This window comes from Pan paniscus, chromosome 5 (assembly GCF_029289425.2).
Source record: "Pan paniscus chromosome 5, NHGRI_mPanPan1-v2.0_pri, whole genome shotgun sequence".
In the NCBI taxonomy this organism is placed as follows: domain Eukaryota; kingdom Metazoa; phylum Chordata; class Mammalia; order Primates; family Hominidae; genus Pan; species Pan paniscus.
In genome coordinates, this window is record NC_073254.2 from 126,145,479 (window position 1) to 126,377,684 (window position 232,206).

Consider the following 232,206-nt stretch of genomic DNA (forward strand, 5'->3'; position numbering starts at 1 on the left):
TGAATGTTTACAACACAAAACCACCAACCATCTTGTTTCTTCATGTTTTGACGGCCCAGAAGCTGAGCTGCAGGGAGAGGACCTCCCCATTCCTGCGCAGAAGACAGGGGTCTTCTTATGTCTTAACTTTTCTTGACTACTGTTTGGCTTTCAGTGAATGCTTCAAAAGTTCTACCCTGTGTCCAGCACCCCAGGTCTTGATGGATAAAAACTGTCAGCACCTAAGCTAATCTTCATTCCTCATTTCCAGCCACAGCTCAAGGGGTTTGCAGTCTGTCTTTGGAAATGACTCAACCAACAGTTGGGAGTGAAAAAAATTAATGATGCCACATCTTTAGGCTTTGTCCTTTCATTTACCAAGTCGGTATATAATGAACAACTTAAGATTGTACTTCCTTGCAGTGAGTTTGCATTTCATGAGACGATGAAACTAAAGAAAAAGTCAGCCAACCTCACTGCTCCCTCAAGAAGTCCTCATTTCTGAACCCAATTATTTCATTTCTTACTCCTCGGTAGGAATTCTCTATGTACATTCATGACATATCCCAGAAGGGGCAGTGGGGTCTCACTGCTGCTTAAGGCACCTTTGAAGTGCTTTCTTGTTTCTATTATCTTGACTATTTTCACTACCCTTTCCCTCTTTCTTTCTTTTTTCTGCATTTTTCTTGTCAGATGTTGGCAGATTATTGAGTTGCCATCAGTATTTAAGTCAGAGTTCTGTTTTAGGCAATGGTTATTTTACAAATAGACACAAGTAGCTTCAAAGTATCCCCACGGCTTCTTTCCTCCTTCTCCATGTTTACTATACTATTATTTAGTAAAATTGTTAGTCATAAATTATCATTATTTAGTTAAAAACAAAAAAGCATTTGGCCAGGCACGGTGGCTCACACGTGTAATCTCAGCATTTGGAGAGGCCGAGGCTGGCAGATCACTTGAGGTCAGGAGTTTGAGACCAGCCTAGGCAACATGGTAAAACCCTGTCTCTACTAGAAATACAAAAATTAGCCGGGTGTGGTGGCACATGCCTGTAATCTCAGCTACTTGGGAGGCTGAGGCAGGAGAATCACTTGAACCTGGGAAGCAGAGGTTGCAGTGAGCTGAGATCACGCCACTGCATTCTAGCCTGGGGGACAGAGAGAGACTCTGTCTCAAAAGAAAAAAAGAAAGCATTTTAACATAATAAAAATATTTTAGGTGTTTAATAAGAAAGAAATTATTATATAGTAAAATTGTCCATATTTACTATGCTATTTCTTTTTTTCTCCTTTTCCTGAGGCAGAGAGAAAGGGTAGGGGGAGATTTACTCTTGTTCTGATCCGGAACCAGTCTTTAGTTCCAGTTCATTCTTCTCCCTGCCTAAAAATAAGAGCTAATGCTTCCCAAATGCTTTACAAACACACTCATATAACACCCAGCAAACATATCTTGTCCTCCTTTCAACAAGGAGATGGTCTGGCTCTTAATACTATGCTGTCCTGCCTCTCACCACCTCTACGCCACCTAATCACCTCTTGAGCAATTAAAACACAGGTGCACAACCTTAAACATCTTTGAAATATTTAAAAATAATTCATCTATATAATTTGGATCCGTGGACATTAACTTCCTCAATAATGTGACGCTGGCCGGATGCCGTGGCTCACGCCTGTAATTCCAGCACTTTGGGAGGCTGAAGCGGGTGGATCACCTGAGGTCAGGAGTTAGAGACAAGCCTGGCCAACATGGTGAAACCCTGTCTCTACTAAAAATACAAAAATTAGCCAGGTGTGGTGGTGCGTGCCTGTAGTCCCAGCTACTTGGGAGGCTGAGGCAGGATAATTGCTTGAACCCAGGAAGCGGAGGTTGCAGTGAGCTGAGATTGCGCCATTGTACTCCAGCCTGAGTGACAACAGAGAAACTCCATCTCAAAAAAAATAAAAAATAAAAAATAAAAAAGTAAAATAAAAATAATAATTTGATGTCTTTGAGTCTGGCTATTTATTGTTTGCTGTGGCGAAGTCTGGCATGGAAAACACTATAATGTTGACAAATAAGAAAAGCAACATGGAGTTCAAAATATAACACAGAAATGTCATGCCTATGAGGATCATATAAGTTATTTTGATGATAAGACCTTGTCCTTTTAGAACACTGGCCTCTGCACGGCTGGGCACGGTGGCTCACGCCTGTAATCCCAGCACTTTGGGAGGCCGAGGCAGGCGGATCACCTGAGGTCAGGAGTTCATGACCAGCCTGGCTAACATGGTGAAACCCCATCTCTACTAAAAATACTAAAATTAGCTGGGCGTGGTGGCACACACATGTAATCCCAACTACTCGGGAGGCTGAGGCAGGAGAATCGCTTGAACCTGAGAGGCAGAGGTTACAGTGAGCAAAGATTGTGCCACTACACTGCAGCCTGGACAACAAAGCGAGACTCCACCTCAAAAATAAATAAATTAATTAATTAAAAAAAGAACACTGGCCTCTGATCCACCAGAAAGAATTTCATAAGATTCAGTGATAAAGCTCAGCTCGTGGCTTGTTAGGTGAGCCCCTCATTCAGACTCTTTTAGACTCTATTTACTCCAACTTCATGCACAAATCTAAAAGGGTAGGGGATCTGCTTTCCAGTCCACAGAAGACTAGAAAGACAAATGAAAAGGCAGAGACAGGGGGACAGTGCTGGAAACCAGCACCCTGAGAGAGGGTAGCGGAGGGAACTGATATCCAAGCACCTGGAAGAGGAGCTTTGAAGACGCCCAAATGTCAGACCGATTCATGTCAGAGATGACAGCCCCATCCACAGCTCCCCTGACATCGAGAAAGACAGTAGCCGTGCTCATCAGCACGTCCTGAAGCCACCAAGACAGGGACAGACCATGATCAACTGCAGCATGATGAAGAGGTTCATAACTTTTTTAAGGAATCTCTATACGTAATGGTTCAAGTTTTATTTCCTGAAGGATATCAGTAACATCAAGAGCAAAAAGTGACTCATTCCCTAAGATTTCAGGATAGCCTAGTTTTGCTTTGTGTATTTGCATGCAAGTTATCCTAGAGATAAGGCACACTGTCATCTATTAAACTAGTCTCCGATGACCATAATTTTAGATCATCAAGTGACAGGTTTCTCAGATTATGAAACAATAATTAGCCTTAGCTTCATGAGTCTGTAAAGCATGTATGACTATCTCAGTGGACCCTGCACGTCTGCTAGTGCAGGTTTCACCACCGATTCTGGCAAGAGCTGGAGTCAGCCTGGGACTGTGGTTATTTTGCATACACGAAAAGCCTGGTAATCTCTTTGAAGGGCCTGGACTGTGTACAAAGATCCCTCCCTTTTCGCATAATGGTACTTTACTTCCTGGATTATAAAGATATTATTTTACTAGAGAGAAAGGAACTGGATTTGTGGCGCATTTTTGTCCAATGATTTAAGTTAATTCCTCATGTTCAAAATGAAACTGTCAGTTATAAGCTGACCGAATGAAGCAGTATATTTCAAACTCAACAGAATCTTTTTATTCACTCTACCAATCTATGTACATCCCAAATTCCAACATAATTACCACCCCAGGTGTTGGTTAAAGAGCACTTTTTAACTTCCTATGGTGGACATTTCTAAGCATCCACAAAAGTAGACAATAGCATAATGAACTTCCAGGTACCCAACCTTCAGCTTCAGCTGTTATCAATATTTTGTCAGTCTTAAACAGTATGCCTTAGTGTGCCTAAATGAAATTCCCTGTATTTTAATTATCCAGAAGGCTGGAAATATTTGGGCAGCCAGGCCTCCAACCATGAGGTATGATTAGAAAGATTTCAAAGGCTCTTCACCCCACAGATGATGCGTGCCACGAGGAGTGATATATTCTTGGTTCTCTCTCTCTGTCTCTCATACTCTCTCTGAAAACACAAATGCTCCTCTGAGGGGGCATTACTGAAATTCCTAAAACCTTGTTAAGAGTTGGTTTTTATCAAATGATTTTGTTCTAGAACAGGAGACTTTGGAGAGACAGCCTAGCATCCTTGTATCCTGGGGATGAACAGGGCCCTGGAGGGAGAAAGGGAACAGTGTGATGTGAGATAGGAAAGCCAAATACACAGTGTTGTTTTGGCTTAGCCCTGGTAGTAATTCCTGTAAGAGACTGTCTGAGAAAAAAATTACATTTGGAACATTTTTATTTCAGTAATCAGGATTTGGGAGTCTTAGAAAGGATGAGGTAGAAAGCCCCTTTACCATATTTTTTAAAATAGCTTAAGTCCACATTATGTTTCAGCAGTGAGAATATATTTTGGAATTCAATTATGTAACAACAGGAAGTAGGATGGCTGGTTAGAAAGAGTTTTACTTTATTTTTTACTTTTCTTTTTTTCTTTCTTTCTTTTTTTTTTTTTTTGAGACGGAGTCTCACTCTTATCACCCAGGCTGGAATCGGCTCGCTGCAATCTCAGTCTCCCAGGTTCAAGTGATTCTCCTGTCTCAGCCTCCCATGTAGCTGGCATTACAGGTGCAGGCCATCATGGCTGGCTAATTTTTGTATTTTTAGCAGACACGGGGTTTCACCATGTTGGCCAGGCTGGTGTCGAACTCCTGACCTCAGGTGATCTGCCCGCCTTGGCCTCCCAAAGTGCTGGGATTACAGGCGTGAGCCACCGTGCCCAACCTAGTTTTTACTTTTCAGTTGATAAGATGTCATTCAACAGTTGCCAGCCAACATTCTTTTAGCAGCTGTGACACTGGTCCCTCAGCTTAGAAAGAATAATTTGAGTGGCACTTCTCACATTCTGTAAGAAAAGAAGAGTATACCAGGACTTTTTTTTTTTTTTTTTTTTTTTGGCTTAACACATGTGGTTCTTCTCCATATGTTGGGAAGTCCCTGCGGCAGGGAGTGGGCACAGGCGCAGAACTGCCCGAGGAAGGAGATGGAGCTGTTGTTTGCTATTCTTGAGGTCCAATATTATAAGAGCATCCCTGATGGACCAATGTGGACCCGACTAAGGTCAGCTGATAGAAAGCATTTCAGAATTTGGCTGGGGGCGGTGGCTTGCGCCTATAATCCCAGCACTTTGGGAGGCCAAGTTGGGAGGATTGCTTGAACCCAGGAGTTTGTGACCAGCCTGGGCAACACAGTGAGACACCCATCTGTACAAAAAACTGAAAAATTAGCCAAGGCTGGTGGTGCACAGCTATAGTCCCAGCTACTTGGAAGACTGAGGTGGGAGGATCGCTTGAGCCTGGAAGCTCAAGGCTGCAGTGAGCTGTGATTGCACCCACTGTGCTCCAGCCTGAGCAACAGAGCAAGACCCTGTCTCAATCAATCAATAAGTAAAATAAAAAAGCATTTTGTGAAAATGCACCTGACCCAGCAGGTTGATGCATGGTCTACGGTATCAGGTAAAATTCATAGGCAGGGTCCTGCAGTGAAGGCCTCTCGTGAAGCCTTCAGGGATGGCCTCAGGCCCCACACCTGGGCACTGTCCTCCAGCCCTTCCTCACCAGGTGCTCCTGAGCCCTGAACTGCTGGGCACGAAGTTGAAGAACCACTGATCACACAGCTTGGAAGAGCCCATCCACTTCTGATATTTTGTCACCAATCATCTCTGCCAAGAATTCCCTGGGCATGTTCGCTGTGCTGAGCCATGTGGTGGGTCCTCCAGGGAGGTGACAACTCTGTCATCAAGGAGCATCACTCGAGGTGGAGAACAAGGGTTCGTGGAGAGCTAAGGACAGGACTTCTCCAGCCCCTGTAAGCCTTCATCCTAGTTACCATGGAAACAGTGATTGTTTAATTATTTTCTCACCAGACAGTAGACTCCTGAGGGTAGGAAAGGTGTCTGCTTGTAGCCCCAAGGCCTAGGAAAGTGCAGGACACCTCAGCCTTCATTCCATGTCTGTGGAATGAACGATGGCCCATCGGCTGGCTTGAACAATGTATGGAATGATGAGATAAAAGAAAGAGAAGGAACCGAGCCAGCCTGACGAGGGCCGAGTCCCAGGAGTTTGGGATCTATCCTTCAGACCACAAAGGCTCATTGAAAGTTTCTAACCAGGGCAGTCACATGGAGCCTTCCACGTTTCTGGAAGAGGAATGTGCAGTGAGGCTGAGGGATGGGAAACAGGGAAATCTGACACAAGGTGGCCCGTGGGAAGCTACTCCAGTAGCAAAGGTCGAGACCTGGAGCTCCTGCCCGACCCTCCCAAGGAACTGTCATGGAGCTGTGAGCCATACAGGTGGGGGTTTGGCCATTCAGCATTTGAAAGCATAACATACTGGAGCTGTTTATAATATAGTCAAAGAAATAGGGTCGCACAGACAGATTTGGAGCAATGTTTATATACATCCATGAGTGTCTATGCACGTCCACCTGGAGTTAAGGAAAACATTGTCTGGCCATATATTCCTTCCTGGTAACTCTTTCAGGACTTCAAGGCATCATTTAGCTCCTGGAAGAGCTTATTTTCCAGACACACACTCCAGCAGCGCCCTAAGTTCATGGGTGCGCATCTTACTCTCCTGGAATATTTTAGTTGCTCTGGCTCAACAGATGATTATTACAGTTATTATTAATGTTGGTTCTACTAATAGCAGTAGTCATAAACATGTTTCTTGGGGGCCACCACATTGATAGCAATTGAAGTCTAAAAGAACATAGTCCCCAGGGATCTGTAATACAAGCTAATCAAGCAGTTAGAAAGGAATTTTTTAAAACTTTCCCCCCTTAATCCCATCTTTATTGTGTGGGTGGAAATCACCACTTGAGAGATGAGCCTCAAGGCCATGATCTGGAGCGATTTCAAACAGGCTAAGGGGTGGCATTGTAGTCCCTGGAGCCCTGCCAAGTAATGGCTGGTGTTTCACCCTAGACCAGCCCTTCCAATAGAAATAATGAGAACCACAGATGTAACTTCAAATTTTCCGGTAGCCACATTAAAAAAACTAAAAAGTGGCCAGTGGCTCACGCCTGTAATCCCAGCACTTTGGGAGGCCGAGGCGGGTGGATCACCTGAGATCGGGAGTTCAAGACCAGCCTGGGCAACATGATGAGACCCCATCTCTACTAAAAATACAAAAATTAGCCAGGTGTGGTGTCCCATGCCTGTAATCCCAGCTACTCAGGAGGCTGAGGGAGGGAGAATGGCTTGAACCCGGGAGGCAGAGGTTGCAGTGAGCGGAGATTGGACCATTGCACTCCCGCCTGGGCGACAGAGCAAGACTCCATCTCAAAAAAAAGAAAAAAAGAAAAAAACCAAAAAACTAAAAAGAAACAGGTGAAGTAATCTTTTAAGTATATTTTAGTTAACCCTATGTATTCCAAATATTATTATTTTGACATATAATTCACATAAAAATTGTTAGTGGGGCTGGGCGAGGTGGCTCATGCCTGTAATCCCAGCACTTTGTGGGGCCGAGGCAGGTGGATCACCTGAGGTCAGCAGTTCGATACCAGCCTGGCCAACATGGTGAAACCCCATCTCTGCTAAAAATACAAAAATTAGCCAGGTGTGGTGGCACACACCTGTAATCCCAGCTACTCGGGAGGCTGGGGCAGGAGAATCGCTTGAACCTGGTGAGCCGAGATCGCACCACTGCACCCCAGCCTGGGCAACAAGAGTGAAACTCTGTCTCAAAAAACAATTTTTTTAAAAATAAAATTGTTTATGGGATATTTGAGATTCTCTTTGTTGTCACTGTTTCAGGTTTTAGAAATCTGGCGTGTATCTTCCATCTCAGCAAGTAGCTGCAGAACTGCACGTGGGGCTCTCGGCTGCCACAGCTGACAGCACAGGGTGAGCTGCTCTGCGAAGGTGCTGGTGTGTCACTCACCGGGCACACTCACAGACCAGCTACCCAAGGAGGCAGTGACCACAGGAATGGAGTACTGGGAAGCAAAACAAGGGAGAAAGGCCAGTCCCCACCACTCCTGGTGCCTGCTAAGTGGGGTAAATGCCCTTCTTGTAGATGAGCGTCACAGCAGCGATGGAAGTGTTGGGATGGAGAGAGGAAAGGAAAGCATTGAAAGTCCTGTAAGGGTTCTGAGAGTCATAGATCCTGTAAGACGTCACTCATCTAAGTCATGCTCTTAGGACTCCGGGCAGTCAAGGAAGAGAAGCAACAAGCCCAGGCAGAACCAGGAGAGGAAGAGGAAATGAGGCAGGTGAGGGGATTTGCTCCACCCGGTCTGGCCTGGCGGGGAGGGACTGACGACTGCAGGGCTTCCTCAGAGACGATCCCTTCGGCTCAACAGGCTTGCCAAGGAAGGAAGGAGCCGCCACCCGCACTGGGAGATTCATCTGAGAGATGAAAGGAACGGAATGCCACAGGACAACCCTAGGGGAGGAGTGCACGACACTAGGGGCTTCGGAGGCACGAGGATGCGACATGAACAAGCCCACTCGCCGTCAGAGTCCCAGCGCCCTCTCTCCAGTGACCAGGCCCCCGTGGAGGGCCCAGTCCACCCTCCAGCTTTCATAAACTTTGAAATAACACAATGTAAAACAGTCTAAATTATGTCAGATGATTCTAAGTGATTAAATGTGACAAAGAGGTATGTCACCAGGGTGGCTGCCTGATTCCCCAATTCTCTGTATCACTGAAATGAATCAACGGAGAGACTCTGAGTAATGCCGGGCACGGCCACCACACTCAGGCTGCTGTTTCTTACAGAGACCTGGGATCTTTCCCAAACGTCACCAATTCAGCCAGGGATCCTGACACAGGTAAAGTGTCGCATCACACCCAGCAACCACAAGATTTGCCTTCTGCTGCTTGGGGGTAATCTCCCTGTCAGAGGTGATAAGTGTGGAAGGATGCTTTAGAATTATGCCTTTTAAAATGAAAGTAGAGTTCCAGGGTCAGGAGGCGTTGACCGGGGGACAGAGAGACTGCGGGTCAAATGTCAGGCCATAAACTGTCAAGATGACACACGGTGCAGGCCTGGCAGGGCATGACTCATCAGGTTCTCCCAGTGCCAGTGGGACAAGTAGCACGCTCGGACAGCTGGGACGTTTGTTTTCAGGCCAATTTCTAAAGAAAGTTCTAGATAGTGGGGCTGGAAAGTGACCACGCGACCGACTTCTTCAGGACCTGATGGAGTCCCTCGAGTCATGCAGGGCTGGGGGTCTCGCACAAGGGCTCACCAGGGACATGTTAGTGACTTACCCTGCCCAGACCAGATTGCTTGGAAGCCACACATATGGTAAACAAACAGGAGAGAAATGTGTTCCTCCTGGGTCTGCCCCACTCATTTCCCTCCCACAGAGGAAACAGCCCACTCCTGGAGTTCAAAGCTTCCCAAAGGCCCGGAAGCTGAGACAATATGTAGGGGCTTAGTGGGCTCTCTCTGCTCTGATTCCAAAAGCCCAAACCCGGAAGACAGGTCGCCCCTTCCAGGGGGTGAAAAATGAAGTCTGAAGCTGGCAAGGAAAGAGCAGGCTTGGGAAGCCTTACTTCGGGAAACCTGGTTGACCCGACAATTATTTTATATGACCTGGCATACGTTATGTTGATGGTTTCATTTCTGGTTATTACCTTCTATTAAAAAGCATCTTGAGTAAGATGATTACGGGGGCATCTTATTCCCGCCTCAGGAATCTACCCTGAAATTTTCAGAGAACTGTTGTTTTTCCTGGACATATTATTACTATTGTTGTTTTTGCTATGATTGTGATTACGTAAACTGCTAGTTGTTAAATAGCTCTTTTTATTAGTCATTGCTCACAATCCCATTGCTTTGAGATAAAGAGATATGAGGTAGATACCCATATAGGGCACAGAGAGGTCAAGCACTCCCATAAGGTCCCTCCAAAGGGCCAGGGTTGTCAGAGGTGTTCCTCTCCTCCCCCTCCCCAGCCATCTTACCGGGACCAGTATGGGGCACAGTGAGTGAGCAAACACGCAGGAACGACACGCCCAGAGCGAGGCCAGCCCTGCTCCCATGCACCAGGCCGAGCTGGTGCTGAAGTTCTGCCATGGGTCCTTGGTGCTCTTAACTTTAGGGGTCTGCCGAGTGGGGATTCTAGTGACAGGCACGATGGCTTGGGTTAGCTGCATCCCGAAATGAAGAGTCAGCACTGGGAACCACGAATGTGCCTGAATCTTAACTTGCAATGAAAACCCTGTGGGTCAGGCCGGGTGCGGTGGCTCACACCTGTAATCCCAGCACTTTGGGAGGCTGAGGTGGGTGGATCACGAGGTCAGGAGATCGAGACCATCCTGACTAACACAGTGAAACCCCCATCTCTACTAAAAATACAAAAAAAAAAAAAATTAGCCAGGGGTGGTGGCGGGCACCTGTAGTCCCAGCTACTCAGGAGGCTGAGGCAGGAGAATGGCGTGAACCCAGGAGGTGGAGGTTGCAGTGAGCCGAGATCGTGCCACTGCACTCCAGCCTGGGTGACAGAGTGAGACTCTGTCTCAAAAAAAAAAAAAAAAAGAAAACCCTGTGGGTCATGGCCCCGCAGCTCTCCCACCATCACCTCATTCAACTCAGTGTCTGAGACCAAATGCATTGTCTTTACCCCCAAGCCAAAGCTTGGTATCTGTTGAATTCCATCAGTGGCATCTCTCAGTCACTCAGGAGGAAAAAAACCCTCCGAATTATTTTTAAATAAATTTAATTTAAAAATTATTTATTAAATTATTTAAAAATAATTATTGAAAAAAGGCAGAAGCTTATAGAGTAACAAGTAAAAATGTCTTCCCCTCCCCACTGCAACTCTCCATCTCACTCCTCAGGAGCAATCACTGTTAACAGTTTGATGTGTACGATTAAAGACTTTTTTCTACGCACTAACCAAGACACATTTTCTTGTTATTATCTTTGGCCTTACTCTTGCCTTCCTTCTAATATCCAGTCATCAACTCCCACTAATTTTTCCTTTATGTTTTTCATGTCTGTCCAATCTTTTTAGACCCCACCCCAAATTCTTATCACCTTAAACTTAGAATATCAGCTCTGCATAGAGAAATAGCAAACGGGTTTGGAACCGATGACTCAGGTTTAACTCTTGGTTTCTCCACTTAGGCAAATGACACCTTCTTTGTGCCTCAGTTTCTTTATCTGCTCAAAAGGGATAACAATATCTACCATTTGAGGTTGATGAAAATAAATAAAGGATCAGCATGTAGTAGGTGCTTAAATAATGTCTGCAATTACTATTTTCTTTTAAGTGGCCTCAGGAACATCCACTTCAGTTCCCTCCGAGTTATATTGCATACCATGGTCAGATTAATCTTTCTTAAAACACTGCCTTTATTGTGACAGTCCCTTGCTCAAAATCCTGAAAGGCTTCCTAACGTTTATAGTACAATGAGAAACAGTCTTTACCTCACTCATCAACTCCAGTTGATTGGTAGTGCCTGCCTGAGAGGTGCCGCTGGGCCTGGTGGCAGAGAAGGCAAGGTTAGATTAGCAATGTCTTTACAGGAGCACAGGTAAAGTAGCAGCAACTGCAGCCTATAGCACAAAGTCCAGCATTACTTCACCTCCTCTATCTCCCTAGAGGATGCCTTTCTTATTGGTGTCTTTCTCTCCCTGTGGACTGCTTTCCTCCTGATCTGCCACATACACCACAGACCCTCTGCCAGTGGAACTCTCCCTCCAGATATTGTCACAGCTGGCTCACTTTCCAGCATCCAGCGTTCAAACGCTACCCCTGCGGAGGCCAAGCATTCTCCATCATGTTGCTGTTTATTTCCTTCACAGCACTTCATCTCTGTCTGAAGGGATCCTGTTTATTTACTCAGTTTCATGTTCATCGTCTTTCTCTGCCACAGACAATGTCTGAGCCCCTGAAGATAGGAACTTCCTCTCGTTCAGCAGCCTGTCCCTAGAGCCTAGACCATGGGCTGGCACCAGTAGGAGCTCAGGGTCTTGCTTCTTACAGTTCTCTTGCATAGTGGGTGCTTCTCTGATGACTGAATCAGGACTTCCCAAGCAGAGAGTGACTTGAAGCCAGTCTAGGTATCGGCCACATGTAGTCCAGACTGGCATATAGAATGTGCTCACTAAAACCTGGATTGGCTGATTGCTGAGGCCTTCAGGGGGAATTTTACAAAAGCACTTGGGCATGTGAATTGCACAACAGGTGCTCAAAGGCTATAGGCCACGCCTCTGTCCAACCTGTCTCATTATAGACTACTTTACATGCACTCTTGCTGGCGATTTCTCTCTGGACCTTCTCCTTGGTAATTTTCCTAAAATCACATGTTCCCAAAGCCACCCTGGTGATGTACTAGTTATCTGGGCCGTTTGCTTCTTGACTGCAGTATTATGGTTGTCTATTTTCTGTCTTAGCATCATGTGTCTGCCAGAATGAAAGCCCCTAAAGGGCTTAGAATGTTGAAGTCCACCCTGGAAATGAATAACATGGCCCTCAGAGAATCATGCAAAACAGAAGCAATCAGTGAGACGGAGCTCAATCTTTTTTTTTGCCAATGTGGATGGATTTCCAAGGAAGAAATTATTAAAGATTATTAATTTTCCTGTGTTTGAATATATTTTCATTAGTCTTTTTCTACTTCCAGACATATTGTTTTCATTGAAGTTTTTTGTTGTTAATTTATGTCTGAGATCACATAACATAAACACTGAGGAGCACATTATGAAAGAAAAAAAGATTTCATATTCTACCACCCTAACACTATTCATTTTTTTCCTGTTTCTTTCCCATCTTTCTGTATCTGTGTGTATATGTGTGTGTATATATACATACATATATGTATACATTTGTATACATATTTTATATATTTATAAATATATTTATATATAGAAATATATATTTAAAAATATATATACATATACACACACACACGCTTTTTTTTTTTTCTTTTTCCGAGACAGAGTGTCACTCTGTCGCCCAGGCTGGAGTGCAGTGGCATGATCTCGGCTCACTGCAACCTCCACCTCCCAGGTTCAAGCAATTCTCCTGCTTCAGCCTCCCGAGTAGCTGGGATTACAGGTGCATGTCACCATGTTCAGCTAATTTTTGTAATTTTAGTACAGACAGGGTTTCACCATGTTAGCCAGGCTGGTCTTGAACTCCTGACCTCTTGATCCGCCCCCCTCGGCCTCCCTAAGTGCTGGGATTACAGGTGTGAGCCACCGTGCCCAGCCTATATACGCATATTTTTCACGTAGTGATAATCAGGCTTGCTTAAGAAAAACATTTTTACTGCTAAGTCCAATAATAATAAATGTAAGAAAGCACCAAATATTCTTAGTTTTTATAATAATATGTTTCTTTTTTCAGATGCCTGATTTTAATTACCAGGTCTTGAGAAAAATTCAGAGGTATAAAATATCAGGGGAAAAAAAAAGAATAGAAATGCCTGGTAAAGGATGCCTATACCTTTACAGAAAGACATCTACACGTTTCTACTTTAAATAGGTTCCCATGGGTTGCAAAAAATAAAATGCTTCCCTTTGTCCCAACTCCCATAGAATTGGCTTTCATGGGCTTCGAATACCCAAACGATATACAGTCAACTCTCATTATTTGCAGATTTTGTATTTGCAAATTTATCTACTCACTAAACTTTATAACCCCCAAATCAACACTCATGAAGCATTTGCAGTCATCTGCAGACATGCACAGATGCAGAGCAGCACATTCGAGTCACCTAATATGCACATTCCCAGCTGAGGTTGAACAAGGTGACACTTTGCCTTCTTGTCGCAGCACTCATGCTGTAAACAAGTGACTTTCCGCAGTCTATTCAAAGCCATGTTTTTTTCCTCTTTATGTATTTTGTTAGTGATTTCACCATTTACAATGACCTCCGAGTGTAGTGCGGAGGTGCATCTGATGTTCCTAAGTGCAAGAAGGCTGTGATATACCTTGTGGAGAAAATCCATGGGCTAGATAAGCTTCCTTCGGGCATGAATGGTGCTGTTGGCTGTGAGTTCTATGTTAACAAAATCAACAATATGTATAAAATTAGGGATCTTTAAACAGAAACACACATGGCACAAGGTTATATATTGATCAGTTGATGAAAATGTTGTGACCAGGGCTCTCAGGAACTTAACCATATGTTTCCCTGGAGTGATGGTTCAGAATTTGTTAATTCAGTGTTCCAAGTGAGTTTATAGAATAACCACCACGAATAATGAGAAGCAACGGCACAAACTTTGTGTACACAGGCATTTTTTGAGAGAGAGAGAGAGCTATAATATTTATCAAATTCTCAAGGGGGTAACTGAAAAATGTTCAACCATTACTTCAGAACTTCTATTATGAGACAAATAGTGCTGGTCCTCTTGAGAAACCAAGGGAGTGGGCTCAGCTCAGTGACCGTCTGGATCAGCCCAGAAACAATGCAGGCTGCCATCTTGATCTGTGCTTTTCCCCAGGGACATGAGCAAGGGCACTTCTAGGCCAAGCAAAATCAATCGTGTTTCATAGATTTGGATTTAGAGGGCGCTCTAAACCAGCTCAGAGGAATGGTATGTTTTAGAATCCTAGGGAAATTGAGTACTCCAATCATCACTTCAGTCAGCTAGAAAAGATACCCTTTTGGCAGGGTGCAGTGGCTCACGCCTGTAATCCCAGCACTTTGGGAGGTCGATCACAAGGTCCGGAGTTCGAGACCAGCCTGGCCAATATGGTGAAACCCTGTCTGTACTAAAAAATACAAAAATTAGCCAGGTGTAGTGGCATGTGCTTGTAGTCCCAGCTACTTGGGAGGCTGAGGCAGGAGAGTCGCTGGAACCAGGGAGGCGGAGTTGCAGTGAGCCAAGATTGTGCCACACTCCAGCCTGGGCAACAGAGCGAGACTCTGTCTCAAAAAAATAAATAAATAAAAAAGATATCCTTTTAATAAAGAAAAAAAAACACATAAAACTTAAGGGTGTAATAATAGCTGCTGTTCATTGAATGCTTACCAGGAACTAGTATGATCATAAGGAACTCTTACAATCACCCTGAGAGGGAGGGCATGGCAAGCCCTAATTAATGGATGAAGAAACTAAGGCTCAAAGAGGTCAAGCCACTTTTCCAGGCAACATGGCTACGGTGGGAGGTGGGGCTGAGGTCAGAGCTCGGGTCTGCATGACTTCAAAGGCTCTACTCCTAACCACTAGACTAAACTTAAGCTGCACAGGCAGGGCGATGACTGGCTCTTCACCTTGGCTCTCCACCCAAGTCCTTTAACCATTGGGAGTGTGTTCAAGGTGATTCACTTAACTAACATCTGTTCTACGTACCCTTCTCAGAAGCCCATCGGCTAAGGTGGAGAGAGCTGACTGTACACTCCAGGGTGATGAACTCTAATTCTTTGGCTCTTCTTATATCTTAGCAGGTGGCAAATTCTAGGAGTTCCTAAAAATAGGTTGCAAATTCTAGGAGCTTCTAAAAATAGTGCTGGGACTTCAGCTTTGCTAGAGAAGGGATTATTCTGACCTTTCGTCTCAGGGGCCCCCCGCCCTGCATCCTGAGGGTGACAATTTCACTGCTTTGCATGACATTTGGTTTCTCTCACATGTGGCTGGTCGGATTATACTTTACAGGAAGTCAGAGAGAACCTCTAACCTCTGCCTGGGCTATTTATTGCTTTTCATTCTCTTTCTCTTCTACTCCTCACCCTCCCTTTGACTTCTTAAGTCTTTGAGACGCTTTTGAAACCCCCTACTAGTAGCCACATTTAGGGTGTGCTGGTGTACTGAGGAGGGAAGGGTGGTCAGGTGACAAGGGCCTGACCTGCTCACTCAGCCTGGTATCACTGTCTGCTCTTCCCCCCACTTCAGAAGTAGAATCACCCCATGATCAAGTCCCAGCTCTTTGAGGGAGGTGCTGCCTTGAAGAAAGTCACTTAATAGTACCATGCCTCCCTGTCCAATCTATAAAAATGAGGCGATCACACTTACCTACCAGGCAGAGGTGTTGTGAGGATTAATTATAGCCCTCAGGGCTTTGAGAGACGGCCAGATGAAAGGCTTTCTATAGCTAAGTTCCATCCTGGGCATGACTCTTCAGCTCTCAGCTTCCCTGCCAGTCACACTCTTCCAAAGTCACTCCTCAGGGGAGAGGAATGGCCTCACGTTGATGAGGTAGGATGTAAAATAGGACCAATATGCAGAACTGAATCCAAAAGCCTTAATGTGGATTATTGAGAGCTGCACTCTCTGTGAATAGGAAGTGCAAGTTCAATGAGTAGTTGGTGGGGTCCTTGGAGGCACAGCAAGGTGAAGCCAAACAAAGGCACAATTGCCCACACCAGACCTTTCCTGTGGGTGGGAAGGGTTGCAGAAAGCCTTTTGCTCCAGCATCTATGCCTTTATGCTTATAAAGTTAGAAGGACTCAAGCAGCATGTGTAAGTGGATTTGGATGGAAGTGGAAATGGTGTTGAGGAGTTCAAATTACGGGCAGCTAAAGCAACTAAACCAGTCTCTCTGCCTGCTAAGAATCCCTGGCTTTCTCCATCCTGAGCTGGGGGTGGCAGGGTCACACACAGACACGCACATACATCCTGCCCTTCCAGCAGCAAATCTCCTCTGGGTGCTTCCTTTCTTGCACCAAGGGGACTGTCCCTGGCAACAAATGCCCGACCAGAACTCAAAATGCAGAAAAGCAGCACCAGCACTCCTGCCTTCCTAACATCTCTTAAGCAATTCTTTCAGGCTTACAAGAGATCCTGAAATATTTTCTGTTTCCATTTGGCCCTCTGACTGACTGAGAGGGTTGATGCCATTAGAGAGATTCCAATGGGATTATGGTCCCTAAATACCAGAGGTGGGAAGCATGAGCTTTGGAGCCAGGAAGACCATTCAAATCCCAGGCCTATCGTGCTCTAGCTGTGTGTCCTTGGACAAGCCACTTAACCTCTCTGTGCCTTAGTTTCCTCTTCTGTAAAATTGAGCTCCTATGTGGATATAAGAGTGAAATGAGAGACTGTATGTAATAGGGCCTGGCACACAAAGCACTCAACTCACATTAGCTATGCTGAGAGAGGCAGAGAGGGAGGTAGGTGACAGGTGAGGATTCTAGTTTGGGGAGGCTAATTTTCTTTTCTTTTTTAAATCGCCGCGCCATGTGAATTATGCTATCCCCATGCCAGAAAACCCCAAAGAGGGTTTTGGCTGTGCTGGAGCACACCCGGCTCACTTTCCCCTCGACCAGTGGGTCTGGCACATCTAGCTGGGTCCGCCTGGCTGGTGGTATTTCACCCCTGGATGCTGTCTTTCCTCTGCTTTCTCTACACCCTAGAATTCCTCAAGAATAAAGTATCTCCTCACAAGAAAGTGAAAAGAATCAAATTTCCTGGCTCTGCTACCTCACCTTGCCCCTGTGAGCCAGGCGGTGGCCCCACTGTGCCAGCGCAGCAGTGGGAGCCCCAGGGGCTGCTCTGAACTGCCTGGGAGGGGTAAGAGAGGGCGGAACGCGGGGCCATGCCTGGGGCTGCTCTGCTGCAGGGTTCCACTCCAGGCCACGGTAGCATTGTGGATGCGCGTTTGAACTTTGATGTATTTTGAAGCTGCAATTTTAAAATGTAACCACACCATAAACTTACTACTTAAAAAAAGAAATCTCACAGCACCTAGGCCACAGCACTAGGCCACAGATCTTAGTCAAAAGAATGCACAGTGTGTGGTGTTAGCAGGGACACGGCAAGATTTCATGGTCACTGAGAAGCCCTTGAAATGGGTTCTGAGGCAGTGAAGGTTGTCCTCACAGCAGCAGTGGTCCCCCACCAAGAGAGGCTGTTCCCCCACCCTCCCATCCCCCTGGCTGTAGGCTCAGGCCAACCATCCCTCCCACCCCCAGGCCCCACAGCTTCACTCTTAGGGGTTTAGACCTAGAACAAAATTGTAGATTTGTTGAAATATTCCTTTTTGGGGACTAAAGTGGGAGAAGACAACCAGCAATGTCTGAACCCTCAAGTGAGTCCCCAGTGAAAGACTATCGATCCAAGAGAGAGTTTTGGGAAGAGAAATGCAGTGCCCCATACTTATATAAATGCTCACATGTTATATGTACATGTGAGCCTCAGATAGGCAGATTGGTAGATAGCTCTGTGTGTGTGTGTGTGTGTGTGTGTGTATATATATGTATATATATATAAAATAATGATTTATTTTCTGATTACTTCTTTTTTTTTTTGAGACAGGGTCTGTTGCACAGGCTGGAGTGCAGTGGCGTGATCTCAGCTCACTGCAACCTCTGCCTCCTGGGTTCAAGTGATTCTCCTGCCTCAGCCTCCCGAGTAGCTGAGATTACAGGTGTTTGCCACCACGCCCAGAAAATTTTTGTATTTTTAGTAGAGATGAGGTTTTGCCATGGTGGCCAGGCTGGTCTCAAGCTCCTGACCTCAGGTGATCTCCCTGCCTCGGCCTCCCAAAGTGCTAGGATTACAGGCGTGAGCCACTGCACCCGGACCTGTTTTCTGATTCCTTCTATAATTTATTTCAGAAGAAAATTTGGAAAATACAGAAAAGCACAAAAGACATGAAACCCCCTGGAACCTTCCCATCTAGCAGTAGAGATCCAGAGGCTCAATGGTGGCTGTCTGTTGAGCCAGAAGCCCTGCAGGAGGGTGGGAGAAGCATGCAGCAAGCCTCACCCCTTTACTGGCTCTGGCATCAATGACCAGTAATTGGACTTCTCTGGCCCACAGTTTCATCATCTGTGGAGGGGGGATATTACACAGACGGATTCTAGGGTCTTATCGGCCCAAGCATTTGAGAGAGTGTCAGATTCCAGGATAACAAGCCTGAAACAAGACATGGAGAACTCCTCAATGCTAGCCAGTGGCTAAAGGAGCTTCAGGTCAGATGTCCATGCAGAGACCATGGGGTTTCTGAAAGTGTCTGCTTTGCTAGAACATATTAAGAAGCTGTTTAACGTATCTTTGCACATCCTGCCAGGTGTCTGGAGTCTGTTGCAGTCACCTCATGTGTCAGAGGGCACTGTTTAGCCTGGGGCTCGGGCGAGCTGGAGTGAACTCTGGCCTTGCCACTAGATTCTAGAGCCCCTGGGGCCTTATACAAGGCTCATCATGTCCCTGACCCTCAGGTTTCCCATCTGCAAAATGGGGAAAATAACATCTGCCTTCCCCAGCTGACAGAGTTGCTATATCAAAGGAACAAATATACATAGAGGCATCTATAAGAAAATATCAAGCCCCCAAAACATGTAAAAGAGATCCTTGCAGAAGTGAATCCATCCTCATGGAATTTTACTAAATGAAAAGTGGGGCTTCATTTCAGGCTGCATGCTGTCCTCAGACAGAGATGGCAGTCTTATCACCATCAGCGAGCACTCAAGTAAACATCAGTGAACTTACTAAACAGGTGAATGGGAAATAGAGAGGCAGTTTCAAACCCTGGCTTTCGGTAAATGTTAGCCTTACAGCCACAAAGTAGGCAGTGCTTTGACAGCAGGTGGGAGATGAGGAGAGAAGGTTTCCTGGCCCTTCACCTTGGTCACTGACTCAGTGTGAAACAGCGCCTGCAGGGAGGAGGGGAGTTCTCATCCTGGTTCTCAAATCAGCCTGCAGCCACAGTGGGAGCAGTGAGCCGAGTTCAGGGCTGAGGATGACTAAACAGCCTCCTCATCATTAATAACAATAATACTTGGCATTTATCTGGTTCTTTATGTTTTCAAAGTGCTTTACAATCATTAATTAGTTAACTAGTATGCACCACCACCCCGACGTCTGCCTGCTGTGCTGAGCAGACAAAAGAGCCCGGTGGGACCTGCCTGTCTGCCCGGGGATTGCAGAGCTGGGGGAAAGTGAGGGCTGGGGTGTGTGGGGAGGGGAGTCAGTATTAACATCAAGGACCAAATTCGGAAGGAGATAGTTACAAGTCCGTGCCAATAGACATGGGTGTGCATGTTCCTTGAGAAAGGATGTCAGGCACACAGGCAGGGACCTGGTCAACCTTTGGAGAGCTGGCTTCCATTCTGAGTGGGTAAGGATGCTGCCTCACGGGGGGCTTAGCATTCCCGTAAAAACTGACTGCTCTGGTCCCTGCCTAGAAAGGTAATATAGGACATTGGTTGCAACTGTGCCCTGAACAGCTGGCTTCAAACCATGGTAGAAGATAAATTCCCCTGCTCTTTGGAATGCTGGTGTATTTTTGGTGCTGTTTTTCTAAACTATAGGATTCTGCACACGGCTGAGATCCAAACCTGTTGGAACTGTTTGTCTAACTTGCACTGGATACATAGAGATTAAATTCACTGCAAAGGGTTAAACACACGATGTCTCCTGGACACTCACTAATGATGTTGACGCTGATGCTGATGCTGATGGAGATGGCGATTGGTCAGCTGAGGTGAGCTTTCCCTCCTTCGCCTGTCTCCCAAGCTTTAAAATGGCAGGATACAATACAACTAAGCAATTTGGCCTAGGTGAGGTAGCAGAACCCACAAACAAGTGTATTAAATGAAACTGGACATACCGATTGTCACTACCTAGTTACATGGAAATCTGATAGCTATTGTACTCAGAGAGTAGAGAAACCAAAGTCATAAGCCAAATAAGTGACCAGAAGAAAGCGATTAGTCATCTTTCTTCATGAGTGATCACAATGCTTCTGAAGCTTCTCCAGCTGCAACTTGCAATTTAGGGCCCTGTCTAATGACAGGGTGAGTTCCTCTTATTGATCTCCAGGCTTCTTGGGTAAATTAAATGGCAGGTACACAAAGAGGTGAGGGACAGGAGTGTGGCAGCAGCTTCAGAACTCTTGCTCTGTTAGCATGAGGTTCTAACAAAGCCATAGGTACCTGGGCTGCCCCACATCCCCAGAGCCAAGGCTTTGGGGCCAGTTGCCTTCTCCGGGTGAGGCATGCACCCTCTGCTGAGTCACCTTGATGTATGGCCCTCCTCATGGCTGTATCTGTCAGATCTCAGGAACTAAAAGCAAGAGGAGGGCTTGGTTTAAACTTGGCTGGAAGACCCAGGAATGATAATAATAATTAACACAGCTCAACTTCCACTTGCGCTATAAACAATAATTAATGTACACAGTGGCCCACTGAGACATCTAAGTTTGGATTATGAGTCTTGTTTTGCAGACAGGGAAACTGAGGCCAGGAGGTTAACTGACTTGTAAAGGCCACACAGGGACTCAGTATTATACCTGAAATTAAAATCTGGGCTTCCCTGCCTTCTGATCTGAGACTTGGATCACATCTGTCTGTCAACAAAGACTTAAGAACAACAACGACTTAAGAACAACAACAAAGTTATGCACACTCACCAAAAAAGACATTTCTGCAGGAGTTCAGGAAAAAGTGATAGGCGAGGTGTGGCATTGGCCTCCCAGTCCAGACCAAGCCAATCACCCACTGCTAGTGGGCAAACTCTAAACCAGACACGAATTGGCAGTGCTGTGTCTTATCTATGTGGCAAATAAAATATTCCTAATAACTGAAATTTAAATGTAAATGTAATCAGCCTGCTTCCTTCATTTCTTTGCCTCCTTCATTTTTGTGGTTTGATCTAAGGAGCTGGTAGGACTAGTTTACTGTCCAAACTATTTACACACTAAGAACTGAAGATGTTTTCCCCACGTCTCAAATACTACATAGCAATCAGCTTGCCTGTGTTTACTTTGTCCAATAGTTGTTTGAGTATTAAGACACTTGCATTAACTTAAATCTCCAAATATTGCTTGTACACTCATTTAAAACAGCTTCACTTGAACTATCACACTCATATTCTCATATATCTAATAATTCATAAATTCCAGCATAAAATAAAATACAATTGCCAAGTCAATTATTTTTTCCAGGAAGACAATTTTTAGTGCAGTTCTTAAAAAGGATAACCTTATTCTAGCCTCTTTTTGTTGTCAGTGACAGAAACTCCATTCAAACTGAATTAGATGGCGAATTCCAAAGTAGCTTCAGTATAGCTGTGAGCAAACGATGTCATTTGCACCCGAGTCTCTCCATCTTGATCTGGCATTGGCCTCAGTCAGGGCTCCTGTGTTGGGATGAAGGTGGATACTTAAGTTCAGGCTGACTTCCTCCAGCAGAGCAACACCCAGCAGGTATAGAGCCCTTCTTTACTGATAGCACAAGCAAGAAGTCCTGGAAGTGATGGGCTGGCCCAAGGGACCTCATGCCCCTCTCTGAGGTCACTGTGAAAGGAGGATGTATCCCTCTTGTTTTCTAGGTTTAGGATGCATGCTGGCCAGTAAAGGCAGGGTATGGGGGTGCCCCCCCAACCACTGGGATCAAGTATGCTGGAGAAATGGTTCCCCAGAAGAAAACTGGAGTATGTTTGCAAAAGACAGGAAAGGATGAAAGGCAAGTAAAAGCAGCAGATATCTACTACTGCAAGTGCAGGAATTTAAAAGTCAACATTTTACCACATGCATTAACAGAATATTCTTCTAAATGCTGTCTTCATTCCTACTCATAAAACTTTGGTTTGGCCCTCAATACTATTGAAGAGTGACAATACCATTTTTAAGAATGTAAACTAACTCAGTTCCAACAGAACATGTGAGAATCGTAGAACAGAAAAAGAAAGTTGAAGTAGATATCAGATTCCCTACAGGCTACTGCTGGTCCTTCTCATCACCACTACCTTTTCCTAGCTACCCCTCATGGAAGCACTGGTCTACTGCTGTGTGGCTAGGATAGATCTTCTCTCCTGGAAGGTTGTCTCATCCCATCTAGCCTTACACCTGGTGACTTAGAAAATAAAAGAAAAGAAACCTCTCATCAAAGGAGTTCTTTCCAGAATAAAAGGACAAATAAACTGCAATCGTTAATTTCCTTCTTCCCTAGAATGCCAAAATCAATCACAAGTCAAAAATGGAAGTTTCTCAATTTCAACCATATCAGGGCATGGACTCAACTTTCAGTAACAGGAAAACAACAACAAAATAAAATGACAGGCAACTTCGAAAATGGATGTACGGTTTCTGACACTGCAGAATGAAGGCAAAGAATGCATGCTTGTCAAGTCTGTAGATGGCCAAGCACAGAAAGGACAACCTTTATCCTGATGAACAAGGACCTTGACATGATTGTGAGGAGGGAAGTGAAGAGTCTCCATGCTGAACAAAACCAATGGTGGGTAGAGATTGAGAGAGGCTGGCTTCACTTTAGTTTGGGGGGAAAAAAGAACTATGGGGTTTAACTGATCACAGAGCTAGTGTATGCCGAGCATGTGATCTATCTACTGATAAATGAAAGCAGTAGAAGGATGATGATGTCACAGCAGAGGTAACAGTTGTGGTCACATCAGACCACATCCAGGGGTTCATTTGCTCTTGTCCAGAGGCGGGCATTTGGCAAGATGAGGGGTGTACAAATCCCCCATCACAAGGCCTTGGGTGCTTAATCTGGAGCAGAGAACTTGTGTTGAGGTGGTGGTGATGACACATAATTGTTCCTCAGATAGTTCAAAGACTTAAAACTTGCACTGTGTTTTTCCATGTTGGGCAGGATTTGGAGCAGTTGGTGAAAGTTAGGGGGATGCAGACTTTAGGCCAATAGCTTGCTACTAAGAACTTGCTCAGATCCCACCCCTGGGGGCAGAGATGATATGACTCCATGTCAAAGAGGCCTTGGTGGGATTCCTGCTCACATGAGAGGTAGCACAAGATGATTTCAAACTCCCTTACTGTCCCAGGAGAATGAGCTGTAGAGGTAGAATATAAGACAGTGTGTCCAGTTCCTCCCAGAGTCAACATACCCGTTATATATGTTGGCACAGTGCCTAGAGCCCATGATACTTATAGGGGCCTACACACTGTTTTAATTTTTGTCTCACATCAGAAAAAGGGCAGGGAGTGGTGGCTCATGCCTGTAATCCCAGAACTTTGGGAGGCTAAGGCAGGAGGATTGCTTGAGGCCAGGAGTTTGAAACCTCCCTGGGCAACATAATGAGATCCCATCTCTAAAAAAAAGAAAGAAAACGTTTAGGGCCTACAAAAATAAATTACATTTTGGCTAAAAAAAAAGTTGAAGTATTTAAAGTTATATAAAAATAATTTTTATAGTGAGATTATGGTGGTGGGAGGAACCCACGGAGGCAATAGTCATGAGTGCCATTGAAGGTCATAAGGTGGCTGTGGCCCCGCATAAGGCCCGGCTACATGCATGCCTCAGCTCCTGCAAGGGATCTCTTTCTTTCTTTTTTTTTTTTTTTAAACAGAGTCTCACTCTGTTGCCAGGGTTGGAGTACATGGAGCAATCTCGGCTCACTGCAACCTCCACATCCCAGGTTCAAGCGATTCTCCTGCCTCAGCCTCCCAAGTAGCTGGGATTAGAGGCACCTGCTACTACGCCCAGCTAATTTTTTGTATATTTAGTAGAGATAGGGTTTCACCATGTTGGCCAGGCTGGTGTCAAACTCCTGGCCTTGTGATTCTCCTGCCTTGGCCTCCCAAAGTGCTGGGATTACAGGTGTGAGCCACCGCTCCCAGCCGCAAGGGATCTCTTTCTGGCCTCAGCCAGCTCCAGCTGTGCACTGGAACCACCCAAACTCCTAAACTACCCAGTCATGATACTTTCCTCCCATCCGTTCTGTGGATCTGGGGATGTTCTTTTCCCATTTAAACAAAGACAGGACATTCTCCATGCCAGAAGCAACCCACTGGTCTAAGCAAACTAAAGAAAACAGTCCGGGCGTGGTGGCTCAGGACTGTAATCCCGGCACTTTGGGAGGCTGAGGTGAGGGGATCACTTGAGGTCACAAGTTGGGGATCAGCCTGGCCAACATGGCAAAATCCCTTCTCTACTAAAAATGTAAAAATTAGCTGGATATGGTGGCCCACGCTAGCAATCCCAGCTACTTTGGAGGCTGAGGTGGGAGAAGTGCTTGAACCTGGTAGGCAGAGGCTGCAGTGGGCTGAGATCATGCCACTGTACTCCAGCCTGGGCAACAGAGGGAGACCCCATCATATATATCACAATGCTATACAATTATTACATTATACCCAAAACATTTTCATCATCTCCAACAAAAACTCTGCACATATTCAACAATAACTCTCCCTTCCCCATTCCATCATCCCTTGGTAACCCATTCTACTTTCTGTCTCTGTTATACTTTCTGTCTGTATGAATTTGCCTATTCCATGTACCTTGTATAAGTGAAATCATACAATATCTGTCTTTTTGTGTCTGGCTTATTTCACTAAGCATAATGCTTCCAAAATGTATCCATGTTGTAGCACATATCAGAATTCGATTCTTTTTTATAGGTGGATAATATTGCACTGTATGAATATACCATATTTTGGTCTCCATTCATCTGCTAATGGTCACTTGGGTTATGATATGGTTTGGCTGTGTCCTCACCCAAATCTCATCTTGAATTGTAGCTCCCATAATTCTCATGTGTTGTGGGAGGGACCCAGTGGGAGATAGTTGAATCATGGGAGTGGTTTCCCCTATACTGTTCTCTTGGTAGTCAATAAGTATCAGGAGATCTGATGGGTTTTATAAGGGGAAACCCTCTCGCTTGACTCTTGTTCTCTCTTATCTGCCCACCATGCTAGGTGTGCCTTTCGCCTTCTGCCATGATTGTGAGGCCTCCCCAGCCACGTGGAACTGTGAATCCATTAAGCTTCTTTTTCTTCATAAATTACCCAGTCTCAGGTATGTCTTTATCAGCAGCGTAAAAACAGACTAATACAGTAAATTGATACTGGTAGAGTGCAGCACTGCTGTAAAGATACCCAAAAACGTGGAAGCAAATTTGGAACTGGGTAACAGGCGGTGGCATCAGTGTGACCTGGATGTGAGACATGGAGTCAAAGGTGATCATTTTGGAGCTTTAAGATTTGACTGCCCTGCTGGATTTCTGACTTGCATGGGGCCTTTAGCCCCTATGTTTGGCCAACTTCTCCCATTTGGAATGGGTGTATTTGCCGAATGCCTGTACTCCCATTGTACCTAGGAAGTTAACTATCTTGCTTTTGATTTTACAGGCTCATAGACAGAAGGGACTTGCCTTGTCTCAGATGAGACTTTGGACTGTGGACTTTTGAATTAATGTTGAAATGAGTTAAGACTTTGGGGGACTGTTGGGAAGGCACGACTGGTTTTGAAATGTGAGGACATGAGATTTGGGAAGGGCGAGGGGCAGAATGATATGGTTTGGCTGTGTCACCACCTAAATCTCATCTTGAATTGAATTGTATTTTCTATAATTTCCGTGTGTTGTGGGAGGGATCTGCTGGGAGATAATTGAATCATGGAGGTGGTTTCCCCCATACTGTTCTCATGGTAGTGAATAAGTCTCATGAGAGCTGATGGTTTGATAAGGGGCTTCCCCTTTCACTTGGCTGTCATTCTGTCTTACCTGCCGCCATGTAAGACATGCTTTTCACCTTCCACCATGATTGTGAGGCCTCCCCAGCCACGTGGAACTGTGAGTCCATTAAGCCTCTTTTTCTTTATAAATTATCCAGTCTCAGGTATGTCTTTATCAGCAGCATGAAAATACAGGTTGCTTCCATCTTTTGGCTGTTTTGAATAATGCTGCTATGAACAATGGTATACGAGAATCTGTTTGAGTCTCCACTTCCAATTTTCTTGGATATACATATGGGAGCAGAATTGCTGGGTCACATGGTAGTTCTCTGTTTAACCTTTTAGGAAAGCGCCAAACAGTTTGTAATCATGTTTTGAGGAACATGCTGAACTGTTAGTCAACTTTCTTGGGTGGAGATGGTTGGGATGTTTGAGCTGGGAGTAGAGATGAATAACGCTGCAGCTTGAATCAGGCCAAAGAACCAGAGAAAAAGCATGGTTAGACCTCAGGCATTCTTCTGCCCACGGTGCTGACAGGCCACCCTGGACACTTTCTTTGTCACAATGATTGTTAGGTGGACGAAAACCAGAAAATCATTTGACAAACAGAATTACTCACTATTATCCCCTGACCAAGACAGCATAACACAGCCATCACCCAGGACAGGGGAATAGTTTCATTAGACTGAATTCTTGCTTAATAGCGTTCACTTATTTTAATTTACAGAATATATCATATAAACAAAAAGAATACATAAGTATAGATTTAATAACAAAAAATTAATGCTGCCAAATCTACCACTCAGCTTAAGAAATAGACCTTTACAACATGTTTGAAGGCATTTACCCCTTTCTGATCACCTTCTCCTTCCCTACCTCACATGTAACCACTATCCAGAATGTAGTCTATTATACTCTTGTTTTTCTTTTCTTCTTCTTTTTTTTTTGAGACGGAGTCTCACTCTGTCGCCCAGGCTGGAGTGCAGTGGTACGATCTCAGCTCACTTCAACCTCCGTCTCCTGGGTTCAAGCGATTCTCCTGCCTCAGCCTCCCAAGTAGCTGGGATTACAGGCACATGCCACCATGCCCGGCTAATTTTGGTATCTTTAGTAGAGATGGGTTTTCACCATGTTGGCCAGGCTGATCTCGATGACCTCCTGACCTCAAGTAATCTGCCCACCTCGGCATTCCAAAGTGCTGGGATTACAGGCGTGGGCCACCACGCCTAGCCACTCTTGTTTTTCTTTATAGCTATATCATATATATGTATGCCTAAGTAGTATATTGTCTAATTTTGCATGTTTTAGTAAAATCATCTGATATGTGTTTTTCTGCGACCTGCTTTTTCATGCGTCATTATACTTTGGAGATTTGTCCATACTGAACTGTGTAGCTGTAATTCCTTCATGTTCACTGCTGTGCTGTGGGTTCCATTGTATGCATATTCTAAATGTATTGACCTATTCTACTAAAGATGGGCCATTTCAGTATTTCCTAGGAGTTCTTTTTTTTTTTAAAGGATCTTCATTGGCTTTATTTGTGATTCTAGAATCTGGCAACACTTCATTCCACAAAGTAGAATGTGTTCCTGTAAGAGTTCATTCTAACCAGGGTTTTTCTCTCACAGTAATTGATGCTAAATAGTTTTAATTGCCTGTCTCCCTACATGTGTAGGTTTTGTCTCCAGATTGTGAGCAAGAGGGGAACAGGTACCAAGTATCTCTTCTTTTGTTGGCTTAACAAGCCTGGAGTGATCCTACCACATCCTGGGCCGCTTGTTCTAAGCACCGCCCAGTGGACCAGGCTGCCGTGTCTCCGCCCCTGTCCGACCCTCCCGTCAGAGCTGATTGGACCAGAGGCAGATACTTGAGTCAAGGTGGGCCAATCAGACGCACTCTCTTGAGGATTTTAAACTCTAAAGAGATACAGCTCTGTTTCTTTGTGCTTGGCCCTGTAAAAGCGGATATTTGGGGCTCTGGTTCTGCTGTGTCTCCCTTATGCTGTGCATGGAGGGGAAAGGGAGGATGGGGTTGAGGGGGTTGCTGGTATGTGAATGAGGGGACTGAATAGGATGGATAGAATTTTTTTTTAAGAGCAGGTGTGGGGAAAGAGCCCTAAAAGCCTTCCAGGCCTCCGTCCACCCTTGGTCCCAGGAGACCCACCTGCTGGGTCTCTCATAATTGAACTTTCTGGCTTCAATTAATTTCAGTTGTTTTCTGTTACTTGTAATCAAAGACTCTTATCTGTCCAATTTTCTTCCTCCCACTCATTCAGAAGTAATGCAGAGCTGTCCAGGGACACCTATAAACCCAAGAATGAGTTAAATTCTTTCCCTACCTCACTAGAGAGAGGAAATTCTCCATTTCCAGAGGCAGTTGGCTTCAGAGAGTTAAACAATGGAGTGAATACTTAACTGTTTTGAGCTGCTAATGCCAGTTTTATGTCACCTGGGTATAAGGCAACTATACTTGTTTTATCTCATGGAGTTATTTTGACCAGCTCTTAGAAATGGCTGTATTTTGCTCTTAACTTCCTACAAAAATGCAAGATAAAGATAACTCCCCATTATCCTCAGGTGACTGGGAGGGTAACCATGAATAAATGAATTTTACAGATAATCCCCAAACCTTATCTAAACTCTTATCTTCGCCAATAGCTTCCTCTTCGGCCTTTTACCAGAGCCGTTGACAAGAGGCAAATGGACTGTGACAAGCGGAGTTTTTATCTCCTTTTACTTCCCTTCCACACCTCCAGTGGAGAAGGCTAATGAGCAATGACAAGGAAGAAAAGACAGGTGGCAGGAGGGCAAAGAGAAGAGACAGAAGCCTGGATGCTTTGAGCATTAGCGAAACAGCTCCAGGAGTTGGAAGAAGTTGGAGGGCTCTGAGAACATATATCACCGAAAGATGGGGAAGAGAAACGGGACACCCAAGCGTGACAATGCCTTGTGGTCTTGGTCCACATTTCACAACATGCTTTTCCAAAGTTCAGATGGCTGCATTTAGGAGACAACATACTCCTTCCAAGTACTTTTGGTTCTGAAGATGCGGCCCTCATTAAATGCAAGTGCACTTTCCTCCTAAGATTGGTTTTTCTCTCTTTTATGAGCACATGCAGCCCCTCAAGGCAGTGGATTTTTTATTCTAGCCTCTGCTAAGTGGTGAAGCCAGCCCCAAATGCCCCATCACACTTTTTTTTTTTTTTTTTTGAGACAGAGTCTCACTCTGTCACCCAGGCTGGAGTGCTTGGCGTGATCTTGGCTCACTGCAACCTCCGCCTCCCAGGTTCAAGCGATTCTCCTGCCTCAGCCTCGAGCAGCTGGGACTACAGGTGTGGGCCACCATGCCTGGCTAATTTTTTTTTGTATTTCTAGTAGAGACCGGGTTTCACCATGCTGGCAGGCTGGTCTCAAACTCCTGACCTCAGTTGAACCACTCGCCTTGGCCTCCCAAAGTGTTAGAATTACAGGTGTGAGCCACCACACCTGGCCCTCCTCTCACTTTAGAGAGTAGCCATTCAGCTTTGAAGTGTAACTTGTGGTGAGCTGTCTTCTGCCTCCCCTTTTTGCGTTGGGAACTACTGTATGGCCACAAAAATGAGTGCAGAGGTGAGGATGCTTGTCCAGCCGTGCCATCTTTGGAAAGGGTTGAACATTCAGTTGCTAAACTGCAGCCAACTGAATCAGATAATCTTTTGTTGAGCTCTTTCAAATTTAACATTTCAAACTTGCTCTCAGAAACTGTTAGGTATGCACTGCTGAGACCTTGAATTTGGAGGGTAATACCAGAACATAAGCTTGCCAGCAGAGGAAGACAATGGTGTCTCATTATTCATGGAAACATACTGTTGCTGTGCTTTGGTTCAAGTTTTGATGAACAGAAAATGTGCTCTGAACTTATTTTCCTTTTTGTGAAATCCTGACACAGCATTTCTGATTTCAAAGGAAGCTGTATAAAAAGACCAACAGAAACCCCACAAAATGAGACCACCTTAAAATCAAGTTTACTGACTAAATGGGATTAAGCTAGAGTTGTGTTCGAAAAAGAATAAACGAGAAAAAAACAAGTCTTTGCTGCATGGTGCCCACTTCTGTCTAAACCGCTCTGAAGTCCAGATGCAAGCTGTCACTGGAGCATCTCTGGAGAGAGCGTGGGAAGTTAAAAGTCAGTGTTTTTGATTAATTAATAATCATCCTCAGCTGTGTTGGCAAATGATAAAAACAAATTGTCTGCCTTTAAAGTAAGGGTGGAAGATGTGTGCTTACCCAGAACCGAAGGGGAAGGAGGAACAGCCCTGTTGGCCTAGTCTGCCCTTGACTAGTCTGGTGGTGGTTGAACAAAGACGACGTTGTATGCCTCTTGCCCTATAAAATCCTGATTAGGAAGGAACAGCCATAGCTTGGGCAGTCACTCAGGGAGGGAGGCAAAGGAAGCCAGTGTCTAAGGAATAGCCCAAAGGACTATTTTATGGCTACCAAGTTGTCTTCAAGAACAACTCAATGAAGCATTCGCAGGAATAACTGTTTCTCTCTGTCATTGTGAAAGTCATTTGAGCTGGAGTCAGCAGGCTGTAGCTGAGTGTGAGTGAGTGTGAGTGTGTGTGTGTGAGAAAGAGTCTGTGTGTGTGTGTGTGTGTACTGGGATAAGGTGAAGTTTTACTGGTGGTTTAGAGGAGAAATGAGAGCTCTTTTCTTTTTAAAATTTGCCACCTGTAAGCTAAACAATGTCAGTATCATTCTTTCCTGAAGACCCTGCAGCTGCCGTTCAGTGCCATGTCTCTCCCTCCAGATCCTGTAGTTTTTAGCCATGCATCACAGTCATTCCACCTCTGCCAATGCAGTGACTTTTGCCTTTTTGACAGTACCTGGCACAGATTATTGGAGATAGCAGACACAATACACATCTTCAATAATGGGATGCCTGGGGGGAGGCTGGACCAATGAATGGGCCTGTGCCAGATGCTGTGTTTATCCTGTTGCTCAAAATTCTATATTCCCCAGTGACTGCAACATTTGCCTCCTTTTCTTGTCCCCACTGCCAGAGCCATGGTGCAGGTGCTGATTAATTTTTGCCTATTCTACTTTCAGGGTCTGTGAATAATCCTCTTCTTCTACCTGCCTTTAATCCATCCTACACATTCAGTTCACCCTGATTCTATCCTGCCCCAGCCTCCAAACTCTCTGGGACCCCTCATTCCTTGCCAAATAACACTATGATTTAAGAGCCTTCACACTGTGGACCCAAAAGATGTTTTCACCCTAACTCATACTATCCCTTATGTATCGATTGTCCCACAGCCTGTGCAATCGAGCAGCACACTGCCTAACTTGCTCTTATTTTCCTACTTTCATCCCTCAGTAAAACCCTACTGAGACTTTATATGTCAAATACCAATTCTTCCGTGAAGTTTTTGATTTCACCGGTTGGATATGATTTCCTTTCTTCTGATTTTTTTTTTTTTTTTTTTGAGACAGGTTCTCACTTTGTCACCAGGCTGGAGTGCAGTGGTACTATCATGGCTCAAGTGATCCTCCCACCTTAGGCTCCCAAGTAGCTGGGACTACAGGTGTGTGCCACCATGCCGAGGTAAGTTTTAATTTTTGTAGAGAAGGAGTCTTGCTATGTTGCCCAGGCTGGTCTCAAACTCCTGGGCTCAAGCAATCTGCCTGCCTTGGCCTCATAAAGTGCTAGGATTACAGGCGTAAGCCACCATGCCAAGCCACCTTCTTTTGATTTTTACTCAGCGTTCTGCTCTGCCTTTTGTATTAGACTCTTTACGTGCTGGTCTAACTACCTGATTAGAAGCCCCTGAGGGCAGGAAGGTCACATTCATCTTTGCTTGCTGCTAAATTATATTCAGGGTGAACCAGGCAACAAGTGCTCCTCCTGCTAGGAGTCTGCAGTTTAGCAGTCCACACTGGCGTAGCTGCAGCCCCTTATCTGAGACCTGGTACCAGAATCGACATGTAAAAACCCAAAACTTCAACACATTAAATACTTGCCTATGTTTATTTTCTGCTATATTGCAAATTACCAGCGATTTAGTGGCTTCATACAATACCCACTTATTAGTACACAGTTCTCTAAGTCAGAAGTCCGGAACGGTGTGGCTGGGTCCTCTGCTTAGGGCATCACAAGGTTGAAATCTAGGTGTTGGCCTGAGTTTTTCTCTGGAGGTGATGAGGAAATAATCCACTTGTAGCTTTTTCCTGTTGATAGAATTCAGCTCTCTGTGGTCATAAGACTGAAGTCCTCCTTATCATGGAATCAGGCCCATTGGGATCATTTTTTCTTTCTTAAGGTCACCTATGTCATAAAATAGCAGCTAATCATGGGAATAAAATCCATGGTATTCTCAGGGTGTATACACAAAGGAGGATGCAGGAAATCCTGGGTCCATCTTAGAATCCTGCCCACCACATCGCCTTAAATATAAATGTGAGGCACTGGTGAGCTGAGGACAAATCCACTTTTGGACAGTGGTAGCTGGGGAGGCCACTGTGTTTCTTTAATGAGTCTAGAAAGATGTCCAAGAGAAGGGAAAGCTTAGGAGTTCTTGGAAAGTTGGGAGGGTCCTGGAATTTCTGAAAGTAACTTGATGGTATGGAGGGGTGGGTTTTCCCGGTTAAAAAATGGAGATGAGGAAGGGAGCTCAGGGAGTGGATGAGATGTGCAGGGAGTGGGTGGGAGTGCTGACGCTGAAGGAACCAGAGACTGGCATGGGTAGCAAAGCAGCAGGGAAGGAAACTCATCTGGGAGCCCCGAGTCAGGGCTGTGATTCTGATCTGCAGTGTGGGGAAGGTGCTGGTATGGCCGAGGCCCACGGCAGAGGGGATCACCTCAGTGGATGTGCTGGAGCGAGTGGAGGGTCCTGCTGAGATAAGTCTATGGGAGGCCGAGGGGAGCTGCGTGGCCTGCAGGAAGTCTGCCAGCTGTCGTGGAGGGAGACTAAGGAAGGCAGGGGCTTTGGCTGCTGGGCTACCATGAGGGTGAGATTTCCCAGAAGAATGTCTAGCAAAGAACTCTTGGCTATGAATAAAGGAGGAAACATTTTCCAAGAGACCACAGAGCCCAAGGCAGTGCCAAGTGCTGGCCCATGGGCCACGAAGTTAGCTGCTGACTCACCCTGTGACTACAGGCACCTTACTTGGCCTCTCACTGCCTTTGTTTCCTCATCTATAAAATGGAGACTAACAATAACTCTGCCACTGCTCAGTCTAAATAGCATATAGAAAACACTTTGCAGTCACTAGCTGCCAGGAATATGCCTCTGCCTTTTCGTGGGCTCTGCACTGTGGCTCCACCTGTAACCTGAACTAAGCATTCGCTGCTGGGGAAGAACACAGCACAGGTGCAGTGTAGCCTGTTGCGGCCCAGCCCTGGGTCAGGCTGGTTCGGAGACCCCTTCCCTAGCTGGACCCTGGGCCTCAGGAGAGTCACATCCAAACTGTGTGTAAGTCAAACAGCAATTCTTGTTTAGGAGACCCCTTTGTGATACATAACCTCCTGCTAGATTCCTTCCTGGAAGGAATTTTCTCGGGGATTCCAAGTGAAGAAGTTTCCCCAAGTCACATGTAACTCACCCTTCACTTTCACTCCATCATTCATTTTGTTAGGCAAAGCCCAGGTGCCACTGTTGAAAACGTACCAAATGGTGAGCCTACTATAAAGCTTTGAAACAAGAGCCAAGCATTCGCTCGCATTCCGTAGATCCCACAGATGTACTTTGGGTGATGGTTGTAGGAATCTGTAGGCAGGCGTAAGTCCATTTCCTGTCTGGGCCTAGATCAAGTCTAAAAACTCTCAAGACAATATTGGGCAGTTGTTGACATATCCTAGAACTTTCCAGATCCCAACAAGGTGCTTAGAAAGAGGTGGGCTGCTTTATCAAGGACTTTAAGAAGTGAGCAGTGATTTGAACTGAGAAGAAGCTCAAAGGAAAGGGGTTTGATGCCAGCTTCTAGGTCCCAGCAGAAGCCAGGACAATCCCTGGCAGAGAACTGATGTAGCCGGGGCTGCCTTACGATGTACCAAACCTCAGAGAGCAGTCAAAACCAACCCTTAGGCTTTTGTTCCAACCTCATGAGGACACAGTATCAGGAGCTCCTTGCGTCCTGAGCAGGAAGGTCCTTCTGTGCCAGGACATGTCTTGTGGCCTGAAGGTGCTCCACTAATGGACAAGCATCGTCTAGGGACTGGATCTTCTCCATGTGGGGTCCTGGAACACAGTCAGGCCACGCAGTTGGGCAGCAGGGTAAAGTGCAATGCGGGGCTGCTCTTCGTGGGCCCACCTTGCCCCCACTGCCAGGACAGAGATAGGGCCTGCAGAGCTATCTGGAGCATGGTGATGGGCTGAGGATGGGCCTTGGAGCCCTGTGATCACTCTCAGGGTGGCCTGGAACAGGCTGAGAGTCTTCTGGAGTTTCCAGGTGGACAGGCTTGTCTTCATCCAGAGCCCCAGGACTCCTGCATTCTGCAGAAGTCTCTGGGTCCACCAGGGCACACGTTCAAAATGATCTTCCTGTGGTCTCTCTGCTCAACCTGGAAGGCTCTTTCAGCATCTTTCTAGAATTGAGCAGAGTCTGGCTGTATCTTCAACCCTGGATGGCTTTGCCCACAGTAATTCTTGGTTCCTATATTTTTGTCCCTAAACACACCATCTTAGCCTCTAGAATTCTATGATGCCCCTGCTTTGTGAGCCGCAGCAATTTACCAACTTGCTTAATTCCAGGGTTGCTTTTTAGGGAGGAATACTCCCACAAACTCCACCACTAAGGGGCCATGAGACTTTGGGCCAGTCATAGCACTGCTTGGGACCTCAATTTCCTCATCAGTGTAATGAGGAAACTGGGCTAGATGATCTCTAAGGTGCTTTTGGGCTCCAACATCCGTTCATCTATGATCCTACCATTCTGAGGCTTCCCTGTAGAGCTTCAGTTATTCATTCAACAAATGCTTATTCAGCAACTCCTGTGCTAAGTCCTGAGGATGCACCATGAACGAGATGTGGCTACTGTCCTCAAGGAGGAGGAAAGTAAAAATTCAAATTAGTAAAAATTCAAATTAAGAAAAAAAGACATATATAACTTTACTAAACAGTGTGAATTCAGTGGAGTAAGCTGGGACAGTTGAAGGGCCACCTCATTGTTTCCTGATTCTAGGGATCACTTCTCTTCATTGCCTGATGTCCAGTGTCTTGGAAACTGTTGTTTCATATATTTTGTCTGGTTTTTTTTTTTGTGTGTGTGTGTGTGTAGGGGTTGTTTCAGGCAGGAAGGTAAATTTGGTCTCCATAACTCCATATTGGCCAGCAGCAGAAGTCCTAGCAAACTTTTTTTTTTTTGAGACAGGTTCTTGCTCCATTGCCCAGGCTGGAGCACAATGGCACGAGCCCAGCTCACTGCAGCCTCAATTTCCTGGGCTCAAGAGATCCTCCCACCTCAGCCTCCTATGTAGCTGGGACTACAGGCACGTGCCACCATGCTCAGTTAATTTTTTATTTTGTAGAGATGGGGTCTTGCTATGTTGCTCAGCCTGGTCTCAAACTCCTGGGCTCAAGTGATCCTCCTGCCTCAGCCTCTGAAAGTGCTGGGATTACAGGCATGAGCCACCATGTCTGGCCTCCACCAATTTTTGATCATACAATCTAATTTTTAAAATTGGGCCTGCATCCCCATCATATTTATATTTATCTATAAATTTTATATGTGTACACTTGTGAATACATGTAGCATTAATCATATTTATTAGTATTAGTAACAGTAAAGCTTAATTTCTTTGTTGTTTAGATTGAAACACAGATAGAAATAGAAGTTAAGATATTTTCTTCTTGCACACCAATGGATCATCTGTGTATCTACACATCTAAGGCCAAAGGACTCAGGAAGACCAGTTCTGTGAACTTTCAAAATTGGTTGGAAAAGGTATCTGAGATACTTGGTATGGGTAACAGTACACATTTTGTTCTCAAATCAGAAACAGGAGATTGGTACACTTGGCTGATACCAAATAAAGCTAAGGTTCTACAAAAAGAGTCCTTTAAAAATAGTGTTTGAAAAAAAATTGCATTCCTTGGTCCTATTTGACAAAATTCCCATAATTTTCTCCCTTTACCTTGGTCATACCTTATTTAAATGTCAAAACTGTCCGTAAATCTTAAAACGCATTCTCAGTGCTATATACTAGGCAATGTGGAAAAATGCAAAAACAAAAAAAACAAAAAAAAACAACCCTCTGAATACAAATGCCTATCCTGAGTTTAGCTATCATTGCTTTCCTGCCTGTGTCATGCGTGGGATCACTCAGGGGTGATGTCTTAGTCCATTTTGTGCTGTAATAACAGAATACCACAGACTGAGTGATTTACAATTAATAGAAATGTCTTGGCTCACAGTTCTGGAGGCTGGGAAGCCCAAGACTGAGGAGCTGGCACCTGGTGGCTACATCATCCCATGGCGAGAGAGCAAGAGAGTGAGAGAGCGAGACAGCGAGACAGGGAGAGAGAGAGAGAGTGCGTGTGTGTAAAAGAGGGCCAAACTCCCTTTTTATAACCAACCTACTCCTGCGATAACGGCATTAATTCATTCACTCTGCCCTCATGGCCTGATCATCTCTCATCAGGCCCCACCCCGGAACTCTGTTACAATGGGGATTAATTTTCCAATACATGCTTTTTAGGGGACATAGTCAAACCATATCAGGGGGACTTTAACCACCTGCACTTGAAGAGAAAAGGAGAGGGCACTGAATTAGGTCTGTACTTCCTTTCTGAGACTTTAGAAGATATCAAGAGACCTAGCTTACTCCTTTCCTCCAGCAGCCTGTTCAGCCTGGCCCTTGAGCTTGACTCACAAACAGCAGCGGAAAATAAGGAAAGGGAAGAACGTGCCTGCAGAGCCCAAAGTCAGCCTGTAGAGCTCAGGCTGGCAATCACTTTCACTCTGCTGCAGCAAGCACCCCTGGGGCTGCTGCCCAAGGATCAACGCAGCAAACCAGCAGGAAGTGGAATGGTCAGCAGAAAGGGTAAAGGAAACCTATCCTTTGTCAGACAGGAGCTTTATTTCCACTCTGGTCCACAGCCTCAAAGGGCAGCTGCCTCACAGGGAGAGTGTTTGACCAAATCCGGTTTGCACGTTTGAAATAAGAACTCCATTTACTGCTCTCTGAAACCAAGTGCTAGAAGGCCCCATTCCCAGCAGCCTTGACACCCCCCTGTCCCCTCCTACTGTGACAGTCCAGGTTGTTCCAACTGCCCTGGCTGATGTCTGGCCCTCCAGGATGGATATGTGTCCAAGAAATCCCAGACCCATCCTCCACTTGGACGATTTTGCAAACCTTCACATAAGAACAGATTGCACAAGCGGTATGTGTGAGGGCTGACGGAAGAAAAAGGGAAGAGCTCTTTCTGCTTATGACTGGGACGCTGTTATTCATCAAGCTCTGGTGTTTCAAGTGAGTTTTGTGGATGAGGAGGCCAAGCATGTCAGCACTAGAAACCTCCCTGGCCTCAGTCATATGTGCTACCCCACCTCTTCCCCACAGCCCCTGCCATTCCTTTACGAGGACCCTCCCTGTTTTGTGCTTTCACAGAGTAAAGCTGCTGTGAGTGGTGCCTTGAGTCACACCCAGCTCACACTGCCCCACAGAATCTGACACGAGGTCTGGGGTGAACTCTGTGGCCCTGGCCTCCATCTTCTGCCCTGCCCTTGCTTCCTGAGGTGGGCAGGAAGCGGGACTCGCCATGAGGGCTAGGCCCCGGCTTCTGGCAGTGGGGGAGTTTCTATCCTGCCCAAGGGGTTAGGGGAAGGAATGTTGGTCACATGAAATCCAGGGGCGGCTATATAATGTGGGAGACAGCAGGCATCATGTTCCCACACTGTAAGTCATGATGACACTGTTAAAAACGACGGGTGGGTGGGGGAAAGTGAAAGAAAAAGAATAAGAGGGAACAGAAACCAAAGTGAGGCATACAGAGGCATCAAGCAAGACTAACGGCCAAGGTATGAAGAGAGGCCAGGGGAAGGGGTGGCCTGGAAGGGAGTCGGGAAAAGGCAGACGAATCAGACTGGGTAGGAGGAAAGGAATCAGGCCAAGGAAAACATAATGATGTGAAGAGAAGACACGATCATTTGGGGAGATGGCAGGGAATCTGCCACCAAGTACATCAACACAGGGTGTTGAAGGCCGGGGCCAAGAACACCTTTGGGGCATCATCCCAGTACAGCACAGAGCAGCACCTGACTGTGAAATCTGTGTCTCTGCTTGCTGGAGGCCTAACTAAATTCAGATGGAAAGGGTCTGTGAGACTCTTAGAAGAATAGAAAGGGGGATGGAAGTAGAGGGAAAAGACCAGAGAGACCCATCTGTGCTTCACAGCTCTTCACGAGTTCATTCCCAAGCAGGCTCTGCCTGTGGTCTTGTGGGTGATGCAAAAAATAAAAAATAAAATAAAAATTTTAAAATAGGATCTTTGGCTTTTGTTCTCATAACCTAGGAGAGGGAACAGATGCACATACACAAAGCACCAAGCAGCAACAATTTTATTGAGACTGTTCAGAGGAAACAGTAACAGAATACTGGTTGAATGAATAAATGAAGACCAAAGAAAGGAAATGCAGAAAGGCTCTCTTGACCATGTCATTTGTCATTTTAAAAAATGCAGGAATTGGTCAGACGCGGCGGCTGACACCTATAATCCCAGCACTTTGGGAGGCCAAGGCAGGTGTATCACCTGAGGTCAGGAGTTCCAGACCAGCCTGGCCAACATGGTGAAACCCAGTCCCTACAAAAAAATACAAAAATTAGCCAGGCATGGTGGTGGCCATCTGTAATCCCAGCTACTTGGGAGGCTGAAGCGGGAGAATCGCTTGAACCTGGGCGGTGGAGGTTGCAGTGAGTTGAGATCGTACCATTGCACTCCAGCTTGGGCCACAAGCATGAAACTCTGTCTCAAAAAAAAAAAAAAAAAAAAAAGCAGGAATTAAACAGTGTTGGTCAAAATGGATGAAAAATTCAAAAATGGACCAAGAAGGTACAATACCCAGGCTTGACAATAGCATAGCACAGGTTCTGAATCAAAGCAGAGAGCAGGAGGCATAGCTGCCAATTCTAGTCTTCTGGGTGAGCTGAATCTGCCTAGACATGGTATTTAACACCTTAAAAAAAAATTTACCCCCTAGGAATCATATTTAGTATATAAAAGGCAACAAGGAAAGACTGGTTAGATGGCCCTAGAGGAGGCCAGTTTGCTAGCATGGAAGCAAGGCTTTCCTGAGGCTGCTGGTTTGGACAGAGACAGATGTTGGAAGACCACTGAAGAGCAAAGATCAGGTGAGTAACTGAGATTGGCAGGAGGCCAGATGCGAGAGGAGAGTGGTTGTATATGTGTGTGTCAAAGAGGCAAGGGCATTCAACTTTCAATTGAGAAAAATGAATAGGGGGGCTGGGCATTGTGGCTCACGCCTGTAACCCCAGCACTTTGGGAGGCTGAGGTGGGACAATCTCTTGAGGTCAGAAGTTCAAGACTAGCCTGGTTAACATGGTGAGACTCCATCTCTAAAAATAAAAGTAAAAAATCAGCCAGGCATGGCGGCATGTGCCTGTAGTCCTAGCTATTCTGGAGGCTGAGCTGGGAGGATTGCTCATTCCCACCTATTCCCACTATCCACTCTATCTCTAAAAAGAAAATAAAGAGAAAAATTGATAGTGAAGATGATGATTACAACAACTAACATTTGAGTGCAAACTGTGTGCCAGGTGATGTTCTAAGCACTTTACATATATTAGTTTATATAATCTTCACTACCACTCCCTGAAGTATTATTATTATTATTTCGAGACACAGTCTCACTCTGCTGCCCAGACTGGAGTATAGTGGAGCGAGCATAGCTCATTGCAACCTCAACCTCCCTGACTTAAGCAAACCTCCTACCTCAGCCTCCCAACTAAAGTTGCATGCCACCATGCCCAGCTGATTTTTTAATTTTTTGTAGAGATGGTGGTCTCACTATGTTATCCAGTCTGGTCTTGAACTCCTGGACTCAAGCGATCCTCCTGCCTTGGCCTCCCAAAGTGCTGGGATTACAGTTGTAAGCCGCCATGCCTGGTCTATTATTATTATTATTCTCATTATTATTTGCCTTTTATACAGAAAGAAATCCAAGCAGAGAGAGATCAAACAATTACCCAGAAATTAGCCCAGGACTCTAACATTAAACTCTACAACTCTCTCTGAAGTCATGAAAAATTTAATGTCTCTTTCTTTAGCTGTAAACATCTGTCCTCTAACCCGCCTATATAAGAGACATTGCTGATGATTAAACCTTTGTGAAGAGACTGACTGTGTTGTCATTATGAGAGTGTTAGCATTATTATAAGGCAATGCTTTTTCCAGAAATACTAAATAGATGCTCACATTCTCATGCAATACCACAAGGCCTTTAAGAAGTTTACAGAGGCTCATCACCTAAAGAACCCTCCTCTGTGCTCACAATAGACAATAATGCCAAAGGAATCCTCTCTCAAAAGAAGAAAGGTCTCTTTCTGACACCCTCTTGCAATTCTTTCAAGGTTTGGGGGATGGCACACTTCTTTCTTATAAAATGGTTCCCCACTGAGAATAATAGCTAGGCTCTTGTCCTTACAAGAGCCTCTTCCACAAGGGCCAAACCGGAGGACCAAGCCACCTCAGAAATGGGGTTTTGAATCTGGGAGGCAGCAGATAGAGAAATAGATAGCGAATACATCTGTTTTCACAAGAGCCTGTTGTTCTCTGTACTAACTGCTATAAAAACGACATGAAACTAGCCACACATTAGTTTTGGTTCTCGTGACTAAATCAAGGAATGGCATGATGGTGCTGTGTCATTAGAAATGAAACCAGTTCTTAAGCGAGAGAATAGGGCCAATATTTTAATAACCCGAACAATTTCATAGAAAAATCAAAGCTGAAACTTCAACACCCTAGCCCTGAACACCTGCTGCTTAAGTTGGTTCTGAACCAGTGAAACTCCTATCTTGTCATGAAGACATGGGATGGGCCCTGACTTGCCTAACACTCATGGTGGCTGGGGACATCTTCTTTCCATCTGCTGCCCTGCTAAAGTGGAAACGGGGGCTCAATCTTGGCTTCGACAATGCTGACTGTATTTGGCACTTTAAGAAAAGTACCTCATATTCAATTATTATTTTTTTCAAATATGTAACCTTATATATTTTGATACATATGACGTATCCTCTAATATATGAATTTGGCCTTCCCTGAGGTATTATCATCCACGTTTTTTCAGATGAAGAAACTGAGACTTAAAGACCTAAGTAACTTAGCTAGAAGCAGGCAGAGCTGGGCTTCTGAACAAAAGTGTTCTTATCTGTATCTGCACCACCTCGAATTTGGCCTGCATCACAATAATAATGATGTTGAGGTAGCAAACATTCATAAGTTGCCTCCCGCCACATCCACTGCCCCTTCTCCTGCCACAGCACCCAGATATTACCTGGAGGCAACCCTCTCCTCCGCACTGCCTCCCCCTTCTCTGGCAGGTGGATACAGCCAGCTCCTAGGGGTGGGTCCTCCTGTGCTTCGGTCAATCAGAGCACCCATCATCTGGCCGGGTGATTGGCTCAGGGGTGGGCATATGGGCTGATTCAGGCCAATGAGGTTTGAGGAAACGTTCACTTGCGCTTCTGGGAAAAAGCTTCCTCAGTCCTCTGTTGTAACACAGGGAAGACAATCCCTCTTTTCCTGGCTGATGTATTGGAGAACACAGAAAGCCCAAAATCCCTCAGCCATTTGTCCCACCAAGAGAAGTGCCAGCCTGAGCAAGAAGCCAGCACACAGAAGAGGCAGCCCTTATGAACAAAACAGACCTGGCGCTGGGATCATGAAGAGGGTGTAAATTCCAGATCAAGCTGTGGAGTTTTCAGGCTGTGAGCCAATGCAATCCCTTAGTTGGCTTAAGCTGGCTTGCGTTTGATTTTCTGTCGCGTGGAAATTCTTAACCAGTATGAACACTGTTGGTGCCGCTCCCAGTAACATCTGATTGTTGCTTTGGTTTCTCAATCAATAGCATAAAACCCATTTGACAAAAATGACTAATCCTCCAAAATTCATCAGCATTTCTGGAGCACAGCCATCTCTGATGCCCACCTGACTTTCCAGACAGGACCCTCGTTTTTCTATTCCTGAGGTCTGGCTTCTTCGGTTTTCTGCTCTGGTATAGCTCAGTCTAGGTCATTTCTCCTCCGGGTTCCACCAGTGACAAGTGACAGCTGCACTCTGCTGAGGAAACAAGCAGGAGCACGGGCAGCCAGCTACAGATGCCAGCATCAGCCTGACGAGAAAAGCAGTGCCAAGAAAGGGTTTGGCCACAATATATTTTTGTTTGTTTTTGAGACAGGGTCTCCCTCTGCCACCCAGGCTAGAGTGCAATGGCACGATCACAGCTCACTACAGCCTCGACCTCCCGGGCTCCAGTGATCCTTCCCCCTCAGCTTCCCAAGTAGCTGGGACTACAGGCCTGCACTACTATGCCCAGCTAATTTTTGTATTTTGTAGTAGTGACAGGGTCTCACCATGTTGCCCAGGCTGGTCTCAAACTCCAGGCAAGCAATGTCTGCCTTGGCCTCCCAAAGTGTTGAGATTACAGGTGTGCGCCACTGTGCCCAGCCTCACACAATATATATTTAACAGAATGTAAAACCAGGTGGGAGAAAGTTCTTTGGAACACATTAGCTACATACACTATTACCTCACCAGCTCTCTATCAGAATGCTGAATCCCAAAAGTGTTGGGACCACTCTGAAGATCTCTATTTGCTATTGGCCGATTCTCCCAAAGGTTCAGAGATTTGGCATCAAAGATTATAAAGTCATATAGAATTGAGAATCTGTAATAAAAACTGGTTTTTGCGATTCTACTCAATCTCAGTTTCTCTAGGAAAATTCTGTTATTTCCACTTCTGGCCAATATGACTAAGCACCGAGGTGGAAACACAGCCTAAAGAGTTGAAAGAGCCCTGTTACTACCCTCTGTAGTCTGATGTGAGAAAGAAAACATAAATAAATATGGTGGGGCTACATGTGTAAAGGGGGTCCCTGTTTCCCTCTCCATTTCCCCCATACTCAATCTATCAGTGAGGCCATTTTCCAAATGTGTCTTAACTCATCTATCTATATGTTTACTAGAATCGTGTAACTTATTCACTCCATCAATGTGTATGTTGAAGGTCTACAGTGTTCCCCCACATTGTTCCAGTGGCTGGGAGAACCAGATTGACAATGGGATGTGAGCTGCACATTCTAGGGACTCTTCTTGCTTGGACCAACATAAGTGCCTTCCTACTGAATGCCCCCTGCTTCCTCTTTTCCTGTCTCCCCCTATTCTCCACTTTGTAGCCTAAAGGGTCTTTTCAAACCATCACCACTTCCTTGTTAAATGGCTTCCCATCACTCCTTAAGCGAAATACTCTGCATCCTCCTAGCCCTGCTGGGCAGCTGCGTGCCTCCTGCGTCTTTGGCCTCTTTTCACATCCCATGTTCATACCTCACAAGCGCCTCCTTTCAGATCCTTAAGCATGTGCAAGGTTATTTTCTTTTCAGAGCTTTCAATCTGCTTTTATTTCTGCCTAAAACAGTAGATTTCAAACTTTTGGGGGCCATAATTCCCATTAAGAAATATATTTTATATAATGAACCAGTAAATACATCAACACATACCTATACATAAAAGGAAAAAGTGTTTTATAATACTTCTGATATTTTCTATTCCTTTTTTTTAGAAAAGGTAGTCATGACCCACTGACTGCAATTTGGAAACACTCCTTCCTCTGTTCTTTAAAAGGCTGGTTCTTTCTCATCTTTCAGCTTTCTACCTAAATGTCAGCCACTTACAGGGGCTTTCTCCAACCACCTGATCTAAACCAGGCGCCTGACTGGGGTTATTTTTATTCTCAGCCCCTTGTCCCTTCCCTTTAGGGAATGTATTAGAGTTGTAATGAAATATTTCATTGTTGAGATTTGCTCTTTGTCTACCTTACATGGTTGGCTTTTGAAGGCAGGGACTTTATCTGCTTTGTTCCCCATTGTATATCCAGCATGGGTTCAATAATTAGCATCAGAGTAGGACACAAATATTCATTGACTGACTGAGTTAGTGAGTGGGTATGTGATGCTGAGGCCTGGATTCAAAAATAAGACTCCCCAGTAAAAAGAATCAGTCTCTTGGAGAAATGGCCAATTCTAAGGCTGGAGCAAGAAATATACAAGTAGTGCTAGAAAGTAAGGAAGTGCTCAGAAAACAAAAGGAAGGGGGCATGTGAAAGGCACAGGAGCCAAGCTGAAAGCTCCCAATGGCCAAAGCCAGAACAATCTGAGCAACAAATAACCAACCTACAATCAGATTATAACCCCAAACATTATTCATGAAAGTTCATATTGATAGAAACAAATGGTTTGCTAAATAATGGAAGAGATAAATCTTCTTTACAGAAGAATTTCAAATAATTAATGCAGATACAGGTTGTGCATCCCTAATCTGAAAACCCAAAATCCAAAATGCTGCCAAATCTGAAACTTTTTGAGTGATATCACAAATGGAAAATTCCACACCTGACCTCATGTGACAAGTCGCAGTCAAATGCACTCAAAACTTTGTTTCATTCACAAAATTATGTAAAATACTGTATAAAATTACTGTCAGGGAATGTGTATAAGATGTACACAAAACACAAATGAATTTTGGGTTTAGACTTGGGTCCCAGCCCCAATATATCTCATCATGTATGTGCAAATATTCCAAAATCCAAACAAATCTGAAATCTGAAGCACTTCTAGTCCTAAGCATTTTGGATAAGGGATACACAACCTTTACTACCCTCAAGGAGATATAGCTTATTCTCCCCATCCCACCCTACCCTCTTCAGGGGAGGAAGTACTGCACCTAGCGATTTCCTTCTAAACAATGGAGTAGGGAAACAGTGGGGGAACCTGGCAAACAGTACCTTGGCCAGGCGGTCAAGGTGGACTTCCCTAGTGATGTTCATGTGATACCATGTCCTGACAATGTGATGTGATGAGCAGGGCATTTCACCTCTGTGGTCTTCCTCTCAATAACCCATAAACCCAGTGTGACATGAAACAAGCATCAAACTCAAATAGAGGGACTTTCTACAAAATACCTGACGAGTACTCCTCACATCTGTCAAAGCTTCATTAAAAATAACTAGAACCCATCAAAGAAGACAGAGATTAAGAAGACATGACAACTACACACAATGTGGTGTCCTAGATGGAACTCTGGACAGAAAAAGGAAATTAGAGAAGAAACTAAGGAAATCAGAATAAAATATGGACTTTAGTTATTAATAATGTATCAGTACTAGTGCATTAACTGTGACAAATGTACTAACGTTAGATCCTAGCAAAAGGGAGAGCTGGGTAAGAGGTATGTGGGAACTCTCTTACTATCTTTGAAACTTTTCTGTAAATATAAAACTGTTCTAAAATTAAAAGTTTGATGAGGTGCAGTGTCTCATGCCTGTAATCCCAGCACTACAGGTGAACGAAGTGGGAGGATCGCTTTAGCCCAGGAGTTTGAGACCAGCCTGAGCAACATGGCAAGACCCCATCTCTACGAAAAATGGAAAACAATTAGCCAGGCATGTGGGTGCACACCTGCAGTCTCAGCTATTCAGGAGGCTGAGGTGCGAGGTTCGCCTGAGCCCAGGAGGTTGAGGCTGCAATGAGCTGTGTTTGCGCCACTGCACTCCAGCCTGGGTGACAAAGTGAGACCCTGTCTCAAAAAAAAAAAAAGTTCACTTAAAAAAAGTTGAGCCTTATTAACAAGAGCAGGACCTTCATTCAGTTGGTTTTATGGAGCACCCACAAAGCACTACAAATCCTGCTGGGCACAAAGATACTTAAAAACACTTGGAAGATGCATAGATGAATTTAGACAAGGAAAGACATCTTGGGTGGTGAAAATCATGAGCAAAGCACAGGGCTTTACAGGTTGTGGGGGCAGAGGGCGAGCAGAGAGACAGAGAGAGAGAGAGAAAGGAGTATGAGAGAAAGTGATGACAAGAATGAGAAAGAGACAGACTAGTTGGTTTTGTAAGGTGGAGTCTGATATTCCCCACTGAATGTAAGCTCCACGAAGGCAGGAACCTTGTCTATCTTTAATCATCATATCACTAGTACCTAGAACTGTACCTGGAACATAGTAAATGTTTAAAAATATGTGTTGACTAGATGAGTGACTGGAGAAATGGATAAGGAGTGCCTACTGGAAGCCCCACTTGAACCTCAGAGCCAATTTTTTTGTTAGGTCTCTCAGATGCCTGCTGGATTTGCATTTTTGTACACAGTAATTATGTTTGCATCATTAGAAAGCATGCAAATGTTAGCACTGCTTTTGAATGGCCCTAATGTTCAACCACAGGTATGAAAGTCCTAGGACATAAACTTAGTTCCCTGAAGCACTTCTTGATGGTGTTAATGGGTAGGTCTGCTGACAAGCAGAAGTGACTGGCATCTTCTCCCAGCTGTGTTCTAGTGTTCTGTGAAAACCAGCAGGGACTCAGCACCATGGGATGGAGTTAGCAGAGGCTTCAAAGCTTTCCAGATGGTCTCTGGAAATGTAAGGAGACAGTTTAGAGGGACGCTGAATTGCCCTGCAGGCATCCAGACATTCCTCCTTAATGGTCCTAAATGCTAAACATATTCACTTACATATAACTTTATAAAAAATATTCAAATGTTGGAAAAATTTTGAAGAACCATGCCCAGTTATGCAGCTATCAACAATAACAGGGTAAATTATGTGCACCAATATGGAATAATATCTAAAATATGCAAAGTGAAAAAAAGAATTTCTAGAACAGTGAGTATAGTATGTAACTATCCTGTCTGTGCACATGCGCACATGCATAAACACATGTCAAAATGCCTAGCAGCTCTCTGAAAAATATACAAGAAACTGGTTAACACAAGGGAGTTCTGAGAAGAAGGGAGAGGATGGAGGGAGAGGGAGAGAGAGAGAGAGAGACTTTCACTTTTGAATTTTGCACATGTACTACCTATTTGAAACTAAAACATAAATTAAAAAGAATGATTCCAAAGGAAGAAAACTTTGAATTTTGGCTGCAGGTTACAGGAAACTCTTTCTTTTGATTTATGCTTGAATTCTCTTTGAGCCTTTTGCTTTCTGTGAGATCTAGCACATGGTTTGATGGGTAGGCCAATGAGCCTGTGAAGAGCTCATTTTAATATAGTCTTCGAATGAGGTTTTAGACGAAGTGCCAGAAATGCACTACGACTGAAATCATGATTAATAAATTCTAAACTAGGAATTCATTAAAGAGATAAATCCTACAGTTACGCTGTAAATAGCACACTTGCATAACACAGTCATGGGCTACATAATAACACTTGGGTCAATGACAAACTGCATGCATGACAGTGATCCCATAAGATTATACTACTGTATTTTTACTGTACCTTTCTATGTTTAGATACAAAAATACTTACCATTGTGTTACCATTGCCTACAATATTCAGTACAGTAACATGCTGCACAGGTTTGTAGCCTAGGAGCCATGGGCTAGACCAGGTATCTCAGGTGTGTAGTAGGCTATACCATCTATGTTTGTGTATGTTCATTCTATGATGCTCACACGACGAAATCGCCTCATGATGCATTTCTCAGAACGTATCCTCATTAACTGACACGTGACTATATGGTGCTTTTCTGTTAAGCATTACTTTGTTTAATGTAAATATTTTAAAATCATCTCTAAACCATTAGTAATGAATCATACTAACACCCACAAAGTATTTTAAGAAAATATTTCTTTTTAAAATTCCTTTTGAATCAACATAGATCTCTCAAATAAATAACTGATTATCAACAAAAATAGATCTCTCAAATAAATGATTAGTAATTAACTACAGATAAGTATTTCATCAATATCATATTATGTATTTAAGCAATTTTCTATTTTCTCACACTCCAAAAACAATACAGTTTCAAATGCCAAAGAAAACTCCTTCTTGCTTAGTATTGAGGGAATGAATGCTTGAGATAAACATTAAGCATTTTTAATTTTAACTTTTTAGAGACAGGGTCTTGCTATGTTGCCCAGGCTCACCTTGAACTCCTGGGCTTAAGGGATCCTCCCACCTCGGCCCCCAGAGTATCTGGGACTGCTGGCATGCACCACTGCACCTGGCTCACATAAGTGTTTTGTTATTTAAAACTAGAATGCATTTGTGAGATGTATTTTGATCACATTTCATCTAACTTCAGGAGAAAAGATGTTCAATTTTTCTTACGGATTTCACTACAAGGTTAAGCCAAATGTAAAACATTTATATTCAGTTGCCAATTTAAAAAGGAGGGGAAAAAAAAAGTTTAATGGATGTAAGAATGAAAAAAATCTAAGACCCGCAGCTTGGGTGTTTGTAGGAAATGATTTTAGGCCCTGACCCACCTAATTAATCAAAATCTTGCAAGTGCTAATTCCAATGTCTGTTAAGGCTTGAGAATCTCAGGCTGGGTGCGGTGGCTCACACCTGTAATCCCAGCACTTTCGGAGGCGGAGGCGGGCGGATCACGAGGTCAGGAGATCGAGACCAGCCTGGCCAACATGGTGAAGCCCTGTCTCTACTAAAAATACAAAAAAAATTAGCTGGGTGTGGTGACACATGCCTGTTAATCCCAGCTACTCAGGAGGCTGAGGCAGGAGAATTGCTTGAACCTGGGAGGTGGAGATTGCAGTGAGCTGAGAGCTGAGATCACGGATGATTGCAGTGAGCTGAGATCACGCCACTGCACTCCAGCCTGGCGACAGAGCAAGACTCTCTCAAAAAAAAAAGTTCAAGAATCTCCGGGCTAAGAAACCTTTACTATGTTCAAATTCAGGTTATATTCTTCGTGAACCTTGTATATAATCTTTAGTAATAAGAACGGTGTGATTTTTTGGACGCCAACTTATCAAGAATGACTGTAATAATCATTTACATCCTCCTTCTTACTTGTGAAACATTCTTCCTCTTTTTTTTCTTTCTTTTTGTTTTTTGAGATGGAGTTTCACTCTTATCGCCCAGGCTGGAGTGGAGTGGCGTGATCTTGGCTTACTACAACCTCTGTCTCCCAGGTTCAAGTGATTCTCCTGCCTCAGCCTCCCAAGTTGCTAGGATTACAGGCGCCTGCCACCACGCCCAGCTAACTTTTGTATTTTTAGTAGAGACAGGGTTTTGCCATGTTGGCCAGGCTGGTCTCGAACTCTTGACCTCAAGTGATCCACCTGCCTCGGCCTCTTTTCTTAATCTATCTTCTCTACTTCTTCCCAGACTGTCCATGACCCTTTCCCCAGGACAATCACCCTCTCTGTCCACTGATCCCTTCCCTTTCACCAATACAATGAGGCAGGTCTCCCTTCTCTCCACCATGTTAACAGCTGGGCTACAGTCTTATCTTTTTTTTGTCCCATTACTAAATTTCTTAAGAGTCATCAGCAACCTGACAGCTATCAGACTCAGAACAGTTCTCTCGAAGGTCCCAAACTGCCAAATCCAAAGACCTGGTCTACTATTTCCCTGGATCCTCTTGTAGTTTGTGAATTCTTTCTTTAGCATGATTGTCTCAAAGATCTGCCCTTCTTCCTCTTTCTGTCCCCCAAGCATAGGTAGTCCCCTCAGGTCAGTCCAAGGGCTCCTCTTCTCTTTCTACTCTATACTTTTATTATGTGCCACCCCTCCCACTTCAAAGGTCACCTCCAGGCAGAAAACTTCCCAGACAGAATCTTCAGCCCTGTCCTTTTCACTGGAACTCCAAGCCTCTCACCGTGTTCATTCATTTAATAAAGGCTTGTGACATGCCATTGCACTGTGTTAAGCATTGGTGAACACAGCAGACCCAGTCCCTGTCCTCACAGAACTTACAGCATACCACAAAACACAGATATGGGGCAATTAATACAAATGGGAATGAGCTAGGGGAGCTAGGTCATTCTAGCTCAAATCTAGCTCAAATCTAGTTCTAACCAAATCTAGTTCAGGAAGTAGGGTTTCCAGAGAAAATACAGAATACTCAGTTGAAGTTGAATTTCAGAAAAACAACAAATTCTTTTTAGTATGAATATGTACCAAATATTGCACAGGATATACTTACACTAAAGTTACTTCTAGTTTATCTGAAATTCAACTTCACCTGGGTGTCTTGTATTTTTATCTGCTATGTTGTGGCAACCCTACCAAGAAGGGGTTGGCCAGTTGGAAAGTCCAGAGGAATTGAGGGAAAAAATGATTAGAAATTAGTAAGCAAAAGGAAGTGGAGAGGAGAGACATTCAAGGGAGGAAACAGTAGAGGCAAGGGTTTGGAACGAGGGACAGTATTGTGTTTGACACTCTGAAAGAGGCGTGGTATGCTGGATCATAAGAAGAGGAAGAGAATTGGAGAAAAAAACATCTAGTGGGGAGGATCCAGAGCTTGCAAAGCTTTTTATCATGGTAAGGATTTTGGATTTCATACTAATGGCAAAAGGAATCCATCTAAAGATTTCAAACAGCAGAGAAAAAGTGGACCTTGGCCGGGTGCGGTGGCTCACGCCTGTAATCCCAGCACTTTGGAAGGCTGAGGCGGGCGGATCACAAGGTCAAGAGATCATGACCATCCTGATCAACATGGTGAAATCCCATCTCTACTAAAAATACAAAAATTAGCTGGGCGTGGTGGTGCTTGCCTATAGTCCCAGCTACTCGTGAAGCTGAGGCAGGAGAATCGCTTGAACCCGGGAGGCGGAGCTTGCAGTGAGCCAAGATCGTGCAACTGCACGCCAGCCTGGCGAGAGCGAGACTCCATCTAAAAAAAAAAAAAAAAAAGGAAGAAAAAGTGGACCTAAGTTGAATTTGTAAATGCTCTTTCTGGCTGCCAGAAGGAGAAAGGAATTAAAGGGGCATAGGGACTGTAGTTCTGAGGCCACTGTAACAGGGAAGAGATGTTAGTGGCTTGAATGAATCTGCAGCGAGGATGGGGAGAGGGGGAAAGATGTGAAAGCCATTGGCAAGTGTGACTGATTCAATTCCATGCCAAACTCTTGGCTCCAACCCTCCCTTCCAGGTGGGTGATGATTTCCAGCCCTGATCTCAGGAGCCGCAGCTGCACATTTACAATGCTCACTGATGATTCTATGCCAACAACATTTTAGTAGTGCATATAAGAATCACTAGTGAAGTGTTACACAGATCTTGAGACCTAGTGCCTGCCCAAACTGATTCAACCAGCTGCAAGAGAGGGGGTGGGGTACAGAATGTGTAGTTTTGATAACAGCTCCACAAGTAATCGGGAAGGGCAGGCAACACTGAGAACCCCTGTCTGTCTTAACACCTCAAGTCTGAGTACTTAATCCTGGTTCAAAACTAAACACATCATCTGTTTTTCCCAACTAAATTCTTTTGTGGGTAACTAATCTCCCATTTCATAAGATTTTTTATCACCACTGACTTCTTCCTTCCAGGTCTCCCATATTGTTCAGTTGATTCTTCCTCTATTTTCTCTTCCGTGTCCCTTTCCACTCTTGACATTATTGCTTTTGGTCATCAGACTTTATTATAATCAACAGGGCCAGGCAAGAGCTGTTCAATCAGTTGTCTGAGGGGCACAGAGATCCTGAACAGGTTCCCAAAAGGCTGGCATAACAGGCAAGAGGGTGCTGGCAGGTCAGCTTCTGGGCCAGCCACCCCGCTTCAACCAGAGAAGCTCCTCTTTGACCTACTGGATATTTGAGCAAGGTTTTACTGAAGAACATTTTCCTGCTGAAAAAAGGCTGGAAAACCACTGGCTCAGCAAATAACAGTAGCTTTGTCATTGTTCTCCCAGGTTTAGAACAGACTTAACTCTAAACCTCCCTGCACACTGCCACCAGAGTCAGCATCTTAAAAGGTAGCTGTGAGCACATGATCTAACTACTAAAAATATTCAGTGGCTCTTATTGCACCTCAAATAAAATCTCATCTCCCTAGCCTGATACTCAAGGCTTTTCATAATCTTGTCAGAATATACCTTTCCTGTTTTATCTTGCCCTGTCTCCTACAAGTGACTTAGGTGCAGCCCAATTGTACAACCATCCCTCTGAGTTTTTGTTCCCGTGGTTCCACCTAGCTTGTCGTCACACACTTTTCTTCCCGCTTTCTCCAATCTTACCCTTTCTTCAAGTTCTAACTCAAAAGCCACTTCTTCAATGAAGCTTTTCCTAACCTACTCGAATGTTATCAAAACGTATTCATTCAATAAACACTTAATAACCCCCTGTGATATGCCAGAAGTGTGGGGATAAAGAGAAGTTGTCCTTGCCCTCAAACTTATTGTCTGTTGTGAGATCAAAAATAAGGCAAGCAATTCAGGAAGTGGGTAAGAGTGTGGTCTCTGGACCCATTCTGCTGGGCTTCAATCCAACTCTATCACGATGCTGAGAAAGTTCCTTGTCCTGTATCTCAGTTTCCCTGTGGGGACAATACTAGTGATGATCTCATATAGCTCTGCAATTAAATGAGTTAATATTCGAAAAGCACCTAGAACAGTGTGTGGGACACTGTAAACATTCCATAACTGTTAACTATAAAGCCACAAACAAATACATAATTTCAGAGTGAGATATACTATGAAGAGGAGATATAATGTGATGAAGAAATATAAAGTGATAAGAGTGAGGTGGGTCTGGAAGCGGGCTTGGGGTATAATTTTAGATCAGGTGGTCAGGAAAGGCCTATAAGAAAGGGTGACATATAAGCAGATACACAGATGGAGGAGGCAAGTCAGGCAAACAAAATTCCAGGTAGAGATGACATCAGGTGCAGAGTCCCTGGAGGGAGAATGTTCTTCACATATTCAAGGCATAAGATGGGCAAGGCCAGTGTAGATATACTGAAGTAGCCAAGGCAGCGTGACAGATGTCAGATGCAGAGACCAGATGAAGCAGAACTTGGTAAGGAGCTTAGATACATTTTGGGTGGAATGGAAAGATGCTGAAATGTTTTGATCAAGGAACTGCCACGATGTCATTTGTTTGAAGAAACACATTATACTTTGAAGACTGAAGGGGAGCAGAAAAGAAGCAGGGAGGCCAGATAAGAGGCTACTGTAGTAGTCCAGGTGAGAGATGATGGTTGGTTGCTTAGACTTACATGGTAGCAGTGAAGGTGGTCAGTAGATAGGTTCAGAGTATATTTTAAGGCAGGTTCATCAGGACTCACTGATGGCTATGGTATAGGTGAGAAAAGAAGGGAAATTAAATTAGGACTCCTACATTTTGGGACCGAATGACTAGGTCGCATTTATTCAGATGGAATAGAAAGGGAGAGGTATAGGTTTGGGGGAGAAGCAAGAGTTCTACTCTGACCCCCTACCCCCACTCAAAAAAGGCGAACTATTACTATCTGAGATGGATGACAAGTAGGTGGTTGGGTATTAAGTTTGGAGCTCAGGAGAGAGGTAAATACTGGAGTTAACACAGGGATGGTGTTAAAAGCCATGGGATGTGCTCATATACTCAGTGTAGCTGCAGAAACGGAACCAAAGGCTGAGCCCTGAGATATTTCAACATTAGGAGTCAAAGTAGAGAAGAATCAAAGGAAACTGAGAAAGGTGCTGAGTTAGGAGGAAAACCAGAAGGGTGTGGTGCCCAGTGAAGAAAGTGTTTCAAGAGTGAAACAAGGTGTGATCAAATGTCAAATGCTGCTGTGAGGCCAAGCAAGGTATCAAAGTTAACTCAAAGTAAACAGGTCTCTCAGCTCTATTTCCTCATAGTGCTTTATTTGCGCCTTTCTCATTGCAATTTCCAAGTATTATGTTGTACAGTTATTTTTGTCTTCTCTAGTAAGAAGGTCCCTTAAGATCAACAGACCATGTCTTGTTCTTCCTAGAACTTCCACTACTCTATTTGCTCAACAAATGTTTGAATAAACAGATGAATTGTGGAATTCTATAAAATCTAGGACAATATGCCTATCATAGAATTAGCAGTTAGAGCTGGTTTTATTGAGATGTTCTAGAATTAAAGATGTCCACCGTATATCTGAGTTGGATTACTGACAATCGCAACCCATCTGGCATTTCTATTTTTTTGCTCCAATATCGCATGCACTATCCAGTCCACAAATTACTTAGTTTTGGCCAGGTGCCGTGGCTCATGCCTGTAATCCCAGCACTTTGGGAGGCTGAGGCAGGCAGATTACAAGGTCAGGAGTTCGAGACCAGCCTGACCAACATGGTGAAACCTTGCCTCTACTAAAAATAAAATAAAATAAAAAAATTAGCTGGATGTAGGGGGTGCCTGTAATCCCAGCTACTAGGGAGGCTGAGGCAGGAGAATCGCTTGAACCAGGGAGGTAGAGATTGCAGTGAGTCAAGATTGCGCAACTGCACTCCAGCCTGGGTGACAGTGTGAGACTCAGTCTCAAAAAAAAATAAATAAGAAACAAAAATTACTTAGTTTTTACTTAATTGCTCCCTCACTTTTTAAAGTTGGCTCCAAGACCTGGTGATACCTTCAGATGTCATCAATAACTTGCTCTGTCATACTTCACTGAATATCAGCATCGATACAGTACAACAAACATCAGGGTAAGTTGACATTTCATATTACATTATACTGAATTTCAAAACAATGACAAAAGGAGCCATGGAAATACAGGTAGTGAGCATGACCAAACTCTTGAGGAAGACATGGTTGAGATGGCATATGCAGAAAAAAGACTGGTAGTCAGGAGATAACAAATTTCTCTTGGCTTTTACAAAATCGTTGGGGTCAGACAGTTTCTAGGTCAATGAGTGACTGTCTTTGTAAAAGAAAGCTAAAAACTAACAGTTTTGAGTAACAAGAGTATCAAAACCCACCTTACAGATGTGAGCTTTCTACAGCGTACCTTACTTGGAAAATATGCACTAGGCAACACAAAAAGACAAAGTCATCAAGTCCCAAACAAGTACAGCTAGAGATCAGAAATACCTGCTGTATGTGCCAGTACCACAGAAAACCACCCATTTGTGAGGCCAGTCCCTCTCTGCTTGACCTCAGCCGCATTCTGTCTGGGGATCTTGGTGACTGATAACAGAATACCATATTTCAGCTCCATGGCTCTCTTGGCTAGTTTTATGGCGACTCCCTGAGAGCAAATATTCCCCTTGAATTCCTACTTACTCTCATACCTACAAATTGAGGTTTTCTCCAATCCATTGACAATTTGCCTGAGTTTTTATATTTGGATGGATGTTTCATAAACAGAACTTATGGTTAATTCCCAGCCCTTTCACTAAATCTCACCCTGGATGTGATCTGTCAGATTATGGCACTACGGAGCAGCCAGACTATGCATCCAATATTGGCATTATGAAAACCTAAACTACTCCATCCCCTGCGGACAGCACATGACTTGGCATGTATTACTCAGTACACAGTATATACTTGGCAGATGAATTTCAAGAATGACACTGACAAAATGGGAGATATTTGGAGGAAGGAATGAACAGACTAGAGCTATTTTGTTTGGAGATGAGTCAGACGCTTGAGAGCTTCTTTCAAATAGTTAATGAGTTGTCAGAAAGGGAAAAGTAAGATTTATGCTATAAACTCTAGGTCATTATGAGCTAATGATTTAATGTAGTATTTCCCATGCTAGAGTTCAATAGGAAGCTGTGATACTAGGAAAGAAAAAAAAATTCTATGGTCAAGGAAGTTTGGGAAATGTTGAATTAAATAGCTCTTATTTTCAGAAGTAAAGTTCTAAGCAAAAGCAAGACACAAATCACTCATTTATGAAAAGGTCAGAATTAACAAATACCTCCAGATGCTTGGTGAGAATAGCTCCAGCTTTAGGGGCTGCTTAAATTAGAGTGATGTTGAAACACAAGATATGTGCTGCGGTCTACACTGCAACTAAAATGAATGTGGACTGACGCAAGGATCTGGTCCACAGTGGTTCCTACCGAAAGTAGTCGATTTGAGTAAGCAAGTCTTCATCACTAATGCCAGGCCGAACCAAGTGCACTTTGTATACTGATTTCTAAATGACAAGGTTCTATTTTTATAGCTGGTATTCTTACCAGAAAAATATAACACTCATTATAAAGTTATTAAGTAATCCTTTTTTCCACACTTGCTAAACACCAACTGTGTACTATATACTCCACTGAGAACTGGGGGAAAAAATGGAAAACGCCTGGTTGTACTTTATTTATCCTTGAGATGTGGAGGTGAGAAAGCTACAGAGGGAAAGCCAAACTAATCACTTTCATAGGAGTCAACTTATACGTCAAAGCGCACTGACATCCCTCAATCTTCAAATTTGTCTTTATCTCACTATATATCATTCTAATACAGTAACACAGTTAATAAAAATGATTTTGCACTTAAAAACCTAAGTACTTAAAGAGCTACCTAAAGGACCTAAAAATTGAGTCTTTCACTCCATGGTTACTATATTGTTCCTACTAGATTTCACAGTAGTACTATATCTGCTCGTAAGCATGAAGAATCAAATTTATAATTCATGATTGATAATGTGAAAGATGCTTTTGTCAAATAAAGCTACACAGTAAATAAATTTTTATAATGTCCAAGTTTTCGCTTAATCTCAAATGATCTGAAAAGAGGCATGCCTCTCTTCTTTCCTCTCTACCATCACTGTAATTTTTAATATTTTCAGACCAGGAGATAAATATATTTAGGAAACAAGAGGATGACAGAACTCAGGCAAGTAGGTATTTTGATGGACTCCATCCACTGATCGACAATGAATAGGTTCAAATATTCCTAAATATGGTCACACTTGATTTTCCGATCATACCCCAAGGTTTTACATTTGTATTTCAACCATGCTGGCACATGTAACAGGAAACCCAACTTACCTCAGACCTAAATATCAATAGTATGGTAAATAAAAGTGAGACTGTCATTCTCTGGCATGACCCACATAAACCAAATTTCTAAAAACTGAACAAAAGGTTACCTCAAATAGCCTATTAAAAAATACTGTAGAAAGATAACATTAAAAACTACTGTCACACAATGTCAAAGCTTATATATTGTTTTCTCAGAAAATGATCAACTCCTAGCTTGTTTCCAGTGTTAAATGTAACAAGACTAGTACACTAAATGAATTCACCTCACACTGAGATTGGAATATGGTTTATACCTCATCATCCTATAAAGACTGATAAGTCAACTTAAATTATAAACAAGTTACTTTGGGTCCCTAAATCTGTAAGAAAATCTTGGTGCTTATCAGTTCAACTCCCCAAACTGAAACGAAGAATAAACACTCTTAATGTGAACAATCATATTCAGACCAGCCTCTTGTGCAAAAATACAAGTCAGTGGATTTTTTATCCTTACATAACTCAAATATTGCTATTTTTTTCTGCCTTTATTAAAATGGCAATTAGAGTTGAATTCCATGGTCATAATTTAGGTCATCCGAATGAAAATCAACATTATAAAGGACAATGACTTACTTTAATCTGAATTTACTCGTTCCTAGTTAACAATGCCAATATTTAAAAATGTATTTGTATTTTCCTAGGAGGTCACTATTTACTATTAGTCAAATAGGCATATTGGGGGTCTTCTCCAATTTTCTTTTATATTCTCTTCTATATCCCTCCATCCTATTTCTCCAAGAAACTTTTATGACAGATTGTGACTAAGGAAATTTTAATGATTTTATCAACAGGTAACTTGTTTTAAATAAAGACGGACACAACATTTATTTAATTTTTTAATAAACCATAAAATTTAAATATTCAAATGAAAAGAAACAAAAATAGATTATTTAAGCCAGCATGAATTTCTGGTTTTACTCTTCCTCTAGGGCATTGTAGGCTTGACTTACCTGGGATTAGAGTAATAAAGTTATGATGCTGGTACAATAATGAATGAGGAAGTAAAAATGGGCAATGTCTTCATAAAATTTACTTTCAAATCTAGATCAGAAGTTCACTCAAGCCTACTGCAAAGGCCTGACACTGGTTTTGTCTGTATAAAACTACTCTGGCTTTTTACCACACTTTCTTCATCACAGCTTAGTGTTCCCTGCATTCTGATCCTTTTGCTCACTAAAGCTCACTTCAATCTGTCAAAACATCAAGGGGGAAAATCCCCAAAACGAACCGACGAATAAACACTCTTAATGTGAACAATCATATTCAGACCAGCCTCTTGTGCAAAAATACAAGTCAGTGGATTTTTTATCCTTACATAACTCAAATATTGCTATTTTTTTCCTGCCTTTACTAAAATGGCACTTTCGTTTACATCAACCAATTATTTTCTACTTGCTTCTAAGTTTCTGAGATTGTATGCTGTACTGGCTATTCTTTTTGATTAAGCTTTACAATTTCCATTCCAGAATATTTGGTCTTTGACCAACTTTATCTAATTTTGTGAAGAAATGTGCTATTAATCAGTGAAAATCACAAAAGGAAAAAGAAAAGGAAGCAATGAACAATAGTAGAATCTCACTTCAGCATTTGTATAATTTTTTATAAGAAAAACATTCATTTTTATTATGGGATCTAAAACCATGATCGTGTCTGATACTGTAAGCCTTTTAGCGTACTCAAATGGGTCAACATTCAATATGGACAGCCAGCTAGCTCATAAGAAATGAAATGTAATGCACAAATATGTTTGACTGGTAAAATCCCAGAGGCTTGGTAATAAAGTGCAGCAAACTTTCCTTATATTGAATAAGAACTCCAGTAACCTCTGGATATTTTTGGTAAAAATTAAAGAAAAGGTACTGCAGTCAGGAGACAGGTAATCTTTAAACTTCAAAAGACTGGCTGCCAGGGACCACAGTGAAAAATTAGACCTGGAGCCAATGAAAAACACAAGCTTGGAAGGAATGAGTTTTTCCAAAAATGCAAAATTAGCATTTACAGAGGCTTAGGATACTATGATTTGACAGGCTTACAGTGATAAAACAACAAAGATGAACAGTTACAATATTTATACGTGTAGTGTGTAAAGAACACAGGTTTTTTAATTGGCAGCAAGAAATTCTATGACAGCTCCTGAGACAAGTAGTCCTATGCCCTATATCCACCCCATGCCAATGACGACCAGTCAAAATGGTAACACAGAGTAAAAAGTGATCTACTGTATGTGAGTCAGAAAGTACTTGAAAAGTGACAAAACTGTATGTTATTAAATGACAAAACATATTTAGAGGCTTTATTTAAAAATCTCTCACTGTTCATTATCAAAGTTACAAGATTGCATACCAATAGACAGACTGTAAACATAGGAAATTTTCGTTAAGGAAAGATGGGTTTACTGTAATTCAATCTTTTACAAAAAATTACTTGCAAGTTATTGATAACAGAATTTCTCTTTTACTTTCTTAATTCTCTTGAAAATTAAACCAATGTTTCCACTTTCATGAGCTAAAGTTCAACCATGGTCACCTTAGGAAATACCCCTGTTTATTTGTTAATCAGAAATACAAATCGAGTGGCACATACTTCCATTTTCTTCTTAGGCCAAAGGTTTCAGCTTCATTATATTTTACAGAAGACCTGCAGTGGTCCGGTAAGTCTTTCATGTCACAGCTGAGGTTTAATGATGGCAGTGGAGGAAAGCAGAGGTGATGCAAAGTAAGACCAGCCCAGTTGCCTTATCTGACATGGAATCTTTTTCCTGTCTGGCTTGCAGCAGCGAAGTGTTTCTGGTCAGGTTGCCTCCACCAAACCTGATTGAAGCAAAAGGGTGACATGCTCTGATAAATCCCATTTAAGGATGATTCTTTTCAGGCAAATAGTTGATCCTTCAATCTGTTGGCTGTGGGATGATACTAATATGAAGAAAATTATCCGGGTAGCTCAGATGTTCACTCAGCCACTGCAGAGGTGTTTCCAACATTGGCTCAATTCCATGAATCATCACTTGATTCTTTTTTTCCCCATCTATTCCAAGAAAGAAATCCAACAACAATAAAAGTCAAAACAGTTGAAGAAAAAATAATCTGGTGCCTTTTGAGAATCCTTAGTGCATTAAATGGATTTTAAACCTGTTTTGTCCCCTGAACAGGAAATGTGGACATGGAGAAAGTTCAAATGTTGCAGTATGTATCACCCAAAACAGAAACCTGAGGGTTACAATATATTCTGATAAAAATTCTGTTGCTGTATGTGAAAGTATTACTTCTTTCTTAATTACTGTGCTTACTTAAGACTGACGTTAATGAAACTGTAGTGGCAAAAACAGCCCATTGTACCAATGACCAAAATTTATTTTAGTTATACATTAAAAACTGTACTATATGGTTATTAAAAATGACAAGTACATGAAGTCGGTCCATACATATTTTGAAAATGTAAAATAGAAATGTGACTAGAAATCAAGAATCAGATCAGTATTTGAGATGTTTAGTAAGACACAGGTGAGCTTTAGTTGTTTTCAGTAAAGCATTCAAGTATGTATCAAAATGTCTTAGAGATACTATTTGAATAACAGTTAAAATTTTAATGAGAAGGGATTACAAATCTGACTCAGGGATTCCTGTTTTAGAGTTATAAAGCCTGACTGATTTTTGTTAACATCCACTTGCTAATTAAAAGGGGGCTGAAATTTACACCTTTCTTTTAAATTCAATTGTATTCCAAATTAAACTTAAGATTTTGTGTTTTTCATGATTTTGGTGTGTTGTACTGACAACTTTTAAAGTAAATATAAAGATTTTTGTCATAGAAAAACAAAGAAAGCAAAGCCAAACTCCTCTAATGAAAAAGAAAAAAAAAATAGAACCATCAAGAAACTTCGTGCTATTCCTTTAGCACAATTCTGGGTTTGTCTCCTTTACCTTCTCTTCAAAATACAATGTCTAAACCTCTCAGCTTCCTGGTGACAGAAGACAACAAGGAAACAGGGAATCAAGCAACTCTATAAAGGAGAAATACTCTACGTTTTCCTTTCTGCTCTGTTCAAAATGACTTTTGAATCTGTAAGTGCTCTAAGGTCTGGGCAAAATGAGCTGATGATGTATGGTGATAATGACTTGGCTGGCACCTGAAACAAGAGACCCTTTTAAAGAAATATTTAGACTTCCTGTTAGAGGCAGCACAGTCCCAGGTGACAGTCAACAGAGGACACAAAATACTACACTTGATAAAAGAATGTGAAAAATAAAAACTTAACATACTAACAATTCCAAAGATAACCAAATAAAACATTCCAAACTCCCAAATCACTGTGCCATAGCTTAAAACAATTTTGAAAAAAGGTATCACTTTATAATACTACTAACCTTAAAAAATGCTTTATTTTTTCTTTGTTGCACCTATACATAATTTGACACAGTTGTGACCATAGTGTTAATACAATGATTTGTTTTCATAATGAAATATTAAGCTATATACAGAATACTATAGAAAGCATAGTACCAGTACTTTGGGAAGATTTTTTAAACATTGGTATTGAAATGGAGAAACCCTCAGCTATCTGGAATGATTCATTGCTTATAAGTTCCAGTTTGCTAAAGCTTTACTGTATTAAATCTTTCTTAGAATATTTGAAAACATTTCCGGTATAATTCTCTTCATATTCTTATATTTCTTTGAAATATTTTAATATTCTCAGAATCTTCCTCCTACTTAGCACTGAGTCAAAAAATGAAAGAATAGTGGTGTAAGAGTAAAAGTTCCTTATCTCTGAAGTTTTTCCTTAAGCCAGTCACCTTTGTATACTATGAAACAGCAGAAGAAACAAGTCACAACTCAATATCCAAAGTACTGTATCTAAAGCAATATTTAAACATGGGAGCAAATACAATATGGTAAACAATCCACTGATGATGCACAGTGTATCTGAAAGGCAAAAGACCAACCATGTTACAAAAGGATTGCTGGAGTTTATGAGTTGTACAACAGAAGCTGGAGGACAAAAGCACTATTCAAACACTGTGTAACAAGCCTAATAAATCCCCTTACCCAAACCCTGAATAAGTAGCACTGATTCTCTGGTTTAGAAGCTGGGGCCACTTTTAATTTTTAACATAAAAGCATCACTAACTAAATTTAAGTAACTAAGGAAAGAATCTAAGACTGTCATATCCCTCAACAGAACAGTTTAAGGTTTTAAATATATTATTTTGTCACTGCCTACATATGTCCAAATATCTCACCGGCATTTATGTATTTTGTTTATTTTCTGACTTGCCTCAATAACACAATTTTAAACAGAGGGATTCTTAGAATAGAGCAGCAGAAACTTCAAACCGAAGTTTCTCTCTTATTTGTTACTCTGTCCCCAGTGCCTAGCATGGTACCTGACATATACAGTAATTAGATAATAAATATTCTCATAGCTGGCATAATATTGTTGCTGGTAGAATTATACTGTCAAAATTAATGTTTTTGGAATGCTTTCTGATAGCTAGCCCTACCATGGAGAATAACTCTACCCATAAAGACTGCTTTGGTTATTAAAACAACAAAGTAAAAAATGTTTCCAGATAAGCCAAATGTATATGCTATCCTTAATTCATGGTACCATAAATAACAACAAAGTATGAAGGCCATTTTAGCAATATCAAAACCAATAAAAGAAAACAGGCCAGGTGTGGTGGCTCATGTCTGTAATCCCAGCACTTTGGGAGGTCAAGGTGGGAGGATCGCTTGAGCCCAGGAGTTTGAGACCAGCCTGGGCAACAGACCCCATCTCTACAAAAAATTAAAAAACTCAACCAAACAAACAAAGATTAGCTTAGCTGGGCGTGGTGGTGCATGCCTGTAGTTCCAGCTACTTGGGAGGCTGAGGTGGGAGGATTGCCTGAGCCCAGGAGGTCGAGGCTACAGTGAGCCGTGATGGCACCACTGCACTCCAGCATGGGTAACAAGTGAGACCCTGTGTAAAAACAAAAAATTAATAATAAAACAGTAAAAAAAAAAAAAAAATCAGTAGATGTCTTTTTCTTACAGTACAAAGGAAACACTTGATACTGTTAAAGTAAACAATATTTTTGGTAAACATGTCTTTTTGTTTCAAAATGGGAATCTAGACCTTAATACTTAGAATGAGAAATGTCACTACAAAGAAAATGACTCAGGAGAAAAATGTTACTGTATGCCTCTCCCACTCAGGTTTTTAAAAAAAGCTAGCTTGAAGCTTTAAGTTAGGCAAACATATGAGAAAAATCAAGTGAACTAGTTCTATATGAACTTCTTTATATAGGGCACTTTTTGGAGAGTAATTTTTGTTATGATTTCAAACTTACAGTGTACCATTTCTAATATAAGATATTCTTTTACATAACTACAGTATAGTTATCACAATAAAAAATACTGATATACCATGATATATAAAATAATAAAATATTCATGTAGTCCATATTCAAATTTATCAACTATCCCAATAATGTATTTTTCTTCAATCTAGGATTCAGTCCAGGACTGTCTTAGTCTGTCTGTGATGCTATAATTGGATAATTTATAAAGGACAAACATTTATTTTTCACAGTTCTGGAGGCTGGAAAATCCAAGATCAAAGTGCTGGCACCTGGTATGAGCTTCTTGCTGTGTTCTCATATGGAAGAACGTGGAAGTGTGAGAGACAGTGAACCCACTCTTGCAAATCCTTTTCATACCAGCATTAACCCATTCATGAGGGCAGAGCCCTCATGACTTAAACACCCCCCAAAAAGCCTCACCTCCCAACACTGCTGCATTGGGGATTAAGCTTCTAACATGTGAATTCTGGGGGATACATTCAGGTCATGTCAAGGATGCACATATTGCATTTAATTTTCATGTCTCTCTACTCTCTTTTAATCTGCAACCGTTTTTTAGCCTTTTCTACATTTCTTAACCTTTACAATTTTGAAGAGTACATCTCATTATTTTGTATAATGTCCACAAAGCACTTTTAGAAACCAGCATCTACTTAAAAGTGAACATAAAAAAAAGTTACGTTTTAAGAAAAATATATTCAAGTAGATTTTGGTTATATGATTAGAATGGTAAGAATTACATATAGAAAAAAATAAGAAGAAAAAATAAAAATCACATTAACCACACAAGTCATTAATGGAAATCACAAAGTTAAAATAATGGTAACTTCTTATGTATATATTAAAAAATGATGCTTACATATAGACATAGATACAATGACTGTTATCAATATACAATAATATAAATGAGACATAAAGGAGAGAGGGCCAATTATGCACCACTAGTTAGCAAGGTACTAATGAAAGATAAATTGGGGGTTAGGCAACTTGAATTCCAGTTCTGGCAACAAAGGGCTCTGAGCAGGTCTCATGTCACTTTGAAGCTGTTTCTTTATATATAAAATGAAGATGCCTATATAGATGTATGGTTTGAAAATCTAGCTGACCATTAGAATCATGTGGGAAATTAAAAGAATATATACATATATATGAGCTGAGCTCCTCTCCAGACTTTCTGAATCAATTTCTGGGGTAAAGTCTTTTTTTAAAAATGTTCCCTAGAATGAATCTTATGATCATACCAGTGTAGAATTTTTCTACAAACAAAATTTTATGTAGAAACCCAATATACAACACAGGTAAAGATATGGCAGCTTTTGCTAATGTGGGATTGAGACCATCTCCTAAGTTCTGCTTGCTGATTTATAACCCATGATAGCTTCTCATTTAACTCTGTGGGTCAGTTTGCAAACTGGTCCAGAGTAGAGGATCACTAACACGTCTCCCAGTTCCAGTATCTGGGTCTTTTACGTCTAAACAGCAAAATATTTCTTTCAGAGTGTAAACCATCATAATTTATTAGTTTTGAATTCTCAAGCAATTCACTCAAACTTCTGTTTCCTCATCTTACAGTGTGAACAAAGAATTCTAATCTCCAGTTACATGAAGGATTAAATGGGATATCCAAGCAAAGTACTCAGCAGCGACCCTAGCACAGGACTTGGACACAGGGTACTCAATAACACGAGTGACTCTTCTCCACCCCTCTCTCCTGCTCACTCTCTAATAAAAAATAATGGTGTCAAAAATGTAACTGATAAAGTATGTGAGGACAGAAGATCATTTTAAAAAGGCCATGATTTAGTAACAAAAAGTAAAGAGCGATTGTAATTCTCTTCTTACACACGTTATAAGAATAAGTTCATTTTTTTAGTACTAGATATATCAAAAGATATATAAAAACCATGGATTCAATTATGTGATTGGCATACAAAGGGCTGTAAGAATTTGGCCTCATGGTAATACCTCCTGATATTCAGTTCCATTTTTATGCAGTATGGCATATAATTTTAATAAATGTATTTTTTAAAAGACAACAAAAACCCAGACTCGATGATTATGCAAATTAAATGACATTAAGAAAAATTCTTAAGTATTAGAAACCTTCACGTTTATTTAATAGTGCTCTCAACACATATATTCAAGTGGAGCACATCACCTATAAGTCAAATGAGCCCTACTGTACTACAGATATATCATTTAATAGACTTTAGGTAAGGTTATTTTTTTTAAAAAAGATGAAAACATTCAGGTAAAAAAAAAACTTTCAAAATCTTTATGTTATACATTTTAAGTATATCATTTGAGAACTTGCACTGTGTGATAAATTTGAGTTCTAAAGATTTCTTTTACTAATGGCTACTAATTACCTTTCTCATCCCAATCTGGGTTTTAGGTCTTATTCAACTAAGCCAATTTCAAAAAGGAATATGATCTATAAATGTCTTTAAAAACAGGTGACTTGAGATTCTAGTGAGGTGCTTGAGTTTCCTTCTTACTATTAATATTTAAAGGAGGATTAAAGAAATGGATGATGTATCTTTAAGGGAAATTCATACATGTTTTTAACAAGAAAATTTCAGTTTAATTAATTTTTTAAAAGCTCATACTTTAAATATGGAGTAGAATTCTAAGATCAAATGGTATAACCATTGTGTTCAGCTTTGTGGCTTCATATTTATATTTTATAATTCAGCAGAAAATGACTTGATTTGCTATCTTGGAATGTGTAATACTGAAGGTAAAATTTCTGAAAAATACTTAATACTGCTTAGAAGTTTTAAAAAATAGAGCGACGAGCTTTCTGATTACCACTAGCCTGAACAATTTTGTTCTGTCTGACAAATTCTTTAACCTCTGATATGTTCATTAGTAAAACACCAACTAATTGAATCCATCGACATGAAAAACCACAGGCTGAAATGTGAAGTGCATACATCATGCTGAAGGATTTTGTCTCAGCCACGGAGGTAATAGTCAGCGAGGTCAGGTCAAAGAGGGTTAAACCAAGCCAGGATATAGCCAAAGAAATACATCAAACGCTGATTTTAAAAGGGCAATTAATCTTGGACAGAAATGCTTCCTGGGGAATGAGATCTCAATCTTAAGAGCACACTACATGATGTAGCAGTAAAAATGAACATATACAAGCTTACAGGGCTTTTATCCTATGATCACAAACAGAAGGAGAGTGCTGTTTATCAGAAAAATACAAACCCATTTAAAAATACTTACATTAACTTCTTCCGGATGCATACTCACTTAGCAGTACAGGTCTTAATGAACATGCAATATCCCAGTATATACCAAATACCAGATATACCAAATATCTCTTTCCATGTATACATTTTATATCTTTATTATTTCTGTCCAAAATATTTTCAGAGCTTTGACTCTTAACATTTTAAACAATTTAAAAACATGTCCATATTAATTCTTTCATTGACTTTTGCTTATAATCTCTGTATTTCTTAGTAAGGAGGATATAAACTAAAATTTAAATAATATAAAAAATCCCATATGATCAGTTGTAATTATAAAAAGCAAAGTGTATTAAATTAAGTGATTGTAAGGCCATTTTAAAACTCATTAAAAGCTTCCTGACAATAAGATAAAAATGTGGTAAAAGTTAAAAATTAAACCTTGTTCATTAATAAATACATAAATAAACTTTGAAAACAATATTATTTTATCTGCTTTCATAAAATGACCCAGTAACTCTAGTTGGGTGTAATAGGGTCCATTAATATTTGTCAAGTATGAACTATAGAATAGCTCAACTTAATTGCTTTATTTAAAATATAGACAATAATTGTGCTGTTTACATATGGTCAGAATGAAGCCCCATAGTACCTGTTTCAATGAAAAGATAACTTGTTTTTAACTGTCTGCATATACTATTATTTTGGTAAGAGAATTTTGTTTTCTAGTGCTAAAGATGAAATAGTTGTGCAAGTGTGTGTTTCTCATTTTGGGGACAGTCAGGTTAATTCATTTAACTTCTTGAGATTAAGATAACAATAATTCAGAAGGAGAAACCAGAAGCATCTTCTGTCAGGTCCAGTAATCTCATCATTTCCAGTAGTGGAGAATGAAAATAATCAGCATTGTTTCTTTCATTTTAGAAAAAACATATGTAATGGCCTTAGGAATTAAGAGATTCTCTATCACCAGAATTAGTCAATGTTGCCCATGTGCTGAGACAACATGCAGAGACGGAGGGAGACGGAAGCAATCAAAGCAAAGAATTTGATTCATTTAATCTTAGAATTTAATAGTATAATGATAAATTAAGAAAACATATTGTAATTAGTAAATTTAAACTGAGCCTAACAGATTATTTAAACATGCTTATGAGGGCTACATTTGAAGAACTTTTGGAATTCCCACTGTGAATGACACTGTATCATTTCTTCCATAAAATATGTACACAATAAGGAATACAAGCAGAGAGTGCTAGGTTAAGACTGAAAGGAGAGGCTCCCATTACAGCCAAGTGACCCCATCCCTTATGTCAGGCTTACAGTATCTCCACAAAGTTACAAATGGACTTTCCATGGTCACTTATGAAGAGATTAAACACCAAATATATGCACAATTTGCTCTTTATGGTTTTCTTCAATGTGAAAACTACCAGCAACTATCTATTACAGTCTAGTTTTGGACCTTTTGCCTTAAAGAGGTTTAAACTATTTTAACAAGTATATGATCACAGTCAATCTGGCTGCAGGAAATGCAGTGACTATGAAGATGCCTTAGTAAAATAAGCTTATTTCTTCCATACCAGAGACACTTCAGGCACTTCTAATCATGTCCAGAAGTTAACTTCTAAGAAAGCAGAAATCAATGTCTCTTGCCATAACTTGAGTTATTTTATTTATATAAGCAGTTACAATATTGATTTACATTTAGAGCATTATACATTTATAACTTCTATGTGTAGGCTGAACATCATCTACTTGTCTATGCATAGTGGAATTAACAACAAACAACAACAAAAAAAACAAACGTGCTTCTTTATCAGTTTCCTTTGTAAATTTCTTATGAGTACAGTTCTTTTACTTGTGAAAAATGCTAACAAAACTCTAAGAAACAAAAACAGATTCAAATGTAAAGTCTCGAAAAATACAAAAGACTATGAAGACTCACTTCAAAAAACTTCTGGTTCATTTAAACTCTGTATGCATCCTGTAAGATGGTAGCAGGACACCTCATTATTTTATAAAATAAGAAAACTGAATATTCATTAAAAAAAACTCTAAATGATTGCCCAAATCAAATAGTGTGAAGGTACAGAGATACTAATTCCTTCTAATTCAAATTCTAAATGAATATCTAAAGAATTACTGAAATTGTAAAACCTGCAATCTGATGAGGTTTGGGGATTGGAGTTTTTTTAATTCCTGTGGCATGAGTTTGCAAACTGAAGTGCCTATTCTTCCAGGGGCAGTGCCATCACACTGACAAATGTGATTATTGCTCAAATATTATCTCAAATCACGAGATACTAACCAGCTTCAATTTTGTCCAAATACTTAAAAGTATCTGCTTTATACGGTCAGCATAAGATTTATATGTTTCTTTTTCTAACTGCTTTATGTCTGAAAAAAATTTATCTTGTCAACTAATTCACTTTATTAACATAATCTAATCATATACAGCAAAGGAGAAAAAAATGTGAATATACCATTTTTTCTTTTCTTTTTCTTTTTTTTTTTTTTTTTGAGATGGAGTTTCACTCTTGGTGCCCAGGCTAGACTGCAATGGCGCATTCCAGGTCACTGCAACCTCTGGCTCCTGGGTTCAACCAATTCTCCTGCCTCAGCCTCCCGAGTAGCTGGGATTACAGGCATGCACCACCACGCCCAGCTAATTTTGTACTTTTAGTAGAGACGGGGTTTCACCATGTTGGTCAGGCTGGTCTCTAACTCCTGACCTCAGGTGATCCACCCGCCTAGGTTACCACGTTGTTATACATTACATTAGAAGACTGGGAAATGAAGTATAATTGGGTAAAGCTTATAAGTGTTTTGTATTCTCCAAGGTAAAAATAAATGTTCTTGATATGTTATTTTTAATGTACAAAGAAAAAAATATTTCACTTGAGGTCTGGCACAGCAGCTTAGATCTCTGAGTCATTTTAACTACAGCTGAAACGACAAAAATAATTTACCTGAGCTCACCTTTGGTCATTTCCTGTTACCTCCAACTTGACTAATTCCCTTAGCCATTTACAAAAAAAGAAAGGAACACACAAAAGAGCTCATCATTAGTTACTCCACAAGCAGCAGCTCATCATTAGTTACTCCACAAGAACAATGACCTAAAGCACGTATTCATAAATACTAGTACATTCGACTTTCATATGATGAAATCAGACAAAATTCTTTCATCACTGAATCACTTGTAGGGAGTAGAAGACAATGGTGCCACATAACTTTTATGAAGTACTTTCTCTTTTCATCATGTGATGACAGCAAGTTCTTATCCATACACACCCAATCTTAAAGTCTTTCGCTTTCAACTTAAGTTGAGTGCAGGTGTGTCAAAATGCTTCATGTTTGACACATCTGACAATACTACAGGTGAACTGAACCAGGCAGTAAACAGTTTTTTACTGAAACAGTGACTCGAGGTTTTGGATACTCTACATAGATTTTTAAATGACAATTTTTTTTAATATGTAATAAAAAGAAGAAGCAAAGATAAAAGCTTTTTTCTAAAGAAAAGATACTGAGATGTGTTAGAGATGTGGCTTCCTCCTGGTATGAAAGATACCATCAAAAATACCTGAAAAGAATAGGCATTATCTATGTCATTTCAATGAAGTGTGTGTTCTGCAGTCAAGAGAAGCATTTGACAGTTTGCATGGGGAGAAGTCTGTCACACAGATGTACTCACCTACAGCACCTGAAATCACCTAAAAGGAAGGTTTGTGGATTAGGCTGTGTGGCTGCACTGCCTCACTGCTCCCCTCTGAAAAAAAAAAAAAAAAAAAAAAAAAAAAAACCCACAAGGGAAATCACACTGTGTATCCCCTAGAAAAGGATGTACACGTAGAGCAGCCTAGAAATTTAAAAGAACAAAGAATCTCTTTTAAAAGAACAGCTTCACAAATTTGTGTGCCTTTCTTGTGTAGGGTCGCGTTAATCTTGTCTTGTAACCTGGGTATAAGAGCAGAATAAAGGTGTATTCTGAGAGTGTCAGTTCAAAGCACTTGAATGCTTTTCATTTACGTGTCTGATGTTCATAATCACCATTTAAAAAATTCAACAAGAGTGGTCAGGATTATATATAGGAACACTAAAATAACAAAACAAACAAAATAAAAACAGTAGACACTCAGGTTCCTAAGATCATATCAGAAATATTATTAAGAGAGAAGAGCATGTAGGCAGATTAGATACTAAACACAAATTGAAGACTAAGATTTGTGAAAGTAAAATAAAGAGTAAGGAAAAAGCAAGTATTTCAGAATGTTATTTTAAACTAAACCAAAAAGTTAAAAAGAAAGAAAACAAAAACAAATGGCAGCATAGTAAAGTGGAAAAACCAAAAGACCACCAGGAGATGGAGACCTGTGTTCTAAACCTATTTCTGCAATTAAGTGGTTAAGAGACCTTTGGCACAATCATGCAAAAATTAAGAGAGTGAACTTTGGGAGGCCAAGGTGGGTGAATCACTTGAGGCCAGGAGTTCAAGACCAGCCTGGCCAACATGGTGAAACCCCGTCTCTACGAAATATACAAAAATTAGCCAGGCATGGTGGCACATGCCTGTAATCCCAGCTACTTGCGTGACCGAAGCACAAGATTGCTTGAACCTGGGAGGCAGGGGTTGTAGTGAGCTGAGATGGCATCACTGCACTCCAGCCTGAGCAACAGAGTGAGAATCAGTCTCAAAAAAAAAAAAGTAGCTTGAAAGTTCTACAGTTATACAATTCTTTAAAGAAGTAAAATACAGTATTAACACCCAACTAATTTCTTCCCACTCTAGGCACTCCTTAACCACACCCACAAACTAGAAATTGGCAACCATGAAATAAAAATGAATTGAACAAATGAATCCATTAACAAAATAAACAATATAAAATTTCAAGTAAGCCCTCTTTCCTGGATTAAAAAGCAACTGTTAACTTTAGTTTTTACAGATAAAACACAAATGTATCAAGGGAGACCCCCCCCCCTTATATAAACTTGGGACTAGCAAATATGGATCATTTTGTGTCTGTGACAATTGTGCTGCTGTTAGGGGACAGATCATTACAGAACACATTCCTTCCAAAGTTTTGGGTTTCATTGCAGTGTTCTGATTCTATAGTCAAGGATGTTATAAAAAAGTAAGTTTAAAACGACATATTTTAAAAAGTAGATTGTCAAAAAAAATCTAGGAAAAGTGCAATAAGGTAGTCATTTGAGGCTGGGTGCAGTAGCTCATGCCTATAATCTCAGTACTTTGTGAAGCTAAAGTGGGAGTATCACTTGAGTGAGAAATGTAAGACCAGCCTGGGCAACACAGTGAGACCCTGCCTTTTGTTTTCAAAAAAGGTAGTTATTCAAATATTAAACTCTGGCTTAAATTTCATTTACTCCTAATTGATAAAATCATTTGTTATAGTGTGGTTGCTTGTCCCCGCCAAACCTCGTGTTGAAATTTTATCACCAAAGTTGGAAATGGGGCCTAATGGGAGGTATTTGGGTTGGGGTAGGGGGGGCGGGGGTGGATCCCTCATGAATAGATTCATGCCCTCCCTGGGTGTGGAGGAGTGAGTTCTCACTGTTTTAGTTCCCAAAAGAGCTGGTTATTATAAAAAGCCTGGCACCACCCTGCTCTCTCTGGCTTCCTCTCTCACCATGTGACCACCACACACACCAACTTCCCTTCAGCTTCCACCATGAGTAGAAGCAGCCTGAGGGTCTCATGAGATGCCCAATCTCCAGGCAGTAGAGCTGTGAGTTAAATAAACCTTTTTTCTTTATAAATTACCCAACCTCAGGTGTTTCTTTATAGCAACACAAACAGACTAAGACAGCATCTAGTTTTTAATGTTCTTTAAAGTACTACTACAAAGTACTCAAAAAGGGAAAAAAACACAATACAGAGAAATGAGTAACTGAAAGCCAGTGCTGCCACGGACAGGTAAGAGGTTTATGGGGTTTATCTCTATCAGCAATAAAAACGATTAACCTCTTCATTACACTTCAAATGAAAATAATTCATCTATATTCCAAAATCCTCAAAAACAAAAATAGATATTAAATAGATCAAAAACAAACACCCTTATAACACAGAGAAAATGAACTAAAAAAGTAAGCTTATTCTTGAATTTCTGGGAATTTCTCAGAAGTTATGAGTTACTTAGGCAAAATTTCTGTAGCCTGAGTTCAAAAATAAAAAGTTTACTTAACTATCTCTAAAGATATACAGGAAAATGGCAACACTGGTTGTCTCTAGAAAGGGGAACCAGGTTAGAGTTTGGTGAACAGGTAGTTAGGAAAGAGACTTTTTACTAAATTCCTTTACATATGCTTTGATTTTTAAAATATGTAAATGTATTGCCTATAAGAAAAAAAGTTTTAGTTATTTAACTGAACACAATCCATTAAAAAAACTTGATAGACAGGAATTCACCAAAATTAAATGCTTTTATCCTTCAAAAGAAAATGAAGACAAGGCTGGGCATGGTAGCTCACACTTGTAATGCCAGCACTTTGGGAGGCTGAGGCGGGTGAATCCCCTGTGGTCAGGAGTTTGAGACCAGTCTGGCCAACACAGTGAAACCCTGTCTCTACTAAAAACACAAATATTAGCCGGGCATGGTGGCAGGCACCTGTAATCCCAGCTACTAGGGAGGCTGAGTCACGAGAATCACTTGAACCCGGAGGTGGAGGTTGCAGTTAGCCAAGATTGCACCACTGCGCTCCAACCTGGGTGACAGAGCGAGACCCTGTCTGGGAAAAAAAAAAGAGAGAGAGTGAGAAAGAGAGAAAGAAAATGAAGGCAAGTCACAGACTAGGAGAAAATATCTGCAAATTGTATATCTGATAAAGAACTTGTATCCAGAATATATAAATAATGCTAAAAACTGAGTAATAAGGAAACAATCCATGAAAAAAAACAAGGATTTGGATAGACACTTCATCAAAGAGATCTACAAATTATAATAAGCACATGAAAACATGTTCCATACCATTAGTCATTAGAAAAATGAGAATTAAAATCATCATGAGATACCACTAGGATGGCAATACATGTGACTGAGGATGTGGAGACACTGGAATCCTTATACACTGCTGGTGAGACTGTAAAATGGTATAGCCACTTTGGGAAAGCTCAGTAGTTTCTTTTAAAATAAAAAATAAACTTACTATATGACCTTGTCATTCCACTCCTAGGAAGCTACCCAAGAAAAATGAAAACAAATGTCCACAGAAAGACCCATATTTGAATGTTCCTAGCAGCTCTGTTTATAAAGGTGAAAGGCTGGAAACAGTCCAAACACCCATCAGCTGGTACAGGGAGAACCAAAATGTGATGTATCTACCCAATGGAGTATTATTCACCAATCAAACTATGGACACTTGCTTCAATATGGATGCAACTCAAATACATAATGTTAAGTGGAAAAAAACAGTTGCAAAAGACTATATGCTGTATGGTTCAATTTATGTGAAATATAATAGGCAAATTATAGAGACAGAAAACAGACCAGTGGTTGTTTATAGCTGGCAGTGGAGCAGAGATTAGCTACAAGTAAGTACAAGGAGATGGAAATGTTCCAAAAACCAAATTGTGGTGATGGTTGCACAACTCTATAAATTTACTAAAAAATCATTAAATTATAAAAAAATTATTTAACTAAAACTCTTATTGAAAGCTAAAATTACACAGTAGTAAAGATGGATTAGGAGTCTAAGATAGTATTATAATCAACTTAATGTTAATTGCTCCATGATTTAATGATCGTAAATAATATGTTTCATGGTAATGATAGAAAGAATTCAGTAACTGGATTGCTTGGCAAACATTTACCCTAGCACTAGAGATACATGGATGTGTGTAAGACATCATCAGAAACCTTACTATAAAGGCTAGTAAAGCTCAAGGAAGACTATAAAATATATTTATAACCTCTTAAATCCTGTTCAGTTTTAATAATTTTGGGTAGTAGTCAGTGGTCTCTTCCTTCAATCCCTTCTGGCATTGGTTCTGACAGTATTATTGTAGGTGCCCTTCCCCTTCCTAATGAACCTCTGTTCATTTTTAAAGCATTACATACATGTAGGAATGCTAGTATAAGCAAGCATACTTGACTAAGGAAAATTTATTCTCAGGCTGAATGACACATATTTTGGGCTCCATATTCGTTGCTTAGTCATTTAGGCTGGAATACCACAACATTACCACCAAACCCACTGTTCCTAATTCTACTACTTAGGCAAACTATTTCCTTAGATGCAAAATGCTTCATGAACTGTGTGGTATATGTCATGCAAGTAATCCTGCATTCCTCCAATTCAGAATACATTCGTAAGAAACAAGCATTATCTGTTAAAGTATTACCTTCATATATACTAATGCATTACCTGTTTCCTTCATGGATTTAAAGTTTTTTTTTTTTTTAATTTCTATTATATAATAAATACAACTCTGCAATTTTTTTTTTTTTTTTTGAGACAGAGTCTCACTCTGTCACCAAGGCTGGAGTGCAGTGGCACGATCTTGGCTCACTGCAAGCTCCGCCTTGTGGGTTCACGTCATTCTCCTACCTCAGCCTCCCAAGTAGCTGGAACTACAGGCACCCCGCCTCCACGCCCAGCTAATTTTTTTGTGTGTGTTTTTTAGTAGAGACAGGGTTTCACCATGTTAGCCAGGATGGTCTCGATCTCCTGACCTCGTGATCCACCCGCCTTGGCCTCCCAAAGTGCTAGGATTACAGGCGTGAGCCACCACACCCAACCAACTCCATGCAATTTTTATGTCAATACAGTAATATGCCACTGAAAATTTCCCCTATAGTTTAGTAAGCATTATAGGGCTGGGATTCAAGAGCAGCAGGACATTTTACACATACACACACACAATGTGGTCACTTGGTATTCATGAAGGATTGGTTCAAGGATCCCTGAGGATACCAAAATCCACCCATGCTCAAGTCGCTTATATAGAATGGCATAATATTTGCATATAACCTATGCACATGTGTGCTTTAAATCATTCATCTCTAGATTACTTGTAATATTTAATGCAATGTAAATCTATATAAATACTTATACTGTATTGTTAGGGAATAATAACAAGAAAAAAAAGTCTGTTTATCTTCAGTACAGACATAATCATCCATTTTCTTTCCCAAATGTTTTTTATCTGCTGTGGGCATGATGGGGAGCCCATGGATATGAAGGGCCAATGTGTATGTATTATACACATATGTATATCTCAAGTATTCAAGTGTATATGTGTGTGTGTGTGTGTGTGTGTGTGTGTGTGTGTGTGTGTGTGTGTGTCTCAACAGTGGTCTCTATCAGTTAATGGATTATGGGCAGTTTTATTGTTTTCTGCATTTTCTTGGTGTTCTTTATGTTGTAATAAAGAAAAACAGAATTCAGAAATTTTAAAATTTGTCCCTTGCTTGCAGGAAAACAGCCTTAACCTAAGTTACAAAATTAGTGCCATGAAACAGGTCAAGTTTTTGAACGAACTTGTAGATTGTCGAAGCCTAAAAGAAAAAGGTTAACTGAAAAAGTAGAAAGTAGTAGAAAATTCAAATAAAATACTCATCCATTTTTCAGTATTATCAACTTTCAAATATCAAAAATGAGAAAATTATTTTTACCATTTCTGACTTCTTTAAAGTTAATAAACAAAATGCAAGATTAAAAGTAGTATTTATCAGAACTGAATCCATAAATTAAAAACCAGAGTACCAGAGATATACTAAGAGGATGATTTAAAAACTGTATTTTATTTCGCCAGGGAGTCGAGCCATCATTTTGTTAGTCAATAATTTACAAAATAATATATTAAATATTAGGTGCTTCTGTTTGAAAAGACTTTTCGCTGTAAGATATGAAAATATCTTCCTGAAATAACCTGTTGTTTATAAATGTGGAATGCTTATTTTACTTCAGTAACAGAAAATGAAAGAAATGTTTTAATGTTGCTGATTGTATTACCTTCAGGATCAATAGCAGAAGGACAAACTTCTTTGAGGAGATCTCCTAGTGTGTGCAACTGTCCATCTGCAGCCACAGGACGAAACAGCTTCTGAATGAAAGGTCTTTCAGTCGTTGTCTATTTGAAAAATGAAAAAATGATTCAAGCAATTAAGTCTTTGTTGCTGCCAATTACAAATTTATATATCATAAACTTTATGTTGGCATTAGGTGCCTTTTGATATGGCGTTAGCATAATTACACAACATCACAGATGTGGTATCACTGTGAAAAATGTTTAACATGATAAATTCAGGTAAATCTAATTCTGAGGAAACAGACAAATCCAAAGTTGGGTGGGACATTCTAAAGATAATTGGCTGGGACCCTTCAAAAACTTAAAGACATTAAAAAGCAAACAACACAAAAAGATACCAACAAAAGCATTTTTTCTCAGTATCTCTAAAAGAGACTAACAAAGCAAATACAAAACATAAACCCTGGCTGAATACTAAATTGAAGAAGGACATTTTTTAGAAATCCAACTATGAAACACAGTTTTGGGATAAATGGGGAAATACAGAATGGACAACTGATAATATTATTGAGTTAATGTCAAATTTCTTAGGTACAATAAGGACAATCCTTATTTTTAAGAAATTCATTGTTCAAGTGTTTAGGAAAGAAGTGCCAGGATATCCAAAACTTAATCTTCTTTTTCTTTTTTTGGAGACAGAGTCTCGCTCTGTCACCCCGGCTGGAGTGCAGTGGCGCGATCTCAGCTCACTGCAACCTCTACTTTCCAGGTTCAAGTGATTCTCATGGCTCAGCCTCCCAAGTAGCTGGGACTACAGGAGTGCGCCACCATGTCCAGCTAACTTTTTGTATTTTTACTAGACATGGGGTTTCACCATGTTGCCCAGGCTGGTCTCAAACTCCTGAGCTCAGGCAATCTGCCGGCTTCGGCCACCCAGAGTGTTAGGGTTACAGGTGTGAGCCAACCGCTCCTGGCCCCAAAACTTAACCATCTAATGGTTGAGAGAGAGACAGAGAGAGAGAGAAAGAGAGAGACAGAGAATGTGTGTGTGTGTGAAGACAAAGCAAAAATAAAAAAATATTAACTAATGGTGATTCTAGGTAGAGGGTGTATGATTTTAGTAGTTTCATTATTTCAACTTTTCGATAGGTTTCACAATTTCCAAAATAGCAGATCCAGCCATTTCATCTGACAAAAACTGTTAGCAGCACTACATCGTAATTTATTGCTAATAATCTCATTGTTTTACTCTTAAAATTGTTTCATTTACTAAATTTCCTTAGTGATGATGGAGGCTTTATCATGACAGAGTACAGAGGCTCTGAAATGAGCCAGTGTTTATGAAGAGCACCACTGTTTGCAAGATCTATGATCTTGTACCCAGTTTCCTTTATCTGTTAATTTGGGACATTCCATATCTCTTGAGTTTGTTGTGGAAATAAATGCGCAACTTTGCCAACCACAGAGTAAATAAATAAATGTTAAAGAGAATAAAAGCATTTTTACCTCCTCTCTCCCTCTTAACGGTTATTTCACTTTAAGATGGTAAATTTTAAGCTTTCTGAGATGAAAAATCATTAAAACTTAACAAGAACAGAGAAATGCCATATATACATATTTTTTGTTTGCTTGTTTCCTGAGACAAGGTTTCACTCTGTCACCCAGGTTGAACTGCAGTGGTGCAACCCCCAAGTTGCAATCCTCCACCTAAGCCTCCAGAGTAGCTGGGACTACAGGTGTGAGCCACCATGCTCAGCTAATTTTTTAACTTTTTTGTAGAAGGGGGTCTCACTATGTTGCCCAGGCTGCCTCATATTTTATAAGAATATGACTTCAAACACTTAGGCATTAGCGACAAGGTTTTGTTTTTGTCTTTTAATGACAGAGGTATACCTCAACATATTTGACACAACTGTTAGAGATTTGGTTTAAAAAGAAATAGACATGGATGAAGCTGGAAACTATCATTCTCAGCAAACTAACACAGGAACAGAAAACCAAACACCTCATGTTCTCACTCACAACTGGGAGCTGAACAACGAGAACACACGGACACAGGCAGGGGAACATCACACACCAAGGCCTGTCGGGGAGTAGGGGGCTAGGGGAGGGATAGCATTAGGAGAAATACCTAACGTAGATGAGGGGCTGATGGGTGCAGCAAACCACCATGGCACATGTATATCTATGTAACAAACCTGCACATTCTGCACATGTATTCCAGAACTTAAAGTATAATACAAAATGAAAAAATAAATAAAAATAAGTAGAAAAAATAAACATGTAAGCATGTGAGCTGCCTTTCCTAATTCTATGCTTATGTATTCACTGAATACATAGTATTTTAAAATAGTACTCCAATAATATATTTGAGTGTTTGTGACAAGTATGAAAATAATTTGTAATTTTTAAAAAATCTTGATAATATGCATTGAATATGATTTAATTCACTTCACTATTTGAACTCTTTAGGGATCATTTTTAAAAATATGATTGATATCCTTTGATATGTTTTGGCTCTGTGTTTCCATCCAAATCTCATCTCAAATTGTAATCCCCACCCGTCTAGGGAGGGACTGTAATCCCCATGTGTCGAGGGAGGGAGGTGATTGGGTCATAGGGGTGGTTTTCCTCATGTTGTTCTCGTGATACTGAGTGAATTCTCATGAGATCTGATGGTTTTAAAAGTGGCAGTTTTTCCTGCACTCTCATCTCTCTTTCCTGCTGGCTTGTGAAGGTGTCTGCTTCCCTTTCTGCCATGATTTTAAGTTTCCTGAGGCCCCCACAAGCCATACGGAACTGTGAGTCAATTAAACCTTTTGCCTTTATAAATTATCCAGTCTCAGATATTTCTTTAAAGCAGAGTGAAAACGGACTAATACATTCTTCAATTTAAAAAGCCATACTTTCTCATACAAGTTGAAACCAAGAACAATATCATGCATAATCAAGTGATTAACTTTGTAAAGATAATAAGGTTGAGGAGTTCAGAGAAGAAAAGAAATGAATAGGGAACTGTAGTGATAATTTAAAATAGCCATCCCTCACTCAGGGTTTTTGATCTTCAGGCCATGAAGAAGCTTTTAATGCTTTTTAGCAAAGGAAGTAATGTTGGTGAAAGGCTTTTTCTGACGACTAATGGAAAGCAGTGCTATGTATGGTGACTTGGTTATGAACCAAAATCAGAATGACTGGTGAGAGGCTGACTGAATACAGCAAGCTTATGTGAAGACAACTGGAGCTGGTGCAGTGGAAAAGGAAGAGAGCAGGACTGTACCCACAACTCAAAGAAAAAAGTCAGAAGGTACCTCCCGCAGTCCAACCTGAAAACAACAAAGTCAAAGGAATCTTTTCAAGAATTTGGAGCTCTCATTCATATCCTAATTAGTGTATGAAATGTGAGGTGGCTTTGCTATAATGAAATTACCTGGAATATTTCTAACACAAAGAAATAATAAATGCTTGAGGTGGTGAATATCCTCATTTCATCATTACACATTGCATGCTTATAGCAAAAGATTACATGTGCCCCATAAATAATTGCAACTATTATGTATCCATAATAATTAAAACTAAAAGATTAAAAATTACCTGAAAAAAATGCTAAACAGGAAAGGCCAACTAGTCTTGGTTACATATTAAAAAACAGAAATTCTTCTCTAACCTCACTATTGGAGAAATATCCTGTTATTTTTATATATCTCTCTTTTTTTCCACCCTTTCCCAAATCTGAGCAAGTATTATAAAGATATAACCTTCAACAATCTTTTATGATGAGGTATTTGCTTACTGGGGAGAAAGCCCCAGTGCTATTACATAGTGTAGCTAAACGTTGTAGAATGGTAAAAACAAGAAAATGCTCAGCAAAGCATCGTTTCTCATTTAATGAAAATCTTATTTTAAAACACAAAAACTCAATATACCCCAACCAAAAATCTGATGAACATTTTCTGTTTAATATTTATTATACAGTACCTTTAAAAACGTAATATTCTTATTCTTAAAAATTTAGTGTGCTAGCAAATAGCAATTAAGTACCTAAGTCAATCAGGACGACAAAACAAATACTCAATTTGGGGAGTTAGTTACTTCTATCATCTGAATGCATCCCTCCAAAATTCATGCTGAAACCTATTCCTCATCATGGCAGTATTAAGAGGTGAAGCCTTTGAGAGGTAATTAGGTCATGAGGGCAGAGTCCTCAAGAATGGGATCAATGCTCTTATAAAAGAGGCCCCAGGGAGCTTGTAAGGCTTTTGCCCCTTCTGCCATGTTGGGGGGGTGGGGGTGGGGGCGCAGCAACCAGTGCTAACTCTGAAGCAGAGAGCAGCCCTCACCAGAAACCGAATCTGTTGAAGCCTTGATCTCTGACTTCCCAGCCTCCAGAACTGTGAGAAATAATTTTCTGTTGTTTATAAATTACCCAGTCTAGGCTGGGCGTGGTGGATCACCTGAGGTCAGGAGTTCAAGACCAGCCTGGCCAATATGGTGAAACCCCATCTCTACTAAAAATACAGAAAATTAGCTGGGCATAGTTGTGGGCGCCTGTAATCCCAGCTACTCAGGAGGCTGAGGCAGGAGAATCACTTGAACCCAGAAGGCAGAGGTTGCAGTGAATCAAGATCATGCCATTGAACTCCAGCCTGGGCAACAAGAGGGAAACTGTCTCAAAAAAAAAAAAAAAAAAGTACACACTCTAACATATTTTGGTATAGCAGCCCAAATGGAATGGACTAAGACAATTACCCTTAAAATAAAAGCTCCCATAGAGAGATCATGCATTCAAGTCCAGAGGTTCTTAAGGGCAATGGGAATGGAGGACATATTCCTGCAAACTTTTCAACAGCTCTCATTAGCCCTATGTTAGAGCTCTGCAAAGAAGACTAAATTATACTGAGAAATATTTTTAAATCTCCACAAATAGGAATGCTGTAAACGTTGATTTAGTATATATAAAATTAGACAAGACTAACAATATCCAATGCAATCTAAATCTTAGGTTGACAGACAAGAAAGCCACTGCAAACAGGAATATACCACAATACCTGATCTTGCCACATATTTGTAAATATGCAAAGTATTTCAATAACTTCCAAGAAACAGTATTACTCTCATGAGAAATAACATGATGTAAGTCACCTTTGAAACTGTCCTTGTTACTTTTTCAAATGTATGTTAGTCATTTCTTAACACCAAATGAAATGAAAAACTGAGGTGGTAATGGCTGGCTGCTCCCATCTCTCCTCTACTCATGTGCCTTCACCAATACAGCAATCATTTTTTCTTATATGGGAAATTTACGGTGTTGATATAGCTCAGAGATATATTGAAGAAAAGCAGAAAAACAAAACTTATAAACATTTTAGGAAACCTTATGTATTTTCTTAAATAGTTCAAGTGTAAAACTTAGAATTCTTATAAATAATGTGTGTTACAGCTATATTGTAAATGGTGGCTCATGCCTGTAATCTCAGCACTTCAGGAGACCGAGGTGGGAGGAGAGCTTGAGCCCATGAGTTTGAGAGTCACCCGGGCAACACAGAGAGACCTCATCTCTTAAAAAAAAAAGAAAGAAAGAAAGAAATGAAATGCAAAGAAAAAGTCTCTATTTCAAATGTAGCCAGTAGAGCCAATAGGTTAACCAATATTAACATTAACGTTGATAAAACAAGAAATGATGATTTACTATAAGCTGAAAATCAGACAATGTATGGACTTTAAGAGTAACAGGCACGATCATCACAAACTTAAATCAGGTTTGAGTCCTATGAGTTATATACAGTTACATGCTGCAACAAAAGATGCCAGCCAGTTGTTAAAGAGTATTAGATTCGGCTGGGGGTGGTGGCTCATGCCTGTAATTCCAGCACTTTGGGAGGCCAAGGAGGGAGGATCACGAGGTCGGGAGTCCGAGACCAGCCTGGCCAATATAGTGAAACCTGATCTCTACTAAAAATACAAAAACTAGTCAGGCATGGTGGCACGTGCCTGTAATCCCAGCTACTCGGGAGGCTGAGGCAGGAGAATTGCTTGAACCCAGGGGGCGGAGGTTGCAGTGAGCCGAAATGGCGCCACTACACTCTAGCCTGGGCAACAGAGCAAGACTCTGTCTCAAAAAAAAAAAAAAAAAAGAGTATTAGATTCAAGTCCTGTTTCTGTCATTTATTATGGAACCATGGACACAACTACCTATCTTTCCTGAACCTCAGTTTTTTCAACTGCAAAACAGGAATATATACATATGTGTATATCTACATATGTGTAAACACGTATGTATATGTATAAATGGAGATAATACCTACATTATAGTTTCTGAGATAATAAAATGCACAACACAATTCTGACACATAACAATTTGTAACTTAAAACATACCATCACCAGGGCCACTAGTTTTAGAACACTGTAATGCATAGTCTAATTTAATACTATGCAAACTGTGTTCACTCAAGGTTTTATTTCCTTTTAATTTCATTCATTTACTCTTCAGTTGTTTGTAAGCTAAGAAGTCCAGAATCATGAAATTCAGAAGTTTACGTTTTAATGTTTTTCTATATGGCAAGGAAAAAAAAAGGGCAAAGTCATTTTAACACTACTTTCAAAATCAGCCTAGAACTTAACACTAAAGGCATGACCCATAAAAGGGAATACTAATAAATAGACTTAATTAAAATTAAACAACAACAACAACAGCTAAGCTTTTGTTCTGCAAAAGATCCTGTGAAGAGAATGAAAACATAAGCCGCAGGCTGGGAGAAAATATTTGCAAACCATATTTCCGAGAAAGGTCTTGTGTCTATAAGAACTCCCAAAATTCAACAGTTTTTAAAAAAAGCAAATAATCCAATTAGAAAATGGGCAAAAGACATGAACAGACATTTTACCAAAGAGAATATATAGGTGGCAAATAAGCATACGAAAACATATCTCACACATCATTAGCCATTAAAGAAATGCAAATTAAAACCACAATGTGATATCACTACACACCTACCAAAATATCCAAAATAAAAATCAGTGGTAACACCAAATGCTGGTGTGCATGTGGAAAAATAGTCCTTCACACATTGATGGTACAAATGTAAAACAGTACAGTCCCTCAGGAAAGGAGTATGGCAGTTTCTTACAAAACTAAACATGCACTTACCATATGACCAAGTAATTATACTCTTGAATATTCCCAGAAGTAAAAATGTCTTCTCCAAAAAACTTATACATGAACGTTCATAGCTGTTTTATTTGTGAGAGTCAAAAACAGAAAGCAATCCCAGAGCTACCCATTAAAACAGGTGGATGCTTATAAACTGACTGTAATAGGTCTGTCCCACGGAATACTACTCAGCAATAAAAAGGAACAAACTACTGGTATATGCAACAACTTGGATAGATCTCAAGGGAGTTATGTTACGTGAAAAAAGTCAATCTCAAAAGGTTACACACTGCATGACTCCACTGATATAACATTAGTGAAATGACAAAAATTTTAGAAATGGAAAACAAATTAGTAGTTGTCAGAGGTTAGGGAAGAAATGCAGTAAGGTAGGTGGCTGTGGCTATAAAAGGGTAGCCTAAGAGATCCTTGTGTTGAAACGGGTATATTTTGAATATAGGGTGAATTTACATATGTGATAAAGATTGCATAGAACTAAATACACACACACAGTATATGTAAAACTAAGGAAATCTGAGTAAGGTTTGTGGATTATATTAACACAATTTCCTGGTTGTGATACTGTACTATAATTATGCAAGATGTTAGAATTGGGGGAAACTAGATGAAGGGTATGTAGATCTTTCTGTATTATTTCTTACAATTGCATGTGAATCTGTAATTATCTCAAAATAAAAAATTTTTTCAAAATTTCAAAACAACTAGTCTAGAGCTTTGTTAATCAAAGTTTTCTCTGAGGACCTGTAGCATTTTGGTTATCACCTGGATCTTATTAAAATGCAGATTCTCAGGCTGCATATTGGAATTCCTGAATTGGAATCCGCATTTTAACAAGATTTCCAAGTGATTCATGTTTAAAGTTTGAGAAGCACTAGTCTACAACACTGACTTTTAACCTTTCAACCTACTCTAACACACTTGAAGGCCATAACAAAATTCACATCAATAACAGTTGCTCGGTTGGACAGTGACTCTCAACACAAATGAGTGAGGAAAGGTGGGGACTCAAGACTCAGGTAGCACGAAAAGCCCCTTAGGTGATCCTGATGAAATGTTTTCTCCATCCTGGCTGAAAAACCCAGAACACAGTCAATTAAGGCTCAAAACAAAAGTAATGTTTATAATACTGGAGATCTTTAAAAGGCAGATAGTATATACTATAACAGAGCAAAGGTAATTATTACAATGTATAAATCTTATAAGAACCAAAATCAGAATTAAAATCACTAAGCACATAATGAAAATCCTTTAAAAAGTATAAAAATGAATGTAGTCTAAGTAAATACTAATAATGGCAGTTATAGTGAGAAAAGCTCTAGAGTCTTTTACTCTTCATACTTCCTAGTCACAAACATCTATTTCCAAAACTGACCCTTCGTATTTCAAATAATTTATGGCCTGGTACACTAATAAGAGCATGATATTTAAAGCCAGTCAGAAGACACATATTCTAGCTCTGGATGGCACTTGATGACGATGGATTCAGCTTATGGTTCCAATCCCAGCTCTGTCAATTAGTACCTGTATGACCCTAGTCAAATACTTAAACCTTCTTGTGTTACTTGTGTGTCAATTGTATCATCTGTAAAATGAGGATATTAACAGTATATACCTCATAGATTTTTTTGTGAAGGTTATACAATTAATTCATATAAAGTATTTAGAACAATGTCTAGCACAGTGAATTCTCAATGAGTGTTATAATTGTTCTTTTTAAATGTGACTTGACTCTCAACAGAACTCTACTGAATTCTAATATGTATTCTGTATTGAGTTGTCAAAAAAATAAGGATTATAATAACATATACTATTCTTGTAGTCAACCCTGTTACTATGTTATTACTAGTGTCAGTTTTGTTGTTTGGGTCATACATATTGTATTTACATACATTAAGAATTATTAGAAATGTTGGTTTATTAAAAATGACCATTTATGGCTAGAAGGGTATATATCTGGCTCACTGACTGTGGAGTCAATGTCCATAAAGAGGAGGAAGAATGCCATCAGAGTAAAAGGAGATTCTATTCACTGAAACAAAGTGATAAAAAGCTATGAAAGAGAAAAACATAAAATAACCAAAGGGGTGAAACTTAACAGATGCCCAGTAGATGCACAATGCACTGGGTTGTAAAACTTAAAATGGCCTTAATTAAAAGCCAAGCAGGGATGGAGGTGCTGGGGGAGTCTCCTACGGACACAGCAGGCAGAATGTAACGATGACAAGGGGCTCAAGTTTATTTAAAAAGAGATTGGACAGGCCGGGCGTGGTGGCTCACGCCTGTAATCCCAGCACTTTGGGAGGCTGAGGCAGGTGGATCATGAGGTCGGGAGTTTGAGGCCAGCCTGGCCAACATGGCGAAACCTCATCTCTACTAAAAATAAAAAAAATTAGCCGGGAGTGGTGGCGTGCATCTGTAGTCCCAGCTACTCAGGAGGCTGAGGCAGGAGAATCACTTGAACCTGGGAGGCAAAGGTTGCAGTGAGCTGAGATCATGTCACTGCACTCCAGCCTGGGCAACAGAGTGAGACTGCTCAGGATCTCCCAAAGACCCAAATCCCTGTAAACTGAATGCATAATATCATTTGCTCCAGTGAGGCTTAGATGGACATTCTAGTCTTCTTGGTTGAGCTGAAGAAACAAATATTATATTGATAATTTATGTATGTTGTATTTTTCAAGGTATAGCAACAAGTTTTTATTCATCAGCTACTTTGTGTGTGTGCTTTGTTTTTAAGTCTTTTGAAACAGGATGGTGATTTACTACAAAGCTTGAGCACAAATTTTAACTCTGGACTTACTGGCATTTAGAGCAAAACCAAAACAATCCTAACTGGTTAATTTCATTTTCTAAGAGTTGGAAGCTATATCAGTAGGTACAAAGTAAAATATGCTAATTGTGGTAGAAAGTAAAATATTACAACAGTAGAGAATTTCAAAAGAAGATAAAAATAACGGAGGGAATATAGAAGGTCTTCAAGCTTCCAGCTTGAAATACGTATTTTTTTTTAAATAGAGAAAGAGATAAAGTCATTTGAGTATTCAGAGGGCAGACTGAATATAATGGTACTTCTGAGAAATCAGTGGATAAGGAGAGAAAAGTGGACTAAAGGCCATAGCATATAGAGCTTGGAATGTCAAATGTAGTGGAAATAACAAAGGTTTGGTTGGAATCCCAACTCCCAACAACGTATTGTGTATCTAGAGCAAATTACATCAACCTTTGGGAGTACTGTTTCTGAATCTGAAAAATGAGGAAAACTTATCTTTGAACAATTGATGTGATAATTAAACGAGATATATGAAATATCTAAAGTAACAAGTGCTTAACAATGACTAGTTCTTTTCATTCCTCTCTTGAACCATTGTGAAACATAGAACCAAGAAAGGTAACAGTATTTAGTTGTTACAGAACCCATTAAGAGAGAATAAAAAATAACTGGTATTCTAACTTCAGTTTCCTTTGAAGTCTTGTTAATTAGAATAAATATTATGTGGCACAAAGAAAAAGAAAACAGGGGTTTACACAGGATATGCTGCCAGACTTTACCAACAATGACACATGATATCTGCTTCAACTGTCCCATGCATATTTGGCTTAAGATATATTCATGCATATCAAATTTTACATCACATGGTTTTCAAAAGAAGATTCATTAAAATTAGCTTAAGAATATACACAATATACAATACCTCATTAAATAAAAAGAACAGACCATTTCCAAATGAATGCTTTTAGAGCTTTACAGTAAACAGTCTTTTGGTGGTAGAAAGAGGGGGAACAGAGAGGGGAGTGGGTGGGAGTCTGTAGCACTTATCAGACTACTTTTATCCTTTATGTAGAGAAATAGGAGAGTTGAAAATAAGCACTTTCTGTACTTATGTTGAGAGTCTGAGGCCCACTTTTAATATTCTTGACAACACTAAAAAATAATAATTAACATTTGAAAAGCTGTCATTATTATAGTCAGGGACACTTAATCTCCAAAGGAGAAGTTTCTTAATTGATACTATGATTAAATAAAAGCATCCATCAGAATTATATCCACAATCTGGTTTGAAGTTTATGTTTTGTCTTATTTAAATTGTTATACTTATTATAATTCTGTCTAGACAGTGCCAAATGTACTTTGTCATACAAATACTTGAGGCAAATTTTCTTCAAATAAGCGCAACACTTTGTTTCCTCTTCGTATCCTTTGACTGAATAACGTGTGGTACAGAGAAGTACTACTTCCCTTTCTTGGGATCGAGATCAATTTGATGCTTGTTATAAGCCCATTTACAGAACAAATAGTATTGCTTTTAAATTTTTATATGAACTTATCAGTAGAGTAGCCAAAAAAGAAGCTTCATATAAAAGTGCTAGGATTGATATTTTTAGTAATAATTAGGTAAATTCTCTAAAATTTTCTCCCAAAAGATCTGAAAAATCATACCAAGGGAAGTATAAATTTCATTATATATAATAGCTTTAAAATATCTTTGCTAATTTTACCCAAAGCCACACTAAAAAGACTAATACAAAAAGAATGTAATTAATAAACTATTTTCCTCTGAAGAATCAAAGGGCACTTCTGCATATGAACATGTTTTATCCTTTTGGTGTACTTACATAAAATAATTAAGAAACACTTTAAATTAGTATAAACAAAGAAATCAAAATAGCAAGAAGAAATGTCTGAGTAAAAGCAGCTGTGCTGACCTCAAAAGTGAAATTCTGTTCTCTTGATGCCCAGTTAAGTGTCTAACCCAGGGAAAAGTGATTCTAAACCTGGGCTAGGAGCTAGTGGAGCTCTTCAAAGAGTCTCACCTACCCTCACCCCTCAAGGCATGGTCTATGGGTTCTGTGGTGAATGCTAAAGTTTATAACATGGGAATATTTATTATTTTGTTTCTAACACAAATAATTTTTAAAAATTTATTCTACTAAAGTAACATCAAAGGGAAATTTCATAAAAATTCTTTTGAAATTTTTAGAAGTAGCAAATAAAGGCAAGTGATAAATATTTTACAGATTTCACCACTTACGTAATCTGATCAACAAATTTTAAAAACATAGCACTTGAATACTATTAAAAATATATTAAAAAGGTAACATAGTAAAACTATAAAATTCTTTAAAAAAAATATAAGAGGAAACCTTCGTGACCCTGGATTAGGAAATGGTTTCTTACATAAGGCAACCTAAAAATAAAAGCAACCAAAGAAAAAAACAGACAAACTGGACTTCATCAAAGTTAAAAACTTTTGTTCTTCAAATGACATCATCAAGAAAATAAATCCCACAGAATGGGACAAAATATTTGCAAACCATATCTGATAAGAGACCACTATTCAGAATATGTAAAGAATTTGTAAAACTTATAAATAAAAAGTTAAAGAAGTCAATTTTAAAATGAGCAAAGGATCTGAAGACAATTCTCCTAAGAAATACGAATGGCTAGTTAAATGCATGAAAAGATGTTTAGCATCACTGGTCATTAGAAAAGAGCAAAAACCAAAATGATATACTCCTTCATACCCACTAAGACTGCTGTAATTAAAACTATAGAAAATAAGCGTTGGCAAGGATGTGGACAAATTGGAACCCTCCTCATACACTGATGGTAGAAATGTAAAATGGTGCAGATGCTTTGGAAAACAGTCTGACAATACCCCAAAGGTTTAAACGTGGAATTACCATGCAACCCAGCAATTGTACTCCTAAGTATCTACCCAAGAGAAATGAAAATATATGTTCACCAAAACATTTGTACATAAATATTAACTACAGCTTTTATTCATAATAGCCAAAAAGTGGAGACAATCCACATGTCTATCAATTGGTGAACTGATAAACAAAATGTGGTATCTTCATACAACTATTACTGGGCCATAAAAAGAATGATGTATTGATACATGCTACAAAATGAATGAACCTTAAAAACAATATGCAAGCAAAAGAAACCAGACACAAAAGGCCATATATTACATGATGCTAATTTCATAAAATGTCCAGAAGGGAGAAATAAATTAGTAGTTGCCAAGGGCTGGAGGGAGGGGGAATGATATAAGTGACTGCCAATGGGCATGGGGTTTCTTTTTAGGGTGATGAAAATGTTCTGAAATTTTATCACGGGAATGGTTGCACAATCTGTGTAACTTAGAATTCAGTGACTCCTAAAACCAATGAATAGCATGCTTTAAAAGGTGACCTTTGCTGAGCATAGTGGCTATAGTCCTAGCTACTTGGGAAGCTGAGGCAAGAGGATCACTTGAGCCAGGAGTTCCAGGCTGTACTGCACTATGATCATACCTGTAAACAGCCACCATACACACCAGCCTGGGCAACACAGACCATGTCTCTAAATAAATAAACAAATAAATAAATAAAAGGGTGACCTCTGTAGTATTGAGATTATACTTCAAGTAAGCTGTTATTAAAAAAAAAAAAGTTATCATATGGGTGGCAGGGGAAATCATTCTGGGATGATGGCTAACTTCATCAGTATTTGATTTATACCTATGCATCATACCTTATGTTTGTTTTATGCATTTTGTGGGTTTTTTAAAAAAAATTATATTTCATAAAAACAAATTTAAAAAAAATTAAAGTCAAGAACCCCAAAACAACAAAGATCAGAGATACATTTCTACCTTATCAATTCAGAAAAATTACAAGTTTTTTTCTTAAAAATTGTATAGCATCATGGTGATTTTAAGTTACCTGTAGGAATTTAAATAACTTTGTCTTAACTGTTCACCAAAACTCATTTAATATTCATGTTCTGATACTGAAAATGAAGCTGAAAAGTTTTGAAATTACAATATGCTAGTTTAAAAAGGTTTACTAAAATACATAATTTCATTATAAGGAGTAATATGAAATAAAAGTATCAAATATGGGACCATTAAAAATGTCCTTACTAACAAACTGCTACCCACATTGTGGACTCACTGCGTCCACTGTTTGCGAGCTTTTCCAGAACGCTCGCCACCAGTTAGGGTAGCCAAGAACTCCTCATCTTCACTTTCTTCCTCACTAGCTTGGAACCTCTGGATTCCCACCCACACTGCTGTGACCTGAATGGGGAAGAGAAACGCCATAGTAAGGGAACTCTTCCTTTTATAGATTTCTGAATTAGAATCTGGCATTACAAAAGAACAATGTTATAAATCCAGGTCAGAGTTTATAGTTCTATTTCACTATTACTTATATGGCCTGTCCTAGGAACTTAACTATTATTTACAATGTAAGTACCTATTTCCACAAAAAAATTCAAAATTTTGGAATACAATATCTGAAGAGAGAACGGTCTATTGAATCCAAAGTAGGCTGATACATCCCAACAGTATTTCAGATTGAGATAATAATAATACCACCAATTCATCAAGTCAAATTATATGCTTATTTTCCACAATGGAAGTTTTAAAATAGTATAAACATTTTAATATATAGCAGGCTTAACTTATGATTATTAAACAGGGTTCTAAGAAAATAGTATACATCAAATATTAATGTGCTTCTTGTATAATTTAGGTGACAATTTAACCATCTGAGAAATGCAAAAGAGACTTTGGTAAGGGGTTGAGTAAGGAGCATTCTGTGTCAAAGAATTCACTAGCAAAAGAGGGTATACTGTAGTTACAAGCTATAATCACTGTACTTATTTTAAATCCCTCTTCAGAACCAGGTCTTAAAAGATGATAAACATGGCCTCATGAATAACTATCAACCAAACTATAGAAAAGAGTGCAAGAGTATGGTGTTCTAACTTAAAATATGGTGTTTTATTCAAATAATTTTATTTAAGGCTCCAAAAGCAGCAGCCTCATTCCCCAGAAATCATAGTTAAATGAAATCTTCCTTACTAAAGAAAAAATGAATCACAATATTTAACGTGAACACTTTAAAAACACTCTAAAGCAACAAAACTATTCAATTGTATGTGATACGGCTTAGAAAGGCATGTAGGTAAAAAGGACTAAAAACTCTAAAATAATGGTTGGGCGAAAAGTAAATTTGTTAGTTCTACTCCATTAAGCATTCCTCAAGCAGTGTAAAAATCAGAGTTCAAGTTACACTTTGATGTGTCGATCCTTTTGAAAGCCACTCTACCCTGTTTTATATGAAGCATCTGCAGCTAAAATGAACACCTAGTGAAGAGTATGAATGCTGCAATACATAAGCAGATGTCAGAATTGTCCCAAGCTGATTCTAAGTTACTTTAAACATGTATGCAGAGTCAGAATATGACTTACTTCTTAGAAGTAACAGATAATTACCTTCGGCATAATGAAAAAAACTTTAAATGTAAGTTAATGCAGGTATTTTCCCTTTAGCAAAGCTTTGCTTTTAAAAGAAAACTTCAAAACTTAAATTAAAATAGGAAATGCTCTACTACGTAGTAAAAATACTTTTTAGATTACTGAAGCAAAGAAAAGGAAGGATTCTATGAGGGAGGAAAAGTGGGAGAAAAATGTAAAGAAAAAAAGGAAGAAGGAAAGAAAAGAGAAAAGGAGGAAAGAACACAAGGACAGAAAGGCCTATTGAAATATATTATTTCTTTCAAATTTTAAACGAGCAGAATAAATTCTTTTGTTTTATAACTATGAAATAATCTATGTTCCTCTTATCTATGCTTGGAAAATTTAGACAAAATGTTAAGAGTAAGTACTACATTGGATTTCCGGGTCTTCAGCTCTGAAAACAAGCTGTTTCTTAACATATGTCGATTTTCTATATTTCATGTCATTTCTATTTGCAAATGTTATAAAGTTCAATATGATATAAAACATGGTTAAATGAAGTTCAAAAATAAGTATAACATACATTAGTTTGGCTATTCCAAATTTCATGCACATTAACTCAGCCACATATCTAACACAGTCAGCCCTCCCTATCCAGGGGTTCTGCATCTGCAGATTCAACTAACCATGGGTCGAAAATGTTTTTGTACCAAACATGTACAGGCTTTTTTTTTCTTGTTATCATTCCCTAACTACAGTATAACAACTATTTGCACAGTGTGTACATGTGTATGAAATATTATAAGTAATCTACAGATAATTTAAAGTATACAAGAGGGTATGCATAGGTTATATGCAAATACTACACCATTTTATATCAGACTCTCAAACATCAGTAGAATTTGGTAACCCAGGGAGGTCCTGGAACTAATCACCCAGAGGTATCGACAGATGGCTATATATAGATCACTCAGTGAATTCAGGATTCACATTATTTCACAACTAGTATAATTTTATGTTGTTCACGTAATTGTGTCACAACATATACATGCAGACAGGTGACTTTCATGAAAAGATTACACCCAAGATAGACATATGGTCTACTCAAATACGGTTTCCAAATGTGTATCCAATCTTGTTTAATTATAATCAAACTCACCATTCTATTGATAAGCGACCTCTACCAACCTGCTTATCCCCTCCAAGCAATATAACAGTGGTTCTCTGAACCAATATTGACCCTCCTTTAAATTGATAGCCTTTTTTTAAAAAGCTAACCATTGAGAAGTACATACTGTTGAAGACAGAACATATTCTGTAAAATGCTCCCAAGATATCAAAGTCAGATGATGCAACTGAATGTTTATGCTAGATTATATTTCTAAGCTGAGAATTACATTTTAATATACCATAATCAATCTGCAAAAGAAGCAACTTGCCTAAAGATTTCAGGAGTTTCAAGTATGCATATGTCAATATCTGTATCAATATGTAATATCAATATAATCAATGCACACAACAATACGTAACTGTACTTATATCATCTCCTTAGCACTAATTATTACAAACAATCTGCATGCACTGCAAAGCAAAAGTGTAATATAAAATCCCAAAAAACCTTGAAAATTTAATAAAACCAAAAAACAGGCATCACACACAAGAACTGAGGCGTATACTTCATTAACGAGTATGATATCCCGATATGAAATGTCAAACAAAATTACCCAGGCTCAGATTAGAAATAAAGATAGGACATTAGTCTTTGTATTTTTAAATTGATTTTTTCTTCTAATATTCCTTAATGATAACCCTATATATTACCTACTTAAAATTATTAGCAAATAGTTATTTTAAAAGTATGAGTAATTAGACCAAAAACAACTCTCATATTTACCCAAAAGAAGGAAACACTACCAAGAATCAAAGCCTAGTAATTCTGTTTTAACAGACAGGTGTTGTGTATTCTGGCATGTTACATGAAAATCACTTATGAGAAGAACAGAAAAAAAAATTAGAAGGTAGTTTTCACTATGGAAATAGGTAAGTGATTAAGCAGATTTTCTTACACCATGAAATTGTCAGCAGACTCAATAATCACCCTAAGGGGCATCATTCTGGATGCCGACATTCTCTATGATGGAAAGGGACTGAAAGAAAAATGCACTAGTGACATAAAGAAACCAATAGGCGTCTCAGAGATCTTTTTCCAATAGTAAAGTTGAAGAAATAAACATTCTTTGGACAGGAACTAAGCTGAAGTTTGCAACTACCAAGAATGTATTATGCCAGCAGTAAATTAGGAAACTAAAGCCCATGTCAACCAATGAAAAATGGGAGGACTGAAATCAATCATTAAAGCAGCAGCAAGGTTCTAACTATTCTAAGGTATAGGCTACCTCTGGCGTATATTACCAGAGTTGACAATTCTTCCAAGAAATTCTAACATCAACTGTAATCTGAGGTCCTTTAAAAAATAATATAAACCAGGCAGCAGACTTACATTTTGTAATATTTTCTTCTAAGAGCTGTACATTAAGATTTTATTTGTGATATAAATACTATCAAATAATTAGCTATAGAACAGCTCTATTTTCAACAGTTATAACATTTTAAGCCATCTCACATTTAACCTAAACTTTTATCAAATGTCAAAACTGAGGCCGGGTACGGTGGCTAACACCTGTAGTCCCAGCACTTTGGGAGGCCAAGATGGGCGGATCACTTGAGCCCAGGAATTCGAGACCAACCTGGGCAACATGGTGAAACCCCATCTCTATAAAAAATACAAAAATTAGCTGCGCCTGGTGGTGTGCGCCTGTAGTCCCAGCTACTAGAGAGGCTGAGAGAGGAGAATCACCAGGGCCTGGGAGATCAAAGCTGCAGTGAGCTGAGATCGTGCCACTGCACTCCACCCTGGGTGACAGAGTGAGACCCTGTCTCAAAAAAAAAAAAGAAAAAAAGAAAAAAAAAATCAAAACTGATCACTTGAGGTCCAACTTATTTTTACTATATCTACTTATATTCCCAAAGACATCTTAAGGAGAGACAAAATTATAAAAAGGTGAGGATGAGAAAGAAAATAGTAAGTCAGTAAGGTCAATTTTTACATATATTAGGCTAGCATAATAAAAATATGAGTGTCTTATTATTATTTTTTTTCTGAGACAGAGTCTTGCTCTGTTGCCCAGGCTGGAGTGCAGTGGTGCAATCATGGCTTACTGCAATGTCTGCCTTCCAGGTTCAAGCAATCCTTGTGCCTCAGCCTCCTGAGTAGCTGGGATTACAGGTGTGCGTCACCCTGCCCAGCTAATTTTTGTATTTTCAGTAGAGACAGGGTTTCACCATGTTAAACCATGAGTTTGGCCAGGATGGTCTCAAACTCCCAAAGTGCTAGGATTACATGCGTGAGCCACTGCGTTTGGCCTAAAGTGTCTTATTATAACCAAGAATTTATTTGTGGAGAGAGGTAAAGAAAACTCATTTTTAGTGAAATAATTAAAACTGCATCATTCACAATCTATCTTTCAAAATGAGGTATTAACTATTTTGGCTTCTAAAATTACCCCATATACTACATGCATGAGCATGGGAATTGAAGTTATTTTATTCCTAAGTTTGAGACTTCATGTTTTAATGTGATCACTAAAAATTTCCTAATTGATGATTAGGAAAATAACTTTCTGTAAAATTCCAGAATTTTAGCTGTTTCAATCTCTTCATATTAAGGGGAGAACATTATGTTTTTGCTTTCTGTGCATGCACTTTCTTTATTAGAAGAAAATGGACTGAGGGCAGTAAGCAACCGAAAAGGAAGAGTAATAAGAAGCCTGATGTGTGTGAAAACTGGAGAACAGTCTCAAATCATAAAAAGTTATGACAGAAGAGGCATAAAAAATAAAAGTAATGAACTTAATATATGAAAGGTAATAATGATTAAGAGCATAGGCTATAAAGCCAGACTGGACTCCCTGGATTCAAATCCTGGCTCTTCTAATTACTAGGTAGGTGACCCTGAGCAAGTTTCAATGACCAATCTTTTTCTCAATTACCTCAGGTATATAAAGGGGACAGTAACAGCATTTAACCCAGAGGACAATAAGGATTAAATAAATACATGTAAAATAATTTAAAACAGTACCTGGTATTCAATAAAGCGCAATAAATGTTAGCTGCTATTATTCATCTAAACTTTACTTTCATTACCAGCAATATTTTTTAATCTTAAAAATATTGAATAAAACAATGACCTAGCTTAGTAAATAAATTAGTAATGAGAAAATGTTGATTTCATCTAATAATAACTTTAGTAGTTTGGGATAACACTTTGCATATTTTAATTTCCCCAGCTATAAATAACTCAAATAATTTGCCATCAGATGATCTGTTATTTTGAAGTTAACAAATAAAGCAATTTCCTAAAAAAGTTCTAATACATAACTTTTGCTCTCATCTTATGTTTTAAGAACAAAATGGCAAATCATCTGCATCAAATAGTTCCTACTCTTATAACATGACAATTGTTTTAAAATATATCTGCTGGAAAAAGCAACTGAAGTCCTAGAAAATAGAAATGTAATTTTAAACTATTCCAATAAAGCTGGAGGAGGAAGGGGAAAAATATATCTGCCAAATAAGCTTATAATTAATAGTTGTTTTCAGTTTTGAAAAATCCACATAGGAAGCAATTTAAGCCTAAATTGCCGAAGTCTAGATCTCAGCGTAGTAGATAGCTTAGGGCAATCAAAACTTGCTGTGTTGGGCTGCCCCCTACAGGACTCAATTTACCTATTTCTTCTAAAAGATGTGTAAGTAGAAAATATGATTCAAGTTTTACATTAACAATATTAATGCTAAAGCAGATGATTATCATTCACGCATTCACTATAGGAGGAAACAGTCTCTGAGAACCATCTATAGAGATACAGAGAGAAATGAAACAATCCTTGTCCTTGAGGAATTAATAGTTTACTGCTTACAGAGAAACTACATACATGGTGAAATATTTAAAAATAGCTCATGATATCCTCTATGATATTATGTTTGCTATAGAAAAAGAACAAGACTGAAGATCTAAGATCCAAGTTCTACTGTTGGCTCTGCCATCAAACAATAAGCTAAACAATGTACAAGTCAGTTTTGGGGAAGCTGTCTTATTCCCAAAATGAGGAGGTTAAATTAGTTAATTCTTCCAGCCTCTATGGCTCTAATATTCCACAGTTACATTTGTCAAAACAAAAGGTAGAAGGAAATGTTTCAAAAACAGACTTCGCAGAAAGAACATCTATATGATATGAAGGGCTGGGGCATATGTGAGAAATCAAGGAAGACTTCTTGAGGAAGGTGACATCTGAAGTAACTTTAGAAGCACTCTGGGAGCCAAGGCTATTCCCAGGAGTTAACAGAGTCAGATAATAAAAGATCAAAGATGTTTAGGGGAATAGCATGCAGTGTTATTTGGTTGCAGTCTAGCTATATTTTAGGAAACATCAAATTAATATCAGTATAAAACTCAACAGAATGGAGGGAGAAAAAGCAGGTAGAAAAATCTAAGAACCACTAAAATAGTTCATCTAGAAGATAAAGGACCCATGAGCTAAATCAGTGCAAATGGCAAGAAGGGAATAAATGAAGACAGTTCTGGTCCATTAGAACTGCAACTCAACAAAAGTGATCAAAAGAGTTATTCCAAAGTATTGACCTGGTAACTTGAAGAAAAGTAAAGAAAGAGGAAACTGGACACTGAAACAGAAGAAGTAGATTATGTATTTGGTAGTGAATGGAAGTAGATTTGTGGGACCAGTTAGAACCTCACAGAGAGGAACTATGTTAAGACCAGAAATACGGCCAGGTGCGGTGGCTCATGCCTGTAATCCCAGCACTTTGGGAGGCCTGGGTGGGCGGATCACCTGAGGTCAGGAGTTCAAGACCAGCTTGACAAAGATGGAGAAACCCTGTCTCCCCTGTCTGTACTAATACAAAATTAGCCAGGTGTGGTGGTGCATGCCTGTAATCCCAGCTACTCAGGAGGCTGAGGTAGGAGAATCGCTTGAACCCAGGAGGCGGAGGTTGCAGTGAGCTGAGATCGCGCCATTGCACTACAGGCTGGGCAAAAAGAGCGAAACTCTTGTCTCAAAAAACGAACAAACAAAACAAAACAAAACACAGAAATACATCAATTTAAAAAGTGAGCTATTCACCAGATATGTTCCACTGGTCATAAAACAAAAGAATACAGGAGGCATTACAAGCCATCATCATTGCTGTTAAAATAACTCACAGCAAAATTATAATGATTTAAGTCAATAACATCTAATAATTCCAGCTATAATGTGCAATTTAATTTATTATGTGCCAGGCACAATAGTTTATTAAAGGTATTACCTCTAATTTTCACAATAACCCTATTTTACAGATTATAAAATGGAGGCCCAGAAATGTAAGGTGAACGAGCCAAATCACATAGTTCCTGGAATATAAACTCAGAACTGCCTAAATCAAAAGCTCTCAATCTTAACCACATGCTATACTGATGCATGTCAAAGATTCAATTCATTCAGATTTTTCAAGGTTATCAGAAAATCTATGTAGATAAAAATTTCCAAAATAATCAAGGATATGTAACTTTTACAGAAAGCAATCACTGATCATCTATTGCAATACTCATGTTCTTAAGCAATATACTGAGTTGAAATTTTTATATTTTAGAAATAATTAGAAAGAATACATTTTTTAAAACTTTAAAACACCTCAGTTTTTATTCTCTTCCCCAAATTTCAACAAAATCCATTTATCCAAACTTGAGGTTGAATCATTAAAGTGGTGATATCATCAGTAATAGCAGAGTGAGGAACCTGAATATACTCTCCTCCATAAAAGCAACAAGAACACAAAAATTCTCAAAATGAACTTTTTCTGAAATCTTTCAAAAGCCCCACTCTCAGAAAACTGTCATTATTTGATCTGCCAGTTCCCTAGAAAAACCTCCCTCATAAGACATTATTTGACTTGACTCAGAGCTCACTCAGTGCAAACAATTTTATCACCAGGAGAGTTTGTGGAAAATCAGTGGCAATTGTTAAACATCACATCTGCCATGAGATAGCAATAACAGATGGGACAAACAAGCTAACCAAAAAATTCAAAGAAAAACCTGGGAAATAAGAAATCCAAAGGGGGTCTGAAAAGCTCTAACATATTTCTGATAATCCAGAAAGCCATACACATGTATAGAGCTGTGTACACGCTCAAAAAACATCTACAAAGGCCCTAAACTCTCACCTATGGGAAACCCTGAGGCTCTGTACAAGAAGAAAGTAAAATCCAGTTATAAATTGCTTGCCGTATCATTGAAGGCAATGCCCCAACATTCACACATAGGCCCCTGGCAAAGATTGGAAGATACTCTAGTTCTAGGCATTCAAGAAAATCTCTTCTAATCATCAGATGATCACTAAACTCACCAAGCAGTAACTTTAGGGGCCTGTGTGATAAAAAATAAAAACCTGAAAGAATTAGTTCAGGAAAGAAACTAAACAAGCAACAGCAACAACAAAAACAGACCTTGGGAAAGGGGGGAAGCATCTGGTTTCCAGAGTTATTCTGTTATACTATATAAAATATTCAGGTCTCAACAACAACAAAATTACAAAGACATGCAAAGAAACAAGTATAAGCCACAAACTGGGGGGGAAAAGCAGCAGAAACTGGCCCTGAAAAAGACCAGATGCTGGACTTACTGGACAAAGACTTTAAGAGAGTTATTTTAAATATGCGCAAAGAACTAAAAAAAAGTTTATCTAAAGAACTACAGGAAAGTATCAGAACAATATTTCTGATACTTCAGAAGAATCACTTTTTGTCACTACAGATTAGTTCTGTCTGGTCTAGAACTTCTTAAAAACAGAATCATAGAGTATATTCTCTTTATATCAGCTCTTTTTACTCAACACAATGTTGTGTGAGATTTATCCATGTTGTTGCATGTATCATTCCCAAACAGAAATAGAAATTATAGAGATAAATAGGAGTTACAAAAAAGTACCAAACAAAAATTCTGGAGTTGAAAAGCACAAAAACTGAATTAACTTGAGGGGCTCAACAGCTGATTTGGGCAGCCAGAAGAATGAATCAGCAAATCTAAAGATAGGTCAATTGCGAGAAAGAGAGGGAAGAAGGAAGGAAGGAAGGAAAGGAGGCTCAGAGACCCAAGAGACACCATCAAGCATACCAATAGACACATAATGAGAGGCCCAGAAGATGATGCAGAAAAAGGGTCAGAGTATCTGAAAAAATAATGGCCCTAAACTTCCCGAACTTGACCCCAAAAATTAATCTACACGACCAAGAAGATAAACAAACTAAAAAGAACAAAATCAAAGCGATCCACACCTAGGTACATCATGATCAAATGACTGAAATATAAAGAGAGACTCTCAAAACAGGCAAGGGACTTATGTACAAAACATCTTCAGATTAATAACAAATTTCTCATCAGAAATGATGTTGTCAATAGGCAATCAGATGACATAATCAAAGCACTGAAAGAAGTAGAATGTCTGGGACCTGGAATGCTGGTGGACACCTGTAATCTCAGTATTTTGGGTGGCCAAGGTGGGAGGATCACTTGAGGCAAGGAGTTGAAGACCAGCCTGGGCAGCAGAAAGAGGCTCTGTCTCTACAAAGAATAAAAAGATTGGCTGAATGTGGTGGTGTGGACCTGTAGTCCCAGCTACTCAGGCGGCTAAGGTGGAAAGATCGCTTGAGCACAGGAGTTGGAGGCTGCAGTGAGCTATGACTGTGCCACTGCACTCTTGCAGTGGAGACCCTGTCTCTATAAAGAAAAAATGTCAACCAAAAACTACATGCAGAAAAACTGCACTTCAAGAAATGATCAGCACCTTGAAGCTCTGAAGGTGCTTAAGACTGTAGATCAATACCATAGAAAATAATTTAGTATTTAGGAATGTAAGAAAATTAAGACAGCCTTGTTTGATAACTACACATAATACTGTAACTGTTCTTGCACTGTTCTGGTTATTGTCAAGCTATGAGCACAAACTTATGACTGAAATACAGAATACAGAACAGGATATAAAATCTTATCAGGTAAAATTAGGCAAGCAATTACTAGTTGTAATTCAACATGAAGGAGAAGGAATAAGGAACCAACTCAAACCAGGCAGCAATGAATTGTAAAAAAGCTTAAGGTAAAACAAACAGGGAAATAAAACAACTCAGAACCTAAGCATATCGTAAGAACCTAATCTAACAAGAAGGAAGGACTTAAACTGATTATTTTACAGCTTGGGTGCAATTATCCCACAAAAAACTTTCAGGAGTTTCACCAGTCCATAAACTATTTGGTTATTAGAAAATAGCTTTATTGGGCTACCCTCTTTGGGTCCCCTCCCTTTGTATGGGAGCTCTGTTTTCACTCTATTAAATCTTGCAACTACACTCTTCTGGTCCGTGTTTGTTACGGCTCGAGCTGAGCTTTCACTCTCCATCCGCCACTGCTGTTTGCCGCCATCGCAGGCCTGCCACTGACTTCCATCCCTCTGGATCCAGCAGGGTGTCCGTTGTGCTCCTGATCCAGTGAGACGCCCATTGCCGATCCCGACTGGGCTAAAGACTTGCCATTGTTCCTGCGCGGCTAAGTGCCCGGGTTCATCCTAATTGAGCTGAACACTAGTCACTGGGTTCCACGGTTCTCTTCTGTGACCCGTGGCTTCTAATAGAGCTATAACACTCACCGCGTGGCCCAAGATTCCATTTATTGGAATCCATGAGGCCAAGAACCCCAGGTCAGAGAACACGAGGCTTGCCATCATCTTAGAAGCAGCCCGCCACCATCTTGGGAGTTCTGGGAGCAAGGACCCCCTGGTAACAATTTGGCGACCACAAAGGGACCTGAACCCGCAACCATGAAGGGATCTCCAAAGCGGTAATATTGGACCACTTTTGCTTGCTACTCTGTCCTATCCCTTAGAATTGGAGGAAAATACTGGGCACCAGTCGGCCGGTTAAAAACGATTAGCATGGCCGCCAGACTTTAGACTCAGGTATGAGGCTATCTGGGGAAGGGCTTTCTAACAACCCTCAACCCTTCTGGGTTGGGAACCTTGGTCTGCCTGGAGCCAGCTTCCACTTTCAATTTTCCTGGGGAAGCCAAGGGCTGACTAGAGGCAGAAAGCTATCATCCCGAACTCCCGGCATTAGCTGGTTGAGATCATGTCGCAGCCAGAAGTCTCTACTCAACAGTCGCCCATGCGTGCGCTCCTACCTTCCCTTCTGACCCACACCTCCTGGGTCCCAACCACGACTTTCTTGAAAGTGTAGCCCCAAAATTCTCCTTACCTCTGAATCTACTTCCTCTGATCCTTGCCTCCTAGGTACTAATGGTTGAGACTTTCATTTCCTCTAGCAAGTTGTATCTCCAAAGGGATCTAAGGAAGCTCTATGCTGCGCCCTTAGGCATCTAGGCTATAAACCCAGGGAGTCTTGTCCCTGGTGTCCCTCCTGATTTAGGTATACAGCTCTAGACATGGGCAGTTATGTGGGACCTGTTCCCCACCACCCTTGCCAGGGCCCCAAGTTTGTAAATGGCTAAGAGAGGAAACAGAGAGAGACAGAGAGAAAGAGACAGTGAGAGACAGACAGAGACAGACAGAGAGAGAGACAGAGAGGAGAGAGACAGAGAGGAGAGAGACAGAGACAGGGAGGACAGGGAGAGAGACAGAGAGGAGAGGGAGAGAGACAAAGAGGAGAAAAGAGGCAGAGAGACAAACAGGGAGTCAGAGAAAAAAAGACAAAGATAGAAATAGTAAAAAAACAGTGTGCCCTATTCCTTTAAAAGCCAGGGTAAATGTAAAACCTATAATTGATAATTGAAGGTCTTCTCCGCGACCCTATAACACTCCAATACTACCTTGTTGTCAGTGTAAACAAGGGCGTAGCCTGAAAACACTAAGACCACTGACAACCCATAGCCTTCCTATCAAAAATCCTTAACATCCAGTGACCTGCGGATGGCCCAAATGCATTCAATCTGTAGCGGCAACTGCTTTGCTAACAGAAAAAAGTAGAAAAGTAACTTTTAGAGGAAACCTCATTGTGAGCACACCTCACCGGTTCAGAATTATTCTAAGTCAAAAAAGCAAAAAGGTAGCTTATTAACTCAAAAATATTAAAGTATGGGGCTATTCTGTCAGAAAAAGGTAATTTAACACTAACCACTGATAATTCCCTTAACCCTGCAGATTTCCTTACAGGGGATTTAAATCTTAATTACCATACAAAGGTCCGACCAGACCTAGGAGGAACTCCCTTCAGGACAGGATGATAGATGGTTCCTCCCAAATGACTGAGGAAAAAACCATAATGGGTATTCAGTAATTGATAGGGAGACTCTTGTCGAAGCAGAGTTAGAAAAATTGCCTAATAATTGGTCTCCTCAAATGTCAGAGCTGTTTGCACTCAGCCAAGCCTTAACATACTTACCGAATCAAAAAGACTATCTCAATCCTGACTCAAAAGCTTACTTATACCCTCTCTGAAACGAATTTGCCTAAGAACTGTTGTTTATGGGAATGCATCTTGATGGAGCAGCTGGGTTGTTATGAAATACTCAGGAACTCAGCCTAGCTCTAGGACTCACCCCTGAGCACAAAGGCAATGTTGGGCACGCTGGTAAAGGACCACTAGAATCCAGCAGCCCGGACCCCTTTCTTTGTGATCAAGAAAGGCGGGAAAAGGTGTGAGGGCTGCTACATCGGTGAGCATAACTAATCCGATAAGCAGAGGTCCATGCGTGGTTACATACCCTGGAAAGGAATAAGCATTAGGACCATAGAGGACGCTCTAGGACTAATGCTCATCGGAAAATGACTAGGGGTGCTGGCATCCCTATGTTCTTTTTTCAGATAGGAAACGTTCCCCTCAAGGCAAAAACACCCCTAAGATGTATTCTGGAGAATTGGGACCAATTTGACTCTCAGATGCTAAGAAAAAAAAGACATATTCTTCTGCAGTACCGCCTGGCAACGATATACTCTTTAAGGGGGAGAAACCTGGCCTCCTGAGGGAAGCATAAATTATAACACCATCTTACAGCTAGACCTCTTTTGTAGAAAAGAAGGCAAATGGTGTGAAGTGTCATATGTACAAACTTTCTTTTCATTAAGAGACAACTCGCAATTATGTAAAAAGTGTGATTTATGCCCTACAGGAAGCCCTCAGAGTCTACCTCCCTACCCCAGCATCCCCCAGACTCCTTCCCCAAATAATAAGGACCCCCCTTCAACCCAAACGGTCCAAAAGGAGATAGACAAAGGGGTAAACAACTAACCAAAGAATGCCAATATTCTCCGATTATGCCCCCTCCAAGCGGTGGGAGGAGAAGAATTCGGCCCAGCCAGAGTGCACGTACCTTTTTCTCTCTCAGACTTAAAGCAAATTAAAATAGACCTAGGTAAATTCTCAGATAACCCTAATGGCTATACTGATGTTTTACAAGGTTTAGGACAATCCTTTGATCTGATATGGAGAGATATAATGTTACTGCTAAATCAGACACTAACCCCAAATGACAGAAGTGCCGCCGTAACTGCAGCCCGAGAGTTTGGTGATCTCTGGTATCTCAGTCAGGTCAATGATAGGACGACAACAGAGGAAAGAGAACGATTCCCCACAGGCCAGCAGGCAGTTCCCAGTGTAGACCCTCACTGGGACAATCAGAACATGGAGATTGGTGCCGCAGACATTTGCTAACTTGCGTGCTAGAAGGACTAAGGAAAACTAGGAAGAAGCCTATGAATTATTCAATGATGTCCACTATAACACAGGGAAAGGAAGAAAATCCTACTGCCTTTCTGGAGTGACTAACAGAGGCACTGAGGAAGCATACCTCTCCTCTGTCACCTGACTCTATTGAAGGCCAACTAATCTTAAAGGATAAGTTTATCACTCAGTCAGCTACAGACATTAGGAAAAAACTTCAAAAGTCTGCCTTAGGCCCGGAACAAAACTTAGAAACCCTATTGAACTTGGCAACCTCGGTTTTTTATAATAGAGATCAGGAGGAGCAGGCAGAATGGGACAAATGGGATTAAAAAAAGGCCACCGCTTTAGTCACGGCCCTCAGGCAAGCGGACTTTGGAGGCTCTGGAAAAGGGAAAAGCTGGGCAAATAGAATGCCTAATAGGGCTTGCTTCCAGTGCGGTCTACAAGGACACTTTAAAAAAGATTGTCCAAATAGAAATAAGCCGCCCCCTCGTCCATGCACCTCGTGTCAAGGGAATCACTGTAAGGCCCACTGCCCCAGGGGACGTAGGTCCTCTGAGTCAGAAGCCACTAACCAGATGATCCAGCAGCAGGACTGAGAGTGCCCGGGGCAAGCACCAGCCCATACCATCACCCTCACAGAGCCCTGGGTATGCTTGACCATTGACGGCCAGGAGGCTAACTGTCTCCTGGACAGTGGTGTGGCCTTCTCAGTCTTATTTTCCTGTCCCAGACAACGGTCCTCCAGATCTGTCACTATCCAAGGGGTCCTAGGACAGCGAGTCACTAGATACTTCTCCCAGCCACTAAGTTGTGACTGGGGAACTTTACTCTTTTCACATGCTTTTCTAATTATGCCTGAAAGCCCAACTCCCTTGTTAGGGAGAGACATTCTAGCAAAAGCAGGGACCATTATACACCTGAACATAGGAGAACACCCGTTTGTTGTCCCCTGCTTGAGGAAGGAATTAATCTTGAAGACTGGGCAACAGAAGGACAATATGGACGAGCAAAGAATGCCCGCCCTGTTCAAGTTGAACTAAAGGATTCTGCCTCCTTTCCCCACCAAAGGCAGTACCCCCTTAGACCCGAGGCTCAACAAGGACTCCGAAAGATTAAGGACCTAAAAGCCCAAGGCCTAGTAAAAGCATGCAATAGCCCCTACAATAATCCAACTTTAGGAGTACAGAAACCCAATGGACAGTGGAGGTTAGTGCAAGATCTCAGGATTATCAATGAGGTCATTGTCCCTCTATACCTAGCTGTACCTAACCCTTATATTCTGCTTTCCCAAATACCAGAGGAAGCAGAGTGGTTTACAGACCTGGACCTTAAGGATGCCTTTTTCTGCATCCCTGTACATCCTGACTCTCAATTCTTATTTGCCTTTGAAGATCCTTCAAACCCAATGTCTCAACTCACCTGGACTGTTTCACCCCAAGGGTTCAGGGATAGCCCCCATCTATTTGGCCAGGCATTAGCCCAAGACTTGAGCCAGTTCTCATACCTGGGCACTCTTGTCCTTTGGTATGTGGATGATTTTTACTTTTAGCCGCCAGTTCAGAAACCTTGTGCCATCAAGTCACCCAAGTGCTCTTAAATTTCCTCGCTACCTGTGGCTACAAGGTTTCCAAACCAAAGGCTCAGCTCTGCTCACAGCAGGTTAAATACTTAGGGCTAAAATTATCCAAAGGCACCAGGGCCCTCAGTGCCTATTCTGGCTTATCCTCATCCCAAAACCCTAAAGCAACTAAGAGGATTCCTTGACATAACAGGTTTCTGCCAAATATGGATTCCCAGGTACGGCGAAATAGCCAGACCATTATATACACTAATTAAGGAAACTCAGAAAGCCAATACCCATTTAGTAAGATGGACACCTGAAGCAGAAGCGGCTTTCCAGGCCCTAAAGAAGGCCCTAACCCAAGCCCCAGTGTTTAGCTTGCCAACGGGGCAAGACTTTTCTTTACATGTCACAGAAAAAAACAGAAATAGCTCTAGGAGTCCTTACACAGGTCGATGAGCTTGCAACCCATGGCATACCTGAGTAAGGAAATTGATGTAGTGGCAAAGGGTTGGCCTCATTGTTTATGGGTAGTGGTGGCAGTAGCAGTCTTAGTATCTGAAGCAGTTAAAATAATACAAGGAAGAGATCTGTGTAGACATCTCATAATGTGAACGGCATACTCACTGCTAAAGGAGACTTGTGGCTGTCAGACAACCGTGAGGAAAGTAACTAAAATCGTAAATCCCCATGGCCGTCCCTTATCATATTTTTCTCTTTACTGCTCTCTTACCCCCTTTCACTCTCACTGCACCCCCTCCATGCTGCTGTACAACCAGCAGCTCCCCTTACCAAGAGTTTCTATGAAGAATGTGGCTTCCCAGAAATATTGATGCCCCATCATATAGGAGTTTACCTAAGGGAAACTCCACCTTCACTGCCCACACCCATATGCCCCACAACTGCTATAACTCTGCCACTCTTTGCGTGCATGCAAATACTCATTATCGGACAGGGAAAATGATTAATCCTAGTTGTCCTGGAAGACTTGGAGCCACTGTCTGTCGGACTTACTTCACCCATACTGGTATGTCTGAGGTGGGTGGAGTTCAAGATCAGGCAAGAGAAAAACATGTAAAGGAAGTAATCTCCCAACTGACCCGGGTACATAGCACCCCTAGCCCCTACAAAGGACTAGATCTCTTAAAACTACATGAAACCCTCCATACCCATACTTGCCTGGTAAGCCTATTTAATACCACCCTCACTGGGCTCCATGAGGTCTCGGCCCAAAACCCTACTAACTGTTGGATGTGCCTCCCCCTGTACTTCAGGCCATGCATTTCAATCCCTGTACCTGAACAATGGAACAACTTCAGCACAGAAATAAACACCACTTCCGTTTTAGTAGGACCTCTTGTTTCCAATCTGGAAATAACCCATACCTCAAACCTCACCTGTGTAAAATTTAGCAATACTGTAGACACAACCAACTCCCAATGCATCAGGTGGGTAACTCCTCCCACACGAATAGTCTGCCTACCCTCAGGAATATTTTTTGTCTGTGGTACCTTAGCCTATCGTTGTTTGAATGGCTCTTCAGAATCTATGTGCTTCCTCTCATTCTTAGTGCTCCCATGACCATTTACACTGAACAAGATTTATACAATTATGTTGTACCTAAGCCCCACAACAAAAGAGTACTCATTCTTCCTTTTGTTATCGGAGCAGGAGTGCTAGGTGGACTAGGTTCTGGCATTGGCGGTACCACAACCTCTACTCAGTTCTACTACAAACTATCTCAAGAACTCAATGGTGACATGGAATGGGTCGCCGACTCCCTGGTCACCTTGCAAGATCAACTTAACTTCCTAGCATCAGTAGTCCTTCAAAATTGAAGAGCTTTAGACTTGCTAACCTCTGAAAGAGGGGGAAGCTGTTTATTTTTAGGGGAAGAATGTTGTTATTATGTTAATCAATCCCGAATTGTCACAGAGAAAGTTGAAGAAATTCGAGATTGAATACAACGTAGAACAGAGGAGCTTCAAAAACACCAGACCCTGGGGCCTCCTCAGCCAATGGATGCCCTGGATTCTCCCCTTCTTAGGATCTCTAGCAGCTCTAATATTGATACTCCTCTTTGGACCCTGTATCTTTAACCTCCTTGTTAAGTTTGTCTCTTCCAGAATCAAAGTTGTAAAGCTACAAATCGTTCTTCAAATGGAACCCCAGATGAAGTCCATGACTAAGATCTACCGTGGACCCCTGGACCGGCCTACTAGCCCATGCTCCAATTGTAATGATATCGAACGCACCCCTCCCGAGGAAATCTCAACTGCACAACCCCTACTATGCCCCAATTCCGCAGGAAGTAGTTAGAGTGGTCGTCAGCCAACCTCCCCAACAGCACTTGGGTTTTCCTGTTGAGTGGGGGGACTGAGAGACAGGACTAGCTGGATTTCCTAGGCCGACTAAGAATCCCAAAGCCTAGCTGGGAAGGTGACCACATCCACCTTTAAACACTGGGCTTGCAACTTAGCTCACACCCGACCAATCAGGTAGTAAAGAGAGCTCACTAAAATGCTAATTAGACAAAAACAGGAGGTAAAAAAATAGCCAATCATCTATCGCCTGAGAGCACAGCAGGAAGGACAATGATCGGGATATAAACCCAGGCATTCAAGCCGGCAACGGCTACCTCCTTTGGGTCCCCCTCCCTTTGTATGGGAGCTCTGTCTTCACTCTATTAAATATTACAAATGCCAAAAAAAAAAAATAGCTTAATTGAAGAATAAATTAATACAATAAAAGGAATACATTTTAAGTATACAGTTCAAACTGTAACAGTGTTACAGTTTCAAGAGGACCCCTTCAACAAGATATTGGGCATTTCCATCATGCCCTAAAGTTCCTTCTTGTCCCTTACTGGTTGGGTCCATCTCTACTCCACCCTCCTGACCTGGCCCAGACCTTGGCCTCAGAAGAATCATTTTTTTGTCACTACATATTAGTTTTGTCTGTTCTAGAACTTCTTAAAAACAGAATCATAGAGTATGTTCTCTTTGTATTGGCTCTTTTTACTCAATGTAATGTTCTGTGACATTTATCCATATTATTGCATGTATTATTCCTTTTAATCCTGAATAGTATGCTGTTTTAGGAATATAATGCAATTGTTTATTCATTTACCTGTTGACAGATATCTGAGCTATTATGATGGATATTATGAATAATTCTGCTATGAACACTTCTGTACAATGTTTTCTCGGACATATATTTTCATTTTTCTTGAGTGGAGCTGTTAGAACTGTTGGATCAGAAAGTAAGCATATGTTGAATTTTGAAAGAAACTGGTAAACTCTTGTCTAAAGTGATTTGTACCATTTTACACTCCTACTAATAATGTATGAGAGTTATATTTGCTCCACAGCCTTTTTACTACTTTGTTAATCTTTTTAGTACTGTCAACCTTTTTAATTTATCCAATCTAGGGAATGTGAAGTAGTATCTCACTGTTATTTTCATTTTCCTGATGAGTAACAATATTGTGTATCTTTTCATGTGCTTATTAGCCATTCCTATATCTTTTGTGAAATAGTTAACTTAAATTTGTAACTAAAGGTGCTTTCCTGAGTTTCAGGTAGTAAGCCTATTTCCCTCAAGTGAATAAACTACAGTCTTGGAATGAAAAATTAAACACAGTGGAGACATTTTTTGTATGAGTTGTTTTACTCTGTGTATGTCTGGTTTGCTTAGTCTATTATTATATGCCCCATGAAAGCAAACACAGTGCTTATTTCACTAATGAGTATCACTAGCACATAGAACTGTGCTTGCCCAAAGCATGAACTCAATAAATATGTTAATGTGTATGCATGCACATACATGTACATGCATGTACCTCTATACACACATATAAACATATATTAATTTTTAGACCCACAAATCTAAGAAAACTAATTCTTGAGCCTCTGGTTTGAAGAATTCTCAAATTATTAACATATCTTTATGTTCCACTCCACATCCACTGTACCTGAAATAGCCCTACTGTTCTACTTTGGTAAATCAGGCAAATTTAATTTTTTAAATAATTAAGATTCCAACTAATTTTAAAATATAACTTGAAAGTTAACAATGAAATACATTACATAAAAAGAAAATTTTAAATAAAAGCAAAACTAAACCCAATAAAAGGAAAGAAAGTTGGGCTGTATTTCTTTAATCCTTTAAAATTCAAATCACACAATGCTCCAATGAAATCTTCATTAACTGAACCAAACTATGCCCATGAAAGATCTCATATGCAACTGCTAAAACCTCAATAAACATATTCATCTTCTTGCAAAAAAGATATTTCTTTATAATATGCACACGCAGTATATACTATTTTGAGGCAGATTTGTACTTTAGTCCTTGTTCCATTGCTTACCGGCTGGCTGTCCTTTGTCTGGTCATTGACCTCAAACTTAAAAAATAATACTTGCCTTGTCTACCCCACAGAAGTGTTATGAAAGTCAAACAAGGTAGCATAAAGGTATTTTACTAGATATAAAGTGCTATAATACAGATTTTAAAAATTACTCTACATCCCATAATACTTTGTTGTACAACTTTAGAGCAATAGTAGAAAATAACAATTATTGCCTAATTGAAAATCCAGTCCCGAATTCCACAAAAAGTATGTATGATATGAACATTATAGTACATCATATTATGAGCCCCAAATAATCACTGCTTATATAGTTGGTTAGGATTTCCTTAGTTTGTTCATATAGTTTATATATTTATGCAGTCCCTATTTTGTGAGAGGCATTGTGAGGAGCATAAAGACATAAGCACAGTACAGAGCCTTAGCTTCTCTACATTTACTAAAGAAGACTTCTTCTTGGGTATTTAATCAATATTTAAAGTATTCTGGGAAGAAATGAAATTAACTTCATAGATTGACCTTAGATTACTATCATTACAAAAAGATGCCTGAGTGATCTGTCTTTAACATACCAGTATTTATCTTATAACTGTTATATTTACTTGAATCAGAAGTGAAGTCCTTTTAAGCACTAAGCATCCATTCTATACTTTCTTGTCTTTACATATGAGATACAAATCATATTTTTAAAACTTTTATTTACTTTTATTTTTTAGAGACGGAGTCTTGCTCTGTAGCCCAGGCTGGAGTGCAGTGGCATGATCTTGGCTCACAACAATCTCCACCTCCACTTCCCAGGGTTCAAGTGAACAAATCATACAGATTCTCAACATGTATCCTAGCATGCTACTGCCATAACTAGGGTGTGAATTAAGTATTAAAGACAGCTTACCCCAAATATTACTGTAACATATATCTCTAAATGAAAAAGAACATATTAACAACTATACTTGGATGGGATTCTGGGAGCTAACCCATCCCTCTCTCCCCTTTCCTCTAAATTCCATCTCCTATTAACACACCAGCTCTCCTGAGCTAAGCAGCTCCTGGGGTTGGGGAAGGGTGTACATGGAGAAAGCTAGAACCTCTACAGTGTTTTCCTCTCTGGGAGGAACTAGCAGGCATACGAACAGAAAAAGCTGAATAAAAGGCTGAATCCTTTCTATTCCTGAGGCAGATAGAGAGAAGACCAGGGAACAAAGAGACTTTGACCAAGAGCCCTGCCAGGTATTGATACCTTTGATACTGAGAAAATATCTGGGATATGAAATACAAATGCTAAATCAGTATCTTTGAAATAGGGGTAAAAGAATAAAGGGTCTTGATGAGTAAAATGGGTAGTATTTTTTAATAACCTGATAATGAGCTTTAGGAAAAGGGAAGGTCAACGTTATGGAATGAAAACACAGAGGTACCAAATTTAAAAGCATAAAAAAAAGTGGAGGGGGGGAACCCAACAACTTCATCAAACTAGCAAATAACTTAGTATCATTTCTAATTAGAAACGCTAGAAGGAAATCACTTAGATCTGATAAAGACTAGGCTATAATTCTAACTGATGAAACACTTAAACTGTATCAATTAATACCAGAAAACAAACACAGAAAAGTCTACTAGAACCATCATTATTCAGCACAGTCTTGGTAATGCAATACTATAATAGCAATGCAATAAAGCAAGAAAAAAAAAGTTTGTAAAAACACAATAGGATGAGATTTTTGTTTTTCCAATGCCATAAATAACTAGAAATGGAAACAAAATAAAGAAAAACAAAATCTACAAAACACCTGGAAATAAAAAGAAAAATGGTCTATTTGAAGAAAACCTTAAAATCTATGCAGAACATAAAACAAAATCTGAATAAAAAGAAATATCATGTTCTTGTCTGGGAAGACTTAATATCATAAGAAAGTGAATTATATCAAAATTTAAATCGAAATTTAATGTATTTCCATCTCTAATCAGACAGAACACTATGGGGAACTGAATAAGTGATTTTAAAAGTCATGGAAAATTAATGACTGAGAATAACCATGAAAAGTATGAAAAAAGGAGACAAATGAATTGCTCCAACAGATATCAGAACGCTAAAATTAAATAAAAATACTACTGGCATAAGAAAATACATATACTGATGGAATGAATAAAGAATCCAGAATTAGATTCCAGTAAGTCAAACTACTTTACTATAAACCAGGGGTGGCATATTCATCCAGTGGGAAAAGGACAGTAAGAAGTCAGTAAACTATGGCCCACTGGCCAAATTGTGGCCTCTGCCTATTTTTGCAAATAAAGTTTTACTGGGACAAAGCGAAGCCTATCATTTGCAAATTGTCTATAAATATTTTCATGTTACAGAATCACACAGTTTCAACAGAGACCATCTTGTCTACAAAGCTGAAAATATCTACTATCTGGCCCTTGAAGAAAGTTTGCCAAACCTTAGTTTATATAATAAAAGATCAGCTATCTCATAGACACCTATCTCACACAACACATTGTGGGAAAGGACCTTCTTTTTTTTTTTGAGACGGGGTCTTGCTCTGTTGACCAGGCTGGACTGTAGTGGCATGATCATGGCTCACTGCAGCCTCAACCTCCCAGGTTCAAGTAATGCTCCCACCACAGAATCCCAAACAGCTGGGACAGATGTGTGCCACTACGCCTGGCTAAGGGGCCTTTTTAACAGAGAAAGAAATCCACATACTACTAAGAAAAAGAAGGGCATATTTGATATATATTTATATTTTTTATATAAAGATATCATAAAAATCAAGATGAATTATACAGTTATGATATTTTGCAATGTGTTTGACAGTAAAAGTTTAATATCTATAAAAATTATTTTATAAAATATCTATAATATATTTATAGATATTATAATATAAAATATCTATAAAAATTATTTTATAAAATAAAAAGTTAAATAAGAAGAAAAGACAGGCAAAACAAAATACAGTGCAATTTACAGAAAACCAAGTCCAAATGGTCAACAAAGATAAAACAGATTTATAAACTCACTAAGTGTGAGAGAATTATTAGTTAAAGTAAAAATATCTCTCTATACCCACAATACTACTAAAAATCAGAGTTATAATGCCCTATTGCTGGTGGAGATGTAAGGGGAGAAGCATGCTCTCATATACTGTTAGTGAAAATTTAAACTAATACATTTTTGAAAAGTAAGCTGGCAATTTTTTTTTAATCTCTACCTTTTGATGCAAAAACTCATTTTTGGGTACCTATTCCATACCTTAAAAAAAATACATATGTAATGCTTACTGTAGTACTGTTTATAATGGTAAAAAATAGAAAAAAAAGAAAACTTGATAGTGAATACTGAACAAATTACAGTGCATCTACAGACTAAACATAATGCAGCCATTAAAAAAGAATAAATTAGGCTGGGTGCGGTGGCTCATGCCCGTAATCCCAGCACTTTGGGAGGCCAAAGCAGGCGGATCACTTGAGGCCAGGAGTTCGAGACCAGCCTGGCCAACATGGCAAAACCCTGGCTCTACGAAAAATACAAAAATTAGTCGGGCATGGTGGTGGGCACCTGTAGTCCCAGCTACTCAGGAGGCTGAGGCAGGAGAATCACTTGAGCCTGGGAGACAGAGATTGCAGTGAGCCAAGATCATGCCACAGCACTCCAGTCCAGGTGACAGAACGAGACTCTGTCTCAAAAAAAAGAACAAATTAAACCCTACAACTCATCAACAAAAATACCCAAACCCAATTCAAAAATGGGCAAAGGACTTGAATAGACATTTCTTCAAGGATGATAAACAAGCACATGAAAAGATGCAGAGCACTATTCATTAGTGATTACATCCCACATGCATTAGGATGGCTAGTATGAAGAACAGAAAATAATAAATATTGGTGAAGATCTGAAAAACAGAAACCCTTGTGCACTGTTGGTGGGAATGTAAAGTGGTACAGCTACTACGGAAAACAGTATGGCCATTCCTCAAGAAAATAAAAATAAAATTATCTTATGATAGGAATATGCATTTCTGGGTAAATACCCCAAAGAACTGAAAACAGGGTGTACACCCATTTCAACATTTACATGTCAATTCAACTGGGCCAGAATACCCAGATATTTGTTCAAATATTCTTCTGGATGCTTCTATATATATGTTTTTTGGCTGGGGTTAACATTTAAATTGGTGGATTCTGAGTACAGCAGATTACCCTCCACAATGTAGGTGGGCCTCATCTATTCAGTTGAAGGTCTTACAGAAAAAGACTGACCTCCCTTGAGCAAGAAAGAATTCAGCCAACAGACTGCCTTTGGACTCAACTGCAACTCTTCCTTGAGTCAACAGCCCATCCCATCACCCTGGCTTGGTGAGTCCAGGGTCTGATGAGGTAGGTTGCAGACTCAAGGAAGAGCTGCCAAAACCAGGAAAGCCAATTCATTAAAATAAATCTCTCTCTACACAAACACACACACACACTACCACCACCACCACGATGGTTCTGTTTCTCTGGAGAATGCTAATACACCCCTGTTCATGGCAGCATTATTCACAATAGCCAAAAGGTGGAAGCAACTCCAGCAGATGAATGGAGAAGCAAAATGTGGTATGTATATACAATGGAATATTATTAAGCCTTTAAAAAGTGGAAATTATATCTATCTATATCTATACACACATACTCACACACACACACACACATTTATAGAAGACAGGGTTTCACCATGTTGTCAAGGCTGGTCTCGAACTCCTGGGCTCAAGCAAACCGCCTGCCTCAGCCTCCCAAAGTGCTGAGATTACATGTGTGAGCCACCACACCCAGCCAATAAAAGGACATTCTGACACATAATACAATATAGATAAACAATGAGGACATCATGCTATGCGAAATAAGCCTGTCACAAAAAGGCAATTAGTGTATGATTCCTCTTGTATGAGGTAACTATGGATGTCAAATCCATAAAGTAGAATGGGGAAACAGAGAGTTGTTTAATGGGTATAGAGTTTGTTTTGCAAGAAGAAAAGGGTTTTGGAGAATGAATGTACAACAGTGTGAACATAATTAACACTACTGAAAATGGTTAAGATTATAAATTTTATGTTACATTTATTTTACCATGATTAAAAATTAAAACAAAATAATATTAAGGAAAAATACTATAAATAACAACAACAAAAAAAACACCTCAAGCAACTTACATTCACCTGGGAAACAGAATACATCCTATTCTGCTAGAGATATATCTGCAGTTCAAAATGTATTACAAATGATGTTGTGTATCTTTTTGAAATGACTGAAAAACTAAATTAAAAGCAATAATATTCAGTTTACTAACCAGTAAGTCCTTCTTTCATGGTTCCTGACTTTTCTGTAAGATGTTATTGCAAGATATCTACTAAAATGGAAAACAATTGAAAAGGCAAAATTATAATTTCTTATCAACATCGCTAAAACCCTGGAGGGGAAGAATCCTAACAAACATGGCCATAATTTGCCACATATTTCTACTGTCCTCACTTTTCAAAATCCAGAAATCAACATTTCTGGAAACAAAACACAGTCTAAAATTTGGCTCCTTCTTCAGTTTAGAAGGTGCCAAGTTAATCCCTGACATCCTAGTTTCCATTTTCAAAAATGTACTTTTTCTCTCCCCAAACCGGCATCTAGATTCTTAAATATTTTTAGCACATAGAAGTTAAATAGATTTGCTTAACCAAAATAGCCAGTAAACCTCCCAAAAGAATTAAAATATTAATGGCGCTTTAATGATACAAATGAACAACTTTACATTCAAATCGTCAATGGGAAAGGAAGCAGAATTGTGAGGATTATGAAAGTAAACAAAACGAAGTTCAAATTCTACTTTATTTTACTTTTTTGTAACTAATGAACAACTTCTTCCAAAGACAAGTAGGAAATACAAAAATTAGCCAGGCATGGCACATGCCTGTAGTCCTGGTTACTTGGAAGGCTGAAGTGGGTGGATCGCTTGAGCCAGGAAGGCAGAGGCTGTAGTGAGCTGAGATCACATCACTGCACTCAAGCCTGGGTGACAGAGCAAGACCCTCTCTGGGGGGGAAAAAAAAAAATAGGCTGGGCGCAGTGGCTCACGCTTGTAATTCCAGCACTTTGGGAGGGAGGCTGAGGCAGGTGGTTCACGTGAGGTCAGGAGTTCTAGACCAGCCTGACCAATATGGTGAAACCCTGTCTCTACTAAAAATACAAAAATTAGCCAGGCATGGTGGTGGGCAATTGTAATCCTAGCTACTCGGGAGGCTGAGGCAGGAAAATCGCCTGAACCCAAGAGGCGGAGGTTTCAGTGAGCCGAGATTGCACTAGTGCACTCCAGCCTGGGCGACAGAGCAAGACTTCATCTCAAAATAAATAAATAAGTAAGTAAATAAAATTAAAAAATATATAAAAATAAAACAAAGATAAGTAGGAACCATCCTTTTTTTTTTCTTTTTTCTTTTTTTTAAAGATAGGGTCCTTTCTGATGCCCAGGCTGGAGTGTAGTGGCATGATCATGGCTCACTGCAACCTTGACCTCTCAAATACAAGTGACTCTCCTACCTCAGCCTCCCAAGTAGCTGGGACTACAGGTGCTTACCACCCCATCCGGCTCATTTAAAAAAATTTTTTTGTAGAGGTGGGGTCTCACTATGTTGTATCCAGGCTGGTCTCATTTTAACTTTATTAGAAAACAAGCATTGTTTTATCAGCTTCTTGTTTTTTTAAAACTAAAAATAACATTGCTAGGTTGTTTCTATGAAGATTCTCTAAATTTATTTATAACCTTAAGAATAACATGTAGAACAAAGTAGGTGACTGAATGATCCTTGTTGAATAAATATGAATGGATATTCAAATAATTAAAAATCTCTTAGGATCTCCCATTCTTTACAGGATACAGAGAAAACTCGTTAATATGGCCTGACTTTTACCTTTGCAGCCTTATCCAAACTCTGTGGTCAAGACAAACAGGTTGTCCTTATACTTACAACGTCCCCCTTTGCCTACAAAGCTCTTCTCATGACTCTTTGCCTATCTTTAAGTTCACCTATCTGTCAAATCTCTGGGAATGCAACATTTCCTCAAGGTAGCCTTCTCTCCTCCCAAACTAGAACAAATTCTTCCTGGGGCATTAGGTTTTTATTGCACTGTATGTCTCTTCTTCACAGCAATCACAGTTCCAATGTTATATTTGTATTCTTAGTTGATTTGTTTCTTTCTTGATTTGTTTCTTTCCACCTTTAGACTATAACCTTCTAAGGGGTCATACATAATATCGATCATCAGTTGTATCCCTTGTGCATAGCACAGGGCATGGCAGGCAAATATGTGTGTAAATAAACTTGTTGAATGAATCAATGAGACACACTTTTCTTACCCAAAGTATAATGGCAGGATAACATTTATCAATCTATTGCTTCTTGAAAAACAGATATGATGTGCTTAATTTTCATTTTACATCTCAAATACCAATGCCTAAGGAATTCACAGTCATTTTACAAATCTTTTTGACAAATGCCTTCATTAATCACCACCTGTTTACAAGTGCTAAATAACATTTTGGTTACATTCTGTAACATTTCCTGCACTTAATGTCATCTCTAGAATACTGGCTAATATGAAGCACCTGGACTTCAGGAACACAAACCTGAAACTAACACACCAAACTAAACTGTTATGTAAATGACAGAAATGACACATTTTGGTCTGCAACATCTCTAGATGGCTTTTGGACCAATTCAACTTTTACCACTAAAAATCTGTCACCTGACTATAGTCATTTTGAGCTCATGATAAATGAATTACAGATGAAAAATAAATAGTTTGATGACAATCTTTACAAAAGTTTATCTTCAAAGAATACCACCAGTCACAGGTATTCTAGGCTCCTATCAACTTATTTGGTCAGGGCAGACTTCACTTTTCATGATAATTATGTTCTGAAAATTCTACAAACTTAATGATTACAAACAAAAGTCATAGTTTGCTCATAAATCAGGCCTGGGTCTGGATTCTAGTTCTTCCATTTTTTCATTTGTTCACTGAGGCAAGTGACTTAAAATTCCCGAGCCTCAGTTTCCTCACATGTAAAATCAGATAATGATTCCTATTCCTAAGATGGTTTTGAGGCTTCAACAAGATAAGATGGGCCTCACTCAAGCATGCTCAGTACTCTGTCTCTCTCTCTCCGGTTATACAGAAATTCTATTAGGATTCTGCAAAGTAAAATGAATATTTCAGTAAAAATTATGCCCTTTATTTATTAATGAATCTGGATTTTCAGATTTTCCTTAAATTTACTTAGTAACTTAAGGGCTCAAATATTATAGAGATTTGTATCTAGTATTTTAAAGAAATGAAAGGTGTTAATCAAAATGCTGCACAAATAAAAGCTACATTTAACAAACAGAATATCACAACCATACAAACTAATCAGATATAAAGAAGTTAGCAACAGAAATCTGATGTTGCCTTTAGATCACACAATTAGGCAAACAAAAATAGAGTTCCATCCTCCTTTGGTCAAGGCCATGGTTGAAGACTGAATACCAAATAGGGAAATAGGAAAAGCCAGGAAATGGCAAATTAGCAAAAACTGGACTCCTTAATTTTTATATTCATTTTCATATCTCACTTCTAAAACTTTAATTAAATTCAAATAAAAACCAAAATGGAACTGAGATAAAGCCAAAAGGAAAGTTATGTAGGTCAAATGAGAACCTATATTGTCCTTAGGCTCTTTGTCGCTTTCTGTTTAAGGAAAAACTGCCCAAGTGCCTTGACACATTAAAGATCAAGCAGGAGGTTCTGCTGAGAGTCCCCATCTGGCAGCCAGGTTTTGTCAAGCAAATTTTGAGAATTCTCTACCCTCCCACTTTCTATCTAATTATAGCACTTTATAAAAACCATTCTCTCTCTGTCTCTGTCTCTCTCACACACACACACACACACATCCTTTCTCTCTCTCTCTCTCTCTCTCTGAAACTTACCTGTATTATAATAACACAACACTAGGTATGGATTAATCTGACAATTTTCCCCTAAAACAGAATAAATTCAAAAAGGAAAACCTTTCCTCTGTACACATGCACTATATTCTGACAATAATAATTCCTAAATTAAGTATAATACATTTTCCCTACAGGAGTTTAAAGAAGTTACAGTAAAGAATCTCTTGTATAAATACATATGCCAGAACTTGACCCAAATAAGTGCTGAGAGGTATAAATCTCAAAACAGTTTCCGGACTCTTTGTGAAAAGTCTTCAGAGTCTGCGATATATTTTCTTCAACTAAAGTATACAAGTAAGATATTTTGCTGGGCTGTGGGAATGCCTTACGGCATGTTACTGTGGAGCTCATGGTAAAATAGAAAGAATATAAATAATTAAAATAAAATTGACAAATGATAAATGATTTAATAAATTAGAAATTCAAATGCCGGGCACTTTTCTAGAACCTGGACACAATGCATGAACCTAACAATAACCCCGCCTTCATGAAAAATATGGACTACTTGAAAATTATACCTACAACACTAAATAAACATTCTTCATTCTTCCAGTATATTGAGATGTTTATTTTCAATTAGACAATTTGCTTTCCTCTTTGAACACATAGTTATGTGATGGCTCTATAAAAGATTTTAAAATAACTATAGAAGGAACTATTGGTAAAGATTGTGGGATACTAAAAATGGCTACAAAGAAAGTTATGACAAAACCTCTGAGTTTGAATGGAAGTCCTACTAGATTAGAGTCTATGCCTGTGACATTATGCTTCTGGTTCTTGTTCTTAAATGCTTTTCTCATGAATAGTATGTAACTTACTTCCTGGAATGCCATTCATTAAAAAAATATTTAATATTTGCTAAATGTCAATATTTATGCCAGCACTTTTAAAGTACAGAAACATGGAGTTTCTTTACCTCATGCAAATATGCTGTGAGAAAGACTTAAGAGCCTATTGCCTACTTTGTGGTACAACACTGAAGACTCACCATCCAAAACAAACAGACTTAGTAAATTCTTGTGATTTGCAGTAGTTCTGTTCTATAAGGTTACCACAAACACTGAAATAATCGCTCCTGGGGGAATACAAGGTTATGTTTCCATGAGCCCTCGGTCACAACATGTTCATTAACTGATCAATACATAACCTTGTTCTATGTGTGTTTCTGTTTAAAAAGAGCACTTCAGTGCTACATTTGGAGTCTGTTTTAAACAGCAAAATCACTAACAAAAAGCACAAAAATGTAAAAGCATGGCACTACATACACTGTGAAAAGAAGGCTTGTTTATAGTATGACAGCTGAGACAAGAAGGTAGAGCCTCGCTTTGATCAACCTCTGCTGGGAAATGAGCATCAGGTGAATCAATTTTTCACCACTCTGAATGACCGTAAAAGTGCTCCAAGTACTGACTTTGGGGTTACACATAAATTTTAGTAAGCATGTGAATCTGCCAATATGAAATCTACAAATAATGAGTACCAACTGCATATGAGTCAAATATTTCAGTGCGGTATCTGACTTGATTGCCACTGAAAGACACAGTTTGGAAAACCCCTAATAAATACCGTTTAATTACTATGCAGACAAAGAGTTCTAGACTAGAGTGCTTCAATTAAGATGTCTGAGGCTTTCATAAATGGATGTTTTTTAAAATGTTATTTCCTACCTGATATATTCTAAAGGGGATATAACGAAATCCATTTTCTTCTGCAGGATATTCCATGAGTTTCCGATTGATGGCCCAAAACTGGTCAAATCTGTCTGTAATGATATAAATTATTTGTTATTAAAAATGAACAACATTATAATGGAACACCTCACATGAAGAGATGAAAGTTTTAAATATCCCTCTAGAAGTTTCTGAAAGGACATCACATATATTTTCTTATTTTTATTAAACTTATCTTTCCATAAACATAAAGCAAATATAAAATTAATTTTTTTCTACATTATTGCATCTTCTCCCTAGATATTCGCACAGCCATTTTTTTCTCATAAGAAAAACTGTAAACATATAAACATACGACTACTTGTGTTATCAAGGCAAAAAACACACCAGGTAGAGGATAGATGTCTTGACTCTCCTGGTACTACTTCTAATTGCTGAGCTACAAAGGTACAGCTTCAAGTAGCCTAAATGTTAACTAGAAGTTGTGTAAAGAAATAAAGTCGCAGGGTGCGGTGGCTCACGCCTGTAATCACAGCACTTTAGGAGGAGGCTGAGGCGGGCAGATCACCTGAGGTCAGGCGTTCGTGACCAGCCTGACCAACACGGAGAAACCCCGTCTCTATTAAAAATACAAAATTAGCCAGGCGTGGTGGTGCATGCCTGTATTCCCAGCTACTTGGGAGGCTGAGGCAGGAGAATTGCTTGAACCTGGGAGACAGAGGTTGTGGTGAGCCGAGATCATGCCATTGCACTCCAGCCTGGGCAACAAGAGCGAAACTCCGTCTCAAAAATAAAAATAAAAATAAAGTCAAAATACTGAACACAGTAAACATTAAATACCAAAGATTTTTTTTTAAAAAGCTTTGAAAGAAATATGGAACTGGCACTTATGAAGTGCCAACTGCAGCTTAATCTCAGACCAATTAAGCTCTTTTTAAAAACTTTTCAGTTTCAAATTTTTTAAATAAACAACTTGAGATATAATTTGCATACCATAAAATTCACCCCTTTTAAAGTATACAACTTAGTGGTTTTCAGTATATTCAGAGTTCAGAACATTTTCAGCATCCCAAAAAGAAACCTGTAACTATTAATAGTCACTTCCCACTCCCCCTTGCCCCAGCCCCTGAAAAATCACTACTTTCTATCTCTATAGGTTGCCTATTCCAGACATTTCATATAAATGAAGTAATATAATATGTGGTTCTTTTGCATCTGGGTTTTTCGCTTGGCATAATATTTTTGATGTCCATTCATGTTGTAGTATGTATCAGAACTTCATTTGCTTTTACGGCTGAATAATATTCCATTATGTGGAGTTACCAGATTTTTGTTCTCTCAGTTGACTGACATTTAAGTAGTTTCCGCTTTTTATCTATTATAAATAATGCTACTATGAACATTTGTAAACAAATTTTCGTGTGGACATATGTTTTCAGTTCTCTTGGGTATGTACCTAGGAGTAGAACTACTGGGTCATTAGGTAACTCTATTTAACTGATACATGGTAACTGTGTTTTGAGGAATTGCCATACTGTTTTCCAAAGTGAGTGTACTACCTTACATTTCCACCAGCAATGTATTTGGATTCCAATTAGTCCACATCCTTGCCAATGCTTGCTACTACTGGTCTTTTTAATTATAACCATTCTGGCAGGCATCAAGAAGTATCTCATTGTGGTTTTGATTTGCATTTCCTTAATGACTATGCTGAGCATCTTCTCATGTGCTCACTGGCCATTTGTGCAAATTTGCAGAAATGCCTATCAAATCACTTTCCCTTTTAAACCAGTTGTCTTTTTATTGTTGAGTTATAAGAGCTCTTTATAAATTCTGAATACAAACCCCTTATCTATGATTCACATATTTTCTCCCATTCTGTACATTGTTTTTTAAGCAACTCCTTTTTTTAACTCACCCAGAATCCCACCTTATAATAAAATATTTTATACTCAGAAATTTGTATCAAAATCTTATCTCTATAAAGCAAGGAAATACATCCAGAATTACAGTTCAGCTTGGTATTTTTCTATTACTAGACCTGTTTGAATCCAATCTACTGGCAATCTATTGATTCTGCTTAAACCATCCTAACTGTATATTTTTTTAAAATTAGTTATTTCTTCTTACACCCCTGTCCTAAAAGACTGTGACAGGCTTTAGGCCTTCCTTACTCTAATCTTCAACTCCAATGTGAGGGAAGACTCGCAGTATATTAGAAATGGTGTGAGAGAAAATTTTGAATCCAGTAAGTCCAGCACAATTTCACAGATGATAACTAAGGCCCAGATTGTTATATGTTTAATTAATAACCAAGACCAGAATCTTGGTCTTCCGATTCAAAGTCCCCAATTGGTTCAACAGTTGCTGCCACGAAACTTTATCTTAATGTGAAGAATACTACTTTGACATAGTCCTCTCACATATGAAGCAATTATTCTGTCAATGCTTAAAAAAGTGTCTTTCTACCATCAAGTATCAAGCAAGAATGTGACAGCTAAATATAATGATTCTTCATGCATACTTAAAATTTTACTTTGCTGCCTTGTCATGAAATCTCAAGCACCTAGCATGGTGCATGCATAGCATGTGCTCTTGAATCAAAGAATGGATAGAACACTATGAACATAATTTCTCATAAAAGTAAACTGGAAAAAGAAACATGATTGTGCCAGTTATCAATTGTATGACTCTCTTCTCCAAATTCACCCTTCAATATATGCATCGCTATATGGTCACAAATCCTTTAAGCATCTCTACTGCAAAACTATCTTAAGATTTCTCAGCAGAAAATGCTAAAAGAAGTTGTAGGAGAAACGGTTCTGCCCAATGTCCAGATACGCAAGTCTCTCAGCAAGGTGGCAGCAGGAGCCTGGCCCAGGGTTAACCAGCCCTCAAGACAGAATCTAGCACTCCAAAGGCTTCCTGCTTGCATAGGCACACTAATGGGCGCTTGCCCTTATCAACATCTCAATTTGCTTGCTCTGGAGGCCTGCATGGGCTGCCCATCTGTGGTTTCCCACCCAGCTGCCACTCCCTCTGCACAACCATGCCACATGTTGTTGATCACCTGCATTCCAGGTTGCCCTGACTGCCAATGGACTACATACCAACTCTGGCCTGGCGGGAAGAGGGAACTTTTCTACTAATTCAATGAGCTGAATATACCTCCTCCAATGAAGTCTGAGCCCTAGCCCTTGCAGGTGGGACCCCTTACAAGTTTGGTCTTCCTCTCTCAGCCCTAAGGTAAAATATATAGTTTTCTTATATTTTATAGACACTCTTTTATCAGAGTTTATTAATTCTTCACATAAAACTTAGCCTGCTTAACCCACTGATTAGGCCCAAATACAACTATGTTTAAAAGGAAGACACGATAGAAAAAAATCTGTATTAATTGATATTAACTTTAATCTTCTTATAGAAACGCTATATTCTTATATTAAAAAGGTATTTTCCCAGCAATAGCTGAAAACACCCTAATCAGAGAGGGAGGGAGGGAGGGAGGGGGGAGAGAGGAGGGGGGAGAGAGGAGGGGGGAGGGAGGGAGGGGGAGAGGGAGGGAGGATAAGGGGGGAGAGAGGGAGGGAGGGTAAGAGAGGCAGAGAGGGAGGGGGAGAGAGGGAGGGAGGGTAAGAGGGAGGGAGGGAGGGGGAGAGAGAGGGAGGGAGGGGGAAAGAGGGATGGAGGGGGAGAGAGGGAGGGAGGGGGAGAGAGGGAGGGAGGGAGAGGGAGGGGGGAGAAAGGAGGGGGAGAGAGGGAGGGAGAGGGAGAGGGAGGGGGAGGGAGGGGGAGGGAGGGAGGGGGAGAGGGAGGGAGGAAGGGAGGGGGGAGGGGGAGAGAAAGACAGAAAAAGAAAGAGAGAAAGAAAGAAAGAGAAAGAGAAAGAAAGAAAGAGAAAAGAAAAGAAAGAAAGAAAAAGAAAAGAAGAAAAGAAAAGGAGGAGAGAAAATCAGTGTTGAGATTGAAGGAATAACCAAGTGTCTTTCACAATGGATTTTTTTGTTCCTTTTAAAAAGAGACAGAGTCTCGCTCTGTCACCCCAGCTGGAGTGCAGTGGCAAGATCTCTGCTCACTGCAACCTCCACCTCCCAGGTTCAAGAGGTTCTCCCACCTCAGCCTCCCAAGTAGCTGGGGTTATAGGCATGCATCATCACGCCCGGCTAATTTTTGTATTTTTAGTAGAGACGGGATTTCACCATGTTGGCCAGGCTGGTCTTGGACTTCTGACCTCAAGTGATCCATCTGCCTTGGCCTCCCAAAGTGTTGGATTACAGGCATGAGCCACCGTGCAGAGCCAAACAAAACAAAGACTAAGTAGGAGAAAATTAAAACTAGCAGTCACTTAGCTCATTCACATTGGGAGGAAGATAATATATATACTTCTCGCCAGAGCTACAAGCAATATTACTGATGTTAGTTTCTTTTTATAAAACTTAACATTTAAGAAGGCTATCAAATCAAAAGCATAAAACTGAAGGACTGTTCTACAGAAATATTCAATCAATTTAAAAAAAAAAAAGATGAAAAATACCATTCCTCAAAAATCCTGATGGTCATCCATTTTTCCTCTCTCTCTCTGCTGAATTAAGCTTTTATATTGGTCTTGCAAATTTTAAAACACCTGGAAAAAATGTTATTTTTTTTTTTAATTTCAGAGCTCTCTAAAATGCGTAAGATACCAAGTTAATTTGTATTCTTTGTTACTCACATGGACAAACCGCAGGAAAAAGTGATAACTTTAAAGGATTTACCTATTCTTCCACTTAAGCTTTACGGGAGGTAAAAACTCAAGGCAAAATAATTCTTACGCCACAAATAACATGTCTAAAATCCCCCACAGGAGACATGGAGGACATATAAGGAGAGTGTAGGGATTGCTACTCAGGCTCAACTCAGCTGGCTAGGACCCTCATGCAGGAAACCGATGAAATGGTCTCCACATGCATACACTATTCACCTCCTGGTCTTTAACATCTAAGAAGCCAAAGGAGAGCAGAGTTACAGCATTTCAAATAAATGTCAGATTGTGACAGCACATAGAAGACAGACTGTAAGCTTGTCTTTGGAAGGAAAAGCAAATGGCTGAAAATCACTACAGAAGGGAACCCACTCTTCACAAAATTTTCCATCTGTCAACAGTATTATTCAAATCAGGACTACAAGTGATCATGTAATAATTGTATTGTTTTAATCAGAGGCTTTCAAGATAAGTAACAGAAAACACATTCAAATATAGACCTATATGAATTAATTTCTTCATACGTAATATGTTAAACATCTCTGTAAGACAAAACAGGAGAAAAATAAAAATGAACAAGTAGTAATTACTGGTAGGCTGCCAAAAGCAGGTTTTCAGTAAGTGACCTGTATCTTCAAACTCATCTGCCTTATGAGCCAGGTCAAATTAAGAGAATCAGCCCTTGAAAATTCATCATGAACACAGAAGTAGGTGGGCCCAGTGGGCTAGCCTCTGCGTCAGGGCTAAGCAGTGCCAGTCCTGGAGGAAGTTCATCCTTCATCCTGTCCATAAACACACATCTTGGCAGAAGGTTTCTACCCAGGGAAATCTGTGGTTTCAGTGAATCACAAAAGCAATAAAATCCAAATTCCTGGACAATTTTGACCTGGACAGTAACTGTCTGAAAATTAACTGAGAGAAGACATTTACTCCTTTACCCTACAAAGTAAGTGCCACAGTCTTAGAAAATTGGCATCAAGAACAGTAATCAATATATATTTAGACTGCAATTACTTCTCTCCGTGTTCACCACTACCACTTTCACCTCTCTGAGCCAACACAATAGCCTCCTACTTGGTCACTGTCCTATGTTTATCCCCTGTGCACAGCATCCAGAAAGCTCTTTTAAAGTATAAATCATCAACAAGTAAATTTTCAAATATTTTCTAATGGGCCATAAAACATAATGCTTTATGATGCACATTAATGATATGGTTATTTTAAGTTATGTACTAAAATCATTTTAAAAAATATGCAACCCACTGCATCTCCTTACTGCCTGCATCTGGGGCAGACTGTTCCCTGACCAAACTCTACATGCAGGCAACCATAAATAATGTGAGTAACAAAATACCTCTTCCCCTAGAAGCAGATTCCTACCAGGCCCACTCCACCCCCTTGGAATGTTATTGCTGCATTTCTCTGAGATCTCACTGTCTACCTTACTAACTTACTAAGTTACTACCTACCTTACTTACTAAGCTCTAAGTCATGCTATTTTTCTTTTCGGTCCCTAGTAAATACCAAACTTGTTCCCATTTCAGTTTTAGCAGCCTAGAATCCCCACTTTCCTAATCTTTACATAACTGCTTCTCATCATTCAAGTCTCAATACAGTGTTACCCCCTCAGAAAGATTTCTTTCATAATCCTAGGTAAGACAGCCCCACTTTCCAATCATTCCCTATACCATCACTCTATTTTATTCTAAATACTTATCGTTACTTCAAATTATGCAATTTACATGTTTAAGTATGTACTGTTGCTCTCCCTCAACCAAAATGTAAGTCCCATGAGGGCAAAGACTTTATCTTCAGCCCTAGAAAGTTCTACGTACTTCAGCCCTAGAAAGTTAATGTACTATGAGTATGCACATAGTACATACTCAACGAATGTTTGTTAATCACTAATAGCTAAATGAATGACTAGGCAATGGGGACAATAAAAACAAGGGAATAGCAAACAAAGTGTGGCATAGTGGAAAAAGTAGACAGTCTGGAGCCACACTGCCTGGGTTTGTTTCCCAGCTTTGTCATTTATTTAATAGTTGTGTGAGTTTTAGCAAGACACTTACTGTGCCTGACACAAATTAAGTGCTACATAAGTGTTTCCTATTATCATTATCTTTTAGGCTGCCTCAGATTCAACAAGAGAAGGCACTGAGCTTCTAGATTCTACCAGGTAAGAAGTGTCAGGACCAGTATGGAAAAGTGGCCCTGCCAAAACCCCATCATTACAGAACTGCTGGACTGTTCAGTCTGGCTCAGAGCCAGGGAGTCTGCATCACTCACATCAAATTCTATGTGAATGTTGCCTGTTGGAGTTATGCAATTGAGCAGCCTTTGCTAGCCATAATTGGGAGAATAAAAGCCCTAACACAGTACAGCTGCAATATTTACAACCAAATACCCTCTATGTCCCTTTTGCTTCCTCCAACTTTTTCAACCACCATAAAAGGTTCTATCTTCTCACCCTGTGGGCACAATTTAGTTGCCATTTACCTCCCATCAATTTCACTGCATTCATCTCCAGCCATATCATGTAACGGTGGGAATAAGAATGGTGGTCCAAGAACATCTGGGCCAACATCTGAGGAGTCCTCCAGTCTTGACAAGCAAGTCTGAGTTCCAACTCTATCGCTTAAGACCTAGATAACCATTCCTTTCCAACCCCTTCTTCTTCTAACATGTCTTAATATAGTAGGGGAGAGGACATAAGCATGATGGGGGAAGGGGTTCTTGTTAATCTGAAAAGATGAGAGGTTCACAATTGCTACACCTTATTACAGCATAGCTTTATAAATGGAGTCAGTAAAAACTAGCTACCTCATGAAAACTCTGTAAATCGTTAAAAACTACTGCTTGGAAATTTAAAGAAAATTAATCTTATTAAGTATTGAGAAAAGCAGACTGTAAATTCTAATTTCAACATCACCAGCCAATAAACCATGACTGTAAGTTACAACATCTTTAAACGTATTCCAAGAGTCAATCCCAGTAACTGCCTTCATTTTTAAGTAGACAGGATTCAATTATCGTATTCTAACCAATTAAGAATAATTTATTTCAAATGTATTTTTAAGCTGGGTAATAAAAAAGATTCAAAACTCAAAAATTTCATAAGGTAAAAAACAAATTATTCTGTTGTTCTATGTGCTTATATTAAAATTTCTAATAATAATGATCTTCAACTATACTCCCATTTTCCCTTCATCCATGACAATCTTTAAAGCAGCTTGTCAAAAAGAGATTTACAGAGCTACAGCACAGTGGTAGGCCAGGACTAATTATCTAAATGTATTCCTGTTACAATCATCTATAGATTTATAACCAATAACCTCCTGTTCTATTACTTTTTAAAACTACTGTATATTAAGAAAATGTTATTTCTCTTGGCCGAAATTAGTTTATTACTTTCCTAGATGCAGAGGGCCAGAAACAAATTTAATATGCAATTGAGTTCATTTTTACTTCACTCAGAAAGCAAGCCAAAGTCATAAGGTAAAAACAAAAATATTTTAATTTTTGAAAGACTGACAAAGAAAAAGATACCCCCATTATGTTCACTATAATCTTTCCAACATTTATTATGTAGGTAATTCTCTCTTTAATACAAATCCTTTATGCTTCTGGAGAGAAAGTGTACAGTAGAAAACACTATTAATCTGTTAATGATTATCCACTGACAAATAACAAAAGCTTTCGAAACAAAGGGGCCACCAATGGTCACTGGAGATGCAGTATGCAATGCAACATTTCTTAACTTTTGCTTCTCACCAGGATAGGATCATCTGAAGAGCTTTTAAAAAATACTAATGTGCAGGACCCACTCCAGACCAATTACCTGATTTCCCTGGCATCTGTACTTTTGAAAGCTCCCCAGATGATTCTAATATATAGCCAGCGTTAACAACCTCCAGATGTAACAAAAAATATAGTCATGCTTCATTTAACGATGAGGATAGATTCTGAGAAATGCATCAGGCAATTTCATCATGCAAACATCATAGAATGTACTTAGAAAACCTAGAGAGTACAGATTACTACACAACTAGGCTATATGGTATAACCTATTGCTCCTAGGCTATAAACCTATATGGTATGTGCAAACCAGGAAAAGGTACAGTAAAAATACCATATAAAATATTTTTAAAAGGCACCCCTGTATAGTGCACGTACCATCAATGGAGCTTGCAGGGCTGACTCTGGGTGAGTCAACAAGTGAGTGGTGAGTGAATGTGAAGGCCTAGGACATTACTATACTCTACTGTAGACTTTGTAAACACTGTACATTTAAGTTACATTGAATTTATTTAAAAATTAACTTAAGCTTACTATAGCTTTTTCACTTTATAAACATTTTCAACTTTTGAGTCTTTTGTAATAACACTTAGCTTAAAACAAACACGTACAGCTGCATAAAAACATTTTTTATATCCTTATTCTATGAAACTTATTTAAAAATTTATTTTTTTAACTTAAGACTTTTTGTTAAAAACTAAGACACAAATACACACATTAGCCTAGGCCTACAAAGTGGGAGGATCATCAATATCACTGTCTTCCACCTCCACATCTTGTCCCACTGCAAAGTCTTTAAGGGCAATAACATGAGTGAAGCTGTCATCTCCGATGAAAATGATGCCTTCCAGAATACCTCTTGAAGGACCTTCCTATTTTACAGCTAACTTTTTCTAATAAGTAGAAGGTGAACACTCTAAAATAATGAAAAAAAGTAAATAGTAACATAGTCGTTTATCATTATCAATTACTGTACATAATTATATGTGCTAGACATTTATCCAACTGGCAGCACATTTGTTTATGACAGTATCACCACAAATCTATGAGTAATGCATTGTGCTATGATGGTACAAGGGCTATCAGGTTACTAGGCCATAAGAATTTTTCAGTTCCATTATAATCTTAAGGGACCACTATCATACATGCAGTCCACTGTTGACTGAAACATCATAATGCAGAGAATGATTGTACATTCACTTCAGAATCAGGGATCTAGGTTCAAATTCTGGTTCCACCTCTTGGTAGTTCTGTGAACTCATTTCCTCATTTGCAAAGATGGTAATATTTATCTAATTCTTGTGAGGAATCACTAAGATTATGCATGTGAAAGTCTCTAGGCCTGGGATATCACAGGAATTTAGTAAGCCTAATAAGCTCCTCCATTCTATTTCAAATCTACCTAATCTGTACATGGTAGCTACATGGAAAATACCCATATAAAGAAGTTCCCAATTTGCAAACAGTTCATATTGTGAATCTGGAGTTTAATTAAAACAGGAGATAGAAAAAACAGCATGCTCAAACAAGTTTTTATTTTGTAGGACCTGTGTAGAGTGAAATCTATCAAACCCCTTGCTCCCATTATGCACTTAATTGAGTAACAGGAGCTGTAGAGAATTAAAAAGCAAAAACCAAAATAAAACAAGTACACAAGAGATTCTTCCTTTCACTTAACATGTAGCTGGGGAAGCCAAATTGACACAAGTTATCACAATTTCTAATAAGTCTGATGAATCCTTTATTTTGCACTTGTAATGCTTGATGGCTCAAGTCCTTCCCACCCACCCCCACTCCCCATCTCCTCAAATGGCAGAGATGACCAAGTAATACAACATAGGTAGATCCCGTCTCTAACAAAAAAAAAAAATTAGCCAAGCATTGGTGGTGTATGCCAGTAGTACCAGCTACTTGGGAGACTGATATGGGAAGATTGATTGCCTGAACCCAGGAGGTCACGGCTGCAGTGAGCCATGACCTTACCACTGCATCTCAGCCTGGGTGACAGAGCAAGGAGGCCCTGAATCAAAAAAAAAGGCTAGTCAAAAGTGCTATTAAAAACAAACAATACTAGAGTGAGAAATAGGGAAAAGCTGTTGGTTCTCATTACAGTGGGACCAGTGATGACTTTTATCAATAACTTATACACTTGTAAAGAATTTAGCAATTTAAAAAACCCTAGGATTTTATATTGTTTAATTTTCACACAACTTACTGATATAGCTCTTCTCATTGTAGAGAGGAGAAAATTGCAGCTCAAAGCAGCTACATGACATGCCCAGGGTCATCAGGCTAGTAGCTGCTAGTGGGTGATACCATGACACAGAAGATTTTTAGTTACATTTCTATAAATAAAACAGCTTGTTTGCTAACACTCAATGTTCAGCCAATTCAGGATAACTTATGACTGAGATCTGGGAAACTATTAATGAATGGCATGTTCATATTATCAAAAATTCCAGGGTTCTATGCTTCAAAAATTATGGTAACATCTGGTATAGTAATTCAACAAATCTCATCTCCTGTAGTATTTAGAGATGACAGAACAGCACAGCTAGCAGTAGCTGCTACTACAGAAATAAATATTACTTGTTTCAACATGTTCATTAAGCTATAATTCTTCAATGAGTACATGAAGAAAGGCATTGTGATAATCAATTGAAAATATTACTCAGTTAGTAACTATTCTTTAAAAGAAGACAAGGACAATAATGAGTGAAACTGAAAAATCTCATCTTAGTTCAACTTTTAGCTACTGTACTGTTCAAGAAGTATTTTCCTCAAAACTGTTATATAACAACTAATTCATTGCAAAACAAGTTGGCTGAAAACTATATACATTTCTCAAAACATATGGCCCACCCAGAATTTTACAAATTATACTTTATTACCTATAATTAGCTTATTGTAGACTAAATATTATTGTTTTAAATGTATCCCATAACTTTTAGGGATACGTGATATACATAGTGTATCCTGTAAGGTCCAAAACTTCAATCAGGATTTCCAGGAATCCTAACAGTAAAAATAACAATAAAGTTATTAAAATTTGAAATTATCCTCCCAGTGTTTCTCAAATTTTTTCATTTACAGCTCAGATATCTGAATTGCATTACTCTACTGAGTACTAACACCTGAAAATAAATAATGCTAAAAATACTGGTGAGAATGAGCTGTATTATAATTGTAAAGCATTTCCCCTTTCAACAAGTCCATGAAGTTGTTTTCCTTCTCTTCTCACTTCCTATATTTCCCTTCATCACCTTGTCTCTTCTGCTCCTTTCTTACATTCTAGGTGGACAAATATTAATCCTTTTTCATCTTTTAAAAAATATGTAAAAGAGTTATAGAGTTTTTTAAATCTTACATAAAAATAATGACTTTTAAATACATGAAAACTACATGCAGGTTAAAATACCTGTGGAACAAAATCTAAGCATTAACAAAAACAAGAAGATAGTTTAAGAAAAAATAGTTGCAAAAGCACTATTCACGGTAGCAAAGAATTGGAACCCAAATGTCTATCAATGATAGACTGGATTAAGACAATGTGGCACATATAAACCATGGAATACTATGCAGCCATAAAAATGATGTGTTCATGTCCTTTGCAGGGACATGGATGAAGCTGGAAACCATCATTCTCAGCAAACTATCACAAGCACAGAAAACCAGACACTGCATGTTCTCACTCACAGGGGGGAACTGAAAAATCAGACACTTGGACACAGGGCGGGGAACATCACACACTGAGGCCTGTCGGTGGGTGGGGGCCTGGGGGAAGGGATAGCATTAGGAGAAATATCCAATGTAAATGACGAGTTTATGGGTGCAGCAAACCAACATGGCACATGTATACTTATGTAACAAACCTGCACGTTGTGCACATGTACCCTAGAACTTAAAGTATAATTTTTTAAAAAAGAAAAACTAGCCACAAAATCTTGACATTCTGAGTGTGGCTTGGAATTTGAAATTTAACTACAATTAGAATTATGAAAATTAACTCCAATTTGAAATGCTGTTTGGGATACTTTTATATCCTTCTAATGGGAAAGAGAGAAATACACTAAATGTAAAAGAGCTCCAGGAACTTAAGCACAGTCTGGATACTAAAGGGATACTGTGCGAAGGAATGCTTCTTAAGTAGAAAAGCACTTTGAAGACGATAATCAGGACTAAACATGCTGTATTTTAGATGAACAAACGTGTTCATTTTACCCCTCTTTTTCATAAGTTGCTTATTTTTTCCAGTGTTTGGGTAAAAATCTTGCAATTCTCTGAATGCTAATTAAAATACCAGTGGCACAGATAGTTTTAGTCTTAAATGTGATTTTCACATAAAAGGATTCTGAACGTTACATAGTTTCTAAAGTAGTAAAAGAGAAACAGTATCCAATGAGTAACAAGAAACTAGTGCTGCAATAGAACTGCACTGACTTTCTTGGTTCAGGAGATGACATTATTAATATACAGAATTTTAACAGCCAGAATTCATCACTATAGCCACTAATCAGAACTGGTCTATACAGGCCAAGTTCAAGAACATAAAATGTCACAGGGGTCAGGTGTGGGGGCTTGACATTCTCAATACAAATGATTTCTAGGCTTTTGTTTAAAAGCATGTGACACCTGGAAATGCGTAATACATGAACCAGCATTAACTACTGATTGTTGAGTTAAAATGTGTATCTAGCCATCCATACCCTAGAAAGGTAATAAAGGAATGGAACAGAGACTAGGCAAGTTTAAATTAGAGTTAAAGAGTGGGAAAGAAGAGTTGTTAAAATATGCAGAGATAGATCAAGTGAGCTAGAGCTGAAAGGAAAATACATAGAACACACATTATTTCAAAAAATGTAAGCAGAATGTCTTACAGCAACGACAGCATACTATTGATTCATTTGTCATTTAGTAGTCACCTCAGAAAAAGTAAATAATCACCATCATCCAGAAACAGTTATGGTTAAGTTTGCAATGAGAAGTTTACATAGTTCACCAGGCAAAACAGTTCACACCTACAATCCCAGCGCTTTAGGAGGCTGAGGTGGGCAGATCCCTTGAGCCCAGGAGTTCAAGACCAGCCTGGGCAATGTGGTGAAACGTTGTCTCTACAAAAATTCAAAAATGAGCTGGACGTGGGGGCAGGCACCTGTAGTCCCAGCTACTCAGGAGACTGAAGTGGGAGCATTGCTTAAGCCTGGGAGGCGGAAGGTTGCAGAGAACCGAGATCCTGCCACTGAACTCCAGCCTGGGAGACTCAGAAAGACTCCATCTCAAAAAAAAAGAAAAAAGAAGACGTTTACACAGTTAAACTTACATATAAGAGGTAAATGGTTAAAATAACTGTTTTGTTTATTTGCTAAATCCCTTTGTTTAAAAAAGAATATAGTTACACATGCAGCCAAATAAGTCATTATGACAACAGGACATACTAGTTCTCAAGGGAAGAATTGCTGGAATAGATGAGAAACTTCATAAATGGGTTAGCCCACACTGTGAACTTTGAAACATATCTGGCACAGCTGTTGTGATGGCAGTGATAATTCACGTGAAGTACCCAGAACAGAACTTGGAATGAGTTAAAATGCACTCAACAAGTGGTCACTGCTACTTTAAATGAGAAGCAGTTTTACCTATTAACTCCACATCATTTCCCTCTAGAGTAGTGGTTCTCCTAAGAGTATGGTGGTAATTAGGGTGATAACGGTAGAGATGAAGAAAAGTCAATAAATAGGGGTTTATTTTGGAGGTAGTATTGACAGAGCCTATTGTTAGGCTGGATGTAGAAGTTGGGTTGAAAAAAATGAAACAATTATTACCGGGGGAGGGGGCAGTGTGCTACTGGCATCTAGTCTGTAGAGGCCAGAAGTGCTGCTAAAGATTACACAATGCACAGGACAGCCCCAACCTGCACAGGACAGCCCCAACCCTCATAGCCACATCAAAGAATTATCCAGTCCAAAAAAGTCAACAGTGCAGAGGTTGGGAAACCCTGCTCCACAGGAGTGGTTCCCAAACTTTAGTGAGTCAAAACCTTCTGGAAGACTTGCTGAAACAGGCTGCTGGGACTTACCCAGAGTTTCTGATTCAGCTGATCTAGGGCACATTTTTTTTTTTGAGACGGAGTCTCGCTCTGTCGCCCAGGCTGGAGTGCAGTGGCACCATCTCGACTCACTTCAACCTCCGCCTCCCAGGTTCAAGTGATTCTCCTGCCTCAGCCTCCTGAGTAGCTCGGATTAGAGGCGTGTGCCATGCCTAATTTTTATATTTTTAGTAGAGATGGGGTTTCACCACGTTGGTCAGGCTGGTCTTGAACTCCTGACCTTGTGGTCCACTCACCTCGGCCTCCCAAAGTGCTAGGATTACAGGCATGAGCCACTGCACCCGGCCGGTCTAGGGTACATTTCTAATCAGTTCCCAAGTAACACTAATGCTTTTGGCACACTTTGGGAAACACTGATCTACAGAAAGGTGGTAAGAAGCTAACAGACAAAACAAAAAAGGATTAGAAAAGTAAGTACATCTAAAGTTTTCCATTCTCTTAAAGAAAATCATAAAGTTCTTAAAAAGTTTTCCATTCTCGAGTTGATAAGATGGCTGAATAGGAAAAGTTCCGGTCTGCAGCTCCCAGCGAGACAAACACAGAAGGCGGCAGGTGATTTCTGCATTTCCAACTGAGGTACCCAGGTCATCTTGTTGGGACCAGTTAGGCAGTGGATCCAACCCATGGAGGGTGACCAGAAGCAGGGTGGGGCATTCCTTCACCCAGGATGTGCAAGAAGCCGGGGAGCCTGCCTCCCCCAGCCAAGGGAAGCCATGAGGTACTGTGCTACCCGGCTGGGTTACTACACTTTTCCCATGGTTTCTGCAATCTGCAGATCAGGAGATTCCCTCATGTAGCCTACACCACCAGGGCCCTGGGTTTCAAGCACAAAACTGGGCAGCCATTTGGGCAGACACCGAGCTAGCTGCAGGAGTCTTTTTCATACTTCAGTGGCGCCTGGAACCCCAGAGAGACAGAACCATTCATTCCCCTGGAAAGGGTGCTGAAGCCACAGAGTCAAGTGGTCTCGCTCAGTGGGCCCCACTCCTACGGAGCCCAGCAAGCTAAGAACCACTGGCTTGAAACTCTCACTGCCAGCACAGCAGTCTAAAGTCAACCTGGAATGATCAAGCTTGGCGGGGGGAGGGGCATCTGACATTACTGAGGCTTTACTAGGCAGTTTTCCTCTGACAGTGCTAAGGAGTCTGGGAGGTCTGGACTGAGCGGAATTCACCACAGTCCAACAAAGTGGCTGTGGCCAGAGTCCTTCTCTAGATTCCTCCTCTTTGGGCAGGGCATCTCTGAAGGAAAGGTAATGGCCCCACTCATGGGCTAACAGACAAAACCCCCATCTCCCTGGGACACAGCACCTGGGGGAAGGGGCGGCTGTGGGTGCAGCTCCAGCGGATTTAATCATTCCTGCCTGCCGACTCTGAAGAGAGGAGCTGATCCTGACAAGACGGATTCTCCCAGCACAGAACACCAGCTCTGCTAAGGGACCGACTGCCTCAAGTGGGTCTCTGATCCCCGTGCCTCCTGACTGGGAGAGACCTCCCAACAGGGGTCAACAGACACCTCAAATAAGAGAGCTCTGGCTGGCATCAGGCCGGTGCCCCTCTGGGACGAAGCTTCCAGAGGAAGTAGCAGGCAGCAATCTTTGCTGTTCTACAGCCTCCACTGGTGATACCCAGGCGAACAGGGTCTAGAGTGGACTTCCAGCAAACTGCAGCAGACCTGCAGAAGAGGGGCCCTAACAAAAAGAAAGTAACAACATCAACATCAACATAAAGGACCCCCACAAAAAAACTCCATCCAAAGGTCATTAGCCTCCAAGATCAAAGGTAGATAAATCCACAAAGATGAAAAAAAAAAAAAAAAAAAAAAAACAGCGCAAAAATGCTGAAGATTCAAAAAACCAGAATGCCTCTTCTCCAAATGATCGCAATTCCTCTCCAGCAAGGGCACAAAACTGGATGAAGAATGAAGTTGATGAATTGACAGAAGAAGGCTTCAGAAGGTGGGTAATAACAAACTCTTCTGAGCTAAAGGAGCATGTTCTAACCCAATGCAAGGAAGCTAAGAATCTTGATAAAAGGTTATAGGAAATGCTAACTAGAATAACCCGTTTTGAGAGGAACACAAATGACCTGATGGAGCTGAAAAACACAGCACAAGAACTTTGTGAAGCATATACAAGTATCAATAGCCAAACTGATCAAGTGGAAGAAAGGATATCAGAGATTGAAGATCAACTTACTGAAATAAAGTATGAACACAAGATTAGAGAAAAAAGAATAAAAAGGAACGAATGAAGCCTCCAAGAAATATGGGACTATGTGAAAAGACCAAACTTACAATCGGTGTACCTGAAAATGATGAGGAAAATGGAACCAAGTTGGAAAACACACTTCGGGGTATTATCCAGGAGAACTTCCCCCACCAAGCAAGACAGGCCAACATTCAAATTCAGGAAATACAGAGAACACCACTAAGATACTCCTAAAGAAGAGCAACCCCAAGACACATAATCATCAGATTCTCCAAGGTTGAAATGAAGGAAAAAATGTTAAGGGCAGCCAGAGAGAAAGGTTAGGTTTCCTACAAGGGGAAGCCCATCAGACTAACAGCGGATCTCTCTGCAGAAACCCTACAAGCCAGAAGAAAGTGGGAGCCAATATATTCAACATTCTTAAAGAAAAGAATTTTCAACCCAGAATTTCATATCCAGCCAAACTAAGCTTCATAAGGGAAGGAGAAATAGAATCCTTTAGAGACAAGCAAATGTTAAGGGATTTTGTCATCACCAGGCCTGCCCTACAAGAGCTCCTGAAGGAAGCACTACATACAGAAAGGAGAAACCAGTACCAGCCACTGCAAAAAACACACCAAAATATAAAGACCAACACTATGAAAAAACTGCATCAACTAATGGGCAAAAAAACCAGCTAGCATCATGATGGCAGGATCAAATTCACACATAACAATATTAACCTTAAATGTAAATGGGATAAATGCTCCAATTAAAAGACACAGACTGGCAAACTGGATAAAGCGTCAAGACCCATCAGTGTGCTGTATTCAGGAGACCCATCTCACGTGCAAAGACACACATAGGTTCAAAATAAAGAGATTGAGGAATATTTACCAAGCAAATGGAAAGCAAAAAAAAAAAAGCAGGGGTTGCAATCCTAGTCCCTGATAAAACAGACTTTAAACCAACAAAGATCAAAAAAGACAAAGAAGAGCATGACATAATGGTAAATGGATCAATGCAACAACAAGAGCTAACTATCCTAAATATATGTGCACCCAATACAGGAGCATCCAAATTCATAAAACAAGTTCTTCAAGATCTACGAAGAGACTTGAACTCCCACACAATAATAGTGGGGGATTTTAACCCCCCACTGTCAATATTACACAGATCAACGAGACATAAAATTAACAAGGATATTCAGGACTTGAACTCAGCTCTGGACCAAGTGGACCTAATAGACATCAACAGAACTCTCCATCCCAAATCAACAGAATACACATTCTTCTCAGCACCACATAGCATGTGTATTCTAAAATCGACCACATAATTGAAAGTAAAGCACTCCTCTGCAAATGCAAAATAATGGAAATCATAATGAACACTCTCACAGACCACAGTGCAATCAAATTAGAACTCAAGATGAAGAAACTAACTCAAAACTGTACAACTACATGAAAACCGCTCCTAAAAAACTACTGGGTAAATAACGAAATTAAGGCAGAAATAAAGAAGTGCTTTGAAATCAATGAGAAAAAAGAGACAACGTACCAGAATCTCTGAGACACAGCTAAAGCAGTGCTAAGAGGGAAATTTATAGCACTAAATGCCCACATCAGAAAGCTCGAAAGATCTAAGATCGACACCCTAACATCACAATCAAAAGAATTAGAGAAGCAAGAGCAAACAAATTCAAAAGCTAGCACAAGACAAGAATAATTAAGATCAGAGCAGAATTGAAGGAGATGGAGACATGAAAAACACTCAAAAAAAAAAAAATCAATGAATCCAGCAGCTGGTTTTTTGAAAAGATTAACAAAATAGACCACTAGCTAGACTAATAAAGAAGAAAAGAGAGAAGAATCAAATAGACACAATAAAAAATGATAAAGGGGATATCACCACTGATCTCACAAAAATACAAACCACCATCAGAGAATATTATAAACACCTCTAAGTAAATAAACTAGAAATTCTAGAAGAAATGGATAAATTATTGGACACATACACACTGCCAAGACTAAACCAGAAGAAGTTGAATCCCTGACTAGAACAATAACAAGTTCTGAAATTGAGGCAGTAATTAATAGCCTACCAACCAAAAAAGTCCAGGACCAGACGGATTCACAGCTGAATTCTACCACAGGTACAAAGAGGAACTGGTACCACCATTCCTTCTGAAACTATTCCAAACAATAGAAAAAGAGGGACTCCTCCCTAACTCATTTTATGAGGCCCTAACTCATTTTATGATACCAAAACCTGGCAGAGACACAACAAAAAGAGAAAATTTCAGGCCAATATCCCTGATGAACATCAATGTGAAAATCCTCAAGAAAATTCTGGCAAACCGAATCCAGCAGCACATCAAAAAGCTTATCCACCACGATCATGTTGGCTTCATCCCTGGGATGCAAGGCTGATTCAACACACACAAATCAATAAATGTAATCCATCACATAAACAGAACCAATGTCAAAAACCACATGATTCTCTCAATAGATGCAGAAAAGGCCTTAGGTAAAATTCAACATCCCTTCATGCTAAAAACTCTCAATAAGCTAGGTATTGATGGAACATATCTCAAAATAGTAAGAGCTATTTATGACAAACCCATAGTCAATATCATACGGAATGGGCAAAAGCTGGAAGCATTCCCTTTGAAAACTGCCACAAGACAAGGATGCCCTCTCTCACCACTCCTATTCAACACAGTACTGGAAGTTCTGGCCAGGGCAATCAGGCAAGAGAAAAAATAAAGGGTATTCAAATAGGAAGTCTAATTGTCTCTGTTTGCAGATGACATGATTGTATACTTAGAAAACCCCATCGTCTCAGCCCAAAAACTCCTTAAGCTGTTAAGTAACTTCAGCAAAGTCTCAGCATACAAAATCTATTTGCAAAAATCACAAGCATTCCTATACACCAACAGCAAAGAAGCAGAGAGTCAAATCATGAGTGAACTCCCATTCACAATTGCTACAAAGACAATGAAATACCTAGGAATCCAACTTACAAGTGACACGAAGGACCTCTTCAAGAACTACAAACCACTGCTCAAGGAAATGAGAGGACACAAACAAATGGAAAAACATTCCATGCTCATGGATAGGAAGAATCAATATCATGAAAATGGCCATACTGCCCAAAGTAATTTACAGATTCAATGCTATTCCCATCAAGCTACCATTGACTTTCTTTGCAGAATTACAAAAAAACTACTTTAAATTTCATATGGAACCAAAAAAGAGCCCCGTATAGCCAAGACAATCCTAAGCAAAAAGAACGAAGCTGGAGGCATCATGCTACCTGACTTCAAACTATATTACAAGGCCATAGTAACCAAAACAGCATGGTACTGGTACCAAAACAGATATATAGAACAATGGAACAGAACAGAGACCTCAGAAATACCACCACAAATCTACAACCATCTGATCTTCGACAAACCAGACAAAAACAAGCAATGGGGAAAGGATTCCTATTTAATAAATGGTTCTGGGAAAACTGGCTAGCCATATGCAGAAAACAGGAATTGGACCTATTCCTTACACCTTATACAAAAATGAACTCAAGGTGGATAAAAAGACTTAAATGTCAAGCCCAAAACCATAAAAACCCTACAAGAAAACATAGGTAATACCATTCAGGACACAGGCATGGGAAAAGACTTCATGACTAAAACACCAAAAGCAATGGCAACAAAAACCAAAACTGACAAATGGGATGTAATCAAACTAAAGAGCTTCTGCACAGCAAAAGAAACTATCATCAGAGTGACTAAACAGCTTCTGCACAGCAAAAGAAACTATCATCAGAGTGAAGAGGCAACCTACAGAATGGGAGAAATTTTCTGCAATCTACCCATCAGACAAAGGTCTAATATCTAGAATCTAGAAGGAACTTAAACAAATTTACAAGAAAAAAAGAAACCCATCAAAAAGTGGGTGAAGGATATGAGCAGGCACTTCTCAAAAGAAGACATGTATGTGGCAAAGAAACATGAAAAAAAGCTCATCTTCACTGATCATTAGAGAAATGCAAATCAAAACCACAATGAGATACTATCTTACACCAGTTAGAATGGGGATTACTGAGTATATTTCCAAAGGATTATAAATCATTCTACTATAAAGACACATGCAAATGTATGTTTACTGCAGCACTATTTACAATAGCAAAGACTTGGAACCAACCCAAATGCCCATCAATGTTAGACTGGATAGAGAAAATGTGTCACATATATACCATGGAATACTACGCAGCCATAAAAAAGAATGATTTTGTATCCTTTGCAGAGACATGAATGAAGCTAGTAGCCATTATCCTCGGCAAACTAACACAGGAACAGAAAACCAAACACCACATGTTCTCACTCATTAGTGGGAGCTGAACAACAAGAACACATGGGACACAGGGAGAGGAACATCACACACACGGGGGCCTGTCGGTGGGTTGGGGGCAAGCAGAGGGGGAACATTAGGACAAATACCTAATGTATGCAAGGCTTAAAACATAGATGACGGGTTGATAGGTGCAGCAAACCACCATGGCACATGCATACCTATGTAACAAACCTGCACCTTCTGCACATGTATCCTAGAACTTAAAGTAAAATAAAATAAAAGTTTTCCATTCTCTTAAAGAGAATCATAAAGTTCTTAAAAGGTTTCAAAACAGGTCTGGCGCAGTGGCTCATGCCTATAATCCCAGCACTTTGGGAGGCTGAGATGGAAGGATCACTTGACTCCAGGAGTTTGAGACCAGCCTGGGCAACATGATGAGACTTCTCTTAAAAAAAAAAAAGGGTGGGGGGGCAGCAGGCATGGTGGCTCACGCCTGTAATCCCAACACTTTGGGAAGCTGAGACAGGCGGATCACAAGGTCAGGAGATTGAGACCATCCTGGCCAACATGGTGAAACCCCATCTCTAGTAAAATACAAAAATTAGCCAGGCGTAGTGGCACGCACCTGTAGACCCAGCTACTCAGGAGGCTGAGGCAGGAGAATCCCTTGAACCTGGGAGGTGGAGGCTGCAGTGAGCTGAGATCGTGCCACTGCACTCTAGCCTGGCAACAGAGCAAGACTCTGTCTCAAAAAAAAAAAAAAAAAAAAAAAAAAAAAGGCAGCAGCTTCAGAACAAAAAAAATCACTTGAAAAATAAGTTTATCTATAAATACTAGTGTGTATGTATATATGTGGGTGTATATAATTTTTTTAAGAGGAAAGAGGAATCATGCTGTAAATTCAAACAGTAATGATAGGTCATGACTCCAAGAGTGAGAATCATTGATCAGAGAAATGTCTGTCTGAATTTCCTCTATACAGTGTATCAACATTCATAAGGAAAAGTTTTTTGGACCTTCCCAAACTTAACTTATATATTAAAAAAAGGACAGTATCTTAGAAGGCATATATTTTTAAAAATTCATTAAAGCAGACCAAATATAAAAGATATGATAGTCATTTTACTCTAGATGATTTGAAATTTTAAAAGTACATAAAATTAAGCCTTTGTATTCTTATAAAGTGTCACTAAAAATATTTTCGATGACTAATCAGAGTATAAACTGAAGTATTGACCTAGCCATAAAGATTTATACATTTATCAACTGAATCTCATATGTAAAAATGTATTGTTTATCAATGATGGATACATGACAATCCACTGTTTTTAATGGACTCTTTCCAACAATGTTAGTGTGTCCGGAATTGGTGGGTTCTTGGTCTCACTGACTTCAAGAATGAAGACGCGGACCCTCGCGGTGTTACAGCTCTTAAGGTGGCGCGTCTGGAGTTTGTTCTTCTGATGTTCGGAGTTTCTTCCTTCTGGTGGGTTCGTGGTCTTGCTGGCTCAGGAGTGAAGCTGCAGACCTTCGCGGTGAGTGTTACAGCTCTTAAGGCGGCATGTCTGGAGTTGTTCCTTCCTCCCGGTGGGCTCATGGTCTCGCTGGCTTCAGGAGTGAAGCTGCAGACCTTCGCGGTGAGTGTTACAGCTCTTAAGGCGGCACGTCTAGAGTTGTTCCTTCCTCCTGGTGGGCTCATGGTCTCGCTGGCTTCAGGAGTGAAGCTGCAGACCTTCGCGGTGAGTGTTACAGCTCACAAAAGCAGTGTGGACCCAAAGAGTGAGCAGTAGCAAGATTTATTGCAAAGAGGGAAAGAACAAAACTTCGACAGTGTGGAAAGGGACCCAAGCAGGTTGCCACTGCTGGCTCGGGCAGCCTGCTTTTATTCTCTTATCTGGCCCCACCCACATCCTGCTGATTGGTAGAGCCCAGTGGTCTGTTTTGACGGGGCGCTGATTGGTGCGTTTACAATCCCTGAGCTAGACACAAAGGTTCTCCACATCTCCACTAGATTAGCTAGATACAAAGTGTGAGCTAGACACAAAGGTTCTCCACATCCCCACTAGATTAGCTAGATACAAAGTGTCAACACAAAGGTTCTCCAAGTCCCCACCAGAGTAGCTAGTTACAGAGTGTCGATTGGTGCATTCACAAACCCTGAGCTAGACACAGGGTGCTGATTGGTGTGTTTACAAACTTTGAGCTAGATACAGAGTGCTGATTGGTGTAGTTACAACCCCTGAGCTAGACATAAAGGTTCTCCACGTCCCCACCAGACTCAGGAGCCCAGCTGGCTTCACCGGGGCTGCTGGTGGAGCTGCCTGCCAGTCCCGCGCCGTGCCCCCGCACTCCTCAGCCCTTGGGTGGTGGATGGGACTGGGCGCCGTGGAGCAGAGGGCGGCACTCGTCAGGGAGGCTCGGCCGCACAGGAGCCCATGGAAGGGGTGGGAGGCTCAGGCATGGCGGGCTGCAGGTCCCGAGCCCTGCCCCGTGGGAAGGCAGCTAAGGCCCAGTGAGAAATCGAGTGCAGCGCCGGTGGGCCGTCACTGCTGGGGGACCCAGTATACCCTCCGCAGCCGCTGGCCCGGGTGCTAAGCCCCTCATTGCCCGGGGCCGGCAGGGCCGGCCGGCTGCTCCGAGTGCGGGGTCCGCCAAGCCCACGCCCACCCGGAACTCCAGTTGGCCCGCAAGTGCCGCGCACATCCCCGGTTCCCGCTCGCGCCTCTCCCTCCACACCTCCCTGCATGCTGAGGGAGCCGGCTCCGGCCTTGGCCAGCCCAGAAAGGGGCTCCCACAGTGCAGCGGTGGGCTGAAGGGCTCAAGTGCCCCCAAAGTAGGAGCCCAGGCAGAGGAGGCGCCGAGAGCGAGCAAGGGCTGTGAGGACTGCCAGCACGCTGTCACCTCTCATTAGTATAATCTGTATTGCACTGCGAAATAACTGCCTAAATGTTTCACCAAGTTTTATTATCCATGATACTCACTGCCAAGTCTACCCAAAACACTGTAGAAGGCTATAATCCAAATTATTACAAAGTTAATTTATTCACTTAAATCATGTAATTTCAGGAGCAATCCTTCTCCAGAAGCTTAGCAAATTTTTTACTGCTTTATATTAAAATGCAAATGCATGAACTCTAAAAATCTCACCATTATTTTTAATTACAGAAAGAACACCAAGAGACTGATTTAAAATATATAATACATATAGTAAAATGCTTGTTTGTTCCATAGTAAAACTTAATTGAATGCTCAAGCAGGTTACAAATTTGCTTTAAGCAACTTTCTCACTAAGTTGTAGATTCTTAAATGCCACACACAGAGTTTCAGGTTGGAATTATTCACCTTCCTGCAAAACGTACTACAGGCAAATAATAATAATAACAAAAATGACCTAATTAGCTCAGCTATATGTACAAAAAAAGCAAACATAAATGAGGTGGCTCCATATTTCATTGCTTTGTATGACTGTGACACATTCACTGCCATATTCCTGAAGCTAAAATTCCTATACTAATTTGCAAAGTAAACACAGTATGAAACTAGAAGCTGCAGCATTAGATTCTAGTCTATTATGCATTCTCCATCTGCTGTCCCACACTCACAATATTTAATTTTAGCAAAATCTAATTCAGTGTATCTCTACATGAATGCCTCATTAGACATCTCAAACTTTTAGCCTCCAAGATGGCCTCTCAAATAGGCTTTACTTCCCATCTCATTATCTAATATTTCATATCTCAGTATAAAGCACCACTCTCCATGCAGCTGCCCAAATCATAACCCAGGAATAATTCCTTCCTTGTTTTTAACCCATCCTCTACATCCAGCCTAACAACAGGCTCTGCCAATCTACCTCTAAAATAAGCCCCAAATTTACTGACTTTTCTCCATCTCTCCCATCATCACCCTAAATATCACCATATTCTTATACCTAAGACTATTACTAGAGCCACTTTCATTCTGGACTCCTATTCCATTCTACATTGAACAGCTCTTATATCATATTCTACATCTCATCACTCCCCTGCTTAAAAGTCCTCCAATAGCTTAAAATCCAAATTGTTTTCCTTGGCCTACAAGGCCTTAGATAATTTGGTTCTTTCTCATCTCTCCAAACTCATCTCGGGCCACACTTCCTCCTCAGTCACTACACCTAAGACATGCTTATCTTCTTTTGACTTCTCAAAACATACCTATTGTGGACTGAATGTTTACATCCCCCTATAATTCATGTTGAAATCCTAACCTCCAACATGATAGATAAAGTGGTGGGGCATTTGGGAGCTGATTAGGTCATAAGGGCGGAGTCCTCATAAATGGAATTACTGTCCTTAGAAAACAGACCCCAGAGAAAGCTCTGTTTTACTCTGTGAGGACACAAAGAGAAGATAGCTATGAATCAGGAAGAGGGCCCTCATCAGACACTGAATTGCAGGCACCTTCCTCTTGGACTCTCTAGCCGCTAGACTGTGAAAATAATCAGACTCTTCCCTAATCACCTTAATGTAAACAGGTCCAATTCTAATTGGTCAATATTCTCAGCACTTTATTGCTTTCAAAATAGTATAAACGAAGCTTTGTGTACTGGCAATATCATAACCAATGAGGTTTATCCAAGACATGATAATTGCTAATGGCAAACAGCATAAAACCAACTGCCAAAAAAATGCTTTGTGTCCCACAAGAACTAGATATAGACAAGTGCCATTTTTGCTACACAGAATGCTTTAAAAAAAAAAAAAATTGGTGGGAAATAGAGAAGGGTATCCTTGAAGAAAAACCTGTGTTTATCTACACTTTTAAAAGCTATGCATAAGATTAGTTCTCTGGAAGTGCCTAGAATATATTCCCACTTTAGTGCCTTTGCTCTTGCTGTTCCCTCTGCCTAGAAAGTTTTTAATCCCAGATAAATATGCATGATCTCCTAAACTGCTTCAGGTCTTCATTTAATGTCATCCAATCAGTGAGGACTTCCCTGACCATCCTATTTAAAATAACAACGCCCTTTCCCAACAAAGTCCTTTCTCATCTTCCTTTGCTTTTTCTCTCATGGCACTCATCATCATAGGACACATAACACATATCACCACTGGTATAGACCACTGGTCTGATATGACCACTGGTATAGACTCCCACTTGGTCCTTTTCAATTCCCATTTGCTTCTTTCTAATTCATTAACCATACTGCAGCCAAAGGGATGTCTTAAAAAGGGAAATCTGATTCTGTTATAGGCCTGCTTAAAATGTTTCACTGGTCTCCTACCATCCCACTCTCTGTTCCTCCTGCCAGGGATTAAGTTCAATATTGTTAAAATGGCCTATAAAGCCCTGAACAGGCAGCGTCTCTGCCTGACTTCCAGTTTGACCCCCTTACCACTCTCAATCTTGATCACCACATTCTAGTCAGTTCTCAGAACTTAGTAGGCTCTTTGCTTCTGAACCTAGCCCAGATCATTCCCTCAGCCTGAAACAACTTTCATCACAACCACACCACTCTCTCTAGCCCTTCCTCCTTCCTCTACAACTCCAGTTATAAACGTAACAATTACGTAAAAGTGATGTGTTTAATGCCTGGCTCCTCTGCTACCCTACACATTCAAAGGGAAGGGATCGTGCCTGTCATATTTACCCCAGCATCCCCTGTGCTTAGCACAGAGGCTGGCACATAGTAGGTTCTTATATTGGCTAGCTAATCCACACTACTACGGTCCGGGCATGATTCTCCTATAATGAAGACTGAATTTGCAGCCATGAAGATCAAAGACAATGAATGTTGTTTCCAAGACTTGATTAAACATGAGAGTATAAAATCTGTGAGAAATATTTGTGGCAATGGAAGAAAGAAGAATTTCCAAAAACTCACACAGACAAGGAATGAAAAATAATAGATGAAACAAGGCTGGCCATATACTGGTAACAGATGAGACTGAGTGACCGATATAGATTCATTCTACTATTTTCTTTGCTCTTATTTATACAATGTAATCTCAGTGTTCCAAAGACTGATAAAAATCTGAATTTTGCTAAAGACTGTAAAAAGGAAGCTTATCCAATATCAATCTTTCAATGAGAAAAAAGGTTCAAGAAGAGTAGTTATACCTCCTACAGTTCTACTTAGGAATCTACTTTTATACCACCTGCAACTACAACAGAACCTGACACTGTAACAAAAAACACAGAAATTAAAGACTCAAAATAGATACACAGGTAGTAGCTGCATCAAGTCTAAAAACTCTTGTTTCTGTTTTAGTAGTTTTTCTATGTTACCACAGTTATTTCTGGAAAGTTATCTATTTCCTTCTACCTAGTAAGTCCTGCTTAAAAAGACCGAGAAGGAGGGGGATGGGAGAACAATAAATATTATTCACCCAGGAAGTCCTTTTGAAATGAACTGAAAACATCTATCATCAGAATTAAGGTGTATGTGATTATTGCTTTACAATCCTTGAATTTGAGTCTTATGAGGCATTACCACCTTCGTATTTGTAATAAAACTCCAGCTTTACAGACATCACCTAGGGGAAGGGAAGGGAATTGGGGAAGGGGTAGAAAAGAAAAGAAAGAAAAGTCCAGCTTAGAGAGAAAAGTGACCTGCCATGATCATACAACTGATAAGAGACACGGCAATAAATAAATAGATCAGGTCTGGTGCTCCATCTCAAAACAATAATTTCTCAGTCTACTTATTCTACTATAAGCAGAAGTAGTAAAAACAAGGCAATGCAATGACAACCCACCTGTCTGTATCACACAAACCTCCAAAGAGCTGGAACGGCTGCATTTAACTTTTATGTTACCTACCAAACAAAAGTATTTTCCAAATGTCGTGACTTGTTATAAAATTACCATTAGCTAATCACCATCTCCTCTTAAAAACCAGTTTTAAGTTAAAATGGCACACTATCAAATAATTATTGTCTCTAAAATATTAATTAGTTGAAAAAGCCTAACCACATTTTAGAAACACTGTACACTTTTAACATATTAGCAGTTAAACCTTGCCTTTATTTGCAAGTCTACAGAACGTATCTAATGCCAACCCTCCCCGCCTTTTTGGGATTGTATACTCCGAAAAGCAAGAAACTAAGTCATGGTAAAAACGTTTTTTATAGATTTCCTCAAATCACTAGCTTATAAGAAAAACAACTTGATATTAAATAGATAATAGCCTGCACTTGTAGTAACAACTGCTCATAAATAAAAATGCTACTTTCTTTTATTTCTTGTGGCCATTAACTTTATTTCACAGAGAGGTTAAATATTTTTATATATAAAATGAAAACTCATAAAAAAAACACTGAAAGGCACAGTATGTCCTAAATGAGTTTTCTTGGTTTCATAAGCTTTTCTTATTTCTCTTTCACAGAGTTCTGAGAAATTAAAATTAGCATTTGAAAGTATTCAAAAATTGTTTAAACTGTTGTTTAGCTGTTATAATCTACAAGTGCAGTTCTAAATGAAATAAATGTGCCATCTATTATGTCACAATATTGAGAAATTTACAATTGCACTAACAGAAAGGTTTAATATCTCTGACTTCACAAATTAATAAAAACTTCTTTTGGAAGAAAAAACTCTACATAAAATCCAATTCCATAAATAAATTCAAACAAGACACTTCCTTTAGTTTAATAGGAAACTACTTATGAAAAATTGTTAATATTATTTCCTGTTAGTATTAGAAAGGAATAAAATAAAGAAGTCATGCAGTTAATATTTAGTTTCTCTACTCTCTGCCAAAGACCACACTAGGTGCTGGGGATACAAAAATGTAAAATGTACCCCAACCAGGCTAACTGATACGCCAGCAAAATACATAAACCATATAACTATACCAGAGTGTGATAAAATACAAGAGAAAAAAATGCCTAAATGGACAAAAGGTCATGAAAGTTGAAAGCATTAACAGTTCTGCCTCCACTTTTCTATAAAGCTCTGTGAAGACAGGAGCCATGTTTGTCCCATCAGTGCTGGATGATCACTAGCCCCTAGCATAATGTCAGATATACACAAGGTGCTCAATAAATATCTGTTGACTAAAACAATAAAAGAAGGAAAGCTTCTTATAGAAAGTGACAACTGAGATGAGCATTAAAGCATCAGTAGGAGTTAAAGGGAAAAAAGTATTCCTGATAAAAGAAACAGAATAGAAAACATCCACCTTTTACCCATTTACATTAATTAACATTCAGCATTTTACTCCAAAATATATTTTCTACAAGCAACATTTACCAAGCTAAAGATTTCCGAAATGAATATTCTCATTCTGAATAAACAGAAAATAAAGTACCAAGGACTCCAGTATCCACAGCATACCTCTCATTAGACTTTGCTGTGGAGATCTCTCACAAGACTACTCAGTCTTAGAAGTATGTTAGCTCAATTATAGTAGTGTAAGCTTAACCATAATCATCACAAATAAAACCAAACATAATAGCTACAAAAATAATTTATAACCAAAAACAAAATGGAATAAAGTATATTTTAACCAAACATTATTAAGTTGGATTTAATCAAACGTCGCTTTAAAATTAATTTAATAAAATTTAATAAAAAAAACTTTACAACAGTCACATAAGAAACAATATGAGCCAAGGCAGAAATAGAAAAAAAGTAATTTTATGCCCAAAAAAATTGTAATAAATGCAGTTATTAGACTAAGTCAGCTACATTATGTTATACCCAGTTCTGAATGTGTAACATTTTGAGTCAGACTTCAGGTCAAAGATAAACATGAGCTGTAGCTTGGTTAACCAACCTTTTATGGGCTGACAAGCATTTTCTTAAAAGGCCAGACAATAAATATGTTAGGCTTGTGGGCCACATAGTCTCCTCATAATGATTTAACTCTGCTACCGAAAGTAGCCAACGACAATACATAAGTGAATGGGTGTGGCCGGGTTCCAGTAAATCTTTATTTACAAAAACAGATGGCTGGCCCATGATCGTATTTGCCAGCCCTCTCCTGGAATCTAAAAGTGACTTCTCACTAACTCTTTTCATCAAGACCGCTTTACTCCCTTTCAAATACTTTCACACAAACTGTATTAGTGTTTCATAAGGCCTCTACAGATATCAATGAAGCAAACCTAACAGATATTCTCTTGTTTTATAGATTAAGAAACTGAAGCTCAAAGCAGTTGACTTGACCTAAGGACTACTAAGACCTGAAACTAAAAACCAGGCCTTTGTTGTTCTTCTAACACTTAATCATTATCCTCCATACCCAATCTTCCAATGCCCCAAATAAAACATTTAAATCAGTTTTAGAATCCTCTGCTGAACCCCTGAGTTCTTTTTAACAGACTCAGCCATTCACAATAGACTCTAAGAACACCTACTTAACTGTCTAATTAAATTATTAACTTCAATTGTGAAGTTAACTCAAATCCTTCTCTCTTTACACGATCCTCATCTTTTTCTATTTAGGCTATCTTCTTATTTACAAGTCTCCTAAAATATCATTTAATCTTCAAATCACCAGCAAGAAACAAGGCACTACACCTTCTTAGGGAGGTATAAATTATTGTAATCATTTAATAAGAATTTGTGAACTCAGTAATAAAAATGTGGTACGGGGCCTAGTGCTTAACTTTGCAAAGCTTATAACCTAGTTGAGAAATGCCAGATGTATAAATATGAAACTAAGGAGTGACTCCATGTAACCTAGGTAAAATCTAAAAATTTTAAAACAAAGAAATGAGAAATGAAAAAATGTAATTTACAGTATACACTGTCATAAAATGCATGCCTTACTTGCTCTTGATACCACAGAAATGCCCTAATTTTGTAAAAGGAAAGTTTAACAAATACTAAATACCTACAAACACCCATTTGATGTGATAATAGCATAGTCCAAAAGTTAAAACTAGATCACAGTTTTTAAAAATTATGGCAGGTGAAGGTTTTCTTCTGTTTTATTCTAGTCATTGCCATGAAAGAACATCTACTGGACTAACTCCCTGGCCAAAAACACTGTTGAGGACACAGGAATTACAGGACATGCCCTCACTTTGCATCATAGGATGGGACTGCAGAAGTAATCATGCAAGTTGAAACTAAGCAAAGTGATCTTAATAACTAATGGGGACAATTACGATTGTTCCACAATCTTTAAAAAATTTTGTCAAAACATTAAAAACTCTTACCGTTGGTTATAAATATACACTAGAGGCTGAGCGTGGTAGCTCATGCCTATAATCCCAGCACTTTGGGAGGCCAAGGCGGGCAGATCACTTGAGGCCAGGAATTCGAGACCGGCCTGGCCAACATGGCAAAACCCTGTTTCTACTAAAAACACAAAATTAGCTGTGCATGTTGGCACATGCTTGTAATCCCAGCTACTCAGAAGGCTGAGACATGATAATCGCTTGAACCTGGAAGGCAAAGGATGCAGTGAGCTGAGATTGTGCCACTGCATTCCAGCCTGGGTGACAGAGTGAAACTTCGTCTCAACAAAACAAAACAAAACACCACAATAAATGTATACTGAACAATAACAAGTTAAAAGAAATCCTAATATTTATTTAGTACTTATAATTTAACACATTAGAAACACTGAGAACTGTTTTATTTTTAAATTTTATTAATTTTTTTTTTTAGAGACAGGGTCTCACTCTGTCACTCAGAGTGGAGTGTGGTGGCACAATCATGGCTCACTGTAACCTTGAACTCCTTGGGCTCAAGCAATCCTCCTGCCTCAGCCTGCCTAGGACTGTGGGCACATGCGACCATGCCCTTGCTAATGTTTAGATTTTTTTGCAGTGATGAGGTCTTGCTATGTTGCCCAGGCTGGTCTCCAACTCCTAGCCTCAAGTGATCCTCCCAGTTGGGCCTCCTAAAGAATGCTGGGATTACAGGAATGAGCCACCACACCCAGCCAAAAATGTTTTATTTCTTTGTAAAAACTTAAGAACTATAGTTTGAAGAGTGCTTGCTTTCTCAACATATAACTTATGGGCAAGCATCTTTCCCATGCCTTGGTGAACTGAAGTCATTTTTCTACATTTTAATCAACTTCTAATATTTTATTATTTGTATTTCAATGTCATAAAATATCTGAGAGTTCCTTTAATATGAAATTTTTTATAGCATCACTTCCTTTGGGACATCTTCATCCTTTTGTCACAACTACTTTCCTTATTTATGTCAATAAGTTCACCTTTACTGCATATAAGTTCCTCAGTAAGTTCCCCTGGCTGCATAATCTAGTCTCTTGAAGGGCAGCCATGTCAACATTTCCAAAGTCAGCTATTGCTTCCATAACTCCATTTCTTTCTATTCAAATTTCATTCCCAACATTATCAGTTTGTTTCTTTGTTGGATTTACATCTCTCTTGGCCAATTCCCTTTTTTCAATTATCCGTTTTTATAAAATGTTACATGGGCTTATTGCTGGAGACAAGGAGGCAACACGACTATGTGCTTTGCTATCTGCGGGTAAAATGAATAACAGACATAGAGAGGCCAATCACTGACAGACATGGAAAGAAGTGACATAATTTATCACCGATCATAAGCTCATCTGTTGTTATGTAATGATTCCTGGACTAAACTAGCAATAAAGTTTGCATTTTATGTAATTATCTGCGGTTAATATACCATGGTAATTGAAATTTGAACCATACAGTTGGGGACCTGGTGTTACTTAACTAAACCATGATAACTGAAATTCATGCATACTGGAACCAAGGAAAGGGAGGACTATCTGTACATAAAATAACTGTTTGAAGGCACTAGAGGGTGATCAATGCAGGCAAGATCACAGAGTTATTTACATTCTCCAAAATATGAGGGATACAGAGATGAGCACCACATTCCACTTAGCTTTTTCCTTGGGAGTATTTTCTAAACCACAGCAAGGAGAAAGGGAATTGAAGCACAAAGCAAGTCTACTGTCCTGAGAAAGCAGAGGTTGGAGTTCAATCCCCACACAAGTGGAGGTATCTTTGTACATACCCAGAATTTTCCACTGTGACCACAGAAGGGTCATGACTAAGGAATAAAGACCACATCCTTAGAGTAATGGCATTTCCTTCAGAAGCTATACCCAAGTTTATATGACATATGCCATATGTTAGGGGCTGAGGAATCAGTCTAATGCTAGAGAATCCATGAACAGAGGGACACCAAAAGAGCAGAATGTAAGGGATGACTAAAAGTAGCTTCTGTGCAAATCTGGGCACAGAGGCTACAATTTAAACTTGTACCACCAATTCTAAAATGTATCAACTACTCACAGGGTTATGGCTGTATCATATTTTATAAAGTGGTATTCTAAAATTAAACACTATTATACTTACCATTTTGCAATCCCATCCAGAGTTGCTTGTGATCTTTTTTCTGCATTTCATTGATTACTTGACTTTTATGTTTTAAAGCATCAGCTTCTTTCATACATGACATAAAATGAGCTTCAATTGCATCCTTAGATGGACAGTGCAGAAGGTCTTTTTCTGGAAAACTCTATCAAAGGAAAAAATATACATATAAAACAGGATACACACGTTACAAAATTAACCTCTTAAAAGAGAACTATATCCCCCAGTTTTTCAATATTTCTAGTAAACTATCTCTTAGCACTGAAACAACCCAAAATACTTTAAAATTTAACTTAAAAATCTTTAGCTATTTGGCCCATTTTGTACTTTTCCCAAATAATTCTTATGTGTTTTATAACAACATGAAAAAAAGGCATCAAAGGGTAATAATCTGAAAAATAGCTTTTCAACTGACCATACCAATATTGGCAAAGATGTGGAATGGAGCCCTCACACACTACTAACAGAAATGTAAAATAGTATAACCACTTTGGAAAAGTCTGGTAGTTTCTTAAGAAGAGTAAACAGACACCTACCATCTGACCCAGCCATTCCACAACTAGGCATTTACCTAAGAGAAATGAAAGTATTATGTCAAAAAAAAAAAAAGAAAAGAAAAGAAAAGAAAAAAGTATTATGTCCATTTAAGGACTTGCTACATGAATGTTCACAATAGTTTTATTTGTACCAGCCCCAAACAGAAAACAAATCTAAATATCAACAGGTAAATGAACATATAAATTGTGGCATAAACTTATTCACTTTGACTAGGTTAAGCTTACTATAAGTCAATTAGACCTCAATAAAGCTGTTAAAAAAGTAGATTTTGAAGTCAAATAGCTAAATTTACATTCTATAACTTCACTGATTCTTTTAGGCAGCTAAAGCAATGATCATTGGACATATAGGGAGTTATGTAAATGAGACGACTGATGCACTTTTCACTGAAAAAAAGATAATAACAGCTAACAGTTACTGAACACTTACTGTGACACCGTATTAAAACTTTTTATATGGATTATCTTATTTAATCCTCACAACACTTGAGGTAAACATTATTATTATTGCTATTTTACAGATAAAAAAATTAAAGCTTAGGGAATGTCTAAAGTCGCAAGTGTCTTTCAGCTTGATAGTCATGGGGCTAGGATTTAAGGCTAATTTGACTCAAGTCCTACATTTTAACCACTGTACAATATCACTTCCTCCAAAGACTTAAATATTTAAGATAATCATTATATTCAAACATTATTTTACAAAGTTATTATCCTGTATGTCCTTTAATAAATTTAAAAGGAGCTAAAAATGGCAAAAAAATAGCATTTAGTTATAGCCTACTCTGGTTACTGTATTCACAAACAACATGCAATTAACCCTGTCATGGAGCCTTCATAAAAAGAATGAAATGAAAAGATAAAGAAAGAAGCTCCTGAGTGACTATGAAACACTGATGGAAAGCAGGAATTAATTGAAAGTGATTAAAGATACCATTCCTCATCTCTCTCAATAAACTTTTTTAAAAGTCAAACTTATGATTCACATACAGTGAAATGCAGAAATCAAGAGTACAATTAAATGAGTTTTGACAATGAGTAACTGTCAGCCCAAGTATACAGCATTACCATCACCTACAAAAGTTCCTCTGTGCCCTTTGCAGTCAGTTCCCTCATTCCCTTCCCAATAAATTACTGATAATGACATAACACCAGATTAGTTTTGCCTGTAATAAAATCTCATATAAACAGAATTGCAGTATTATGTAACTTAGTATCTTTCACTTAGCATATTTTTGAGATTCATTCCTGTTACTGCACATATCAGTAATTAATTCCTTTTTGTTACTGAGTAGCAGGCCATTTAATGAATACACCACAATCTGTTTATCTAAAAACTTGTTAATAGACACTGGGATTGTTTCCAGATACTGGTTATTATTTAAAAAGCGGCTATGAACATTAATACACAAGTCTTTTATAGACACGTCTTCATCTTTCTTGGGTATACAGCTGGAAAAAGAAATGCTGGGTCACAGAGTAAGTGTATGTTCTAACTTTACTTAAAAACTGCCAAACTATTTTTCAACATGATGTACAATTTTACACTCCCACTAGCAATGTGTAAGAGTTCTGGTTACTCCGTGTCCTCAAACTTGCTACTGTCAATCTTTTTCATTTTAGTCATTCTAGTGAGTGTAATGTAATGTCTCTTTGTGGTTTTAATTTACATTTCCATGATGACTAAAGATGTTGAGTGCCTTTTCATATGTTTGTTGGTAAATTCATATATGTTCTGTGAACTAAGTTTTTTGCATTTGTTTAAAAGCAACTAATAGAGAACAAGTTGAGTATAATGTGAATTTTATGGTTGCATATGTAAATACTGTTCACAAGAGTTGCTAGGTGAACAGAAAATTTCACCTAGCTAAACCAATCAGCTAAACAATGCACACATGTGCACACCTCCAAAGTGGACCAGCTACTTCAATTCATGTTATGAGCTGTACTCATCTACATCAGGTGCTACAATTTCTTGTCCGATTCCAGAAAATCCTCCTTTCACTTCACCTGTCACGGCGCAAGTCTTCTATGTCCATTTCTGCAAGCAAAGTTCCAGTCTTTGCAACATGAAATGCCATATTTATTGTAGTATTTATGCATTTCTCATACATTTTACCTGTGTAAAACTGTGGTATGGTTTTTACTAGGTTCCTGTTTTTTTATCAGTGTAAGTTTGTGGATGTTGTGCCCCTAACCCTTTGCCCCAGAAGTAACCCTTTCCTCCATAAGTCTTGTGGTTTTTACTGTACAATTTTTAATAGCAAAGTTAAGAACACATACGATGCATTATGGAAGTGCTTACACTGAGCAGACGTTCTTGCCTTTTTCCTGATCTTAGTTTGGTAAAACATTCGATAAACCATCATGTAGCATGACTTTAACTGTAGGCTTTTCATATCTATCCTTTGTCAAATTAAGTAAATTCCCTTCTATTCCTAAGCTTGCTATAAGTTTTGATGACAAATACGTATTAAATTCTGTCCATGAATGACTTTTTCTGTATCTATTGATTTTTCTATTTTATTCTGTGATTTACATGGATTGAGAATTTTTTTATTTTGAGAGGGTCTCACTGTGCCACCCAGGCTGGAGCACAGTGGCACAATCACACCTTATTGCAGCCTCAACCTCTGGGGCCCAAGCGATCCTCCCAATTCAGCCTCCTGAGTAGCTGGAACCACAGGTGTACACCACCACACTCAGCTAATTTTTAAAATTTTTTTTTGTAGAGATGAGGTCTCCCTATGTCGCCCAGGCTGGTCTTGAACTTCTGGGTTCAAGTAATCCTCCTGGTTCAGCCTCCCAAAGTACTGGGATTATGGGCATGAGCCACTGCACCTGGCCTACACGGATTGAGATTTGAATGTTGAATCAATTTTGTACTCCTAGGATAAACTCAACTCAGTCATGGTGTGTACCATCCTTTTTAATTATTACGAGATTCAATTTGCTAGTACTTTGTTGAAGGCTCTTGCATCCATGATCATGAAATACACTGGCTTATCATTTTCCTTTAATGTCTTTATCAGGTTTCAGTATCAGGGTTATTCTGGCCTCTAACACAAGTTGGTAAGTGTCTCATTTCTGGAAAAAGTTTGTACAGAGTAACAAAGCTTGTAAAGTTTGTAATATTATTTCTTAAATATTTTATTTTATTTTTATTTTTAGAGACAGGGTCTCATTATGCTGCCCAGGCTGGAGTGCAGTGGCTACTCACAGGTGCACTCCCAGTACTGATCAGCACGGGAGTTTTGACCTGCTCCATTTCTGACCTGGGCTGGTTCACCTTTCCTTAGGTAACCTGGTGGTCTCTTGCTCCCAGGAGGTCACCATATTGATGCTGAACTTAAGAGTGGAAATTCAATTGGCATAGCACACTACGGCCCAGAACTCCTGGGCTCAAGCGTTCCTCCCACCTCAGTCTTCTGAGTAGCTGGGACAACAGGCATGTGCCACCGCGCCCGACTAGTTCTTAGGTATTTTATAGACTTCACCAATGAAACGATCTGTGCAAGGTGTTTTACTCTCTGAGGCTTTTAAAATTACAAATCAAAGTTACTTATAAACAGCTATTCATTTCTGTTATTTCTTATGTCGGTTTTGGTGACTTGTGTTTTCATTGAATTTGTCCATCTGTCAAATTTATTGGCACAAAGTTATTTATTCAATTAATATAAATGCATTATATAATGTGCAGTCTTTTGTGTCTTCTTTCACTTAACATGGTATTTTCAAGGTTGTAGCATATTATCAGTAATTCACTCCTTTTCATGACCAAATTATACTCCATTGTAAGGATACGTACAGTATTTTGTTTATTCATCAGCTGATGGACATTGGGTTATTTCCACTTTGCCTATTATGAACATTCATGTATAAGCTTTTGTGTGGACGCAGGTTATTTCCCTATTTTGCATATCAGAATTACATATTCAGTTCTCTTGGGAATATTACTAGGAATAGAACTGCTGTGTAATGTGGTAAGTATATCATTTGATGACATACCAAACTGCTTTCCAAAAAGGCTACACCATTTTACATTCTCATCAGCAACGTGTGAAGGGTCTAATTAACCTATACCCTCTCCATCATGTGTTACTGTTTTCTGTTTTTTGTTGTTTTTTTTTTGGAGACAGGGTTGCACTCTGTCACCCAGGCTGGGTTGCAGACATGCCATCAGGAATCACTGCTCCTCCCAGGCTCAAGTGATCCTCACACCTCAGCCTTCCAAATAGCTGGGACTATAGGCACATGCCACCACATCAGGCTATTTTTTAAAATATTATTTTAGTAGAGATGAGTTCTCCTTATGTTGACCACACTGGTCTCAAAATCCTGAGCTCAAGTGATACAACTGCCTCATCCCCACAAAGTGCTGGGATTATAGGCATGAGCCACCACACCCAGCCTTGTACATCATCTTTTTGATGATAACCAATCTAGAGGGCGTGAAGGGGTAACTCGTTGTGTGGTTTTTTTTGGGTTTTTTTTTTTTTTTTTTTGCTTTTCCCTAAAAACTAGTTATGCTGAACATCTTTTCATGTGTTTACTGGCCATTTATAGAACTTCTTTACAGAAATGTCTATTCGAATCCTTTGGCTAATTTTTAATTGGGTTTCTTTTTATTATCAAGTTATTTCCATATTCCGTATATTAAACTGTTATTAGATAGTATATGATTTGCAAATATTTTCTCCCTTTCTGTAGGCACCCCACACACAGTCTTGATTATTATAGCTTTGACACTGAGGAGTGTAACCATTATTTCTTAAAAATATTTCTTCTGACCCATTCTCTCTCCTCTCCTTGAATCCAATTACATGCAGACTGCCTGATATTATCCCAGAGGCTGTTTTTCCTCTATACCAATTTCCATCTCTCTATTCTCCAAACTGGGTAACTTCTATGGATCTGTCTTTGAGTTCAAAGAACCTTACTTCTGCCATCTTTAATTTGCTGTTAAGCCCATGTAGTAAATTCCTCATTTCAGATATTTTTCTAAGCAGTTCTACAATTTTGTGATTTTTTTCTTTTAAGTTACTGAATTTATAATAGTTGCTTTAATTCATTTTTCCGGTAGTACCAAGATGTGGATTCTCTTAGGTCAGTTTCTATTGAGAGTAAAAATTTTTTTTATTTGATATGGACCGTATTTTCTTGCTTATTTGCAAGTCAAGTAGTTGTTGATTGTATGGTGGACACTGTGAATATGTTGTAAGGATTCTAGATTATACTGTCTTCCTTTAAGATGCTAAGTTTTGTTCTGGCTGGCAGTTAACTTACTGGCAGCTCTCCTTAATCCTAAAAAGGCAGGTCCAGAGCAACTCTTACTCTAGGGTTAAAGACTGGCAATAGAGATTGGCAAACTTTCTGTAAAGGATTAGACAGTAAATATTTAACACTGTGCAGGTCATACAGTCTCTATCCCAAATACTCAACTAGGCTGTTGTAGCCGCAAAGCAGTCATAGACAATATGTATATGAATTTCCATGAGTGGATGCATTTCAATGCAACTTTATTTATGGTCATCACTAAATCTGTATTTCATGCAATTTTCACGTCACAAAATATTTTTTTAAATTTTTTTCTAACCACTTAAAAATGTAAAAACTACTCTTATATCACAGGCCATGCAAAAACAGTCAGTGGACCACATCTGCCAACTCCTGCTCTGATGTATGATCCTTACTCCAAAATCATGGCCTTTCTGGCATCTCAAGTAACTGCCTAGTATGTAGCCAGATGTCTCTCCACTTTCAATGAGCTGGAATCCAACATTTCCCAGCATCATAAGACGTTCATTATCTTTTGTCCACTCTTAACCCTACAACATCCACTATCTACTAGATCTTGCAGAGTATCAGCTATGCATGTGCAACCCAGGCCTCAGCCAAGCACCCAGGGAGAACATACACATACACTTTGGCTCCTTCTTCTCTGATACCCTGCCTAGCAAGTTCCAACCACTTCAGCAGCCCAGAACTCCAATTTGTGCATCCTCAGCTCAACTGAACTTCTTTGCTCTGCTTGAGCTCCACTCTCCGTACCACCGTCAGGCAACCGTTCCAAAGCACATGGGGCTCACCTTGTTTGTTCCCTTTCTAAGGTTCAGTGCTAAAAACAGCTCTATTTCATATTTTTGGTCCTGTTTTCTAATTGTTGATGACTAGAGGAAAACTCAAATACCAGTTACTCTGTCACGGCTAAAAGTATATGTTAACATCAATAAATATCTGATGAATAAATGACTAAACAAGCCTTACTTCATAAAGTTCTAAGTTTGCATGACCCTCCATGATCTCCACCACCTGGTATTCCTATCTTTCTATAATCCCTTCCCCCTTGCATGTGGGCAGAACCTGTGACTTGCTTCTAACTCAAAGAATGCGGCAAAGGTGATGGGATGTTACCCCAGTGATTAAGTCATGTTATACAGTAAGATTCTGTCTTACTACCAGACTACCTCTAGACTTTCTTTGTTGCCCTGAAGCAAGTAGGCATGTTGGGAAAGTCCACATGACAAGAACTTCACATGGTCTTTAGGTGGTCAATGCAGCTTATTACTGACAGCCAACAAGAAGATAGGCCCCTCAATCCTACAACCATAGGATATGAATTCTGCCAGCAAACTAAGTCTAGAAGTGGATTCTCCCTCAGTTGAACTTCCAGTTAAGAACGCAGCCCAGCCAACACCCTGATGGCACCCTCATAACCTAGGCAGAAGATCCAGGTATAAGCTATGCCCAGAATCCTGACCCACAGAAACTGTCAGAGAACAAATGTTGTTTTAAGCTGGTGGTAATTTGTCAGACAATAGTAGATAACTAATACAACATACTATTGATAGATACTATAAAACAGCTACCAACATTTATAGCTGGGAAGTGCAGGCAGTGATAGAAGCAAAGGAGAGACCATGAAATGCACTCAAGAACTTCAGGAAAGAAAAGCTACCATAGACCTATGTCAACAACACATAACAGAAGGAGGGACATGATAAATTCCTTCAAAGAAACACAGTGGCTCTTGGCCTAGCAAGAAAAAACTTGTCCATCAGAAAAGAAGCTTGCTCAGTCACACAAAAATACTCAAGGAACAGTCAGGACCAATGCAGGGCCTTTTCAAGCATGGTAAGCAAAACAGGATTTGCCTGCTGTGCTTGAAAGACAGTTGGTTCAAAAACCTAACTTGTGTTATCTCTGGCATTCAGCAGAGTTCAGCACATAAGCACTTATCTGAATGTTGATCTTATTTTACTTAACAAATGTGAGCTCTTACCCTTAATCATTGCTGTCAACATTCAAAATTAAAATGTCTCCTCTCCTCAAAACCAAAACGCACCAAATCAGCACCATGTTACCAAGAGGAAGAAAGAGAAACACCAAGGTTTTATAGGTTTGTTTACTCTATTAAACTTTATTTAGGATTTGCAACAGAACTGGGCATTTTAAAGACCCCACTATTTTCACCTGATGTCATTAAACTTTTGAATCACATTAACTCCTTTTTTAAAAATTCCATGCACTGTTCTCAACATGGACAAAGAGAGAAAAAATTTTTTTAATTTTAAAAAATCTACATACTGTAAGTAATCTTTTAACTGTAATGTCGCTTTGCAAGCAGCATGCCTATAGAATTAATGAAAAAAAATACAGAGAGAAAACGCAAAGGTGGCAAAATGTTAAAAAGCAGCAAATCCAAGTGAAAGGTATTATGAGTATTCACTGGACCACAATTAACTTTTTTTTTTTTTTTTAGATGGAGTCTACTCTGTTGCCCAGGCTGGAGTGCAGTGGCATGGTCTCGGCTCACTGCAACCTCCGCCCCCCAGGTTCAAGCGATTCTCCTGCCTCAGCCTCCCGAGAAGCTGAGATTACAGGCACCTACCACCATGCCCAGCTAATTTTTGTATTTTTAGTAGAGACAGGGTTTCACCATGTTGGCCAGGCAGGCCTCAAACTCCTGACCTCAAGAGATCCACCTGCCTCACCTCCCAAGGTGCTGGGATTACAGGCATGAGTCACTGCCCTGCCGCACAATTAATTTTTCTAATATATGTTTAAATTTTTTAATATAAAAAACTGGGGACACAGAAATGAGATAATTTTCTTGGTAGTCTCACCAAGTTTAGGAATCAAAATGTCCTTTAAAACCAATGAGAAAAGCTTGAAAAAGGTACCATTTTCATTGTTTTGGTAAACAAAACATACATCCAAATCTATATGTTATAAAGCAATTAACACTCTACAATTATATTTATCTCCCAGAAAACAGAAAATACAAAAATGCCTATAAAAATATTAATTTTCTGATTCACCCTTAAAAGCTTTTGGTTCTACAGACAATTACCATTAACTTTTAGATCTTCATTGTTCTCTAACTCTTGTTAATCAACATGTGGTCTGGTGGAACAATATCATAGCATTACCTATGCACTTGTAAGAAATGCAGAATCTCCCTGAATCCAACCCAATGCTGCAGAATCAGAAACTGCACTTTAGTAAGAGACACAGGTAACTTGAAAGCACATTAAAGTTGGAAAATCACTATTGTAGACATTAAAATGCATTTATTATAAACATTATAAACCTATACAAATCACAAACATCAAAGTCAGTTAAAAATTAGAGGAAATATGTCTGTTTGAAAACTGTTTAACAGTGTTTTTTTGAAGAGTTTAGTCTGAACTACTGATCCAAATGTGTGTGTGTGTGGCAGAGGCAATAGGATCTCTTAGAAGCTTTGATATTGCACAAAAAAATCTAATCAAAATCTATTACTACCTTTGAAAACAATTGTAAAAGAAATTCTAAGAAGTCTGGTTAAAACATCAACATTATCTGGCATACTCAATACAACATCACAGAAGATAAATGCAGAGACACCAAGTGACACAAAATTGTTACTCAATACATCCAATCTGTTGAATGTATAAACTATTTTCTACAAACTTTAAAAACCACTTCCTCACTAAAAGCATTGATTTTCTGCCTGAAAATTAACACCCAGTTTCATTATAATCAATCAAAAATCTATAAGGCAGTACAATAGAGGCAGGCCTACATCAATCAGTACAAGCTATCAATTAAACATCTGAAGACAACCTTTGAAGTAACCTAGGTCCTGATGCTCCCCTAAATGAATGGAACTTAGTATATACAGAAAAAAAAAAAAATCTGGGCAATAACTTTCCTCTAACAGGCCAGGATAAGAATAAGTAAGAACAGCTGAAAGAAACACACTGATAGCTTGAACAAACTCTAAATGTTCTCTGTAATTTCCTTATTAACTGTAAGATTCTTTTTTCTATTTGCTAATAAACTTTTCTACTGGGAAGAAAATGTATGACCTACTAAGGATCCCAAAGAGTTTATATTTATGTGGATTATATTACTGATATTTACACTAGAAATTAGAGCTGAAACATTTAAAAAAACATTAATTCACTTAAAAATACCAAGAATAAAACCACTATACATTAACACTAAAATTTTATTTCCACAAAAATCAACTATATTTCCCAGAACAACAACAACAAAAAAAACAGGAACACTGGCACTAATTTGTATTTTTGCAAATAACTTTAATGCCTTAATAGACAACCAATGGATTACCTTAAACTTGCTTCTATGTTCAATATTCTACAATATGTTGTTTTGGTTGAAGTATATAAAGAAAATTCAGGCTCACAAAGATATGTAGTTTAAAAGAAGTATTTTAATAGCCTTTTTGGCTTTGTGGATATTCTTCAATACTACACCAAATTTAACAAGTTCAGTTTATTATATTATTATTATTTTGAGACAGAGTTTCACTCTGTCACCCAGGATAGAGTGCAATCACTGTGAGTGGTACAGCTCAATGTAACCTCAAACTCCTGGGCTCAAGTGATCCTTCCACTTCAGCTTCCCAAGTAGCAGGGACTAGAGGTGCATGCCACCATACTTGGCTTATTTTATTTTATTTTATTTTATTTTATTTATTTTATATATTTTATTTTATTTATCTATTTTATTTTATTTTATTTTATTTATTTTATTTTATTTTATTTTTAGATACAGAGTCTGCCCTGTCATTCATTCTTTCATTTGTTCATTTATTTTTAGAGAGAGTTTTGCCCTGTCACCCAGGATGAAGTGCAGTTGTCTGATCATGGCTCACTCCAGCCTCGAATTCCTGGGCTAAAGCAATCCTCCTGCCTCAGCCTCCCAAGTAGCTAGGACTACAGGTGCACACCACTGCGCCCAGCTAATTTTTAAACTTTTTGTAGAGATGGGGTCTACGTTGCCCAGGCTGGTCTCAAACTTCTGGGCTCAAGCAATCCTCCTGCCTCAGCCTCCCAATGTGCCAGGACTGCAGGTGTGAGGTATCATGCCCATCCAGTTTATTGTAATAATAATGTGGAATCTGAAACATTACCAATGAACATTTTCTACTCTGTTACATTAAGATTTCTTATTCTAATGTTGCACTTTGAATGGATCTTTTTACACATGCATAATCTTGTAACATCAAGCACTGGTCATCTGGAAATGTTCACTGATTTACGCATTCCATATGTTGACCCTTTCACTATGAAACTTTCAAAACATCAGATGTTAAAATAACCACCAATCTCATCAGAAAATTATTTAAGAATAAAGCTTTCAAGTTTACAGTGGCATCATGTTTTCCAAAATTCAAATTTTCACTTAAAAGTTGAAATTTTACCACTGACAACAAATACTATCACTTGTTTTCCCTGCAGTGAGAGGTTCACTTTATTCTTTTTCAAGAAAATGTCTAACAAATAACAAAGTCTCAACAACCACAGTTTGTCTGTCAATCATTCTTTCAAGTAAAATAATGGTGTTTCATAAAAATAAGTGGCCAGTTCAGCTGGCAACCAAAAAATTACACAAGTGCTTTTCCTCAAGACAACTATATTTGGCATGCAACAGAAGAGCTTTATGTGTACTTCCCATTCCATCGTACAGGATACTAAAAAGACATGTACTTAAGAGTCAAAATTAATAATAATTAATACTTTGTACTACTACATCCAGAAAAGTCTTAAACTGGTGTTCTTTTTACTCTAAGTGTGTGGTTATAAAGAAAACAATGACAACTAGTACAGTGAGGTACAATGCCCTGCTTTGTGCTAAGGCACCCACAGTTTTAACCACCATTGTTTTTGCATTATCAGTGTAAATGTTAACACAATGGGAAGGGCCAATAACATCCTGATATTATTATATCATGGAAACAGATTTGACCTGATGAATCCATTGAAAGGGTTTCAGGAACCCGACACACAGAAGGATCTCCATATTTGTTGAATGAATGAATGAGTGAATAAATAAACAAGGAGACAGCTATGATATATTTTAATCTAGATTTCAAAGTATTTTAGAGCTTATTTTTCACACACAAAAAATCTAATTATTGGAATTACCTTCCAACATTAACAGAAAAGACTTGTTAGGCAATATAGCACCCCTACCCCTAATATGTTTGAAGTAGTTTTATCTCCACACCTCTCTAAACTTAAATTGTTGTATATGCAAGCATTCCTTGCTTTGCATGTAACATGGTAAATGAAATTCATGCATACCAACACTATGTGCTCTATCTGTACTGTTCTTTGGTAACTAACATGTTTAATAACATGGTATTGTGCAAAGCACATTATAATAAATGTACACAGAAATAAGCTCTAATGACCCACAAACTCAAATTCAGTAAAACAGGAAGGAAAAGCATCACATGAAGAATGAATGAGCAACCTTTGGGCAGTAACTATGAATGGACACCCCGATGGGAAAGAAACTCAGACACCTAAATGACTTTTTCAAACTCTACATGCCTGTCTCCAATAATGTATTGGAGAGAGGCCAAGGCAGGTGGATCACTTGACTTGAGGTCAGGAGTTCAAGACCAGTTCAAGTACCTGAGACCAACATGGTGAAATCATTGCTATTTGAGAATGAATCACTGTTCGTGATCAACTAATATAAGAGACCGACATGGTGGAATCATTGCTATTTGAGAATGAATTACTGTTCGTTATCAATTAATATAAGTGTTTCCAATCACAAAAACCAAATGGTGTTTGTGAATTGGGGGAGGGGAACAGAGCAGAAGCAAGGTGGCTAAGGGAATGAGGGACCAGCACTTCATAAAATATTGAGACAAAATTAGGTCACACTAAATTCAGTCTGGTCTTAAAAACTACAGGAATGAACATTTTTCAAAACAGAGGTAGATCAAATCTTTGGAATTCTATCTCCTAACCCTTCTCTTAATTCATTCAAAATAGCCTTAGAATTACTCAACAGTATTAGGTTGTCCCCTCTGTACTTCCATATCCACGTCTACCTGCAGGATTTTTGTTTTTTCTAGCCGACTTTTAAAAATTAACACCAACTTTCAAAACTTTAAATTTTATTTTTTATAGAGGCAGGGTCTCACTACATTGCCCAGGCTGGTCTTGAAATCCTGGGCTCACCTCGGCCTCCCAAAGTGCTGGGATTACAGGCGTGAGCCACCAAGCCTGGCCCAAAAACTCGTAAATTTTAAAAAGTGTATTCAGCACTAATAAAGAAAAGCAGTTCATATATTAAAAGTTTAAGTGTTTCTGCCAAGAGTTAGGAAAAAATTGAAAAGTATCTTATAGACAAATACTAATCGAAGCTTAGCAACTAAAACAGTGTCAGGGGAAAAGCAATAAATAACTTCACTTAAAAAGAAAATTCTACTCGAAGTGTATTTATTATGTATCACAAATGGGACGAAGGAGAAATGCAATTTACTATACCTTAAAATGTACTGTGATGTTCCAAGGAAGAGCTGAACTTGATGCAAGAAGATCAAATAGCAAACCAATTGGATAATGCCTAAAAATGAAACAGTATATTTTGAGAAAATAAATATTTAAAGTTATAACTACAACGCCAAAATAAATTTCCAACACATATTTTAACACCAAATGTCAGGGGCTTTAATCACAAATCACAGGAAGGCTACATTCTACAGTTACGTGCCTAGGCTAGTATGATCTACTTTCCAGGCATCAGGTGGTTTCCTTCTAACCACTCCATTCCCATAGAAACCTCAATATGCACAATGGGATTGTGGGCAAAGGCATTTTTTATCAGCCATGTGAACTGTTATGTCACAGTACTGTTGCATCTAATTGTCATCCCTGTATTCATAAAGGACAATTGATTTTTGTAAATTTATTTAAATATGTTTTTTACTTTTAGAACTTAAAATTTTAAAAAACTGTAAGAACCAAGATGAGCAACTAAAACTCATGCAAATCACCTATTCTGTGGTTATTACCATTAACATTATAGCATATACATTTCCAGTCTTTTACCTACACATACATATCTAAATACAGATTAGGACTATCCTTTACAAACTGTACTATAACTTTTTTCACATAATATAATGTCAACATTTTCCCAAGCCACTGAATATTCTTCTGAAACCTAATTCTAAATTTAAAAAAATAAGTTCCAAAATAAGAGAACATTTCCTAATATAACCATTACCCACAGTGAAGTAAATAACTTAGCAATAAATAAACATGACTAATACAAATGTTGTAGATTTCAATGGACAAACCTTAAGTCATCCTTTTAAAAAATCTAAAGTAAATTAGCTTACTTGGTTAATCAGAATTAAATAATACAGGTTGAGTATCCCATTTCCAAAATGCTTGGGATTAGAAGTGTTTCAGATTTCAGCTTTTTTTTTTTTCTTCAAATTTTGGAATATTTGCATCATATTCTTACCATTTGAGCATCACAAATCTGAAAATCTGAAATGCTGGAATGAGCACTTCCTTTGAGTGTCACGTCAGTGCTCAAAATGTTTTGGATTTTGTAGTCTTAGATTCTGGATTTCAAATTGTGGGATTTGGGATGCTCACCCTGTACTCACAACAAGGGCAAAAAGAAGACTACTTGGTGTTATACACAGTCCTGTCTTTATCTGTATAATCTATTAATGAGTTACTCCTAGATTTAAGAGCTGCAAAATTTGAAAACACATCAAATTTATCTCAAAATGAGTAACTTTGACCAAGATTCAAATGTCAGTTAATATTATTTATGCTTGTGCTACTCTGGGCACGATGCTTATGGGATAGCCCTGCACTGCAAGGAGCAGTACACATTTGCTTATATATATAAACATAGATATATGTTTATATATATAATTGTATATATAATTTATGCTTGCTTACTTGTATAGAATTATGGAAAAGTCATCAGTTTCTAGAGATCATGTATTTATTTGGTAGGAATTTAGGATGGGCTGGGTACTGTAACTCAAGCCTGTAATCCCAACACTTTGGGAGGCCAAGGTGGGTGGATCACTTGACTTGAAGTCAGGAGTTCGAGACCAGTTCCAGTACCTGAGACTGACATGGTGAAACTCTGTCTCTACCCAAAAATACAAAAAAAAAAAAATTAGCTGGGCATGATGGCACACACCTGCAGCCCTAGCTACTCAGGAGGCTGAGGTGGGAGACTCTCTTGAGCCCGAGAGGCAGAGGCTGCAGTGAGCCAAGACTGTGCCACTGCACTCCAGCCTGGATGACAGAGTGAGACCTTTTCTCAAGAAAAAAAAAAAAAAAAAAAGAATTTAGGATGAATGCCCTGTCGGTAAAAATAAAACAGTGGGGGTACTTTTAGTCTTACATGCATTATATCTCTTAATAATATCCCTTAGATTTCTCTCTAATCAATCCTTTCATATCCAGAAACTAATACTGAAGAAAATTCTGGAACCAGGAAAAACTCTCGCCTCAGTCAAAACCTAAAATTAAAAAAATATATACATACACACACACACACATACACACATATATAGTACTATAGACAAGTTATAGATTTAATCCAATTCTGATCCTTCTCTCTGAAGTATTAAAATTGAACAAGCTCTAAATAATACCTTATACTTTTACAAAACAGACCTTTTAACGTCTTCAATTTATTTTTTAGAATATCTCTCTTAGGTATCTGCAGCAGGGTTAAAGATGAATATAGGCACTTAATTAAAGTTTTATTCACTTGGATTTCATTAAAAAGACTTAACATTTCAAAAGTGACACCATATTGCTTTCCAAATTCTAAACAGCACTGAAAATACAAAGAACTCCGCTAAGCAAAATAGTCTAATCTATTAGATAAGATTCACTCGAGATCACATAAAATTACTAGCAATCCAGTGTTTTACATATTCCCTGCCATTAACAAATGTGTGAAACACTTTTGTGAATTTGTAAGCAAATTCTAAAACAAATATATCTTAAATCAATCTATAATATAAAATCAAGTAATTTTTTTTTTTTTTTTTTGAGACAGGGTCTTACTCTGTAACCTAGGCTGGAGTGCAGTGGTGCAGTCAGAGCTCACTACAATCTTGACCTCCTGGGCTCAAGCGATCCTCCCACCTCAGCCTCCTGAGTGGCTGGGACTACAGACATGTGCCACTATGCCCAGCTAATTATTTTATTTTTTATAGAGATAGTGTCCAACTATGTTGCCCAGGCTGGTCTCAAACTTCTGGACTCAAGCAATACTCCCACCTTGGCCACCCAAAGTAATGAGATTATAGGCATGAGCCACTATGTCCAGCCCAAATAACTCTTTAAGGAAATATCTGGATCAGAATACAAGTTAAACATAAGACTCAATCATCAATTATTTTTTTAACCCTCAATATTTAAAAAACGAGAAAACTATAAATATTTTAAAAATGAGAAAATTATAAATACACAGAAGCTTGAACAAAGTACATAATAAACAACTGCTGAATGCATAAATCGAAGAAGTCCACAGACTAACCCTAGGTACAACATAAAGATCTAATGGAGCCAATTTTAGGTTCTGAGTTTCTTTTTTGAGCAGTTCCAACTATTTTAATGATTGACACTTCATGACTTTTATTCATTCTTAAAGGTATTCCAAAGAACAGAAAAAACTCACTTTAAAAAAAAAAAAAAGATAAAACTTACTCCATGTAGTAATTACCATCTGGAGCTACTGGACACTTTTATAAATCTAAGATATATTTTAGGGTCTTAATGATCTTATTGTTTCCTATGTATCGAAACATTTTACTATTTCATCACTCTAGAACTTATTTCATCATTATTTGTCAATTATTCCCAATAAGACACTAAAACAGTAAGAATTTGAAAAAATAACATGATGCCTAGAAGGATGATAGAAGAATGTACCCTTCTTTCATTTTCTTATGTGTTGCCTAAAGTATTGAAACATCTTTCAATAAAGTGTAAAATAAGCATGCAGGCTGGGCGTGGTGGCTCACACCTGTAATCCCAGCACTTTGGGAGGCTGAGGCGGGTGGTTCACCTGAGGTTAGGAATTCAAGACCAGGCTGACCAATAAGGTGAAACCCCGTCTCTACTAACAATACAAAAATTAGCTGGGCGTGGTGGCATGTGTCTGTAGTCCTAGCTACTCGGGAGGCTGAGACAGGTGAATTACTTGAACCTGGGAGGTGGAGGTTGCAGTGAGCCAAGACTGCAACACTGCACTCCAGCCTGGGCAACAGAGGGAGACTCGGTCTCAGAAAAAAGAAAAAAGCAAGCAGACTCCATTCTGGAATCAGTTTTTAGCTATCATTAACACAGTTGAAAATTCCAAGTTTCTCATTTTCTACCAATAATGGCAGAGAAAAAAACTGACAGAGGAAGATGTTTCACAATTATTAGACAAATCAGGACAAAATACAAAGAGAGACAGCAGTACTCTAGACTTTAATGATAATAGTGAAATTGATCATTTAAGTGAAATCTCAAACTCTGAGTCTTTAGATGATATCTTAAATTTTCCATAGCTCAAGAACTAATAGAAGAACAATATATTTCTAAAGACAAAAAGGAACACATGGTAATCTTAACAGCTTAGTCATCAACAGAAAAAACTTCATTACATGATATTTTATGACAAAAACCTGGACCATTCCATTTTACTAAAAGAACGTGTGACAATATTATTTCATCTTTTATGCTATTTACACAAATTTATTTGATAGTGGGCAAATGCAAAAGTTCTATTTATATAAAAAGAAGACTGAAGGAATTAGATCACATAGAAATGAAAAAAAGTACTGGGCTGCTCAGTCTAATTGGTGTTGATTCACATAAAAAAGAAAATATTTCATAATGAAATCATGAGCTGGCAAAGGGTTTATAGATTTCTTCAAGTATTATTAACACTATTAGATGCAAGAAGGGCCAGAAGTAATAAACTAGAACCTCTCAGAGGTATATTTGAATGTATAAAAATTAATGAGCAATTAGTTGCATTCAGGGGATGTTGACCATTTTAGATACCTTTAAAACTAGAAAAATATGAAATGAAAATGTAAATTTGCTGTACTTAAACCTGTATTAAAATTTCTAATAAAGTTGTTATACACTATTCCTTTATTCTAAATTCTCTAAATTATTTGCAAAATGACTTACACACACACACACACACACACACACACACACACACACACATATTTTAAAGTTCATTGGGGCTGGGCATGGTGGCTTATGCCTGTAATCCTAGCAGTATGGAAGGCTGAGGCAGGTGGATTGCTTGAGCCCAGGAGTTCGACACTAGCCTGAGCAACATGGCAAAACCCTGTCTCTACAAAAAAAATTAGCCAGGCATGATCTGTACTCAACAGAGGGAGACCCTGTCAAAATCTTTTTTTTTTTTTTTTTTGAGACAGAGTCTCGCTCTGTCGCCCAGGATGGAATGCAGTTGTGCGATCTTGGCTCACTGCAACCTCTGCCTCCCAGGTTCAAGCAATTCTCCTGCCTCAGCCTCCCGAGTAGCTGGGATTACAGGCGCGTACCACCACACTTGGCTAATGTTTGTATTTTTAGTAGAGATGGGGTTTCTGTTGGCCAGGCTAGTCTTGAACTTCTGACCTCATGATCTGTCCGCCTCGGCCTCCCAAAGTGCTGGGATTACAGTCATGGGCCACTGCGCCCAGCGCTAGCCTGTCAAAATCTTAAAATTTTTTTTTTAATTTCATTGGTCCCAGATGGTAAATGATGACAACTCCTTTGTCTTGGCATATTAAGAATCAGGAGATAAATTTAAACATATGCTCCCTTAAAATTATATTTAAATTTAAATTAGCTGGGCATGGTGGCATGCACCTGTAGTCCCAGCTACTTGGGAGGCTGAAGTGGGAGAATTGCTTGAACCCGGGAGGCGGAGGTTGCAGTGAGCCAAGATAGTGCGACTGCACTCCAGCCTGGGCGACAGAGGGAGACTCCATCTCCATAAAAAAAATAAATAAAGTATTAACATAAAAACATTCTAAATATTATAAAAATGAATAATCATCCTGTTATGATTTTTTAAAAATAAAAATGAACCAGAAAAACGAAGGAGTAAGATAACCATTTACTTATTTCTGTTGTCAAATTCCATAATTAACATGCGGTTCAATACAAATTTTTATGTTAGAATTATTTTCATGCAAAGATATTAATTCCAAACAAATATGCTATCTGAATTCACTGGTTCCCAGATTGCTTATTTCTAATGAATCTACTGATATTCAACACAATCTATAAAAGAAAACAGAACTGGCAAAAATTAAAGGTACTGAGTTTCTCTTACACTTTAATCTGATTTACATCAAGGATTTCAAAAGTACTAATTTGTACAAGACTTCTAAACAGATATTATATACAGTTTTGTGAGGAGGCTTCTAACCCACAACACAGAAACCACATACACCCTAAGTAAATCATAACGTAACCATTGGCTATTATGTTGCTACTTCTACCATCTACCTTAAATTTAATAGAAAAGGAAGTAGTAAGGATTTGAACCTGGAATACGGTCCACCCTTGGTACGTGTGGGGATTGGTTCCTGGACCTAGCTGGATACCAAAATTCGCAGATGCTTAAACCCTTATATTAAATGGCATAGTGTTTGCATATAACCTACACACATTCTCCCGTATACTTTAAATTATTGCTAGATTACTTATAATACCTATTACAATGTAAGTGCTATGTAAATAGTTGTTATACTATATTGGACTTTTTGTGATTTCATTTTTATTGTTGTATTATTATTAGTTATTGCCTTTTCCCCCAAATATTTTCAATCCATGGTTGGTTGAATCCATGGATGCAGAACCCATGGATACAGAACACCAACTCTTACCCAGAACTGTATTTTCTATGTAAATAAGAGGACCCAACTAGCTAAAGACTCAGTGTATTGCCCTATAGAAAATGACTGCATGAGAACAGTATTAGGTCTATTTTTACACTTTGTTCTTTTTCTTCTTTACATTGCTCTAGTCTTCCATATTCAATTCTCGAAGTGAATATATTTTAATATTTCTTTGCTTTTTGTTTTTTATTCATTACTCCATTTATATGTGTGTGTATGTTTGTGCATGTGTGCACATTGGCACATGATGTAGCAATAATGGATATTCTCAGAAGGGACATGATTCTAGTATAAATATCTGTACTCAGATAGCAAACTAATACAAGTATTCTAAAATCAGCACTGAAAGAATTTTCCCCATACTGGAGAACTACTGCCCAAGTTCATGTCACTAAAATAAATGCCTCCTATTCGGAAAGTTGCTGCATTCTGATTCACTGGAAACGGGATTACATTTCATTGTTAACTGCAAGCATGTAACTACAAATGCAAACCAAAGTAATTTGATGATTGCTGTGAATACTGACTTACTCTATATGTAGGACAAACACAAACAACTATAGAGTAGCAATGTGTTTCACAGCTTTCTAAGCCCATTCTTATATATGAAAAAGTTCAAAAATAATGAAGGGATACCACATATATAAAATCTATGTAAGTCACATTTCAAAAATCTAGCTTACAGAATACATTGTTAACTCCTTTATGCCTAGTTTTCCATTATTGGAACGCTAAGCTTGTGGGAGTTATGTAAACTGTTCAAGGTCATTGACAAGGTCTGATTTTTCACACACAAAAAATTTTAATCTCCTGCATAAATGGGTTAAGTTCCAGAAATTCACAACCTTAAAAAGACTGGAAATAAGACAGAAGAATCTGTTAGCATTTATGATTAAAATGTTAAATGTTTTTTAAAAAATTATACACAGGTTTTCACTAAAGCATTTTGCTAAAATCTACTTTTGAAATCACAAAGAGTATTAAATTCTGAGTCATTCTATCATGTCTATGTTTAAGATCAACATCAATACAGCCATGGGACATTTAACAACATGGATATGTTCCAAGAAATGCATTGTTAAGCAATTTCATTCGCTGTTCAAACATCACAGTGTACTTACACAAACCTAGATGCCATAGCCTACTACGTACCTAGGCTACATGGTGTAGCCTAATGTTCCTAGGCTATAATCCTGTACATCATGTTACTACACTGAATACTCTAGACAACTGTAACACAATGATAAGTATGTATGCATCTAAACATAGAAAGGATACTATAAAAATACAGATTATCATCTTCTGGGACCACCATCCTAAATGCGGTCCATCATTGACCAAAATCATGTAGCCCAAGAGTATGTATTTTTTTTTACAATTCAAAAAGTAATTTCAACTTCTTCCTTTTACCACCTGTCCTGAAAGTCAATTTGCAGAGTAAAATTTCCCATTAAAGTTATTTATTTTACAGTTGACAAAATGAGAAGCTTGTTCTAAATTTTGTGCTTGAAGGCCTAAGATCTAAACCAAAATTAGGGTTTACTTACAAAGTATTCTTCGGAAGGACCAAGAACTGGTCTCTTAACATAATTCTAATATAAAACTAACAAATATAAAATGTGAACACCAGTTGTGGTAATAAGAAACTTCACCCCTTAAAATACAATGTTAGAGCACCCTCTGCTGACTAACATCTCAGTCTGAAGAAAGAGACTCTATTTTGAGTTAGGCCAGCACTTTCCATTTCCCATGTAATTTTTAAAAGCTAAAGATGAAAAGATAAAGCTCTAATCAGACATAACCTCCTTGTAAGCTCTCTACAAATCAACAACAACAAATGTATTGAGTATTCATTATAAGTATACCACTGTTCTTAAATTTTTTTAATTCTAATTTGGACAAATTGATATAAGCAATTAGAGAGAACAGGTAAGATGTGAGAAAAAATTTTAAACAAAATGTTAGCAGGTGTGGTAAAAAAAAGCCCTGAACTGATACTCTCAAAATCTGGGTCCTAACTTATTTGAACAAGTTACCTTACTTATTTGAGTCTCGGTTTTCCAAATAAAAGCAAGGGGCAAATTTAGATTCATTCATTCATTCATTCACTGAACAAACATTTACTTATCCCCTCCTATATGCTGCTGGTTTAAGTACAAAGAAAAATGATCCAAAATCTGAACCTTTTTTAACACTGACATGATGCTCAAAGGAACTGCTGCTTATTGAAGCATTTCGCATTTCAGATTTTCAGATTTGGAATACTGTAAGTATATAATACGAACATTCCAAAATCTGAAAAAATCTGAAATCTGAAACACTCTGGTCCCAACCATTTTGGATAAAGGATACTTAACCCATATTAACTCACTTAATTCTTGAAACAAACTTACGAAGTACAAGGTACCATTATTATCGCTGTTTTACAGACAAGAAAACTGAGATACAAAAAGGTCAAATAACTTGCCCAAGGTTATACCGCTAGTAAGTGATGAAGCTGGGATTTGAAATCTGGTTTCTGACTCCAGAGTCAGCATCCTTAATAACCATTATGTTACAATACACAGTTATAACATGACAAGAATATAGGAAGTACACACGTAGTGTAGAGATGGCACAAACGTAGAAATGATCACTTTGGGCTAAAAAGAACCACAAAAAAGGTCATAGTTAAGCTAGATGTTAGAAGTATGAGCTACAGGAGGGAATATATGAATGAATAATTAATTACAACCAAAACAAAGGATGCTGGAAAGAGCAAAAAAGATTTATCAAATTAGATGAGCAAAGAAACAGAAGCCCAAAACATTATCCAACATTCATCAAAACAAGTAGCTTAGTACACCTGGAAAGACCTGGAAAGAAGTGGGATCATGGACAACCTTTACACACACATCATGTTTTAGTGTGTGGCTTTATACTGTAGATGATGATAAGTCAGAATAGGGTTCTTGAGGACAATAACAATGTTAGATCTGCATTTCAGAAAGAAAAATTATGGCACTGGGGAAGATAAACTAAAAGTAATAGTATTAAAAGCAGGAAGACAAATTAAGAGGCCACTAAAACAATCCATGTGAGAAATCAGATGGGCCTGAATCCCGAAAAACAAAGCAGGGAGTTTAAGGCATACTTAGAAGCCAGAATCACAATCCAGAGGCTAGATGATGAGGGAATCAAGAGTGGAGACGAACATCAACAAATTTAAAAGATCCAAAATTACAGTGAGCTCTTTTTTTACTACAATAGAATCAAACTAGAAATCAATAATGAAAAGATAACAGAAAAACCACTAAATGTGGAAATTAAACACATTTCTAAAAAAAACTAAGATTCCAAAAGAAAGCCTCAAAAGAAAATTTTAAAAATACACAGACTTGAATGAAAACAAAAACAGAACATATCAAAATTTATGGTCTACACTAAAGCCTGGCTGAAATAGATATTTGTAATACTAAATGCTTGTACAACACTGTGAATGTAATTAACACTACCATGGTTAAGATGGTAAATTTTGTTACATGCATTTTACTACAACTTAAAAAAGAAATTAAGGTAAGAGCTCAAAAAAATAACCTAAGTTCCTTTTCAAGAAACTAGAAAAAAATAATAAAACCAAAGGAGCAGAAGGAATAAGATTATTAAAAACAAAAAACAGAAACCAACAAAATTGGAAATTTTAAAAAGGAGAGAAAAATCCATGAACCACAACACTGGCTCTTCAAAAAAATAAGTAAAATTGGTAAACCTCTAACAAAGCTGACAAAAATGAAGACAACACTACAGATCCTAAAGTCATTCACAGACAAGGAAATACTATAAACAACTCTATGTTCATAAATTAACAACTTAGAAAAAACAAACCAACTCCCCAAAACCCATAAACTACCAACACTCAATGAAGAGGAAATAGGCAAGCTGAGTAGATCTATATATATCAAAGAAATTGAATTGGTAATTAACATGCTCCCCAAAAAGAAATCTCCAGACCCAAGTGGTTTCACTAAAGATATCTATCAAACACTTAAAGAATTAACAGCATTTTTACACGACCTTTTCCAGAAAATACATCAGAACAGAACACTTTCGAACTCAGTTTATAAAGCCAGTATAACCCTAATGCTAAATCAGACAATAGAAAAAACAGAAAACTACAATCCCTCTTATGAACATAAGACACAAAAATCCCCAACGAAATATTATTTGGCAAACTGAATCCAACAATGTATAAAACTAATTACATTCCGTGACCAAATAAGATTTATTAAATGTATACAAGGTTGGTCCAACATCAAAAATCCATAAATGTCATCTATTATAGCAACCAGCTAAGGAAGAAAAGTGATACAATCATATAATTAGCACAGAAAAGGCATCTGACAAAATCCAACATCTATTCATGACAATTGTGAAAGACTAATACATTCCCCATAAAATTAAGAACACCAGAAGATGTCCACTCTCACCACTCTTATCCAACACAGTACTAGAAGTTCTAGCTACTCCAATAAGGAAAAAAAAAAAAGAAGAAAAGAAATAAAAGGCTTACAGATTGGAAAAATTATATAATTTCTATTTGCAGATGTCAAGACTGTTTACATAGAAAACCCCAAAGGATCTACCAAAAAAACACCTAGAACTAGTGTGTGAGTTCAGCAAGGTTGCAGAACACAAAAATCAATCACATTTTCCATATACTAAAAATGAACATTCACGCTCGTTTTGGCAGCACATGTACTAAAATTAGAACGATACAGAGATTAGCATGGCCCTGCACAAGGATGACACCCAAATTTGTGAAGCGCTCCATAGTAAAATTTTTTTAAATTATAAAAATAAAAAATAAAGGAACATTCAGAAAACAAAATTAATTTTTATCTTTTACAATATATGTGGCTTGACACAGAAAGACCTCTAGGTGTTTTCAGCAGCTTTTCTCAATATAGTCCCAGAATGGAAACAATCCAATGTCCATCAGTTAATGAATAAACAATTTGTGGTATAACCATACAGTGGGATACTCAGCAACTCAGCAACAAAAAGGAAAAAACCACTGATACACGCAAAAAGGATGAGTCTCAAAAACATTACTCAAGGTAAAATTCAGACACGAAAGGCTACATACTACATGAGTCCATTTATATGGCATTCTGAAAAAGGTAAAACAACTGAGATGGAAATCAGATCAGTAATTGCTGTGAGTTGGGGGAAGGAAGAGGTAACTGTAAAGGAGTACCAGGGAATTTTGTGAAATTAAATATCTTATTATCTTGATTTTGTAAGTAGCTACACAACTGTACACAATTGTTTAAAAACTCTTCAAACCATACTCCAAAAGATGAATTGGCCAGGCACGGTGGCTCACACCTGTAATCCCAGCACTTTGGGAGGCCCAGGCAGGTGGAGCACCTAAGCTCAGGAGTTCAAGACCAGCCTGGCCAATATGGTGAAACCTCGTCTCTACTACAAATACAAAAATTAGCTGGCGTGGTGGCGGAAGCCTGCAATTCGAGCTACTCAGGAGGCTGAGGCAGGAGAATCACTTGAACCCGGGAGGTGGAGGTTGCAGTGAGCCGAAATCATGCCATTGCACTCCAGCCTGGGCGACAAGAGCAAAACTCAGTCTCAAAAAAAAAAAAAAAAAAAAAGATGAATTTTATTCCACATTAATTATATGCTTGGGATTATTTTTCCCTTCTCACACAGAGTCTGCTAGCCAAGTAGATGAACAAAGAATAGTAAGAAAGAATTAACAGTAAAGGAAAAATAATTTGTTTTAAGAATACTCCATTCTGCTATTATCTATAACTAATTTTACTATATGTACTATTTCTTTAAAAAATCTTTAAAACCAAGCATTTGTTTAAAAAACAAAGCCCCCGGTACTCTTCATCTATGTCCTACCAACAGGAAGATAAAGTCATATTTTTACCAACTGAGTATGATGAAAGTCATGATTTGTCAAGGACTTTAGTTTTTTTTTCTTGTCATTGAGAACTGTCACCTTATGAAAAGACAAACTTAATTGAATTCAGGGACAGAATCAGTGACAAGGTTATAAAGAGAGAAGAAACATCAATTTCTGTTCTTTCTTCCCTCACTTATGAGTTGTCTTAACTGGCGACTAATTTCCTTTCCTACCTGAACTTATTTAAAACTCCGAAGAATAAATATAGGAAGGACGTTATTATTCAACTCAAATAAATGCTTCTCTATCCTTAAGACACTTGTATGGTCTCAAAAGTCCAAGTCTTCCAACACTTCAGCGGTAGCTGCTTTCCTCCACTGATGGAAATTCACAGAACAGTCCTATTTTGCGAAGCCCACTATTTAAATGCCAGATATTCTTATATTGATAGCCTATTTCCAGGAAGATACATTTTTTAGCGTGAGAGAAAACTGCTATTACTGGAAGCAAAGAGAGAAAAGATCAAGACTAAGCCCAGAGGCCCTGGATTACATTTATGGCTCTGGAAGTTATTCACGCCTCATATATATGGAGTACTTAAAAACACTAAAGGAAAAGATGCCTCAAAAGTCATATAGCTACAATGAGCTTACAGCATGACATAACTGTGGAAGTGATATAACACATAAAAAGTTAACACCCCCAAAACTACCATAAAGATACTTGAATATAATTACTTTCACATAAGCTCTCTAAAAGGGAAAAGAACTCCACTCTTTAATAAAAGACTTTCCAAAGGGATAAATACTGACAAAGTAAGAACATGGTATAATAATATTTAAGCCAAAATCATTGTTTTGCAGTGACAAGGAGAAATGGGTCCAAACACTATTTACCCATAAACCTATAAAATATAAGCCATATTGAATACAAGAATAACCACCATAAGGGACAGCATAAAACAGCAGCTGAAAGATGATGACTTAGCAATCACTTACTTTACAAGCTAAATTGAGGTTTCCCAAATTTTCCAGAGTTCCTCAACTGGGGGCGGTTCTGCCTCCATTCAGGGACATCTGGCAACATTTTTGATAATCAAGACTGGAGGAAGTGCTACTGGCACTTGTAGGAAGAGGCCAGAGCTGCTGTTAAACATCCTATAATGTACAGGGTAGCCCACCACGACAAAGAATTATCAAATTCAAAATGTCAGTAGTGACCCTATTGAGAAATCCTGCTTTACAATAAAACTGAAAAGCCCCGCTAGTCACACAAAATCTTGAGATAATCTGTAATACATATAATGCAATACAATGTAAATAACTATAGCTAGAAATGTCAAGTGCATACATACATCCCATTGCTACTCTCCCACACTGTTTCCCCCTCCATCCTGTCATTCTACTCTTCTATTTAATAATTGTTGCTCCGTTTACACTTCCTTTAAGTCACCTTCCCATTCCAAAATCTCCAATTCTCCTGAGAAATAAAAAGAAATGGGAAGCATTGCCTTATCTATGCTGCGTGAGGTCTAGAACTACACAAGAAGAATCAGAGGAGTCTGATACATGATCATGAAGCTCACTATTGTTTTGATTTAAAGAAAGAATGCTATAACAAGACAACTGTGTCATAAATTCCCAGAACCATCTCAAAGGATTAGAGACGGGACCCAAAATACAACCTTGTATGTTTGTAATCCATTATGAAAAATCTACTCATTCTTGGGATCTCATCAGCACAAGGTGAGTTCCAAAATTTCTCTCCTTGCTAATAAATAGTCCTTTGATTCACATCAGCTGCATTTATTAAACACCTAAGTAGCTTCCTTTCATCTGTCCTAAAGCTCTTTCAAAAACTCTTCATTTTAATATTCCCCGATTCAGAGAGCAAGTCCATTTTTAACCAATTTGTATTTTTCATGTTTCATTTAAATCTGTCTTAGCCTGTATTTTTTTCATTCAACTGTATCCAAATGGTAGCATTTCAACATTAACATCCAGCATACCTTCAACTATTTTTTTTTTACATTCTTCTCTCTGTAATTTCCAGTTTCATTAAATATTTTTGGAAGCACAATGAACAAAACTCCCAATAACAGAGGAAGCACCAAAAAACATCATTAGTACATGGATAAGCACAGGTTTAGGATTTGATTTCAATACCCTTTTTTTTTTTTTTTTTTGAGACAGAGTTTCACTCTTATTGCCCAGGCTGGAGTGTAATGTTGTGATAGCTCACCGCAACCTCCACCTCCCAGGTTCAAGCATTTCTCCTGCCTCAGCCTCCCAAATAGCCCGGATTACAGGCATGTGCCACCACGCCCAACTAATTTTGTATTTTTAGTAGAGATGGGGTTTCTCCATGTTGGTCAGGCTGGTCTCGAACTCCTGGCCCCAGGTGATCCACCAGCCTCGGCCTCCCAAAGTGCTGGGATTCGTGTAGTATCTGTTCTTATCAGTTCAATACCCTTCTTAAAAATGCAAAACATCAAATTTATTTTTCACGTAAAAAGGAAATCAATATATTTTAAATACTCTAAACCAAGCCTAGTTAAGATGTGTTTCTGGCACAGTGGTCAACTAAATATGGCAATCAGTTTGAACAATGCCACTTAAGGTAATCATGTATATAAAGATGTTATAAATATTTTGGTGTCAGAAATAAAATTGAATAATGTCAAGAGATGACTTTTCATAAGGGAGTTTTAAATATATCTGAAAATAGCCCATAACCAAATATATTCTTATTGTACCATATAAAAATCTATTGCTAAAAATATATGAATCTGTCCAGTCATCCATGCATCCAAACAGAAGGCAGAAATATTTTCAATAACGTATTCTAGTAATAGTCTAAACTTCACATATTGTATGAGCTAGACTAATGACTTCTATCCTCGCAGGACTTTTTTTACAATTGTTTCAGGGCACTATACCTTTTTAAAGCTAGTATATACTTAATGCTTAATAATGCAGAAAAATTCACTCACCATTTCAGTGGTGTGCCTTCATATTCAAACCATATCTCACTAATGTCTTCTTGTCTCATAACCTTCTGAAAGTGCTTTTTCACTTTGTCAGTTACCAACGTCAAATAACTTACTCTTGGCAAAAGCAACTGAAATGAAAATTTGTAAAACCGTATTTATTTACTAGTTATTATTTTTAAAAAATACTAAGTAGGTTTTTGAATTTTAAGGAAAAACAGCCGTGTTCTTTGCATTATTTTGAATATCCCACACAAAGTCTACTGCTTTTTATAGAAGATCAAAGGTTAAAGGTTAAGATGTTTTAATATTTCTTATGGGGCCATTACTTTAAGCACAGCTTACCACATAAATGCCCAGAATGATCAACACAAATCTATCTACAATCTTCCTATAACACTAAATAAAAATGTAATTAGATGTCATACTATTTAGGATACTTATTGGTTCTATAAAATTTAACTTAAAAATTAAACTGATTCACCTGAGTCAATTAAACTGTTCTAAGAAGATAATCAACTCAAGTTCTAAAGTATACTTTGACTTATCAATCAAATCTTCTCAACCAGTCCATCATGTTTTGAAGGCTGAGAGAGAATGCTGAGCTAGGTAAAGCCTCAAAAAAAAAAAAAACAGTATGAAGAACCTGGTCAGTGTTTTTTCCCCAGAAAAGGTACCCAAAAATAAAACAGGAGTGTTTTGGAAAATTGACTATGATTTATATAAAGAACCGACAAGTAGATAAAAGAAGGAGGTTGGCAAAAATTTATGGTTTTCCTCCTTTGCAGTAGACACTCTAGCCATTTCTTGCTTTCCTAAGTGTCTGATTTCTTTTGCTGATAAAACTGCTTTGTTATTCTTTTGGCTGCTTTTATAACCGCATCATCTTTCATGCTTTTTATTCAAGGTGATATCTTTTGACTAATAAATCAAGTAGAACTACTAAGCTGGCAAATATATACAGAAAGAGATATTCTGGTTGAAGGAATTTATATTTAATCATGGGAGTCCAAGATAATAGGTACCAACCAACTAGGTAGGAAAACGTGACATTGATCCTAGGGGCTACAGAATACAGGGGTATGGGAGGGAGATAGTTGGCATGCTCCACTATGGAATACAAGGAACTAAATACTATGAACAAGCTGTTGAATAGTATTATGCATTCAACAGAATATAAGTTCTTCTTTTATAAAGAAATAACTGTGATTAGTGAAGAAAGAAAAAGGAATTCTTACTATTTAATATAAGAAAAAGCAGTTTTTTCCCCCACAGGAAGTATTATCGCCCCTGTTTTAAATAACTTGCCAATATCATGCTATTCTTAAATAAATGGCAGAGAAAAGATTCAGTGCAGTCTTTCAGAAATGACAAATACAGATGTGACATTAAAGTCTCTTTAAAAAAGCAAAACAGCGTGGCAAACTAGCTGTTTTCAAAAATATGTAAGTATAATCTATTAGTCTAATAAGGTCTCTATTAGCAAATCTTGAACTTTAATTTAAAAATGATTAATGGGCATTACATAGTAATCTATTCTGTAGAAAACAATATTAACTTATGGAGACAGTAGGAGGGAAGAAACACCACAGCTAATGGGTATGGATATATCAGCTCCTGATTTTGGAGAGTGTTGTATTACATGCCTTGGCTTCACTCAAAGTTGCTAAAGAACTCACAAATGATTTTTATGAAATAAAATATTTTTTACAATAAGGAAAAAAGAACATTAGACTATAACCTCAATTAAGACAGGAATTTTTGTCTGTTTTGTTCAATGCTACATTTCCACTGCCCAAAATAGTGCCTGCTTTAAAGAAGGCACACAATAAATATTTGCTGAATGAGTCAGATATGCCAAAGGTTAAGTGAGGCAGAGCCAACAACTGTAATTTTAAAAGAATACTCATTTTTAAGGCAGAATCCACACTGAAATGTAGCTGCAATTTTCTGTTCCGTTTGGCCTGTGGGAGTAATCTTTAACTAATATATCCATAGAAACACTAAGAAATCACTCTAAGATTCAAGAATGACTATTCTATAGTACATATAGATACAATTTACCTAGGAAATATTTAAACAAATAAAAATGGAAACAACAATGAAAAGACATCATCTTCTTGTCTTTTACCTGCAGACTATATATACTACTCATTGTTTTTCTTAGGTGTATTTCATTGGTTTAAGTTCTTTTTTTTTCAATGTGGTAAAATATACCTAGTATAAAATTTACCATTTAAACCATTTTTAAGTGTACAGTTTAGTAATACTAAATACATTCACTATCCATCTCCAGAACTTTTTCATCATGCTAAATGGAAACTGTACGTATTAAACAGTAGCTCCCCATTCCCTGCTTCCCCAGCTCCCAGTAACCACCATTTTACTTTCTATCTCTATGAATTTGACTATTCTAGGTACCTTATTTAAGTGGAACCATATAATATTTGTCCTTTAGTGCCTGGTTTATTTCACTTAACATATGTCTTCAATGTTCTTTTAGTTCTTTTACTTTGAATAAGATTAACCACATTTGGAAATACTGTCAGCTACAATGGAAACTATCATTCTCTTATTCCTCATTTAGCCCTAGTATAAAGTATTCCATGACTCTGATACAAGTGATTCATTTTTATCTATACAGCTTAAAAGAATACATATTTTATGCAATTATATGGAATACTTATGTTTCCAAAACAGTTGCCCATAATTTTAATTCTTTATGCCAAGTCCAATTCTGTCCAACAATTTTCAATTTTAAAATTAGAGACCTTTCTAGGACAAAAATAGAAGTAAAACATACTAGAATTCTGTTCCACTCCAATGTGTAAAGCATCATACTAGGCAATGAGGATACAACATTGAGAGAGACAGAAGAGTCCTTCCCCTTATACAGCATACAGGTTAGACAGCAAAAAAGATACAAAAAAACAAAATTACAAATGTGATTAATGCAGGGAGGAAGTAAAGAATGTTATAAGAGCAAGTAGCAAAGGAATTTAACCTGATCTTGAGTTTCACGGGAGGCCTTGACACAAAGTGTATCTTAAGGCAAAGAGTCAAAAGACAAATAGGAGTGAAATGAACATGGGTGAGTGTGGAAGTCTGGGTGTGTATAGGTATGGGAGATACCTCTGCCTTTTCCAAACAGGGGACACTGCAAGACAAAAGGCATGGAATGAATACAAAGAAACAAAGATGGGCACATTTGAGTGAAGTCTAAGACGCTGAATATGATAGGAAGGTACAGAGTTAAGACAGAATAGTGCTGAGGAAGCCAGGAGCCAGATTATCGAGAACCTTGTAAACTAAATGAAAGATCCTAAAAATGATGAAAAGCCACAAAGGTTTTAAGCAAGCAAGTGACAAGATCAGACACGTGATTTGAAAAGATCACTCCAACTGCAGACTAGAAAATGGGAAGAAGGGAAAACTAAAAGCAGGAAACTGGTTACTACTGTGCAATTTGATCTCCTTTTTTTTTTTTTTTTTTTTGAGATGGAGTTTCACTCTTCTCACCCAGGCTGGAGTACAAAGGCAAGATCTCGGCTCACTGCAACGTCTACCTCCCAGGTTCAAGTGATTCTCCTGCCTCAGTCTCCCAAGTAGCTGGGATTACAGGTGTCCACCACCACACCGGGCTAATTTTTTGTATTTTTAGTAGAGATGGGTTTCACCATGTTGGCCAGGCTGGTCTCAAACTCCTGACCTCAGGTGATCCACCCACCTTGGCCTCCCAAAGTGCTGAGATTACAGGCGTGAGCCACTGTGCCTCACCTGATCAGTTTTTAAGCAGTAGTCTGGTCTAGGCTGTAGCAGTGGGGGATGAAAGGGATCAGATAAGTCTGAGAGACACTGAGGTCTCTGGAGTAAGTTACCGACTATCTGGGATAAGAGAGAAGGAAGGAAGCACCAAACGATGAGTCCCAGGTTTCAAGTAAGAGTAGTTCTTCTTGCCAAAACAGGAAGGGAATAAAATAATGCAGAGGACCAGATTTTCTTGGGGGGAAAGCTGATGAGTCCAGTTTCTAACATACATAGTTTGAGCTCCTATAAGACATCTAAGTGAGGATCTCCAGCAGACAAATATATAGGTTTGGAGCTCTGGAGAAAAATACTGGGAATTGTCAAGATATAAATGCTTGACAAAGACATAAAAATGGACAAGAACTCCAGGGGGTAAAAAGTGAAGTGAAAAAAAAGAAAGCAGAGCCCTAAGAAATACCAATATTAAGGAATAAACAAAGGAGAAAGATCTGGCAAAAAAGACTACACACATACACACACACACACATAAAAACCAGACAGGCAAAAGCAAAACCAAGGATACTGAGCACTGCAGGGCTAACAGGACAGTGCCACAAGATGGGAGAAGCAACCAACAACATCAAACACTGCTGAGATAAAGCAAATGAAAATTAACAAACAGACTCTGAGCTTGGCTAAAAGTCACCATTAGTGACTTTGGCAAGAACAGTTTTCTTGGAATAGTATGAAAATGTGATTACAGAAAACTAACTGGTAGGAGGTGGAAGGCAGAGAATGATTATAAGCAACCTTTTTAAGAAGTCTAGCCATGGAGGAAAAGCCAAAGTTGAGAGATGGGGTCAACAGAGGGTTGTTGTTTCAGGATAGGAAGGATTTATGACAACATTAAAAACTGTGAAGGAGCCAGCAGATAAGAAGTTGAAAGTAAAATAAACAGAGAAGGCAGAGGTGGAGGTGGGAGAAGATCAGATACCACCAGCTTCCTGAGAAGGCAGAAGATAGATAGAGGGCTGGGCCTTGCCTAGAAGGAAGAATACTTCTTCCATTATAACAGGAGGGAAAGAGAAGTAAATGTGTGGGATGCAGATAGGTTTTGCAGATTTGGTGACAGAAAGTTAAGGGAGGTCCTATCACACCTATCATATCATTTCTATTTTCTTCATGAAGGAGGAAGTGAGGTCACCTGTTCAGAGTGAAGGAAGAGGTCAGGGCTCAGAGACATAGTCATAGTGGAAAAGGGCAGACACCTGACTAAGGATACATAAACGGATCGCTGCCTAATGTTAAGGGTCCATGACATTGATGACCATGGGTCTAATCATGATTTCCTCTAGAAACAAGTCACAAAATAGCAATCCAAATGAGTATATGTGTTTTTATACTGGATAATCTAAATGAAAAGCAACAGTTTAAATGAACATAAACGAAAAAATACAAATTGAAAAGTTATCTAGTTTCTACAAATTTCCTTACCAATATTCTCTGAAAAATAAAACATAATGCTCAGTGATAAACATATAGGATATAGGCGGAAAGATTATGCACAGAGGCAACAAATCAAAATGCAGAGAAGAGGAATATATGTACTATTAATATTAAAAATATGTTCAAGCTTAATTGACAGCAAGGGACATATCTGAACTACAGCTATATTGGCACTAAAATCCTCATCTGTAATTCTAAGACTAGCCATCACTTATGTTTTATATATTTTCTTCCTTGTATGTATTAACTTACACTTAAGCATGTACATATTTAAATAGCAAAATTTGGATTGTGCCATATGGTTTTAAATTCCAGTTTTTTGTTTTATGTTTATTATATGCCAGTCACCCAACAGTCTTCAAAAACACAAATCATGACTGTATAAGAGGTTTCTCTGGGTGAAGAATTAGGAAGAATTCAAGAAAAAACCAATTACCTATAAGACAAGATAATCCTCTTTCTCCTACAGTTACTGTCAACACTCTTGCCATTTTCAATTTGATTAGAAACACTAGAAAACAACTTACGCTCTAGTGCTCACAATAGTCTTTTCCAATTTAAACAGGTCTATGAAGAAAAAATACTGCATTCTTTACATGAAATTTCTCTAACTTTAGAAAGTATGTCAAACATTAGAGTTTGATTTAAAAGTAAACAGGCTGGGTGGAGTAGCTCATGCCTGTAATCCGGGCATTTTGGAAGGCCGAGGCGGGCAGATCACTTAAGGTCAGGAGTTTGAGACCAGCCTGGCCAACATAGCAAAACCCTGTCTCTACTAAAAATCTAAAAATTAACCGAGCATGATGGCACATGCCTATAATCCTAGTTACTTGGGAAGCTGAGGCATGAGAATCATTTGAACCCAGGAGAGGGAGGTTGCAGTGAGCCGAGATGGTGCTACTGCCCCCTCCAGCCTGGGCAACAGGGTGAGACTGTCTCAAAATAAATAATAAATAAATAAATAAATAAATAAATAAATAAAAGTAAACAGACTTAAATTATTTTCAGTTGTTGTCAATTTGGCCAAATATACTCTTATACTCTTACATACTCTTATATACTATTACAAAGCCAATGAAGGTTAAAAGTTGTAATTAAAACAGCAAAAACTTGTTTGGAAAAAAAAAATGGTATCCTAACCTATATTACAGAACAAGAACAGAAAAAATACCTCTAACAAATGAAATTCTTCTAAAAATAAAACTATGACCATATTTGGTTTTTAACTGTGGATGTTTTTCTAGACAGAAAACGGTTGATATTTCCAAAGTTAAGATTACTCACGTGTATATAAGCTTGAGTACCAGTAACAAGATTGCCGAACTTCTCTAAAACTATCATTTCTAGTAAGAAAACCCAAAAAGATGATTTCAAACAAAATCCCAACATGAGCCTGGGGAAACATTCATGCACCGAGTAGTACCACTTGAGAAGCCTGTGCCAGATGCTGAGGATGCACAGAGGAAAACAAAAACAAAAAAACAGTCCTATACCCAAAAAGTGAGCGAATGGGCTCCTTAATAAGTAGCTTCCTCCAGTAATCTGACTTTCCGTAGCTGGAGCAGGCTGAGGAGCAGCGCTGCCTCTCAGAGAGATGAGGGGGAAAGCAAAGGGCAGACTTCATTAAAGTGAAACAAAAGAAGCATTTCCTCATCACAAATACATTTCTACTTTTCCACATCATCTCCAGGTAAACACTAGAATGCATACCTGAGACACAAAAAGAAAAAACAGTAACGACAATTGAGAATATCTTTGCCTATTATGGGCTATTCAGTGAACAGACAGGATGTCATCTCTGACAGAGGCATAAACTGGGATTATACATGCACTTAGAAAAGGGAAACAAAGCACACCAAAATCAGAAGACATTTGAAAAGTGTTTGTAAAATACATAATCCATTAACTCACACCTGCAAGTCTATGTGCAATTTATAATATATATTAAATATATATTACATATTAGCTCACATATAACATACAATAGCTCAGCGAACGTATCGTGTGTGTGTGTGTGTGCATGTTTATATGTTCTTTAAGCTATAAAAACACTTTGTTATACAGTTGCTTAGAATCTCCTAACTACAAAAGAATACAATCTGAACATATTATTTTCATTATCTCTTCCTATTAAAAAAGCACATCTTATTATTCCATTATCATACATTTATTATATATGAATATATGCATAAGAAAAAGAAAGTCAAAAAGGCACCATAGCTGATGATTCCATTAACATACCCACATACATGTAAGGAAAACAAAGTCCAGAACGCATCATGACAACATGCTGACAGTGGTTTTGTCCTCTGAGTGGTAGCATTAGAGGTGATTATTTCCTTCTTTATGCTTATCTGTGTTAATTTTTTTTCCAAAATAAGCATGAATTAGCTGTATCTAAAATGTTACATAATGGCCTCCAAGTTCTTACAGCTTTTTCTTACAAAAATGGACAAGGTTAAATATCCCATTTGCCACAATCAATGTACTTACATAGTATGGTTCTGCTTCCCTTTCAGTTATCTCATCCTGATATAGCGTGAAACAAGTTGGAATTCGTCCAAACCACACATCTCGAAGCACATCTTTGTCATCTGTCATTCTTCCAGGAGTTAAAGCAGTACATACAGGCTAAATTCTTATTTCAACCAAAGCCAAACTGAAAATAAAATGAAGAGCATTAGTCAGATCCTTGCAACGATGAATGAACCTGCTAGAAAACAAAAGATTATTTTTAAAAACCCATGCCATAAAGATTATCCACTTCAAAAAAAAAACGAAGATCACCAATCTTTAGTATAAATTCAAAGAAAAGAGTACAACAAATTCTAAATGTAAAATTATTATTTATGTAAAGGAATCAGATCAAAATTACATATGCCAGTAATATTCATTGCATATTTAAGTATTGAACCACAGTCAAAATGAAACTGTATCTGCATCATCTTTCAAGCCCCGAAGAGTCTACTGCTTACGTAAAGAGAAGCTTCACCTATACCCTGTGAATCCTGACAGTCCAACTCCAAAGGATCATTCTCGCATTTACCCCTGCGCCCCATCCAATATATTCACCTTTTCCTACTCCAGATAGTGTCTCCTCTCTTCCTGCAAAACTACTCTCCCATCTTAGAAAATATCTCTTTCACATTGGGGAAAAAATCTTTCTATAAACCCATTCCCCATTCTAAATTTCATCCTCTCTACAATTTAATCCCACCAATACTTCCATTTTAATTGCTGTACTTCCTTTTGTAAACCCTCTACCAAAAGTGGCCCCCTGAACACCTTTCTCTGTATCCTACTATTCCCCTACCTAGTATGCTCCTCTCTCACTTATTCAAATCCCTACTCTGCAAACCATGCTCACAGCCCTCTGGCCCCAATGAAACAGTAAATGCTTCCACTTGGATCTCTCAGAATATTCTCTATACCACAAATATAGCACTAGATCTGCAAAACAATATTCTAGGTATGGCATAAGGACATGGCTTTTGACCTCTGTAATATCCAAGTGCCTTCCAATGCTAATATTCTGCAATTGAATAACACATCACAATACACGATATGAGTAAATGCTGAAATAAATACTGTTGATAATATACACTTAGAGTAACTCAACATGTGGCACCTGGATACTAAGATTCAATATACTTATCCAAATAATATTTCTCATCTTTTATAGGCAGCTAATTCATAATCTATCACAATGTATCCTATGAAAACACTCTAAATAATCTTACGAGTTTAGCCAAATATAAATTATTAACACTGAATTATTCAAGGAGCTTATTTCCCTTTTTTTTCCTCTTCCACTGACCAATGACATTAAGACGGTATAAATTAATTAGTTAAAGAAAGAAAAAGTTGGAGGTCAACTGGATGCAATGTCATCCACAGGTACGTAAACTGCAAGAGGTGGAAAAAATATGTCCAACATAAAAGTACTAGGCAACAAGAATTCTGGTTATTAAACTGAGTCCAGTGCTCTTTCCAGCATACTACTAGTGTTTTAACTTTTATTAAAATATATCCATAAAAACAACTACTTTAAGCGAGTGATATACATGCATGTAAACTTCATATCATTCCACACTGATAGGCTACAAATTCAAACTATTGAGTTTCTGCATTTGGCAAAAAATTTCCAAGTTTACAAATGACACAAAATTAACTCACTGAAAATAGGAAAGACCTCACTACGTCCTGATTACATTAATAGCTTGCTCTTTTTAAAGTGAATTCACTAGTGGCAAAAAATAATGAAATCTAGGTTATGACAAATAAGTAAATCTAAAATTGAATCTGATATAAAGGTGGTATGCAGTTGTTTCTGCAGCCATGATACATCCAGTTAGTCAACAGCTGCAACTGAGATTCACCTTTTGATGATGAAGAGAAAAATAATTTGAGACGAAGAGTTCCTCTACTAAAAATATTTAATAAAAGTTAATTACAAGCTTAAAGTTGAAGTCACTATATTGTCACTATTGATATTATTTTTCTTCTCAGAAGAAGCAGATAGAAAATATAATCCAAGACAATTGCTCTTCCCTCCTCTTCAAGCACTGTCCTCTCAAGGAGGAATAGTAATCTGATTGGTCAGATTCCAGGACACCACTTGACATGTTTATTAATAGGCAGGGATCATCATAAACCAAAATATCATGCATGTGAGTGTGGCTCCCTTCTCTCCCCTCTAGGCTGCCAGACGAGAACCCTGACCATCCTGCTCTTTCTTTCCATAACATTCTCTTCTGTTTCTCCCTTCCACATGTCACGAACAGTAAAATGAATGACCAATGCTGCTTCTGAGTCCCTTCCCAAAAGAGATACAAATATAGACTTAGAAGCAGAACACCTCAAGACTCCAACTACAGGCTTGAGTTTTAAAGTCTTATGTTCCAGCAAAGTTTACCAAAGTTCTACAGTAGGATTTTAAGTACAAAAACTAGTGAAAGATAAATTGGTACTTTATTTCCCATATACCATTGTTGCTTACATGTATATTTTTTGCAAGACCTCAAGGGAAGAACTAACTCAGCCAAGGCAGCTAAAGGTATAATGTAGTAGAGCTGATACAAATGTTGCAAAACAAACAAACTCTGCAAAACAGATTTATGAAAACTGCAAACAAGGCTGCTTACTGCCTCAAAATACACAGACCCAAATTTATAGGATCTTAAAATGTTAATCTTTCAATATTAATGTTTACCTATAATAAATTATATAAGAAAGCATGTCTCCAGTGAATACACTTAACTTAAAAAATATGTAAGAAAAATTGGGGATACATGAATAAAACTAAAGGATGTTAAGTTTTCAGTAATACTTTTTTAAAGAGGCAATAAAACAAAATTTAACTCTTGAGAAGCACTATAGAGTAGAAGTTAGAAATGTAAAATGTGGAGCCAGACTGTCTGGAGCCAAAACCAGCTCCACCACTTACAGTGTGACCTCAAGTAAGTCATTTAACTTCTCTATTTCTGTTTTCTCATCTGTAACATGGGAAAACAGCACTTACCACATTAGATACAAGAATTAAATGAATACATGTAAAGCACTTGAACAATGTCTACCATATAATATGTACTATAAAGGTTATCTACTATTATAATTTACAGAACAAGAACATGTCTCAAAAATGTTTAAAAGTCAACATTTAAAGACTTCAAAAACTAATAATAATCAAAAGCATTATATAACATAAGTAGTAATTATAGGTATAAAAAAGCTAAAAATTTTGCAGTAAACACTGCTAATAATATGCAATTTAGAGTCAAATATTTAATCATTTGATATGCCTAGCTGTGTGGCAGGTGCTAGAAGAAGAAGAAGAATGGACTTTTAAAAACCTCAGTCATTAACAAAGTATAATCTCCAAATCTACTAAACATACTATGCACTTTCTGTCCTTTCTGTGCCTTTGCCCATGCTGGTGGTACCCTTACGCTAAAGCAGCCTTCTTTACCTTATCTTTCAACTTAAACATCCTTTAGGACCCAGCTCAAAATAACCTTTCTTCTACACATGATTCAGGCAGAACTCGCCTTGTTTTCTCTTGGCACCTCTACTTTTCCTCTACCCTTGTAAGTTTATATCAATAGTATTTACTTGTACGTCTCCTCCAGCAGACTGTAATAGATTCCGTTAGGGAGAAGGATCATATCTCATTCATCTTTTCACCTCTGATACTTGGAATGGTATCTGGAATTCAGTAGGTGCTCAAAAAATGCTTACTGAATTTGAATTTGTTGGAAAGACAGTGTATGAATATAAAACTACAGAACCAAACAGAATCCCAAAAAATGAGGTAAGCAGGTGAGATTAGATAATAAAAATTAGTTAACAGTAGATTATATACTACTTTAAATATCAAGTAACTCCAGAAACACTATACATTTTACATTACCTCACATGTGATACACACAAGCCTATATGTTCCCATTTTACAAATGATAAATTTGAGATGAGGATGTCAGATGATTTTTCTAAAATCTTGTAGCTAATAAATGGCGGAGCCAAAATTAGAAGCCACATCCTAACTCAGGTTTCTAATCTCACATTCTTTCCATCATACTATATTGATTGCCATCATCCCTCCCAACTCCAAAACATCCATATGTCCATGGTATAATTAAATGTTACTCTGTGAGAGTTTTCATGGGGCAGGGGAAAGAGGAGGGGTTGGAGATATTAATACATCCTATAGTGTTCAAATAATTTTAAAAGATGTGGAACTTGAAGAATGGGTAGAATATGGACACGCAAAAAGATGACAAATATTCTAACAGGCCAAAATAGCATCAATAAAGGTATTAAGTGGGCAGGCGCAATATATATGCCAACTTTTAAGGAAATTTTGGGTTGAGAGTAGTATTAATAGATAATGAAAGAGCTGATACCATAACCTGTCTTAACATCACACGTGACCTTTAGGCAAGTCACTTTACTTCACTAAGCTTCAATTTCCTTACTTGTGAAGTGGAATTAATATTACCCAAGTCAAAAGGTTGTTCTGAAAAAAAAAAAATCCATAAAGTGTTTGATACAATAATGGACACATGGTAAGTGCTAGGAAATGCAAGCAATTATTATCCCTCTAATGTCAAATCTATAAATGTAAATAAAATGAGACTAGACCATGAAACATACCAAACAGAAGACTGAGGGGGAATCTCAATCTCATCCACCAGTCCTATAGTGCCTACCGGTTTTAGAATGGTAAAAATAAAAACAATTATCTGGTAGCAGTGCACAGAAGGGAGAGCCTTGAGTCAGAGAGGCTAGCCAGGTAGTAATTTCAGCAACTAAGGCAAAAAGTAATGAGTGCCTGACCTAGAGAGGTAGTCGTGGACTGGTGAGAAACAGATGAGTCTTTCCAAGGAAGAAAGAGAAGTTGATGAAAAATGAGGGATAAAGAACAAGGGCAGGGAAGATTTAGATGCTGACAGCATGCAAAATACAATAAAATAGTTAAGGGGCTTTGAAATCAGACTGACATGGGTTTAAACCCTGATTTCCACCTATTAGTTACGTGTCTTGAACAACAAACCCATCCTCTTTGACTCTCATATTTGTAAAATGAAGATAATTATAATTTTCACAGGGCTGTTAGGTGTTTAGTACATTTGGTAACCACTCAATAAACAATGTATGTTTTTAGTACACAGTTTCCTCATATTTCCATGGCCCCTCTGCTTGAACACTTTTTCCCTCCTCTTTTGGCCAACTCTTTTATCCTCTCTGGGTCGGAGTCTTGCTCTGTCGCTCAGGCTGGAGTGCAGTGGCGCCATCTCGGCTCACTGCAAGCTCCGTCTCCCGGGTTCACGCCATTCTCCTGCCTCAGCCTCCCGAGTAGCTGGGACTACAGGCGCCCGCCACCGCGCCAAGCTAATTTTTTGTATTTTTAGTAGAGATGGGATTTCACCGTGTTAGCCAGGATGGTCTCGATCTCCTGACCTCAAGATCCGCCTGCCTCGGCCTCCCAAAGTGCTGGGATTACAGGCGTGAGCCACCGCGCCTAGCCAACTCTTAATCCTCTTAAGTGTCGGCTTAATATCAGCTCCTTGGGAAGTTTTCCCCTATGCAGCCTCTAGTCTAATTACTTCTTTAATAGCATGCACTATCATGCAATGCAGTTATCTGTTTATCTTATCTGTCTCCTGCCCCTCCCCACATTGAACTGGGAGTTCTTTGACAGCAAAATTTAGTCATAAGTACCTTCTTATCACCAATATTAGTACAGTTAGCACATAGTAGGCTTTGAAATTTTTGTTAAATAATGGGGAAAAATATATAAATATATGAATCTAGCTACTTAAGAAATTTTCTCCCTAAACTCCTCTCCAAATCAGTATAGTTGCACTTTAAATTCAGCATATTTTGTTATTTTAGAAAGATTTTCCCTCTCCTACATACACTACACCATCCAATCACCATCCAATTTCAAGGAACTGTCTTGGAAATAAATTCCAACCCGTGACGCAATCTACTAGAAGTAAGTTTCTTGAGGGCAGGGGCTATTACTGACTTCTATTTTCTGTATCTAGTTCAGAGCCTGGGACAGAGTAGGTGCCCACCAACAACATCTGTTAACCAATCAGTCATTCAGAAAATGGCACGGTGTGACAACAATATAATGCATAATAGTTTCTTTCACACTACATACCAAGAAAAACTAACCTACTACCTGAAGTAATTTTCACTGACAAAACCCTCAACTACGTAGAAATATCAAATACTTACTAGACTAAGCGTGTAAACAGAAAAAAATTATAATCTATGCTGGCTGGTCTTCCTTTAAATTCATAAACACTAGTTTCCTACTTTTCCCTAGTCCATTTATTCTCCCACTTTCCTACATCACTATTCTATACCTTCTCCTCCCTCAAATGTTCACTTCCTCCTCCTTCTCTCTCTCAGCTAATGACCTTGCTTTCTATTTCCTTCTATCCAGGTACTGTGAATCAGTGATTCTCAAGAGGAATTTTACTCAACAGTCCCACCCTGGGAGGGAGGAAATTTTGTAAATCTCTCCAAACTGTAAATGTTGAAATGCCCCAGGACTCAGTCCTTGAACCACTCCCTTGAAGATCTCTCACATGGTTTTAAATAACACTTATACATTTACACTCCCACAGTTTTATCTTCTGTCCAGACTTCTCTTTTGAACTGGCTGGCTTCACATATACCACCACATATGACATTTCCATTTAGAAATTTAACATATGCAAAATGGAAAACCATTTCAGATCTTCCTTCCTCCTCTCTCCTATCATTTATTTTATTTTATTTTGAGACGGGGTCTCGCTCTGTCGCCCAGGCTGGAGTGCAGTGGCGCGATCTCGGCTCTCTGCAAGCTCTGCCTCCCGGGTTCATGCCATTCTCCTGCTTCAGCCTCCCAGTGGCTGGGACTACAGCGCCCGCCACCAGGCTGGGGTTTTTTTTTTTTTTTTTTTGTCTTTTTAGTAGAGACGGGGTTTCACCGTGTTAGCCAGGATGGTCTCGGTCTCCTGACCTCGTGATCCGCCCGCCTTGGCCTCCCAACAAAAAGTTCTCCTATCATTATCACTCTGTGGTCTTTTCCGTTTCGCTAAGTGGAAAAGTCCTTTTTTTTTTTTTTTTTTTTTTTTTTTTTTTAAAGAGACAGGGTCTTGCTGTCACCCAGGATGGACTACAGTGAAGGATCATGGGTCACTGTAACCTTGAGCTCAAGGGGGTCAAGTGATCCTCCCCTCCCATCTCAGCTTCCCAAGTAGCCAGGACTACAGGCTCATGCCACTATGCCCAGCTAATTTTTTATTTTTTTGTAGAGACAGGGTCTCGTTATGTCGCCCAGGCTGGGGATTCTCTCAAAGATGGTATTACAAGCATGAGCCATCACGCCCGGCCAAGTTATATTCTTTAGTTGCTCAGTCCGTAACCCTTGGAGTCGTCCTTGACCCTTCTTCTACCTGACTGCTCTCAAAAGTCTACAATCTGGTCATTTCGCACTACCGCCACTATTACTACCCTGATTCAAGTCACCTAGACCTTTAACCTGGATAAATGCAGTCAATGGCCTACTAACAACTCTTATTTCTGCACCTGCTGCATACAGTCAACATAGCAATCAGATCTTTTAAAACACAAGTTAGATCAACTCACTGCTTACTCAAAACCCAACTCATTCAAAGTACAAATTAAGGTTCTTATAAATTCCCACATGCTCCTAAATGACTTGGCCCCATTTCCACCTAAGTATCCACTACTTCTTTCCCTCTTGTTCATTATTTTCCAGTCAAACTAGCTAGTATGCGCCTGCTTCAGGGCTTCAGTGGTAGTTCCTTCCAAGTGGCACCCTTCTTTATCACCTGTAGGCCTCCAAGTTAATACCATCTTTTCTATGGCCACCACTCCCATCTCTTGGCATTCCCTATACCCCTGCACTGCTTTGGTTTTTTTCTCTAGCACTTTCCGCCACTTGACGTACACAGTTGGCCCTTCCTACCCATGGGTTCTTCGTCCTTGTATTCAACCAATCATGGATGAAAAAATATTCGGGGAAGGAAAAAAAAGTCAGTACTGAACATGTATAGACTCTTTTTTGTCATTATTCCCTAAACAATACACCATAACAACTATTTATACAGCATTTAAGTTGTATTGCGCATTATAAATAATGCAGAGTTGAACTAAAGATAGGAGGATGTGCATAGGTTATCTGCAAACACTACACCATTTTATATCAGGGACTTGAGCATTTGAGGACTTTGGTATCCAAGGGAGGTCCTGGAACCAATCTCCCACAGATGCCGAGGGACAGGAAAGACTGTACCTTAATTTTTGTATCAATGTCTTCTCACCCCATCCCCAAAGTGGAACTTCATGATGGCAGGGATTTTTATTCTTTTGTTTACTATTTTGTTTACTGTTTTGTCCAGTGCCTAACACATAGGAGGTACTCAGTTTGGGGGAAATTAATGAAATAAATACACACTTGAGGTGTGTGCACTATTCTAAAAATCCATATCCATACAGTTCCATTCTGTACACTTTCCCCCAATTTTAAGTAGCATATCTTTGAAGATAAAAGCACAGGCTTAAATCTGGTGTAAAATACCTCTCAATTACTACCCTGAGCACAACATCGTTATTTTCAAATTCAAAATTCAACCAGAAACTCCCTCTATGGAAATCACAAATAGTTCAGTTCAGAGCCAAGTATCCAGTTTCAAGGTCTCAGAAATTTAACAAGCCAATTCTGGAAGGCTTTGGAAGTTCAGCTACTGTCTGGTAAGTCTCCGGGTTCTGATTGCTCAAGACAGGCTGTACCTCCTCACCCCTCAGAAAAATCTAGAACCAATAGTTTCCTAGGTTCCTCAAGTTCAGGATAATTTTTAAATAATCCAAAGTACAAATGAAGTATGTAAAAGTGTCTTGCCAACAGAAAATGTCTTTGGTAGCACTAAATATTGTTATTGAGACAGGGAATATCGTAAATAGATAAATTGTTTGGAGGACATACCCACCGAGTTTGGACAGACTCACACTGCACTGTGCAATAAAGGTTTAAATAACTGTGTTCCACAAAAAATGCAGGTCCTGAACTGAACTCTAGAGCCTGCGACTAGACTCTCGCTTTCCTACCTTAGTAAGCAACAGACATGTACCCCAAGAGGGACCCCGCAGGCCACACCCGCCAACCGGCCCCAGGGCTCCGGGCCGGCGTCTCGCCAACTCCACCTTGCCCGGAGGAACCACCTTCACCCGCCATCGCGGCCGGGCGGGCGCTCCTCCAGGCAACTACTCACCCCTCCTTCCTACCACACCTACCTGGCCCCTCCCCAGCCCTCCTCCTCTAGGAATTTCCTCACACAAGGTGGACACACACACCTACCCTACTCCAAGCTATGACTCCTCCTTCCGGCTCCCCGCACTGGTGGGGACGCCCAGATTCCGCGCTCCGGTGGGGCGGCGGGGGCAAGCTGCCCGCCTGACACACTGTCCTGCGGGGACGCGGTAGCAGGACTCCAGGAAGCCCGCGCAGCCGCAAAAAGCACCGGCGCGGAGGTCGGAGCTGAACCCTGCTGCACTTCCGCCCTCTGGTATCCAGCGAATACAACCGGCAACGCTGCGGAGCCCTGGCAGCCCACCACAAGTCCAGTCACCCTCGGCGCCCGGAGATGACGTCACGAGACCCCACGTGGTCCGAACTCCACCCTCCGTGTTCTGCCCAACCCCGCGAGGAGGCCCGAGTCGCTCTTGAGCATGCGCCAACGGGGCAGTACGCTTGAACTCGGGACCAAACCTCTCCAAGTTCATATCTTCTACCCTCTTCTGAGAATCTTGCGTCAAAGCGTAGTTATTGGGGCTTGGGGAGGTTAACTTAACAGTTCCACAAAAACAGTTTTTAAAATACTGAAACACTGCCTCCCTAGAGCTTGATCGCAACATCCCTTTCTTCCTGGCATCACACAACAGTATTAATAAAACATTAGTTTTCAAAGTACTTTCCCATCCATTTTCTCATTTGATCTTCTTCTCTACTTTGTTGGAACCACCGCAGGCATTAATAACCTAATTTAACAGAAGACTATATGAGCACTGAACCCTCCCACCCATCCAAGAGTACATATCTTTATCTTACTCTTTGTAAAAATAATTGGGGCCGGGCGCGGTGGCTCACGCCTGTAATCCCAGCACTTTGGGAGGCCGAGGCGGGCGGATCACGAGGTCAGGAGATCGAGACCATCATGGCTAACACGGTGAAACCCCGTCTCTACTAAAAATACAAAAAAAATTAGCCGGGCGCGGTGGCGGGCTTCTGTAGTCCCAGCTACTGGAGAGGCTGAGGCAGGAGAATGGCGTGAACCCGGGAGGTGGAGCTTGCAGTGAGCCAAGATAGGGCCACTGCAGTCCCGCCTGGGCGAAAGAGCGAGACTCCGTCTCAAACAAATAATAATAATAATTGGTAAACTTACTAATAAAGAATCTTTGAATTGGCTCTATCCAGAAGTCTTAGCAGGCATTTAAGGTTTTTCTCTTAATTACACGTGCCTTAACGCCATGCATGTTAAGGAAGTACTGTGCTGAGACTCAAAACAGGTTCTTGATCATTGGGAACATAAGGAAAATTCTAGTAGTAGCCACAGGATTCTTTTAAAAAGAAAAATCTTCTTGGAGTTGGACTAAGTACAATGATTTTCAAATGGTAAATTACAGTACATTAGTGGGTATCTAAATCAAGTTAGGGAAGCATGCCCAGCATCTTTTTAAATGAAATAAAATAGAAAATATCAGCATGCTTCACACATGTAAAGGGTAAATATTGTGTCCCAAAATTTTTACTTCAGTATGTATGTGGTGTACACTGGATAGGAATGGGAAATACATTTCTTAGTAAGGGTAGCAGTCAGAAAAGTTTGAAAGCCACAGTTATGGTCCTCTTCACCTATTCAATGCAGAAATCCTCACTACAGTGTCCCCAGTAAACAGCTATTAGCCTCTGTAAGAAAGCTTGTGGGATTAAGGTGCATTGCCTTCCCAGTGTCAGACAAAAGTATATAAAATTTCCTTTAAAATGTATCTAAAAAATAAGATGGATTTAGGGGCGTATAGATGGATAAATATGTGATTAACCAAATACAGTAAAATATAATGGTAGAATATAATGGTAAAATATAATGGTAGAATCTAGATGGTAGAATCTAGGTTCATTGTAAATGGGTATTCACTGTAAAATTTGTTCAGCTTTGCTGTGTGTTCAAAATTATTTCCTAACAAAATGTTGGGACCAGGCACAGTGGCTCATGCCTGTAATCCCAGCACTTTGGGAGGCCCAGGTAAGAGGATAGCTTGAGCCCAGGAGTTCAAGACCAGCCTGCACAACATGGCAAGACCACATCTCTACAAAAAACACAAAAATTAGGAGGGCGTGGTGGCATGCGCCTACAGTCCCAGCTACTCCAGTGGTTGAGGAAGGAGGATTACATGAGCCCAGGAGGTCAAGGTTGCAGTGAGCTATGATTGTATCACTGCAGTCTAGGTGACAGAGAGAGACCTTGTCTCAAAAAAAAAAAATTGTTTTGGGGGAAACTATGTATGAAGAAACCCAATAGGTGAAAGGTGATTACTTGATTTGACTTAAAATTCAACTTCCTGTAATTTTTATAAATTGACCCTGTTTTCTTTCTTTCTCCCCTTGTCCTTCTCTCTTCCTCACCCATCTACAACATACAACAGAAATAACTAACTCTTCTTCTAAAAGACAGCATTTCAATATGAAAAGGTAGCTCTTGTGCCCCGTAATGCGCTCAGGGATAAACATTGTCATTTCTTTCAGCCATTCTTCACATGCCGTATCTCTCCTCTGGATATGGTCCAGTTATCAGCGTTCCTATTAAATAGTTGTTACACTTGTTTCTATATGATGATCATGCTCCTTGAGCAAAAATTTGGAAATAAAGGGAATTTTATGTTTCGTCTCTGTCATTTCCATTTGTGAACATTATGCCTTTTCTCCAAATCAGTGGCACTGCAAATTTTTAATTTTTTTTCTATGAAGATAACTTTTAAAGAGCTCTTTTTGGTTGGCCTTACCATTTCCTCCAAGTTTTAGCTTATTGGGGGTGACTCTCTGTTGGGAACAAGACCCCCAAAATCTGGCCATAAACTGGCCCCAAAACTGGCCATCAACTAAATCTCTGTAGCACTGTGACGTGTTCACGATGGCCATAAAGCCCACGCTGGAAGTTCACGATGGCCATAAAGCCCACGCTGGAAACTTGTGGGCTTACCGGAATGAGGGCAAGGAACACCTGGCCTGCCCAGGGCGGAAAACTGCTTAAAGGCATTCTTAAGCCACAAACAATAGCATGAGAGATTTGTGCCTTAAGGACATGCTCCTGATGCAGTTAACTAGCCCAACCTATTCCTTTAATTCGGCCCATCCCTTCTTTTCCCGTAAGGGATACTTTTAGTTAATTTAATATCTATAGAAACAATGCTAATGACTGGCTTGCTGTTAATAAATACGTGGGTAAATCTCTGTTCGGGGCTCTCAGCTCATTTCTGTGTGTGTGTCTTTAATTCCTCTAGCGCCGCTGGGTACTCTCAGGCAGCCTTTGATTCGTGCGAACTTGTTTATAAAGTCCTCTTTTCAACAAAAGTCAAGTACACAACTCCTCCCAAATTCTTGTTTCTAAGGAGAGACTCCAAAGAAGTCTTTGTTAATAAATTGCTCTCTTTTCTTTTCACGGTAATAGTTTGTAGTTGTAAAGTCTGGCTTTTATTTTTGCACACCTCACAAAGTGCAAGACTCAAAACTGTGGGATCATAACTTTATTCTAAACTTATTTAAATCTACTTTCCTAAAATGTAAGTTATCTTGACTGCCTCCATGAACTCTAACCATCACTTGTTATCATGCTATTACTTCCTGACCCAAGGTCCCATTCTGCTCTCTTATCTCTGTCCTGTTGGTTTCAGAGGAAGGATTTAAGCCTAATTTAATTCTTCTATTAATACTTCAGCTCTAACTCTTCTGACTGTGCTCCAACTAATTATCCCATCTCCCAGATTTCCCTTACTACTAGTTTCTTCCTTCATCCTATACATATGCTCAAATGTTCTCCCATCCTATTAAAATGCTTCCTTTAACCTTCATCACTTCCGAACTATTAGGATAGCTTCCCCCCATCTCCCTGCCTCCAGTCCTGCTCTACCTGTCCCAGCATCCAACCAGTGCATGTTATCTAAAATGCATTCTAACAATGTCACTCTTCTGCTTAACACCTTTTATTGATTCCTTCTAGGCAAATTCCAAATTTCTTAGCATGGTAAACAAGGTCTTTTATGGCTAATTTCTTCTTTCCTTCTAGCTTCCTTCCCCTGCTCTCCCTGCCTTGCGCTTCAAAAAATCCAACAGTATCCAATATTTTGTAAGACTTCTGAGCCCTAAGGCTATGCCATGCTTCTATGACTTTGTTGCTGTTGTCCCTGCTGCCCGGAACACTACCCCCCAGCCCCGGCACCATCACCACATTCTTTCTTCTTCACTTGGCACACATCACTCATTTTTAAGACTCAATTCATGTTTTGGAAAGTATTTCCTGACCCACCCAATTTGGATTTGTTGGTCCTCATAGTTTCCTCGGTAATTTTTTGATCACCAATGCCCAGCATAATGCCTGGCATTTATTAAATGTTTGTCAAAGTAAACTAAGCTGAACATGCGCTCTCTTCTAGGATTCCCATCAGTTTCACCTCATAATCTAAATAGTTCCATATAGCTTAGAGTTTAGGTAGAAAGTGGTCGTTTTCTTTGTTACTTCATCGATGTCTGAGGGAGAAAATCAGCAAGGCACGTTGAAAGTAATTGAGATGCACTGCATTAGCAGAGTGGGTCTCCAGCAGTCACTAGCAGTTAAAGTTTTCCGCCATCACCGTATCCTGTCTCAGTGTCAGTTTTAGGATCTGTACGGGGAAAGGCATCACTTCCATTTGGCTGCACACTCTGCAGTGCGTTCCCAGAACACAACCACACTTCTGTTCCTCTATCCGTTTATCCTTACTCAAATGATACCTCTCCCCTGCTAGAATGGAGACTCCTACAAAGCTGGCATGAATTCCTATATAAAAAGGCTACAAACTGGAGTTCCACCTGCTGGAACTGGAGAACCTGTATGATTGCTGTAACATACATTAACCTACTTCAGCATACAAAATGTAATATTATGAATGTGGTAGTAGTACATAAGCTTCGATTCTACTCACACAAACTGAGAATTCTAGGCTTCCGTGATGGTCAGGCAGCAACACATTAAAAAGACCACACTTCAGGAGCACATATCACAAGGATGCCTAGTATCACCATCTTGATCCACATCGCTTGGTTTGCTAATTAGCATAGTGAACACCAGAGATGGGTTTTTATTTTTGGCTTCCCCAAAAGTATGATAAATGTTTAAAATGGGATCTCATGTATGCAATTAGCAAAATCTAAAATATATGGGATTTGGGCTGGGCACGGTGGTTCATGTCTGTAATCCCAGCATCTTGGGAAGCCAAGGTGGGCAGATCACTTGAGGTTAGGAGTTTCAGACCAGCCTGGCCAGCATGGTGAAACCCCGTCTGTACTAAAAATACAAAAAAATTCGCGGGGTGTGGTGGTACGCGCCTATAGTCCCAGCTACTTGGGAGACTGAAGCACGAGAATCACTTGAACCTGGGAGGTGGAGGTTGCAGTGAGCCGAGATCGTGCCACTGCACTCCAACCTGGGCAACAGAGTGAGACTCCGTCTCAAAAATAAATAAATAAATAAATTTAAATACACTTCAGCTGCTTCCGAAGTGTGGTCTTTCTAATGTGTTGCTGCCTGACCACCACTGAAGCATAACAGAGGCATAGCTCGTTATATAGTGCTTCACCTTATTGCTCTTCGCAGAGTCTGTTTTTTACAAATTGAAGGTTTATGGCAACCCTGCATCAGGCAAGTCTTTTGGCGCCATTTTTCCAACAGCATGTGCTTACTTCATGTCTCTGTCACATTTTGGCAATTCTCCCAATATTTCAAACATTTTCATTATTATTATATCTGTTATGGTGATCTGTGATCAGTGGTCTTTGATGTTACTACAGTAATTGTTTTGGGGCAGTATGAACCACATCCATATAAGATGGTGAACTTAACTGATAAACATGTGTGTTCTGACTGCTCAGCCCACTGGCCCTTCCCCTGTCTCTTTCCCTCTCCTCTAGCCTCCCTATTCCCTGAGACACTACAATATTGAAATTAGGCCAATTAATAACCCTATAATGGCCTCTAAGTGTTCAGGTAAAAGGAAAAAAATGCACGTCTCTCACTTTAAGTCAAAAGCTAGTAATGACTAAACTTAGTGAGGAAGGCAAATCAAAAGCCGGGACAGGCCGAAAGCAGGTCTCTTGGACTAAACAGCCAAGTTATGAATGTGAAAGAAAAGCTCTTGATGGAAATTAAAAGTGCTACCTCAGTGAACTCACAAATGATAAGAAAGCAAAACAGCCTTATTGCTAATATGGAGAAAGTTTGAATGGTCTGGATAGAAGATTGAGCCAGCCATGATATTCCCTTAAGCCAAAGCCTAACCCAGAGCAAGGCCCTAACTCTCTTCAATTCTGTGAAAGCTGAGAGAGGTGTGGAAGCTGCAGAAGAAACACTGGAAGCTAGCAAAGGTTGGTTCATGAGGTTTAAGGAAAGAAGCCATCTCCATAACATGAAAGTGCAAGGTAATGCAGCAAGTGCTAATGTAGAAGCTGCAGCAAGTTACCCAGGAGACCTAGCTAAAATCATTGATGAAGGTGGCTACACTAAACAACAGATTTTCAATATAGACAAAACAGCCTTCTATTAGAAGAGGATGCCATCTAGGATGTCCATAGCTAGAGAGGAGAAGTCAATGCCTGGCTTCAAAGAACAGGCTGATGCTCTTGTTAGAGGCTAATGCTGCTGGTGACTTTAAGTTGAAGCCAATGTTTATTTGCCATTCTGAAAATCCTAGGGCCCTTACAAATTATGCTAAATCTATTCTGCTTATGCTCTAGAAATGGAACACAAATCCTGGATGACAGCACACCTGTTTATAGCACGGTTTACTGAATATTTTAAGCCCACTATTGAGACCTACTGCTCAGGAAAAAAGAGTCCTTCCAAATATTATTGCTCATTGATAGTGTACATGGTCACCCAAGAGCTCTGATGGAAATGTACAAGGAGATTAATGTTGTTTTCATGCCTGCTAATAAAACATTCATTCTTCAGCCTATGGATCAAGGAGTAATTTTGACTTTCAAGTCTTATTGTTTAAGAAATACATTTTCTAAGGCATTAGCTGCCATAGATAGTGATTCCTCTGATGGATCTGGCAAAGTAAATTGAAAATATTCCAGAAAGGATTCGTTATTCTAGATTCCATTAAGAACATTTGTGGGCCAGGTGCAGTGGCTCACTCCTGTAATCCCAGCATTTGGGAGGCTGAGGCAGGAGTATCCCTTGAGCCCAGGAGTTCGAGACCAGCCTGGGCAACATGATGAGACACTATCTCCATAAGTAATAAAAAAGTTAGCCAGGTGTGGTGGCGTGCGCCTGTAGTCCCAGCTACTTGGGAGGCTAAGATGGGAGGATCACTTACGCCTGGGTGGTTGAGGCTGTGGTGAGCTGTGCTCTGCACTCCAGCAGCCTGGGTGAAAGAGTGAGACCCTGTCTCAAAAAAAAAAAAAAAAAATGAACTTTTGTGATTCATAGGAGGAAGTCAAAATGTTGCCAACATTAACAGGAGTTTGGCAGAAATTGATTCCAATAATCAAGTATGACTTTGAGAGGTTCAAGACTTCAGTGGAGGAAGTCACTGCAGATGTGGTAGAAATAGCAATAACTGTAACTAGAAGTGAGCCTGAAGATGTGACTGAATTACTGCAATCTCATTATAAAATTTTAACAGATGAGGAGCTACATCTTATGGGTGAACAAATAAAATGGTTTCTTGAGATAGAATCTACTCCTGGTGAAGATACTGTGAACACCGTTGAAATGACAACCAAGGATGTAGAATATTCCATAAACTTAGCTGATAAAGCAGCAACAGAGTTTGAAAGGATTGACCCTAATTTTGAAAGAAGTTCTAGTGTGAGTAAAATGCTATCAAACAGCATCACATGCTACAGAGAAATCTTTTATGAAGAGCCAATTACTGTGGTAATCTTCATTGTCTTATTTTAAGAAATTGTTGCAGCCACCCCAACCTTCAGCAACCACCACCCAGATCAGTCAGCAACCATCAGCATTGAGGCAAGACCCTCTAACAGCAAAAAGATTACCACTTACTGAAGGCTCAGATGATGGTTATCAATTTTTAGCAATAAAGTATGTATATTTTTTGAGACAGGGTCTCACTCTGTCACCTAGGCTGGAGTGCGGTGGCATAATCATGGCTCACTGTAGCCTTGATCTCCCAGGCTCAAGCGATCCTCCTGCCTTAGCCTTCCAAGTAGCTGGAACCACAAGGACATGCCACTATGCTTGGCTAACTTTTAATTTTTTTGTAGATATGGGGTCTTGCTATGTGGCTCAGGCTGGTCTTGAACTCCTGGATTCAAGCAATCCTCCCACCTCAGACTCCCAAAGTGTTGGGATTACAGGTGTGAGCCACCATCCCTGGCTAAACCATTTTTAAATTAAGGTATATACATTTGTTTTTTAGACAATACTATTGCACTCTAAATAGACTACCTTATAGTACCTATAATATAAACATTAATTTTTATACGCATTGGAAAACCAAAAGAATTGTGTTACTTTTTAGCACTCTTTATTTTATTGCAATGGTCTGAAACCAAACCCTCAATATCTTGAAGGTATGCCTGTATATATTTTAAAAATCATAATTTGGAGCAGCTTTTCTGTGACTACCATGTGAACTCTGCAACACCGTATGCAATTCTATCACCGTTACAGATAAAATGTAGGGTTCCATTGAAAAATAGCGTGTTATAAGACACTATATGTATAACTCCAGTTACTGAATCTTCTCTACCTGTCTACACAGATGGATTCCACAGGGTTAAATTAAAGAAATATGCCAAATATTATTTAGAGATACGTACACACTCAAAACTATTTTTTTGTTTTTTTTGAGACGGAGTCTCGCTCTGTCGCCCAGGATGGAGTGCAGTGGCGCGATCTCGGCTCACTGCAAGCTCCGTCTCCCGGGTTCATGCCATTCTTCTGCCTCAGCCTCCCGAGTAGCTGGGACTACATGCGCCCGCCACCACACCCAGCTAATTTTTTGTATTTTTAGTAGAGACGGGGTTTCACCATGCTAGCCAGGATGGTCTTGATCTCCTGACCTGGTGATCCGCCTGCCTTGGCCTCCCAAAGTGCTGGGATTACAGGCGTGAGCCACCGCGCCTGGCCTACGCTCATAACTATTATGGATTTGTGTTCTAATTTTTCATCCTATAAATTAATATTGTCTTAAAAAAATCTTTGTATCAGATTTTTTTACTGTTTCCATATGAATTTTTTTCTGTAAAAAGCTCCAGGCTCAGTATGGTGGCTCACGCTTGTAGTCCCAGTACTTTGAAAGGCCAAGGCAGAAGAATTGCTTGAGATCAGGAGTTTGATACCAGCCTAGTCAACACAATGAGATCCCATCACTACAAAACATTTTTTAAATTAGCTGGGCATGATGGTGCCTGCCTGTAATCCTAGATACTCAGGAGGCCGAAGTGGGAAGATTCCTTGAGCCCAGGAGTCTGTGGCTACAGTGAGCTATGATTGCACCACTGCACTCCACCCTGGGCAACAGAGTGGGACACTGTCTCTTAAAAAAAAAAAAAAAAAAACTCTTAATAAAGTCGAGGATGAATCAGCCAGGCAGTTTTTCAGTCTGTTTTTTGCAATGAACATCAGAAAGAAAAATAATCTGGGAAGTGTAAAACTGAAGGGCAAGTCTTTAAAAAAAAAAGTAAAAATAAAAATAGCCTGATTTCTAAAATAGTAAAATAGATTCTTGCAATAATGCATTGTTGTCAACAGGTGTCACAGTCTACCAGAGGTAAAGCTCAGAGTTCCCCAGCCAGCAAGGCCAGCCAACAGCACCCTCAATGAGGTAAAGATAGGACAGGTGCAGTGGCTCAAGCTTGTAATTCCAGCACTTTGGGAGGCCGGGGCAGGTGGATCACATGAGATCAGGAGTTTGAGACCAGCCTGGCCAACATGGCAAAACCCTGTCTCTACAAATAAACAAATTAGCTGGGCATTGTGGTGTGTGCCTGTAATCCCAGCTACTCAGGAGGCTGAGGTAGGAGAATTGCTTGAACCCTGGAGGCAGAGGTTGCAGTGAGCTGAGATCGCATCACTGGACTCCAGCCTGGGCAACAGAGCTAGACTCTGCCAAAAAAAAAAAAAAAAAAGATGTAAAGATAGTGTTTCCCAGTAGGAAACATCTGGTTATTGTAAAAGATCTTGTGAAATCCTAAAAACGTTCTCACAACAAAATTATTTTAATTTCCAAAAAAAAAAAAAAAGGCTTCTAAACCTTGTGAATATTAACTCACATTCTCTTTTTTTTTTTTTTTTTTTTTTGAGACAGAGTCTCACTCTGTTGCCCAGGCTGGAGTGCAGTGGCGCGATCTTGGCTCACTGCAAGCTCCACCTCCCAGGTTCATGCCATTCTCCTGCCTCAGCCTCCCGAGTAGCTGGGACTACAGGCGCCCACCACCACGCCCGGCTAATTTTTTTTTGTATTTTTAGTAGAGACGGGGTTTCACTGTGTTAGCCAGCATGGTCTCAATCTCCTGACCTCGTGATCCGCCCTCCTCGGCCTCCCAAAGTGCTGGGATTACAGGTGTGAGCCACCGCGCCCGGCCTCATATTCTCTTTCAAATCCATCCCCTTTCCCTCACATTCTCTCATTGGTTTGATTTGGATCATCGGCTTGTGCAGCAGAGCAGAGTGGTTGAGATATGAACTCTTAAATTCTTGCTCTGACATCTATTACCTATATGGCCACAGGCAAATGAGTTAACCAGGACTGGCTACATAATTTCTGATGCCCAGGGCAAAATGAAAACGAGGGCCCTTTGTTTAAAAATTAAGAATCTCAAGATGGAGACAGCAGAGCATGAAAGCCGGTGCCAGGCCTTGTGCAACTGAACAGGTCACATGCACAAGAACTTAGCTCTTATGTAACTTTTCCAAGCCTCCACTTTTCCATTTTCCTCAAGCTAAAATAAAGAAAATGATAGCACCTCCCTCGTGGACTTGTGAGGATTAAGTGAAATGATGCACATAAAACGTTTATCGCAGTGCTTGGCACATAGTAAGCTCTCAATAAATAGGAGCTGCTGTTTTTATGTCCTTCACTAGACTGTATGCCTCTCCTCCCCTGTGCCAATCCATTTTACAACCTGCTGCCAGAGTAATCTTCTTTAGCACAGTTCTGATTATGCCCCTGCCCTATTTTTATAAAAACTAAATCCTCACTGCCTACAGAACAAAATCCAAATCTAACCCGAATCCACTTTTCCAGCTCCTCTCTCCTCAGCTGTCTGGCTCCCTGGTCTCTCTCTGAGCTCGGTCCTCACATCCCTGTGCCTTTGCTTACCATGTTCATTCTGCTAGAAATGTCCTTTCCCCAGGGCTGGGGGGAAATATACAGGGATCTAAGTCACAGATCTGCCTTGGAATTGCTTACAATCTAAACTGGGAAACAGAGCATTATACAAGAGATGTAGCAAAGCGCAAGGCAGGAGTGGTCAAGGGAAAAAGTGTCATAAAAGTTCAGAAGGAGCAAAAGTCTTGACTAAAATGGCACTTTTAAAAAAGCATTTCTTTTCATAGTTTTTAAATGGTTACTATATTATATATAGGCTATATGTTGTATGTATCAAAACCCATCGCTCCATAGATTCTTTACAAAAATATGATTCACACTTTCAAGTTTTTACACAATAAACTTGAAAGAGGGGGCAACATGTTTTTTTTTTTAATTAATAAACTTCATTTTTTTAAGGCAGTTTTAGGTCCACAGCAAAATAGACAAAAAGTAGAGAGAGTTCCCGTATATCCTCTATATCCCCCCACCCACACGCACACAACCGCCCCCACAATTGACATTCTGCACCAGAATGGTACATTTACTACAATCAATGAAACTGCGTTTACACAAAATTATCACCTGAAGTCCACAGCTTACATTATGGTTCACACTTGGTGCTGTATGTTGCATAGGTTCTCACAAATGTATGACTTGTATCCACAATTGTAGTATCATATGGAGGAGTTTCATTGCTTAAGAATCTTCTGTGCTCTGCCTATTTATACCTCTCTCTTTCCTAACTCCTGGCAATCAGTCATCATTTTACTGTCTCCACAGTTTTGTCTTTTCCAGAATGTCATACAGTTGGAATTAGGCATTATATAACCTTTTCAGATTGGTTTCTTTTACATAGTACTATGCATTTAAGTTTCCTCATGTCTTTTCAGGGTGCAATGTGTTTTTTAAATAAAATATTCTAAAATGTAATTCACATTTAATTATAGAGTGGGACATTTAGATGATTTCTCTTTTTACTTTAAAATGTATTAATTAAAATTTAATAGACACTTTTATCAACAACTGTTACGCTGAGGATCTTTCTGTGGGATAATTTGCCTACATATATTAATTGTTAGAATTGGCAGAGATAAGTTTCTAAAGGCTGTCTTTGAATGTTAAGGACGAGCAGCATTTTTTTTATGTTTATTTTTTTTCCTTGAGATAGGGTATCACTCTGTCACCCAGGCTGCAGTGCAGTGGCGTAATTATGGCTTACTGCAGCTTCAACCTCCTGGACTCAAGCCATCCTCCTGTCTCAGCTTCCCAAAGTGCTGAGATTACAGGTGTGAGCCACCACACCCAGCCAAATCTACTCTTTTTTCAATGGGATTCTTTCATGCTCTACTTGTCACACACTTCTATCCACCATTTATGCACTCTTATTTTGTTTACTGCGTTATTCTAGGCAGTTTTCTTACATTCTTTTCATCCACTGACTATAACATGAAGTTTCTGTATTACTGAAAGAGAGATACAAGTTAAGTATCATTTTCTCCACACTCCAACCCCTACCCAGCAATTTAAAGTGATTAGTGTTCTCATGGAACAGTGTGTTCATTAATTCAATTGGCTTTTTGATGCAAGGCTGTGCAAAATACTCAGGATACTAAGGTACATCAGAAATAATTTCTGCCTTCAGGGAACTCACATTCCAGTGTGGGAGAGAACTGACAAGCAAACAAAGGACCGCAGCAGTCCCTCACAGGCTGTAATTAAACTACATACAACTGCCATCAGAATCTAGCTTCAAGAATAACTAGCAGCAACATGTAAGATAAACCTTAGAAGTTAAATGAATATAACAGGCAGACAAGGAAGGAAAGGGCTTTTAAGCCAGGGCTGTAACCAAGGGGTTCATGGTTCCAATTCAAGGATTTGAAGATTTGGTTGGGAAAATAGTTTCATCTTTATTTTCAGTAACCTCCAGTTCGAAATTTAGCATTTCCTTCCATTATAAATTCAGGCCACAAACTGGAGTAGTATTGGCAATATTTGTAACTTGTCACCAATAGAATCACAGATATATTCAACTCACATTGCAGTTGATTCAGATCCTTGAAATATTTACTATTCACTACTTTGAAATTACAGTAGTTACAAGGCTCACTGTAAGACCTTATTATTTATTGCATTAACAAGGAAACAATATAACACAACTTTGTGTTCCTAATATTTTGATAACTATATATTAACATATTGGGGTTTCTTTGTAGCAATGTGTATGTTGATGCCTTTAAATACATTATTCTTAGATTTCCCAGACAGTCTAAGATATGCATTGCAAAAGAAAAAAATGAATAATTAAATAAGGTCAAGAATCCTGCTCTAGGCAGAGGGAACAAAATATACAAAGACACGGAAGGTGTAAAATATGAGGATTTGTTCAAAATTAAATCCCCAGTGCCGTCTTTTCTTTATCCTGACTTTAAGTTCTGCCCGCTCCTGTCCTCTTACCCTCTTGCTGCCACTCTTCTAGTTTGGCACAGCTGTCAGTCTTGCCTTCTTCCACTCTATTTTCTTCACTGTCTTCAAAACGGGTCCATGTAAAATGCCACGATGCTTGTGCCGCTGCTACTCAGGTTGAAGGTGGTAAGGAAAGTCTGGCCTGCTTGGCCTTCATCTGATACTCTCCCTCTGTCCCCGAGGCCCCTCTGTGGAGTCTTGGACTCCCTGGGATGCAATCTGAAAGCCTGGAAGAGAAGTGTGGCCTTCAATATCCTCCAGGGGGCGTTCTTTACCTCTCCATCTGCATCTCCTACCCTATGCCTCCCGGAGCTCCGAGTCTCTCGCCACAGTGAATCACTTTTTAGTCTTCAAAAAGCTCACCCTTCTGGTACAACCTTATGCCCTCTTTTGCCTCCAATAAACAGGCTACTTCTTCTGCCTGGGACAATACCTCTCACCACCCCTTTTTCCTGATTAATTCCTACTTAGCTGTTAGATGTCACTTTAGAGGTTTCTTCCGGGAAGCTCTCTCTACTTCCCCCAAGAATATCTCCTTATTATGTGCTGTCTTAACAGTATTTACCTTCATTTTATCATTGAATAGTAATAGACTTTTGCTGGTCTGTGTCCCACAGAATACTGCACTGTCTTTTCTGGTTGGCACTGAGCCATTCATTACTCACTGTTTAATTCCCCACATTGTAACTAACATATAGCAGGCATTCAGTGGTTTTACCGGTGAGATGAATGAAGCTGGAATTATTGTCCAAGCTTACATCAAGAGAAGGATCAGAAGCCAAGGAAAGGAATTTGGACTTCATCTTCCAGACCTCTAGGTTTTTCAAACTATTAGTTATAATCTGTTACTAGATTGTAAGATTAATTTAGTGGTTTGCAATAATTTCTTGTGTTAAATAAAATTTTGTAGAACAGAACAGAATAGAATAACATAGAAAATATCAAAGTGCATCACAAGTAGCAGGAGTAAGTTTGTTTCATAAAACTTTTACTTTAGTTATATATATTATGCATACACGTGCATATCCTGAATAAGAATGTGTTTATTGAGTCCTGATGTGGAATGTTTTTATTCCAGTGGGTCATGTTAAAAAGGTTCTAAAGCCACTGTAATCAGAGGGCATCCACGGAAAGTCTCAATTAAAGGCATGATATGACCAGATGTGTGGTTTTGGAAGTTTCCTCAGACCATAGTGAGTGTTTGTTTGTTTAATAGACAGGGTCTTGTTCTGTCACCCCGGCTGGAGTGCAGTGGTGCGATCATAGCTCACTGTAGCCTTGGACTCAAATGATCCTCCTGCCTCAGGCTCCTGAGGCAGCAAGCCTCCCTGAAAGCACCAAGGATTTTTAGGGCATAAAATGACTATGCATGATACTAGAATGGTAGATACGTGTCATTAGAAATTTATCCAAACCCCTAGACTGTACGACACCAAGAATGAACCCTGTAGTAAGCTATGGACACTGCATGATTGATGTGTAAATGCAGGTTCATCGATTGTAACCTACAGGCCTTATTTATGTAGTTAGGACTGTCCCAAATAGCTGTGACTACAGGCCCAAACCAGCACACCCAGCTAACATAAAGTGTGTTTTGACTGGCGATGTCTCTGGAGGCAATGGGAGCAATTGAAAAACTACCATAGTCAACTGGGAAATGATGAGAAAGGCAAGGCAGTGGGATGAAGAAGAGGGTGGAAAGAAGAAATGTTCAAGAGGAATAATCAATGGACTTTAGTGACTGATTGGGTGAGTTTGTGAGGGCGGCTGAGGTCTTAGTGTTCAGGCTGTTAACCAAGACCAATGCCAAAACGAGATTACCCACTAGCAACACCAAACGCCTGCGAGGATGTGAGCAACAGGAAGTCTCATTCATTGCTGGTGGGAATGCAAAATGGTACAGCCACTTTGGAAGACCATTTGGTGGCTTCTTACAAAACTAAACACAATCTTCCCATCTGATCCTGCAATTGGTCTCCTTGGTATTTACACAAAGGAGTTGAAAACTTGTGTTCATACAAAAACTTCTATCCATATGGATGTTTGTAGAAGCTTTATTCACAAATACCAAAACTTGGAGGCAACCAAGATATCCTTCAGTGGGTGAACGGATAAACTATGGTACATACAGACAAATAGAATATTATTCATCACTAAAAAGAAATGTGCCATCAACTCATGAAAAGACATTTAATGAAACTTAAATGTATGTTGCTAAGTGAAAAAAGCCAGCCCAAAAAGGCTACATACTGTATGGTCCCAACTACACAACATTCTGGAAATGGTAAAACTATAAAGACACTTAAAAGACAAGTGATTGCCCTGTGTGGTGGCTCACGCCTGTAATCCCAGTACTTTGGGAGGCTGAAGCTGTTGGATCTCCTGAGGTTGGGAGTTCAAGACCAGGCTGGCCAATGTGGCAAAACTCTGTCTCTACTAAAAATACTAAAATTATCTGGGTGTGGTCGTGGGCGCCTGTAATCCCAGCTACATAGGAGGCTGAGGCCAGAGAATCACTTGAATCTGGGTGGCAGAGGTTGCAGTAAGCTGAGATCACATGGCTGCACTCCAGCCTGGGCAACACAGTGAGACTCCATCTCAAAAAAAAAAAAAAAATCAGGGGTTGAAGGGAGGGAGGGATGAACAGGCAAAGCACCAGTGACTCTTAGGGCAGTGAAACTACTCTGCATGACACTAGAATGGTGGATATATGTCATTATAAGTTATCCAAACCCCTAGACTGTACAACATCAAGAGTGAACCCTATAGTAAGCTATGGACACTGTGTGATAATGATGTGTAAATGTAGGTTCATCAGTTGTAAACTACAGGCCTTATTTATGTAGTGAGGACTGTCTAAAATCAGCCCATGAATCACTGTCTCTAAGCATTGTTGTTTGCTGAAGTATTAATATTAATGATACAAAGAAATTATAAAACTGATAAGAAGAAAATTTTTAGCATGTGTCCCCTAGGGCTCAAAGTTGGTTAATGGCACTCTGGTGGGCAATGTTGTTAATGGGGGGCTATACATGTGTGGGGGCAGAAGATATATGGGAAATCTCTGTACCTTCTATTCAAATTTGTTATGACCCTAAGAATGCTCTAGAAAAACTAAGTCTAAAAAAAAAAAAAGAAAAAAGAAAAACTAAGTCTATTAAAAAGGTCGGGGATTACCTGCAAAGTATCCTTATGGAATTTTATGGTAACATCTAAAGAGATCTAGAGTTTGAGAGAGCAGTCTAGACTGGAGGCATTTTCTTCAGAAGACATTTATCACTCGTGTTAGTCTGGGTCCTCCCAGAAGCAGACTCCAGGACAGGATTAAATTTACAAATATTTCTCTAGAAGTCTCTGTGATAGTAAATGTAGGGGGGTCGGGCATGGTGGCTCACGCCTGTAATCCTAGCACTTTGAGAGGCTGAGGCAGAAGGATCGCTTGAGCCCAGGAGTTTGAGACTGGCCCAGGGAACATGGGGACATCCCTGAAAAAAAAAAAAAAAAGAAGGCCAGGCTCTGTGACTCAAGCCTGTAATCCCAGCACTTTGGGAGGTGGAGGCGGGCAGATCACCTGAGGTCAGGAGTTCAAGACCAGCCTGACCAGTATGGTGAAAACCTGCCTCTACTAAAAATACAAAAATTAGCCGGGCATGGCGGCACATGCTGTAATCCCAGCTACTCAGGAGGCTGAGGCAGGAGAATCACTTGAACTCCGGGGGGCTGAGGTTGCAGTGACCCAAGATCACACCATTGCACTCCAGCTTGGGCAACAAAGCAAGACTTGGTCTCAAAAAAAAAAAAAAAAGAAAAAAGAAAAAGAAAAAGAAAAGGAAAATGCAGGGAGAGAGGAGGGGCTGGGAAAGCCAGCTGTCAGTGGAGCAAAGGAGCAGGTGGATAGAAGCCAGTTTAGCCTAAGGTAGGTGCAACAAGAAATTTTTAGATGTCTCAAGCCAAAGTCATCAGTCAGAGGAGTCCCATGGAATAGGACTGCCCTCTAATCTCCAGCATGCTCAGTCCCTGGGCCCTCAATCAATCACTCTCACTCAGTAAAGATCTGTGAAGTGTATTCTCCTGACCACCACCACACTTTAACAAATACGTCTTATTTTAATATATACACATCAGTGTAAACAAAAGTTCAACACAATAAACTGCTCTTTGCCATCATGAAGTTCTGAGGGGCAGTGCATAGCTTTGCGTCTCTCGGCCACGGTTTCAGACCTTTCCTCTTCCCCTCTAGATGTCTCTGTAGTTCCTGATACTCAAATACCAGCTATTGAGGGATTAACAGATAAACCTATTCTTCATGCATTGCTGCTACATTGCTTTTTTGCCTACATGTCTTAATCTGCTACTTCATTTAAAAAGCAGGATGTTTTGACCAGGTGTGGCAGCTCATGCCTGTAATCCCAGTACTTTGGGAGGCCAAGGGAGGCGGAACACCTGAGGTCAGGAGTTCAAGACCACTCTGACCAACATGGCAAAACCCTGTCCCCACTAAAAATACAAAAAATTAGCCAGATGTGGTGGCATGCGCCTGTAGCCACATTTATTTAACCTTCCTAAGCTTTATTCTTCTCACCTATGAAATGGGGTAACAATAGTTGCAACCCTATAGTATTGTTATAGTAATAAATTATACATATGTTATATATACATAACAAATAAACATCTGTTTATATATGTGCTGTATGTTATATGCATATTTATATATATATGCAATATTACACAGTGCCTGGTGTATGGTAAGCACTCAAAAAATTAACCATAATAATAACTATTGGCTGGGTGTGGTGGCTCATGCCTGTAATCCCAACAGTTTGGGAGTCCAAGCATGGAGGATTGCTTGAGCCCAGGACTTCAAGACCAGCCTGGGCAGCACAGGAAGACTATGTCTCTATTAAAAAATAATAATAATAAATATTAATAACATCATTGTTTTTACCTCCCTGCTATTAGAGTTACTCCCCTTTTTCATGTTAATTAATTAATTAATTAAAGCTTTCCTAAAGTATTTCCTGATCTTTAGGAATCTCTCACATAATTGCTAACATTTTTTTGGCACCCACTTTGGGCACCTTTATAGTATTTGTAATTTGACAGCAGGTGGCAGAAAACTCAACCAAAATTAGATTTTTAGTTGTTGTTCACATTACAAGAAGTCTAGGGCTTGGGTAGTGGCCCCATGGTGGCGTCATTGTTCCAAATGCTTCTTTCTTCCTGCCCTGCAATCCTCTGGGCCATAAGATGGGTTTGGCTTCTTTGGCATAACATTCATGTCTCAGGAAGGAAGACGAAAAGAAGACAGAAAGGATGGAGGCCAAGGACTTCCTCCTCTCAAAGGTTTACCATTCCATTCAAGGAAGCAAATCCTCCCCACAGATGTTCACCCACATCTAACTGGTCGTGATTGTGCCAAATGACTACCTCTATCTGGAAAACAAGCTGGGAAATCAAGTACTTTTAGTTAGAGAGTGTTCTCACCTCAAACAGAATCAGGGTAATGTTTTGAAGAAGGGAGAATGAGTATTGGCAACTAGCCACGTCTGGTACATGAGCTCATTTAATTCTATTTTAAAATGACAGTCTGTCCAAGATCCAGTACTATGGACTTGAATCTAGAATTCCATAATTGAGGTAATGGGTACATCAGAGCCAATGTCAATTAAGTAGGAGGAAATTATACTAGTTTTTAAATTGAATTGATTGATTCATTTACGCAAAACCTCTGGATGCTAAATAAATGTAGCAACTGATGGGCTACATTATCCCGTGCATAAATTACCCATAACTACCCAGTTAAGCAGTGTTTGAAACTGGCTGCTTATTAAGCCACTTTATTATGCCATTACTACAGTATATGAAATTATATTCTATGTTTCTGAGTAGGGAAAGGAACCCACACAGCTCATTGCTTATGTGTTACCTATTTTCATTCAACAGTCTCAAATCCTTTTTCAGAACAAAGCAAATATGAATAAACAATCTGGTAACATGTAATTCATACAATTTAATAAGCATTGCAAATGAGAAAGGAGATTGTTATTTTCATTTCTTCATATAATAATTACATCCTCTCTTGCAAAGCCCTCACTCATCTGGAAGAATTATATAATGTTCTCAATTTACCGTAGGTAGTCAATGCTTAGCCTGTGTGGCATGTAGATGTATATCTTAGTTTCAGGACAGGACTGCATCCAAGCAATTTGAATGTGTCAGGTATGAGTGTCGTCCTATAGTTATTTAGGCCAAGCTAGGAAGAAGGCGGAGTAATAGTGGACTAAGGTATGGCCAAGACATGAGACAAAAATAAAATTTACTGTTAGTTTTTATGTATTAGATTAGTAAACTAATAACTAATGATAAAAATTTACAGCAGCAACTTCTTTACTTTATCCCTTAATTATTTGATATTTCTTAGTCTTAGGTGTCGAACTAGATTTTAACCTCCTGAAAAATGTTTCTGGTCCCACATAAAGCACTTAACACTACCTTGGGCAATGCTTATTGATTAACTGAAAGATGTATTTATTAAAATTTTCAGTGTTAACTCCTAATTGCCAGTAAATTCTCTTTCCTTTTTCTCTTGAAAAAGTAGTAATCAGCCAAGTTCTTTTTTTTTTCCTTTGAGACTGTGTCTTGCTCTGTTACCTAGGATGGAGTACACTGGCACACTCACGGCTCACTGCAGCCTCAACCTCCTGGGCTCGGGCGATGCTCCCACCTCAGCCTCCCGGGTAGCTGTGACTACAGGCACACACCACCACGCCTGGCTAATTTTTGTAGTTTTTGTAGAGATAGGGTTTCACCATGTTGCCCAGGCTGGTCTTGAACTCCTAACCTCAAGGGATCCACCCGCCTCAGCCTCCCAAAGTGCCGGGATTACACACCGAGCCCGGCCGTAAATTCTCTATAGCTCATGCGAATCCCTGAATTAAGGCCTTGAATGAACTTAGGATATAAAGTTAGGATGATATCCTTTAAAGTTAGATGACTTTTTAATTTTTTGCGGGTACACGGTAGGTGTATATATTCATGAGTTATATGAGATATTTTGATAAAGGCATGCAATGCATAATAATCACCTCAAGGTAAATGTGGTATCTATCCCTTCAAGCATTTATCCTTTGTGTTATGAACAATCCAATTATACTTTTAGTTATTTTAAAAGGTACAATTAAATTATTATTTACTATAGTCACCCTGCTGTGCTAGCAAATACTAGGTCTTATTCATTCTTTCTAACTACTTTTGTACCCATTAACCATTCCCACTTCCGCCTCACCGCAACCCCACTACCTATCCCAGCCTCTGGTAACCATCCTTCTACTCTCTATCTCCATGGGTCCAGTTGTCTTTTTAGCTCCCACAAATCGGTGAGAACACGTGATGTTTGTCTTACTGTGGCTGGTTTATTTCACTCAACATAGTGACCTCTGTTTCCATCCATGTTGCAATTGACATGATCTCATTCTGTTTTATGACTGAATAGTACTCCATTATGTACATGTACCACATTTTCTTTATCCACTCATCTGTTGATGGATACTTACGTTGCTTCTAAATCTTGGTTATTGTGAATAGTACTGCAATAAACATGGGAGTGCAGATATGTCTTTGTTATACTGATTTCCTTTCTTTTGGATATATACCTAGGAGTGGGACCGCTGTATCCTATGGTAGCTTTATTTTTAGTTTTTTGAGGATAGGTGACTTATTTTTAAGCAAGCATAATTAAACATAAAATATGTTGTCCTTCAAAGTTGAAGCTCCAGGAGATCACATGCTTGTTGAACAATAATGTAATTACTCAAGGCATCGACAAAACTTTTTGCAATTGCTTTTAAAGCCAGTTAAAGAAATACACAAATGAAACTATTCACATTACTTTATAAATTCAGCTAATTATTCCCCCCACAGAAAAAAAATATGTATGGTGGATCATCTACTTTATTTACTGTATTTGTCTTTAGATCACTCTTGCTTTGCTAAAAAAAAAATTGCTACTGAAGGAAAAATTTCCAACTATTAAATAAACTAAAATAAATATGATATAGGATTTTTCTAATACATTGGCTCCATCTTGAGAAATCCTAAACTATGTACACAGGCCTTATTTACATAGTGAGGACAGTCTATAATTAGCTCATAAATCACTCTCTCTAGGCAGTCTTGTTTGCTAAAGCATTAATACTAATAACACAAAGAAATGATAAGAATGATAAGAAGAAAAATTTTAGCATGTGTCTCCTGGGACTCAGAATTGGCTAATGACAATGATGTTTGTAAAAATATCATCACCAGGGGCCATAGAGGTTTAACCGAATGTAGATAGGAGAATAACTAAATTATGTAGCTATAAGCAAACATCTAGGTAAAACGATGCGTATTGAACACACATGATTAGCTCAAAGCAATCTATTTGGCTTTAGATTGTGCAATGGAAATGTCTTTCCACTCAGTGTTAAAAACTTCTTTGATAAAATACATGTTTTTAGGGTTGTTAACACAGATTTCTAAAACAGACTAGGTTTTTGAAATTAACTAGAATAATTCGTTGTTTCCTACAGCTTGAACCAGCAGAGAAGCTCACTTTGTGCAAAGATAACATGACCTCTGTAAGGCTGCCTGTCTGGCTTCTGCTGCTTTTTCAGCAACAGTTGGTAGAGAGGTTTCTGGAAATCGGGAAGACCAAATCAGAACCAGGGGCCAACTAAGGCTACCATCATGGCAGAACTCTAAACAAACAGTAACTACAAAAGACTTTGTTTTATCTGTGAAACTCAATGGTAAGCTACTTGAGGATGGTGACCACCTAGGTCTGACATGTCAGGCAGCTGCTAATTCCCACATCTTATCCTTGGACATTTCTACAGTCAAGCGACTAATGGGTTTCTTGGTTGTGAAGTAAAGTTAAAATTCTCAAGCTTTTGAAATATTCACTACCATATCAATCAACTAAAATTTTACTTGGCTTTAATGTTGTGTAACATAGAGAGGGTACACTTCTAATATGACATATAATCTATCTTGTAATTCATTTACCTTATTCTATTTTTGAAAAATTCATTTTAATTTTCTCCTGTTGTCACAACTCCCTAACCATCTCAATGTGTAACAAAATGGGAAATGCAATTCTGAACATATGAAATACAGTACTACAAAATACTATTGGCATGGTGAAGTACTTAGATCATAGGATTTGGAGTCCAAGCTCTGCCATTTACTATGCAACAACCCTCAATAGATCCCTGAACTGCTCTTAGCCTCAGTTTTTCCTCTCCAAAACATGGAAATAATAAATAGTAATGTCTACTAAGGTAATTAGGAGGACTAAATAGTGTCCATAAAGGAGTATAGGCTGGGCGCAGTGGCTCACACCTGTAATCCCAGCACTTTGGGAGACCAAGGTGGGTGGATCACGAGGTCAGAAGATTGAGACTATCCTGGCCAACATGGTGAAACCCCGTCTCTACAAAAAATACAAAAAAAATTAGCTGTGCATGATGACACCTGCCTGTAATCCCAGCTACTCAGGAGGCTAAGGCAGGAGAATGGCTTGAACCAGGGAGTCAGAGGTTACAGTGAGCAGAGATCGCATGACTGCACTCCAGCCTGGTGACAGAGCGAGACTCTATCTCAAAAAAAAAAAAAAAAGAGCATAAGAGAATTTGCGGGGAGGGGTAATGGAAATGTTTTATATTGTGACGGTAGTTACGTGTACTTATTAAACTGCACAGAACTACATACTAAAAAGTATGAGTTTTACTGAAAGTCACATGTACCTCAATAAATCTGACTTTAAAAAATAAAATTTAAAAATGCATGTAAAGTACTTAGTACAGGTTTGACACTGAGTGCATAATGAATGATATGATAGTGATATGTGGCTGTATTAATATTATGAAAAACTAATTTCTCTATTGTCACAGTAATAGTTCCCCCTATAGTCACTAAATTTCTACAGTTCGATGCAGTGAATTGAAGATCAAATCCAGTATTCCCTATATTACTCTTCTGTTTCTAAAATGTAGAAGAAAAGTGCAAAAGGAACAGTCAAAGCGTAGTTCTAGCTATGGTGTGAAATATTCCTTTACTTAATAAGGATCTATTTTACTCCCATTGAAGGCCCAATTCTACGAGATGCAGAGATATATAAAGTAGATACAGGCATTTCCCCAACTTAAACACTTTATCCATTCATTCAGTCCACGAACATTTATTAGACACCTATTATGTGCCAAGCACTTGTTAGGTTCTGAGAATACATTTGGGGTTAGGGAAAAACAATCTCTGCTCTTTTTTTAAAAACAAAACAAAACAAAAACGAGTTCTGAGGCATTTGCTTTTATTTATATATTTATTTACTTTAACTTTTATTTTAGGTTTGGGGATGCATATGAAGGTTTGTTACATAGGTAAACACATGTCACGGGGGTTTGTTGTACATACTATTTCATCACTCAGGTATTAAGCCCAGTACACAATAGTTATCTTTTCTGCTCCTCCTCCTTCTCCCACCCTCCCACTTAAGTAGACCCCAGTGTCTGTCGTTTCCTTTGGTTTTCTTGAGACGGAGTCTCACTCTGTCACCCAGGCTGTAGCACAGTGGTGCGATCTCAGCTACTGCAAACTCTGCCACCTGGTTCAAGTGATTCTCCTGCCTCAGCCTCCCATATAGCTGGGATTACAGGCGTGTGCCACCATGCCTGGCTAATTTTTGTATTTTTAGTAGAGACGGGGTTTCACCATGTTGGCCAAGCTGGTCTTGAACTCCTGACCTCAAGTGATCCGCCCACCTCAGACTCCCAAAGTGCTGGGATTACAGGTGTGAGTCACCCTGCCTGGCCTGTTTTCTCCTTTGTGTTCATAAGTTCTTAACATTTAGCTCCCCAAACTTATAAAGGTGAGTTTTAATCCAAGAATTACATAAATAAATATTAAAAGTAACAGAAAATAAGTACAGATAGATTCCTGACTTGGAAACATTCACACAAAAGAATGGCTGACCTGAAATTCCAGAGAGATGAGAGTAAGCCAAGCATTTTCCTTTTGTTGTGCAGATAAGAAGGTAAAAAATATAGAGCTGGCCCTCCATATCCATGGGTGCCACATCTGTGGATTCAACCAGCCACAGATAAAAAAGTATTTGAAAAAAAAAAATGAATGCACTTGTACTGAACATGTACAAACTTTTTATTGCTATTAGTTCCTAAATGATGCAGCATAACAACTATTTACATAACTTTTACATTGTATTAGGTACTATAAATAATCTAGAGATAATTTAAAGTATACAGGAGGATGTGCATAGGTTATATGCAAACACTACACCATTTTATAACAGAGGCTTGAGCATCTGTGGGTTTCGGCATCTGAAGGGGTATCCCCACAAATACCAAAGGACAACTGTAATCTTAAAGGTAGGGAGCTTCCTTCTGGGAGAGATTTTCAATTTTGAGTTCAAAGCATGTGATCTGTGGGCAATTGGGAATATTTGAATATGGGCTTTATGTTAGATGATGGCACTGTATCAACACTGAGTTTTCTGAGTGTGGTAATTGTTTTATGTTTGCATAGAAGATTATTCTTGTACTTGAGCAGACCCGTATTGAGATATTTATGAGTGAAGTGTCCTGATGTCAGCATATTACTTTCAGGTAATTCAGCAAAACTAATGCTGAGTTGGAGAGAGAGAGGATTTAACATTAAAGTGGCAAGATTTTAACAACTGATGAGTTAGAGTGACACATATCTGGGTGATCATTGTAGTAATTCTCTTTCTCTCGTTTTGTATCCTTCCATTTCCCACTTCCCTTCCTTTGCTAGTGTTGTTACTTATTTTACTTTTATACATAATTCTCTCAATGTGCTAAACAGTCAATTATCTTTTTTAAAAATTTGCAAATGAGAAAAAAGTCCTTTGTAGCCACCCATATACATCTGCTCCTCAACTTATCATGGGGTAATGTCCTGACAAACCCATCGTAAGTCAAAAAAGCATTTAAGGCACATTATCTACTGAACATCATAGCTTAGTTTAGCCTACCTTAAAAGTGCTCAGAACACTTACATTAGCCTACAGTTGGGCAAAAATCATCTAACAAAAAGCCTATTTTATAATAAAATGTTGAATATCTCATGTAATTTATTGAAAACTATACTGAAAGTGAAAAACAGAATGGTTTTATGGGTTCTTGAAGTGTGGTTTCTGCTGAATGCCTATCACTTTTGCACCATTGTAAAGCTGAAAACAGTAAATTGAATCATCATAAATCAGGGACCATCTGCTTTTGCCATTTGCGGCACTTTTCATTTTTTCATGTAGGCCCAAGTTTTTGACATCACTTTCCTTTGCCAGAAGCACTTCCTTTAATAAAGTGCCAGGTAGGCTGGCGCGGTGGCTCACACCTGTAATCCCAGCATTTTGAGAGGCTGAGGCAGGTGGATCACGAGGTCAGGAGTTCAAGACCAGCCTAGCCAACATGGTGAAACCCCGTCTCTACTAAAAATACAAAAATTAGCTGGACATGGTAGAGAATTGCTTGAACCCAGGAGGCAGAGGTTGTAGTGAGCCAAGATCACGCCACTGCACTCCAGCCTGGGCAACAGAGCAAGACTCTGTCTCAAAAAAAAAAAAAAAGTGCTGGGTTTCTTGTAGTGCAGGGAGGGATACTGGTGATGCATTCTTTTAGATTGTGTTTGATTAAATACATCCTTATTTTTGTCTTCATTTTCACAGAATATTTTCACTGGGTATAGGTTGTCTTTTCTTTTTTCCTTTAAGCACTTTAAAGTTGTTCTATTATTTTCTAGCTTGCCTAGTTTCTGGCAAAAAAAAAATGTATTTATTCTTACCTTTTATCTTACACATACAATATCTTTATTTTCTGCCTTCTTTAAAATTTTTCTTTTCATCACTGGTTTTCAAAAAATTATTCTGAGGTGGTTTTCTTTGTGTTTATTCTATTTGTGATTCACTGTGCTTCCTGCATCTGTGGATTTATGTTGTGTATTAAATTTGTAAAAATTTTGCCATTGTTTCTTCAGATTTTTTCAATCGCTCTTGCTCACCTCCCTCCTTTCTCCCCCAACACCCTCTCTCTCATTCTCTCTCTTTTTCTTTCTTTTCAAAAATATTTTCTTTTACCCAGAAACTATCTGTAGAGTTTCTATTGCTATTTCTTCAGATTCACTGATTATTTCTTCTGCAGTGAATAATCTATTGTTAATCCAATAGTGATTTTTTTATTACCGATATTATATTTTTCACCTTTAAAGTTTTTACTTGAATTATACTTATGTCTTTACTTTCTCTGCTCATTATGTTCATGCTTTCCTTTAAGTCCTTGAATATATTTATAATTGTTTTAAGTTCTTGTCTGCTAGTTTCATTATCTGTCATTTCCGGGTGAGTTTCTATTGACTGATTTTTCGTTTGCTTATGGGACACATTTTCCTCCCTTTTTATATGTTGGGTAATTTTTGACTGGATGCTGAACATTGTACATTGTATTTTGTTGAGGGCTGGATTTTGTTGTCTTCCTTTAAAGAGTTTTAGATTGTTTTTCTGAGATGCAGTTAAATTACTTTTAAACAATCTTCATGTAGAATGTTGAAGTTTGTTTTGTTAAACTACTTATGGATCAATGTGATGCTTTGGGGGCTTGTTTTTAAACTTCTTTTTTTTTTAGAGCAAACCCTTTGCTCTGGGTTAGTTTAGCCGCTCTACTGTGTAACCCCTCTGTGGTCTCTGTTGAATTCCCCAGTGTTCAGTGTGGACTCATTACTCCTGTTGATCAGAGTCTCCCAGAACATCTTCCAGTCTTTTTTTTTTTTTTTTGAGACGGAGTCTTGCTCTGTCACCCAGGCTGGAGTGCAGTGGCACAATCTCGGCTCACTGCAAGCTCCGCCTCCCGGGTTCATGCCATTCTCCTGCCTCAGCCTCCAGAGTAGCTGGGACTACAGTCGCCTGTCACCACACCTGGCTAATTTTTTGGTATTTTTAATAGAGACGGGGTTTCACTGTGTTAGCCAGGATGGTCTCAATCTCCTGACCTTGTAATCCACCCGCCTTGGCCTCCCAAAGTGCTGGGATTACAGGCGTGAGCCACCGCGCCTGGCCCATCTTCCAGTCTTGTGTGAGCTCTGGGAATTACTCAGCCAACTGGCTGCTATTTGCTTTTTGCCCTCCCTTGTGGAGTTTTACCTTACACAGACACAAGTTGGTATTCTGGAGCAGATGCAAGGCAACATCTATGCATATTTCTTGATATTTTTCTCTGTATAGCAAATAAGGAATTTGGACTCACTATATGTTAAAATGACTCTATGGACTAGTCAATGAAGAGAGTCACTACATATATCTGTTTCTATGAGACAATGTATTTTACATTTCAAACAATTGACTTTAAAATATGGCTAATTTGTAATTTGGAGACTTCAAAAATATGACTTTGCTTTAATAATATAGTAAAAGAGAATAATCCTCTAGTATCTGTATCAGTTTTCTATTGTTATATAACAAATCACCTCAAAATTTAGTGGCTTAATTGAATAGTATCTTTCCAATAAAGTATAATAAGAGTACTATGAAATGTTTTTGACGTGAAGACCAGTTCAAGAATTCCCTGTTCTATCTATCAAAATGATTTAATAATTTTTAAATAGATTTTTAATTCACCTAATGCAGGTAAACACTTTGCACCTTTTTTTCTACTTCATCTTAGAAGTGATTTTTGTGTTTTTTTTTTCTATAATCTCATTAGAGATGTTACAGCTAATTTGGGCTAAGATGCATTTTCTTATTAAGTAGCTTGAACATAATTGAATCTTTATGTAGTAGTTCAGATTTTTCATTGCTTCCATTCATTGTATATCTCTGAGGTTAAGATACAAAAAGTGCTCAGAATTGGTTTGGTTGTTTGTTGACTTCATGCTAGGTCATTATTTTTTTTTCAACAAATATTTAAATTTTTATTTTATTTATTTTTTAATTATTTTTATCCTGGTTTCGTGGGTAACAATTTTTTTTAGTCTCTTTTTTTATTATTATTATACTTTAAGTTTTAGGGTACATGTGCACAATGTGCAGGTTTGTTACATATGTATACATGTGCCATGCTGGTGTGCTGCACCCATTAACTCGTCATTTAGCATTAGGTATATCTCCTAATGCTATCCCTCCCCCTTCCCCCCACCACACAACAATCCCCAGAGTGTGATGTTCCCAGGGGTAACAAATATTTTTAGACAAAAACAAAATCCTGGTGCCTTAAAACAACACTACTGCTATAGTTTATGATTCTGCTGGGAAGTCCTCATCTGGGACAGTCTCAGCTGATCTCTAATGGGCTCTTTCACGTGTCTGCAACCACTTTGTGGCTTCATTGGCGGCTGGCTGGTCTCAGCTAGCCTCACCCTTATTTCTGATTGTTGGCTCTGTTGGCTGAGGATGATGGGGGGTGACTTGGCCACACAGATCTCCTCATTCAGCTGCCTACTCTAGGCACATTCACATGGCAGCAAGATTGCAAGGGAAGCAAAGAGGTAAGGCCCGGGATACAAGCATTTCTCAAGTTCTGTTTGCATTACATTTGCTAATGCTTCACTTGCCAGAGTAAGTCTCATGGCCAGCCCTGAATTAACGAGTGAAAAAATAAACTTTGCTTCTTTATGGGAAAAGTATTGTGGATATTTTAATAATCTACCACAATGTCAACTTAAATTCAGATAGAAACTATAATAGAAGGTTAGAGAAAGAAAAAAAATCTGTGCAGGTTGGAGAAAGTTGGCCTCTTGGAAAAGCAAGGGAAATTTTGAAATGGATCTCGGATTGCTAGATAGAGGGAGAGGAGTAAAAGGAGATCGAGACCATCCTGGCTAACATGGTGAAACCCTGTCTCTACTAAAAATACAAAAAATTAGCCAAGCGTGGTAGCGGGCGCCTGTAGTCCCAGCTACTCTGGAGGCTGAGGCAGGAGAATGACTTGAACCCAGGAGGTGGAGCTTGCAGTGAGCCGAGATCGCGCCACTGCACTCCAGCCTGGGCAACAGAGCGAGACCCCGTCTCAAAAAAAAAAAAAAAAAAAAGCATTATAAGATAGAGGACTCGGCCAGAGCACAAAGCTTGAACATAGAAATCACATGACCTTGGCCAAAGGGCTAATACTCTGCCCAGATACCCTTCTACGTCTCCAGCTGCTGTACCTAGCCTCTGTTGTATGTAGGCTCTCCCTTACCTGCAAGACACCTAAGTGTTCCTGTTGCCCAGGATTTTATCTTTGTTCCTTTTTTATTCTTATTCTGCACATTTGCCCTGGGGGATTTCATCCAATTTCATGGCATCAACTCCCACCTATCCAGTGATGATGTCCAAATCTACATATGTAGTCCTGAACTATGATCTCTAGAACCATATTTTTCAATGAGTTCTTAGACATCTCTGCCTATATAGACGCCATATCTCAATGTGTTTAAAACTTAATTTATTTTCATGCCCAGAGAACCTGATCTTTCTTTCTCCTATATTTCTGTTTTTTAGTTAATGGCTTTTCTTCCATCCATTTAGCTAAGCTGGAAACCTAACCTCATAGTCATATTTGATGACTTCTTCTTCACTCACTACAAGTCCTGGTGATTCCATCTTCTACATGTGTCTTGTGTCCATCCCCTCCTCTCCATTCCTATCCCACTGCCTTGGTAGGGGATCCCATCACCTCTTACCTGACCTCTTGCACCAACCTCTTAGCTGGTCTCCCTCAAATAGTTTCACTTTCCTAGTTTCTTCCTAGTTCACTCCATCCAGGGTACTTTTTATAAAACCCAAGTTTGTTCGTGTCACTCCTCTACTTAATAATGTAAGCTGGGTCCCTAGTGCCTACAAAACTAAGTCCAAACTCCTTAAAAGCATGACTTACCAAGTGCTTAGCAATCCAGTAAATCTTTAATGACCACTCCCCTTCCTCGTTTCCAAACTACCAGACTAAGTTAGTAATTTTTCTAAACCCCCATAAAGCCTTGTACATATCTCCACTGATTCTTTTAGTCTTTGATATATATCATCTATGCATGATTTATACCTGATTTTACCAGAATCACCTCCTGCCACTTTGCCCCACCCCATCCCTCTCTTCTCCAGCATCACTGAGCTTCTGATTATTCCTCACCAGCAATGCATGTCCTTTCACAAGCCTGGGCCTCGGCCCATGTTGTTTACTCTTCCTGGACTGTCCACTCTCTCTTCTTCATCTAGCAAATTCTTATGCATTAGTTAAGCTCATAAACCTGTCACCTCCCTGCTGATGACTTCCTTGAGCCAATCAGCAGAGTTAGACATTTCTTCTGTGTTCCCGTAGCCCTTTGCCCATTCCTCCAGCAGTCACCACTGTTCACACTTTTGGCTGCCTTGCCTATTTTGAATACCTCCATTATGTTTGGCAAATTTTAGCTACATGAATTCCATTTCTCTGAGGTAGAAGACCCAGATCCCAAATTTCCCTTGTAGCTAGGAAACAGTTAAATAACTTAGGCTCTTCTAATCAGATGTACCTGCAGGGAACTTTTTTGCTTGAAGTGAGCAATACGTGTGTGCGCTGGTAATGGGTGTGAGGCAGGAAATTAATCTTCTGGTAAGATGGGTGTGAAGAGGCCTTTGATCCTTGGGGTGGCCAGTGGCAGAGTGGCTGTCATGTAGCCCATAGTGCTGAGAGATGGTAA

General features: G+C 39.1%; 1 protein-coding gene, 1 non-coding gene and 3 pseudogenes across 8 annotated transcripts; 4 read left to right on the forward strand and 1 right to left on the reverse strand.

Moving 5' to 3' along the window:
* Positions 1–38,224: 38,224 nt before the first annotated feature.
* On the reverse strand, positions 38,225–201,100 carry ATG5 (autophagy related 5). Of its 7 annotated transcripts, none has more exons than XM_055113990.2 (8): positions 200,786–201,085; positions 191,401–191,566; positions 183,658–183,785; positions 168,336–168,414; positions 154,964–155,126; positions 121,474–121,568; positions 76,667–76,784; positions 38,225–39,156 (listed from the first exon to the last, which is right to left on the reverse strand). In XM_055113990.2, the coding sequence occupies exons 2-8, from the start codon at positions 191,506–191,508 to the stop codon at positions 39,050–39,052; spliced, it is 798 nt and encodes a 265-aa protein (XP_054969965.1). In that variant the 5' UTR covers positions 191,509–191,566; positions 200,786–201,085; the 3' UTR covers positions 38,225–39,049. The 7 variants fall into 7 exon arrangements, with proteins under 7 accessions (XP_054969965.1, XP_003824388.1, XP_034818522.1 ...); XM_003824340.5 differs by lacking the exon at positions 38,225–39,156 and adding an exon at positions 59,409–60,171 and having other exon boundaries at positions 200,786–201,100; XM_034962631.3 differs by lacking the exon at positions 38,225–39,156 and adding an exon at positions 59,409–60,171 and having other exon boundaries at positions 200,782–201,085.
* LOC117980658 (syncytin-1-like) lies at positions 107,117–109,308 on the forward strand (annotated as a pseudogene).
* LOC112440155 (U4 spliceosomal RNA) lies at positions 147,235–147,390 on the forward strand (annotated as a pseudogene).
* LOC112440202 (U6 spliceosomal RNA) lies at positions 179,471–179,581 on the forward strand. Its single transcript, XR_003028388.1, has one exon. It is a non-coding gene; the product is annotated as a U6 spliceosomal RNA (small nuclear RNA).
* Positions 201,101–206,704: 5,604 nt separating the features above from the next.
* LOC129398026 (tigger transposable element-derived protein 1-like) lies at positions 206,705–208,755 on the forward strand (annotated as a pseudogene).
* The last annotated feature ends 23,451 nt before the right edge of the window (positions 208,756–232,206 follow it).

Bases quoted from the DNA above. Each gene is read 5' to 3' on its own strand.
- ATG5 (XM_003824340.5), bottom strand. From the start codon at position 191,508: ATGACAGATGACAAAGATGTGCTTCGAGATGTGTGGTTTGGACGAATT. The intron at 183,786-191,400 runs GTAAGTACATTG...TTTTCATTTCAG, and splicing joins GGGAAGCAGAACCATACTAT to TTGCTTTTGCCAAGAGTAAG. The intron at 60,172-76,666 runs GTAATACAATCA...TTCTTGGAATAG, and splicing joins TTCTGCTATTGATCCTGAAG to ATGGGGAAAAAAAGAATCAA.